General features: G+C 44.8%; 1 protein-coding gene across 1 annotated transcript; it reads right to left on the bottom strand.

Annotated features, from left to right (window-relative positions):
* Positions 1–57,157: 57,157 nt before the first annotated feature.
* On the bottom strand, positions 57,158–204,772 carry ISOC1 (isochorismatase domain containing 1). Its single transcript, XM_069625624.1, has 5 exons — positions 204,422–204,772; positions 138,302–138,421; positions 137,990–138,193; positions 120,590–120,706; positions 57,158–59,316 (listed from the first exon to the last, which is right to left on the bottom strand). Exons 1-5 carry the CDS (start codon positions 204,704–204,706, stop codon positions 59,170–59,172), a joined length of 873 nt encoding a protein of 290 aa, XP_069481725.1. The 5' UTR covers positions 204,707–204,772; the 3' UTR covers positions 57,158–59,169.
* Between the last annotated feature and the right edge of the window lie 83,586 nt (positions 204,773–288,358).

Genomic DNA, 288,358 nt, shown 5'->3' with positions numbered 1-288,358 from the left:
CCCTTCAAGCAACTGCAATTTCCTCCTTGCCAAACCACCTCTTTAATTTACAACTATTGGGCACCTTTTGTCAAATCATATCTCATTTTGTTTTGTGCTTCTCCATGTTGACTCGATCTTTCACCACAGGCAAGTCTGCTCTAATCACTTTAGACTTCCCCAACCAAGCAGCCCATAGTTAGGTGTTTGGTTTTCAATCTCTTAAGATTTTAAAGGGTATCTCACCTCCTCGGCAGACTGGGCAGTGAGGTGATGTGCAAGAATAGCCTCCTACGTTTCCACTCATCTTGCCAACATGCTCTAGTCAAATGAAGGCCTCCTTAATCACCCTGTTAAACATTTCTACCTTTCTCTTTACTTCAAGGTGGTACACCACACAGGTTTATGAACACTAGACTTGGTCTTTAAATGATTCTCCATTTCCTTATATTTAAATTGAGCAACTTTGTAGGTTAGAAACTTGCAAGTAGCCTCCTCCTAAAAACATTTCAACAAGAAATTCAGTTGCATTGCTTGCACTCACATTGTATACAATTTTCCTATCAAACCACTTTGGTAGATGATACATTATTAAATAACATTCCTCACCTATTCCTCTCTCAAATGGATCCGCAACATGCAGACCTTCGCTTTACTACAGCATGTCCAGATATTTCACGCAAGTCATAAGAATTGACAATTAGTTGATGTCTCTTATTAATTTCCCTCCGTAAGCACTTGCTTACAACTCCCTATTTAAATGTCCATTCCAGGCCATCAGAAATCATTCACAATCCTCCATTTGGTCTGGGACATTCCCTCGAGGTCACCATGGCATAGTCGATGATGAAACCCCTTGCCCATTCCGCCATGGTTTTATATATTCATCCCTCCCATCACATTTCCCTTCCAGACAAATCTCAACTTTAAATAGCCAAATGCTGCCATAACCAGCCTCTCTTATGTCATCGTTTGTCAGTCTTTCCTCCACCAGTGGGTCACGTAATGCATTCAACCAAAAGTCTGCCCATTGACTGGTCACGGTAGTGCTCGGTCAGCATACTTTCACCCAACAGCACCTCTTGGTCACTGTGGTGCATTCATCATTTACAACACCTGTTTAGCTAGACTGACAGCGAGCAAGGGATAATCAGCTGACATTTTGTTACACATTACATAGGGATGGTGTTAATCATGTGTACCAGCAAACCTATTACCCATCTCCTCATGTGGGTGGATACATTATCTAAAACTTTGTCCATTAGAATCACCTTCAACGGGTAGTGTTCCAATTTCGACCTGCATTCTCCAAACAACTTATATTTCTGTAATGCAAATTTTACCACTAGCTTCTCATTTACTGAACTTGATTGCTCTGCAACGGTCAGTATGCTAGATTTTAATAAGATTACCAAATGACTCCATGTCTTTGAGGATACCCTCGTCTAGTTCTGGGCTTTCCTTTTGCTACAGTTTTACTTTAGCCAATGTTAAGATTAAAACGCCCATAATAAAATTGAAGAACTAAAAGCATTAGACTGGGCCAAGGGGTCTCTCATGACATGGAGTCAATTGGTCAACCTAGCTGTAATTGGGATTTCTCCTTCACAGCTACTCTTTGCTTGCATCATAAAAGCTCCCAACCAACATTACTTGCATTCCTACCCAACAGGAAATGACTCCATGCCAATGCCTTCCCTTGGAGGATTTTACTTCTGCAAATTGTCTTACAATCGACATTTGACACAGCATTGGCACGCTTCTTCACCAATTGTCTCAAACTCACGCTACTGTTTGCAAAATTACCCTCAATTTTGGTGCAGTACTTTGTCATACCAAGGGAATGAAAAATCTGTCCACTGTTGACCTGAAGTTATAAAAGCAGTTAATGTCTTAAATTTTTTGGCAAGGGGTGTTTGTCTGGTATTTCTCACTTATGAGGTTCTCTTCCAAATGGGTTGCGCCACAATCAATAGTGCAAACCACTTGGCAGCCTCAATCCTCTCTGATAGCACCACCTTCCAATAGCTTTAACTCAAGCTTTACCTTTTTCCCCGCACTGTAACAGGACATTTTCTCAGCTTGTGATCAACAGGGTGTCAACTCTCCTTCAGCCTAATTTCATGAGAAAGACCTCTAAGGAATTAATGCCCTCAAACCTATTCTTGCAAATGTCTACCATCATAGCATTCTCCTCTTCAGCCTTGGCATGTCAAAAACCACTCTCTGATCACAACATAACTTCATCATCTGCACTGGGGTCAAATTTAATTTAGAAATATTTTTATTTAGACCAACCCAACAACGTTGTTGGCCCTTTTCTGGACATGTACTACTTGGCCATAGTGTTTTCTGTTCTATGAAAATGAATGCCACCTTAAACAAATACATTATTTTTGTTTTGCTTCTACCGTGGGTTAATGTCCACCATTTTCAATTATATTTTTTTCTTTAAATGTTTCTGACATAAGGGTAAAGTCTGTGGCCAAATCAAACATGTCAATTGACACTGCACCCATACCATGCTGCGCTTAAGGGCTGTATATGTTGATCTCCCCATCTTAGTTGCAGCACTTTTCCAGGTATGTTGGGTGCATTTAGGGCCCTGAACAAAAATCCCCTTCACCTAAAAACGGCATTAAACATTGCCACCAAAAACTGCTGTGCTTTGCTTCCCTGGCACATGTGTGGCAAGCATTTGAACCTTTCACCAAGAACGGCTCTGCGTTTGCTTTTCTTTCATCTCAATAATAAGAAGTTATGCCCTGCATTCAGAACAGCTCTGTGTTAGCTTTTCCTGCATATGAATAACAAGAAGTTATGCACTACATCCAAAACTGCCTTGTCTTTTTGTTAATTCACATGAGTGGCAAGGATTTCTACATTGCAACACGACACAGCATTTGTTTTCCCTTTCCTATGAACCCCAGCAATCAAACCACTGCAAATGTAATAAAAACGGCTTGGCGTTTGCTTTTATTCCATGTCAAATCAAAGAACCCTGTGCAGGGGGACTACCCTTCCATGTCAATGGATCAACAGTAAATGCAAACTCCCACAAAAGGATAAATTAAAGAATCCCATGACCTACAGAACAGCATTTCAAACATTAGATGAAATACAGCTTCCACATGTGCAAAGGAAAATAAGAAAACATATATTTTAAATGCCACCATGAAAGGATAGCTATGTTGTGGGTGGGGGGTTGGCTAAGCAATGTACATTATGTTTGTCCCAAAAGTCTTCAATCACCCTGGAAGAGGCTCAGAATACCAATAAAACCTGTTTTTTGGGTTCAGGCAGGAAACTTCTAAATGGAAAGCCTTGCCTCCCACTGGAAGTCACACCTATAAGTGAACTATTCTGCAATGACATTTGATGTGGCATAGGGCGTTATAATTCCCTGCTTTGCCAGACTGGAAGGCAGTACTAGCAGGGAGGACAAAGAATGCAAGTGTGGTTAGAGCTTGACCAAGAAGTGTGAGTTCCTCCAACACCCAGTACCAAGGACAAACTGACAAACTTCAAAGGGTGTAATAAAAGTCTTGTTGCAAGCTGAGCCAGGGGATGACATTTGGCTGTGGGGGATGAAGCATTGCCCTCCCATATGTGACATATCCTCCAAATTGACATTAAAGGATTGATTAATTTTAGGCATTTTTCCCCAGCACTCAGAATAAGAAGTAATTTTGTTTTCTGCTATTTTTCCATGTGATTTAGAGACTAAGTGCATGTTCCTAGGACTCTGTGGACTGAAATGGCCAGTAGTTTCTGGATGATTTAAAAATGGTACAAATATGACAGTTGGTGTAAAGATGGAGATGGACATTATGAATATGCTTGATCATTTGTGAGTTATAACTATTATACATTTTATGAAAATGACCAAAATGTGCCAAAGGGCCATGCTATCTCGTATGGAGTTGGCGATCTGCTTACCCAATTCCCTATGGCCCACTCAAACCGCATCTGTAATGTGTATGTCATGGGTTAATAGAAATATGAAGTTATGGAACATAACTGAGTTTTGTGAAAAAGTGGCCAAGAGCACAAAGAACTGTAATACATGCCAGACAGACAGATGGTGCGCTTCCCCCCTTGAACCAATCATGCCAGGGGACGGAGAGAGGAATGATAAACTGTCCTTACCCAGGGTAGGAGTAATTCTAGAATACTCACCCATGATTGTAAAATGAATGATGTCATTTGGGCTATATAAGGAGGGACTGTGCTAGACAAAAAAAAAGACACACAAGAATCCAGGGAGACAGGAGAAAAACGACGGTAGCAGCTGATCCCAAACCAAGAGAGTGCAGAGACCAGACCATTGCCTAGCTGTCCAGAGAGTCCTGAGATCCAGCTGGCTGTCCAGAATCCCAAGCCAAGGCTTACTTTGTAAGTGGCAAATAACCTCAGCCCCAATTTGCATACCCCTCTCCTTTTGTAACATTGCATCCCATTGAAACCCCATTGAAAGTCCCAAATTGCCAGTATAATGTATTCACATTCCCATAGTAGAATCTGTATTAGCCTGTGTATGATAGTGTATTCCTTTGATAAATCTCTCAGTTGTCTGTATAGATCCTTAGCATTATTTTGAAGTACATCAATTAAAATTCTAAATTAACCCCCTTCTGCCTAGTGTCTTTCTTTAATAATTATAGTCATTAAAGTATAGCCTCAACAGATTTAGTCTCTGTGTAACTGAAAACCGAATTTACCTGTGTATTGTGTGCATTACCCCACAAACTCAAATTGCATCTGTCCCATTGAAAACCCTAAACCGTAGTCCCATTGAGAGCAATCCCTGTTGCCCACAAGCCTCTGTGTTATGTGACTCTGTGCTTGTCTTTGAGAACCGATTTCCGATTTTGAAAGCCAAACCCTTTCCTTGGGTACCTGTCATTGCAAATCCTGTGTAAAATGAATTTCCTTTTGCCATTTATATTTTCTTTTGCAGTTTGCATTTGCTTTCTCCCCAAAATCAATTTTCCTACCTATTTTCCATGTTGTTCTGTGTACTGATTAGTGGTATTTAAGCTTCCCTATCTCCTCAAGTGTAGCAACACGAATGTCCTTTGGTTCTGTCCCCTAACAGTTGTGAGTAGCTGTGCGAGTAATGAGCAAAATCCAATTCTGCTGTTTTGGTCCAAAACAGGTTTTTATTTTTTTTTCTGACTTCCCATTTTGGGGTGGTGGCCTGGATTCCAAATCTGATTCTCTCTTTCTATACTTACTCCTTGCCACTGCCTTCCATCCAAAGGAATTAAGTAGCTGATGTTTGAGGTTGAGTGTTGCAGGGGGAGTGCTTAACCTTGGTGTAATCAAGTTGATTTTAAACTGGATTTTTTTCTTCTGTTTTGCCATCAAAGATCTGTGTAACTGTGCTGGGATATCTGAACCAATTGTTCTGTAGAAATTGTTGCCTTTGTGTTGCCATCTATTAGTAGCGGTTGTATTTTGAATACTTTTGCCTTTTCCATTAAATAATAAATTAATCCGTATGTTATTGATACACACAGGCCTGGTTCCTAGTCCATTGTGACACTGGGTGTTTGTGAAGGTTGGGTGCAAGACGGGTTGGAGGCCTACTCAAATAAAAAAAATTGTGGTTTATAAAAAAAAAAAAGCGCTTTATTGTACGTCACATTCATTGTCGAGAAAGGAGTCCCTGGCTGGAGTGTGCCGTGTAATAAAACCCGTGAAAGGTGCCCCCTTCACCCGCCACACTTCCCACATAGGACTGTGTGTGCAGGCCAAATTGGCTAGATGCAAGAGACTGTCGCAGTAGTCTCTTCTATTGTAGAATTCACCTTCATTTTTCCACTCACACATCTAGTGTGTTTTCCCAGGGCTTTCAATGGATGCCGCTCTTGGGAAGGCAAATCCTTTTTTAAAGCTCCCTCGCCCACTTCACGCTATGTTTCAAATATTTCATGTCTGCCAAAGCCACGCCCAAACGAGTGCTCCACGTTAGCCACACTTCTTATAGCATTCGATCCACATAGTAACTTATCACTCATCTCTCTGTTCACCAAAATAATAGATGGCTGCTAAGTTTCTTAAATCGGTGATAGCTCCCATCACTCTCCCCTTCTTCCTGCTCCCACATCCCAAAATGATACCATTCTAAGCAACATGTTTGTCTTATGAAGCACGTTGAGGTAGTGCATACACATTTCAAATTCCATTAGACAGACTGAATCACTATCTAAATGCCAGTAGATTCTCAAACACTGTCACCCGCCAGACCCAAAGAGAGCATCAGTGATGATTTCTTCCCCATCTATCCTAAACATCTGCCATAACATAGCATGGACATATTGGCCAGACCCTTCTTGCCATTGCTTGCACTTCCTGACCAGTGCAGCAGGGAAGGGCAGGGATGCTGGATGGTGGAGGCTCCGCATTCATGTCATCTGCTTCTTCATCATTTACAGGAATGTTGCTCCCAACCTGCACATAATCCTACCAAGCACTATCCAGATATTTGTTGGACACACTGAACAGGAACGTGCATGGCACTGCTCTACACTGGTGACCCTAAATCCAGACACACACAGAAATAGGATGGCAAGCATCTTTGGACACCAGCACCAAATGTATTCAATTGGTGCAGCCTGGCATGGTGCACAACTAGTGGATCGTCTTAACTTCTGGAAACGTCTCAAGACTATCCCTAGTTTCTGCTCCTCCTTTCCTCCTCCCCTGCTGTGCTAAGTCTCCCTCCGCCAGAGTCATACAGGGACCAGACCCCCCTCCTACCAGTCCCCCCAGCATCCTTCACCAGCACTTGCCCTCGGGCTCCCTTTGCCAGACTAGCAAAACCTGGTCCTCCCTGTCCACTGCACTCATCCTCCCTTTCCCCTTTTTCCCCTGGCACTTGTCACCTAGGCCCACCCAGCACTTGCCCGCCCCCCTTCCCTAAGGGGTACCCCACTCATGCACATCTCTCTCTAACGCCTCCCACTTACCACCTTTTCATTAACTTGCATGGTAGGATTGACACAAGGCCAATATAAAACTATTCTATGTTTTTAGATTGCCATGTCCGCCGCCACACATCTTGTCTTGTGGTGCCCGGAAACCCGTGTGTATAAGCGTCATACAAATGTCTAATTCATAAATAAACCAGTGCTGGCATGGCTTTAAGAGCAGTCAGGAACCATTCTAATGGCCTAACATCTGTTAACACAGAGGTGCAAGAAACTTGCCATTGCATATTGTTCCGCTGCACTGAAACAGATGAAGAATCCGTGACTGGGTGTTATCCTCATTTTAGCCAAGGCGCATTAATTATACATTGCGTGCCAGTCGTTGTGGGTTTATGAACCATTACGAATTATTTTAAACGCAGAACCGTACCAGTGCATACACATTGTAGTTATGTGACGCTCTACTGCATGGACTCCATGGCGCCCTCTCACCAGGGTTCATGCTTCTCAGTCAGTGCAAGAGTTACTCTCCATCCATTGTGCAGGCTTGGGATGAGGGATCCAGTTGCTAGGCAACATCTAGGTGTAGCTGGATCTTATTATGCAGAGCATCAGTGGGAGGCAAACTGTTCGGTGCTTGAATGCAACTTCAGAACTGTTCAGTACTGTTGTAGCACTACCACACGTCATCAGTGATCCTCTCCAACTATACAATTCAACATCAAGAAACGGGAAAGTCTGATCCCGTGGAGACGCACAACATCCACATTCATTAGTCCAGTTTCAACCTTTAGGCCAGACTCTTGAGCATTGTTGGGTTTCCTTGACCTACGCACAAGCGCACGCGTACACACATACACACACGTGTGTCACTACTGTAATGAGTATGGTTCACAATCTGCATCAAGTAATCATGAAACTACATTCACAGGTTACACAATTAGGAAGACCCCAATGTCAAACCCACCTGCATATCGTCATGGCAGAGTGATCAACAGACAACTCAGAGGACAGAATATAATTTTCAAAAGTGCTTATTTTGCAAATTAAATCTGACAAGGGAGTCAGCAAGACTGAAAACAGGGTTGTGGGGAACTCAGACAAAAACACCCCTTCCTGCTATTCCCTTTGCCACTGCCAGCTGGCAGTCAAACAGTCCTGGACAATCTTTGGGGTTTTGAGTGACCAACCACTTCTTTCTTGAATGCAGTACATTTCAGTCTATGGGTTTCAGAACATGTTTGGCGGTGCATGGAAAAAGTGGTTGTAATTCTTTTACCGTTGCAGTTTCGGTCCTTAACGTAATTAGCGCCATTTTTTCCCACAGCACTAAATTATGAATTTGGAGGTTAATTAGAGTATTTATCTCCAGGGAAATTAGCCATTTTACTCCCGAAAACCATAGTATATACTGCACAGTAAATCAACCAAAATCCTCAAGGGGTCTTATGGAATCAAAAAATTGGAAATTGCGACCACTTGTAATCCCATAGTAAACCCATAAGACCAAGTGGCAGTGACAGTAATGGAGTTTGCCATTAATTCAGAAGATTTACCGCCGAATTACCAGAAAACTCTTAAGAGGCCCTTTGCCTTTTCTCAAACTTGTCAGAAGATCGATCTCCTTTGCAGGATTCTCAATCACCTCTGGTTTGTGGGACCCTTGAGTCAGGGGACGACTTACCAAGTTTTGATGATAACGGACCATACCACGACTGGAAGCAGAAGTTGGCAGACTCTACACCATTCTCTGCCTACACTATGGTGGTCTTCGGCATTGTCTACCAACCTCGTTCCTCTTTCTTCTGTTGGCTTACTCCACTCTCTTTCATCCTTAAAGAGTCACAGCGTTATGTCCGTCTTTTCGTTCCCTTTCAGCTCTCTTCTCCTCTTTATTGTACTTCATCCCAAACCCTGGTGGTGCCTCCTTCCTGTTCTCTGAAATACTTTTCACCTCTTTCCCTTCTTCCCCTCTACTGGTTCTCTCAGCTCTCAATGATGGTACCTTCCTGCTTCCTTCTGAATTACTTCTCTTCTAATTCACTTCCTTTGCCCCCAACCAATTCCACCCTCATTGATATATCCACCCGTTGTAATTGATCTCTCTCTAGCTCGTCAGCAGCCTTTCTGATCCACCACCACCTGATCGCCTCTACGCACTGATCCAGAACCTCGCTCTCTGAACCTCCAACCACATTTCTGTACTTGCATGGGCCAGCCCATGGTTCTAGAAATTGAGGAATTACATTAAGCGGTTTCCTTGTCTCTCAACCTAACACATGGATTAGTAAACTCGATTCAATTCTGGCGTGTCAGCTGATCTCAGATATGCTCCGTGAAGCAAACCCACATTTGGTCAGTCTGCCAACGCTATGTTGGTGTGGCCATGTCATTGTCCTACTGCTCAAGGAGTGTTGACAGAGAGAGCATTCCGCTGCAATCCTGCACTGTTGTGAAAGGGTGTTGTGATCTGACATCTTTTGGCAAACCATAGCGGAATGTTTATGTCCAGGGGCCAGATTACAGAATCTTCGCACCAGAGTAAGCACAAAATTGCACAGTGTTAGCACTAGGATGCTCATATGGAATGGTATTAGCACTAGGGCAAAGTTTACTCTGGTGCAAAATTGCATTAAACGTATATGTTTGTTGCAATAGGGCAATTTGTGCACTACTAGGAGTACTGTGCACAATTCCATTGGTCATGGTGCATACATTCCACATATAGCCACAGTGTTTTCTGCACTGGGTCAAACTTTGTACAAGTGCTAATTCAGAGCAAAATTGGACTTCCACCTTTGCAAAGTTTCGGTTAACGGGCCCCTAGTTTTCATGGGGACCTACAGAAGCTTGTCTGCAAGGAAGATAACACAAATGCAGTTCTCTCTGAAAGCAACACCCCTTGCAAGTGGAATGAGGTCCACCGTGGGCAACAGTCCCTGGATGGGTATTCATGTCTTATTAGGGACAAGTCATTTCCTACTTAGAAAAATATGGTTCTAAATAAGGTACATATCCATCCAACCACATCAAGATCTGGCCCGGCTACATTGTAAATATTTTGTAAGATCGAGAAACATACATAATAAAATCTATAGAGTAAACTCAAATTTAAACCAATGAGAAATATGTGAATAGATTTCCTTGTATGTTTTCTGTGGAGCCCTAAAGCGTTAGCTGCACCCCTCCCTCCCTCTTTTAAAAAATGTTTCCATGATGCAGCTGACCCAGAAGAGGTGGATACGACTGAAGCAGAAGAAAGCAAATTGATTGCTTGAATCCAGGTCAGTGATGTGGGTCAGTGATTACTTCTCTGTTCCCTGTGGTGGGGTGGTTTCTAAATAGCACTTTCCGAGCCTGTATTATTACAGGGCTGAGCAAAGGCAAAGAAGTCTGGACTCCAACTAAAAAGCATACTGTACACCTGAACAAAATGAGCTAACAGAGCCAGGACAGCACAGGGAAAGTATGTGCTCAACACTCAATCCGTGCGGGACAACAACAGTTGGGGCTTTTCGGAGGGTTAGGTGGTGTTTGTGTGTACGAAAGTGCACAGCAAAGCTGCTGCTACACATAGAAACGAGCATAGTGAGGCAACAATAAGAACTTGCCATCAAAGTGGACAGGCCAGAGAGGAAAAGCGACATTCGAGCAACGCTAAACATGTAAGGCTGGACCATAAATCTGATAGAAATATGAGAAACATCGGGAAAAGACTGCTCTTGTCGGACTCATTTTATCGGAAAAAAAGAACAAAAAGGAATATGAATACCATACATATTTTCTATAACTACAAATAAGATTGATTAGGGACCTTTTCAGTGAAAGAATGCATGAGACCATGAGGGCGGTCAATAATTGGAGGGAGGGACTGGGTTCAAGTAATATTGTAGGGCTCGAAAGAACAGGAGTATGCAACAAGGCGAGGAATAGGACTGAAGCACCGAGTGTAGTAGCCGGCCTATATGCATATACCATGGCCACTTACATAATGGACAGCCAATGATGGAGGTCAAAAGGTGTGAGCCTGCGCCGACATACCACATTCTGGAGTTAGATGCCTGGCATGAACAAAGGGTGAGTGAACCCCTCCTCCCGGGAAACCCCGTATTCGAGTGGTTTAATTGCAGGTAGGGGATATTGCGGACTCCCCCACCTCACTTGCCGGTGCATTCGGCAACAACCAAGACCACAGCTCCATGTGCCTGCACCAGACTTCAGTGGGGGGGGGCATGAGCCGATAGAAGTCGCAGGCAACACTTAATCTTCATGCAGATTATTACAGAAGGCAGTTTGCCTCCCTGCCCCCACAGTCCGCCAAGATCAATGCGAGACAAACGCACAGAGAACTTTGCAAATAACACTTGTCGGTTTGGACCAACTGAAATACAGCCTATGGTCCTACTCCTTTGATGAGCCACGGGGTGTGAATGCCATTGTTTAGTACATTTCTACTATTGGTAAGGCCTGATCCACTGATTAACGTTACATCGATATTAGGGGTCAGGCAAGTGTTGTTAGATTTGGTTCTTCTGGGGCACTTTAGCAGCATATTACAGCAAGACTTTGCTGTGAAAGTGGAAGACTGTAGGCTCAACGGGCGAGACACATTGTCGACAAACCTTAATAAAGATTACGTTGGTTTGTCCTAAATGAACAAAGCCTTGCCTGCAGTTAATGCGCTTTAGGGGAAGGGGACAGGCTTGCTTTTCAAATGTTTAGACAGAAGACTGCCGGTGGGGGTAAAGACGCCAGGAAAAGCATTGCCGTTTTACCCCCTATGCAGGGGGCGGCCTTAAAGGGCATTTTATAGATGGGGAAGTGAAGGGCAAGGGAGGTGCCATTAATTTGGTGCGCATGTTTTTCACCCGCTTTCTGAGAGCAGCCTTTTCATACAGAACCAGTTCGAGTAACCTTAATAGGGCTGACAATGTAGTGAGGATTTAAATGTAACTTGTCATTTTATAAATAGTTTATAATTTGCCATTCACCAATGCAGTCGGCTTACAGGCAGCTTGTCCAAGTAAATGTTGTGTTGTGACCACACCCGGGGTAACTAGTCTTTAGTCTGCAGGGGAAGGAGGACTGCAAGAAATGACAAGAAGGGTGACAATTGGGGTGGGTATGAGCAGGAATAGAACAAAGACACACAGAACAAAGAAATTGGGAACACATGATGGTATTGTTGTAAAGGGAATATGACTGTAGCAGTGTGTGTGTAATGGTAGGTAGAGGATCAGGCGGAAGATGATCTAAAAAGTGCCAAAATAAGACAACTTGGGGCAACTCTATGTCTCTCTGTATTGATTATTTGTTTTGTCTGTTTTCTGTGTGCGGTCTGAGGCCTCTGGGCATGTGGCGTGGTTTACAAAAAATTAATAAATAAATAAATAATAAGCATTTCCCAGTGATGGAGGATACTAGTACCTTGGAAGAAGTACTAGAATTAGTGGAAGCATGGTTATGCTCCATGGATGTTCTCGGCAACTCCTTGAAGCGGGAGTCCAGAATTGTGAGTGTGTGTTTTTTTTTAATTTATTTTTAAAAAATTTTTTTTTAAGGGACCCACTTTCGAACCCTAGGTATGTAATCTGGGAATTCCAAGCCAAGTCTCAGAAATGACAGACAAAGACTAAGATGGTTAAGCCTAATGGGAGAAAGACAAAAGAGAAGACAGGATTGAAAACAAACCTCTCCCAGTGGGCAAATTCACTAGTGCAAGCTGTGGGAGATGTGGAACTGATGAATTGGCAAAAGGCATCATTTAACCAATGCACAAACTGAACTCCATTAACATTTACCATTTACCAAATGCCTGATGTAAGTGGTTATGACACTTATAAGGGATGGTATACTAACAGGCACCAAAGGGTAAAAACGTGCAAGGATTACAGAGTACAAACACATCACAACACATGAGTATAAAAACAGTTACGCAATATGAAGAAAGCGCCCATGGCCATTACATAAATATATGTGCTGGTGTGAGACTTTCTAATCCCCCAAAACTTGACATGTAGCATTCAATTCAATAGACTCTCGTAAAATAGCCATTAGGCCCTATAAAATACTGTTATTTGAATCGTCCAAACAAGAGGATGTATTCAAGAACTTGGTAAGTTAAAAGTAAGTTATGCAACTTAGGTATTTTTGATATTTACCCAATGCCCCCAACATGTGATGAGAATGTGGTTTGAATTTTTGGACTCTGCATCAAATTCCCCCAAAAAATCTAGCTTGTCTGAACCATTGAATGAAGTTGAAAAAATAAACTATGGGTTCTCATTAACTATGCACATTTAAAAGCTAATCAAATCACATTTTTAAGGTGTCATTTCTCATCACTATACTTTGCTGATAGTGACTACATTTGGACCTCTAGAATGTTATCTTATGGGATTTTATGCAATATTTATGTTATGCTCTGTTAGGCTACTCTATTTGCCCATGACCATTTATGAAATTCCTAATACTCATATGTCTTCACCTGGCATATGGTGGCTATACGAGGCACAAGAGCCACCACTACCACTGGCCTATGCAGATATATGTGTGGGGTGAAATATAGCCTCTGAATGATAGAAATCAAGAGGCCAAAGTCATTTGTAAATGCCCACTGAAGTATAAGGCCAGCACAGAAATGGTGATGTCAGACAAAAGGCCTATTGAACCAAAACTGGGCCTAAGATTAAACCTAACCTCCATGACCTTTCCTCTGCAGTCAACCATCTATGAGGGCAATTACTTAAAAATATAGAAAGAAATACACTGCTTAGATATAAATCCACGATAAAGGCAGATAAGGCCATGCCTGTTCTTGAAGTCGCAATACCCATAAAATGTCCATTAGGTTTGTTATCAGGACCTCACAGGCCTTGAAGGGGGAGGCAGACATAAACATGAGCCAGCCTCTGCCTGGTCACGCGCCCAAGGGTAACTGCAACTTAAAGAGAAAAAAGGGAAAGGTTGCAGTTCAATTAATACGAAAATACATATTATTGCATAAAAGGGGCAACGTAGATGCCACAACGGTTATTCCAGACTTTTATTAAAGGTGACAGTCACCCCCTTTGAACCATGCTAAAATGATTATTGTGTGATAAACGTCACTAAAGTTATTAATGAAAATTTTATTTGGGCCTTCCCTTGAGTCCTAGACATTTGAAAGTTGGTGTGAGGGTGAATGAAATAATTAACATGAAAACTATGAAGTGGCATATTTTTCACTGATACAGCTCTTGAGTAAATGTAGAAAAAATATCTCTGCATGGGAAGGGGGTTCCGACTTCAGATTAGCATCATCTGATTTGCCTTAAAATGTAGTCCTCAAAAATATATTCAGACATGTAAAGATGTGAAAAATTGGGGTACTTTCCATGTTGATAGATTTTTCCATTTTTGAACATGCCGAGCCTACCTGTCAAAGTGGGATGATGAAGCTTTCTCCTCCCACAGCTGTCCTGACTCACCCACCCCCCCATCTCCTTGTCCTATTAGCGCACAGGTGGGAGGGGGTAGAGAAAATCAACCAATCCCTTTTACGGGACTCATGACAAGTTAATGATGTCATTTTCCCTATAAGTAGACCAGTTTGCATTAGAACTGGGCTTTTTTCCACTTATTCCGGGAGGCAACTTGTTGCTGAACTCTTGCAAGAAACATCCCAGCAGAGAGGCCTAAATCTTGCAGTGGAGACAGGAACCAGAAGTAATAGAAGCTTACTTGGACCCCTTGGAAGATTCAAAGGAGACAATCCTTGACTGACACCCTTGCTGTCCCAGTGTTGTCCTGCTGTTTCCTGATGCCCATTGCAAGGCCTCTACTGTAAGTAAAACTATCCTCACTGCCATAGATTGTGTAGGCCCTGCACATTTTTAAGTATTGTTATTTTCCCCTAGCAAAATATCCTGTTTGTCTGTGTAGATCCTTAGCATATTTAATTAAAGTAAATCAATCAATTCCCCTATAGAAATCACAGGTGGTGTTTTGTTGGCATTCGAAACAAACAAGCTCTTCCCAGTGTGTTTTGAGCCAGTATAGACAAAGATTTGCTAAAATAATTAATCCCAAAAGCCTGTTTCCACGCGAGTGTGCTGGGTGAAAAACAAAATTTCCCATTAATTCCCTTCATTTTAAATCAGAAGCGTGAAGCCTGGTAGTGCGTCTTTGCATGTCCAGGGTGAAAAACGAAATTGCCCCCTTGTTCCCATTGTTTCTGACCAAAACCACAAAACCCTGCCTGTTCTTTTTAGGTGTGACAAAACGAAATTCCCATTGCTTTTCTTTCCCTCATATTGCACCTAGTGTAATAAGTAAAAGAAAAACGATTTTCCCTTGAATCCCTTTTTCCTAAGGGTGCATTTTATCAGAATCCTAAAATGATTTTCCCATTGTGTTCGCACTCTCTGCCACTGGCATTCAATTCAGAGGGATGTTTGGAGGGTGAAGGTTGCTAGGAGGAAAAGTATTATACAAATCAGCCATCACTGTGTGTCTTGAATTGTTCTTGTTGGGTAGCGGTGGGGGATTTGAAAAGACATTGTGACTGCATATTTCAGTATTATCTCTCTGTTGGTGCCTTTATGAAAGTCATTTTTGTTCTTGTGTTGCCACAGCACTGGTGGCTGATATGTGTCCGTTTGTAAAATTTGGTTTAAATAAATTAATAAATATCTTTATTCTTAATACACGCTGGCCTGGTTCCTAGTCGATTGTGGCACTGGGTATTTGTTGGGGTTGGGTGCGAAACGGGTTGGAGGTCTTAAAAAACTGAACCGAATCAAGATCATAGTGACGACGGAGATCCTTTACTCTAGCAATTCATTCCTTCATTTCTTCCTTTACATCATCATTTGGCCTTGCCCCTCCCCCATTCTCACCACCTCTGTCAGAAAACGTGGAATTGCCCATCACAAATGCTTAGTCCTTTGCACCTTAGAAACAAGAACTCACAAAAATGCCATTGCCAGCTGCATGTCCATAGGCACACACTCCTGCTCCTTTATATGTCACAATGAGTCCACCTCTCCCTTTGCACTCTTTTGGCTTGACTAGTACAACAGTCTTCCATCAGCATCCTAACAACCTCACTGATCAATTAATAGTAATCTATCATAAAGCAGCTTGGCTCGGCCTTAAAGTGATATCCCACATCATGCCTTCCCTTTGGTCTCTACATTGGCTCACAGTCAGAGCCTGGATTCCAAAATCCTGTCTTAATTACAGAGTTTACTGGAAAAAGGGGCCCCTGTATCTCACACAGAAAGTAAAAAATAATTATGAGTGACCTTTCAAGAAAGGAGCTAATATGAGAATCTGGTAAGAGTTAGGAAAATATTGCCACTTGCCTACACAGTAAGGATTGCGAAATATGCCTGAGAGACTGCTGGTTACTGTATGGCTGGAATAATTCGATTATATAGACAGTGTTTTTGACTTTCCATGGAGTGTGGTTTAGAGGTACTCTTGGGTATAGATCTGAAATGGTTGAATATCGTGCAAGGGCAATTTTGGAGGAAAATTCTCTCTGCCACCTTCGGTTCCAAACTCATTTATAAGGCTTGAAACAGGTTTGCTCTCTTGAAGGGCAGGTCAATGAAAAGAAGGGCCCATTATATGCTAAGCTCTTAAAAGACCCCAAAAGCACAATTCTTAGGGTGATTAGACCTCTAATTACTCATACTGAAGTTGAAAAGGAGACAAAATTCTGGTTAGTCGACCAATGTATAAATAACTACGAAATGCTTGCCTGGAAAACCGATCCAACTCTTAATTTATTACCCCTAAGCCTGAAGTGGAAAAGAAAACTAAGTACATGGGATTGGAACATGAAATATGAAAGATTAAGAAAACTAAAAATGTTCTCCGAAGTATTTGAGAGGCTGAATTGATTTTTAGCACCACAGAGATACCGAATTTGCCCATCTACGAAATTGAGACGCTTCATGTTGTTGCTTCGAATAAACCAATTGCTGGTCCTAATTGTGGCAGGACCAAGGTTGGATATAGAATCAAAAGACAGAACAAGTTGTATATGTCGAATTCCCAGTAAATTGGAAACTACTATACACAATGTAAGCTGTGGTGAGTTGTATATGAGAGAGTTGAGCAAGTGTGTATATAACCTGGAAGCGATTATGAGTGGTACTCTGTGGAAACATTGCTTGGTTACCAAAAATACCTTCATGCACCATGCACTTTATAGAGTGTGGACGGTACTTGCTGCTAGATTAAAGATACAGTTTTTAATATGATGCCTCATTGAAATGAAATGAATGTATCGTATGTGTTTTAAATTTATAGGAGTATAGTCTATTTTATAGAGTTTATATGACATGTGTAAATATATATTTATTTAAATATGTTGTATGTTTTAAATGGATGAATGTGAAGTGTCTTTGAAACTAAAACACATTAAATAAATAAACAAATAAAACATATCCCACCCCCTCATGACAAAGCAGATCTTCGGATTCTAGAACACTAGTGGTTGCAGCCTTCAGAATGAAGAAAGTGGGTGGCATTGGGCTGGATGTTCCAGGATCTCACCTTTTGGAACAATCTGTCTTTGCCCATCAGAGAAAAGCAGAAACGCATTTACTTCTGCATAAGATGAAGAATTTCCTTTTCAGGAACTCCATTGGACTCGACTGCTGAGAATTCACTCTGGTCCATTTGTTCTTCAATCTCATCTGAAACAGGTGTCGGCTGTAGCAGTGATGTTGACAATAAACTATAAAAAAAGGATTGTCACATAAAAATGAAAACCATTTCTAATTGTCTTGTTGTGGGATTAACCACTGCAATCACAAACGGGGACTTTGCGCTTGTGAACACGGATACATACTTCTACTGACTTAATTGCTGTCAGGGTCGCACTGAGAAAAGAAATAGGCCCGGTCACCAAAAAAAAGTGCCCCCCCCTCGACTCACGACCCTTGACCTGTGATGACATCACCGGAAGTGATGTCATTTGACCCCACCCCAAAGTGACATCCGGGGAAGCGATGAAACGCGATCTTTCACCCATTGAAAAAACAGGAAGTGGCATCAAATAGCATTGTTCCTAAGTACACTTAAAATTACTGTGAACCAAGCAGACGTCCAAGGCCAAATGATAAGGGGCCTCATCACGAGTCTGGCGGTAACCGGCGGTAGTGCTATTACCGCCGTATTCAAGAGTCCACCAGATCATGGCCTTGGCGGATTTCCGTGGCAAATTTGCCGATTTTCTGTGCTATTACTGCCGGCAGGAAATCTGCCGGCGGTAATAGCGCACATTTTCCCCATTGGGCCCAATGGGAAATGAGGAATCCCAGAATGGGCCCAATGGGGAATGGGCACTAACCGTTCCGCCAAACCCGTGATCCAGCGCTAATAGCGCCGGGGAGTTTGGCGGTAGGGCTAATAGCGCTGGCGGTAATAGCGCCGGCGTTACCGCCCAACTCGTGACGAGGCCCAATATGTTATTGTATAGTACTTAAGCTTAAGCTCTTTTTTATAGAACAAATATGCATACAATATCACCCAAACTGTGTTGGTACTCATTTATCGACCTAAGAAGGATGAAAGGCTTTTTAAAGAAAAAAAAATGTGGAAATATTTATTTATTTTTTTTTAACATTTATTTTCTTCCAAACCGGCCCAGACTTGGCCAGCAACCGGGCCCCCACTCCCTGGGGACGATTTCGGGCCGGCCACGGGCCGAAAAGCCGAGGGGACAACCCAACCTTGATTGCTGTTGTGGCATAGAGCATAGCCACACCACTCGTGTACACGCAGCAGTCCTCACCCTAAAGTTCTATTTACCCAGCGCAAGACAAGGTGTGCCTATATATGCCCAATTCTATGCACAGACATTGACAAGAAGAGCTCCTCTGGGCCACCTGGAACAAAACATCAGCTTTCCGTTCCGTCTCTTCTTCCCAGCCCTCCTCTTTCTTCTTGTCTTCTGGCATGTACATCTCTTCCTCCACATCGTCCCTTAGCTGGGTGGATATTGGCGAGGTGACTGGGCTCCACCACTGTGGCTGCCTTGCTTTCATTGTTCCAATAGTAAGACATTAAGCTCCTGTTCAGGTTTCTGATCCATCTCATATGAACAACACATATTGAATGCAGTATTTCTGTCCTCCTACTTAGGAGTGCATGTATTGTTATGAATGTTTCTCAAATGTATTGGCTAAATATGATATATGTTATTGGACTTTTTACAATGTTCTACCGCCAGCTGCGTGGCACTCTGGTGGATATGAAAGGGAAGGGGATTGAGTATGGTAAGTGGGGGAAAGATGGAACATGAAACATAGCTTTGCTGTTGCGGTCATGTGTGCAGTTCCTTAGTACCTTGGTAATGTGTGTGGGTCTGTTCCTAGGTGGTGTGTGTCGAAAGCACTGGAAGTATCTGTAGCCGTACTTGACCATTATGTGCCTCTATGTGATTCTAAAACAAGAACATTTTACAATCCATGTTACCCTCCAGATCCAAGAGCCATTAAAATAAAAACTCGGAAAAAGGTATGATAGTGGAAAAGAACCAGGGATGCTGGCTCATTATCCCAAACTCACAAAGCCCTGCAGCAAAAAGAAAAAAAGCTATTAAGGCTAAAGTATTACTTTTTTATAACCGCATTCCTGAGGCAGATTAAAACTCCAACAACCTTTTTTTCCATTATTAAAGTTCTGGTTTTCCCCAAACATATGGTATAAAAGCCTACTCCCTCTTGGCAATTGAGCAAATATTTTGTGGCCAATATTGAAACTGACACAATCTTCAGACTGCAAATAAATCGGATCTTTACGAGGAACCAGGAACGATATCTATGCAAGGTCCCTTACCTGAATTCCAAGAATTCTCAGAGGATATGGTTCCTTCCATTTTATCAGGTCTTAAAATGTAAGTTTTATATAGTGCTCAACAAAACTGCATGTCAATTTACAACAGGCCCATCTGCTGTACTTCCTAATATTACCAATCTCTTTCCAACAAGGCATATTTCCCGCTCCACCCAAAACTTCGATTTCACCTGTACCAAAGAAAGGTATTCTGGATCCCATGCACTTGAGGAATTAGCATCCTTTCACTGGCTCAGCATGGATAGCCAAGATTATAGAAAGGTTAGCAACTAAACTACTGCAGTTTGTAGAACAGAATCAGATTCTGGAACGGCTTCAATGAGGGTTGCAGCCGTTGCCTGGGACCGAATCCACATTCGTCTCAGTTTGGGATGATATTCTTTCAGCTACAAATGGTATCAACATGTCCTTGCTCGTTACGTTAGACATTTTGGCAGCTTTTGATAATATGGACCATAGGACGCTCGCCCGGGCGTCCAAAGTGAAGGGCAGTCAACGAAAAGGGTTATTGCTGTTTGGACCTGGTCGGACAAGGAGGATCCAGGGTCCAACCCCCTGCTAAAACAGCAGGTAAGCATGCACCAACATGTTTTTACACCCACTATCCCAACAGCCCATCCCCACCCTCTCTGGTCCCCCCATGTTGTTCCCTTGTGCACCCCACCCCCCTTCCTGCACACAGGAGTCTGTCCTGATACATTCTAGTTTCACCATCACCGTCTTGTGGCCAATGCTGGATTTTACTTTTATGGACTTCATTGATTCACGATGCGTCCGTCACCCTTTCTCAAATCGCATGCTGGACTTCCTTTGCATCTTGTACTCATGGTGGCCCTAAATCATGTTGTTCAATCTTCATCTTGTATCCTGGCTTGCAACATTATGTGTTACTACAGACTTCTGCAATTGTATTCGCTCTCCTCTCTTGCTTCTCCACTCTTTTTGACAGCTTCCTCTCTGTTCTCTCCTCCCTTCCCCTCTCCCTTTTCCTATCTCCTCCCCTTACTTTCTTCTATGCACTTACTCTATCAGAATTGTCCCTGGACCTACTATGATAGCAACCTCGTCTGTCGCTCCCGTATCCCCTTACTGTTGCCCCTCCTCCCCCTCCAGCACTATCTGAAACGTTGTCAGGCCTAGTACAATAGTCACTTCTTTTGTTCCTTCCCTCCCTTTCTGCAACCCTCTCCCTCATCTTTTGTTTTCCTCCGGCTCTACCAGAAATGTCGACAGGCCTAGTACGGTAGTCGCCTTTCTGTTTCCATTTCCTTCCCACTCTCCCCCTCCCTTCCCTATCTATGTTTTAGCACTTGCACTATCTGAAATGTCATCAGGCCGAGTACGATAGTTAATTTCAGATCCTTACTGTTCATGGCCTGTAAGAATGTCGTATTTTCCCTTGTTCCCTTCCTTGCCTTGAAGCGCTTTGAAACACATTGTGTATAGGTGCTATATAAATAAACTATCATGACATATATCATAGTATTCTTATTTCTCAGTTAAAAAGGTTCCATGTGTTAATATCCCCCACAAAAATATCGTCATACAAAATATCACCATATTTTTGTGCCGATATTAAGGCATGGAACCTGCGGGGGACACACTGCAACCCCTGCATTACTTTTAAAGGAGCAGGAGACACCTCTGCAACCCCTGCTCCCAAAAACCCCAAAAATTATCCCCCCCAAAAAAATATCACCCACGGCCATTCCAGACGACCATATATACAGTGATATTTTTGGTGGGGATATGTAGTGATACCGCTAAAAACGTATTGGGGATGTCTGACCAGACTATAGCTCAGTTCAACAGCTTCCTCTCGGGCAGGCTTCAACAGGCCTGGCTAGACACCTTTTCGTCTTCAACCGCTCCAGTGACTTGTGGAGTGCCCCCGGGCTCACCTTGGTCTCCTTTATTGTTTAATATTTTTTGGAGATCATTAATGAACATTTTACATAAATATGACCTGCAGTTTCATTCCCATGCTGATGATAGGCAGCAATGTATCAAAGAATGTGGTCCAGATAGTTACATTCCAAGGGTAGAGGTGTCCCTAATTGTGGCGCGTTATTGGGTGATTTGTAACAGATTAAAACTCAGCTCGCTCCCCCCCCCCCAAAATAAAAGTCTGGAGTGATTCTGGTGAATGAACATCTGATAAATTACCCTCAACAATCTCTGACCCTTTCTAGTCTTTTCACCAGCAAGATTAGGAACTTTGCAATAGTCTGTGAACCAGATCTTTCTATTTTGCTATAGATCAATAAAGTTATCTGAACCGCATTCCTCCAACTTCAGATGCTCTGCAAGTCTCTCAATTTTAGTCCAAAAGAAGACTATGTAGTTGTGGGGGGGTCCGTATTCTCATTTGGGTTATTCCAACTTTCTGTGCACAGGTGTGCCTGGAAAACTACTAAACCGCCAGTCAGGTTGTTCAACATGAAGCAGTGCGTCTCATACTCAGTTTACCCAAGAGCCAATACATTTCAAGTTTCTTTTATCGCTGCATTGGTTCCCAGTTCATCAACACATCACTTTCAATATCTTAGGTCTAGTTTAAGTGCTTAAACGGTTTGGTCCATGGCATCCTTAGAGCCAGGATTCAGCTCCATTACCCGTCTACAGCTTTGTGATCCACAATCAAACACCTATTGTTTATGTGTTGCTCACAATGCAGGACAAGAGGTGACAGATTGCTATTGTAGGCCCCTAGACTTTGGCTGCTTCGAGACATGCCTGCTAGAGTGACAAATTCGCAAAGAATTAACGTTCCTTTGTCAATAATGGGTACCTTTCTTGAGTCTTCTTTTCCATTGCTTCCCAATGTACAAGCAGTCTCCAGAGGCAGGTTTCCCAGCCCAGTTACTTTTGGCTGTGCACACTATAAATATACCAATACCGTAGGGGAGCCTTGTATGCATACCCACAAAGTGAGGATGCATTAATAGGGACTGAGATACTGTACTTGACAGTGACATTTGTACATATTGCACTTTGTTATCGTTGTAATTGGCCATCTCCCCAACCCCTTCCGAGCAGTATTTTGGGCCCAATGTATCCCTTATAGATGCTGGACACATCCTTTCAAGGAGATGATCATCATTTTAGCAATATGCAACTACGTGTTGTTCGATGTGGGTCAAAGAGCCTGCACTGGGCCTGAGAACTGAGGCTGAGATAAGCAGTCTTTTCAAGCAAATTGGTATTCAGTGTCAGCTTGATGTCTAAAGCAGTGTAGGTTGCAGGATTGAGTGGGTACTAGATGTACCCGCTAATAGATTGGAGACAAGAGATCCAACCTGGTGTGCGCCTCATCCCCTAGGTGACCCAGAGACCATCTGGGTCCCAGATTTCATTACACTCCATCATTGCTATTTTGAATATCACGAGTAAACCATGAATGTACGTTTTATACACACTGTGTTTTTGGTAGTGGAAACTGACTACCAAAATTAGGCACCAGTAAATGTATTCTATATTTATTGTTCATTGTGTAATATGATTTGTTTTCATTCATCATCTCTAGTTTTTACAGCAAATGTGTGTTAATTAGATACAGACTCTGATAAACACATCTTTTTCTACTATCCGAGGATTACATGTTCCAGAATACATGGGGCATATTGTAGAGCACCCTACACACATTTCAGCTATTTTGCTGAGGCACTTACGAAGGGACCTCATACTGTATACAGAAGCAATCTCACACACAGTTTTACACTAAATTCCTGGTTGTAAGATTAAGTGAATTCTAAGACCTTTCAGTGCAAGTTGGAGGAGGGTCTTGCCTCACAAATGCATCTCCATGGGCCTACAACACCCAAGACCCTGCCTCCATCCCACCAGAACAGAAGCCATCTTGAGCACTCCAATAGGCTCCCAGATGGTCATGGGACATGCGGCTTCCCTTTTTGTACAGTCTCTTTAGGGCATCTAACCCGTGTTTCTGAAGCTAAAGGCCAAAAGCAGCAAAGAGCCACTCACTGTTTCAGCTTATAGGGCTCCAAAGGGCTTAGGGCCAAGGGCCTTGCTCAAATAAGGTCTTCTCTAAGCTTGCCCTTTGTCCGAATCCTGTTTTTCACGCAGGAATTCTTCCACCCAATAAATCTACTCGACCACAGAGTTATTACCTTGAAGAACTAACGGACATACCCGCTGTGCGCCTTTTAACTGTGTTATGGACTCCACCAGTCCATAACTCCCCACTCCACGAATCCCATTCAAGCCCAACTCAGAGCTTCTACCTGCTCCTTCCCAGCAAGCAAGTTCTATCTCTCCCCGTTGCTTTACCACTACCACACCTACCTCTCAAACTTGGGCTGCACCCTTATCCTCGATCATGAACTTTGACTTTGCTCCCTTCCTCCTTGTACTTGCTCCTCTCCCAGTCTCTTCTGGAATTCAACTAGGTCGAACTTCAACTTCACTCTTCCCCACTGCCCCATTCCCTTTTCTTTCCTTGAAGCCTCATCCCTAAAAATCAACACTCCCATTCTCCCAAGATCTCTAACCTCATCTATACCCGTCACTGACAGCACACCTGCTCCTCCGAGCCCTCCATCACTCTTCTACTTGGCCTCTGAAATATCTTTGCAACAATTCTCACTACATCACTGACCACTTTGACTCTTGCCACCTTCAACTTTCACTTCTTGCTACCACAGAAACCTGGATCTCCCCTCTTGACTGCTACACTAAAAGCTCTCCACACTGACTCTGCAACGTTCTCCTACTATCCCAGGCCTTCTAGGAAGGGGCGGTGGTGTGGGCTTTGTTATTAATAAGGTCTGCCACACTGCTCCTGTACCTCAACCTTTCCTCTTTCGAATATGCAACTATTCAACTCCTCCCTCCTACTCCTCTCACTGTTCTTGTCCTCTATCGATCCCATGGTCTTCCCAACTCTTTCCCTGCTACGAATCTTCTCCTTGAGTCACTTGCAGCCAAAATCCCCATTGTCATGCAGGGGGACCAACTTCCACAGACTTCTGCAGCTACCTGCCTTGAACTTAAGTATCTGACTACTCCCTTTACTGCCTCCAGGACCAACTTGTGCGCTCTGGCGGGATCTCTCTTGGCCTTGTTTGTCTCTCTATTTCCTTCTCCTCCAACCTCTCCATTCACCCATCTCACACTGATCACTCTTTGTTCACATTAACATCCCAGTCCCTCCACCTTCTGTTCTTCATCTCCCCTCTTCAATGATGAAGAGGACATTCAGGCAGGACTCTTTCCTCTTACCTTGATGATGCAAGGACCTCTCTCCTGTCTCTTTCCCCATTCATGATTTTCCATTGGCAATGCTTTCTTTGACTTTCCCTATGCACCTATGATTCCATTTGACAAGCACTATCTTGCTCGCACATTCACAGTCACACTTTCCTGTCCCAGTCCTCAGCCATAGTTCACAACTGCATTTCAGGGATTCATGCCAAATAGATCAACACGCATGAACATTCGCAGACTACATCTAGCGCTAGAAAGAGCGCGTGCCTCCCGTGACCCCTTGGCATTACTGGCAATAGATTTTGAGAAAGCATTCGATTCAGTGCACTTGGAGGCGTTATAGGAGATAATGCATCGGATGGGATTTGGAACAGAATTCATGGGCTAGGTACAACTGTTCTACAACTCTCCGGAGGCAGAAACTAGAGTTAACGGTTGGCCATCCACACCCTTCAAGTTGGGCAAGGGAACGAGGCAGGGCTGTCTACTGTCGGTGTTGCCCTTCGCACTAGCTATAGAGCCCCTAGCATGCCTACTAAGAGAAACACAGACTTGGAAAGGTTTCAAGGGATTGGAAGAATGGGAGGACAAGGTCTCCCTATATGCGGATGATCTACTGATCCATCTAAGAGACCCGAGCACTTCCTGTCCCGTAGTAACAAACCTCCTACAACAGTATGGATCCTTTAGTGGGTTTAGGGTGAACTGGGCCAAATTAGTGTTGTTCCCGGTCAGTGAGATGGGTAATGGAATCCCGGAAAACTGCCCATACCGAATTGAACAAACCCATTTCCGATATCTGGGCATTATAATCGACAATAATCTGAATGAATACATAGTCAACAATCTGCAACCAATCGTAGAAAGGTTTAAAGAAGATGTACACCACTGGACCTCTCTGCCACTGACCCTTTTCGGAAGAGCGGCGCTGTTTAAGATGCTGGCGCTGCCCCGCTTCCTATATGCCCTACAAAATGCCCCACTCCATGTGCCATCTACTATATTCCGCAGAATCGACTGCATACTAAAAACATTTATGGGGGGGTGGACACCAGAGAACAGCGCTCAGCACACTCCAGAGGTCAATCTGGGAGGGTGGTATTGGGCTTTCCCGCCTACAAACCTACTATTGGGCGAGTCAGATGGAAGTGGTGAATGACATGCTGCACGGGGATAAACTTCTCCCACATATAAGAGCAGAGATGGCAATGAGGCAGAGCCCAACCCCACTGGAAGGACTCAACAAAAAAACTGGGGCAACGACCCCACAAAACATGATGACTCACTCAACGCGGATTTGGGCAGAGATACATACATTCATTGGTTGGGACAACTGCATTTCAGGCTCCTGGAGCACAGGAGAATCCTGTTTGAGGGGTGTGGGTGCAGGGGGAAAAGGAGGACGATGTGGAGGACAGATAGGGATGCAGAAGTTGAGCCAGGTTTAGACTGAAGACTATGAAAGAGGGAAAGGAGAAGGAGAAGGGGGGCGAAATCAAGTTGCATAATGGAGGGTAGAAGAAATAGACATGTGAAGACAATGAAGAAAGGGTGTAGCACAAGAGAGAGGGAGGACAGGTGGGTCAGTGGAAAGAGAAGGGATGGATGACTGGCTGAGAAGGAGCTGGTGCAAGTTCTGAGTTAAGCCAAATTGAAATATAGGTAACCAAATGACAGGTCACAGACCTAAAACAGCATTGTTCTTTGCTCTTGTGAGATAACAGAAGATCTGTATCAAATATGCTATGATTCAACTTCTCTCTGTTGTAGCGCTCTATCTATCCACTGGCCCGCTAAACTCCTCCTTCCCTGGCCTGAAACTTCTCCTTGGGCAACTTCTCACTGGTATTCCCAATTTCATGCTGGGGCAAATTAACATTCCCATGTCCTCCACGGCCACCCGCCTTAAACTCAACTTCTTCCTAATTGACCACTCCCTCTACTCCAAACCACATACTCTGCTGTTAGTCTTGACCTGGTATTTCCTTCTACTTTTATCTACCCCTTTGACCTCACCATTGGCCCCTCACCTTTTGATAAATCCATTTTTCACATGAGTGTTTCAGCTCCTCCACTCTCTCCTCCTCCCCTTGCCTTTTCAATTATAAAAATAAAATTCAAAAAGGACTCTTGCCCCCGACATTGATGTGATGACCTCTCTCCTGTCACTCCCCCTCGTCCACTGACCATGCCTTTTCTGACATTCACTATGCACTTATGGCTCCCTATAACTAGCACTACCTGGGATGCACAATTACACACTCCCAGCCACATCCTCAGTCCTAGGATCACCTTGGCGATCCAGACACTCAAAAAACCCCACTATTCCTAGCTTACAAAACATCCTGCTCTGCTCTCTCCTCTAAACTGGACTACCAAAATCATCCTACTTCACAAAGCTAACCTCTGCCCATTCCAGTCACCCTAACAAACTTTCATCTACCCTCCAAGCTTTCCTCACATTTTCCAAGCCAATAGGCTTCGCCTTGTTCCCTCTCTTTTACTTGGACTCAAAAATCTCTAAAATTCATGACACTCTCACTGCCCCCTCCTTCCTCCTTCCTCCTATCCACCACCTCTCCCTTTACCACTTTTACTATAAACTAATTCTCCCCGAACTCTCCCGTTCTTCACAGAGCCAACCCATCTTCCATTACTATTGATCTGTTTTCTTCTCAAACTGTCCGATATTTAGCATCAGTCCTCTGCCGTCATCTCTTGGAGATGTTTACCTTCTCACTGTCCACTTGACACTTCCCTGCCTCCTTCAAATCTGCAACTTTCCTATTTTTTTTTTTTTTGAGAAACCCTCTGCTGACCCAACAATTCTGGTGAACTATCGTCCAGTTTACCTCATAACCCATTATTCAAAGGTCTGTGGTATTCAACCAGATCCTTAAGTACTGCGAGGATAATGGTCTTGGATATCCACTTCAATCTGTATTATTAAACATTCCTTAGGGAATTAACTCATACACGTCTCAAAACTTTCTCTCTGATACTGCACACTCCCTATTTTATTCTATACTCATCAGTTGCTGCTTTTGACACTCTCAAATAAAAACTCTCTTCTCTCTCCAGGAATTTGGTTTTGGTTTTTGTTTTTGTAAATCTACTGTAGCCTACATTGACACCTACCTCAAAGTTCACTCCTTTAAATCCCCTGAAACTGGTAAACCTCTGACCTCACCTTTCTCGCTGTCCTCATCGGCATTCCCAGAGGATCATTAAGCAACTAAATACATAACTGATCTTCACTATCTATTCCTTTGGCCTCTGTAGACTAGTTTTAAGTATTACCACTTTGCTGATAACACTCAAATCTTTTTCCTCTTTTACTCTTCTTGATTCCTCACCAAAGGCTTAGAACATTGGGGTCTTTGATAGTGACTGCCAAGTGCAACTATTAAGCAGCGCAATCGCCGCACGTGCTCATACTAACCTTCTCAACGCTTGGAAAATTAATTTCTTACTCGACAATCTAGGAAAAGTCCAACCTCCACTCCTGTACTCTGCAAATTCTACTATGATTGCCTACTCCATGGCCTTTCTTTCTACTTCATCCTCCATCTAGATAAGATCCTCAATTCTGCTACTCACACGCTCTACATACTACCCAAACCCTCCCCCACTTCTACCTACCTACACAGGTTGGCACTCCATGGACAACTGCTCCTTTTCAAAAGTTCCTTCTCCTAGTTCAAACAGCTATCAATTGACTTTCTCCTCGGGACCTTGCTGGCCAAATATGTCTACTCACTATCTCGTTTCCTCTGCATACAACCTCACTGTCCCATGCCCGTGTGGCTCCACTTGCTTCTGATCTCTATCCCTCTACTGACACCACTCAGTTGCAATCTGCTGACCATCACAACCAAAGACAGCCTGAACGTGGATCGCTTTAAAGCTTGGGTTAAACTTCACCTAACAGCCAAAGAGAGACACTAACCCCCACCACCCCTCCCCCCAGACAAGTAATATAATGTTCACATTTGTCTGGCGATCCTCTTTAGTTTGCAACACTTACTTCCCTTGGTTAAAATTATATGATTTGTTTGTGTCCTAAGTTTACATCCCATCTAGTTAAAACACTCAAACTGGCTCACCGCTTGTTTTCATTTTTGTACTTTAGTACAGGCAACCTTACAGGAAATGCCTCTGCCATCTGCAAATGGGTTGCAAGTCATTTCTGAATGAAATTGACAGTTTTTCAAACAAATACAAAAACAATACAAACAGAAGTCGATTTACCCAAAAATGGTATGCCTGGAAGCGCATCTGGGGAAATAAAATAGAGTAACACACACAGTTTAAATGTTCCATTTGTTTTATTTACAGTCAATATATGTATACAGACTGGAACGTATACATTACATAAGTCATTCATTTACTGTAAAGGAAAATACATTGATCAAGGGGGCACAGAAGGAGGAGTGGTGTGGCAGATTTTAAGGGTTCTAGGTTTGAAGCTATGAGAGGAAGGAAATTCGGAGGTAGAAGTCATGGGTATACCAGATAATACTGTAATGTCTTGTAAAGCAGAGTGCAGCAAGTTACTAGCATGTAACAATCAAAACCTTGGGCAATGGATCCATAATGTAATTCAATGGGGACAACCCTGTCACAAACAGACACAGCAAAACAGTGGAATGTGAAATGTTTGTTTACAAATGGCATTTTGCATCAGAGTTCTAGGAAATCGGTCCAGTATTTGTTTTATTAATGCCATTCTTTTGTGGGGTGAAAGGTAGTAATATACTGCCTGACATTGAATCGATTGCCCAATGTGTCTAACAGATTTCTGAAAGGCTGCATTTCATTTTTGAGATCTCCCTTTCAGAGGGTCGGTTGCATCAAGTTGCATTATGCAAACAAGGAGTCTAGCCTTTATAGCGGGCATCGAATTGTGCAACTTCCCACTAGCTTCTTCAAAATACTATTGCTCTATAACTTGCACTGCACCCCCTTGCTCCACGTCTTCACTGCTCTACTTATTCACCCTTCATCATGTACTTTGACTTTTTGAATTAGCTCCTTTCCTTCTTGTACTCGCTCTTCTCCTAATCTCTTTCCCTGGGTCTCCCCTCCCTGCCCCCCCCCCACCCCGCAGATATTCCCATCTGAAGTGCAAAGCCATCCAAGTAACAATGTCCAAAGTAAGAGTGATACAGGTTTACATATTTCTTTTCAATTCATCAAAGTAGCAGGTGCAAGAAAAACAAATAGAGCAGGTTTTAAAATATACACAAAACATTGCATAACTATGACTATATTAATGTGGGCAACTGTCTAGCAGCAAAAGGATTGGGCTAGTACCCGACTACAAAAAATGTAGATGCCAGCAATTAATTCTGGCTTTTTTGTGAATTTAGGAACTCGTTGTAAAAAGACCGCAAGGTGTGTTGATATTATTTCAATCGGATTTAAGTCTGGGGACTCAGGTGGATTCTGAATACAAACAAAAAAAACTTGCCACTATAAATCCTGCAGTAGAGGCATGTTTGAGATCATTGTCCTGTGTTATTCATAATTATAATGTGCTCTTGGTATGATCCGTATTCACAGGCAGACACAGCACACTATACACAATGTGTTCGTAATAGAAGGCTGTGTCCATTAAACCATAAAAGACTAACGAGACATGGGCCCTCCTTGAAGAAACTGCCCATAAGCACGAACTTTAACGTGATGCTTTACCCGTGGTTTACTGGACAGATGCGGCTCTGAAGTGCAATAGATGTCATCTGTCAACAGCATGCTATCAACATCCTTGCCCGTGTCGATTGTTTTGCATGCAGCACTTGCTTCTCCTCGTCAACCTCATGACTCCTAGGTGACAGCTGGAAAATTACAAAGAGACAGCATTATTGGACTTTCAATGCACAAACATTGCATGTAAACACACAACATGGAAGGCTGCTTTTTATCACATTAGTTTACAGCCTGAGCCACCCAGAGTGAAGTTCTTGCCATTAAATCTCAGAAGGTCAAGAAAATACTGGCAGTGGGTTGGTGGCAACAGATTGCATGGATCATGTTGGCCAATGCAGTGGACTACGGGGTGCCCTGTATACATGTAACATCACAAGCCACCGCTCACCAACCTCCACGGCCCAAGGCAACTGTAAAGTGTAGCTCACGCATCACTCTGCCATTTCCAAGTGTGACCCTGCAGAGAACAGTAGATGACATTTGCAACTTTCAAACCGTGACAAGAGGATGGCAAACAATTGAGCTGGAGCGCGGATTGTTCAGCTTCTGTAATCTGGGGGTGGGTAATCATCGCCAACTGGAGCCGAAAAGTAGCCAAAACATCATATATGTTATTGTTGTGAATCATGCAAATGCTTTGGGAGAATAGCTGAGGCCCAAATGCACCAGTGGACTTGCAATGAGGCAAATGCTATTTCAGAAATCAGGAGGCTCCTATCCTACCATAAAAACAGATGAGTGGGTGTATGGGCAGCTTTACCACCGACATTAGACAGCACAACATCTCACAGCATTCATACCTCCGACAGTTTACAACAATTACAGGTCCTGATGCTTAGTTATCCTCTTCCCTAGGTGACCATTCATGCCGGAGCACGCCATTGCTGGAGGTGTGGAATAAGACCTCCAGGACAGATAATCGCCCTCAGCTTGGTGCTCACCTGTGAGACAATGGGCACTTTAGCAAAGCAGGTACACCAGTTGTTGCAGCTCAACTGCAAAGCACATTGAATAACTGTACAGCCATCTTCAAAATGGGGTCCTTTTAACATGGAGTGGGAGGAAAGGTACACAACGCTGGAAAATGTGTGCTGTTTATTTTGAGAACTATCCAAGTATGGCCATCAACACTTGGTAGCTTATCAGGTCAAATTGATATTTTCCATCCCACAAAAACAGAAATCACCCATGAAAAATTGTGTGACCACCTTGCAAGAGGCAGAGTGGTATTGGGAAAACTGTAGGAGATTAGAATCGCATTATCAGTGGTGTACCCTCACCCACAGCAACTCAGCCAAACCTTTGAAATTAAAGACATTTCAATGACAAGAATACGCAGATGTCTTCACACCAACTGAGGCCTAGCACACCAAGTGAATCAGCCACACAATGTACTGAAGCACGTTGTGAAGGAGTTGCCATAGCCCAACATTCACAAGAAAGCTGCTGTTCGGTGTTGGAGCTTTCAAGAATTCCCCATTCCCAGTCATAGCAATGATAGTAAATACCAAGCCATGTGGGTAAATGGGCTGTGAAATTCAGTCACTTGCCAGGCAAAACTCTCAATCAGCAGTATGTCTTTGGCAGAGTCATATGTTAGGGGGGTACTTCTTGCAAGTCTGAAAAGGAGGCCCAGAATAATTAAATAAAAAAGCAGAGTGGTGTTTTTATTCTGAAGTGATTAAAGTATGTGACTGTTCAGAAGAAAATAAAAAAAGGTGGTGTCTGGCTTCAGACTTGTGTGCATTGGCCTTTGGAGCAACAACTTAAACCCGCTAGCAGTGTTAGACAGGCTGTGGCACATCCCCCCCTGGCCTACAAGCTGCGAAGCAGATTCTTGTGACAAGCATACATAAACGTAGAGCCTATATTGCCCAGAGAGTATGTTTTTGTTCCATTTGTCAACGAGTAAACAAAAGCAACAAACTAGAGTCCAAAGCAAGTCATAACCAAACCAGTACACAAGATGCCTGCAGAATCCTAGTTCAGCATGAAGCCATGCACCCTGCTTGCTCAAAACCTTGCAGAAGGGTGGCAAGGCTTCAGTCTAGCACTAGAATATGGAGAGAGTGGAAAAGTGGTGTTAGTTCTTTCTTTTTTTCCACCATTGGGGAGTTGGCAGGGATCAATATTAGGTAACATGCCTCGGCAACACATCAAGGCTAAGGGAATGCAACTCAATATTTCAAAGGTAACTGAGAAGTACTGTATATAAGATAGTTGGAGAATTGTAGTGGTCTGACATGGGATAACTCTGAGGAGTGTTGTTCATTTGCCATGCGGGGATAGCTTAGTCGGTATGCATATTGTGTAAGAGTTCTACCTGGGACCAACAGGGTGCCAGGACCATATGCTGTAGTTCACTAATATTATTGGTGATAATAAACTAGAATGGGCAACTCAAACGAAAATGTGAACATCCTAAACAATAGTGAAGAGGTCTTCACTGTATCAGATGTTTCTTCAACAGGATGCAGGTACTTGGGCCTTGCTGGCCTCAGAAACAAGTGTCCCAATGTCTGCAATTTGAAAGGGATCAACCCCCTCTGGACATTGTAGGCTTAAGATGTAACCAAGTCTATGTTCCTGGCCTCAATTAGACATGTGCTTTATAAGAACTATACCCTATGGCTCACTGTGTAGAAAGGTCTTGTGAGTAGACCGGTCAGTAGACATTGACCAGCAGGAAGAGCTAGAGAGGGCTCCATAGGGTTCGGCTGGATTGGGCTTCCTCCTGGTTTCGTTTGCTCCACCTCTGATATTTGCAATAATCTCACTGACCCAATGTCATTCCTGTTCTCACTATCTGGCCGGACCTAGGACTGACCGGACCAGCCAGAACATGCCTGCTCCATCGATCTAAACAATGGTGTCTCTTTCATTAACTCTGAGACAAGACCATCCAGGAGTAATGAAGGGACAGTTTCCACCACTCCGGATAGTCCCCCTACAAGTCTGTTGTTGATTTTTTGATCACTTATTACCTTTAAGCCCCCTCCTCTTCTGCAGTTTCCATCTCTGGGATATCCCATTCACTACTTCTTCTACCTAATGAAGTTCCTTACAATACCTCCTACCTTCTGTGTTACTTCCAGCCTTTGCCTTGGGTTTCACCCGACATCTGATGTTGTCCTCTCTTGCAAAAGTCCTTCTACTGAGGTCACCGCCACTTTCACATTATAAGCTGCAACCACCTCCTGCCCAATCTCACCCTCTGCTGTCACCACCACCTGAACCCAGCTACGTCCCATCTATTCCTGGGCTCCACTGCTGCTACCTCTCCACTCTCAACCATCTCCTTAACCTCCTCTCCAGTCTCCAGCCTACTCCAAATGCTGGCAATCTGCTCCTGCAACACACGCTAAGCAACTGCGATTGGGTGTGTTTACACGGAGTTCCCTTTCAGTGTAATTCTGTACCTGTGACCTCTAATTGGAAGATTACTGGGGTGGGTTATTCTCCCTGAGTGCATCTAAGGCTGCTTCAGAGTTATATTAAGAACCAAACATGTATCTGGTCTGTCGATCTTGAGCGTTCATTTTACTCCTCTAATCTCCAATGGTGCTGCCTGCATGGAGCTGAAAGAGTCAGCGTTTCCAGCATGGAACCATTGGGTTGGCTTTCTGAACAAATAATCTTTGATCCAGCATTGTGCGTGTAGGGAAACCAAACACTAACAGGGAAATACGGTTCTGTGACGGTTTCCTGCATTGAATCTTCAGCTTTCAGAAGTCGCAAACTAGCAACATTTTATCTGGATTTCACCAGAAGTCTCACACACATTGTGGAGTGACCCTAGTGTTTGAACTGTAACTAACTATAATAAACTCACTCATTTACATCATCGGGTGATGAGAAGTAATTTCTCTGTAAAAGGTAAATCTGTCTATTTGAATGTTGAAACTTTGGGTCCGCTCAGAAGGAGCTTCAGACTCCCTGAAATGAGGGAAGGGAGGCTTGAACATTGCCCTGCAGGGTCTCATCCGGGTCTTTGGCAAAACATATGCTTCCGTGGCTAGCGTTCCTTGAAGAATTTGTGGTGTTGACGAGGGCCAGTCTATCAGGACTTACTGTGCTGTGTTGTGTTGTGCAGGTATGTAAAAAGGATCAAGGTAGGAGCCCAGTGGTTCCTACCCATGCCACCGCCCACACCTGAGCCCAACATCCACTGGCTCAGGGTAGTACCCAGCTTGGCCCTAACATAGAAAATCATGCTATGGAATTGCACGGATTGCATAAGACATGACAATGTATGCAAGGCTTAATAAGTCATATCAAAGCATATAAGAAGCCTAATAAGAATCCCAACAACGGAAAAACAACCTGGTCTCCTCTCAACACTCCCACAACAGGCCTCTGAATAACATGCCCAATTCACTCATTTCACACCCCTTTTTCTTTCTATATTGAACAATTTGCGAAACACAATGATCAGAGACTTGTCAGATGTGGGAAGGGGGCAGGCTGGTGACCCCAGTTTTGTAAACCTTGGTGATACCACAGAATGTCCTGTTTTTGACAGTGTGTAACCAATGGTCCAATGACACATCCATTCTTGCCTCTCTATATATTTTCTGCCCCAAGCTCCCCTTCTACTCATTGACCCCTTTGTTTCCCATCACCTCCACTCACCTGTTTGACTCATTTAATCTATGTTTATCAACTGGTTATTTTCTCAGCCAGTTACAAAACAGACAGTCATACCTCCCACCTCTCTAAAATACACCAAGTGCTGACCCCAAACACCCTCCCATTATACAGAACAGCCCATCTTCTTCTATAGCACTCTTAAATCCTTTATAGGTTTATCTTCACCTGTATAGTCAACTATCTTGAGGTACACTCACTTATTGACCCCTTCTGCCTTCTAAATTCTGGTCTAAACACTACGACTGCCCTCATCCATGTTGCCAGTTCTCTTATGACTGCCCACCATGCTCCCCTCTCATCCATGCTCATCCTTTCAGACATTACCACTGCCTTTGACACTGGAGCACCGGTCCCTGCTTCAAACACACTCTCCCTGGCTTCAATTACACTGTTCAAAACTGGATGTCCCATCTCTCTAACCGCACCTGCATTCCATGGGGCTCCAACAGCTCTCTCTGACAAAACCTCTTGTGTGTGTTCAAGGATATGTGCAAGGCCCACACCTTGTCACCCCATCTACCTTCTTCTCAAGAAATGTATTTCCACCTTAGGCTTTAACCATCACCTCTTTGCTAATAATACTCAGATATTTCTCTTTTTCCCTCTCCTTAACACTTCTGCAATCTCTGCATGCAAAACAAAATGCCCAACCGCCATCCACCAATGGTGGACTGCACGCTTGCCCATGCAAAACTCTTCTAACAAAGTCATCTTTCTCCCTGCCTCCAACGCTAACACCACTCATCTACTCCGCATTGGCCTGCTCACCTCCTCATCAATGGTGCACAACCTTGAGGTTCTGTTGGTCAGTAACTTCAAACTATTCGCTCATCCCAGCAATGGCATTTCAGCCAGACTCAGCCTGCCAAACATTAGAAAAACATGTGCACATCTCAAATCACAAGAGAAAATGAGTCTCACCAGTGACGATGAGGCTGAAATCTGTGCACACTTTATGGCAAAACAATGCCAAGCCAATTCAAAAGAAAAAAAAATTCAAAAGACCATGGTCATTTTATTTAACAAATAAGATCACAATTCTTCTTATAATTGAAAAGGTATCCCTGTTTTGTATCTTGTGGTCTAAAATTATCACTCAACAAAAATCGGTAACTGATTTAACATACCGTCTTCACGGATGTTGCTGGAACGCTGCAAAGTGCTAGTTCTTCACTCTGATCGTGTTTGTTAGTAAAGCGAACCTCTGTAATGTATGTCCTGCAAAGGAGAGATCCCTTAGTTCTAGCGCGAATACATTCATAAGTTATACTTTAGAAAATTTAAATTACGTGGATTTTAGCTGTATCCGGGTGAGCTGCAGTGCTTCGGTCACTCGTACTTCCTCGTCGGAATGTCATCCCCATTGTCAAGGAAACGTACATGCATGCGCACAGGCTTATTAAAAATCTAATGGTCCCTCGGTTTGGACGTACAGTGGGTGTCATGTTTGAAGTGTAAAAGACTTAGATTGTGCGTGTTATACATATGTTTGAGCTAGAAAAATGGACGTTGCGTTACAGAATGTTCTTGGCATGTAAAGTAATATTAACTAAGGGTTCTAGATCAGCAATGTAATGGAAAAATAGATATAAAGAGTGATTTTTGCTGCAATGCTTGTGCAATTATTTGTAGCAGATACAGTTCTGAAAACTCTGTATTCCATTGGAGGTTTATAGGAAGCAAATCAAATCCCATGTTCATACCATGGGGAACTATGGAGTTTAAGCGATCAATCCAGAAGCTTACACGTTGTAGTAACAGCCTGTTCATATTGCCACCCCTCTGCATTTTTTCTTTTGAATTGACTTGGCATTGTTTTGCCATAAAGTGTGCACAGATTTCAGTCTCACTGTCAGAGCTGAGACTCATTTTCTCTCATGTTCAAATAGATCTTGTACCCTAGGATCTGTATATGTGGCACCTAAATATATTTACAATTTTTAAAAACTATTCTTATAACACCATCATATGCTAATTTACACTTATTACACTATTTGAGTGCCCTTCTACACCATTGTTTTTCTATCGCATCTCAAATCACAACTGAACTGAAACCCTTATTTCCACTCCAATGCTCTGCAAACTAGACTACTGTGCAAGCCCCCATGTTAATGTATCCATCTATTCTTCTGCTACCCTCAACAACAAAGTCTACACGTTTGCAATGCCCATCTTTCCTGCCTCTGCCCCCAGTGCCCATCACCATGGTGGACTGCTAGTAAAGAAAGGTGCCTCCATATCCTCCCACCTGCCTATCCAAATTACCCATTCAACCCACTTCTCCTGCATTCTGCCAAGAGGACTACTGTACGGAATTTGCAAATACGAGTGTCAGACTCTCAATGTTAAAATTGTGTTACAGGCTCCAATGCCTGTCCCTGGTAGATGTTCCCACTTGTGGGATATATTGACCCACTCAGCTGCGCTTTACCCCATCACTTTGCTGCATTGGCGCAAGAAACAGCTAAATGGCTGCGCTGGCTCCTGCGCGTGCCATCATCGCAAAATTGCTTTTACAATAACCATTTAAAAAAATGGCTGCAACACGCTGCCACACACATTACAGGCGGGGTGGAACAGAGTACACACTGCAGGAGGAATGTGCCAGTGTGCTCTGCAACATTTAACATGGAACGAAGTAAATAGGTGGCATTGCCTTGCTGAAAACCCCAAAATTACTTTTTAAAATGAAACCTTTTTTTCAGCCTTTAATAATGCAGTTGTGAGGCTAAATCCATCCATTTACTATGAAACTGCTGTGATTGAAAAGGTCCTGCCATTCCCAGGAGAAGTAATTGTGCATTAGCAAAACTAGGCCTAGTTCCTGAATGACCGGCCCAGCCATTTTAGCTTGTAAAGAAATCAACAATTTTACTCGCATTGGGAAAGCGCACATATTTTTCCACAATGTATCAAACACCTCCTGTCTTCAAAAGAACTTCAACTATCTGAGCCTGGTCAGTTTCATGTATCAGTGTTCAGATAAAACTCATGCTTCCAGGAAAACGACTTTGGCTGCAAGGCAGTATTGCAAAGGCAGATGGGGCTGCCAAACCGAATTTAACGAAAGAAATGCTAGCAGTTTTCAACACCTGTAAAATGGGCTTTTGCAAAACTTAAGGAGGAAAATGCCCATTTCAAAAGTAAACTGTTAAAGGAAAGCCTGCCATTACCCAGCAATGTTGAAGGGGTGTGTGGCTGGTGATAAATACACACAGTCTATTTTTATTCCACAAGTTTTAATAAAAGACTCAGAATGAGAAAATAAAGATTAAAACACATAGACTGAGTTTGAAAGTTAACAAGCGTTCAAGTTATTCAAGTGCCTGCCCTGTAACTTCCCCTAGGAAGGGAGGCACACCATAAACTTCCAGGACAAAGAAAATTCCGAAGCTCATCAGACATTCGTCTGTGCTCCAGGCTGGAACAATGCTGTTCCCAGGGAAGGAAGTTGGAGGTGTGAGAGACCATATAACTTCCATCAGGCTGAAGAAACCCCCCATCCTGATTGAAAGGAGATGCCAGGTGGTGTCAGCAGGAAAGATAAAATGACAGTGACTCCCATTTGTTCTAAAGACTATTTTATCAAGAACTTTAAAAAGACATATCTCAGTTGCCAAAATTGGTAAAAATGTGGAGTGTTTACAGTGTGAAAGTGGGGGCTGTATTTTGAAACTTGGTTCATGACATTCTCATGACATACACCACCCATGTATAAAGTTGCAGATTTTTGAGTAATATGACTCCCATTAAAAAGCGTGAAAAACTGTCAGAGGGGCAAAATGAAGCCTCACGGACTGGGGGGTTTGGATTGAAATGTGAGGAAAAAATATGTAACCCGAGTATCTGATTTACTGAAAGGTTGAAATTGTGTAAATATGTGTTTGTGGCAAAATTAGATTTTAGTTGCAGTAACTCTGGGATGATTCGAAAAAAAATCACACCATAAACATGACATCATTTTTCTGAGATCCAACTGGCGAAGAGTTAGGCAGAGACTTCTACTCTTGTCCAATCCTATTGTTATAGGCGTGTGTAGTAAAGCCTGCCTCTGTCATATACTGTGATGATGTCACCTGGTATTATAAATAAGAGCCCCTGACAACGCACAGTGCACACCGATTCCTGACCAATTCCTGATTTCCTGCCCGGCATCCTGTCCTGTTCCTGTCTTCATCTTGCATTTATCCATCTAGACTCCAGATCCCAACCACAAGGCCAAAACCTTGCTGATCCTGCTCCAGCTGGGCCTCAAATTCTAAAAATCCCAATAACCAGGGGAAGCTATGGTGTTTTGGGAAGCATCCTGAATTAACCTGGCTTGCTGCTCACTAAATGCATGCCTGCTGCAAACCTGCCATCCAGCTGATTCTTAGTATCCAGTGACCAGAGGTGCCCGTCCAGTGCCCTCCGGTGACCCAACTGCCCAGCTGTCTTGCCAGGCGCTTTGTCGTGTAGTGACCAGAACCCTTGACAGTCCAATATCCTAAAATAAAGTGGACTGTAATTATCATCCCTACACCATAGAAATCCATAGTCTACATATCTTGCTTTGTCTCTATCCCATTTCTAAGTCATCCTATACTTATCCTGACAACCTCTGATATTGTAAAAATCATTCTTGCCACCCTGTCATTGATTTATTGTGATAGCACCAACATCTTTAATATTTTTGTCTTGTAAAATCCTAAGCTATTCACCCTGTTTTGAGTGATCGGACTGGTTCCGCCAGGGCGGGCACTCGGGAACTAGGGTTGATTCCGCGGATCAACCCTGGAACTTACTGTGTCTCAATCTGGTAGTCGAGCCTGAATGTTCTTGCGCAGAGTAAAACTGTTCCTTGTCAAAACTGATTTCTTTGCCTTTTCGCACCTACATTTTGTCAAAAACACACCTCACTCTATCTAGCATAACTCACTCTATTTTCCAGATAGAAACCTCATTTCACTTCCATATTCTACCTACGATCTATAGCTACACCACAAATAAAAAACTGTACTCAGAAATATGAATTGAACCCATTTTTATCAAAATACATCTGGTTAATTTCAGTCGGGAATTGACATTTTTGAAAAGTTTTACACGTGTGATTTTGATTATAAATTATTTTAAACCTTCCATTCAATTTCTAATTTTATGCTTTTGCTAAATCTATTGCTTATGATTGCTAGTATCTTTCCAGTTTTGCTCCACTCAAGAATTGTACTTATTTAAGGATTTTTGCACACATTTGTTGTTTTGTTCAGCCATTTCCGAGTGTCATTTTAACATTGCAAGGGTTTCAAATCTGTTTTTCATTCTCATTTGAGGGAAGGTTGGATTCGAATTTTGTTTCCTATTCCTTATTCCTGATAACCTGCTGCTTCTATATATCCATTCAGATTTGATTACTTGTGGGTTGAGGGAACATTGCAGGGGGAAGTCCTAACTTGAGTGCTATCTTTCTGAAAATACAAAAGTGTTTCTATACTCTGGTGTTTTCTATCTGTGTTGCTAAAGGGTTGAATTAAGTGCACTGCCTACCTTCCTATTTGTTATGGTCGCCACACTGGTGATTGCTGCCCCGTATGTTAAAAAGGGTGTGATTTTCTTGAATGTCTAAATAAATAAAATCTTTACCAACCAGCCTGGTTCCTGGTCCATTGTGACCCAGGGTATTTGAAAAGGGAGTGTGATACGAATGGTGTATCTCTCAAATATTGAACCTATATATAACAAAATAAGCATTTCAGTTGTGCGCTGCATTCTAGGCTGAGACCAGGGTGTATCGCCTGACTGCATTCCTTAACACACTCTTACTCCACATCCCAGTATACATCAGTCTATCCATAAATGGTTGTATATAAAGGCACTGTGCCCTAGGACAACCTCTCCTCTCTTTTATTGCCTTGATTTCAAGTAATGTACATTTGAAATGACACCCTATTCTTAAATGTATACAAATGTCAGTCCGGGAAAGAGCTTCCTGCAGTCTGTGCTCAAGGAGTCTCCATTTCTGTGCGCTGGTGTCAAGAATGGAGAAGGGAACCCATCCATTGCAAACGAAAGTGTTGATAATCTTCTTCCTTTCTTCACAAATGTTATTAACAGCTGGAGCCAAGGGCTCCGTCCTGATCTATTAAAAGCTTTTTGGATTAGAATTGTATTGCAGAAGCAATCACCGATTCTGGATGTTCTATTGAAATATCTACTATTCGCCATCACATGTTTTATTTAGCATAACTAGTGGCGTGTGTGGTTACAATTCAGCTGCAGGGCTTTGTAACAATGTATGACTGCCTAGGTGGAAGACTATCCGGTTCCCGCAGAAGATGTGGCACTGTACCAGCAATGGTCAATGCCGGGGACAAGCTCGTATGGGCAAACAGCAGGGCACTGGTAATGCTGGCCTCACCTGCCAGCAGTAGCATGGAAATTCAGATACTTCTGCAGACTGTTTCCAGTGGCCTTGGTGCTGAGGGAAGCATTACAATGGTTTCCCTCTTTCTCTCTAAACACAGTGCTTGTATTTCCCTTGGAGATCAACTGGAAAACTACAAACGGCAGAGTCCCACAGAGCTTTCCCCGTATCATTCATAGCCTCGTGGCTCGATCCCCACTATTGACGTGGATTGTCAATGCTAAGCAGATGGCACCAAATTTTTTGGTTGAAACTCACTAAGAACTATTCAATATAATGCCAAACTTGCTAACATCATAAACGCCATTAAGACTCGGATGTATTTTTTACAGGTTGAGATTAAACGGTTCCAAATCTGGTCTCGTCGCGGTCTCCACCTCAGTCAATGCATGGAGAGAAACGCAGATCATCCTTTTTTCAATTGGTAACATCTTGTGGCCAATTTTGAACAATGAGCAGGCACGAAGACTCCATTTTGACTCTTAACTTGAGAGGTCATCACATGTGAACTACATAAGTTCTGCAACATATTATATGATTCTGTTAGATGAGCTGAACTTAATACATATAGTCAGAGCAGCCACAGGCTCTAAACCATCTCATCTTTCTAAGCTTTATTCGACGTTAGTCTTACAGCTGTTCAAAATCAAATAGCATCATATTTAAAGCAAGAATTCAACATCATTATATTCATAAAGGAACTCTAAAAATCAGCGCTACGATATTAAGTTTAAACAAAGTGTTATTCTAATTTTTATCACACTCCTGCCGGGGGAAAAGGGGAACGGACACGTATGCAATGTTGCGACTATTAGGGTAAATGTCTTTCCTTTTTACCCATGATCTGTGTTTGTACTTGATAGTCATGGCAGTGATTACAAAATTATAAGTTATTCTGAATAGCATCGTTAAACGAGGGACCTTGATTTCTTCAAGGTATAATATTTATAGTTTTTATACGCTGGACAGAAGAAGAAAAAGGTAGTGTTTCCTTACTTAGCTTACACGCAGGGCAAGGAACTACATCTTCCATTCTTTCAGGGTGGGAGTTGTGGGGAAAATGCCAAAACGAAATTTCATATAGAGCACTCGAGCATGTGGGGGCTCCATTTCATCAATGTAGGTCTCTCTACTGAAATCCTGCTTATTTGACCAATAAAGTCAGGACAGTATGGCGTGATCACTAGATGCAATTGTCCTTTCTTGGATATATTCTTTATGGGCTCTTTACTATCCCTTTGTCTCAGGAGGATAGCTCAGCAGCAACGTGCTCGCCTTGGAAGCAAGACCACACGGAGCAACACAGGTTTGATCCCCGGCTCCACGCTTAGAAAACTCTGGGTATTAAGCGCGTTATAAATAACCTATCATATTATATATTATCCCTTTGGTGTTGTCGGTTGAGCTATTTTTGATCCACAGGTGGGCGAGTCCAATCAAAGTTAATGCAGATATTGAATGCCTGCACCATAGAGTTAGAGCTCCTCCATCTTGTGCCAACAGGTCCGATAGAGCGTCCCAACATTTAGTTAAACATGGAGAAACCCATAAATGTAGCCCATACAATACAGACCTCAGTGACATTTCCTCTAGAATGTCCTTGAAATTTAGTTCAGCAGTAAAAGATTTGGGGGGGGGGGTGTATTTCTGGGCAACTGTAGACCCCTTACAATAATGTATTCTCCTGAGCAGTCAGAACTACATGTCCCTAGATTCCAGCTCTGTAAATTGCAGCTGGCTTGGTCTGAATATTATATACCGCCAGTGTTGACGTCAAGACTCCTCTACCACATTTGGCAAAGAAATGTAGCGTTGGGTTACAGGCACATTCAGCTTGGTGCTGGATTTGGGTTGTCCATTTACAATTGCTCGAGAAGCTAACGCTCAAGTAAGAGAAGTTCACCTCTTCTTCAATTATTTACCCTTCAAACTCTAGTCACAAATTGGGTTCTCTTCATGCGAGTTGGGCAGAACCCCATTGTTTTTTCCAGCATTCATCTCCAAGCCAAGACCTTTACAGCTCTCACAGAAAATGCTCAGCCGTTTCTTTAATCCCATTGGCATCTGGTAAATCAAAATCTGTACTTATATTAGTCAATGTACCTAGGATTTGTTTTATTAGGATGCAAAACAGGGTTGGGGTAAGAATGCATCCCTGCCTTACCCACCCTCTGGATTTGAATAGCCCTTGTATTATATATACCCTGCCTGGCCAATGTGTGTAAGCCTTGTTCATCCTGTGCGTTATTGTATTGTGTTGTATATGGCCAATGGGACGTATACATTACATAGCATTGCCCACATTGTATCCCTTGATAACCAAAGGGCGCTTAGAGGTGTGTGTTCCTCAGCACGACATACATTTGGGGGTAGGAACGGAGGCGGAAGCGTTGATTGATGGTACTCACTCCCTGCTTGAACCCCGTTTGGAAACGGTTTATGACAGGGCTGTTATAGCCTTACAAATTCGTCATAGGATAGGTGCCCAAACATCACTTTCAGATTTAAACAAGTCAATTGGGATGTTAGAAGGCCCTGGCGTTTTAGCCCTTTCATCAATGGCCTTTCTGATCTCTTCTACCTTGGAGCAGAGGGCCGACTTCTCCTCCCCCTGTGAATGTGTTTTGCTGCTTCGTTAAGAGGGGATGGGAGGGTGGAATTGTCATGTACAGTGCCGAAAAATGTGCCAACCATGCACCCTCAGTGAGGTTACTACGTGGGATGATGCCTTCTGCTTTGCCCATACTATTTTCCAGAATGCAATACTCCCTCCATTTATAGCAGCTTCATGTAATTTGCTCTAGCTTTTCTTATTATGCTACTTTTCCCCCAATCAATGATTCATAATCATTTCTCAAAGTGGGGATAGCCACTGGAAGATGGTGATCCCTATGCCTTAGGCCCTGTACGAGTTCACGTTTCTTCCTTTTGCCCTTTGTATCAAACCAACCTTACTTTCAAAGTATCGGGGCAGCAACCCCATAGCCTTGGCTCGAAGTCCATTATGGTTATGCCCTTTACTTGGGTACAGAAGCTCACTTAAATTGAGACGTAAATAAAATAAAATGACCAGAAGACTAGTTGATAGTCCCCACTTCTCTTAAGCAACAACAAGTAACTTTTGAAAATGCCACTGGCCTCCACTTCAGCCTCGTATTTTAGTTAAGATGGAAACTCTAACTCACAAATGATTCCACATATCAAACAACCCACATTCCTTGCAAATCAAATTACACCTTACCAACCTAGGTGTTACTTGAGATTAAATAATGTTTATATACCGAGATCAGATACTATAAAAATTTCAGGAGGAACATCTTTTGCTATTCAAGCTCCCCTCAACTAGAAAGGCCTTACTGAATCTCTCCAATTAAAGGCAAATATTTTGTCTTAATAACTAAAGATATCCATTTTACATATTTAAAGTTGTAACCCTGTGTCTTCTGGATCTTCAATCACAGTGTGCGTTGACTTTGCATCAGTTATCTTGCTGTGCATCAACACCCACAGGTCTTCAGTGATATAGAATGTAAACTGTACTCATCATAGGTACTACTGTAGTCCAATAGTGCCCTTTCCTCCTTATTCAGGATTTGTCCACACACGAGGACAGGACTAGAGCCATTCTATACAGCAAAGAAAAATCCCTTCAGTTTTGAAAAAAAAGAACACATGCACAGAGCATAGCTCTGCCCCTCCCGACTCAGCCCCTGTCAACTCCCACCAGTCTCCTACGATCGTCTTGGGCAGGACGAGATATTGGGTATGGCAGGAGGACATTTGCAAAAACGAGGCTATGGTAATCACTAAGGTGAGCAACTCTAACATACTCCAACATCCTATCGCCTTTCCTCCATAGTCGTGGGAGTCCTATACAGCTATGAAATCAACAGAAGGATGGCTTTCAGCCAACGGGATTCTCCAAAACTAATTTTCTGAACCTTAAGTCTTTTCTGGAGATAAGGACCAGGGTGTAATGCCTACACAATGAAGCCCACATGGCCGCTCTCCAGGGCACATTGATAGGCACATGTCTCTGAAACAAATCAGCTTTAGTACTCACTGAGTGGGCATACACTCCTTTGGGCAAGGGGGAGGTGCAATTTTCCTTAGCATTTGAATGCTTTCATGGTACACAACATGATCCATCTAGCAATGGTGTATTTGGTAGCAAGTTTACCCTGAACCTCTGAAAATGACAAGTCAGAATTCCTGAACAGAGTTCTCTGTCTAGGTCAGTGCTCCTTAGGAACCTCCTCGCCATTGCAAGAGGGATTTGAAGAGAAAGGTGACGAACATTTCCTGGTTAATACTAAAGTGGGAACCATTTAGGCAAAAGGTTGGGTGAGTCTTAAGGACTAAAATGTCCTTATCAAAAAGAATGAATGGTCCGTGGCCGTGAAGCATGCAGGTTTTCTTCTTTTAAAAGTGCTTGCACCAAAACACATAAGCAAATAAACAATTACAACAATACAGTAAAAAATTGACAACATGGAGGTACAAATTCCATTGAAGAAGATGCCAGAAGGTGAGCTTAAGGAGAAGAACAGAAGGATGATAGGGTCTAAGCAAAACAAACAGAAAAAAAGGGGCTCTTCAAAATTATGGAGCCAGTTGTACAAGGAATAAAAGCTAGAATGAAAGCAGGGAGAAGAGGGCCAGTGAGAAGAAACATAACAGAACAACAAAGTGTACGAGTGGGTACATAGAGTGATCAAAAGAAGACATTCTGCAGGAGCAAGAGCATGGATACATTTAAAAACAATACACAAGAAACGGATACAGAGACTGTCTGAAAATGTCAGCCATTGAAGTAAGGTCAAGGATGGAGTAAACCAGGTGTGCAGAGAACCAAGTAGAATGAGCAGACCGTAGAATTAAAGACTGAGTGAAGTGGAGCAAGAGTGTATGTGGGTAGGCCAAAATGAAGAGAACAATAATGAAGGTACAAAAGGCTAGGAGGTCTATTTTCCAAGCCACTAAATGAAGATCAACTGATGCCGTAGGCTCAGAAGGGTTATGAGCAAAGGCGTTAAGTACCATGTTTAAATCCCAGGAAGGATGAGGTGGTCTAACTGGAGGGTACATGTGATGCAAATGTTTGAAATGTCTCTTAATGTTGTTAGATGCACATAGAAACAAGTTCTCAAACTCGCAATAGGGCGCTGGGGTGGCAAGATAGGTTCTGCATAATTCCCTCCGTACTCCAATATGGGCTAGGTAGGACACAAATGATGCAACACCCGATCGAGGGCGAACTGTAATGTGTTGTTTCAATGCTCTACACACCAGTGGAAAAACCCAGTCAACTTACTGTGCTCTTGCAGAAAAATACATGGCTGCCTGAATATGCGCCATATTAGCATCAGAGGCAGGAAGAGGGAGGGGGAAGATCAGGCCCCTGCCTGCTGACTAGGTGTGTCCAGAGACTGCAGAAACAAATATGAGCTGCGCAGACTGTAGCTCCATTGTTTCTGAAAACTAGAAGCTTGTTGGGCAGTTGGGAGCTACAAAGGATGATCTAACAATTCCTGGACTCCCTGAACCTCAAGACCATGTGCAGAAGGACGACTGAAGGAAATGCATATGCTCCCATGTTGTCCCAAAAGAAAATAATTGCATACCCCAGGGATGGCAGGCTTCTGCCTGTCCAGGTGGCATAAAGCAGAAATGTGCAATTCTGGCAAGTTTGTTCTGCGGGGCAATCCACAATTGGAAGTTTGGTGGTTTTGTGTTTCGGATCATGCACATCATGGAGTACATTTTGAATAGTCGTCTGCAAGATGCAATTCCGTCACTTACGGCCATTTTTGTTTTCCTTTTGTTCTCCTTTCCCTCATTTCCCCCACTGCTTCTCCCCTTGTTTAACCTCCTATATGCTTTTCAACATATTATATTCAACGCTGATGTTTTTGTTACAATATTTATTGCTACATTAATAACCGTATAGACTTTAATTGATCATGGTTCAGTTATTTTTCAACATGTATCTCTACTAAAAACTTGTGTATGTTTTAGTCGACAATTTCTGTTTTTGAAACAATCAATAAACAGTGCCAGGTTTTGAAAAAGACCAGAGATTGGTCAACCCACGTGTCAGAAACCAAGGGGCACACCTGTAATAAAGGCACTATTTTGAAACAGAATTTGTTATATTGCATACTATTGGGTCCAACGCCATACCTGGAGCACTCATTACACAATTGGAAGAATCGCGTATTATACGTCCCAACTTTGGGGTCTGTTGACAGCGGCCGAGGTCATCAGCCTCTATGTTGTGTTACATGGAGAAATATTCCAGGTTGAACTGCCCATAAACAAAGGAATACGGCCAGAAGAAAACTCCAGTGACCTGGTGCCTTCCTGCTCCTTTAAATACAACATAGCAGAGGTATTGCCCATAAGAATCAATACTAGCTTGTTCCTGATAAAAGTCCTTGCCAGAAAAATGGCCTCGAGTTTCAAAGTTCCAAGACATTTTTATATACTGGAGCCAGTTCTGCAGGGTCCATAGGCTGTGGATGTTTGCGTCTTTCAGGGTGCCCCCACCCAAATGAGTAAGAGTTAATCATGGCGAGTTTGCATGATGGGTCATGGAAAGTAAGCACGCCTAGCAGGTTGGAATTGGAGATCCACCATGGCAGGTCCCGTTTGATCTATCCTGCAACTGGCAGATTCATCGACCGATACTCCTCAGTCTGATCCCAGTTAGCATTGGGGACATCAACAGTAAGCAGGCCATGGGCACTGCCATCATGTATTAGGCCATTAGACCAAGGAGCCCACAGAACCATCATACAGTTGTTTGCTCACTCTGAAGGAAATGGCCCACAGTGGTTCGACTTCCCTGATCCTCAGCTGTGTAGGGAGAGAATTGGAGCGATGTTTGAGCGCATCTTCTTTGTTGTCTGATAAAGTCAAATGCAGGCAACAGCTTTTAAAGCCTAAAAGATTATTTTTTTCAGAAGAAATGATATTTTCCAAATAAGATTTTAACGGCTCATTCAAATTATGTTGAACTTTATCAAATGTATCGAGAACTCGCAGCCCCGCAAGAAGATGCAGAAAAGAGATTACCCTCTCAATCACTTAGTGATAATATTGCTTCCTTCTTTATGAACAAGATTAGTTTATTCTGTGACAATTGCAGGACAGTAAAGGTCATAGGAGGCTCCTGTAAAAACCTCCGTTTAAGTGTTTTGCTGGCTTTCATTTATCTTGTATTTTGTATCAGAATAGGATATCAAAAAAAGAAAAGGCTACCTGTTCTTAAAGCCCTTTATTTTCCAGCATAACTAATTAAAAGGCCACATTCCAACTTTAGCAGATGATCTTTCAGTTATCATGAATTTCTTCCTGAAGAGATTCGTTTTCCTAAGCCAATTGAAAGAAAGTTTAAACATTGCTGTTTTGAAATCAGCAAATCTAGATTCTTTGAATCCGGCTAATTTTCGACCCATTTCTAGCCCTCCTTTCATAAGGAAAATTTTGGAAGGTGAAGTTACACCTCAAATCAAAATATCTTGAGAGAAAGCATACAATTCTATCTCTCAGCTGTAAGATTCCCTGTGGGGTTCTCAGCAGGATCTTTTTTAACATGTATACATCTATAGGTCTCTTCTATCACATGTGGTGAATAGCTTTGGTCTGGAGTATCTGATACTTGCCTTTGGCACACAGATCACGGGCTTCCGAGGTGGCTACTATGGCAGAGGCTTGCTTGGGTCAGTTCAGTACTGGAAGCAAGATAAAAGCTTGTTGCCCTCCTTGCAGGCCTCTCACCTTCCAGGGACCATTATCTATTAGACCTTTCACGAACCTCCATGGGTTCTGTCAGGAATCGGGGTGTCCTTTTCAAAGACCATTTGTCCTTCTCTCACCAGGTGGAAGCAGTTGTAATCGCTGCACATTTTTATCTATATAATCTAAGTAAATTCAGTAATCTACTGGATGAGAATCATCGTAAAGTTCTAGGGTAGGCAGTCATTCTTTCCAGAGTGCAACACTCCATGTTGCACTATTTCGAAATTGCCCCCAAAAAAAAAAATGAACAAACTTTTAACAATTAAAAAAACAGAGCAAGCATGAGGATCACACATTTAAAGAAGCATCATCACGTTTCTTAAAGTTGGCGTATGCAAAGTTGGATCACGATTGAAGACCAACTCCACGCTTGGGCAATGCTTCAGATCTGGCATTTCCCAAACAGCCTTGCCCCCCACCTGTCAACCCAGGTGGAATTTCATGTTCCTAAATGGACACTTCGGTCCTCCACTCAAGATGAACTCAGCTGGTAAATTTCATATATCACCTTTATGTGACATGTCTCTGTGTATTAGGTTATCGATTGTGGAATGTTCTTCCCATAACAATTTGAGAATGTTCTTCTCTGAAGACTTCTTAAGGCCACCACTTTTTCTATTGAGACCACTATGAAATGTAATGTATTTTCCCTTAAGTCCCTGTTTTTGTAGGTGTTGGTTTACATAATATGCTATTTTTGTATCTTTAGTTTTCCTCTCCATTTATATGGATAGTGACTAGAAACTGGGTCTTCTTGTAATTTGTTGCGTTTTATAAATACTTTTACTAGTAAAAACAAATCGTGGCCTATCTGGGGTCTCAGACATCACTGTGTAGGTCAACGCTCGTGTCAGAATAAGCCTAGAATGCTTTGCAGAGAGAATAAAACTAGCTAGATCAGAAATGAAACCCAATAGGCCCTGGACAGAATTGGTAGTCTCTTGCAGAGTGTATCTGCGCCCCCCAGACTCCCAGGACTAGCCAGTTCAGCAGGAACTGACTTTGATTGGAGGTCACTGTAGTTATTTGAACACTCACAGAGCAGAGCCGAGGCTGAATGTGAGGACCTGGTACTGTACTGCAAATGGCCATCCCCCAAAGAACTGCAGAACTATTACATTAGAAGGCGATCCCAGATGGGGCATGCAAGCAAGCCTCCTTCGGATCCACTGCGCACAGCCCATAAAAAAAATAAAAAAAAAATAAAAAGGGACGACTGGCTGTCATCCATTCGAGAAATGCAAGAGGATGCTCGTGCAAGGTTTCTGTATAATAAACAAACAATCTGAAAACATTGCATTTGCATCTCATTCAGGAAGGGACAGGTTCCATGGCTCATCAGAAGACATCTACTTGGCCTACTCCAAGCCTGACCAGTAGGCCGCTTGATTTTCCAGTGCGAGAATGGGCTCAAAATCATCAAGTTCTGTAACACATTAGGATTACTGGCAGCCACAAATCATCCACATTGGCTTGTTGAAGATTGAAGGCATCATTTTGCTATACCTTTCTACAAACAGTATCTAGGATCTTGTCTGGTGAGTACGTTCTGCATTGTGTAGTTTCTCCGTGCATTGCAGTTTTTGTCTTTTTCTGTCCCTCTCCCTCTCCCACTTTCCATCTCTCTCCTCTCCCCCTCCATGGTGCTCTCCATCTACTCCATCACCTATCCTACCTCTCTTGAGATCCGGAAGGAAAACAAAAAAAAAAAAACAAAAAAAAAAGATCTGGTCTCCAATGCAGGTATGCCCATCGCCAACACCCATGTCAATGTTTCTTCTAGGTAGCCGGTCACAGACATCCTCTTTGTTGCTCCCTCTCTGGACCGATGGACTCGGCTCTTTCCTCTCTCCCTTCTCCTTGTCGCCCATTAATGGTGGCACCAGATGGGAAGTACTCTTGGCAGGCTTCTCATTCTCCAGGTCCATCATTAATGTCTATAGGAATGGCACGGTCATGGACCAGGGCTCTCAGGCTAACCACCTCCTTCTCGATTCTCCTGCCACACCTCCAGCTTCCACCCCTCTTGCCGCGTCCCCACCACCGACAGGCATACCATATCCCTGTATCCCTCCTCAGAAGATCTTCAAAAGGTGGCAACCAGCTTCACCCAGCTACCCTCAACTCTTGCTCTGCTGTTAAACATAAACACTCCTCTGATGTTGGTCTCCTTCTTGAAGAACTTGACGTTCTCACTCTCACTGAGACGTGGTTCACTGCCAGCACAGTCACTGCTTTTGACACACTCCACCCGAGGGCTACAAGATCCTCTAAGCCTAGGACTAACCGGTCTGGAAGCCGCAGTGACCTTGACCTTTCTTGAATGGGTCCCTGCTACTACCATTCCCATTCAGACCTACTCTCCCTTTGAATGCCCGGTCGCAGGCTTGGTTTCTCTCCAACCCAGTAATTGACTCACCATGAACTAAAGGACCCCTGGTCCAGTGTCCCTATTCCTCTGAGCGTCTGATCTCACCTCTTCTCTTCTTGCCTTCACCGCCAAGCTTCTCCTCCTCAGACTTCAATATTCATGTAGACTCTCCCGATTCGGCCACTGGACTCTTCCTCAGCCTCTGTGACTCTCCTTCCCTCCCCATTCATCCCTCCGGTCTGACGCATTCAGCCAAACATACTAGAAGCTCTCATCTCAGATATACCATCTCCAACCCTCTCACTGCACCTTTTATTTGATCTGACCAAGCTCTCTGGTCCTCTCACTTGGATCCCTTATGTTGCCCAACTAAGCCTCTGCCTGCACTGCCAATCTCCTTGGTCAGTCGACCGATGAAGCAAGTGTCATTTGCTGCTTTTGCCGCCACTTTCATTCTGTCTCCCACGGACTCCCACACTGAATCTGCCCTTGCTAATCTTCACCTCTCTAGCACACACACCCTGGATATCCTTGCCCTGCCATGAGGATCTGCATGAAGCCTGCCGCCAAGCGCAACACCTGGTATGAATCCGACCTATCCTCTTTGAAACGCAAGTGCAGAGTTCCTGAGCGGAAGTGGCAGGCTTTTAGCCACATCCTCTGAAAGACTGGCCTGCCGCCTGCTCCAAAGGCAATACCAACTCTCCATCTGCTTGAAGAAGAGGGCCCATATCCAAGCCTTCATCTCTGGGGCCACTAAAAACTTGGGCAAACTGTTTAGAATCTGCAAGGAAATCGCCAATCATACTGCTGTCTCCACTTCTCCCATCTCATCCCTGACCTTTTGTACTCACTGCCTCTCAATCCTTAAACACCCTACTCTTTCTCACCCATACCACCAGATGAGGTCTCTAGACAAGTCCTTTCTCTGAAAGTCTCCTCCAAACATGTGCTCCCCTGCTCCTCCAAAACTATCAAGGACAACATTGCTTCCCTTGCACCAGCCTTGGCTGATTTCTGTTATCCCTCCTTTGCCAGTGGCTCCTTCCCACTACCACTCGAGCACTCCCTTGTGCCTCCTCTCCTCAAAAAGCCCTCTGCCGACCCATCCTGCCCAGCTAACTACCCCCATATCTCCACTACCCCCTTCTTGGGCACACTCCTGGAGACGTTGGTCATCTCCTAACTGATCCACCACACTGAATCGGTTGGTTGTCTCTACGACAACCAGTCTGGCTTCAGAGTAGCCAGAGGAACGGAAACTGCTCTACTGAATACCCATGAGGTACATAATCTGCTCTACTGAACACCCATGAAGACTTGCTCTCAAATCACGAATCCAAATCTCCATCCATTCTTATCCTTCGGGATCTTCCCTCTGCCTTTGAACACATGCCAATCTGACAGCCTTGGCATCACAGGCCTGGCACTGGACTGGTTCACCTAATTCCTCTCTAACCGACCTTCCCAAGTTCAACAAGACCCATCAGACTCTCCACCTGCCAAGTCCCTCAAGTCTCTATTCCTCTTGTTGTGGGTCTTCAACACCTACCTTGCCCCTCTGATGTCATTCTCTCAATTCCAGTGTTATGCAGATGGCACTCAGCTCTCCTTTAAGGTTCCCTCTACTGCCTCCTCTCTCATCTCCAACTGCCTGACTGCTATTCAGGCATGGTATGCTGCCAATGATCTCTGCCTTAATGCCAGAATGACCGAGATCCTTCTCATTGGGACCCCAAACCCCTCCTTCCCTCTCTGGGTCCCCTCCCTTCACCTTCTTGTGAGGCAAAAAACCTTGATCTCATCTTTGACTTCTCGCTCTCCTTCTCCCCTCACATCATGGACCTTGCCAAGGACGACCACTATCAACTGCACCTCCTCAGAGGCATTCTCCCTTTCCTCACCTTCCCCCAGAAACTCAAGGTCTCCAGAGCTCTGGTCCCCTCTAGTCTAGATTCATCCTTGGCCTCAAACCCATAGACCACATCTTTCCAGCCCTAAAATCTCTCCACTGGCTCCCAGTTGCTGCAAGGATCAAGTTCAAGACCCTCGGCATCATTCACAAGCCTTCATGGGGCCTGGGACCCCGCTACTTCCAAGTCTCTCTTGCTAAATACCTCCTTACCAGAATGCTTCAGTCTTCTAGCTCCAACTCTGTGCAGATCAGACATTTCACTAAACTGAGATTGGGGGGGTAGATTTCTCTTGTCCGCTGCAGCCTCCCTCAGGAATGTTCTCCATGCCCCTCTCAGGGTTGAGCCGGATCTCCTAAGTTCCGGAAGCACCTCAAGACCCTCCTTTTTCTTCTCCCATCCCTCCCTCTCTCCTGCCAACACCCAGTCTGTCGCAGTGACGTGCTGTCTGGTTCCCTCTGAATTCTACAGGGAACCAGCCCCATGCCCATTCCTCCCCCTCCTTGCACTCGGCATGTGGACCCTCAGCCCATGCAATCCCTGGCATCTGCTCTCCAGGCCTCCCCAGCACTCACCTAGCCCCTGTTGCCCTCTTTCCTCCTCCTGCACCCCCCTTTCACTTCACTCTCTGCTCTTTACCCTGCACTTCCCACCCTAGCACTTCACGCAAACTGGCACTCCACTCCCCTCCCCCCCCCACCCCAGGCCTCCCCTCGCACTTCTTGCTACTGCACTTACACGATCCAAATATCACAAGGCCTAGTAGGGCCTTTATTGAAAGCTTTACCACTTGAACCTCCCCTCCCCCCTCCCACCCCGCCTTGTCTGGCGGTGCCTTGAAACACCAGTGGGTGTATAGGTGCCTTGCAAATTTCAAATAAATAGTCTTCCTTGTTTATAGGGCTACTGATTGAAATAGTTTCAGCCATTTTACATAAGATAGCAGCGGCCACCATAGAGTAGTGAGCCCTAGGTATTGAGGTCTAGCAATTTCTCACCAGTAAATGGTTGGATTCCGATGTCTTGTCTACGATGGACAGATAAGAAAGCACAGCTTCTACCAGGAATGTATGCTTCGCATTAACATCCTTTTGATTGTAGATGCCAGATCAGAAGGACCTCTTGATGCCAACTCCATAGCTAGTACCTATTACTCCAGAAGGGACAATCAATGTGAAAACCCACGATTTCCACGAGCCACTCCAATCCGCGAAGGCCCCAGCCAAAGTAGAAATCTAGGTTCACGCTACTTCCAGCACACAGTCCTGGTGGTCTGCATTCTTGGGGTAACTGTTGGGAAGGAACCAAGGACGTAACCAAAAGACCTGGAGCTAGCATTTCTGGGGGCTCGGTGGTGTCTACAGGATACACAAGTGTAAAAGGCCTGACTGCGGGAGGTTCTTAGGGCAGTGGAGGGTGAGCCGGTGATGCAGGTTCTGGCACTAGCATGGAGGCCTGCACGTCCTCGATACGGCTCATAAAATGACCACACGTTGACTGCAAAGACATGAGCTTTTGAGAAAAAAAATAAAAATAAATAAAAATTAAAAAAATTTTTTTAAAAATGACGGATGCGCTTAAGAACGGCAACATGGTCGAGAGGTGGATGGACCTTGACTCCTAAGGGTCAAACTAAACAAATGGAGAAGCAGGCCCAACAGGAATAAATCTAGGTGTGGATAATGAGGCCCAGTCTCATTTGGGGTCCATTTGAGGGGGCAGCATCGTCAGACGAGCTGGGTAAGAAAAATCTGAATTCACCTCTCAAAGCCACGTTTCTGCTTACTACAGATCAAGATGGTTCTTGCTCTTTTACATTATGGGAGTCGGAAGAACTTCACTGGCGCGGGGTGCCATGACCGAGGGACCCGGCGAAGTTTCAGAGTCTGAGTGGGGCCAGTAGACCTCTTGCTCACCACACAATTCTGCAAGAAGTCTGCAATCATGACACTACAAGTGGCCATAATCTGTGAATGGCAAGGAACCTCAGGGTGTACTGTGGCGCCAGGCTGATGGCCATTGGAATGAAATGCCTGCGTTAGCCACTCTCAGACTCGGAGCACAAAAGCACTACATCAGATGAAGAGCTTGTATCAGACTCCAAAGTAGCCTTCTGCTCAAAAGCCATGTTAGGGCTACAAGGGGGAACCTGAGAATTACGTAACGGTGGAGCAAGGGAGTCTCCCGCAGCAAGAGGCACGTGGGAAAAGGTTGCAGGGGTCTTAAGGGTGAAAAAAAAGGGATGTACTTCCTGTCATTGTCCTGACTGACTTGCTTCAAAAGTACTGCTTTTGACTAGGTGAAGGGGCATTCTGAAATGTGCACACCGCGTTAGAGGATCACGCGGAGAAGGCATTGGAAAAAAGCAGAAAGTGGACTGGGCCTAGGTACTTGAGACAATGTCTGAGGGACGGCCGCCAGGAAATTCTTGTGGGACGACTGACGGGAGCAAAACCAGACGGACACAGAATAAGCCAGATGAACAGGCGGCTGAGGGGGGGGGGGGGGGGGGGGGGGGATCAGGTGATGCAGGAACCAATTGCTGATCAGCTGCAAAGGTGTCCAGTCCTGCAGAGTGCAATAAGGACTAAAAGGCATTACAAGAGGGTGGCGCAAGAAGGGACAGACCCATGAACTAGGCGTGCGCCGTGCTTTTTTCCAATTTGAAGGTTTGTTCAACGAACGAGTATGGTGGAAAGGGGCCGGATATTGATGTAGAATAAAAACAATAAAAAGGGGTCTCCATATAAGAGATTTATTTGCGAATTCAAAACTAGCCACCAGCTCTCCCTTGGTCACAGTATAGCCATCTGTGTGTCCCCCTACCGTACATGGTATCCCAAAAATAAAAACTTAAAAAACAAAATCCATTCACAAAGAAATGTTATTTGAATATTAATTTATATGATTAGCCCCCACACAGCAGTTATAAATTATAATTTGCACCTGGGGAAGGGTGCTCAGCCAATCAGGTGGCTAGAAACTTGGCTGAGAACACAGATTCTCCAGCCACGAACGCCCCTTCTGCGTGTGCCAACCATTTTTCTTTTCCCTCCGGCCTTCTATAACCCCACCACCCCCAAGTCATCCCCTGCACCCTTACTCCCAACCCACTTCCTGTCTTGCACCACCGACCCTACTGCTCCTCCCCAGGCCACCACCACAGAAAAAGAAAAGGGGTAGAGTCGCTTTTCTAACGCGGCAGCCATATTTTTTCACTGAAATTGGGCTCACACAATATATACCATTGCTGGTAATTCTTTAATTTTTTTCCAATGTTAGGTTCTTCTACATTCCACTATACCCACACAAGTGCAAAAAATACTTTTTATTTACATTTAACATAACAGTACAGACAGAACAAATGTTGGCTTGAACATATTAATGACATAGCTACCATCCCTAAAACTCATGTTTTCATACAAAAGATAATTATTGTTAATGAGACTCTGATCCCCTTTCATTCTGCGTTAATAATGTGCCATGAAGAGCAGAGGCGGCTTGAAAAAGAAAGGTGGCCAGAGTGCAAAATTAGGCATGAATTCATTGGGTGGACAACATTGGCAAAGATAGGGCTGAGCAGAGATTATGATTTCATAGTATTTTGGGTAAAAGAAAGTGCATACAAAGTTCTGTTTTTCTACACTACCTGCAACAGTGTGGATAACAGGTCCTTACTTTCCACAAGGCGCATTCAATTTAGGATACAAAAATAGTTTTGTGAATGATCCCAAATCACTGAAGACCAACTGGAGACCATCCTCGTATTAATCATTTTGCAGAACGGTGATTATTGTGAAAGTGTCTCTCCATCCCCCATCCCATCAATGATTTGTTCCAGCAGTACCCGCGGCGGAGCTGAAGAGCATTACATCAGGATTAGACCACCAGTGGCCTGGGCGCATCTGGAGGGGTGTCCTTCTGCCGCCGCTGCCGAAAGTAATCATGGAACCCAAATGCAATCAGATCTACTTTGCTTCCTCTAGTGCACGAGTCTAAACAACTACCTTCAAACGGCAGCAACCCATGTCTGCTGCAAGAGCATCCCTTAATTAAAAAGCACACTTCATGTTGTGTGCATATAACGAGTTTCTTTAGGTCATAAAATGTTAGTTTTACAACAAAAAATGACATTTTATGTAATCCTCTGTTTTTTGGGGGTGGAGTGGATTGCCCACTTGCTATTGGACAACGTGCAGGAACTGTAGCCAACTTTTCCCTAATGCAGGGGACGGGGTCTGCTTCCTGTAGCTCTCCAGTTAAGTAAGAATCCCATACATCCTCATTTCCGACTATGTTGGTTAGGGCTGTTGGGAGTTGTAGTCCAACGCATCCAGAGAGCCAAAGTTTGTGGATGCCTGCTCTTATGCAAGGGGCAGTGAAGTCCAATGCAAATGAAAACCATTCTCCCCCCACCTCCCCCCCGCCAACTGGCCCAATGCGGCTGGCACCATGTGCTCCATTTAAACCAGTACATATCTCTGCCCACCATTTTAAATCTGCCAATATACGACCCAAGCAATAAAGAGGTTATTAGGAGACGGCTGCGTCCAAGGAATTCATTCTCAGGAGGGCTCTGGTACGCCGATTTGCTTCAGAGCACATTAGCATACAGCATGGTGCAAATATTGCATATCCAGCCTCAGGTGCACTTCCACAAGTCAGGGGAACATGAGAGACGGAGAGCTTTGGGATTTCGACTACAGTAACTAGGTTGGTTCGGGTCTTTAAATCATACTATCTGCAGATGTAAACACACGCATTATGTGATGTGGAATCAAATAAACATACATATATAGTATGAAGCTGGCATAGTTTATGGCCCATTGGGTTTAAAGGTTACTCCCTAGCTAAAGAGGTTTCCACACTAGGTGCTGACGCAACTATTAGAAGAGTTTTCTGGTCAGTGGACCAAACCCTCCTACAATGTTACCTTCCAGCCATGGTTTGGCCAAAGGACAAAACAGATCAAAAGAAGAAGTCAAGCAACATATCACAATAATAATGAACAAAGTGCACAGTGAAAACAGAATGAACAAAACACACTTATGTGCACGTGTCATAGCTGTGTTACAATCACGTTACAACACATATTTGGCAGGCACATCTTCCGATTTGTGATTTCCAAATAAAGTACAGTTAAAACATTGGTAACTACCAAGTACAACAGCCGAGGAACTCTTTTCCTACAGAGAACAGGCTGGCCTTGAGACACCAGGCGCCCTGTGTAGCAGAAAGCCCTCCATTAATCGCAAGCCTGCGGCCGCTTCTTAGCTCTCGCGTGATGTTCACCGGGTCAGCTCTGCCGAAACAGCATCTTCTTTACTAAACTTTGGAAAGCAGTCCTGACTCGGGAGCACTGGCCTTGATGAGGTTTTGGATTTCTTTGAACTTCGGATGGTCTTTATCGGCTACTAACTGCAGCAGGACGGCTTCGCTGGTAGTCACTATAATCCCATTGCGGGCGAGGCGCTGCAAAGAGAACAAGCCAAAGAGAAGATGAGCCGTAAACCAATGGGCCTTTATCAGGAGCCAATCAATTTAGCCACAAGAACTGTGCACATCAATTTGATAATCCTTATTAAATGGCCTTTGCAACTTCCAAGCAAAGGAACTTTGCATAGTCCTACAATAAACAAGCAGGGTACAGTAAGGCACACAATAGGATGCCTGCCAACTTTTTTTTTTTTAGAGCAGTCTTCCCTTCCCACAACAGATGGCCGAGTATGATCACCCAAACTGGGGTTTTCATGCCACAATCAGTAATTCACTGACATAATCTAACACGCAGTACTCCCAACCCATTACATAACTGATAAGGATAACAAAGTCATCATTGTCCAAGCAAATGCGTTTCTTGCACTGTGGTACACTCTTCTCATGCAATGCTCAGATTTAAAAATACAAGACAGCCCACCGCGTGAAGGCCTTTAGTCACAACAATGGAAGCTAAGCACTATATACATTCCAAATCACATAAAAACACCATTGACAATGACGCTTTTCTGTTCCCTTGTTCAGAGTCCCCTTCACCTTGAGTGTTTTGAAACACCACACGAGGCTTGAAGGCACTACACAAGTAACCAACCAATGAATGATTTCCATCTCTGAATTCTTCCCTTTCCCATAGCATGTTGAAGTGGGCATTTCTGGCGATCTACATCCTCACTCTTAGCAGTGCAAATTGACCACCCAACTTTTTTCCTTAAAGGCAGGACATAGTACATGAATAGGTTATGTTAAGTTGATGTATACTGTGCGCCGCTGCAATTTTCATGGTCTCCGGGCGCTCACGTGGCTCTGCAAGGGAAAAGTGGGTAGGGTAGGTTACTAAGGGAGAGAGGGATGGGATAGATGCTGTGCTCATCTGTTGATGCGTGCAGAACAAGGAGCAACTGGTATCTGTGCACGTGTGCTTTCTGAGTGTGCTTTGCGCACTGGGCTTGTTGTGCCCAGAAGGGCAGCGTACAGTGTTTTGTTTGTTGTCTGAGTTTGTATCTTGGTTAGAGTGATGTGCGGTTTGCATCGTGCGTTAATTCACTAGCCCTCTGGGAGTGTGTTGTAGATGAGGAGTGCAAGAGGGAAGTGATAAGTGGGTTTTGGGTGATCTCTGTTTAGGCTATAGTTTTCCATTCTAAATGCATCCCTGGTTTACCTTGTTTCTAGTTTGTAGATAAAGGGATTGTGTGGGTTGGGTGGTTAATTCATGGAGTGGTTGTTAAATGGTGGATCCGTGTTTCTCTTGGTTAGTTGAGAAGCCTCAACCACCCCCCCACCCCTCAAGTACGGTGCTCTTCCATTGTTCTCATTTCCTTAGCTATCAAGTTCCATGGTTTGGCTATCAGATAGGAAAAGGCACTTCCTCCAAATGTTCTTTTCTTGTTTGTTTATTTGATAATGCGCTCCAAGCCCTTGGGCAGCTGGGCGCAACACTACAAGTAGACTCAAATACTTAGTTCCAGTGCCTGACACAGGCCATTACAAAACAGAGGTAACTTACAACAAATGATACAAGTGATACAGTACATATAGGATCAAGATGGGTAAGCGTAGAAGAATACTGTCTTAACATATGTATAACATGATCAGCTAGATAAAGATGAATATCGTTACATATCATTGTTGTGCAGCCATTTGAGAGTGTTACATCCAAATCTAGTGTAGGGTAATGGGTGTCTGAGGTCAGGTGGGAGTATGTCCCATGATTGTGCAGCTCTAACAGGGAGGCTACATCCACCCGCTGTGGTAAGTTTGAATCTCGGGACTTCAAGTCTGAAGGTGTTGGCAGATCTCTTCAGTCGGTTTGAGGGTCTCCAGTTGATTCTTTCAGCTAGGTAGGGGGGTGCTTGATTGTTGAGGCATTTGGATGTGAGAGAAATAGTTTTAAGGAGGATTCTGTCCTTTATCTTTAGCCAGTGGGCCTCAGTCCGGGGTTTGGAGATATGCTCTCTACGGGCGATATTCAAGCTGCTCTTGGGGTATTATTCTGTAATCTCTGGAGTTTGTCAATGACCGACTTATTTGCACCTGAGTATAGGGCGTTGCAATAGTCCAGTCTGGACATGACAAGGGCATTGGCCAAGGTGAGGCAGGTGGCACTGGACATGAATGGTCTGGCAGCTCGGATGAGTTTACACGTGTAAGTGGTTGTAGAGGCGAGGGAGTTCACTTGCTTTTTAAGGGTGAGAGCTGAGTCGAGGTAAAAACCTAGAGTTTTAACCTCTCGCATAACCTTAATAGTATTATTGTCGTTGTTAAATGAGGCATAGTCCGGGGTGAGTTTGGTTAGGTAATGTTGTGATCCGAGGAGCAGGATTTCAGTTTTATCGTCGTTCAGGCAGAGGCCATGGGTGGCCATCCATGCCTGAATGAGGATGTATATTTTATTCACCAAAGCCAGGTCCACTTCATAGTTGCCCGAAAGGGGTATGAGGATCTGGGCGTCATCTGCATAATTTGTGTAGGTGACACCCAGTCTGTCCAACTTGTCGAACAATGGCTTGGTGAAAATGTTGTACATAGTTGGTGAGACACAGGAGCCCTGTGGGACCCCACATGTAATGGATGGGATCGGCACAGGTAGAGGTGGAAAAGACTCATGGTCCGCTTGGCTAGAAAGGATTGGACCCATGCTATAGCTTCCCCTGTGAAATTGGCAGCAAGCTTGAGGTGGTTGCATAAAACTGCATGATCCACCAAATCAAAAGCTGCTGACAAGCCCAGTAGGAGTAGCAGCGCTGTTTTCCCACTATCCTTGAATTCCTCAATTTTAGTTTTAAGATCCATCAAGGCTGTTTCAGTGCCATGGAGAGGGCGGAAGCCCGATTGGCGCGAGCCTAGTAGATGGTTTGCTTCTAAGTAATCTTGAATTTGGAGATAGGCTACTCTATCGATGATTTTTAGTAGGAAAGGTACAATGGCGATAGGCCTATAATTAGTTGGGATGGATGGATCAAGGGTTTGTTTCTTAAAAAGGGGGAGGACCCAGGATTCTTTTAGGTTAGCTGGCACTGTGTTTGATTTGAAAGAGGAGTTAATGAGCTTCGAGATAAACAGGGCTAAATCTCTGGCTGCGTCCTTTATTATTTGAGCTGGGCAACTGTCGCCCTTACAGTTGGAAGGCTTCAGTGAGAGGATAACCTTTTCAGTGTCAATGATGGAGATAGGTTTGAAGCTAAAAGGGGGGATAGTATTAGGTTCAGTCACTAGAGGTGCTTGTTGAACAGTAGGAGAGAGGGCATCCTTTTTATTAGTTATTTTAAGCTGAAGGGTGGACATTTTATTCGAGAAGGTGTTCTGTATGTTAGTGCACCATATCTTGTCCTTGGGGACCGTGTCAGTTGGTTGGATGGGGGATTCCATTTCCCGGTGGATGGCAAAAAGTTCCTTGGTATTAGATTTGGCATTAGTAATTCTGTCATTGAATACATTTTTTTTGTATTGATAATTTCTGTCTTGTAATATTTGGTGAATTGGGTTAAGTTAACTTTGTTGTCATCAGTAGGCGAATTGCGCCAGATAGTTTGGAGTGTTCGTTTCTGCTTTCTACGGTCCTTAAGTTGGGGTGTGAACCAAGCATTAAGGTGGGCTTCTTGTTTAGCTTTGCGTAGTTTGGGTGGTGCAATAGTATCTAGTGCATGAGACATAGCTTTATTAAAAAGGTGTCTACTAGGGTGTCTGAGTCAGTATTGTTCTCCAGGCCATTGATAGTAGGCAGGAGGAGGGGGATGATTTTTACTGTAGTAATGTCTTTTTTCTTCTGGTGGGGAGGTATCATTTTGATAATATTAGGGCGGAGGAGGTCAAGTGTGACAGTGAAATTTATAGATAGTGGTCGGTCCATGGTTGAGGGATGATGTCAGTAATGATTATGTTGCAGTTAAGTTCAGATACCCAGTCAAGGGTTCTACCTCTCACATGTGTGGGGGTGAGGACTTTTTGGGTAAAGCCGTGGTCGTTTAGAATAGCTGTTAGAGAGGGCATTTTTATTATCTGGCTCATTGAAGCCAATGTTAAAGTCGCCCAGCAACAGCGTTTGCAAGTGATTTTGGGTATTGTTAGCTATGAGGGTGGTAAGGTCATCTTCGAAGGTTCCCAAGGGACCTGGAGGCCTATAGATCAAGTGAATAGTTAGCGTGCGGTTATTAGAGAGTTGCAATTTTGCTGAGAGTACTTCGCAGGAAGCACAGGGAGGTGAGGTGGTGAGTCTGATAGGCAAAGTAGTTTTAGCGATGATGGCTAGGCTACCGCCTTTAGCATTTGGTCCATCTACTCTGTGGATCTGGTCATTGTCAGGTACGGCTAGCATCAGGGAGGGTCCTGCTGCCTCGTGGAGCCAAGTTTCTGTTACGGCAAGGAGGTCGATGCTGCTGTTTAGTATGTCAGCAATTTCAGGTTCATGGGCAACCATGGATCTGGCGTTGATAAGGGATCCAGTAAGTGATAAAGTATTCTTAGGAATAAGATAGCTTGCAGATTTATCTGTGTGCTTGTTTTGACTCGGGTGTCTTTTTATGAAAGTGAGTGGGATTCGGGGTCGGAGTTGAGGGTTTCGTGGCTTGAGTTTGCTTAGCCAAGTGCGTCTGTATAGTTGGGGATCTAACAGTATTATTTGCGCTATTTCTTTTGGGTTCATAAATGCAAGGTAGTCTTGCCCCAAGTCTCAGGTTTCTGTCTGTGGAGGGGCTAGAGCTGTAGGTAGCAAAGGCCATGATTGTAGTTAGGAGGGTCAGGGAGGTCAGGTTCTACACATGGTAGTTAGAGTAGTTAAATGGTTCAAGTTACTTCCCTTACTTCGCTAGGATGTCTGGCTAGGGTGTCGCAATATAGATTGCGGGTGGCTAGTTATAGCCAGGGGTTCATCTAGTGATTTGGATCATGATATTCAAGAATCACAATATGAACTAAAATGCATGACAGAGTAGTTAGCAACGTGCAAGGCAGGCGACCCAAGGGTCTTAAATAGGTAACAGGATGCAGTGGCAAGTTACCAAGGGGTCTCGGATAGGTCACAGGGTGCAATGGTAGGCGACCAAAAGGGTCTCGGATAGGTCACAGGGTGTCATGGTAGGCGACCAAAAGGGTCTCGGATAGGTCACAGGGTACAGTTGTAGCAATGCGGCAGTCTAGGCAGTACTGGGTGAATGAGTGGGAACATTCATAGCAGAGGTACAAAAGGCAGAGCAGATACCAGGCTTGCAGCAAATGTGGGCATATCAGGCAAAGAGCAATGCAACATACATGGGGTACCAATCAGTAGTGAGGCACAGCAGGTTAGGTTATGCAAGTACACTACACTTACATCAAGTAAGGAGCTGTGCAGAGTACACAAGGCACCATTCAAAAGTGTGGCACGTCAAACAGGCATTGCACCTCGAGCATTATCAGGCAGAAGAGCGATGTAGCATACATGTGGAGCAGATCAGAGTATGTGCGCAGCAGGTTTGGATAATGCAGGAGGTAGGCAGAATCGCGCACATTAGTCTGAGGCAAGCGCAATAAGGGAGCATAGCAGGTAAAGCATAGGCAGTATGGCAGGTGTTAAACAGGGGTGCTGCAGGTGAGCATGTTGGTAGCAAACTGGGGGCAAGCACTATAGACGGTAAGGAGAGCGCTGTATCTCAGAGTCAATAAAGTACATTAAAGGTGGTGCAGGTAGCGTGGATTACCTTCCATTGCAGGTGGTCAAGCACTGCTGGTTGAGTTAGCCAGACGGGCACTAGAGGCAAGATGAATTGCAGAAGTTTTTGGGCATAAGGACGTCGCCTGGATGCGTGGCTGCGCTCGGTCAGCTCAGTCAGGGGGATGGCCTTCTCTCTGGGCCTTACCTCATTGGCCGGCTCTCGCCTGCCAGTGATTGGAGGCACGATGTGTTGCCAGTCAGCACCAATCCGGAGGCAGGATGCAGGGTGCAGGTCAGGCAGGCATTCAGGACAAGGTCAGGCATGGGGGGACCAAACCGCGGCGGCCATCTTTAAATTACGGCGGCCATCTTTAAATTGCCTGACAAACGAATTCCGAGTGGAATGCAAACACATGGGCAATATGTGCTTGGAGGCTGCAGGTAAGTAAGGTGAGCAGCCTTTGTAGAGTACAGCAGACAGGTGCTCTTCAATAAAAGCGATTTTAGAGCGGATGAGGTGAAGATGTGCTGTGAGGATAACAAGGGCTCTGAGGCAGCTAATATTATGCCTGGAGCTTACCTCTTCCTCTCTGCATCTCGGGGGCAGAGCGGGCTGCTCCTACAGCGGGCTCAGCGACGGTGTGGCTACTGGACATCATGAGGAAGACTGGGGGCTGTAGCGTCTGGTTTCCATTTTGAGGTCAGTGCTGGATCTTAAGTCTCACCTCAGCTGGTATCAGGCGATTTTTGATTGGATGAATTTGGCTCCTTGTCCATGTAGTGATTTATAAGTATTGCACAGGGGTTTCAAGTTAATGCGTTTTTTCATTAGTAGCCAGCGTAGACGTCTTAAGCCGGTGTGATGTGGTAGGTCTTGCTGCAGTTTTTGTTTTTTGGTAAGGCGTTCGGGCATTCCCAGGGATTGACTATTTGCGCTAAGTGGCCAGCGAGAAGGAGACTGACCAGAAGACATGGTATCAGAGGCTTTTATTTAACTTAAAAGAAAGCGCCTCGCTACCCCTATTGCTAAAAGGGGTGTTCCCTTCCTAAACTATAATAAAAGGTGCTAGTCATTAGACAATATAACAAAAATGTACCTCTGTCCAAACCCATCCTCTAAACTGGCCCTACAACTTAGAAAAAAAATCATGAAAAGAAAACTAGGCAGACCCTCATGCCTATCTCATTAAGGGTTTCCAGGAATCCCCCCTTGTTTCAGATCCAAGGGTTATTGGTAGAAACAAAAAAACAGTTCTCCTGGGTTTAACAGTGCTTGTCCGCCTTGTCAAAGATCCAAAAGTATATCAAGTTTCCAAATTAAAGTGCAAAATTTCTAAAAATAAAATCAACTGTCCAAGTTCTTGTAGGTGGAGGGATACCTGCTTAATCCCTCTCCACCAATTGTGTGGGTTTCTCGATTGTCTGTGTTCCCCTTGAATTTCCTCTCCACTTGTCTTATTGGACCCCTCTGGCTCCCTTGGGTTTCTCTGTTCCACTTCGCTCCTATGGCTATTGGTGACCCCCTCTTCACATATGGCTCTTTTGGTCCTCGAGAGCATCTGTGAGCTGTTTGGTCTATTATGGTATTCACATATCTTGGGCTTCCATAACCCTTGTTACTGGTTTCCATCGCTCTCTCTGGGCCTTCATGCCCCTGCTAGGAGTTTAGGTTAATCTTTTGTTCTCCGCATTTCACTCTCTGGTCTCTCTGCCACCCTCTGCTATGCCAACCCAGGTACCTTCTCCATCGTAGGGTTTGCTAGAGTGAGGTGGCCTCTGTGGTTTTCTCCATGGCTTTCTGGTGTTCTGTATTGGATACAAGTAAGTTTGCTGTTCTGCTCGTCTCTGCGCTTCTGTTCCTGGACTCCTTCGTTTGAAGCAGAGGATTCATTCCTCCCTCGTGCTCGGGGTGCTGCGTTGTTTCTCTGGCCCTGAGCCCACCACTTCCTCCAGGTAGGGCCAGCTTTGCACGGCTTGGTGCCTCGTCCATGGCATTTCTGCCCTTCTCGGTCTCTCTCCACACAGCGTGGCGGCACCCCCAGAATGACGTCGCCAACACACTTCTGTGTATTGCTTATCCTCCATTCTGTTCCGTGACACAAAAGGGGAGTGTTGTGTGTGTCATCTGTCATGCCCACAGAGAGACCAGCATTGTCCTGAGCCAAACCACCACAAGGCATTTTCAATGTTATTTTGCATCCAAATCAGTTTCTTTGATTCCTAGGTATGCAGAGCATTTCTCAGTTATAGGAGTTCCTTATGGGAACGGAAGTCCTTGTCCCCTTGAGGGGAGACACTCCCAGTGATGTCCTGCTTTTCCAAGCCCGTAGGGAGGCTTTTGCTTAGCTGACTCATCTATGTTGGGATGTACATAGTGTCCTAGCCAGGCAAAACGGTTCAGGCTGAGAAAACCCTATTAGAATGTACCATAGTGGGAGGAGACAGAGGTTTACTCAGCAGAAGGTGCATGCATTTAGCTAGGTTTGACACATATAGGATACTCACATATGGCAACACAGAAATAGCAACAAATGTACTAATGTAGCGGTTGCAGAGGTTATAGATAGGGTAGAATTATAAGCCCTGTGTTTAGTTGTCACATTTCTAGTTATGTTGTGTAGTGATATGTGTGGGAAGAGTTGAAACGGATGGAGTCAGAAAGGTACCGTCACAGAAGTAAGATAAGTGTCAACATGACAAAAGTGTCACCATATTAGATGTTAAAGCCTAGCACACAATGAATAGAAAAGAACACAGGCACTGATGCAGCTCTGTTTAGCTCAGCTGCAAAAATACATCCCCTTTCCCCTTCCCCTTCCCAGGAGAGAAGCAGAGTTCAAAGCACCAGAGGTGCACAGATAAACACCAGTTGTCTCAAGCTGCAAGGCCTCAATGTGGTGGGAATGGAATGTGAGGATAGGGAGGAGCAGGAAGGGATGCACCCTTTGAAGGCCAAATTCATGAGAATAAGGCATAAGGTTTTCTGATGCCAATGGGCAAGAAGATTTAGAGCACTACTGTTCTCATCCAAGAGCAGTCATCCCTTTTGAATTATAAGGCCATGTTATCGAAAAAAGAAAAAAAAAAATCCCTGAAAAACAGACTCAAGAACGGTGCCCCAGTATGGTCATTACTAGGAACCTGGGGTGCAAGGAGATAAGTGGGGAGCCATGTCTGGAATGTAACGTGATTTGAGATAGGAGGAGCACAGGTGATGCAGATACATATAGTTCAAGGTTGAGGGTGCATCTTGGGTGCACTACAGCATCTGGTATGAGAAGGCCGGTTGTCTTATCAAAGCAGAGTTGGCCTCGTCAGTTCCATTTGCTCATTTATGGATCGGAGAGGTGCACATCATGTGACAGTCTCTGTTTATGAATGTGTCAATAAGAAGTTTAAACCACCAATCCTGTACCAGGATTCAATAGGGACAATGTAGTAGCCCACGTGTCTAGGGGAATGGGTTTAGATAAGGTGTGGCCAATTGGTCCAGGGATTAAGGGGGATTATTAGCATGTTCAATAGGCGATAGCCAGTGAGAGTGGTGGGATACCATGGTAACTAACTTATTCCAATTTTGTGGTTTATCGCTACATAACCTTTAACTTCTTGGGAAGTGACAAATTCAGTAACATTTTGGTTTTACGGGAGCATAAGAGACGTTTTTGCATGTAATAAACCTGGTTTTCCCCTTCAAAGAGGTACAGTGATTATTTGGCCTTTTGTATTATTCTCACTGTTCGGTTTTTGGGTCGTTATTCGCTTTACACCTCCCTGGCCGCAAAGGGGTTGCACCCCCTCCCCCGCGAACAAGGGACAAAACCTCTAGATTTGTCACAGTAGTCTATCCTTGATAATACCAGTGAGAGGGTTATGTGTGCAAAATTGAGGTAAGGGAGGATCCCTCTTTAACCTGAGGAGGTAGAAACATTTTGTAGCTATTGCGGGGCTTGTGGCTCCAAGGCGAGGTCGTTATCCATGAGGATGCCTGGATATTCTTTTTTTTTTTTTTTTTAAATCACAGTTAACGTCTCCGGTCAGGTTCCCATGGTCGGGGGCTGGTGGAGTGGCCATGTGAGGGATGTCAGTGTTGAACTGTTTTCTTGTGCGGCGATTAGTATTAATTTGATATGGGTTTAGTTTGAGGTTATTTCTCATTCAGGTTTCAAGGCATAAATCAGTTTTCCAAAATTGATTAGCAAAGGTTGCTAAATAAAGCTATTTTGATTAGCAATCAAACATATATGATTAACCTCAATGTCAATCAAAGCCGGTGAGAGGCATATGCCTCTGTGCAGCAGCAGCAGAGGATCCAAGGTCCTTGCAGCATTGCTTCGACACCAGAGCTATGAGGGGATGCCTTTTTTTTAGATATATTACTGGATATCGTTACCATGGCAAATTCAATAGGGCTTCCCATTTGGGACTAACACTCTGTGTGATTGACATCGCATTGAAATGGGAAGCTGCTCATTAGTGATGGTTCATTTAGTAACCATTGTTTCTGACAAGTGTTCACTTAACTTCACCTTCACATAATATGCAATAGCAAGCAGCATGACTGTCAGTCAACGAGTATAAGAAAGTGACCTTATGATACTTAAGCTGTGTGTTTATATCTTGAAAGTACATTTCCAAAACTCCGCTTGTTTTTTAGCCTCGCATTTCTTTGCATTCTGGTTCTTGTACTTTTCCATTCAAGAAAACAAAAAGAAAAGTATGCCCATACTCTGTGTTAAACATATTTCTCTATGGATTTATACTTTTTCATGTTGGCCTGTTATTATTTTTTGTACATTTTAAGTCCTCTCTACCACACAGAGCATTCTTGAAAACGAAACACAGATTACTACCAATTAGAGCTCTGGAGATATGTGGTTTAAAGCCTGTGTTGCAAACTGGTCTCAAATTCTGGCTTCACAAATTAACTGAAATGTCTGATCCTGGGCAAACCATTTTATTTTACTCTTGAGTTTACCAAAATTAAAAGTTCCTAGAAGCCATTCAGTTGACATGTATATACTATACAAAATAAATATTCTCTCACTTATGGCACCGATTTATAAATATGTTCTTAACAACGCAAATTTATATACTACACATCACAACAATATTTTTGCTACTTGGCTTACTTAAAGCAAATTCTTATCAACTAACTGACTATCAAAGACTGATCACTTCCAGCGATGTCAATATGCATACATGTTAGGGGAGCCTTTTTATCTGTTGCAGAGCCACACAAATCATAAACGTGGCCCTGCATTTAATGGTAAAGTTCACATTTGTATGGAAGGGTAGTTGTCGGCATGCAAATGGTCTATATACGTTCCTATATAGGGCATTGGCATACATTAAAGATTACTAACCTACGCTGTGCACATTTGAGCTGGCTGTAAAATCCGGCATTAACAGGGTTTAACATTCTCCGATTTGGGTGGTTTTATCAACTTAAGGAGGTTTAGAAATGGTAACATGCACAATCACTGCTGCCACACATACCTGAACACCACAATCTTTCCTATGCACAAGCAATTCAGCCTGAGAAGTGCATCTGAAAGTCTGAGGTCCATGTGCGCACCCACCCAGCCTTTCACATGCACTATAACGTATCATATACACACAAATATTGTCCTTTCACATACAAGCACAGATTTTCACATGTGCATCCTCGTCCTTTCACATGCATGCACTCCACATACTTATGCATGCGCTCCACATACTTTTAAATGCACAAACGACAGCCACGACCACAGAGGGGAAAGTAGAGCTCAGAATAGTTGGACAGAGGGGACTTAAATGTAATTAGGAGGCAGAGAAGGTGTCAGAGGAATAAATGAACGAAGGTTAACTGAGAAGAGATGGGCAAGAGAGGAGAAGAACAAGTTACTTCTTACCTTGTAACGTTCTTTCGACGGGATGTTCCTCCGACGTATTCCTCATCTTAGATATATCCTTCCAGCTCTGCTGGCCTCGGAAAATTTTTTCTCTAGAGGGCGCTGCGCGTCGACGTCCCTCGAGTCGATGACCTTCGACAGCCGCCGTATCGACGCTCGACGTCATCCTGCCTATAAAGGCCGCGCGCAGCGTCCGTTGCTCAGTTCCGTTTTGTAGCCCACAGTATTACTGTCTGGACTAGACTAATCACCCTGAAGGAGCGTAAGCTGCAATAACAAGGGAAGTAGAACTGCGGGGATGGATGGGAGGGTCGATGAGGAATACGTCGGAGGAACATCCCGTCGAAAGAACGTTACAAGGTAAGAAGTAACTTGTTCTTCGAAGGGATTGTGTCCTCCGACGTATTCCTCATCTTAGATAGGCTCCCATAGCAGTATTCTATATTCGGAGGACGGAGTACTGACTTCACGCTGTCTTCTATTGATGAATAGAATGTAGTACAGCCCTTCCAAACCTAGTCTCTTGACTAGAGGAGGAATCCAGATTGTAAAAACGTGTAAAGGTATGGACAGACGACCATGTAGCGGCCGCACATATGTCTTTAATCGGCACGCCTCTTTTGAGGGCCGATGAAGCTGCAATACCTCTGGTCGAATGAGCCCTAAGGTTTTGAGGGGGCTCTTTCCCTGCCAGTTTATAACATTCCAGAATGGCTAGAATGATCCATCTGGAAATGGTCTGCTTAGTTATTGGTAACCCCAGCTTGTGACCTGCGTAGCCTACAAACAGCTGGTCTGCCTGTCTTATCCTGGCTAGTCTACTAATGTAAAAACAAAAACCCTCCTAGGGTCTAGTCTGTGTAACCTCTCTTCCTCTTTCCCCGGGTGAGGAGGAGGATAGAAAGATGGTAGGGTAATCTTCTGAGAGATATGGAATTCAGAGACTACCTTTGGGAGGAAATTAGGCTTCACTTGCAGGACAACTTTGTCTTTGTGAAAGATTGTATGAGGGGGTTTACAAGAAAGAGCTTGTAATTCACTCACCCTTCTAGCAGATGTAAGTGCTATTAATAAAACAGTCTTAAGGGTAATGAATCTTAACGAACAAGAATGGAGAGGTTCGAAAGGTGTACCCATCAGGAAGGTTAATACTAAGTTTAAATCCCATAGGGGAACTTGGAATGGTCTTGGGGGATAAACATTGGTTAACCCCTTTAGAAACTGTATTACCAAGGGTAATTTGAAATAGGATGGTTCCTCCGCAGTACGCTTAAAGATAGATAGCGCTGCGAGATAGCCCTTAATGGTGCCAACTTGAAGGCCTGAATTTGCTAAATATAGTAAGAAGGACAAAACCATTGGTGTACCACATGAAAATGGGTCGATATTCTGTTCTCTACACCAGCTGCAAAATCTGTTCCAACGGCAGCAGTATAAAGACTTTGTTGCTGGCCTCCTTGCCGAAAGCAACACCTCCATAACATCATCAGGGAGGTCCCAATCCTTGTACCTCAGCCGTTCAGAAGCCAAGCGTGAAGGTTGAGGGTTTTGATGTCTGGATGGAGAACCTGACCTCCCTTCTGTGAGAGTAGGTTCTCTCTGAGAGGAAGTCGAATTGGAGGGCAGATGGACAAGTCTAGAAGGTCCGGGTACCACGTTCTCCTGGCCCAATCCGGGGCAATTAGGATCATGGTTCGCCGGAATCTTCTCAACCTCCTGATCATTTGAGGAATGACAGGGACCGGTGGGAACGCGTACAGAAGCGGAAACTCCCAGTCCACTATGAACGCGTCTCCCAGAGCTCCTCTCGGAGGAAATTCCCTTGAGCAGAACAGGTCGCATTTCCTGTTTTGGCTGGTGGCGAACAGATCTACCTGAGGGGTTCCCCAAAGGGCGAAGATCTCTTGAAGGACTTCCTGAGCTAGCTCCCACTCGTGGGAGACTGTGTTCTGCCTGCTCAGAGCGTCCGCTGTCAAGTTCTTCTCTCCGGCTAGGTGAACTGCCGATAGAGAGATTCCTTCTTGGATTGCCCAAAACCAGAGTTGCATCGCCTCTCTGCACAGGGGTAGTGATCCTACGCCTCCTCTTTTGTTGAGGTAATGCATGGCCACCGTGTTGGCCGTCATTATCAGGACGTTCTTCCCTTGTACAGCTGGCAGGAAAGCCTTCAACGCAAGTTTGATGGCTCTCAGCTCTAACAGGTTGATGTGTAGTCTGGACTCCGATGGAGACCAACGACCGCTGATGGTCAAGTCGTTGGCGTGGGCTCCCCACCCCGTGAGTGAGGCATCCGTGACTACTGTTATCTCCGGCCAGGGTTGCCAAAACTGTTCTCCTTTCAGAATGTTCTCCTGACAGGCCCACCACTGAAGGTCTCGAGCCACCCTGCCGGGAACCTGAAGAAGATCTGTCATTCTCCCTGAGAATTGTGACCACTGAGTCCTCAGTGCCCACTGGAGGGATCTCATTCTCAGGCGAGCCTCTGGCACAAGGAAAATGCAGGATGCCATGAGGCCTAGCAACCTCAAAAAGTCGAAAGCTGGGAGACGTTGGGCATGTTGGAACTTGGTAACCATCTGTAGAATATCTTGAGCCCTCACCTCTGGTGGCGAGGCTTTTCCCAGGGAAGTATCCAGGATCGCTCCTATGAACTGGAGTCTCTGCGATGGTATCATTTGAGACTTCTTTAAATTGAGGGAGAAGCCCAGCTTGTGAAGGGAGTAGCACACGTGATTTAGCTGGATCTGAGCTTGCTCCGGAGAAGCAGCTCTGATCAGCCAATCGTCCAGGTAGGGGTAGACGTGAATCCCTTCCCTCCTTAGACTTGCAGCCACTACCGACATTAACTTGGTGAAGACCCTCGGGCGGAGGTCAGCCCAAAAGGCAGTACTCGAAATTGATAGTGAGAGTTGCCAATTGCGAACCTCAGGTATTTCCTGTGTTTGAGATGGATAGGCACATGGAAATAAGCGTCCTGAAGGTCCAGAGATACCAACCAGTCCTGGAACTGAAGGGCCTGGAGGATCTGAGAAAGAGTGACCATCTTGAATTTGTCTTTCCTGAGGAATTTGTTCAATTCTCGCAAGTCCAAGATGGGTCTCAGTCCTCCGTCTTTCTTTGGAATGAGAAAGTAAGGGGAGTACCAGCCCTTGTTCCTCTCCGCTACAGGTACCGGTTCTATGGCACCTTTCTCTAGCAGGTCTATAATTTCCTGCAAGAGGAGCGGATCTGGAGCTTTCTGAGAGCTGATCCCCGGTGGATGACTCTGAGGTATACGTAGGAAAGGTAGGCAGTAACCTTGGGCAACTGTTTCCAATGCCCAAGCATCTGACGTGATAGCCTGCCATTCCGCCAGATGTTGAGTCAACCTGCCTCCTACAGGTGTCCTGTGAGGGAAGTCCTCAGAGTGGTTTTGGGGCGGCTGATGCAGATGCCGATGGTAAAGAGGCACCTGCAGTTGCTGCGGCTTTAGAATATCTACCCCGTCCACCTCGGGTAGTTCTTCTTTGACCCCTTTGAGCCGGTCGTCCTCTACCTCTTCCGAATGAGGAGTAGAAGCGAAAGGACTTGCCCCTCGCAGAGGTTCCTGTGGGACGAAAAGGAGTCTGACGGATTGCAGCTCCTAGGGATTTTGCTGCTGCTTTTGAAGTTTGCAGTTTCTCTAAACTGTCATCCGCCTTTTTCCCGAACAAAGAAGAGCCATCAAATGGCATGTTCAAGAGCCTGGCTTGCACATCTGGGGCAAAACCCGACTTTCTCAACCAAGCGAACCGCCTGGTTGATGTACTTGCCGCCATTGCTCTGCTGATACTGTCAGCCGAATCAATGCCCGTCTGGAGGGATTCGCACATAGCGTGTTTACTGTCCTGTATAATATTCAGGAACGCATCCCTTTCTTCTCCCTCCGGGATGCAGTCAGCCGCTGTAGAAGCACACTCCCAAAGTGTATGGCTGAACCTAGCAAGGGTGCAAGTAGCATTAACAGACTTTAACGCCATGCTACATGCTGAAAAGACTTTCTTAGCCATAGCATCGTATTTTTTATCGTCCCTGTCCTGTGGGACAGTAGGATAAGCCGTCTTGACGTCGGTAGAGGATGCTGCTTGTACCACCAGACTTTCTGGGGATGGATGTTTAGACAAGAACTCTGGGTCTGTGGAAGATACCCTGTACTTTGCAGACAGTTTTTTATTTACTGCTGGTATTACATCTGGGGTTTCCCAGTTTGTCATGATCTTTCTCTGAAGAGCTTTATGAAAGGGCACCACTGGATCCTCTTGTGGGCCTTTGTCAAGAATATCCGTGAGGTCATCTTGCTGGAAAGATTGTGAAGGTGTAGACCACCCCATGAACTCTGTAATCCTGGCCATTAAGGCTCTGTGGGGGGTTTCAGCATGCTCCCCCGGGTCTGGCTTAGCAAAATCCACCTCAGGGGAAGTGTCTAACCCACTTGCCTCATGTAAAGAATCATGAAGATCCTTTAATCTGCGCTCTTCAGAGGAAAATTCCTCTCTAACTGGGGTTACAGGTCCCTGTAACTCAAATGTGTCTTGTTCGGACAAATCACCCTCTTCTAAAATTGAGGATATAGTTCTCAATTGTTCTGAACTAATAAAGGGAGTAAATCCCATTTCCAAGGCAGAGGGTGCTGAACTTGTCATTATTGGCCTCGAAAACGTCGATGTCGTCGACGCCGACGTCGAAGGCTTCGAGCGTGGCGTCGAAAACAGAGGTGGAGGCCTCGAGGACCTCGACAGAATTGGAATTTTACTCGACAATATCGACGCCATCGACGTCGAGGGCCTGGGGATCGTCACTGGATGTGTGGTCACCGTGACTTTTCTCGGCGTCGACGCCGGTGTCGAGGCCGGCGTCGAGTCGACAGACCTGTGTGTCGAAGGTCCCTTCGACAACGGCGTCGAAGACCTCGACGTCGACGGAACCTTCGTCGACGGCGTCGACGGAACCTTCGAGGAAGGTTTGGAGGTCATAGTCCTACTCGAGGGTTCGAGACGCGCTCGAGAGGTTTCTTTCGCCGGGTACTGCGACTCGCAGCGTTTTTGACCTTCGGGTCTTTCGACCAGAGCATCGCTCTCGGCAGTCTTCGAGGGGGTCGAGGCCGCTTTCTCGAAGACGCTCATCATATTTTTTCTGAATTCCTCCCATTCAGCCCGGGAACTATGTTTCGTGGGGCAAGGGATTCTTTTTGGCGAAACAGAGGAAGAGGAAGACGGAGAAGGGGATCTTCGACGTCTCCTCTTCGAGTGTTTCGATCTCGAGGAGTGATGAGACCCACTCCGAGACCTGGAGCGTGAATGATGACGAGGAGACGAATGTCTCGACTTCGTCGAAGAAGAAGAAGCTTTAAAAGTCTTACCTTTCTCCAGCTTCCCCCTACGCTCCTTCAGGGCCTTAGCTGTCATGGACATACAGTCCTCGCACTCCGAACAATGGTGTTCGGCTCCCAAGCACCACAGACAATTTCTGTGAGGATCGGTTAACGACATCTTTTTCCCACAATCTCGACATTTTTTTAAGCCGGATCGAGGAGTTGTCGGTTCCGACGAGGAAGCCATCGAGTACGGTATCGAATAACTCGAGGTAAATATACTAAGAACTGAGCAACGGTATTCCGAGGCACCGAGTAGCGCGGAAAAACGGAACTGAGCAACGGACGCTGCGCGCGGCCTTTATAGGCAGGATGACGTCGAGCGTCGATACGGCGGCTGTCGAAGGTCATCGACTCGAGGGACGTCGACGCGCAGTGCCCTCTAGAGAAAAAATTTTCCGAGGCCAGCAGAGCTGGAAGGATATATCTAAGATGAGGAATACGTCGGAGGACACAATCCCTTCGAAAGGAAGTTATAAATGTAGGAGGGATAAAGGGAGAGAAGAGCGAAAACAGTAGTGGTATAAAAGCAAGAAAGGGTGCAAAATGTGATAGAAATGTAATGAAAGCAAAAAATGCTGGGGAACAGAGCAAGTAGGAAAGAAGAGGGAAGGGTTGACACATTTTGTAGCATCTTGACAACAGCGCTCTCCCAAAATGTACAGCCAAGGACACAGAGGGGCACCCACGCAGCAGTAACTCCTCTCCAGTTTGCATCTGACAGTGTGATCATTACAAGTATGGACTTTGGAGTTGACCGCTAGCCTGAGTCTCTGCTGGACTCTTTGTGTAGGTCCAGTGTGCTGTCTTGGAGCCTGGTGCACAGAAAAACTAAATGTAATTTGCTCTGTAATCATTTAGCAGTTAGTGGGACATGGTTTATAACATGAAAAGAAATTAGTCGTTATTACATTGTGAAATGCGATGAGATACCGCTTATTTTATGCCTTGGTTTATGGCAGTGAGGCATTTGAGTGAGTGTTATCCAGGTTGTTGGCGTTGGTTATCTTGAAAATTAGTTAGGAGTAGTTTGCGTAGTTGTAGGCTGTCAGTCCATGGGGTTGAGAGAGTTTCATTACATGGGCTCATAGTTGTTGAAGAGTAGTAGGGAGAGGCTTGAGAGTAGGGAGAAGAGGCGTTTTGTGTTCGATGTGAATAGCAGAATGTGATCATATCGAAGGCAGCCAATATGTCCAGTAGTACAAGGGCTGATTGTTTTCCGCATCAGTTTTTAGGTCGTCCCATATGGAGAGGAGATCCGATTCTGTTCCTTTGATGGGTCTGAAGCAAACCTGGGATTGGTCAAGTTTACTGTTATTTTACATGATTGAGTAGTTTTGTACACATGGTTCTCCAGTGATTTTGCTGGGAATTAAATGTAGAGAGTTCTACTCCGGCATGGCTGGAAGCACATGTTTCATTCGGGATGCAGGTGTATGTGGGCGCACATCAAGCAAACCACAGTCTGCTTTCAAAATAAACAAAATACACATATGTCTCCATGCTCCTCCTGCATGTCATTTGAAACCTCTTTAAAATGATTTGGAAATCTTTTGAATTAACGAAGGGCATTTCTCCATTTGGCAGAACCCACAGTTGCAATCAGCAATAGGTTAACTAGATGCGTCATCAACTGACCACTTAAGCATAATTCTAACTGCAGCATCACAGGATTGACAGAATAGTCATGTACAGTCGAGACTCCTCATGAAGATCATGCAGTGCATTGCTTGCTTGATTATGTAATGCAAATCATTTCAGACTGTCAGCTGCAAGGGTGCAGAAGTAAGACTGACAGAGGGGTCATGGTGATGATTTTTTATGTAACAAGGAAAAGAAAACCCAATTTGCGAGTATCGTTGTTCCCCCTCCGACAGGGCCTTGCTGGCGTAGGCCACCGGGCGGACACCCCTATCCGGGTCTACCTCGGTCAGGACGGCGCCCAGTCCGAACGGGCTGCGTCAACAATGATCTCCGATGGTAACATGGGATCGAAGAAGGACATGGTGTCCTCGGCTGCCAGGGCGCCTTTGATGTCGTCAAACGCGGCCTGCTCCAGTGGGCCCCAGTTCCAGATCGTGTCCTTTCTCGTTAGTGCCCTGAGCGGCTCCGACCAGGATGCAAGATTCTTGATAAACCGTCCACAGTACGTAACCATGCCCAGGAAGCTCCGTACCTCAGACACAGACTCCGGAGGCTGCGCCTTCTTTATGTCCTGCACTGTCTTGGGATCAGGAGACACTCCCCCTCCTTCAACACAAAACCAAAGAACTCTATGGATGGTCGGAGGAATTCACACTTCTCCTTGTGCAGGGTGAGGCCCAAGGACTGCAGTCTCTCAAATGTCTTTGCCAGACGCCGCAGATGATCGACCTCCATTCTCGCGAACACCAAGATGCTGTTGCTTATATTCAGAACTCCCTCCAAGTCCTCTAGGGCACCCCGGATTATGTTCTGGAATACCTCGGCCGCCGAGGAGACACCAAAGCTAAGCCTCTTGTAACGGTAGAGCCCCCGATGTGTGGTGAAGGTGGTGATATATCTCGACTCGGGTGGAGGACAACCTGGTGATACCCCGCCCTGAGGTCCAGTTTCGAGAAGAAACGAGCACCTTGTACCTCTGCAATGATGTCGTCTATCGTCGGGGTGATGTGTCTTTCTCTCCTGATGGCCTTGTTTGGGAGCCTCATGTCAACGCAGATCCTGACAGCGTTGGGCTGCTTGGGTTTTCGTGCCACTACTATGGGGGACACCCAGGGGGTGGGGCCCTCCACCTTCTCTATTATGTCCAGATCCACCAGGCTATCCAGCTCTTTATCCACCTGTTCTCGAAGGTGAAACGGTACCCGCCGATACTTCAGGGCAATGGGCTGCACCGAATCGTCAATGTGTAGTCTCACAGGTTCTCCAACCATCTGTCCGATCCCCTTGAACAGTGCTGCGTATTTCTCCAACAGGTCATTTATGTCCTCCAAGTAGACAGAATACGCAAACGTGACAATACCAAGGGCCTCCGCTGCAGCACAGATCAACGTGTTGGTGCTCACAGGTGTCACATAGAACCGTGCTTTAATTTCCGAGCCATCATGCTCCACCTTGGCCACAAACGCACCGTCCAGGGGAATAGGGTGACGACCACCAAAAGCAAAGATGCGGGCCCTTGGTGCAGCCAGCTTGGGGGGTTGGTCCATAACATCATAATGTCCCCGTGCCATTACATTGACGGATGCCCCAGTGTCCACGAGGACCGGAACGGGAGATTGATTCACCTCGATTACACACCTGGGCTGTCTCCTGTTCTTACTCTTCAGGACCCCCACACTCGAGACCAAGAACACATTTTCTTCCTCGTCCTCCTCCACCTGGGCATCCTCCTCGCTCTGATCCACCTGAGCGACGTTGGGCGGCCGACCCTGGCGGGTGAAGCTTGCCCGCCCTGGGCCTCTCGGTACCAGCACAGGCGTTGCCGCCTTGCATACCCTGGAGAAATGGTCCGGCAAACCACACCGCCCACATGTCTTTCCTACCGCCGGGCACTCTGCTGGATGGGGCAGGTCGTATCCACACTTTATGCAAATTTCCCCTGCCCTTCCGGCCCTCTCTCGGGGAACACCTCCAGGCCTTCTGACACCCCTGCCGCCGCGCCACATGGCACATACCTCCTCAGTCTTGATGGAGCGCGACCCTGCCTCCATCTTGGTTGCTCTCGCCTCTGACACCTCATGGCACCTCCCCAATTCAAGGATGCGCTGAAGCGTGATGCCTGGTTCTCGTAGCACCTGGCGCCTGAGCTTGCCTGATGAGCACACCTGGATAAGCATTGTCCTAATCATGTCCTCTGCATCTCCCCAGGCACAGGCTAAGGAGAGACGCCTCAGGCGTCCATAGAAGGAGTCCAGAGATTCATCGTCCTTCCGCTTGGCCGATAGCATCACAAAACGCTCATAGTCTGTGTTGGCAAGAGGCAAAAAGTAAGCCTGCAGGGCAGCCTTCGTCTGACCATATGATCCATCCCCAGGCGGCAGCGATTCAAAAATCTCTTGCACGGACGATCCTACCGAATACAGCATGGTTGCCAGCCTGGTGTCATCATCCACCACCTGGGCCGCTCGAAAGTACATGTCCAGACGGTCCACCCACCTTCTCCATCTGGGCCCTAGGCTAGATGGTGGGCCCGACACATCAAACTCGGGGATGGGCTGCAGAGCCGCCTGGGTACGCACCTGGGCCATGACCGGAAGGATTTGTGGAGCAACGAGCCCCGCCGCTGGCTGTACAAAAGGTGGAAGACCTTGAGGAGCCGCCTGAACAAGTGGAGGTAGCTGCACAAGCTGCCCCTGAGGTGGCGCACGTGGTGGGGGTGGAGGAGGCTGCTGAATTGCCGCTGTGCCACCTTGGTCCTCAGTGTCACTCAGGAGTCTGAGCACACAGGCACCCCAGCATGAAACACCGGGGCCACAACTCAAACTCCACAGTCACTGCAGCACCTTGTGATGATGAAGAGGGTGAAATCAGCGTGGCCACCCACCTGTTAATGAAGATGCACCACCTTGATGATGAAGAGGATGAAACAGAGTGTGTCCATCAGCCTGATGAAAGAGATGAGGATGAACTGTTCAGCCTTCAAATGTTCCAAAAATTAGAAGAAAGATGTGTGGGTCATATGGATCCTAGACCCAAAGCCTTCTTCCTTGCTTCCACTCGACGTATTAAACCCAAGGAAAAGCCAAAATTGAAGATAAGCATATATTCCTGCAGGTATGCCTTCCTGCTGTCAGGGGTTCAAAAAATTAAGCTTGGGGTCGCTTCCGAGCCGAAACCGGAGCCTTGGGAAGTCCCACAGCTTGGGTTCCAAAATGGCCGCCAGCCGCGTGGGTAACGCACTACCCGCGGCAAAGAAACGAAGTGTTGCATCCACCTCGTTTCAGTGAAAAAATTACATCGTCACCGCCGGGTCCGGCCATCGTTTCCCCCACTCATCGCCACTGTTGGGGGTTCGTCCATGCCCCCATGCGGTCCCGTAGCCCCCAACTAGCAAGGACGACACCTCACACGCGTCCTTACTGTTCGGGCTTCCCGGTCACTCTGCCCGGCCGGGAAACGCCCTGTTTATTTATGCTGCACGCGGCGGCGTGAAACGTCACGCCACCGCGTGCGTGCCCGTCATCGGGCAGCGCCACACCGCCCCAATTCTAAGAGGGGGTTTCTGACCTCAACTGAAATAACGAATGTCAGAATCTCCAAAGCAAAAGGCCCAATGTTAGAATCCTAACTCTGACCCTCACATCCAAGTTTAAACTAAATAAAAATAAGGTTGCGCCTCCTCGTCCCAGTACTGACTGAGTTATGGTGTTGCAACTCTTTAAAGATCTTCCTCGTCTCAGTACTCTTTACTTCTCTGTTAATACAGAAACACATAGCATGATATGATATGTTATTAATAACGTGCTTAATACCCAGAGGTTGCTAAGCGCGGACCCGGGGATCAAACCCGTGTTGCCCCATGAGGTCTTGCTTCCAAGGCGAGCACGTTGCACTGAGCTATCCTCCCAAGCATAGGAGGGTAGGGATGGAGGGGAGGTGAAGGAGAGGTGGGGGTGTTCTAGGGGTACAGCGTTCTCCTGATAAGGTAGTCATTGGTCCCACAGGGCGTTTCCCCTCCCTTGAGATCCACCCACTGAGTACCACCACCAAGGGGACTATCGGGTAGCGGTCTCACCACCCTGGCCCCATGGGAAAAGGCTCCCGTTCAGAAGCAGTGAGGATATCCTGGGATTCATCACACAGCACATGGAGGCCATAGCAATCACAGTAAAGTAATTTATAAATGGCACATAACATCTCTTCTCCTGCTTTGGGGGTCACCACTTTTGGGAGTCAGTTTGAAATACAAAATGTTCAGGGATTTGAACATTTTTAATGTATTTCTGGTTTCCAAATGTATCTTCGGCACAAATCCTCATTTATCCTACTGTTGGAAAAGAGTCTAGTTTCATAGTCCTTTGTGGGGCAGATTCATTTGCATTTAGACTAGTTGCAATTCAATAATGCCTATGTTTTTAAAGGGATTGCGAAGAGCTCTCAATTCTATCCACTATCCTTTTCTTTGCTGCAGGAAAGGCGATTTGCACATTTTAGAGGAAATGTATGTGTTTCATTACATTTTTCCACTTTGGTCCTGTAAACTCCCTGCTTATTTCCCCATTTCATGCTTACATGGAAATCCTACCCTCTACTGAGCATTCACTTCCTAGTGATTCAGTGAAATATAGCAAAACCATTCACAGGTATCAGCCTATTTTCCAATGTCGTCCAAGTGGGTTTGGCGTACAAATTAAAGACCCCCCACCCACCTCCAAATACTCTTCTCCCACCCACCCGCAAATGTGTTGCTCTAGTTCAGTGCTGTTCAAAGAGTAACATGTCGAGTAGACTGAGCAGTTTTCCCCAGAATTATATGGGTTCCCTCCTTCTGCCACTTCACCCCAAAGGTACCTGGGCTACCCCTACTGTCCTCTCTTAACTTAATTAGGCAACACAAATTAGGGACATGGTTGGGTCATGCTCATATTGACGCTTCACTCATTATGTAATGCACTGCTGGATTGTGTAATGCAATGTCAATCCAGACTGCCCAGCATTTTGAGACCATAGCAATGTCCATTAAATGCTTTATAAATGCCATGAAACAAAATGCCAGTTCTACTGCTTCAGTTCAATATGCCTCATTAAGGAGTTTGTTAATTTTTTTAAGATTTTGAAGTTTTTAATGCATTTCTGGTTTCCAAATGCATCTTCTACCCAAATCCCCACTTCGCCTGCTGCTATAAAAGAACATGGTCCACTGAACTGTTTGGAGCAAATTCATTTCTGCTTTTGCAAGGTAGGTTTTTAAAAATACTGCCATTTTTCTTTGGGAACCGACTATGGGCCTCGTTAAGAGTCTGGCATTAACCCTGCCGGTGGTACTGGCGGGCTACCGCCAGACTTGTAAGATTTTACCAGCACCTAGATTCCTGGTGCCACCTGGACATTACAAGTCCTGGCAGACTGTAAAGCTGGGTGCTGGAAAATGTTAGTCCCCATGCCCATGGAGTCCCACATGACTCCATGGGAATGGGTTCACGGAAGCATCAGCACTGTTACCAACAGTGCAGATGCCTCCGTGATAAGTCTGCCTACCGGGTTCGCTGCGCCCGGCATTGGTCAGACCTGTCGGGCACAGTGGCCCAAACAGGCAAACTCGTAGTGTGGCGGTCCAGAAACAAGGGTACCGGTGAGCTTAGCGGCACCCTTGTTCCCGGCCCGCCACACTCATAATGAGGCCCCATGTCATATATAGGCCCCACAGAAATGAAATCGGAATAAGGCTGTAATATCCTGTCCATTAGTCATTGGAAAGTTGCTGGGGCCCCATGCAATCCAAAAGGGAGGACTTTGAATTGGAATAGCCATATTGGCATTGAGAAAGCATTTTTTTCCTCATCAGTCCACGAACAAGGACCTCTTTGGTTAAATCTTGGGTTGACAAGAATGTGGCATTTCCAAGTTTATCTTACGTTGCATAGGATAGGCATCGAAGGCGCAGATGGTATTGACTTGCCTAAATCGAAGCTAAACCCCCAAGAGTGATCGGGTTTAGTCACCAACACAATAGAAGAGGACCATGGACTGGAAGAGGGCTCGATGATATTTGCCTTTAACATTTTCTTAACCTCATCAATCACTACCTTCTTTTGTGCTTCTGGGAGTCTGCATGGCTTGAAATGGACCACTTTCCCCTTTGAAGTTCTGATTTAGTAAGTACCATGTACTCTCCCTAGTTTCTCACAAAATGCCTAATGGTATGCAGTAGTACGGTTGTTGAAATCCTTTTGCTCATTTTTAGTTCCTGGGGAATAAGTTCGAAGTTATATCTCCTCAGGTACCAAACAAGACAATATAGAGTAAGTAGTAGCGGAAGGATTTTCGTTCTACTCTTTCAGATTTATGTGGTGGAGGTGGGTCTTTCGCCTTCTAGCGGGTTGGGCTATTTTATAGGTAGAGGTTCCAGTTTGCTCTAGTACCTCATAGCACCTGTGCCACTTTGAAACAAGTTTATTTTCATAAGGCAGAAGGACTAACACTTTCTGTCCTACTAAAAATGAGCTTAGAGTTAACTTCTCGTTTTAGGTAAATATTTGTTGGACTTGGGCTTTCTCCATACGAGTGTGGACTAGACTCTGGGCGAGTTACATGTGTTCTTGCAATCGAGTACCTGTATGTGAGAGGGCTATTGGTGCCTCTTCTCTTTCTTCTCAAGTCTCCCGGAGCAGGTCTAAGACATCTCTTGGTTCTCTACCATAGAGTAACTCGAAAGGGGAGAAACTGGTGGATGTCCGAGGGGTTTTCCTCACTGCAAAAAGGGCCCACGGAATCATACAATCCCTATCCTTCCCATCCTCGTCTACTAATTTTCTCAGAATCACTTTGAGGGTCTTATTAATTCTCTCTACCAATACATCTGTTTGTGGGTGGTAAACTGAGGTTGTTAAGGTGGTAATGTGTGGTAATTCCTTAACCTCAACCATGAGCTTACTCATGAAATTGGATCCCTGATCCATTAGAATTTCCTTGGGTAAACCAACCCAAGAAAAGAAATGGCAACAGGTGTAATTTGCTGGGCTGTGTTCTGCATGGGGAAGACTTCTGGGTACGAGAACATATGCATTACCCAGTTTAGAAGTTTCCAACGGTCCAATAATATCCATCCCAATTCTAGAGAAAGGGACTTCTATTATCGGTAATGGGTTTAGAGGGGAAGGCCGGGGGAAATGTGTGACCTGGTTTATTGGCATAGCTCACATGTCTGAATGAGGTTTTTTATGTCAGCATTGATACCCGGACAATAGAAAGTGGCCCCCTGTCAAGTGAGACTGTGCAATCTCTAACACGATCTTGTGATGGGTTTTGGGTATTGCTAATGGAGTATTATTTAGGCCTTCCCTGGAGGTTTCCCTCCTACATAGCAATCCCCGTTTCAGGAAGAAAAAGGGGCTTCCCTTTTCTTGTTCTTCTCCCTCAGGAATCACTTGTAAGAATGCCTCTGCGTGTACGGGAACATTAAGCTAGGCGAAGGCTAGGTCGGAAAGGACGGTAGGTTCCCCTTTCCTTTGGTGGTATGCATGTCATTGCCCTCTCCAAAGTCTAAGTTAGCGCTCGGTTTCCCAGTTTCAATTTCTTCCCCAAAACAGGGAAATTGAGCTTTCTCAAGAATTCCCTGTGCAATTCCGTCCACACGATATTTAAAACGGGATCTCGTCATAGTTCTGTAAGAGAACTTTTATTTCCCCCCGAAAGTCTGGATCTATTACGCCTGCTAGGATGTCTAGACCAAATTTCCAGGCTAGGCCAGATTTTGCAGCCAATCTTACAGGGGGTATTAGAACTAAGTCAGTGGGAATCATCCCTCCTTTCCCGGGAGGGAATTGTGGCTTCTCTGCTGCTACAAAATATCAAAGCCTATGGATTATTTTGGATCTGTGACCCTTCTGGATTTTTAGGGTCCCCCAATTTGTCTCAAGTCAGTCATATCCCACTTCTAACAGCATATGTAGGGAAGGCATGCTATCACAAGTTGACACCAACACAAACGTATGACACAGACAACAGTTACAAGTTTGAAAACCTTTAACTTTTTGGGGTTTGGAAAAACTCCTACTCTGTCCTATAGCTAAGATGGAAGTGGTCTCTACAATCAAATAATAAAGAAAATACAATCTGTGTCAAATCAAAATGACCTATACTAACAAAACCTAATGCCTGCCCCATCTCTAAAGGGGAATATATATGTAAAGGAAAGTCAGTGTTATAACAAAGAATCAATCTGGCTGAGTCAGCTCTCCTTCCTAAGTTGGACACCACAGAGTAAGGAGGCCCCTGTAAACAGGATGACACACTGGCTCAGGTTCTCAAAACAAATGTAGTTCAAAACGTGGATTGAGGCCCACTTGACCTTCCACGTTAAAGTCACTTTCCAGCTTTCAAACATTTGTTCACAGTGCAACAAAGGTTCACACATGTCTCCCTCGGTCAGGCACAGACCATTCAACCAAAAAGTACCAGATTCAACGTTGAGCTCCCTCAGCCGGGATCAGACCTTTCACTGATGTCAAAGACTTTCAAATGAGTGAGGCTTTTACTATACACCTCCACAGGACCACTTTGACTTTCTCTTTAGCTCACATTCTTATTTTCCCCACTGTCTCTTGGTCTTTCAGCACCATAACCACACATATGCATATAAATCTCCTTAAAGTAGTTTGTTCACTTTGTTGCTTTATAACAAGATATCACATTTTGCAGAGACTTCTTGAGTGGGCCATTTCCTGTTGGCACACTGGCGCGCGCACACACACACACACACACACACACACACACACAGTGTGCATCCCTTTCTTGGCTTTGCAGCTTTAATTCACGAGTCAAGGCTAATACCAAAGTCTTGGCCTCACCTCCCCAACTTTGTCGTTCACCCGGGAGGATCGCTGGCATCCTTGAAACTCAATGCAGTCTTCTTGTTTGGAATTTGGCCGTCTCCACATATCTTTCATGGCTCTTAGGAGGTAATGACCTCCTGCAGTGATCTCCTGGGTTTCCCTAACATTTTCTCCAATCCCTCGATGAGTCGTTCTGCTCCAGTGGGTTCACATTCGCCCCAGAAGATCTGCTCCTTCTCATGTTCCACCTTGCTCAAAGTGGGTCTCTATGTTCCGCCTTTCAACCATGTTGGGACAGCGAATGGGTATCAGATGTATGCGATTAAAATCAAGTGCCGGACTTTGCCTGACCCGATTAGCGGGACACATCCAATGAGCTATGCAAGGGTTAGCCTCTTTACTCTGTCGTCCTCTTCCCAGCGTTTGTGCAGAAGGGGGCTTAGGGGGAGTTGGGAAATTGGAGAATCCTATAAAATAGGATGGGGCATGGGAACAGGAAAGGGGGGGATACCGCGTCTCATTGTTGGTTGCCTCACACCCCCCCACTACCTGAGGATCCCCCACCTAGGTGATCCTCCTGCACTGGTCCACACCCAGGACCTGGATTAAAAAGGCAATGGCTGTGCCATGGCTACCTGAGAGAGAGATCCCCGGTGACAGCAGGTGAGACACCCTTTGGTTTCGCACCACTGACAGTACATCACCAGCTCTGCAGTAGTACACAGCAGGTTCAATGGTCAACTGTGCATACCAGACAGCTGCTCGGATGCAAATCAATGCATGCACATGTAACAGTTTTCATTTCTGCACCTCCAATCTAAATTGTAATGGTCTGCCTCAATACGTATGCTGGCAGATAAACCTCTTAATATAAGCCATGCCAGGGTTCATCTTTTTGACCAAGTTTGTTCAATAGTATTTGTAACACTTCATGTTGATTAATGACCAGGGAACATTCCCTATCCAGGATTAGGCTTCTGCAACAACATTTGCACATTACTAGACCTGATGATTCATACAATTTGACCCTTATAGACCAAGGAAATGCGATCATCTACTAAACAACCAATTATTTTTGAGGATTAGGACTAACCTCTCTTTATAATTTGCATGGTTCCTGATTTGGTGTTTACTAATTACTTATATTCACATGTGTTGTGAAACAGACATGGTGTATTCATATCTCTGGTTTTGTAAATAATTATTTATCCTATCACATTTTCCCTATCCAATAAATGGACAAATTGATACTTCATGCATTCTGAATTTACAATTTGTGATCTCCTCACTTTATCTACCCCCTTCATACTAGCTTTCTTCATTACATAGTTCACACTTGTAACTGTTACTTGAAAGTGTAATTTAGCTGAATCAGTGAAATTAAATAAATGACCGTTTTAGAATACATCCAATGGGAACAATCTTTTGTCTTTAATGACAACTGATAAGAGCACACAATTATGAAAGCTACAATCGGACGTCACATAAGTCTCACTGAGCTGACCACAGATCTCAGAACGGATGTGTACGGACATATAGGCTGAGTGGCTCTAAAGTTCCCTTGAGGAACAATGGCCAGGATGCTGCCTCCTTTGATTCTCCAGGAGGAAGGGACACCCCTTTCCGAGGGCATAAACATCCCCCCTAATGCCTCCTGGGAATGGTGTTTTTGAGGCAACACCGACTTTAGAAAGTAAGCCTCAAACCAGCGTGTTGATCACTGGATTGCCTTTGAAGCTAGCAGTCATGGGAAGGGACTGGGTTAGAGTAGCCAGTGAAGAAAGATCGACCTGGTGAAGGGTCCCGCCATCTTGATTTCGTTTAAGGTTCTTTTCCCTTTCCTGTTCTCTCCATTCCTGGCAAGCAAGGTACTCTAGGTGTGATGTGATAAGTATATAGGCACTTGTTAAAACTGAGATTGGACCCTTACAGCAGGTTTGCATTGGACCAATCTCCTGTGGCATTTTGCCTTCAAAATGACAGGGGCAACCCCGATTCTTTGATTTATCTTTGGATCCCAGGAAGAAGGGGAGTACAGTTTTGGATCACTGGTGGTAGGCCAGTCCATTCTAGAGTGCTCTACCATAGAGGTGAAGAAAGCAGGCATCCAAGGCAGAGGAAAGCTACATCAGTCTTACCATCCCTTGGTAACAGGGGGCAGGGGCCGAGGGTGAACTACTGTCAACTAAGGCCTACCACTCTGCAAGCTGCACTGGAATCCGGCTCCTTACTGGAGGTGACGAAACTCCTGTAGGTTGAAGCCAAACACACTGGACTGGGAGTGCAGTGCAAAAAGTACTCCCCTGGTTCAGGAGCCCCTGGAGTGGAATCGCACCAAAGCAGAAATCCATGAGCAGGTACAATCTGGTTTCACCACTTAGGTCTGTCTTTGAGACGCTTCGACCGTGTAAGCTGCCCTTCAAGCTGACACCTGCTTCTTTGAGCCACCTCAACACTGATTGCACCAGCGAATATCACTACCGCCTTGAACTAAGCGTCAGCTCACCTCCGTGGAAGCATCCAACTTGCTGCACTTCAAGCATCACATTGATACAACAGAACCTCAACCAGACTACCTGCTCAAACCACTGGAATCCATCGTTTCTCTTGCCAAATCTACCCAGCAGAAGCATTGCTCCCACCAGACTTGTTAGCTGACTTAAACCTGTTGGCACTCATTGAAAACAACGCCTCAAGCGCATCCTTGATCCATGCAGAGTCATGTGTCGAGGCCAACACACAACTGGATCAACGCAATCTGACCAGTCTCAACTGCAGGAAAGTATATAGAAGCCCGGCTTGATGCTGTCGAGCACCTAAAACCAAGAAATAAGTTACTGTGAAGAGGCCATGTCCCACTGGTCCACTTTTGGAAACACAAGACACCTTCTTGAACACTACATTGTGCCATTTGAGTGCTAGTCCATAACAGCTTGAATTTTCTGGGTTTTATGTTGTGGTTTTAGTCATTTGTCTCTTTGCCGGGAAGGATAGCTCAGGGGCAATGCTCTATTTTATTTAAATTATTTTTGTTGCTTGTATAGCACTCCAAGCCATAGGGCATCTGTGCCCTTGCTTACATAGGAATGGCTTACAGTTGTTACAGAAGATTACTGTCATACACTCAGAATTAGATAATTACATTTTTAAAGTTATAATAGCTTTCCATTTCAACCCTATCACATTAGTAGATGTCCGAGTGGTGGGGTGAATTTGGTGCAGTGGGTAGGTCTGTGAGGCTGGGGATGGCGTGTGTTAGTTGTGAAGTTGATGTGTATTTTGAGCTGTTTGTGGAATATCCAAAAAGAGTGCTGGGCTCTGAGGTGAATGGGTAGAGCGTGCCATAGTTTACTGGCCATCGCGGGAAAGCTGTAGCCGGCCACTTTTTGGAGCTCGACTTTGGGGGTGACAAGGAGGTGCTTGTAAGCTGCTCTGACTGATGGGTTTTAGTTATTTTGACGGCCATGCAGGCGGGGACTACCCAGTGGAGGCACTTGTTTGTCAGTGTGAGTGTTTTTTTAACCATATTCTTTCTTGAATAAGTAGCTAGTGGAGTTTTAGTCTGGTTTCTGAGGTGTACTGATCTGGGAATATTGAGCGCTGCTCTGATGGCGTTGTTTTGAAGGACCTGGAGTTTGTTGATGTTGTACGTTGAGGTGTTGGTGTATAGTGCGTTACAGTCTGGTTAGCACTAGTGCTCTCACCAGGGTGATGCAACTGACAGGCGAGAGGGTCTGCAGGCGTTGATCAACTTGCAGGTGTTGGAAGTGGCAGAGGCAGTGGTGTTCACTTGTTTTGTGACGGTGAGGGAGGAGTCCCAGTAGAATTCTTATGTTTTGACGTGGCTGGAGACTGAAATGGTGTTGCCATCAGTGTTGAAGGATTGAAATGCTGTGCTAAGCTTGGCAAGCCCGAGTTGAGAACCTATGAGTAGCAACTCAGTCTTATCATTGAAGCACAGACCGTGTTGAGCCATCCAAGCCTGAATGGTTTAGTAGATGGGGTTGAGAGTGGTGGCATCAGTGCCGTGGTCTACCATGATGGGTATGAGAACCTGGGTGTCGTCAGCGTAGTTAGGATACGAGATGCCAAGGCCATGAAGACGGTCAACAGTGGCTTTGTAAAGATGAAGTGGGAGCCACACATGAACCTTGAGGTACTCCACAGGTTACTGGGGTGGGTGGTTACTGGGGTAGGTGGTGCTTCTCCCTTGGGTGAGAAGACCTTCATAGTTCTCTCACAGGAATGATTTTATAAATTGGGTGGCGTTGGGAGAGAATTGTGCGGCGGTTGAGTGGTGGTTACAAAGGATGTTGTGGTCCACCAAATCAATGGCAGCAGAAAGGTCCAGTAGAAGGAGCAGGGCAAGTTTCCCTTTATCCTTCAGGTCGTCCATTTTGACTTAAATCTAGGACAGCCGTTTTAGTCCCATGTCTGGGGCGGAAACCGGATTGCCTAAGTCCTAGGATGATGTTTTCTTCTAAGTATTTCTGAATGTGGAGGTATGCCATTCGGTCTAAGATTTTTTATAAAAATGGGATGGTGTTAATAGGCCGGTAGTTTGTGGGGATGTTAGGGGCGGGCAAGTTTTTTTTAATTTTTTTTTTTTTAAAATATGATAGAGCCCAAGCATTTTTTAAGTCCTTTGGGACAGAGTTGTTGTCGAAGGAGGCGTTGATGAGGCTAGTTATGAAGGGGGCACGTTGAGGTGTGCAATCCTTAATGACTGAAGGTGGGCATGGATCTCCTTGGCATCTGGACAGTTTTAGAGTGGAAATGATCTGTAGCACTTAAGAGTTTGTGACCTTCTGAATTCAAATTGGGGAGTTTCAAGCTTATTAGTGGCTATAAGTCGGATATTGACTGAAGCTCTGTACTGCGCTAGTGTTTTCTTTCTTACTGCTATTTTGGTCTGGATTTGAATGATTTTGCCTAGCAGGGCGTTCTGGATGTCCAAATACCAGCTCGCATTTTTGTTACAGTTATCCACTGGGGGAATGGGGGTTCTCTAGTACTCTGAGAAGAGTGCCTTAGATTTATAATCCTGTGCAGTTTTGAGGAAGGCTGATTTATTTGGCTTTGTGGGCGATTTTTTCCATAGTGCTTCAGCCTTTTTTTCTTTCCTAAGGGCATTTAGTGTGGGGATAAACCATCCATTAAGGTGAGCGGGTTGTTTGGCTTTACGGATGGCCAGCAGGGCCAGTTGGTCAAAGGCAGGCAGCATGGTGTCGTAGTTTTTGGTCATCATGGTCGGGTCAGTGTTGCCCTTGAACTGGGTTGAGAGGAGGGGCTGCAGAATTGGCAGTAGGTTGTGGGCCGTTGTGTTTCTTTTGTTTCTGGAGGGTGCAGCTGGTGCTAATTTGGGGGGGGGGGGGAGGGGAGGGGGAGTCTCTTGTTGGTTGTTGTCTCAATGGTGAAGGTAATAAGATGATGGTCAGACCAAGGGCATGGAGAGTTGGATGAGATGGTAGATTTGTAGTTGATGTCTGGAGTCAATTGAGAGTGCGGCCTTTGGCACAGTCTTGTAAACAAGTCTACAGTAAGCAGCATGGGTTTGGTATCCATTTATGTTACTGCACTTAGAGGCTGGAGTTCTGCATGAAGTGCAATATATTTTTTTTATTAATTAAAAAAAAGTTAATATTTATATAGATCCTTGAATGGACATTTTATTTTGGATTATTGTATGAATATTGTTTGGGTTGCTATAGCTATTACATTGCATTACATTAGTTAAGCGCACTATTGACCCTTAGGCAAAAAGGCGCGGACAACGGAAAAACACAAAAGAGGACAGGCTTAGAGATGAAATATAAGACTCCTCAGCGGTTATTCCACTATCCCCTAATTGGAGACATCCTTATGTTCCCAAGGTCAGACAAACAAGAATGTCTTCAATTCCTTCTTGAACGATGCAAGAGAGGAGTGACTCCTCAAGCTTGAAGGAAGATTGTTCCAAAGCGAGGGGGCCCATCACCTCAAATGCTCCCTTTTCCGCCTTTGTTGTTTTACATCTTGGCTGTATAATTTGACTAGGGAAATCAGATCTCAAAGATCGTACATTACTCTTGGAAATTATATACTGTTGTAAATACTCAGGCATTACTTGAGACCGACATTTGAAAACTATAACCAGTACTTTAAAATGACTCCTGGCTTCAATAGGTAGCCAGTGTAATGAGTGCCTGGCCACCGTTACATGGCTATACCTTGGAAGTCTAAGAACTACTCTAACAGCCCAATTCTGGGCTACCTGCAGTCTATGCAGCTCTCTTTGATTAATGCCCAGCAGGAGGCTACAACAATAGTCCAATTTGGCACCTATAATTGCCCTGGCTATGGTCTCTGCACTTTCCTGCGAAATCATGGGCCTCAGAAGAGCCAAAAGTCTGATGTAATAGACTACCCCTGCCACCACTGATGAGACATGGGCTTTCATGCTTAATGTCGAGTCCAAGATCACTCCTAAAATGTTTGTCTTAGATAAGGGAGTAATGATGTCCTCCCTCAATTTGAAGGAGCTGTAATCTTGACTTAACTTGCCAATCGCCTTAGATCTACCGACTATCATCAGCTCGGTCTTACTGCGATTAAGAGCTAGAAAATTATTCAGCATCCATTTTTCAATTAGGGAAAAAACTATTCACCTCTGCCTCGTCCTTTTTGTGGTGTCCCGACAGCTTAATAACACATTGAGTGTTGTCTGCATAATTAGAGAACAAGACCCCCTCCTCTTGTAACATATAGAAGGGGCCATGAACAAATTGTACAGACAAGGGGACAAACTTGCACCTTGTGGGACCCCATAAAGAACAGAAAGTGGGTCAGCTTCAGCCGTAGCCGAGCAGACTCTACTTGTTCTGTTCTCCAAAAAAAGAGGCGATCCACAGGGCTGCTGGTTCTGAGAGATTAGCCACCTCCTGTAGCCTTGGGATTAAGATCGAGTGCTCCACCAAATCAAAGGCCGCTGACTGATCTAGTGAGATTATCAGGGATAGTCCACCTTTATCCATTTCCCCCATTAACTTTGATTTCAATTCCAATAGTGAAGTTTCCGTCCCATATTTTTTCCTAAAACCCGACTGATTGGGGTGGAGGATGTAATGCAGGTCTAAGTGCTCTGCAAGTTGACTGTAAGCCACTCTATCCAGAATCTTAAGTAAGAAGGGTGTGTTGGAAATAGGTCAGAAATTTAAAGGATTATCCATTGGCAATCCCTTTTTTTTTTTAGAATAGGGGTAACCATGGTAGCTTTTAATTCGTTTGGCACACTACTTGCCTCAAGAGAAGCATTTATAAAGTTATCTCCTCTCAACCCTCCTAAAGATATAGCATACCCTCGGCCTGCGCCATAACACAAGGTGAAGGAGGTATAACCTTTGTAATGTGCCTGTGTTAGCTTTATGATTGGGTCCCTGCTGGTTTAGTAGTAGTGTGGGGGCTGCAGAGGCAGCTTAACCACTGCTCATTCCTGTACTCCTGCAAAGCAGTAGTCGTTTCATCACATTCTATTCCATATGTAAATCGATCTATGCACCTACTATGACTTGTATACTCTAGCACCCCTCCAGATCCTTTCCCTCTGCACTCATCTGATCTGAAATGTTCCAAGGCTGTGAATGACGGATTCATCCTAACACCTTCCCCTTTCCTCTCCTTCAAAAGCAACAGCACTCACAGCAGACATCTTTGAAAAAAAAAAAAAAAAAAAGAAAAAAAAAAAATACTCAAAACCTTGCATAACCAACCAAATGTTAAACATCTACCTCTGATCTGCAAACGTGATCATCTCTCAGACAGGTTCACTGCACCCCCTGAGCTCTCACTTTGGAAACTCTCACCCATTTCACAAACTTCACCACCACCTCAGAGCGTTCGTTACCCATGGTCAAATGCTCTGTAAACTGCCCCCACAGCCAATTGTTTGACACATCGGGCGCTTATGACGAGTATATTGGTAAAGGTAAACATGTCACTTGAACCGCCACTCTCTAAAATATCATAATCAGGAGTTCCGATCAAAGTTTATCTTTATGGCAACAGTACGTAGGAAGTACTCAATGGGGTATATTAATTTACCTGCAGGTTGCATTGTTTTCCCCAATGCACAGAATATTGTACACTATGAAAACTATTAGGTGGGGACTTGTTGGTTGCAGTGTGTGTTGCCTCTGTGTTTTAATCTTTTAAATATGCAGATGCTTTTGGCTTCAAGCTCTTTTTAGGGCAGTGACCACACTCTGCTGGGGGCTAGCCATCTGGCAAAAGACACAATTGACAGGCTTATTTTAAGCAATTCCTTGTCAGTGTTGTTAATGATTCCACACTTTTGTTTATTTACAATTCCATGGTGAGAAATCCAAATCAGAAAATACCCTCTTTATTGGTAAGCGATGAAATAGGGTGATCAAGTAGTGAAAATAAAGGCTGGTCTACAGGTGTTGTGTGCAATAACGTGGCAGTTCAGGGGTGTAGATTTAAGGTGATGAAAAAAGGAGCCAGGTAGCTAATTGGAGGGTAAATACTTAAATTGGTAGGCTTTGCTGGTTGCAAGTGCTTGTGGAATACAAATACTAAGGATCTGTAATCCAATGTAATGCCTAGGTCAGTGTCTACGGATGCTGCATCCTGATCTCTAAGAAAATGGGATGTGTAAAGAAATTGGGCCATCAAAATCAACTAAACAAAGTTGTTGTGCTTGTCAAACTTCAGTTTAGACTCCGCCTGCAACCACCACTAAAGTTCTCAAAGACCCACTGCTAGATCCAAAGACAGGAGGGACAATAAAGCTACCTAATGGTTCAGCCCTAGGGTTATTATAAAGACAGACAATTCCAACAAACATCCACTGTGCATAGACCCCCGCAATGTAGACAGATAGCAAAGACAACTATTGTACATACAATATCTGCACTTCTACTGAACAGGGCCACGGTAGTCACCAAGCTCAAAATGTGCACTGCAGAGCAGATGAAGACTCCAACTCACAGCATTCATTACTATGTTTTGAAAACAAGGTCCACACACAAGAGATCTTGCTCCTCTCAGCAGCCACAGAACAATGGACCGGTTGATGAAGGATGCCAGAAGTGCGCCCTACTTGTAGGATGACTGGAGAAGACGAGGACTGTAATGAGAGTTTAAATGCAGAATTGTACAAGGGACAGGCAATATTGTGCAAGGGCAGGGTGTCTACTTTCATTACACAAAGTGCATATTCTTGAGGGAAACAGATACCTAGACTACAGCATCCCTATTAAGGGAATCGGGCACAATATGGATCTTCACAAACCAACTACAGATGAACCAGATTCCAAAATCAAAGAAAACCTCAAATACCTTTCAGGGTACTATAAAAGTGTGTTTCGAACTGCTCTAAAAAAACACAAAAGCCATGCGCCAAAATGACTAAAGAAGGGGTTGGAGCTCAGATGGAAACAAGAGCAAGCGGCGCATTTGCATAATCCACGGGAAAGGAGCAATCCTGACTCAGCCGCTAGGAAGAAAGGCAATAAAAACAAAATGACATCTGGGCCTGGGCAGTTACTCATTTATGGGGTGGGGTGGGGAGCACACATCTAGCCTCCTAACTAAAGCACAAACCCATAGTGTACGTGCTCAGTCTAGGAGGCACCAAGTAGCGCAGACTTAGAATGACAAGACCGTCTGCTAAATTGTATACTTTGCAGGGAAAGCATTCCTCGATAGAAAACAAACAAGATGAATGCATGGCGCGTCTGCCTTGCAGTAAACAAGCACTTACTATATTAAGGAGGCTCGACTGAGAAGGAACTGGACCCCAGAAACCCGTTCTGCATGATGGTGTCCACACATGGTGGTCTGTAATCAGATTTTAGACCACTGTCTGTACCACACCAAAAGATAAATATCAGTGTGTCCATCAGTTTGGTGGGGCATACAAGGACAGTCCACCATCTATACGCTGGCCAATGATCCTCTGGACATGAACCCCAGACACATAACTGAAGGCTGACCAGATGAAACTTTCTACCACTGGCGCTTCTACCATGCAGACAAGTCACCCTCTAAACTCCCTGCAATGGGGAAAGTGTTATTCCAAGGGGACAAAGCCATCCCTTCCATTAGGATGACATCTGTCATTTCCACAGCACACAAAACACATTCAGGACTACACTCACCAAGCACAGAGCGAGAGGGGCAAAATAGTGGCTTCAAATGAATGACAGTGTTGAAAGAGCAGTAGATGCAACAAGTGTCACAACAGCTTTAGACTGTAGGCTCCCCTGCAAACTGTTGAGGCTCCAGAGACAAATGGGGACAAGTTGAGCTGGGTTTTCTTTGCCCTTTGGATCAGACAAAACCGGACCGCACCCCCTTGGTTACCCAACACCAGAGAAGACAGCAGTGCGTCAACAGGAGACCTACTTTGGCATGTCAAAATAAATGCTTTCGTTTCTTTTCTTTTATGTGACTAAAAGTACACTAAGTTACTGCTCCCAAAAACATCTGGAGGATTGGGTCAAAGCGAGGTTGTACTGCAATATCTCTTTAACCTTGTCCAATTGTAGTCACCTACTGCAGTTGCTCATCAGATAAGGCACGAAGTCCTCACTGATGACGGCAGGGTCTGGAACTTGCAGCCCCATAAAAAGGAGAATGCACAGGGACTAAACTACCATCAATCACAGAGCCAACACTGAGTCTGAAATGTCTTGCAGAACAGGAGAAGCTAAAAGGAGGCACGACACCGAATGAGTAGTCGCCTTACAGGTTCCCAAAGGGAGTTAATCTGCGAGTCCCACAGCAGAGTGTTGTTCACAGACCCATGAGAGCCCAAGTCCCTCTAAAGGTTTTTGCAGCGATCAGTACAAGAAACGCAGGTTCAAAACTGTCAGGAGTTGGGATCTATTTAGCTGCTGCGTTTATCCTAGAAAAAGCTGTGTTAGCTTGCCACCAACATCTACCAGAAACTACTTTCTATAGCACAGACCAACTGGTGCCAAACATACCTACCCGACATGCGCTCTGGGTTTGTAAAGGTGTACAAAGCAGAAGAACACATCTACAAGATATTTAAAGCAGAAGGGGCCAAGGTGTGTACTGTTCAAGTTAGATGTGCTACTCACTACATGCGAAGCCCTTGTCCCCCAAAGGTAGCTCTTGCTCATTGGTTGATGGTCTAGACCCAGTTCGTCTAATCTAGGAAATACAGGAAAATGCAGGTCAAATCATTCAAGAAATCCCTTTTCTCTCGTCTCTTCTCTTGAAACCCGCTTTGTAAATACGGACAGGATTTCACTAAAGGAAAGTCAACGCGAGACATGGTTTTGTAATCCTCTGGTGAGAAAGGATAATTTATTTTTACCAGAGCACAGCCTTTTATATTGTCTTTATCTACACGGCCATGGTTGATCCAGGGAAAAGATAGGGTGCACTGCGAGGATAGATTGAGGCTTTGGTTTCGGACAAGGGATTTGCAGTGACCAATACTATCAGTGATTTACAGTGACCAATACCGGTATAGCTAGATTATAGCCACTTCCGGTGTACTGGTGGTGACATGCACACTAACTGGATTCGTTTCACGTGTTGGCCTAAAGAAAGAATTGTACAAATGTTTTTCTACCCCATTTCCTTTTTCTCAAACAGGGTAACGTAAAACACTATTTAAACACATCGTCTAAAAAAATAAAAGGGTTCTTGGGGTGAATACCCTCTTGACCACCTGAATGCTCTCCCTTATATGCTTAATTGCGTGTGTTAATTTGGGGAACCATTTAGGCCCTTCCACTATCCGTGGCTGACCATTGATAATTTAGAATCCTGGTTCCCACTCTTGCTCGCCCCCCTTAACCCACTCCCCTTGGCACCAAAGGCTGTCTCTGCCACGGTTTCACAAATCTGTCAGTCATCAGATTCAGAATTTCAGATCCGAGGGCGAAGGATCCGGACCTTCTCTTAAGAAGCGTTAGGTCCTTGCAAACCCAGGCGTAGCCACTGCTCAATACAACCAAATTAAATCTGCACCCGTCGATCACAATATGTCCACGAGCAGGGAAGAAGAGGGGAAACCAAACAAAAACTGGGAGAGGAATACAGTAAACAAACGAAGACAGTGAAGAAGAGAAGAACAGAAGGAAGGCAAAAAATAGTAGAAAGAAAGAGAAGGCAAACGAAGGCCAGAGGAAGGGAGAAAGTCATGGCGAGAGAGGAGACAAGACAGCTGGTAACACACAATTTCATTATTTTCACTAAAGTTATTAGGGAGAAATCTACATTGCCAGCCTAACATTTTCTGTTACAGTGCGACTGGGTGCAGAAGGGTATACAAATATGTTGTGCAGTCGCTCAAGACAAAGCGGATGAGAATTGGAGTTTGAGTGAAGGCTGGTATATTTTCCAACAAAGAGGACAACCATTCATTAATTAAAAACATTTATCAAAATTAATTTGTCTGCATGCTTTCTAAAAAAAACTTGATGCTTTTTCCACGGCACGGGGATGGGCATTTACTTTGGGTAAACAGGAAAGAAAAGTGATTAAAGCAGAGGTCAGTAATGGGGGTCAATGATGTCTTGTTTTCAGAAGAAAGCGTATGTAACACAGGGACGTGTTCTTCCAGATATATTATTTACATTGGTTGGGCAAGTTGCTGCACAGCAGTCAACAGACATTACAAAGAAACTTACATAAACGCTCTTGGAAAAATGGCAGAATTATACAAGTCCAGTGCAAGCTCCATGCTGCACATTTAATACACTGCAATTCCGCAGTACAGCAAAAACAGAAAAATCACGACGCAGGACGGTGCGTGCCAGTTAGTTTCCTTGCATATTAAAACGGGATTGCTCGACATTGGTACAACAGTAAGCAGTTTGGGTAATGCTGCAGGGCCGCCCAAAGGGAGGCAGAGTAACTGCTGGTACCATCCGGCAAGCATGGGAGAGGGGCAGCTGAAAAGCCTGCTCCCCTCTACCCCACAACACAGAGATATGCAGTCTCTCCGCACTACAAAGCACAGGAAGGGTGAGGTGTGAACAACACCTCACCCTTCCACAAGCAACAGGGTGCCAATCACCCATAGGAAACCAACAGGAGGCAGGAAGGAGTACAAAGGCCTGCCCCATTCCCCCTTGGGGGGCAAGACAGTAGGCTACAGCTGGCCTGGGGGCTGGGCCAGCCCCCACAGCTACTCATCAAAGACCCAGAGCCATCCCTGGGTCTTATAAGAGCTGCACAGCTCACAGAAAAATACAAACTGTTTGTGGACCCTGACGGGCACCCAAACAGTCAGGAGGTTCGCTGTTCAATCGGCGTCCTCCACTCTTCTCTTGAACAGAAGGTTCACTGTTTAAAGTATGATATTATTAGGATATGCGATTATTGATATTGTTTCCATAACCATATCTTTAACAATAAACTCCTACGGCCTTTTTATTGCCAACAATTGACAAACGTGTGGTCCAACCTTTCTCTGGGGAGGGAAAGGGTCCCAGTAGCCCACAACCACCATTACGAAAAGCACTAAGGTAAATTGCGTGCATATGCGTCCAGCAGTTACACCCATCGTGGCCTCCCTTGAGTGAGGCATGGATGAGCGGGGTATGTGGTCACAACAGGAAGATGGGGCATACTCCCTGGATACCACTCTACCCACTGGAGTGCCATTCAGCGAATTGCTTACCAACTGGAGTTACTCAACATTTCTGGTTGCCCATGCCACACTGCTTTCCAGCCAAGTAGAACATTCTTTTTTGCCAGACTGCGCAAAACCTTCAGCATGCCTTAAATTGCAGCAACTTCACAGCCGCTGATTGGAGGAAAACTTTTTTTTTTTGCCATCACGGTTGGCAGCGATGAAGGTGAATGTGAAGTTCTACCATAAGCAGTGACGTATTTTCCATAAGGCCGACTAGGCCCAGGCCTACAGCGCCAGATTGCAATGGAGTGCACATTTGCATATGTTTTCATTACTTTTTAACACGTTTTCATTGATGGGCTTCATTCTTTGATGGCAGACATGAGTCAGGCTGCAGCTGCAGGAAGAGCTTGCCTGATTTCCGGCGGCGTATTTGGACAGAAGTACCAGCAGAGGGGAACAATGTCTTCCACCTCAAGACTCGAGCTGCTTTTGTTTCGCGCCGGCACTTCCGCATAGAAGTGCTTAACGAATGACCAATGTTCATGGTGTGATTGTGCTAGTGTTTTGGAGCGAGGTAGCATCGTGACGAGGTCATGACGCTCCTCTAATAAAAGGGCCTCTGCTGTCACATAAGGGTCAGTGCAGCAGAGGCCCAGGAAGCGGCAACTCGTGTCTGTCTATTCTGTGTGCGTTTGGGTGCCATGTGATCACGGCCTCTGTGCAGCCCTCACTGGCTGCCCCCAGTGCTGTGGCTGCTACCGGTTTGGTGATCCCAACATCTTCTGTGGAGCCCAGTGATCCGGTCTCAGCTGGGTGATCCCGCTGGCCGTGTGCTGCGTGACCGCAGTTTGAGGACCTCAGTTGGGTGAGCCCGACATCAGGTGTGGCCTGCCCCGGTGACCAGAGGCGGGCCCCACTACTGGGTTATCTATGCTGCATGTGTTAGTGGGCGAGGCATTTCAATTGAAGAAATATTATTACAAAAGTTCAATACAAGCTGGTTTCGAACTGTTCATGTGCTGGTTTATATATTCTCGGCAGATGCTGCTGCACTGTGTGGAAGTGCAGATATTATATGTGCGTGAGAGCCTTTTAAACGTTGCAAGATGGCGTTTAGCTTCAGCACATTTCACTCTTGACTAGAACTGCTAAACACTGCTGCTCAGCGTCTAGCAACCTCTTCTAAAACCGCTGCACCGCAAATGATATGATAAACAGCACTTTTCCATTGTTGTCCCATGTCAGGTGCAGTCCACTTGAGCCGGACTGCACAGCCGTAACCGGCCTCTTTGGTGTAAGTAAACCTTCCAAATTACTGCGACTTATCTGCTAAATACTGTCTGCATTCAAGGAAAAGATACACAATGGAGTGGCTGATCGTCTAATGGCACCGTACTTGTTGGCAATGTTGGAGGTAGAAGGTTAGATTCCTGTGTTTTTGCATCGTTTTAAAAAATAAAAATCCCAAAAAAATATTTGACGGTTAATACGATCAAACTTGCGCTGTTAATTACAAAATATTGTCAAATGACAAGGATGGGTGGGAGTCAAGCACACTTGCGCTATTCAAGAGACTCTGCATACATCTTTGATTTATCAGGCCCCAGTGGTGCTGTTTTACTAGCTGCCCAGTGGTGCTGTTTTACTAGCTGCCCATGAAGTATGTTTAATGTGAACTGTTAAAGAGCTGGGTTTACTGTTTCATGAATGGCAATCCACAATTAAAACGTATAAGGTTTCTCTAAATTGGCTATTGATCCTGGCTTTCATGAGATTTTTATACCTGTGTTTGAGAGACAACTATTTAGGATGCCGCACAGTCTTGCATTGCTTTTAGAAAAAGGAGACACATGTTTGCGTAGGGTACATAAAGGACTACACCCATTAACTATTTATTAACCTGTTCACAGGGGTAAGCTACTGTAGATAACTTTTGGTTTTGGCGCTTTGGGGGCGTATTTTATTTTTTCAGTCCGTCTTTTCTGTCTCCGGCATCTAAGTAAGCCTTGCTTGTAACACGCCACGATGCCAGAGGGCTGCTTTGTGAGTTTTATAGTAAAAAAAAAAAAAATACAGTAACAATGGTTGTTGTCATGGTAGCTTACTTTTTATTGTATCTAAAAAAAATGTAAAAAAATTAAAAATGAGAAAGGGGAGTTCGGGAACAGTGTACAGCATTGCCATGGCAACTTCCTGATGCTTGGCTAATGAAATGGCTCAAACACTAGCCGAGTCTTCACCCTCTCGCTCACGTCCGTCGGCCTTCTGCTGTTGCCAGGGAGTTGTGTTGCGCTCCGACATTGGAGAAAAATAAATGCACAAAAGTAGATGGCCATTATATTTTCATTTGTATGCACCAATCAATTTTTTTCAGTTGAACTCCTGTCGGACTATGTTTAAAGTTCACTGCAGAGTGATCAGTTTTCTGCTCTCTGCCAAGGTTCCGCCTGGCAGTGCCTCCCAGGCAGATATGGAGCAGCGGCTTCCCGTAGATACTGATTTTAACGGAATGCTACGCTCAATGGATAGGTAATGTCTAGAGGCAATATTGGTTCGGATGAATAGAAGGTATATGTATTTTATTTCAGACTCTGTGGCGTTAGTCGGAGTGGTAGTCATCAGTCGAACGAGGGCGCCAATCGGAAGCCAGCAGGTGGAGGGTGCAGAACAGTGAAGGTGGCCTGCACAGACCAAAGCTTTGTGGGACAGAGAAGTGCCGGTGTCCCGCCAGTAACAGCACCGAGAAGAAGAGGCCGCTTCCACTGCAAGAGCGCCCTTGCACCAAAGGATAATCGTCTGCCATCTGTAGGGAGCCGAGCGCGCCCCAAAGTGGGAGCAAAAGCGCTGTGCTTGCAGAGTGGGCTAAGGGACACAGGCACAGTAGAATAAGGGAGCCCTGGCATGAATAATGATAACATAAGAGCCACAGATAGATTATTTTAAACCTCCTGAAGAATTGTAGCTGTTGGGTAATATTGTAATATTAAAACATTGTATATAAAATCATCACAGTCTGGCCATTCACAGTGAGGACAGCGGCTTTGGGTGAAATATTGCCTTCAAGTGTCGTAAAGACTGATGCAGTCTCTTGTAAATCCTGTGCACCATTTCTGAGCCTGCACCCCTTTCCCGGGCTCAGAGTCCAAGAATCTACAGAGCAATGAGCAGAGCACTACTCCAGTGGAAGGCTAATCAACAGAGTGCAGATGAAGAAATGGCAGTAACACCAGAGGAACGCAAATGCAGTTTTGAAAGGTTCCTGTGCTCCTCTGACATGGGGTGGAGAAAGGAGGCCTTAAAAAAAAAAAATATCAAACCGAACAATGCAAGCTTATCGCCTTCCGACCACATTGCATCCATTCGCACTTTGCATTGTGGTAAAGGGAAGTGCTATCATCTAGTTACCTTTCAACATTAGTTCCCCCAAATTAGCCCCTGCTTACAAAGAAGGATTCTTAGCTACCCAATGGGCATTCATGGTTTCAGCTCCCTGCTGGCCCACAGTGCAGCGTGTGACTATAGTTCAGCCAATCCAAAGAGCTTTTGTCGTTTGGGCATTAGGAGTTGGAATATATACGAATGGATTACACCAACGTTGGGGCGTACGTATTTTGTTGATAGTGCACAGGTGTCCCAATTCCATCCAATTTTCAGGAATTCCCAAAAATTAGTATTTGTCATTCAGCATTTTAGCTGGTGCACGTGTCTATGAATAGGGTCACGAAACATGCGCTCTGAAGTTCAGGTTATAGGTTCTCTCATAAAAATGTAAAAGTTATGTATGGTGGATGCTTCAAAAGCCAACACACCACATTTAGCCAAAGAAGGCGGGGAAACCTCAATGTTATTGCCCTACAGCCCTCATCAGCAGAAAGCAGAGGCGCACGTTAATGGTACCTACACTCGCGCATACACGCACTGGGCAAAAGGCAGCAGTAGGCTCCTTAGCTGTCCCACAGGATGAATGCCAGACATTTTCTGTCCAGCAACTAGCAGATTCCGGAATATGCCTTATGCATCAGGTTATTAAGTATTTGCATGGGTCACCTCCATGCCACAAGGGACGAGTTTAGTGGCTGTTTAGGCATTGAATAACTACTGTGGTATCACGTTGAGGGCAGGATTGCGGGCAGGATTTCCGTAGGCGTCTTTAATAAAAGACCAGGGCCTTCAAGGAAGTGTTTACAGTGCTCTATGACAGCTGCGGGGTGCATCAGGGAATGCAAAAAAAGGAAAAATAAATGCATGCATTTCATATGGGCAGGCATGCTCTAAAATAAACCGGTCATGCGTGCTGACGCACTTCACCCAATAGGGTGTTTCATTAGCATAGCCACAAGAGAGAGCAGGTTGTAGGGCGGGTATCACCTAAAAGGGGGAGTCACATTAGCATCGCTAACAAGGGCGGGCTGTGGGCAGAGGCGTTGCTAGGGTGGGGCTAAGGGGGCTATAGCCACGGGTCTTTTGGTTGTAGCCCCGGATAGAAGCTCAGGGGTGACAACCAAAAAGCTAGCTAGCCCAGAGTCCTGACAGTCCCGACATTAGCGTAGCCCCGAATCTTCTCCAGGCCTAGCAACACCCCTGGCTGTGGGACTGAACCCACAGTATTTAGCGCACACATTTAAAATGTAAGAATTGGGAAAGCCTTTCTTCTGTTTCTCTGACGTCGATGAGGGCACAGAGCTTGGTGAATGCAGGGCTGCTTTGCCGCCAAAGCAGAAGTAAGGGGGTGGGGGGGCATGAAACGTGACATAATGTTAGTAGTTGCATAAACCCCTGGGCTCACTTGAGCTGTAGCAGAGTGCCAAGTTGTGGGCAGGCCCAAGGTTAAAGTAATAAGTATTTTATCCATGTGCTACTACAGGTCTAGGATCTACCTCAAGGGGAAGAACAGCTCGCCGCAGGATTGTCTAAGGAGTAAAGTGTTAAGACGTTTGTATAAAGAAAAGGACATGCTTTTTATCTACAGGTAAAGGGAACGGGGCAGAAAGGTGGGCTGGGCAGCAGCACAGCTGTGCCAGCCTCACGGGGCAATCAGGTGGTGGGCAAAGTATAATTTCCAGGAGGTGGGAGAACAATGGAGAAAGGGGAAACGTGAATGGGATTTGTTTTCAATAATGTTTTTCTGGTGAGGGGGCCCTCGGCTTGGTTATCTCCTATTGCTAATCATCGGCAATCCATTTCTCCATTCCATTGCACACCTGCACCCCTTATGGCACCCTCCTTTAAAACTTTGCACTCTCCTGCTTCCAACATGGGGCCTATAAATGCAAAATGCAAACAGTAAACGCCAAAACAATTGGGATTGACAATGCTTGCTATAATGTTTGAAACGTGATGTTTTGTTAATAGCAACTTCCAGGAGGTGCATTGTGTTGCAGGAGGTACGCAAGGAGAAATGGTGTGCGAGTCTGTGTGAAAGGAGACATGAAAGATGTGTGAATGCTGAGTAACAGGAGTTTAAGCTTTGTTGTGGCTTAACCGCTCCCACGTACTAATTGAACACATGTGTGCATGCAATTCTAGAATGGTTGACTGACATATACATTCATTTTCTGTTTAAAGTGTGGGAGGAGTGAATCCATTAAAAAAGTCAAAACTCAGAAGTAAAAACCTACACAGCACATTGGCGAGAACCAGCTAAGAAGCGCAAGGGGGTATCATTTATTTCCAATCAAATATAGTACTATATCTTTCAGATAAGCGGGGGCGAACAGGACCGAATCTGGTGAAGGGGTAGGCAGAGTAAAGTGGGGAAGAGGGGCCATGCTCTTTGTTGGACCTGGGGCAGCTGAAAGCCTGGATACGTCATTGCCCATAAGGATACATTGGCAGGGCAGGCCTCCAGTGTCATTTATTGAGGTTTGTGATATTTGGCATCTCCCGGTGTGTTGAAGGCGGTCCAAACCCTGTATTTGAATGCAGGTCTTCGACACATGAATCAAGAGATCTTGGAGGACGGTTGAAATGGATAGATTTGGCAAAACATGCAAACAAGATCTAGCATTTATTTTTACATTTATAATTTATACCGGACACATAGCCCTAGAGTAGTAAGAGTGCTTTAGAACGTGTTGAAGCCATGGTTGGGCATGGTAGTTTCGAACAGCAGTGCAGTACCGTTGGTGAACAGGCGGAAAGATGCATTTAGTTGTGCACATTTGGTATTAGAACAAACAGTATCCAATGCCTATTTGGTGGTCATATCAGCACATTACCTTTTGCCAACTTACCCATTTTACCCTGATTCAGTGGCACAAATAGCACTGGTTGAAAGAATTGACAGTTCTCAGTCAAATCATACTACCTGTATTGTAATCCTACCTAGTATCTAGCCAGCAGGCGGCTTTCCAGCTCCTCGTATTCCTCAAAAGTATCTCACAGAGTGTTCCACTGATAAGATATAATCGGCTGCCTTTTATTCTGCCTCTACAATTTGATGCAGCACTAATAACTTCACTATCCTCACCTCAAATCCTGCGATCACTTTGTTCCAGTCACAATTGCACAAAAAAGTATCTTTTTCTACAGTGCGTTTGAGGCCTCTTGTCCCTACAAGCTTGGAGCTCAATTAGGAATTTGCTCGCTATGGGTGACAGGATAGGGTGGACAAGGATGATCACCCCAGGTGACCAGCGAGGCCTGCCATCCTCATTGGGTGCTCTGTGGTGTAATGTGGCTCTCCTACAGTCTAGGACATGGATGAAGCACTTGTGAAGCTCTCGCTCTACGCCCGCTGCCCAGACTAGGAACCCCTCCACTAGGTATTGCTCACATTTGCGAATGGAAATTTGCCAACTATGTTGTTGCCGATATTTGTATCCATTTTTTTGAACCACAAAACTATATATGGTAAGTTTGGATATGGCATATAAAGGAGAGGGAGGTTGGGAGTGTTTTGTGTGGGGAGCGGGGGGTTCTCCATGCTTTTTCTGATAGTAAAAGGCAGAGAAAAAATAAATACTAATAAACTAGGAGGAAAAATGGAAGAAAAAAAAAAACAATCACCAAAGTGACATTCGTCAAAAATAATCGAGGAAACCCAAAAGACCAACAGATCCCTCCACTATGGTGGGGGCTGAGATACAAGAAGTGTATGGGTTGAGCAAAAAGGTCCTTTACGCACCAAAACCTAACAGCACAGAGTGACTGACAAGACGACAATATTGCAGTGAGTCAGGACATTTACTCTGCATGCCATTTAGTTCAGAGGTTAAAAAAAAAAAATAAAAATAAAAAAATAAAAAGCCTGGCAATGAAGGTCTCTTCGCTCTTGGCAGGGCTTGGTTGAACAGGACCCCCACAATGTGATCCTACCTTTCTGAAGCCCGATATAAAGAGGCAAATCCCCAAGTATTAGTGAATGGGAGAACTTCATAAAAAGGAGGTATGAGATAAGGTTGTCCTTTGTCTCCACGGTTTGATTTATTGATCTGTTAGCTATAATAGTTTGTAATGATATGGAGATCAGAGGAGTGAAATGTGAGAGTTGTTTCTCCTATATGCATATCGTGTTGGTTCCCTCATCTGATCCTAAGATTAAGTTTGACATATGTTTGGAAGTGTTTCTGAATTCAAAGTATGAAATCTTCCCACAAGATCTGTCATACGACAGAGGGTTGCGACACTAGACTACATTTGGCCAATAAGGAATTTTGATACTTGGGTATACACATTATTAGAGATATAAATCAAATATTACCTCATAATATATTGAAATTAAAGATCTATGTAAAAGGCAAGCAGAATTATCTAAAACAGACTATTTCAGCAAACAAAAACATGTGTTCAGGACCATTGCACTGGAAGATAGATTTAGACTCAAGATATACACAAAGACATTAAAATATTACTTTGATTGGTCACGTTGGAAAAGTCGGGTTTTGTAAACCGTCACCAGATATGTGCTGCTCTTGTAAATCGGCTGGTGGTACAACTATTCATATGTCTTGGTTCTGTAAAAAAGTAGACTTTTTTGCAAGATATCATTTTAGATCTCTCCTTCACTAGAAATCCTACCTTTTGTATATTAGGCCCAATACCTCAAGTTCAGGGTTTAATTTTTTTAAATGTCTGTATAGAGCTCGAATTGTTACAAAACAAATATTAGGAGTGTGGAAAGGTACTACAGAACTTGCTAATGAGGACTGGTTAAATAGTTTGATTTGACCATCTTCGAAAGAAAAATATTTTCAAATAAAAAAATGGACTAAGGGAAAATATGGGATGCATTTAATGAGTACGAGAGCAGTGAATTGACTTGCATTGATAAAGTGCCAGGATCCCCCCCACTATTACTTTAATAAATAATAATTTTTCATGTACTGTTATGACTTAAATAAAAAGTGAATACCCGGGTGCGTAGTTGGCACTTTAGAGAACCAACTACATTTTTACTCAAGGCCGCATGGGGTAGTTACCAACAGCAACATCAACCTCATTTAATGTGGATCATTCGGCGAAGAGGATGCAGTGGACGCTCTGCTCCATCTTCATGGTGGTGGGCAATGACCCAGGGTCGGTAAGGGTTCTGCGAGGAGCAGACACTGCTTTTCTCCGAACCAGCAGAGAATCAAAGACAGCATTACATTTGGCGAAAATTAGTGCAGCCCGTTTGGGGTGAGGAATGCACAATCTGTGAGTGACTCAACAATCGAGACCCATACCTCACCATACACAGCATACACCAGTCTCCTTTCATCTCCTGATCTTGGCAGCAGAGAAACCGGAGGGTTGCTGGATTAGATGGTACACACAGCATTCACAGTGAGCTTTCTTAGGTCGGCTATTGAGGTACCCGAGGAATGGAGAACCTGTGGCTTTAAATAAGTCCTCAGTGAATAACAGTAAGATGGTTGTGCAGGTCTTTGGGTGAAGGAGGCTGGCATCCAGTGGTTTGGTATGCTTGAGAAGAAATGGGGGGGGGGGGAGAGAGGATTCTCCTGGCACTGCTGGGAGTCAATGCGTTACATATGCAACCAGGTTTTTACTATTGCCTCAGCCTTACACCTTCTGGAGTGGAAATGACCACCTGCTGATTCGCGCACAGTTAACTGCCCCGCGTTTTGTCTCATAACATTCTAAACGAGCTGAAAAGAAGCACTGCAGCAGTTTAAAAAGACAGGAGGTGAACAATATGTAAGGTGGAGAACACCACACCATAAAGTAATCTGGGTATCTAAGCCCCTGGAGCTACCAAAAGCAATATTCGAACTATCTTAGAAGATATTAGGGGTATCGGTATGGACATTATTATTAAGGCTTGATGGAATGGACAAGGTAATGGAGTGCATGAAGGACAGACTGCATGGCTGTTGGCAAACCAATGCTCAGTGGAAATCCTGGAATCCCAGTTGGACAGGAGTATTTCAGAACTTGAACGACCAGAAGACGCCATGAGGCGGAAATTGAGAATAGGGAAAGATGCAACAATCTCAGTTTTTTCAGAATTCAGAAGAAGGACCAATCATTGAGGGACAGAAGTCAGTGCAAGGTATTTTGAATATGTTTCAGGTTGAAGGTGAGATAACATTCATGACTGGCAGAGCCCACAGAGCAGGTAATGGTGGTGAAGGCTCACACTCATATTTGGTGAGACTTAACTACTGTGAAGGAAAAAAAAAAAGATCCTGGAGAAAGTATGAGGTTTGGGCCCAATAGAGTATGGAGGAACGAAGATCACAATATATCAAGACTCATCTATAAACACGCTGGCAAGACGCAAGCATGCTCCACTCTCATTCAATGGCTCAGACTGGAGGGAGTGATATACAGATGGGGTTATAATTTCTCCAGATCCTTCGAACTCGAAGGTATAAAATAGAAACTGGTTATGGAAGATGATGAGTTACAGAAGAACTCGCAGGAGAAGCAAACTCTCTTCCAGAGGTTGACTCCCAGCAGAGAGGGATCGGTACATTCCATCAATCCAACATTTATTTGACTGAATTTGGTGGTAAATATATGTGGGGGGTGGGTAAAGGTAATTAATTACGGTGGAGGGGGCTAAGTAATGATTACTTAAAAGAGAAAAAGGTAGGGTTGGAATGGTTGATGAAAATTAGGGAATGCTTTGACTTTTAATGACAATGGTGAGACTCAGACCATGTCCTTGTGGGATGGGTTTAAAGCCACAATACGGGGGGATTTTGTATAAGGATTGGAAGTCACAAAACGTGAAAGTCTGTGGAAGAAATATAATCTGAAGGCTACAATTTATGAGCTTTCGGTCGGGTGGGAACTAGGTTCACCCAGTGATCTCAAAAGAACTTAAAGTCTGCAAGGACAAAATTAAGACCCTTCTAATACACAATACAAAACTTACAATTCTTGAAACAAAAATATTATGAAAAGGGTGAAATTGCTGATGAAATGTTGGCATGGAGACTGAGGGAGCAACAGAAATCTAAAATGGTGAGTGCCATGTGTAATTCCTCTGCCTAACTGATAAGGGAAGACAAAAGGTATAGGATAAGCACTTAGAACATTCTGGGAGATGGTATCTTCTATGACTGTGAATATTCCAAGGATGGGAATCAAATTCATAACATTTTAGATTGACTGGACATCTCCCAGACTGAACCCTGAAGAAGCTTCCCTGTTGGGTTCTCCTATTACCGAGGAAGAGGTCAGAGGAGTCATTTTCTTTCTTTATTCTGCACACAGCACCATACTCCAAAAGTTACAGCCGGCCAGTTGCCAAAATTAGATCTTTTCCTATTCCATGAGGCAGGATTACTACTGAAGAATTCCACCCTTGTGACTATAAGAGAGTGTAATTTAAGTAGTGAAAACCTAGCTACAAAACCAAACAATGAAATACAGTACAAAAATGGGACAGAATAAAGAGGCATAAGGAGCAGGTCAAGAGAAGGGCCAACAGGGGGTCAACCGGCATCAACGTGAAGAACAGGGTCCTCAGTTACTTCCTGAAGTGGAGCTGATGCCATTCTGATGAGTGGTGCTATGTTATTCCATAGTCTGGAGGAGCCACAGGAGAAGGCTGGTTTAAGGATGGCTTCCAGATTATTCCCATCTTGCAAACCTTAGAATCCATGCAACCGTCCAGATCATTGTTTGCGGCTTAACATACCATTAAAAGTTGAAGACCATATGCAAATCAGGCTGGTCACCCTAAATGGCCAGTCCAGCCCAAACTACGAGGTTAGAACTTCTGCACGAGGCCACAAGCAACCCCAGACATGCTTTGGCCTAGTCACTAAAGTGGAGCTTGGATTTCTCGGCATGGCAAGTACAAGACCCACGACTGGTCACATCCGCCCTATTCCCTAGACCTGGTGACAAATGCAACACAGAAAAGTGATGAATTCCAGTCTGGCAATGGAACTGCAGTTGCTGCAGAGGCCTCCAGAGCTGGCAGGTTTGTGGGATGGAACTTGGCCTGCATCACATGCAAGGGTATGGCAATTTTTAAAGGTGATGCAATTCCTTCCCTTACCTTGTTCTGCTATGAAGGAGGAAGCAAGAGTCACCCCAACCCCCATTTAGTCCTCCCAGAAGACAACAAAGGTGCCAAACTAGGCAGCCACGCCTGCTGCATTTTTGCCACTTTTTTCTATGCTGCGTTTTACTGGCTGAAGAAACGCAAATATTACACTTTTTTTTCTTTCCACACAAAGAAGCAAGTGATGTTAATGTTGAACTGCTTTAAAGCGATCTTTAGAAACTGCAGTTGCTTTTATCGAATTATGCGAAATAAGCTACAAACAAAAACTGCATGGGTTCCGCTGAAGCAATAATTCAGCCAGTTTCCAAAAATCAGACGTTCCTATCCTCACTGTTAAGTTCTTTCATCTGCATAAGGCATTCCATCGTGTTGCTTCGTAAAAGGACAGTTTCCTTCTTCTACCTTCCAAAATATGCATTCAGTCACAGGCATTCCAATGGACCGTTCAAATGGGACCAGCATTTTAATGTTAGGGCACGCTTTTTCACTTGGACAGGTTGCCAGCCATGAAAAGCTGCATGCACGCCCCTAAACGCTAGCGAGACCCCTCTTCAAGAATCAACATGGCATATTGGCTGAATTGTCTTTAATGAATAAACCGTGAGACAAAATGCTTTGGTGCGTTTCTGGCAAGTCTCTTTCACTTAAGTAATTTGCAAATTTGCCACTTTTTGTACCAGTCTGCTGAGCAGTTTTGTTCGCTACTTTCTGGGTCAATGCACTTGCTTTACAGTTTGTGTAATCCAAAGGGTCTTATGTCGGAGTACCAGGAGGGCTGACTCAAACTTTTGTAAAAATGAACCACGATTCATTTGGGTGACTGTCACTCCTGTGGGGCCCCTTTCTTAAGGCTAGTTGCTCCCGTTCACAGCCAAGATCCTCACAATCAGCAGATACGTGCTGTTCACCTCCAAAAACCCTACTCGAGTTGTACATTTCCCAATATGTTGAAGACTGGCCAGATTCCCCCATTTCTGAAGTAGCTTGAGCTTGCCCTGGATACCTGGGCAAGCTATCGCTCGAACACCTACAATGCATCGCTACAGTCATCAAGAAACCCATCTTGCTGCAGCTACACAAAATATTTGAATAACACATCTTTCAAGAATGTTAATCCAGGCTACGAAACACTGCCATCCAGGACAGTGGTCTTCAACCTGTGGCTCTACAGATGTTAGAGACTAGGACTCCCATGATTGCCCACAATTGACAGTGTTGGCTTGGCTAATGGGAGTTGTACTCCAAAATATCTGGCAGGCCAAAGGATGCAGACCCCTGATCTAGGGCATCAACATGGCTCTTCACATCATTGACAAAAGAGAACATTGGTGCTGCTCAATCTCTCTGCCTTTGATGTAGTCTGCCACAAATACTCTTTAACCTCCGGTCCTCCTGCATGAGGTCCAATGAAAGATACCAGAGATGCTTTGCATCCAAGCAGGCAAACAGACACCAACTTGCTCAGACTGCTACCAACAGATTCCCCCTCCGAAATGTTGTAGCCTGCCAAATCTCATACTACTCCATGTTCTGCCAGTCAGCTACAATGTCTTGTCTGCATCAATCATTATTCCTGGGATTTCCATGACAAATAAACATCAAGAAACAAATACGTGGATGCACACCACCTGTGGCTATGTTGACATCCTGCCCGCTGGTCTCTGCATCACACAGGCTAGGATCTCAAGTGCCTACCTGAAATTCCACTCCACAAAGACCAAATTCCTCCTCCTTGTCCTCCTCCGTAGTTCATACAAACACATTCAAAGCTTGATTACAGATATGAAGCTCAAGAGATTCTGAAGCAAGTTCACTCCGACCATCGGGACGCTTGGAGTCACCTTTGATGCGAATGTGTGAACAGCCAGGCTCCTGCTTGGCATTTTGTGCTAGACCAAACCTTTTATTTCCAGCCTCAGACATCAAAACAGTCAAACAAGCCCTGGTCTTTTCCCACCTTGGAGGGAACACACTTGTTGCAGGCAGTTGTGGAGCGAGAAGATCGGCAGGTGAGGTGATCACTCCCCTTGGGCTGTACTTCAGTGCCCAGTGCACACAGTATTTATGTTTACAAACAGCACATGCATGTGAGGCATGGCATGCACTAGCCCCAGGTTACTTAACTATCCAACCAACCAACTTGATCAGGAAGCAAACAGTTTGTCCAGATTGTTAAAGTCCTTGTGCGGCGCCAGTGCTTCCTGAATGAATTCCTGGCTTTCTAAGCCAACAACAGCACACCCTCCTGCTGGAAAAGAATATTACAGTGTCGGCAAGCAGAAAATCTAGTTAAGTATGTACTGGGTGCGGGAGTTCGGCACCATTCTCCTCTCCTGCAACCATCTCGGGAGGCTGCTGTTGGGGCCACGCCCCCTTCTTCATTCAAGTCCCGGCCTCCCCGGCAGGGGTAAGGGCGCAGGAGTTGGCGACCGCAGGGAGTTCCTCAGTCATGAGAGGAGGAGGAGGAGGAGGTCTCCCTTCCCCCAAAGCACTGGAGGCCAACGGGAGAACCAGATTCTCAGGTGAGGAATCGCAACACTGCAATATTGTACTATGTTTTCCAGCCAAGAGGGAACTTCTCCCCTTTCCAATATTACCAACACAGGGGATGACCAAGTAAAGGAAAAGCCCAAAATGTTGACAGTCAAGAGACAGCCGATGGCTCCATTGCACCCAGGTTCTGGCATCCCTTGCGAAGAAATTACCACAGAACTCCACAACTATTATGGGGGATGCTCACATTTTTCGATCCAAGAAATCAATCCGTTTCGCAGCACAAGCCATGAAACTAGTGTGCAACAACCCAGAGTTGCATGGCAAGGGAGAACTTGTGTATGCTCACCACCATATGCAACAGTGTGGAGACCAGCAACTTAAGAGCTGCAATGGAATTCTGGTGAGAATGGAGAACATGACATTGTGGAAAAGATAGTAGATTCATCCCTAAAACTCACCGATAAATTGGGACTACACGACTGTGGTGAAAGGGGATTGGGGGTGGAACCAGTTTTGCAGTTACTCCACCCACCTTAATCTCAGGGGCCCTATTTACTGACATACTGGTCACGATTAGCCCTGCTTTTTGGATACCTTTTTAACTAATAACACTATGATGGGTCAGTGGGTGGTAACGACGGAGCTGCAACAATCCCGGCACCCGAAGTGCTGCTGACAAATGAATAGCCTTCAAATAGCTCTGCTTTCATCTCCAGTAACATCCATCTTAACAGCTCTGTTGGGGCCCCCTTGGTCCTTCCCTAAAGTGGCATCTGCAGTCATCCGTGAGTGAAGTGGTGTCATCCAAGAAAACTGCAATGAACGACCAAAGTGATTCATGGCCATTCAAGCTCCTCCTCCTCCTCGCTTTACCTCTCATGATCCTGTGCTGCTGCCGCCCTTTACCTCTCATGATCCTGTGCTGCTGCCGATGTGAGTCTTTCAAAAGTATCACCCTGCTCCACATTGTTACTCTGAACTCTCGCTCTGCTGCAAACCATCCTCTGTGATCTGCCACCTCATCCCAGATGCACTTGCTCTTACCGATACATGGTTTAAGGTCAGCTCTGTCACTAGTTTTGACACACTCCTCCCTGAGGGCTACAAGATTTCTCGATTTCACTCACTCTGGGCTGACCTCACTTCTCTCTTTTCCTCTACCTCCCAGTGTCTCCTCCTTGGGGCTCTCAACATCCACCTGGACACTCCAGACTCCTCTGGTATTTTCCACAACCTTTTCAACTTGGTCCCTTTCCGTTCTACCCTCTGGTCCAACTCACTCTGCTGGACACAACTTGGATGCTCCCATCTCATCAGACATTCTCACTACTCCTCCCTTCCGGACTGACTGATCTTTCTCCTCACTCGAAGCTTCCTGTCCCCATGGCAAAGGAGAACCCCGCACTGTCACCTTCCTTTGCAGTCATTCGATCTATGAAGCAAGTTTTCAGAGGTTGCCTTTACCTCTACTTTCTCTCCACCACCTACCCATGCAGCCGACTCCCATCCTGACACAGCCATTTCCAACCTTCATCTTTCCATCTCCAACACTCTGGACATCCGTGCCCCGGTCATGGGGATCCGCATGAAGCCTGCCAAAAGTACAACTCTTGGAACTACTCTGATCTGGCCGCTCAGAAACGCAAGTGCAGAGCAGCTGCACGTAAATGAGGAACTTCATTTGCACCCTCTGGAGTAGGCGGCAGGCCAGTTTGTCAAAGGCAATACAGACTCCTCTTCCCTAAAAAGAGGGTACATATTCAAGCCTGCATCTCTGCCGCCTCCAACACGGCCAAACTATTCAAAATATACAAGTAACTGGCCAATCCTATTTCAGCATCTTCCTCTTCTACACCGACCCAGGCCCTCTGCATGGCCCTGGCCTTTTATTTCACCCCGAAAATCCAGGACATCTTGTCTCCACCCAGAGCCTCTTCTCCCCTCTTGCCCTCTACCTCTCTCAGGGCCTCCTTGGCCGCCCCCTCCTCTCCTTCCTCTCTTGTCACACCTGATGTTTCAAGACAGGTCCGGTCTAAGAGTCTCATCCAAAAAGGTGACCCACCCCTTCAGAACCATTAAGGACAACATTGGTTCGCTTGCTCCAGACTTGGCGATATCTGTAATCACCCTTTCCCCACTGATGTTTCCATTCTCCTCTCAATCACTCCCTTGTGCACACCCTTCTAAAAAAAAAAGCAGCTTTCTGCCGATCCCTCCATTACAGCAAACTATCACCCGATCTCTGTCACTCCGTTCCCGGGCAAACTCCTGGAGAAGCTGGCCATCTCCCAGCTAGCCCTCCACACTGAAGCGCTCCATGACGATTGGTCTGGCTTTAGAGCAGCCAGACTCACAGAAACTGCTCTCCTGAACACCTGTGAAGATCTGCTCTTGAACATTTACTCTAGCTCTCACTCGGTCCTCATTCTCCTCCGCATTTGACACAGTGAACCACAACATCCTGATCACTCCTCTCCACGATACCCTGGGCATCACAGATCAAGCTCTGGCGTGGCTGGCCTCTTTCCTCTTGGACCGACCCTCCCAGGTTCAGCTTGGGTCCTTCCTCTCCACCACCTCTCTCTCCATATATGGTCTTCCCCAGGGCTCTATCCTCTCCCCCCGACTTTCCAATGTCTACCTTGCCCCTTTGGCCCTCCTGATCCCTACCTTTTCCTCTAACAGTATTCTGCGGATGACCCATAGCTCTTTTAGGCTACCCTCGGCCTCCTCCTTACTCATGCCTGACCGTATCTGCTATTCAGGCACGGTGTGCCTCTAATGACCTCTGCCTTAATGCCAGTAAGACTGAGATCCTTCTCATTGGGACCCCTGCTCCTGCTTTTCCCACTCACTCTAGCTGGCCTCCCTTACATTGGGGTAATCTTCGACTCTACACTCTCCACACATCAGACTTTGCAAGAAAGGCCCATTTCCAGCTGCACCTCAGAGGTATTCGCCCTTTTCTCACCTACCCCCAGAAGCTCACTGTCTCCAGAGCCCTGGTGCTCTCTAGACTTGACTACTGCAACAGCCTCTTTCCCAATCTGCCCAACTCTACTCTTCGCCCTGACAACTCATCCAGAACAGGACCACAAGTCTTATTCTTGGCCTCAGGCTCAGGGAGCACATCTCTCCAGCCCTGAAATCCCCTTCACTGGCTCCTGGTGGCTGCAAGGATCAAGTTCAAGACCCTCTGCATCGCCCACAAGGCTTTCTGGGTCTGTGGCCCTCTATCTCGAACTCCCTCTTCCAAGCACCTTCCTACTAGAGCCTCCGCTGTCTACTTAAAATTCTCTGCGGGCAAGTTGCTTCTCCAAGCAGAGAGGTGGGGGGGGGGGGGTGGACTCTCTCCTCTACAGGTGCCTCCCTATGGAACGGTCTCCCTGCCTCTCTCCACCTTGAGCCGGATCTTCTTAAGTTCCAGAAGGTCCTCAAGACCTTCCTTTTCTCCTTCTTTCTCTTACTCTCCCCTGCGAACCTTCCCTTCCTCCTGCACCGTTCTGCTGAATGGCTGCTCGGTGTTCCCCAGAGTCTTACAGGACACCAGCCCCCCCCCACCTCCCCATCTAGTCCCCCTGCACGTGCCTGCTGCCCTTCCTGCACTGCCGCCTGGCCTCCCGTGTACTATCGTGGTGATATTCCCCTTGGAGTCCCAGGTTTCCTTGCACTTAACTCAGTGCCTTGCGGCTCTGGGTGCACTCCTCCCTGTACCCTCTCCCGTGCACTCCTTGTCTGCGCACTTGCACAATCTAAATGATACTAGGCCTAGTAAGACCGTTGTCTTGACCTCCCTTGTTCCCCCTCCCTTGCTTGCGCATTGAAACACTTGTGTATAGGCACATTATAAATAACATATCAATCAATGAATATTGTGAATACAGCAGTTAAAGGCTTTAATCCAGGGCAGATTTAGTTCTCGCCATCACATCTGCATGGTATCAGGTAAAATGTCCCCATACATAATGTCGCTGGGAAAAGCCATTGGGGAAATTATATATGGTTGCATTATGTATGGGGACGGGTTGCATGGATGACACATGCTCCCCTTGTTGAAAAAAAAAAAGAGAAAAACGGTATTGCAGGGGTGTCCCCTGCATGTTCAATGTAATAATGTCTCTGCAAAAAACGACTACTTTTTTGTCAGGAGACATTTTTGCAGGGACATTATTACATGGAACCATCTGTAAAACGTCTGAACATTGAAACTATGGGTTGCAGTTGGAAAGAACTTCCAGTTCTTTGCCGCTCATGAGTTAAAGAGTTCTGGGTCCTGAACATTGTACTTACTTATCGATGTTTGAAGTAATAACTGGGTGTGACACTGTGCCCTTTTTTGGAGAAAGCGGCAAGAGGACTACATGATGCACATGGAAGGCATACGGAGCAGTCACCTCAACTTTTTGTGGATTGGCTGACCAGCCTAGTCAGCAGGCAGTAGAAGAAAGGCTGAAGCCATTGGAGAGATTTGTAGTTGAGCTATATAAGCGCACTAGCAGCAACAAACATCTTAATGAGGCAAGAAAAAACCCATTTACTCAGAAAGGTAGAGCAATCGACAATCCACCTCCCATGCAAGATGTGCTCATTCAGCATACAAAAAGAGCCGTCCACCAGTGTGGGTACTGTTGGGCCCAAACGATGGTCCCAACACCACAGCTTACATCGCCAAGTGACGAAGAGTGGAAGAAGGATGAAGGTGGATGTCAAATATCCTGGACAACCATACCAGAGGCTACGCAAGCTTGCAGGGAACTCTTACGATGTGAATGGAAGAAAGGCCGGTCACTCCAAGAGTAGGATGGCTGCCCTACAGTGTACTATTTTTTGAACCAACCAAAATAAGTGTGGGGCGGGGGATTTTACCAATAATCTGTTTTGGGAATAGTATAAATATTCATTCAATAACAAACACTAACCTAAACATCAGTAATATAAGGCACTATAATTGCTTTACATAAACAATCAATAATTGTTAATGGTTTTGTTTTTCTTCCCTTGACCCAATCACTGAATTGATATATTCTGTTATAAATAATGATATGAGGTTATTTATAACGCGCTTAATACTCAGTGGTTTCTAAGCGCGTACCCAGGGATCGAACCTGTATTGCTCAGTGTCGTCTTGCTTCCAATGCGAGCACGTTGCCGCTGAGCTATCACATCATAAGGATTGTAAAAATAGACCGGTCAGATTATTGCGAGGACCGAGGGAGTATCATTTGCGTTATGTAAAGGTCTATGCTCCGAATTCTAACCCATAGTGGAGCTTTGCCAGGTTATGCAGCTGCTCATTCCAGGGGCTCACTTCAGTGACTTTGGAGCAGTCGCCAGGAAATGGCATGGGTTAGGACCACGGGCATAGCACAAGTCTTCATACTCTTAAAAGAAAATTAGGAAATTTACGGTGGGTGGGGTTTGCTTTATCCTGCAAAGGAGGGGGGGGGGGTCAGGAGTACCCAACACATTTCTTACTCGAGAATATATTTGTTTTCCTACTTTCTGAGAAGCTAACAGAATTACAGATGGGAAACGTTGTTGTATTGTGGACATGTGAGAAAATGAGTGGCTGGATACTCATTCTCAATTTAGCGTGCATGTGCAGGTTAGCCACACTCAGCATCCAGTCTACTAGTACAGCTAAGCCTTATGCTCCCTGCTGCACCCTGAAACAGACACACTACAACTTCTGCATCATGGGTTAATAGAGACAGATACATTGTGGTGGGAAATGCACCTAAAACAATAGACTGATGGGAGCAGGAACTTATAACACACGCAGAGGAACCGATTAAGAGTGGGGCATGTGTCGCACCCGGGTGGAATGCCGGAGAGGCGTCTCACCCGGAAGGGCTGTTGGAAACCAGAGGTGTAACTCCCCATGATAGAGTGCTGAAGGTGGGTAGTGTCCCTCACTGGGATGGACCAACAGGGGCAGAGATGTAACACACGTAAATGGACTGCCTAGGGTGTGTAATGAGTCACACATAAAAGCATGGGATTGGGGGCCGAAACCATGCTGCACACAGATGGAGTTCCAGGGATAGGGAACGCCTCTCTGCTGGAGGAATTTGTGGGGGTGGTAACTGCTTTGCACCAGAATGAAGGACACAGGGAGGGATAAGGGTCATCAAGTCAGAACGCCAGGGGTAGGAAATGTATTGCCTCCTAAAATGATTATGAAAATGTTCACTTTCATTTTCAAATCAGGAGTGGCAATGATTTATTATAGTCATATACGGTTCTATCCAAGGAGGCACCCAGTGATAGATTACCTCTAGTGCAAACATCCTGTCCATCATGCTTCTTGATGAGGAGGCGTCAGCCACAATGTGAACCTCCATTCCGCGTCCAAGCAAATCCAGTGCGGTCTGCTGAACACACACGTGAGTCTGTAACAAGAAGAGCCGTAGCGTTAGGAGGTACAACAACACATGGACGTTATATAACGAGGTATACAAAACACGGCATCACAAACATGTCATTTAAAAAGTAAAAGTGTGCTCGAAGATGCCAACTGCACCAGTGAAGCTGCAGGAAAACAAACGCAAACTTTCCATCAGCGGGGGCGGCGTTATAAATGGCGCTAAAATGTCTTGCATTTGCACTTTGGAATTAATAAGCTGTAAGAAACGGCTTCACATCAAACCAATGCATGTCTCATTGTGGATGGGCTTGAATGAGTTCAAACATTTTTATCGGCGCTCCTAAAACAGATTTACACTAACGACTCTGTGATGAAAAAGGGCACCACAGGAGTACAACGTGCTATACAACATCTGCTATGCTTCTGGGCACTCAATGTAGCAGCTCAGAGGTGGCCAGAGGACAATCTCAAGCAGAATCCCAAAATAACGGAGACACCCCCAACCCCACATGGTCAAAGGGCACCATATTATTTTTTTACTTACTCTAGGATAGTGCGCAGGGTCGCAATTGTTAAATTGCGGAATCACAGACAATATTTTGGAGACTACTTTAAAAACCTTTGCCAGTAATCCCATTTCACACTCCCATTCGTCGAGCTTATGAATGCATATAGAAAATACAGTAACACACTGTAATACAAGAATTCAACAACCTGAAACTAGACTGAGCATGTAAATACAGGATGCTGCCACACAGTACATGCATGTAATGTGTTAAACAGCGAGGCTGCACGGTCGATGAGAATGCAAACAAGAAAAGCCTACACTAATTAGGGAAGAAAAAAATCCTGCTCTTTAAATGTTATAACTAAATTGTCTTGTAGTCCGTGATTTTTTGTTTGTTGAGATTCCATCCAATAACTGGTCACAGACTAGAATTTCAGAGTGATAGGCAGATGGTTAGAACTTTCTTCATGGCTCCCGTCCAATGCATGTGTTGTGTTCCATCAGTTTTGTTTTGGTCGTCCGGGCAAGAGCCAAGGACTTTTGATTCAACACTGCAGTTTAGATCCAACAGGATTTGGGGATTATGAAGCAGTTACATATTCATTGGAGAGCAGGTGACTATTTAGGAGCCTAAACATACATCCAGCAGAGCATAGGGGTGCTGGAAGAGAAGACCCAAAAACATTCCTGAAATGTTAAAACCCTCTCCATACATGGGGCAGAGTCAGGCTACTGGTGGTATTCTGGCAAGGAAATAAAAAAGGCGGCTGTGAAGCGCCGCTGCTGTGCACTATAGGGATGGATCAAAGTGGTAGATAGTCCTCGAAGTCAAGGGCGTTGACTGATGCAGAGAACCACAAGAGCAAGCTGGAAACAGCATCCACGCCAGGTTCTGCCACCAGCCAGAAGACAGGCAGCCTTCCTAACAGGGCAGCCCAGGAGCCAAATAATGGACCCCACAGGTGGGGGCCTTGCATCCGTGGAGCCACAGGTGAATGACATTGCAAGACTCATCGCTAAAAGGTGAGGTATAAAACGGAGGCATGCAACAAATCATGTGGCAAGCGAGCCAGATTAAAGTAGGAGAGACACAAATACATGGAAGAAAAGCAAGAGCGGGGTGGAGTTAAGGAGACAAGCAAGAAAGGGAAGCAGCAAAGGAGGATGAATTTCAAAATGGAGGACTACAACACAAAGCGTATCAAGGAGGAGGCACAGAGGGCAGAAGGTAAAGCATTCAAGGCAAAGATTTAATGTATTGTGTAATGCCGAGGAAGGAGACCAAAGTGGTGAGACAAAGGAGGGGCAAGAGACAAGGCAAGAGTAGGCAAGTGAAAGAGTCAACAAAAAGGTAGGTTATGAAATTGTTGCAACACCACAAGGAGGTGGAGAAAGAACCATCACAACAGATAGAGAGAGAAGGAGAGCAAAGAAGAAATTGTGTTAGGCGGAGGGGGGCCTTGAGAAGAAGAAAGTAAATGGAGGAAATGTGAAAGAGAAGAGGGAGGAGTAAAGTACAGGAAACATCATGGTGGGCCACATGCAGGAGGACATAACTAGTGATGAGGAGATAAGAAAATGAAAGAAAACCTGGAATGGGAGAGCGTTAAATTTTGAGAAGATAATTAAGGGAGAAAGAATAAAACTTCGAGAAAGAAAAAGGATGATAGGACGATAACACAATGAAGAAAGGTCACAGGTCAGCAAATGAAAGAAGAATCGGAGTGAAATGGACATCACTGTTGGGGGGGTTGGGCCAAGGACAAGCCTGCAGGGTTCAGCTAACATGAGAGAAGGAGGAAGAGGCTGTGGCCTGTAAAAAAGCAGCAGAGGAAAAGGAAAGATATCTGGCCTGGGAAAAGTTGGAGGAAGTTCGAACAGCGGCCCAGATGCTAATGAGGAGAGAAGGCAAGGCCCTTGTGAATACGGGAGAAAATGTAGATCACTGATAAATTAACAACCATCTGACAAAGCAAATAAAATCACAGAATGTATGCGTCATTGCAAATGTATTCTCTCAGGAGGCATCAATTTGATTTGCTAGCTTCTGAGAGATGAACCTTTCTTACATTACAGGCCAGTCTGAATAATTTTATTGTCGGGAGAATGTGTTGTAATTCTGTTCAATGGATATTTGTTGTGTGTACGGTTTGAATTAACCAGCACAATATAAGAACTTTTTGAAAAAAAAATGACAGGCCTACAGTTAAGCGTCCAACATTTCTAGCACTGAAGAGTGGGAATATTTGAAATGACCAGGCAAGCTTAATGGAAAGTGTTTCAGTCCAGAACCTTTGAGCAAATGGAAGGTTTCACATAACAAGTGTTGTAGCCTAGCACCTAGCTTTGCTCTAGCTCCTAGCTTCACATCTGGCAAGATGAGCTGTGTGTGAGAGTAGTGGAGCTTGGAGTGTTGGTGTGAGGCTTGGAAATTTAGGGAGTATGAGGGTTCCAGGGACGATGGTTGAGGAGAGGCAGAGAGAGATCCAGAGGATGTAGAAGCACATTACCTGCTCTCTAGTCTTACCTTCCCACTTTAACTTGAACAATAAAGAAGCTTAACTTTTCTACATGCCTGGACCTGGAGTGGTTCCTGTGTGTCCTGCCTGAAGTTAATGACACTCCAAAATGCATCATTGTGGTGACGAGGAAATCTTGAGAAGAACCCTTAGAAAGTGGAGAGCAGAGATGAAGTACTGAAAGAAGGGAGGCGAGGTCCGGATGTCTTTCCATCAGCAGTTGAACAGTGCTGAGTTGAGAAGCTGGTGAAATGTTTATAGCGAGATGCTGATGGAGCTGTGCAGCCATCAAGAGGGATGGAAGAGGATAGGGCCGAGCAGACGGCTCTGTGAGGCAAACAGAGAAGATTGATGAGCGCAGATCTAGCCAGTTGCCAGAAAGTGAGATTGGTTGCAGCATTTAAACGCTGCTGCGCTCTGACAGGCAGGCGAATTGTGGGAAATGGAGTCCAGACTCGAACAGAGACGAAAATTTGGGCAGTTGCTGAGAGTTGCAGGGGGCCATGGGTGCCGCGCGCCTAGTCATGCCCCTGCGTTCCAGCTGTGCCGTTAAGCTGGAATGTGTGGAATTGGCCCTGCGCCATGATCCCCACGTCAAAGTTTCACAGGAACACTCGAAGAGGGATACATCAGAAGAAAGGCCCTGGCAACGTGACGGAGCGTCATGACATTTTAGGAACGAACAGGAAGTTTGGTGTTAATTGGACAAGCAGGAGATGCTTATAGGAGCTACGAGAGAAGGAGTTTGTTGGTTTATAGCCAAACCCAAGGAAAGGGCGTTTGTTACTGGAACTTTTCTGGTGAACAAGTTCATGGATTAAAGCTGGCATTTATTTATGTTTTCGAAATAAAGAGATAATGTGATTTTTAAATGCATTGCGGCAATGCTGGGGAAAAAAACAAGGTAATTAAATGGAAGCTACGCGCGCATCCTTTCAAAGAACAGTTGGCGTTTGATGTACAGCGCGCACAGCTGTGTGAGAAATGATGAATAATGCTGGCATTCTTGAACAGATGATGTTGGTGCAGTGGCACTGGGTAAAATAGAAACTGACTTTCATAGCCAAGTTGACTAGATTAAATGTGATTAAAGGTTCATGCAGTGGTGAGAAGAAAATCATGCTTGTGTTAAGGAAAAGCATGCTTATGTTAAGGTACCGCTATCATATATAGAAATGTTTGAGAATTCATGAGTAATTCTCAGTTTTATGGAGTTGCCTAATATTGCTGCATTGTTTTCGAATTTAAAGAGGCTTATGTGCAATCTGTTTTTTTTTTAAAGAAAAAAGAAGGAGCATGCATGTTTTTGCATAATGTATGATTATAGAGTGGCATGTGATGATGAGGTTGTTTATGTGATGATAAAATGAACGTTTTTGGGGAATAAGAAGCAGGCAAAATGATAGTGAAATGAATCCAGTACTGCATGTTTTTCTTCAATGATAAAGTCTTAGATGATGATGTGGAGGGTATTGAAAATGAATGAAAAGTTTTTCTTAAAACATGATAATGATGTTTATTAGTTTTTAAAGGCGAAATGTCCACAGTATTTTTGACAATGTATTTGCACATAAATGTCTTAGAAGATGAAGGTTCTTAAAAAGAGTGTACAAGGAGCTACTGGGATGTTTTAAAATGATATGTTAAATTGGCACACACTTTCAGAATGGTGCTTGATCACCACCATATCTGCTAGTGTTAATCATCCTTCGATTATATTTTAAAGCGGTTATATAGATTATTGTGATTAGTGGACATAGAATTGAGTGCATGTATTGATGTCCAGGGCAAGTATGGTGATATTTGCATGAAATGTTGAGGTTGCGTTGAGTGAACGCATGTGAAAGTATGTAGTGACTTACGTGACGAACATGGTGCGTGTGAGAGGTGGCACGCTTGAGTGAAGGGTTGTGGCTCACATGCTGGCAAGGTGTGGTGCCATGGTAAAACTAGAGTTATTTAGAGGTTGAACACAAATTCAGGTGTAGCATTTTGATTAGATGAACGCTAGGAGTATAGGGTAGTATTGTGGTGACACTAGGGCAAGGTGCTCCCGAGAAGTAAACTGGAGACTGAACAAGTGTATTTTGACGTGTGAAGTGAGGGAGTTAGGCCCTGCACAGTAGGAATGGTGTGTGGTAGGTGCTGCAGTGGTAGTTATGGAATAGTGTCGTTCTAGGAGTGATGGTTCCAACTCCTAGTTGAGGTCTGTGGTGCCAGGCAGTTCATGTGCATATTTAGAGTTGGAATGTAGTTCCTGAGCATGCCTAGTTAATATTTTTAATTGAAGTTAGTTGGGCACACAGCGATGCCAGCGTAGTTTGGTGTTTTTGATTTAGTTGTATTAAGTGACGTTGTGGTCATGTTCGGACCAGGTGAACCATTACACTGGCAAGTCACTTGGGGAATTATATATTTATTCAAATTTTCTTATTGGACAATTTTAGCAAGCACTACATTTTTGTCATGTTGTTTGTGCTTGTGTGCAGTCTTGGCACAGTAGTGCCTGTGCATACCTTACGCGCCACGCCTTTTGTGGTTATGTCCAGGCCTCCAGATAAGGTGCGTACAAGGCCTTTTTATGCATGAAAATCTTGTAAATACGACCACTTTATTATTTTCCTGTGTACATTTACACACAGGTTTAGAGCAGAGGGCAGTGCAAAGGTCAGGTTACTTGACAGAAAGCAGAAGGCTTCTTTTGATATTTATCTACATGGATGTAATAGCAAGCCAACTCTGAAACAGAATGTATTTCTCTTAACCTTTAAAAAAAGAAACTGCACACTCTGATAAAAGTAATGGTTTATTTCCATTCAACTTCTGCTGTGTTGATACATGTAGCAAACAGAAGCACTGTGCATATTTATTTTCCTAGAATTTTAGGATTGTATAATTAATAAGATGGAAAACTAAGTTGCAATTGAAAATTCATATTTTGTAACAAATGATGCTTTTTTCCCCATTGAAAGCAAACCAGCATTGCACAATTGTATTTTTCAGAGTTGCGGTCCTGTCCATAAACATGCAGAGGCACATCATTTTTATACGTAAAATATAATGTACACTCGAATTATAAAAACTCTGCAAAATGAGGGCCATGCACAGTCTAGTTTACATCCATTCAGCCTTTCAGTCAATGGGGTGCATTACTATAAATGGTCAGTGGCAGTAGAGTCTTTGCTCAAGGGTGAGTGATTGTCATTACACCAATCACAGGTTTTCTAGCCTCTCAAATCTTCAAGACTACAATTAAAACATCCAAAACCTGACTCTCCAGGAAATGCAAGCGCTGTTAAAAAACAAACAAATGAAAGTTACATTGGTAATTGAAACTCAGCAAAACCTGTCCCTGTGATAATCCAGATAGGTATTTAACTTTATGCAGTGCTTCATAAATGGTTCGTCCAACATCTAGGTACTGTGATTATCTATTATACCCGAGTCGATACTCAGTTAACCGACCTCTGAAGAATGGTAGCCAATAAGTTGCTCAGCCTGTTGAGCACTTGTTGCTGCAATCTGTGCGTGATCTGTCAGTTGCAGGTTCGAATCCCACAAAGGGCAACTCAGCCTTGCATCCTTTTGAGGTCGATAAAGGAGTACCAACTTTGTTTTGGTGATAATTGCGATAAATATGTTCTATGTACAGCGCTTTGCCAAAAGCGCTATATAAATAACCATTTGACCATTAAAATAGATATAGAATTTAGCATGGAGCCCTTGCCTCTCTGCACTGTTGTATCATAACATTAGCATACCATTATGTATTAATAGCTCCAGGAAATGAGCACTTTCATTAAACATCAAAAGAAAATTCTGCTATCGAATCTCAAAACACACAATACAATTCATGTTTGCTTTACTGTGTGATTGGCAAGGTTTCTGTGATTTCAACATTTAAATATATACAGCAGAGATCAAATGGCCAGACCTTAGAGAAATAATGAAAGGTGCATCTGTCACAATGCAGAAAGCTGGGTGTCACAAAAATGTTTCTCTTGCAAAGGAGAAAAGTCATTTTTACTCTTAAAATCACATTTACTCTAAAAGTTTAAAAATAGGGAGTAAAATACTCCCACCTCAAAATCTTATCTGGAGCACTGGTTATGTCATTTGTGTTTTTGTGCTCTGTGTTGCGAACATTTTCTTTACTGTTCTGTGTTTGGCGAGAGGTGGTGGTGTTGTAAATTGTTGTTAGGTGCGAGAAAGGTTGGTGCTAGTGGTTTTACTTGTTGGGTTAGAGATTTTGAGATCTCAAGGTTAATCTTCATGTGTTGTATTAAACATTAAGGAAAATTGATGTTTGAATGGTGCTCGCATTACAGAGACTAGGGTGTCCTGTACTGGGGTGAGGTTGTGCCTGGACATGGCAGGTCTAGGGTTTGGGCGTGGCAGGCCCTTACTGAAGGAGCAAGGTTTTTGTATAGATGGTTTATGGGAGATAGTGAAATCTATTTGCTCATAGCGAGCATGAGGTGCTTTGCGGTGGCAGTCCTGAGGTTGTGGGGGGCAGACCAGGACAGAAGGAGTATTGTTCCCCGGTATGTTCATTCCTGGTGCATGCGTGAAGAGTTTTCTATTTTCTTCTTTTAAGGAAGGAGATGTGTTGTAGCCTAGCACCTAGCTTTACATTTGGCAAGATGAGCTATGTGTATGTGTGTGAAATTAGTGGAGCTTGGAGTGTTGGTGTGAGGCCTGGAACCTAGGGAGCATGAGGGTTCCAGGGATGACGCCGGAGGAGAGGCGGAGAGAGAGCCAGAGGAGGTAGAAGCATATTACCTGCTCTTCAGTCTTACCTTCCTACTTTAACTAACAATAAAGAAGCTCAACTTATCTACATGCCTGGTGCTGGAGTGGTTCCTGTGTGTCCTGCCTGAAGTTAATGCCACTCGAGATACAATTCAACATATTAGTGATCCCGACATAGCAATTTCTACTTGCATGGTTGATCTATGTAGGTCCATAATCTCTCCAGACAATAGATATTTAAATAGGAAAGGACCGAGTGCAGAGCTACCAATTCTTGTGCCCGTGATAAATAGAATTGTTCTTTTATAACGCGATTAATACCAGAAATTGGTTTCTAAGGGAGAGATCGGGATCCGAACCTGTGTCGCCCAGTGTTCTTTTGCTTCAAAGACAAATCGGTTGCCCCCAGAGCTATCCCCCCCCTCACTGATGGGTTTCTCCAGACGAACTGAAGAAAGCGTGCATTTGGGGGAAGCTAGCCAGACGAGTGCCAGATTTTACTGGCCTTTTGCTGTGGCAACAGCAAGACGTTAATGACTAATCAGAAGTGGAGTAAAATAACCCATAAAATCATTTTTTGGTTTTAACTTGAACTTAATGGTTTCTCTAGTCATAAATGCGAACCACAACACAAACACTTAGTTATTTTACCTTTTGATCACAGGGGATAGCACACCATTAAATAATAATCTACTGAGGAGTAAGGACAAGGAGCCCAAAATGTAAACCAGGAATAAGCGTGACAGATTGGCATTTGGCAAGATTGTAGAAGCCCTTGCATTTTTGATTATTAATTTAATAAAATGATGCAGGTAAATCCATCTTGGAAAGGGTTATCTTCTAAACAGATTCCCCTTTAATAACGTTCCATGCCAAAAGCATACAGTGTACCTGTGCCCTGCTGCATCAGTATCCTGATTTGCAAAACCCATTCTATCAGTGGCGCAGAGCAGGTTCAGAGGTCACAGTGCCCCTTTGACAGCTGCAGTAACAGCCAAGTCTCTGCAGTGGAGGGGCTGCATTTAAGATATGCACCCCTGTACCAAAATTCATGGCACTGTTCATTATCATTTCAGCCACATACTTTGATATATCACACGTGTCGGGTCCTTTGAGCCAACTGAGCTGTGGAAGGTGATGTATATTCTAGCCAGACAGGATTATCCTGCCAAGTGACAGGACAGAAATTTTAATGGCCATGCCGCTTTTTTGATCTCTTTGTGAGGATAGGTAACATCCTCCCCCAGAGACCGCTACACAACAGGTAGCTGTCCTGGGCACAGGCATCTAAGGAGAACACCCATTGAAAGGAGTAGCCCCACATCAGGGTGCTGTATATCTAAAAGCCCTTTGATGCTATTGACAATTGGATCCCTAAAGCAGGCTAGCTTTAGTCCAATACCCTGTGGACTTTTACCTTTAAAAAATGTGGTCTTGCACCACTTCTTAACCACTGAAGTGAAGGAGCAGTCCAAAAGGAGGAGGAAAGCTCTGCCACTACCCCAGCATATTGGGCGTAACATTTGCTGTAGATCAGAACCCGCCACTCTGCACCAGAATTGCCTGAAGCTGGGAGAACAGACCCTGAATGGACTCATCCTGTCCTCGTGCCCCTGAAGTGAGTCTCACAGCATCTGAAGGACCAGATCAGCCAAGGTTCTCGGTTCTGCCGCCTCAACTCCAGTTGAGCTGATGTCAAGCCATGTTCAACACCGAGCAATCCCCCTCCCCCCTCTCGTAACCCCCCCCAGTGTTTCTTTTTGGTGCTCTTCCAAACAAATGACCATCTCAAACCCACTCAACGCTAAATCATGCCCTTGCTGAGCCAATCATCTACATGGCTTAAATCAACCGCTAGATGCTGGGAGCAGACTCCAACCGCTGGAGAGTCGCTTGTCAATTCAAACTAGGGGTTACACTTCAACCAGACTTGCCCTCAAACTGCTGCTTCACCAAAACGAACATCAGAGCAACAGGTCACAGTTCTGACAATCACTGCTGGTAGACGAACTGCTGGACCTTCACTCATCGACCCTTTCTGGTCGTTACAAGACTACCCCGAGCAGATCCTGGTGAGTGCCCGACCTGCTTCGCTGACCTTCAAACTGCACTACCGCATTAGAACCTGCCTGAAGAAGAGTTGGATGCCGTTGAAACGCAAGGAGGTACTATTAACTGCCCTATTGGTCCAGTTTTGGGCCCTAGAGATTGGAAAGGCCACCAATTACCTTTTCGCTTCCATGAAACATCCTTTTTTAAAGAACATTGAGTAATGATTCAGGGATGCAAGTAAAGTTAAAAAAAAAAAGACAGTGCTGCATTGTGTGAACTTTGCTTATTCTCTGCTCTTTCCCCCAGGGGCGGGTTTTTCTTTTTAGTTATTTGCAGACTCTGTATTTTACTGGAGTATATCTATTTTTATAGAACCTTGATTGGACATTCCCCTTTATTTTGCACCATTATGTTCTGCTGTTTGGGTTACTTCTGAATCACTTTCACACCCCTCTTAAGAGCATAGCCTTCCCTTACCACAAAAGGCGAAGGAGGTATATCTCTTGACTGTGCCCATTTTGCCTTTATGATCGAGTTGGTTCTTTGTTTCTAGGAATGCGAGGACAGAGGGGGCATTTTAGCCTCTACTCATCCTTGTGCTGCCGTATTTTAGAATCCAATTTGTCAAATCATCAAATGTGCAATCTTTAGAGCATCCTATTATGGTCAGAAATATATTGGTGTAGGCTGTGTAGGGAGATGGCTAGCACAGTAAAATAAAAAACTAAACTCATGTTTCCTTAGGCTGTTCATTTTTGGCTCAATGGTTGCGCATCAGTAACACAATTTATTTTGGCTCGTATATGGGACAGGACTATTACCTTTGGGGCATAGGTGGTGGTTTACTGGAGGAGCTGTAACACCAGGTTTCTTTGCAGTGCCCCCTAGTTTAGGCACTGAGTTTTGGCTCATTGTCGTTGCTTCAGTGCCACAATTAGTTTAATCGGAGGTGGCACATTAACCCCATTTATTGTGGCAACCTAGTTTAGAGATATAGATGGCACGCAGACCCCGTCATTAGGTCTTGTCTTCTGGATGGTGCATTGGATCTAGAAGACTCCAATGATACCATTACAGAAATATGGAATACGTAACGCAGAGCGCACACACATACCGAAAGTCACCAAGGAAGCAAGTAGTGACGGGAATATTCAGGGCTTATTGCATCCATTGGGCTGCTCCATTGGCAATTTAGGCACCTTTCCTGGTTTCTCTGCCTGGGACACGGCAGTGTGTCAAATTGGCTGAAGGCTTTCCCTTTACAAAATCCCAAATTATTGACTTTGGCCGTTTTGGTTATTCTTTGCTGTGAAGCTAAACAAAACTATACCAGGAGGACCCGAGACATGCAATGGGGGTCTGCCAGGGCATGGGATTGCCGGACATGTCCTCGCATCACATTTAACCGCATTATTGAAAATAGCCCTTAATGGTAGGCAAAACGAGATACCCGCCTCCCAGCAAATTTAGGCTTAGAGATAGAGTAAATTAGAAGGAAATGAGGAGCATACTAATATGAAGTATAGCAAGGAAGGGCACACCGTAGAGGAGTGGGGAGACACTAAGAGCCAGGAATAAAACAGAAAAACAACCAGACAGCCACAGCTGAGCGTGAACGAGTTCAGCCAATCCTCCCCTTCCACTAATCATCCATGTGATAGTCTTTCCACAGAGGTTTCAATTTGTTTTATTTGACTAGGTTGTAACAGACGTTTCCAAATTTGCCCGAATAACTAAAAAAATATTTGCATTTTAAATACCAATTCAGGTTGATTCCAGAGAAACAACATCCAACCAAACCCATTGCAGTGTCGGATTTTAATATATGGAGTGGCTAGAATTAAGTTTAGTGCTACAAATCTTTGGTGTAAATCCTTGAAAACATGGCATGTCCTTAATACATGTTTTCCAAAGTAGGATTGATTTTTGCTGGTCCTCTTATAAAAACGACTATAAAATGCATCAAGCAGAACATTGAGCCCAAACATGATTTTCTTTAGCTAAACTGGCAAAATACACATTTGCTGCATTGCATTCATAGGAAATATACTCCGATTAATAAAATATGAACTTTGAATTTCAATTTGGCATAAAATACAGAAAGGATTGTTATGCACCCAAACACTTGCTGGATCATCTGCAAACACTGCGAGGCAAAGCAACTAGGGCGTAGAGCTCTATGCAGAGTACATAGTACACGAGAGTTCGAAAATGTCTGGGTTTATGTAGTAATATATTTGCTTCTGGCACACACCCTCCGACAAGCTTATATGACAAAAAGGAAACCACATTCAATTATAAAATTGTACATCAAAAATGCCATTTACGGTGCTAGAGCTAAATCTCTGTGTACAGTTTTTTTTTTAAGCACACGAAGTAGTTTTGCCCTTTGATGTAGGAGAGTTACCAGAATTAGACACGAAATAAGAGGCAAACAAAAAAGGCCCCGTTTCTTTTCTCGCCCAACTATGTAAAGTCATCCCTATGTATATTCATTAAGGGATAGCGCACGTGGCACTACACAGAGTGCAACGGAGGTACCTGGGAGTACTGTGAAGAGCTAATTGGATGCGAGGACAACCCATTATGTAGACCGACCATCTCCAATTGCCGCTCTGGCTATACACCCCTATCGATCCGCTTAAAGGGAGCTTCCACGACATGGCTAGGACAGATTCCCACAGGGACCAATTACAGAGAACATAATACTTTCTTATGTTTCAAGCCATGAAACGAGTCCCACAGTAGCTTAGAAAATGTATCAATCTTAACATTAAAAAGGTTTAATAAACTTGCAGCATCCTATCCATACTGTTTATCAATCAATAGCAACTTTATTTCAGTCGAAGGACCATAAAAGTGTATAGACAAGTCATATACAAATAACATGAAATGATAAAATGCATTTATATAATTCAATAAAAAGTAACCTTTTCATACATGGAGGTATTTGAAAAAGGTGATACAAAGCTATGAGATATAAAAACAGATTAGGTACAAATGTCGCAATTAAAGAAAATATACAATTTGCTAAAAGTGAACCCTTTAAGGCTGTTCATCGTACGAAAATAAATATATTTGTTAAAGGGTAACCTCTCCAAATTCATAATATGGTTACAATAATTTATGTGAGGGCCAATATATTGCGGTCAGCTTTTCAGTACAGTTTATTCTACAGAATGCGAGTCAGAACGTTATCCGCCATCTTTCTTTTCACAGCACAAAAACGAGTATATGCAATTTATTCCAAAAGAAGCAATTTGAGTTTCTAAAGAATTGCCATATTATGCATCAGTGATTACATATCAGTGGATTCGTAAATCTGCAGAAGACATCTATGCGAGGTCACACATTTCAATGCCAGTAGGCTAGCCCTCAGTCTGCTCAATCCAAGTTCAATGGTTTGCATTCAGTAAGGTAATCCTGGTAACAAGCGCAGCATAAGTACTATAGGATAACAAGGGATTCGTCATCATAACCATATTGCTTAAAAGCCTAGCAAAGGAGGAAAAAACAAATCAAGAAATAAACAGCTCATGCCCAACAGAAGTTCTCACTATTTTCCAGATAAAATGCTCCACGAATTCATTAAGGCATCAAAAGAGAGGACTTATCCTGAAGATATTGCCATTGATCTCCTCACTCCATGCAGTCCATAGGATGTTCTGAACACATGGACCAGGTCAGATATTCCAGAAACTTTGCTTGAATACTAGCCATTTTAAAAAGGGAATACTTAGCGTGTTGCTGTCACAGAAAAAAACTCAAAAAGACACCATCTAGAAACAGTACGTACAAAATAAATTGTAAAAAGAGACTAGAATTTCACAATAAGGCAAAGCTAAACATGATAAGTTAATCATGAACTGTATAGCAGATCAGGATTTTGATGGTGTATACTTATTTTTTTGAGAGAAGAAAAGAGGATTAAACGTCCAAAGAGTCCAACATGGTCAAAGTATCACCAGTGGCACACAAGCTCAAGGCACTGTACACATACCTTCAGATTGGTGTACAGTACTACACAAGGACAGGGACGTCACCGATTTCTGTTCTATGGCCAGTAACAGTGGCAGATGAGACAACCTTTCGTTTGCAAACAAAAAGGATTTACTCAACACTTACGTTTCACTTTATTTAACCATCTATTTTGTAGGGCAGGGATCACCATGCCAACCAAAATATAATTCAGTTTTCTTTTAAGAACGGTACACAATTTAAATGAAGATAATGTTATTTACCAATATGTTCATGAATTACAAATGATATGCATTATGAATGCATATTTGACACATGCTATAAAACACGCAGAGCAAAGTAATTTAAAAGTGCCAAGGACGAGTATGCTCATCCTTTTTGCATAGACTTGCATAATAGCCTTGCACTTAAGGGGTTGGTATACCATCCACCTATACCAATAGAAAGGCTTTTGCACTTTAGGTAGCATGGACAGTTTCATAACACTACTGAATTTGTCCGAACCGGCAGTGGTAGAGTGACTTGCCCCTGATCAGACACTTTTGGTCCATTGTGGACGCCAGGATTAGAAGCCATATATTATGGTCCCATTGACAGACTGCACATATACTGTGTGGATATACAGTAGAAAGGATCTAAAGACATATAGAAAAGGGTGGTAGAAGAGATCAAGGGTGAAGAATATTTGAAAGGAAGAATTGAAGGAGATAGAAAGAGAAGATGAAGGAACCGATGGGATAAAGTAAAGGAGAATAATGTGAAGAATATGGTCGACAAGAGAGATGGGAGGATGGATAGATCCATCCATGGACAGGAAGGACTGATAGAAAGGATAGCCAGATGGGTGTAAAAGCTGGAATGATTGAGGTAGTTAGGATATATTAGTATGTGAAGGATGGGAGGAATGCCAAGACTGGAAGAATGCATAAGATAGTGTGATGAATCAGTAGGGATTCCTCCCACAATCCTGGCATGGGAGCCTTCTCATGTCTCCAGGGGAAGGCAGATGCTTTCTGATCCTGACCCTGGGGGCGGTGGTCTGTGGGAGGATCACATGGGGTGGCGAGGGGGGGGTGGGGGAGGGGACACAGGTCAGGAGGAAGAGCAAACCCCCTGGTTTAATTTCCCCAGAAACCCTGATCTCTTAAGGGCTTATTGCAGAGTAGAAAAGGTTGGAAAAAACAACTTGTCAGAGACTTCAAGTCCCATAATTCCCCTCAGTCCTGGGAGGAGGCAGTGTGATGCAGAGGTACACTGCTGTAGGAGCAGACAGCTAACTAGTGAAAATGACCTACACCCCTGGGAGTCTGGAAGGCTTAAAAAGTCCCCTCAGGTGCAGGCGTTCGAGCAACAGGAGAAGAGAATGCAGTGCATGTAGCTGAAGGTGTGCAGAGGTCACGCAGCCGGAAGCAGAAGTAGCGAGGAAATGTGCCCGTCTACAGGCTTTGGGTGGCTGGGTTGCACCTGAAACTCTGCAGAGCAGAAGCAGCTCCAAACAGCTCCTATTTCGAGTGGTAAAAGCAGGGCGGGCCAGAGGAGGCTGTTCGCCCGACCATGATAAGCCACAACAGAAGACTTGCAAACATCAAGTGGAGTGTGAACAAGCGGCTTACCGGGTGAGTTCACGGCTTGCGATTGACTCCGGAGCACTCCGACGCTGTCTGTGTGTTTACAGCAGGCAGTTTCACTTGCATGCGAGTGAAAGAAGCAGTAATTGCAGTTCTGAATACCAAACTGTTCGAAACCACATTTTTTGAACCAAATGAACTGTGCAAGTAAGTGTGTGAGATTGTGCAAAGCCCCAAAATCCTGTGTGGCAGCTTTATTGAAAACAAAAGCCTACAAGCAATACCCAAGACTAGAGTATTTAAAAACTCAGCAATACCAACACAAACATTGCTTAAGGCAAGAGGGGAATATTGGGAAACACAAGAGTTGTAACACTTGCTTTTCATGTGTTGTGAAATGCAGAGTACCAATTTGATATAAACACACATTGCCAAAGCCAAGACAAAAGCAGAGTAAGACCATATCCTGGTCACTATTTGGATGTTGTCTGTAGAGGGTAAAGAAAGGTGGCAAACAGGGTGCCTTTCTGGAGAAGATTATCCAGAGAGAGAGGAGCATAGAAGCAAACGAGTCCTAAAGAGCACTAGTGTGATTCCTTGTTTCCCTGAAATTGGTTTTAAAGTTTGATGTCAAAGAAAGCATGTTAAACTGTTATTGTAAGAAAGAAGTAACCAATTAAGCACACTTTTTGCGAAGCCTTGAGCAGGCAGGCAAGTATACCCGCATGACAAGTTGTGGAAGAAGAAGGCCTGATATGGGAGTTAACCAGGCAGTAGTTGATAAAGGGACAACTCATGTTAATTGTGACATTGAAAGAAGAATGGTGTAAACCTGCGGTGGAGGAGTTCGGTTTCTTCAGAAGTCAAAAGTTTGTGGCAAATCATCCTGTCAAAGGCAATTGTTGTTTACTTGAAGACAATTGGAACGTCCCATTTCTTTTGGTACATTGAGTCAACAGAACTTTTGTTACCAAGGTAAAAACTTCAAGAACTCTGTTGGACTTTGTGGCAAACCAGGATTTCCTTATTTTCTTTCGGAACTGTGGAGCAAAACCTTGCTCAGATCTGGGGAAAGGGAATTAACCCAGGTTATGCGAAGAGAAGATGGTCATGTGAATTGCATTTGATTGTATGCTATACATATTTGTTGAATTGGACTGATGTATTAAATATTCAAGTGTGAGGGACAGATGTCCTTTTGTTACAGTGTTTATTTTAGGCAGGGAAATCCTCGTCAGGGTAGTGATAGTGAGGTGTTTATCCAAACTTTTAATGTAATAAAATGGCTAATTTTGAAAACTCTTTACAAAGTTGCTGCATTTCTGACCCCTCACAACAGTTAGAAGGATAGACCAGCATTTTGAATGATAGGATCAAGTAAGGAAAGGTGAAGGAAAGGCATGTGGCAGACATGCAAAGAATGGACCTATGGAATAGCTAAACCAATAGGAAGGATGGAAAAGATCCCTCCTTTTGATTCACTTCTTCAATCGGCGGCTTCATTTCTTTGCTTTCCAATATCCTTCCATTCCCTTCACATATCATTGCTCATCTTCCTCTTGTGCAACCTTCCTTCCTCCCTTGCACTTAAAGACATTGGTAACCTATGGGTAAAATGTAAATTCCAATTTCAGCAGTTATGTACAAACCGACTATCGTTTTTAGAGCAGCAATAAATGCCGGCTTAGTTACGACTGCTTTTCAAAGAAATCTTTTGATAGCCAGGACTATTGTTATTCCTAATTAAATGTAATATTTGAACATCAGTTTCTGATCTGGGGGCTCACTTATGCAGTGGACTAGTGCAACATGAAACACAATGGCGCAACATTAGGATTCTTTTCCCCTGTAACATGCCTCAATAATTCCAATGATCATTAGACTGACACGATAAAACATGCAACATCCAATGTCAAGATGAGTATACATACCTCAACTCCAAACAATACCACAGTGCGGACACCAGGAATCTCTGCTAGCGCGGCTTCTACTTCTGGCAATACCATTGAAAACTTGGTTTTAGGGAGTACAAGCTTCACTCCTGTTAGGTCAAGTTCTTGGACAGTGCTTCCAAGACCTTTGGGGTACTGCTCGGTGACTATTACTGGAATTCCTAAAATGCGGGCCCCTTGGAGCTGGAGGAAAATAAAGGAAACCACATTAAAACAAGCCTACCTCAAATAAAGTGGTGGTATTTTGCAAATATATTTAAGTAACCGTATTCTAGCAAAGTGGATGCTTACCAGCCTCTGTCCTACACTGATGATATCGCCAAAATACTTGATGGCTGGTCGAAACCTTTCCTGCATGTCGCAACAGAAGAACACTGTGCTTGAAGGTGTAAGGTTTCCCAAAGTGGTCAGCTGAAGAAAAAACAAAATAAATCTGATCACATTTGGAGGTGGTCAAAATAAATCACGCTTGCAGGCGGTCATATTGTACAGTGTTCATCTTCCCACCAACGCATCTCAAAACTGACTTTGTGCATATCCAAGTTCCTTTAATAGGGAACAAGCGGTATACCTACTAGAACAAAGTTAATTTCAGTAGGAAGATGGTTTTTTACCCCAAGTGATTTTAAAGCTTTGGAAGAAGTCTGACAATGCACCACACATTTCGGCGAATTGAATCATGCGGCTACTGTTACTCTTTTAATTATAAGATGAGACAATCCTATCAAACCACGCATTCATTTCAATAGAAATTCACAGGTTCACACACAGCATGTCCCACCCCACACTTATGATGGGCCAATTTAAAGGAAATAATAAATATTGAATGCCAAAATATAAAAATAAAATGTATTGACTGAGCTTCCAAGCACAATAGTTCTTTAAATGTGCAGTAGGTTCGGGAAAATGCTATACTGTCTGACAAAACATGACATGGGAAGGATTCCGCACCATGGGGACAAATGGACAACGCTGCAAAGATTATACAACAGCAAAAAACATTGAAGACACCACAAACAAGAATGAACACAACCTAAAGCAGGATCAGGGAGAGGATACATGGAACTCCACCCTTCCTTCTAAAAGTGTGTGGGGGAGGAGATTCATGGTTGGGCAGAGGGGGGTGGTAAAAGAAGGACTCTCCCCACAGAAAAGCAGATCAATGATTTACCACAGAGAAAAATCACGCGCACACACACACACACACACACCCACCCGCACCGCCGCCCCCAAACCCCACTGAAGTTGAACTGAGAAGCAGTCGAGGCACCCTATTGCACGCAATCAGTTTAAGCAAGGATCCGAAGAAAAAAAACCTTTGTGTCACAAATGCATTTGAACAAGAAGAGGTCTATGAGCACGTGGTGTCCAATGCACTTCAATAAAAGATATTGCCAATACCTCCAAAAGCGAACACATATGGAGCAGAAGCAATGGGCCAATGCACCCAGAGATATTCCATTACAGACAGCACAAAAGCATTTAATAAAGTAAGTGTAATGTGCTCTGTAAGACAGGACCCTGGATAGGAGCCTGCAAAGGGGAGCCAACGACCCCTCTCAGCATAGGGAGGCAGCATATGAGGGCAATGTCAGATCCAGACCTACCTTAGAGGTGGTGTTGGGGAGTTGAGAGGGACCCATGCCCCTGGCTCTCCATAACGGGTGGAGCCATGCAGGCACAAAGATGAACCAGTTGTGTCGGATCCAGTCCTGTACCAACCTTTGAATGCAGTGCTTAGATCAAATAGTATCCCAACCCCTTGGCGCAAGGCGGTTTTAGTCCAGATTTATAAAAAAAAGGGGGAGGGAGACCCCAAGGAACTACCACTCAATCTCTTTTTGGGTGCAGTAGGAATGCTCTTTGCCAAAGTACTCATGAACAACCTTCAAAACGTGTAAAAAAAAAAAAGTAAATCTTTATGTGGTCTTCGTAGACATCAAGGCTGCTTTTCACAGTACCCCCCAGCCCCCCAAATTTCCTGTGGCAGATCCTTAGACAAAAGTACACACCATGCCACTTACTGTCTACTATCTGCCATTTAGGCAACAAAGCAGTTGCACAATGGGTTTTGGGTGGTGAAATAACAGACGAATTTGAGGTTTAAAGAGGAGTGAGGCAGAGGAGTGAGGCAGGGAAGTGTCCTTGCCCCACTCCTCTTCAACATCTATATAAATTAAATAATTGAGGAGCAAATTAAGAAATTTCTTGATCCACAAAGACTAGGCAGCGATAATATGGCGGCATAGCGTGCCAACCTCTAAGGGGCGCTGTCATCATCATGATAAACACTGGTTTGCTGCAAATTAATGATAATCACTGCTGACTGTACGATAGAATTTTATTTAACTAATTAAGCACTGTATTTGGTTACTAGTACGAGTCCAACTGTACATACAAAAAAAAAAAAAAAAACTTTAGTCAAAGATCACTAGTCTATCTGAGTGAGAGCACTGCATGATTCCGTCAGTCAGCAGCAGTGCTGTGCAGGACGCAAAGCCAGGGCTAGCAGACAGTGCACCTAGTGTCTGCAAACTGCGGATGTTTCATTTTATGATCCCGACAGGTGCTAAAAGCAACATTTGTTGCTTGTCAGTTCCCGGGCCCAGCCAAGCCTGACCACACTTGCCTCCTCCTCAGCACAGGAGCAGTAGGTCCAGCAGGGCAAGACTGAGGCGTCAGGAGGCCAAACTCCAGTGAGTGAGAAGCGGTCTGTCATCATTGTGGTCAAAAAGCGCGACATCTGGAGGTACACTAGTGAGGTGAGCAGGTGGAGGGTGGTTGGACAAATGCGGATGATGACGAGTGTGTGTGATATGAAAATAAGGCCATCCTGTTGCTCTCATAGCCAGGAGGATTGTTTGTGCTGCAGCTCCGGTCGGAAATATTACACAATACAGTGTTTATTGGGGAAGAATAGATTTCAGTTGTACCACCACGGTGTTCTATTCCTACTAAGGTAACGTAACCCAGGTTTCTGATTTATCATTACTAGGGAAGTGCAAATGCCTAAAGTGTCATGCTAAAAGTAAGGCGGTCCTCCAATGACCTCATATGAGCTAACTGGAGTCTGGAAAAATAATCTTCTGGGTTGTTTGTGCAGAAACTCTGTTCCCCTAGTCTGATTTCCTCAATGTCCAAAAGCAGTTTTTGACAGGATTTTGACAAGGGATGTAGTAAATTACTGTATCGCTAATAAAACTTGGCTTTTTTCAAAATTCCAAAAACAGTCAGTTTCTTCAAAACCGGGTGCCTATTTTAATAAACATATTTGTCACCCTCTCTAAGTCACATGATCAACAGTTGCAACTAACGGCTGGCACACACACACACAAACTTAAACTGTGCGTCACAGAATCACTATCGCATTGCTTCGAGCTGCGTAGGTGGCACTTCACTGGACACTAACTTTATCCCTTGTTTTGATGGTGTTGTCTTTGGAACACATAAAACAGTGCCCAGGCCTTTCCCTCAGCTGTGGTCTTTTAACCTGTACGGCCAATAATCAAGAAGAGAAGAGCTCTAGGGATGGCATTGCAATTTGCTAACTCATGAACTCTGATCTCCCAGGAAACGCCCTGGCCAGCTTTTCACGAGGTGACACAATCCTGGCCTTTTTCCAAGCAACAATTCATACAGCCAGTAATTCCTCTGTGTGGTGCCACACAGGCTTCAGCCTTCAGGTGCACCGTGCACCAGGGCTTTTCCAACATTCAAAACAAGAGAAAGGGACTATACTTGCCAGAATTCTGTCCTAGAGGGAGTTGTAAAGAAAAAGAGGGAAGGGGGGGGACATGAGAGGAGCACAAGAGAAGGAGTGTTAGAGACATTGGATGACTGCACTGCACAAGTTTACCATACATGAAGGGTACTTCATGTCACCCGAAAGTGCCTGCTTCCCCAATGGAAACTGTTCACAAACACCAAAATCTGCTCATATTTTGTGTTGAAGAAAAGAAAGATTTACATTAGTTTTAAGTGTCCCGTATTAATGTAGAGAAGGTGAAGCAATGAAATTGCAGACAAATGTGTGCGGCACTCTGCAGGATGAAACCAAGCTGCAAAGGGGATTTGATTATCTTTTTTTAGGCCAGATTTGCTCTCATCCTTAACTCAGTGTTTTTCACATTATTATGAAGGTGTGCATAGACATTAGCACATACGCCTCCGCTGGTCAGTGCAAAGACTCTACAGCCACCAGACTTGCACACCGTGAGTCTGTGAGGGAAGGGTGGACACAGAGGGCGTCAAGCTCCTCATATGCTGCTCATCCTATTGCAGAATGGAAGGCGCTACACAGGTTGGAGAACCTCCCTGGGGTTATATGGTCTCTTCTCACTGGATGATGGGGATGCTGTGAGTCCTTCCTTGCATTGGGGTTGTTCTTTTGTATGGATTACTGAGGAGCTTTGCCATATGGCACTGTATGTTCAGCACCTTTTTGATTCTGGACATCCAATTAACTTTAATGGGTTTCTTTCTTAATGGGCTGGCAGGGGGACTACTGTATTTCGTTTAAGCAGTTGTAGTAAATGTTAGTTTGAAGAGTAAATGCCTCTGTTTTTTATGTCATGAATGCAGGAACTGTGGAGTACAAGCACTTGTGGTTAAAGTAATTTACAGTCCAGGCAAACGCGCTGCACATTCTTAAACTGAATGCCTGTCCCATTTTCGGAAGAGCAGCCTCACAGATTAGCTCCGGCTGAGTGAGGTACACTAGTGAACATATCAGCATAGATGTGCGTGGTTATCAGTCAATGGCAAGATAATTGGCATTATTCAATGAGAAAGAGAGAAAGAGAGAAAGAGGGAAAGGGGGAAAGGGGGAAAGGGGGAAAGGGGGAAAGGGGGAAAGGGGGAAAGGGGGAAAGGGGGAAAGGGGGAAAGGGGGAAAGGGGGAAAGGGGGAAACGCAGTGTTCTCTAGCAAACCCAAAAACAAACAATGTGTTGCTATGGGGACTCTATGGTATGCCCAGAGCTTGGGCGCATACACCTAGAGCTACATTTGATTGTCATGGATTTAAATCTAAATAACTAAACATAGGGCATCCGAACAGGACAAACCACAGGCCATTTCCATGGATAGCGTCATTAGCATATTTAAAACTAGCGGTAGGGACGAAATTCAAACAGAAGTAGGCATGCAACAGAGATGGGGGGGGGTGGGTTATATGTTTTATTATACATTTCTACCAATTTTATTCGTCCACAGTATGGAGCATGGTTCAATAACACATCCTCTTGGATAGCTTAATGGGTTGAGGACAGGCTGTAGTGGTCTACTTTGAACCTGCAATACTTTCCAAATCCAACACGTCTCCAGCGGTACAACTCTGGGGTTTATTAAAAGGTGTGTCACTGGGTTATGGAATAAGAAATGACAGCTATGCGTCTAGAGAAGCTTCTGTGAATGTTAATATTGTCTAATTTTCATACTGTGTATTAAAAAGATGGATCACAGTGACGAGTTTGAAACAAAGATTTTAATAGAAGAAATGTATGAACAGTAAATGAATGCACAAATAGTGTTGCTTCCAATTTATAGGCTTGCTTTTAACACCTTGTTATTGATACTTCAGCCTACAGTAATTATCTGGGTTAGTATTTTTTGTTCCAGGTATTTAATGGGACCACTTTTCTATGCAAATTATTGCATTGGAGTGCAGATAGGATGAAGCTAGAATGTGAGGAAAGGCCCAGAGCTCTAAGCTTTGATTGGTAATTTACCAGTACATTGACCACCCATGGCAGATGAAAGGACCTCCAAGGGAAAGGACCTAGTTCTGCGCAGAGATTCATTTCAGGCAGGCCAGATCTGAACTCTCAGGACAGGAGACAGGCCTCTGGAGCATGCCACTGCTTTAGATGTGAAGCTTAAGATCACTGATAGAGAGCAGTGAACCGTGGTTTGAGGCCTCTGTAGTTTACATTGGTGGTGAATGCAGGCTGAAGGACTGCAAACCTAGCGAAGCCACTGTACTTGAGTACTTTTCCAAATGAAAGGGGCCTCAAGATAACCTTGCGTCACATCTAGATAGAACTCTGAAGATTAGCATGAGTCACAACTACATAGGGATGCCATTAACCAACTCTACTAAAAAGCTCACACCTCTACATAGACTTTTCATACTCAAACCAAACACAACCATTCCTCCAAGCACAACAAACTGCCCGCACTTCACTACACTGCAACAACAAAACAAACCACACATTGTCTCGCACAACAGCACAGGATGGCAACCAATCGAAAAGCACACTTAAGCTCACTGTTGCTGCCAACAGCACATCACAGCTTGTTTGCCCTTCTCACACTCAGTCCTACTAACCCACCCCACCCACTTTCCCTTTCAGATCCGCCAGAGCACCAGGGGACCACTCCATTGGTGATAGTGCGTGGTATAAATATCCTTTAAAATAACATGAGCACATACGTTCTCATGTCTAATGATTAGAAATATGTGCTAATTCTTGGCTTTTCAGAATACTCTGTTTTAAAGAGATGGCAAAGTGTAATGTGACAAATAATTACATATTGAAATTTGTTAAGCAAAAAGAGTACGATTATGTTCCTTGCACAGAAGCCAAAGAAGGCAGAGCCTATTGGGTCATTTGGAAATTATGGGACCCGATGATAGAAAAGACATGTTGTTCATGGCAAAGAATTCTTTCAGTCAGTCCCAATGGGCTCTTGCTGAGTGGGTAAGGGATGTTCACTGTAAAAGTTACTTTTTGAACACATAATACAGGTAACATTGTAAGACTATCACCTAGTGTCTAATGTATGCATGTTGTATTGCATTTCCATCTAGTTCATTATTGAGGGCCTTATAAGCAACATTTGTAACATCCAGGTTTTGAGGTTGTCATTTTGGGGGGGTGCCAATGAGGCTTCTAGCCTGGAGTGCAATCTGTTCTAAGACCGGCCCTGGATGTCAGGGTTATTTTCCGCTAACAACTCCGTCTTGCTGGCCACTACCTCTACGGGACTTAGACATACTTTGAAATGCTTGACTCAAACGTAAACAATTAGGTCTGGAACTGAATAAAATTCATGATCTTCAGGGCAAAATTTTGTAGGACAATTTGTCTGGTAGTGGAGGTGGATGTCCATAAACTAAAACAAGTCCCCTACTATGGTTATTTGGGCACTATATTCGATGAAAATGGCTTATGGCAAGCCCAGCTCGACAAAACGTTTCTGTCACTAGAGAACAGTGGGTGTTAGGGGGATGTGGATGTTTGCAGCCAAACAGGGTGCCACATAAGGGACCCCCCCCCCAGCCCTCGAGATTTATAATCTGCAGGCACTCTTCTATCGTGTGGAAATTTGGGGATACTCAAATTGCCAATCACCTTATTTACACAAGTATTGCACTGGGTGAGAATATGATGCCCTCCCGAATTTGAGAAGTTCAGGATGCATAACTGCATGTTCTCGCCTCGGAGGGGGCCGACACTAGCTCCTGTGGAAAGTGTATGTTAAAAAGTGGTCATCAGCCCTGAATTTGCACAGGTTATGGTCCGACCCGACTTCAATGGGCAGAGGGAGCACGTTTGAAGCATCCAAAGCTGCGAACGAATGGTCTTGGTAAAAGGTTAGAGGAATAGTGCTGCCATTTTCATACAGGCCAGAGGTACCGGTTGAACAAACAGAACCCTGGGCTTGGGCCTGATCTTAATATAGTCTCCCCACTGCTTGCTCATTCACTCTTCCTGGAATTTAGGATGGGACCACTGAAGGTCCGGAAGTTCACGAGCAGCTGGAGTTGGTTTAATCCGGTTACATGCCCAACCTGGAACTGTCGTGAAGAAACAAGGATTAATTTTCTGTTATTCTGAAGCGGTTATAAAGATCTGAGAGCCACATATTTAATACCTTTGTATAAAGCTGCTAACATCTGCCACATGCATGATACATTGGCCTACTGTAGGGCTGCGACTGGTCTGAACTTAGTTCATTTTAGAACCAAATACATTCACAGTGCATGGTGGACAAGGAAGCGATCGGTCATTTAGGAACCCATTAGGATGTGATCTTTGCACCTTTTAGCTATTCAACTCTATATTGTTGCACATGTGTACACTCCCGTTGGGTCCTTGCGTTTACTATATATTTTTATCTTCATTGTTAATGCAATTGGCATTTTTATCCAGACAAACTTTTTATATTCAAATTGGATCTTTTGTGAATGTAGGTTGATTGCAGAGGACAAAAATCAAATCAAGCAGATTTTGAAATGAACCGAGCATGTACACTGGCACCTTGTTCCAAACCTATCAGACTCTGTTCGAGTCCCTTTCTAATATTTCAGATTATTCCCCAGAGTACCAGCGATCCGAGTGACCAATTGTACAACACATGACCCAGAGAACACAGATAGCAGCATGCACCACTCCTTGTCAGTGGAATGGCATGTGGAACCTAGGAAGCAAAACACTTTGCAAAGACCAACAACAAGGACTACACCCACCGCATTGCAAGTGTCCAAATGGAAAAATGCAGCCTGGCCCAGAAAGAAATGGTTGGCTTGTGGACATTGACTTTCTTTGCCCTTTCCAGAGCCAAATGGGGGGACCATATGCTAGCAAGAAAAATCACCAAACTTGCTAGAGTGGAGTAATTGAGCAGCAGCAAAGACGAGCCAGCACAGCGTGGCACACTAGTGGGTGCTACCCCGGAACACCCCCCGAAAATCCATAAGGACAGTGACATATCCCATACAGCAAAGACACAAAGCAAACGATATTAGAGACTGCATGACTGCCAGGAAGGACAAGGAGGCCAAAATGTGGGCAGGGTTAATGACCCTTAGACTCCCAGGAAGAATTCCATCCCACAAATGGAGAGGGGGAGATTGGGGCAGATAAAACAAATTGGCCAAAGGAGACAGCAGACTTGGGCACCCAACAAGATCTTAGAAACACTTTCTAGAAAGGAAGAAGAGGGCTATAAACACCCCAGGGGATAGTTTGTATATGAGAGAGAACGAAGGTAAGGCAACAGGAGAAAAATAGAGATAAGCGTGAGAATTGAAGGAGGAGTAGTAATGCCCAGAGGAAAAGTAGAAGAAAGCAAGAATAAGAATTGTAAGGCCACCGAGAGGAAGTCTAATGTAGAGGCAATCATATAACCCCTGTACAGTTCTCCTACAAAGTCCCAGAGAGAGCGAGATACAGAAGGCTGCAGCATTTAGTCCTCCACAGAGCAGGCTAGCTTAGACATTGGCAAACCTGTATCTATAGTGAAGCAATGCTACTGAAAAGCTTCTGGGAGTAGGGACCATGGATTAGGGAAGAGGGATCCCCCTTCAAGGTTGAGGACAAAGCATACAGGGCCACTCCTAGACATAACCCCAGTTGCATGTGTATTTTAATGAAAGCTGAACACTTATTGATATGGTAATACCATTCATCACTGCATACCAACAGGGGTTAAAGGCCAATCTGATGCATTTATTTATATCAAACTTATAAAGTGCACGGTCGCACAAGACCAACAAGTAGGAGAGGAGCTAGAACAGATAGGTGTTTAGAGGCCAGAGGGAGAGAGTTCCACAGAAAGGCACCCACCACCGAGAAGCCCCGAACCGGGACAATCTGAAGCGAGGAGATTCTACCAGAAAAGCTTTGGCAGAGGGCAGAGAGCGGCAGAGTACATACAACCCTAACTTAGATAGGCAACCCCTTCCCATGCAGGGCACGAAAAACTACACAGAGTGACTTAAACTGCACTCTGTCACTGGGAGCCAGTGCAGCACAGGGGAGATGGGGGCACTGCATGGGGTTAAAGTAGTGACCCAGGCTGTCAAATGTTTTCAAATTTGAAGGCGCTGAATCAAATGAGCTGGCTGTTCCAGGAACAGCGCATTGCAATAGTCAAAGAGATAATAGGATTAGCGAAGAGGCCACCGGTGTCCGAAAGTGAGGGGCAAAAACAGCAGGACTTTATGCAGCATCTTAAGTTGAAGATGCCCCAGCTGACAGATAGCACTTACCTGGCCCACCATGGAGAGGGAGGATGCAATTTTCACCCCGCAAATCCTTGAAAATAGTCACAGGAATCGGTCAGGATCGTAGCGAAGGAGGCCAAAAGAGGGGAGAGCTGAGAGCAGCAGCATCAGTAGGACCCATACCAAATAGCTCTGTCTTCTCCCCGTTCAGTTTCAGCCAGTTCATCAGCATAGACTTAGCAAGTGAAGCCGTGGGAGGCAATGAGCCTCGTCAGTGGCTGAACATAGATGTTGAACAGAAGAGATGGCGGAGCCTTGAGGAACCCCACAAACGTGCAGTAGGAGCAGAGCAGTATGGTGGTAAAGAGAGAGAGATTGGAACCGATCAAATAGAAAAGAGGAGAACCAGGCCAGTACCACCCCGAAGAGCCCTGCCCCTGCAATACGTCTCAGCAGGACTGCATGACCGATGAGATCGAAAGGTGGCCGACAGATCAAGCAGAATCCACCACCAAGAACAGGATCAAGAACAGGATCCCTTCCATACCGTGGCCCAGCCGGAACCCAGTTTAGGAAGGGTAAATGAAAGAAGATTTCTCCAAAAATGTGGTAAAAAAAAAAAAATCTAAAAAAAAAAAAAAGGTATCAAAGAGATGGGTCTCGATAGTTGGCCAGCACACAGAGGAATCAGAGTGGGTATTTTCAGTAAGGGAGTCGCCAGAGAGTGCTTAAGTGAAGTAGGAATGAGACCAGTTTTGAGTGAGTGAGTGACTAACTGACTGACTGACTGACTGACTGACCACTTGTCCTATCAGCGGTGCCATTTGATCCATCACCTTTTATTAACCTCAGTGGGATAGCATTGTTCGGGGAAGCGGATTTCAGTCTTCCAGAAGCCCGCATGATGTCCTCCGAAGAGAAAAACAGAAACACATCATGCATTCAGTCAACAATAGACAAGCTACAAAAGGACATGTGTACATGGTAACATAATGAATGCACAACCAGAAGATTCCCTATGTACCCAATGCATCCCATCATAAGAAAGGAGACTAAGAAACTATCTAAAATAAATGTATATTGCACCACTAGCCCGAAGGTCTGAGGGCACTCACAAGACACAGAGAACATAAAACAAAGAAATTGTGTGAGAGCGCACACACACAAGGACATGGATTCCCTCCAAACCTATAATCAATTGATTATCTTAGTACAGCTTATTATTGAAGAGGAATGTTTTTAGATGTTTTCTGAAGAATGTACTCCAATATCCAGTGGGAGCTAGTTCCTCAAAGAAGAGGCCCAAGCATTAAAAGGTTGTTCCGCCAATCTTTTTCAAGGTTACACGTAGCTGATCCAAGGTTATCCTGTTGTTGGAACGCAATGTCCGGCAAACAGGAGTTCTTTTCACTCTAGATGAAAGATATCACGGTGCTTCACCCATCAAACATTTCAACAACATAACAGCGACTTTAAACTGAATGCGCTATTCGATCGAGAGCCAGTGCAGTTTCCTGCAGGATTACGAAACAAGAGATTGACGATCGAGTCCACAAACAGCACGAACTGCACCATTTTGTGACACTTTGAAGTTTCTTAATGTTACCTTAAGAGGTCCCCAACAGAAGACTGTTGAATTTACTATGGCCACCGCAATCTGCCCTATTCAGTTCTGATAAAGGGGCGAATCTGCCAGAGCAAGTGGACATCGTATGAACATGAAGATTTTAGGTAGGAAACATGTTTTTGGAAAGAGACGAGACTCAAAAAAAGCCTCCCAGTGTCTTTATGGTGTCTGACACTGGGATAATGTTCCACTAATACTATACATACTACTAATCTTTGGTAATATTCTGAAAGATTAGTCTTTCCTACCACATATTCATCATCTTAAAAATATCCTTTGATCTGGCTTCAGATATCTTTTTCAACCACATGGGGGAAAAACTGAAACCCTGCAGCTACACTCTGCATCCAGCACCCACAATTTGCAGTTGGAGAAGCATGAGTGAGAGCGGACTCGCCAGAGTAACAATAAATAAAAAAGGGGTAAACTGCAGAGTAATAAAGTACGATGAAAGCAAAACATGGTAAGAGAAAGGAAAAGAGTCAACGTAAATCTGCACAAGGGCCTTCACTCCCTCCATCCATCCATCCATCTGTTCATCTACGATGTGTTGCTTCAAAAAAGTGTGTGCTGCTGTACAACCTTAGGTAATGCGAAATGTCCAGCTTTATGCGATTATGCATGCAATGTTCTGCTATTCTGTTTTTAAAACGGTATTCTTTGTCGAACAAATAACTCCTGTCCTCAAACGGGGATACCCACGTGCTTTAACAAAATAGCTGGCAGTCAAGAGTTTGCTTGAAGATAGGTTTCTCCAAAACTAGTCAGTGCACAAAAAACACTTTCCGGGCAGCATTGGCTGTAAACAGCAGAGGACCGAGAGATCCCTTTGTAGACATATGGCTAATCTACTAATGCCACGATGCGACAGGTAAAAAGACTTGTTGGGTAAGTGAAGTCAGGATCTTGAAGAGGACACAGCCTGCAGTGGTGGCAAGTAGCATGTACTGAGAAGAGTAGAGGAATCACAAGGCAACTGTGGACAGAGGTAAGGAAGTAAAACAGAGAGGAAAATAATCTCAACTGACAACTGGACCTAGGAGACCAGATCACAAAGAAAAGGAAAACTGGGGCGAGGCAACAGCGTTGGCAACAAAAGGTTCAAGAAGCATGGCTAGAATTCTATGCAAAGCACATACTGTCCTTCAAAGACTATCTTTACGGGCTGGCGGTCTTCCGTTACTTGGAAGTATAAGGCAGCCATGATGGAATGTACCCAGTTTCTATGGAATGTGATTGTCGGCCATTATTGAATGGCATAATCGTATACTGCATCAACTGTCCTATAGGGGCTGAGGGGTGCATTTTCTAAACCAAGACCTGCATGAACTCTGGTGATTTGGTGACAGTCTGCTTGACCTTTACATCCTTTGTGTACTGGTTTCCCCATTCTGGTCCTTTGAATATTGCATTCCTGCAGCAGCAAAACACAATTGTTCAATATTTGAGATGTGCGGTAAGGGGCTGCAAACAAGTACACCAGCACAAGAGGGTGAAACAGTAATTTGGGACTCATTTGTCGCACCTCCCAAAGCTAGGACAGGTCATGGGCTTCTCCACATATCGCTCACCTTTAGTGGAGATGGGTACTTACCCCACTCCATTATATGGACCACTACAATTGGTTGGCATGCATGTGCCATGACTGGAACAATCGGTTCACTTAGCAAACTTAGGTGTGTTATTGCCCGGTTTTAAAATTGCATTGTGATAGTCTTAAATCTGAGCATCTGTCATTTTGTTGTTCAACTTGTCTCGCCTCGCTCTGTCTCGTCTGCTTGCACCCTGCCCTGTGTCCTTCCCTAGTGTTCTCCCCTTCCCTCTCCCTACTTTGTCTCTCTTATTTTCTCTAACTGCTTCTCTATCGACTATCCTGCTCTCCTCACTAAATCTGGCAGGAAGAAGTTTAAAAAAAAAAAAAAAAAAAAAAAAAAAAGACATCCTGGTCTCCAACCCATCCTCCCTATCGCTGACACCGATACCAGTGCCTCCTCCAGGCAAACTTTCACCGACATCCTCTTTGTCGTGCCCTCACCAGACCTAAGGTCTCTGTGCTCTCACTCTTCTCCTCCTCTCAGATTAAATGGTGGCACACGGTGGGAGGCCCGCCTTGCCTCCTTCCCTTCCTCTAAGGTCATCATTAATGTTTATGTGAATGATACCGTCTTTGTCTAAGGCCCTCAGGCCAACCTTCTCCTGTTCAATAAGACGCTTCCCGCGCCTCATCAATTTCCTTTCTTCTCCTGCTGTCTCTTCCCTGCCCCTCAATGGCTTCCTCGTCTCCCCTGGTTGCCTCCCCGGCTACCTTGCCCTCTCCTCCTTCGCTTTCTGCCCCCCCCACCCCTCAGGCTTCTTCTACACCTCCGCAGGGCGTTCCTCTGATTTGTACCCCTCCCCGGAAGTACTTTAAAGGACGGAAACCTCCTCTATATTGCCACTCTTAACTCTCGCTCAGCTGTCAAAACACTCTTCCAACATCTGCCGCCTTCTGGAGGAACTCACCCGAGACATGGTTCACGGCCAGCTCCGTCACAAGCTTTGACACTCCTCCCTGACTGCTATAACATCCTCTCCGCACCAAGGTCCTAACGTTCCGTAGGGGGTGTAGCCCTGATCTTCCCCAAGTGGATTCCTGCCTCTGTCATTCCTACTCCTCTTTCGAATAGTCTCTCTCCCTCTCCCTCTCCGTCCCTCCCTCCCTCCCTCCCTCCCTCCTTCCTTGTCCGATCTCATTCCACATTCCTCTCCGAATGGGCGGACCCCTCCTCTTCACTCCTGGTCCCGACCACTCAAATCCTCCTTCTTGGAGACTTCAACATCCACCTGGATGCCTCGTCCTTCCTCTGGACTCTTTCACAACCTTTGTGATTCTCTCAATCTCTACTCTCCCCTCACTCTGCAGGGAACACTCTGGATGGTCTGATCTCCTCAGACCTTCCCCTTTCTGTCCCGCTCAGCACTCCTCTCTCTTAGAGTGATGACTTTCTCCTTTACTCCCAGCTCACCCCCTCTACCCCTCAGGCCAAGCCAACGACATCAATGCCACCCACCTTCTTGGTCATCCGACCCACGAAGCGTGGGTCAGTTGAGGCTCGCCACCACGTTCTCACCCCCTCCCGCCCCCTCTGGCTGACTCACACCCTGACACAGCCCTTTCATGCTCCACACTGCTATTTTGCGACACTCTTGATATTCTTGCCCCGGTCATGAGGATCCGCCTGAAGCTCAAAGCTAAGTGCAACTCCTGGTACGACTCAGACCTCGTCACCCTTAAACGCAAGTGCAGGGTGGCTGAGAGCAAATTGCGTGCTTCATGTACACCCTCTCACAAACTGGTCTGCCGCCTGCTCTGGCCTCTCCAAGAAGAGAGCTCACATCCAAGCCCACGTCTCTGCAGAGTCTAGCAATTCGGCTGAACTCTTCAAAATCTGCAAGGAATTTGCCAATCCTGTTGCAGTCTCTACCTCTCCCGTCCCTTCCCAGGCTCTGCACGGCACTGGCCTCTCATTTCATCTCAAAAACTCAGGCCATCCTGTCCTCCCTCTCCTCCTCTACCATTCCTCCCTCTACTCCCACTACTCCCTGCTCTTCCTCTGACCCCACTTCAGCCACCTCTCCTCCCTCCTTCTCGGCCTTTCCCTGTTCTCCCCAGACGAGGTTTCTAGACAAATCCGATCTATGAAAGTCATCAAAACAGGTTCATCCCTGTTCCTCCAAAACCCATCAAGGACCACATCGACTCCTTGGCTCCTGCCCTGGCCAACTTCTGCTACCACTCCTTTGCCACTGGAGTCTTCCCTTCCCCCCTGAAGCACTCCCTTGTGAACCCCCTTCTTAAGAAACCCTCCGCCGACCCGTCCTGCCCGGCTAATTATTGCCCATTCTCCATCACTCCTTTCCGGGGCAAACTCTTGGAAAAGCTGGCCATCGCCCAGCTAAATCTTCACACTGAATCTGTTGGTGGTCTCCATGATCATCAGTCTGGCTTCAGAGCTGCCAGAAGCACAGAAACTGGTCTCCTGAACATCCATTAAGACCTGCTCTCCAACATCTCCCCCCTCCCCCGTGTCCTCATCTTACTTGATCTCTCTTCTGCCTTTGACACGGTCAACCATGCCATCCTGCTCAACCGTCTCCGTGATAACCTGTGGAGGTTAGGCCCTGGCGTGGTGGACTTATTTCCTTTCTGACCGACCCTCCCAGGTTCAACTTGGTTCCTTCCTCTCCTCTATCTCTATCTGTGGTGTTCCCCAGGGGTCTTAACCTCTCTCCCTGGCTGTTCAACCAATATCTGGCACTATTTGCCCACCGCATTGATGCGCTCTGTGCCAAATTCCAGTGATATGCGGATGACTCAGCTCATTTTCAGGCTACCCTCAGCCACCTCTTCTTCTCTCATCTCGGTCCGTCTGCAATCCAGGAGTGGTGTGCCGCCAGTGATCTTTGCCTTAATGCCAGTAAGACAGAGATTCTCCTCATCGGCACACCCGCTCCCTCCTATCCTGTCACTATCTGGCCTGCCTCTCTTGGCCCGGTTCCTGCTCCCAGCTGTGTGGCTAAAAACCTTGTGGTCATCTTAGACTCCACACTCACCTTCTCTCCTCACATCTCCGAGGTCTCCAAGAGGTCACACAACCAGATGCACCTCCTCAGAGGTATTCTTCCTTTCCTCTACTTCCACCAGAAGAAGTTCACTGTCTCCAGTGCTCTGGTTCTCTCTAGGCTCGACTACTACAACAGCCTTTTTTTTAAATCTACCTGCTTCTACTCTCCGCCCTCTGCAATTCATCCATAACAGGACTGCGAGACTGGTCTTTGCCCTCAAGCCCAAGGATCGGATCTCTCCAAGACTGAAATCTCTGCACATTCCCAGTGGCATCAAGGTTGAAGTTCAAAACCCTCTGCATTGTCCACAAGGCCTTCTGGGGCCTCAATACCTTCAGCTCTCCATTCCCAAATATCTTCCTTCTCGAGCTCTTTGCTCATCCACCTTCAATTCCCTCAGAGTCAGTTGTTTCTCCAAACAACCAGTTGGTGGTAGATCTCTTTCTTTGGCTCCTCCCCCTGCAACAGCCTCCCTGAAACCTGAGGAGAATCATCTCTGGTTCAGGAAGCACCTTAAAACCCTTTTGCCTTTTCTCCTCCTCTACACGGATGACAGCCTGGCTGAAACCAAAACTGCACTGGTTACCTGGCCACCCTCTGATCTCGGGCCCAGGTCCCTCCCCCACCAGTCACAGACAGACAGACAGATATATATATATATATATATATATATATATATATATATAAACTTGGCACTCTTGGTGGTGTTCTGTTCTCAGTCACAAAAGCGCTGAGATTGGAAGCGGACCTACCTTTTACATCCTATCTGGCACTGCGAGTTCTCTCACAGACTCTTGCCAGCAACGATCACTGCAACGCGCTCCCTGGAGGAGGCGCGGCTTCGTTTGGACACTTGATCTGATCACGTGATCTGGGGCGGACTCAAAGGACGGAGTTTACCACCTTCGCTGCGTTAAGCCCGGCAGGAGACAAGCCCATCGGCTGTTGTGCGGCTGTTTGGCGGTCTGAGGCGCACCCAACAGGTAATTAACTAGCGTTTTGCACGCACCTACACCATCAAGCAATAATTATTACATCCGTAATGAGACTGCGCAGCTCGCCTCTTGAAGAAGACATGGATGTACAAGAGGGGTCTTACCTAGAGGCAAGGTGCGAGCCAGGGAAGGGGGCATCTACTGTCTCAGACGTAGATCCAGTAGCCTCACAGGAGACTCAAACCCATTCTGACGCACAACAAACTCCAGCGGGAAGATTCCCCAATCTTAACATTCAAAACATTTGGAAAAGAGGGTTAGAGTACACTCTGACAACTGAAAAAATCCAGACAAGAATTAACGATCACTTCCCCAGGAAAAGGAACAAGAGTACCAATGACCTAGAGGGCATTATTGACAATACCTGGCATTTACCAACACATAAACCCAATACCCCGGCCACAAATACATCAACAGAGGGGTCAGAAGTAAACACCACCCCAACAAACAAAACTCAAGGAACCAGGGCTATCTTACTGAGAAACAGAAGCCAACAAGAAGAGCCATTGGCCATCTCACCAGAAGGTCCTCCATCGGCATCTGAAAACACATTGGCAGCCCTGAGCTATGTTTTAAATTCACTGGTCTCAGTGTTCGAATTACTAAGAACAGAGGTGCAAACACAAGCAGGACATCTCTTGGAAATGTCGCATGAAATTGCGAAAAATGAATCATCTATGGTCGCTGTAAACAATATCATGAATAGCATTCTGATTCCAATTCTAAAGGAAACACAAATAGAGGGCATCAAACAGGGGCTAGACATCGCCCAAATTCAAAGCCTACTGAAGGAGGGGGCAAAAAGTAATTCAACCACTCATGAACTCATAAAGACAATACCCTCGGAAATTCAAAAACTGCAAACCCAGAACAAGACTCTAAACGAAGAAGGGCCAAAAGATCTCTTCGATGATACACCACTCTCAGACTCAATCTTGGAAGAATTTCGAAGGCTGGCAAATGTAGATATTGACTATATAGAAGTCATCAACAACAGCCCTAAAAAAACCCAAGAGGAGGAAGAAAAGAAATCCGACAGTTTAAATCAGAATATCGAGGCACCACAGATACTGAGAAGAAGAAAATGTCACAAAAGGGGCAAACGAGAGGCTACTTCTTCTCAACCTTCAGGTGGAACAATGAAGAAACCCAAAAACCAGAAAAATAAGGCAAAAAAAGAAAGCAGGGACAAACACATCCCTGAAAAATCTCACTACTCCCACAGCTGAAAAGACAGCTGATTCCACCGTTATTGCATCTCCAGTTAATAACCTTCCACAAACATCAAAAGCACATGATGCCCTCGTAAGCAAGTGTGTTCCTGAGAGAACCCAGGGCAAAAAGACGTGCTCAACGGGCAGAGAGAGTCCTAGTAAAATCAAGGTTCAAACATCAAACTTTGGTATGCAAACGGATTTTATACTTCCACTACCTGCAGCTTCCGACAATCAAAAAAGCACACCGGTCTCTACAAACATCAAGATTGCTCCAATATTTCTAAAACAAAATTTACATAAAGAACCAAGAAAGGAACTCAGCGGGGAGCCCAAGCAAGCATTTATAAAAATGGCCCCTATTTTTCTGAAACCGTCAGGTAAAAAAGCTCCTGCATTACAAGAAAAAAATACACCTCCCGTGTCAGCCATCAAAGATGTGACATCACCAAGCTTCTCATTCAATGAAGTAGTCTGCTGGAACGGGTCTGGGAAATTTAAAAACCTGGAAATGTGTCCTCAATATGGAGAAAGAGAGAAAAACGAACAAAAACAACAAACCCCTATGGTAGGAAAAGAGGAAGTAGCGGCATCAAACTTTACAATCCCAAGATTGTGGCTTAGACTAGAGGATCAAAGTACAAAGACATCACTATGCAGATCTGTCCTAATGTCAGAAATTCAAAAGAATTACAATCTCTTTCTTTTCGATTCAGAGGACATTGAATATTTAGCCTTCCCTTTCAGGGAGGACAAATTCTTTGTGGAGATAGCTCTCACCTCAAGAGAGGCACAACAGGCACTCATTAATAATAAAGACGATCTGGCTAAAAAAAGGGCTCTGGGTTTATGATTCAGAGAAAGAAGGAATATCTGGAAATTACTGGTGGTATAATCAGACCGTAGAGGAACCCGCACCCACTGCTGTGGGTACTGCCGGAACTACTAGAGGGCTCCAAAGCAACGTAACAAGTGGTCTCAGATTAAAAGACGATCTGATAACTAAACTCCCAGAAATCATCTCGCAAATCCTCCAGAAAGTGGGCGAGGAACAGAACAGTCTTTAGTCGGAGAGGCCTTAGATTAGTCTCCTGGAACACCAGAGGCCCAAGCTTTTTGAAAAAAAAGCAACTCAAAAACGACCTCTTAGAGCGCAATGACATCTTATTACTCCAGGAGACATGGTTAGCTAACTCTATCGAGATAGAGGGCTTCACAGTGCAAAACCTCATGGCCTCTCAAAAAGCCAAAGGAAGACCAGCAGGAGGAATGTTAATAGCAACCAAAAATTCCGCCATTAAAAATGTGGTCACGCTATGTAATAACCCAGTGGGCATCCAGGCCTGTAAAGCAGAGATAAGACAGAGTGACTGCCAGTCCAATCTCATTTTGGTAAACATCTATTGGAACCCAGCCATTTCCAAACTTCGAGACTTCATAGAAACTCTAAATGAACTCTTCTCTAGGGTCAAGATGAATCACATAGGAGCACAGATTGTTGTAGCAGGGGACCTGAACACAGATCTCATTAGTGTAGGAAATAGGAAAAACAGCTTACCTAAACACAGTACCACACAGAAAGGTAAACAATGGTGGGACTTCTTCCAATCATGTGATCTCGACATGATATCTGAAGACGATAGCAGTACGGACAACCCCGGACCAACATGGCGGCAGGGAAGGTTGCAATCAATTATAGACTACATCTTCGCCTCATCATCACTTACCCTGCACCAACATCATCTCACCTTAGATTGGGAAGGGGGAAGTGATCACGCGAGGATGGAACTCTACTTCCCTGAAATCCAGTGTTCTGCAAACCCACGCATCAAACAGGACTTGGAGGGCTCTAAAGGGAAACTGAAAGTAGTCAAGTACAAACATGGGGGGAAAAGTTGAATGATCAGCTAGCAATAATTCATCCCTCAATAGTGGCCGAAAAGTGTCATCCAGAAAAATTCGGAAAGTTTATATGGTCCACTTGCCGTCCAAGTGAAGTACAAATAGTGGGGAAACAGACACACCTCCATCACTTCGACGAGGAAACTTTCAAAAGAAAAAGAACTCTGCGACAAGCACTGCGAAGTATAAGACAGACCAGAGCAGAAGATCCTTTAGGCTGTATTCAAAAACTTTAAAAAACCAAACAAATTTATAGAAACTGGTCCAAGAATCACAAACATTTAAAAATTCAAGAGGATGGGGAGAAAATGCTTTCGCTTCTTAGTTCAAATAACTGCAGAAACTTTTGGGCAGCTCTAAATCAATTTGAAACTGGCCAAAATAGTTCTCTCTGCAATTTAGTGTCGGAACACAAGTGGGTAGACCATCTGGCCAAGAACTTCGAAGCAACAGGCTTAAGAGACATTAGCATCAGCAACATCACCTGGTCTCTGGATTTTACTGAAGAGGATATTGAAGAACTTATAACATCATCCTCTACCTCGAAAGCCGCAGGTCCGAACGGCCTCACATATCAGGTGTTAAAAAATCAGCCAAAACTCTGGTCAAAACTGCTATTCCATCTCTTTCAAGGGATCTTGAGGGAAAAAACTTTTCCACCATCGTGGAAGAATGCAGTGATGATTCCATTCTTCAAAGGGGGTGATAGGCTAAGTCCAACTTGCTATCGACCCATAGCCCTCTTGGATATAGACAGTAAAATATTCATGAGAATATTAATGAGGGAAATTTCTCTTTGGGTGGACTCAAATGAGATTCTCCCCCCGCACCAAACAGGTTTCAGGAAGGGTCTTTCTACCAGCCTTAATGGCCTTACACTGAACCTGTTGAGCGAAAGCTCGAATGAGAAAGAAGGCTCGCCGCTGTATGGGGCATGGGTAGATCTGTCCAAGGCATTTGACCTGGTGGACAGATCACTCCTCTGGCAGAAACTGAACAACCGGGGAATTCCAGCCCCCCTGCTGGCTATGCTCGTCGAACTACATAAAAATACTACGATCAGAGTGAGGCTGGATGACGCCGGCAACCTTTCAGAAGCAATCCAGGTCCTTAAAGGGGTACGACAAGGATGATTGGGTGCACCACTGCTTTTCAACCTTTTTCTATCAGACATTGGAGACTTTCTGGCCTCGGCGTCGCTTATCTGTCCCAGGATTAACAGCAGAAGACTTCACTGGCTGGCCTATGCGGATGATCTTGTTCTTTTGGATGGATCAGCATTAGAACTGCAACATCTTTTATCCAAACTCAATGAATATGCCAAGTTAAATGGCCTAATAATCAACCCACTAAAATCTAAGGTTCTGATTTTCAAACATCCAAGAAAAAAGGTAACATCAAGAATCTGGGTGTTGGACAACGAGGAAATTCCCAGAGTAGATGAGCTCATATACCTGGGATACGAAGTCTTAGCCCATCCAACTGTAAATAAGGTGAACTCATCAATTCTCAACAAGACCTCAAAAATCATTGCGCAAATGAAAAACTTAAACGGAAAATTTTGTAAATTTTCATTGTCACCACTCAAGAAATTCTATGTAGGCAAAGCAGTTCCGGTCCTCCTCTATGGATTGGAGGCAAAACCTTTGCTGTGGAACTATGATTGGAACAAAATTGAGGGCCTCATTTGGAAATCATCCATTTCGCTACCAATGTGCACATCGTCAGTCAGTCTGAGGTTCGAACTAGGCTTGACCTCATTGAGCTGCTATGCAGAGTGGAAACTTCTTTCACTCTACCGCAATATAATCACAGCCAATAAGGCCACTCTCTTTTTCGATATAAACCAACATCTAAAGAAAGCGAAAGCAAAATCAAACCAGCTATCGAGCCTAGAAGAGAAGATTGGACAGATTCTGCATAAGCTTGATTTAACAACAGAAATCCTTCTACAAAACCCCTTGAAAGTAAAAAAAAATCTAAAAAAGGCTGACTGGATCGACACAATCACAAGAGTCAGAAACCTAAAATCACTGAACTCCTTCCTGATAGCAGACAGGAAACTTGGAACCATGCCACGTTACCTGGAAAAATTCCCAGATCGTGAGATAAGAAACAGCTTTCTCAGACTGCGTCTGAACTTAGCCTACACAGGAGAAATATTGGCTCAAAGAAACCATGGAGAGAAGGCAATAAAATTCTGCGAAATCTGTAAAACTTCGAACCTCCAAACCTTGAAACACCTACTGTTGGAGTGCAAAGGCACATGGGCCATAAGAGTGTCTTTACTGAGGAGATTTGTCAGCAGAGAAGAGAGTCTAATTCAAGATGCATTCTGGAACAGACTGATCTCCGGCCAGGAAATCATGCTCACTGCAGCGATAGTAAAAGTATCAGAGGAACTTACTATTCTAACAAAGTATCAAAAGATGATACAGCCTACTGAGCTTCCTGGTTGACATTCTTTGGCCTCTCAGTTATTCTAGTTATTCCCTGGTTTCCGAGAACCATTTGTAATTTTATTTAAGGAAATGCACTATTCTTTTGTAAAGGTTTTCTTTTAAAAACCAAAAACAAATAAATAAAAATATATAAACTTGGCACTCTTGGTGTTCTTTCTTCACACCTTAACAAGGGAGGATTCACCCTTTGCATGTTAGCTCCTTTCCAGAATAGACAGCTGACCATGGCTGCTTCAGTCTTGACTCCAGGCCAGACACCCTCACCATGCAGCACCACAATTCAAGCTATTACTGCTGTGACAGTTTTCCCTTTCCTCTTCATGAGTCCTGGCTTACTAATTTCATAATCCCGATATCCAGCTTCTATACAATGGCGGCTTCGCCTGCATTCCAGTCACTGTGCATAGGCAGCTTCTATGAAGACTTAAGTCTACTTGCATTTCAGCGTCTGTACAATTATTGAACGGTTGATTTTCTGCATCACTTTGTGCATGTGTAATCTTTTTCGTATTTAAAAGTTCACTTGATTCTTTACTTTGTCATTAGTTTATGTAGGATTCATATATCCTCTTCAGCTAGTATTTCGGGCGTTTTATAGGTCTCTTATGACGTCACTAGCTCCATTCTTTGCTCTTTTTCAGATTAATTCAGGGAGTTCCTCCTTTAGGTTGTCATCGCTTTGGGGATACATTCGGTACGGTTGTCTCAATGGGTATCTTCTCTCAAACAAATTGCGGTTTTGGCACAACTGCTGGGTTCAAACACGGCACGATCTCAGGCCTACAACATACGGGGGGGGAGGGAATCCTGCAGAAGCTTGCAGCTGCTCCTCTACATTCCCTCTCTAGTTGCGTCCTCGACCACCTCCTCAATCATTTCTACATCCTCTCAGGGTGCCTGCTGATTTGCCTCTGCATCTATACTCCAGGTCATGTAGTTACGATGTCCATTCAGGGTACAATAGACCCTTGTCCCATATACTTATGATCCTTTGGATACAGGAACTTCGTTCCCTCAGGTGCAACGATACTGGCATATATGTGATACTGGCCTCTATGTATTTCCTGACAACGTCATCAGTCAGCTCCTTTACGTTTGGTTCAGGTTTGACATCAATCATGATCTTCATCCCTACCCACTTCTAAGCCATTTTTCTTGCATTGGGCAATTACCATCCTGACCTCACAGAATCAAAACATTACCAACACCAGTATTACTCAAAGAACCTTAAATATATTTGCCAACCACTGTGGAATCCACAAAAACAAAGAGGCAAACTAGCTGTCATCTTCAATGTCATCTTTCTCGTCTTCCATCTTGGCATGCAGGTCTGTCAACAACATTATGGCCTTTGTCAAGGTTCCATTCTGGTCATCGTGAGAAGGTATTTAAGTGCAACATGATGGGCCAATTTTGTCACAAACTCCTTCCATCGATGTGATCATATCAAGGACATACCTGGTAGAATCAATTGTTTGCAAAAGATACCATCTGGTGATTTGTAACCACGTGGCATTTTTTGCTATGATAATAACAGCTATATTTATGCCTGTGATCCTGCCTTGCTGAACAACTTGCACCCCTCTGGAATGGGGTCATACACAGTTATCGATTTGGCTGAGAAATAATGTCCTCTTTTTGTCAACTAAAGAGTTTGGATACATGCCTTTCTGTCCCTATCCTAAAGAGAGGTTCCCTCCCTAGGAAACTAAAAACAAAGATCAGTCTACGTCTCACTGTCAAAACTATGCAAACTGTCCTTGTGTCTAAAACATATGTGACCCTCACACTAAAAATGAACAAAAAAGGTGCAAAGTAATTTATCGCTTTTAGATTCAGCAAAAAGTGTGAAAAAACCAATTAAGTCCAACCAAAACAATCCTTGTATCTAGGGGGATGATTCCCTTGCCCTAAACTGTCTCAGCTAGAATACGTGAAAGTGTTATGTTCAAACAATGTTCTTTTAAGATTAGTAGTAATGTCTCTTTTACACAACACCCGCCCATGAATGAAGGGTCTTCTCCAAGAAATGGTTTCTTAAACGGGATGGCAGAAAGTGTCTTTTCTGCATAGCAAGTTCCAAAAGATGGTTTCCTGGTATACTCTCCTGTCAGGAATCCCTTCACAATGTATTTTCCTTTTAAATACTCTAGATGGATTACCTGCTGTACTGCCCTGCCAGTTATCTTTCCCCCAGAGGCTCACTGCACTTCTTTCACCAGGTCTTCTAATTCGCTTTATCTAACAGTTCTCTTTTTAATTGAAGTATAACAGTTGTACTTCTTCACTGTTTATACTTTATCAACTCCAGGTATAAGTCAAAACGTTGTCTGAATAGCAGCAGACTCCCGAGAAGGATTTTGAATCCTAAAATTAGAAGTCGGGAGGCCAATCTGACTGGGTGAAGCTGCAAGAGTTCATACGGTTTGTATGCCTTACAAGACAAACCCAGAAGTGCATATAAAAACCCCAGTGCAATTAGGTATACACCCTCAGAAATCCTTTATTAGCTGGGCCACTGAATAGTGTTGGATCATGGAGAGATTTAAAATAGAATGCCATAGCATTTTCAGTTTGGGCCTAAACCATATACACAAAAGACAAACTCTGAAGGCTGACCCCTCCACCCCGTCCCCCCCCACCCCCCAAGGTCAGTCTTTGGCCTCCTCCCTCCATCCCCCTATCAATTTCAGGGGGGGGGGGATCCTACATCCACACCACCCTGCTGCTGTGCATCTCCCAGCCACACCTCAACGCACCCCCACTTTGGCGCTTTTATACGGCATTCCTCCAGGCCATGCTCCATAAAAACCTACACACAGGATATTACTTTGTGTATGCAGATTTCTGTATGCAAGCCGTTAGGAGGTAATAACTAGAGCCAGCAATCACCATTTCTAGTGCCAAATGCACATTTCTGTCTGACAATAGCCAAAGAACTTAAGGAAGCAATTTAAAATACAACCCTTTAGCACTGGCATGAAAAGCATGTTTTATGACATTAGCAAGTAAACCAAAAACTTACTTTTTTTACAAGTATTTTAAAACTGGAACTGATGTACATTTCACAGTTTACAGAGGATCAGTCAACTCTTGACATGTAGAAGCCATAGAGAAATCGAGAAATTCTGAGTACACACTTCATTAGTAGGATGAGAGATAAGCTTGTCAATTTCCATTTCCAAAGAAAAGGGTACCAATTAAATGGAGCAGTGAAATCATTCTAACAGCCCTATCCTGAAAACCAATGACCCTGAATTAAGCGAACATCAAATGTCAAATAGGATTGATTTCCTGTCCCTTCAGAGAATTAGATTTTTTGTGTAAACTTTGATTGAACCAACAGGTTGTGCTGTCCAAAAACGAAATTTCCTAAACAAAGGCTTATAAATGCCTAGTGTAGCCCAGTACAGTTAACATTTGCATACATGACTGCAGCACTATAATAAGATAAGAAAGTTTTCATTGTAAGCAACGATGATGATGTAGATTTTCTGATGCCAATGTGTGTCAATGGCATAAAAGAAAAAACAACTAAATATTTATTTGAACGCTTTGCCGGATACCAAACACTGGTAATAAGATGAAAGCATATTGCAGTCCAGAATACACCCACATTTTTATGATATGGATGATTCTGTGCATTGACAACTACCGAGAAAAAGCAGCGAGGGTAAAGGGTTTTTGTAGCAAAGTCACCTGTTCAGGTATTATGGGTGATTACCCCAGCATAATGTTAGGGCACCACTTTTGGTTATGAATTACTATTTTAATAAATGTATATATTCAAATTAAAAACAGTGCAGCCAGTTTCTGGTCCCAGAATTTTGGTTGTGATAGGGGGGTGTTCGATGAGGGGTTACCGGGTCTGTGAGAACAATTAACAGCTATGGTATGATTTGAAAATCAATTAAAACACCCTACAATGGTATCATGCAGCAGATAGAAGTATATGTGTTAGAGAATGGGTGCCTTAGAGACCTGGATACAGTAACATAATATGTGGGGACTCCCCTGTGAGCAGTGTTGAGGGCGGCACCAGCGCCTCAAGAAGCCACCCCATAGACTCCTGGGCCAGTCTGGTCCAGCACGCATGTGCATGATCTGGTGCCCAAAGGGTGATGCCAGGCGATGCACTAAGTGAAAGATATAGTAAAATTTAGCATCTTTAAGTTAGCTACCAGGGTGTGTCCCCTGGTACCCAAATGAACCAAATGCAAATGTGAGCAGCCAGTAACACTTGTGTGTGCCAGTAAGCGAGCCAGCTTTTGGCGCCAAGGGCAGGCAGCTCCTGAGGAGGCACTGACATTTTAAAAGATTCAAGGCCAGTGGCAGCAGGTGAATATTGTTAGTGGCGGGGCATTAACATATCCCAATTACTGCAAGCGCCCAAGCATAGTGAGGGTCCAAATAATACAGATGGGTTCCGGGGTAGGGGCGTTCTCTTCCATCCCTCAAGAACACTTAAAATAATGTGTTGGGTCTTTATACAGCACAATAGTTGAGGAAAATGGGTTAAAAGCCACACAATTTCCAATTAGTTCCCTAGACAAACCTATGAAAGAAATGCAGTAAATAACAGTGCCGATGAGCACTGCCACTGCAAATCACTTCATGAAGTTGCAACCACAATCCATTAGATCATGGTAATTGTAATCACTTCGAGGCATTGGCCACAATCTATGGCAGAATTCTCAACACAGTAATTTGATGGCACTGCACATATGCTGGTAAAATCAATCATCTTCATCCCCCGCAAAACACATGCATGCATCACACAGTACAGACACGCACACAAACATATACAAAGGTACCACATTCAAACATGTGCACAAACAATATATTCTTTTTTTTAACCACTTAAGTGCCAAGGACAAGCTATCTCGTCCTTTACATTACCTGTGTGTTGCCAAGGACGAGATAGCTCGTCCTTTTAGGCACTCGGTTTTGTGCGATCCCCACTTTGCAGGGAATCGCACAAAACAAACTGTAATGCATCCCTGGGCTATGTGAGGGGGCTGTCCCTCTTCATGGCCCGGCGGTTGGATTACCTTCAGTTTCATGTCGGCGTGCGTAATGCATGCCAACATGAATCTTTTGAGTCTCCACCTTTCTCCCCCTCATTCTGAATGGCTATTGTGCCGTTCAGATCAAGGGAGGTGTTGGAAAAGGGAGACTCTCCAACGGCAACTTTTTTTGAAGCATTGCTGGGCACGGATCTGGCGCAGAGTGCTCCATCCGTGCCCAGCAATGCCACTAGACCACCAGGAATCTGTTTGTTACGTGGGGGGGGGGGGCACGAGGGGGCTGCTTACAGTAATGAGCCCACCCAAAAGCATGGGGCCATAAATATTGGGCCGCCTGGGGGCAGATGGGTGTCCATCTGCCCCCAGTGGGGAAAATGATGTATAGAAAGATGTGGGTGGGGGGCCCGGAGAGTGCCCACTAGGCCACCAGGATTTTTTTTTATCCCTTCAAAGGGGGGGGTGGCCCTCTCCCCCGCCCCCCCACCCTAAGTGGATGGGGGCACATGATGTAGCCCTCCCTGGAGTCAGGTGTCCCTTCCTATGAGCAGGTATCTGCCCCCAGGGAGGGCTGCATCAAATGCCCCCCCTCCATTTGGGGTGGGGGATGGACTCCCCCTTTACATTACAACATAATTCCCCAGTGGTTTAGGGTGCCCCTCAGCCCCCCCCTAAAATGGAGGGGGGCACCTCATGCCGCCCTTCCTTGGAGCCCCAGGGAGGGATGCATGAGATAAACCCCCTACATTTTGTAATGTAAAGGAGGTGGCCCTCTCCCCCCACCCTAAGTGGATGGGGGGGCCCACGTCATGTAGCCCTCCGTGGGGGCTGGTTTTCTGCCCCTTGAAGGGGCAAATGTGTTTATACTGGGCCTGGCTTGAAAGAGGGGCCGTGATCGGAGAGTAGTAGTGAGGATTTGTTTTTGCTGGGGTGACCGTAGGTAACTTTTTTTGTTTGTTTTGTTTACAGCTTTTTCTACGTGAGCAGCTGCAATGTTATGTCTTTCGTGTGGGTTGATGGTCCCCAAGCCAAGGCTGCACCTCTGGCTGTGCTAAGTTACGTCACCTCCGTGGAGGAATGGGGACCCTGCCAGGGCTCCCTGGTACTGCCGCTGCACTTGGGGGGTCGTCAAGCCACATGGGAGATGGGTGCCCAAGGCCAGGTACGTGATCCCCAACCATCCTGCTATTCTGGATGGCCTGCATTATAGCTTCTCCCTCTGGGAAAGGACGGGGAATGTACTGGACCTCCCGCGAACCACTGCTGGGCTTGGGGAAGTTTCAACCCACACTGGGAGTCAGCCGTCCAAGGCCAGGGATATGACTTCCTACCACCCTGGAGCTCTGGCTAGGTTGTGTTATGGCTTCTCCCCTCTGGGAATGGACAGGGACACTAGCAAGGCTTCGTGGGACTGCCACTGCACTTGGGGGGGGGGGGGGAAAGAGCGTCAACCCACATGGGAGATGGGTGCCCAAGGCCAGGTACGTAATCCCCAACCTTCCTGGTATTGTGGCTAGCCGGTGTTGCAGCTTCCCCATCCGGAAAGGACAGGGAATGTCCTGGACCTCCCAGGAACCACAGCTGGGCTTGGGGATGTTCAACCCCACACTGGGAGTCAGCAGCCCAAGGCCATGGATTTGACCCCTAAAACCCTGGAGCTCTTGCTGGGTTGTGTTACAGCTTCTGCCTCTGGGAAAGGACGGGGACACTGCCGGAGCTGCCTGCAACTGTTGAAACCACATGGGAGACAGTCGCCCAAGGCCAGGGACATCAGCCCCAACCATACTGGAGCGCGGGCTGGGATACAGAATTTCCCTTGGGGAGGGAAAGGGGTCCTGCCAGGGCTCCCTAGAGCTGCAGCTGTGCTCGGGGACGGTACACCCACATGGTAAACGGATGTCAGGCCGGGGACATCACCTCCAACCGTCCTGGAGTTCTGGCTGGGCTGTGTTACAGCTTTTCTCTTCGGGGAGGTATTGGCACACTAACGCAGGCCAGCCAGAGCTCCAGGATAGTCGGGGGTAATGTCCCTGGCCTTGGGCACCAGTCTCCCATGTGGGTCTTTGCCGGGGCTTGTGGGTAATCCATTCTGGGGTGATTCGGGCAAGTCAGACCTTGGTCGATTCCCAGAGGTGTCTTCTTTATTGGAAATGCATGGGGTTCCCCTGTTTTCCTTGGTGGCTTCAACACCCTAAGACCAAATCTGTAGGTTGTCTGCATGAGCAAAATTCCTGAAAATCTTCTGTGCCAAAAGGCTTGCAGTTGCTCGTGTTTTAGGCTTTTCCCTTTGTTCCCAGGTAGGTGCACCCGCACATGTGAGGTATTGTTTTCGTCGAGACACCTGTGGGAATGCGGGAAGGTAGGTCTTGTGTTGTGCATGGTTTTCATAACATTTCGACCCATTTGCTGCTGCCCTTTGTCACACAACCCTTTCATTTCCCAAACGTGACCTACATTTCGTCACTGCTTTAGGCACTATACACTTTTGTAACCTGCACAAGTCACCTACCCTTCAAAAGGTCTGCCTATGCTCTTTCAAAAAATGTATGCTTGCCCTTCCTCATCACATTTGTTTTCCTTATTTACACATGCTTAGCATGTCTGTTTAGGCCGTAAGCATAAAACTCCTGTGTACCATGGTTCAGTTTTTGGCTTGTGGTATTGCTCGTTTTGTGAAACATTACAAAAATGTGTGATTTCCTAACTGGAAGAGTTGGGGGAAATTGAGCAGAGCGTTGTTTTTCTCAAAATTCACAGAAGCCATTGCCTTAACAGGGCAACCATGTCCACCACATACCTTTTTTCCGTACTTTTTCCGACTTTCCTCTCAAACTATGGAATTTTTCCCTACATAGTTGTTGCCCAACCTGCACAAATCACCCTTTCCTAAACTTGTAATTTTGACTACTTTTCAGAAATGTATGCCTTTTGGTCCTCCCATTCAGCTTTCCTACCCTTTTCTTCCATTCCGTCCAGGCATGTCCTTTTGGGGAAAAAAGAGACCTAAATCGCCTACCTCACACAATGGTTGATAACCAAAATAAGTTTATTTCTTTTCCACCAACGTGTTCTTGAAAGCCGGGAAAAATGTGGAATTCAGCATAGCAAACCATTTGTTCCAAGGACAGGCTTCTTTGTACATCATTTTATTGGCATTTTCTCCCTGTTTGGTTATTTTATCTCACCCCCCCCCCCTACAGCAAACTAGGATTGTTGGGTAGTGTTACAACCGCCTACATGTGGGAAAAGAAGGGGCCAAATTTGGCCGAGATATCTCATGTAACGAAAAAAGTTACAAGGCATTGAATGGTGACATACTCACCAAATAATGATTTCGCACTGGGGGAGGGGGGTGGGAATACCCATGGCAGTTAAGGGGTTACATTATCGTCAAATCCACATACAGCTTGGGTGTTTTTATCTGTCCAACAAGGGCAATGAGTCACAGAGTGCTCCAGCAGAACATGTCTGGCTATGCACCCAGATAGTCTCTTGTTCCCAGGCAACTACTTTTGGAGGTAGTACAGTCACAGTGTTCCTCATCAGGACCGAACCCCCCTCTCCCTTCACATATACACACCTCTTGGGGGGAACAAAACCAGGGCCAGAATGTGAGGTTTTTTTGCCGGATTATGAAACTAAAGTAGTGGCAGAGGAGCAGAGAGCTACTGCAGGAAGTCGCACTGCCACAAAGTGCCTCAGAAAGAGCAGCAGAGTAGTTTATTCCATTAAATATGCCATCAAAATCAGCATCATTTATCAGAGTTTCTGTTCCTACATCACTTACGTATACACCTTCCCTAAACCCCACTTGCGTCAAGGCACCCGAGGTCTAAATCATAGGTCCATGGGAGTTGCCAGAGTGCTTGCTACCACAGCAAGACCTCGATGTGCAGTTCGGAGAGATTAGAAACCTCACTTGGTTCCCTCACCAGGGTACCATGCACCCAACAGCACAAACACTAGAACAGATGCTGCAAGCCCTACAATATCTTCACACAGGTCATCAATTCCTGAGTAGATTTTTTGATGTTTCAAGCCTGGGCAACATCCACTAGAGTGGAGAGAGATGTATTCGTAACCCAGATGCATTAAAAGATGGAACAGGTCAAAGTGGTTCACTAATCAAGTGGTCGGCTAGGTACACCACAGAGCACCCTCTGCTGTGGATTTTTTCTGTAACCTGGAAGAAGAGTGGTGTTGGCAATGTGTTTTGGGTGTGGGGTGGTTGGGACAGATGAGATGGTGCTGCAGTCTTTGCCATAGTTGACACACATCATGGAGCGGGCTGCGGATGTTATTCAAGGAGCACAGTCATGGAAGCATGTGACCAGGCATCATCCACATTGGAGCCAACAGTTTGCTAGCAGAGCTTGCAGATACCCATAGGTTTCTGGGTCCATAATAAACAAGGAGGCTGACACAAGGGCTGCATGAAAATCAATGACCTGCTTGTTGACTTGAAGAAAAACAATGTTAACCCGTGCAATGATCGACAGTCCAGCATCATCAGGAAGGGCATCATAAACAAATACCTTATGGTTCGGTTTGCTTAAATTGAGAAGCGGAAAACTAGTAACAATTCGTTTTGCACCTACCTAGTTTATTATCGTTACAACTGGGCAGCAGTATTTGCTCCACTCATGATAGGAGTACTTGAAATTCTGAATTAGAATACACAATGGTAGGAGGAAAATCTCTTCTGGTACTATATATGCTCTGGGAAACCCTCCAAATACTGTTATTCAGTCTGCCGTGCCATTACACATCGGTTTGGTCCCACCGCAAAAGGGGCAGGCCACCCCAAAAGGCTTCGCCACATCTCTTCTGCATGAGACCACAAGAAACCCCTAATTTGATGTCTGAGGTCTCAAAGCACATTAAGCTTGGCACCAAAGGCTGGGCATACCATTCAAAACTGAAGAAAGCATAGCTGGAATATTTTCCCAGCACGTATATCTGGAGGTGGAGAATCCTCTGGGAAGTGGTCCCCTTCATTTAAACTTGCTTTGACACTAGGAATTTGCAGTTGTGTCATTCCTGTGGTGCTGGAAGAATGGGATTTGCTAGTTACCATGTCCCACACAAATGTCCTCATTGTTCTAGTATAACTTTGCAACCGCAGGGCTTACCCTACCTGCACAGATCACAACATGAAAAGATTCCACATCAGTGCAGAAGGTAAACATTTATTTCCTAGCTCGTCTTGAAATGAAATGTTGTAACGTTAGTGGAATCAGGGGTCTGCAACCTATGGCTCTCCAGAGGTTTTGAACATCAAATCTCACGATTCCTCAGCTTGGACTATGCTGGCTTGGCCTGATGGAAATTGTAGTTCAAAACATCTGGAGAGCTAAAGGTTGCAGACACTGCCTAAACGGAGATGATTTCTTTTCTAGGTTGGAAATGGCAAGGGAGCTGGACTGCTCCTCTACTTGCGACCACCTGTCAAGAAGGATTATTTCTAAAGAATAGGGTGTTTCCATCTTCCTGTAGTACAGTCACTGGTAAGTGGTGCAGGTGTGTGGGCCCCCCACGACTAACCAATTTGTGGTCCTGCATACGCATTAGGGGATATGAATGTCCCCATATATATCACTGTGTGGGGGTTCACACATTGGTAGAGGTAATGGGGGAATAAGTATTCCTGCAACTATCGCTGGGGGATCCTGCATAGAAGCATGAGCGGTGGTGGTGTGAATGCACTCAAGTGACAAAGGGAGTCTGTAGGGATGGCCATGTTTCAAAAGCTGCTGTTATTGCAGACTTTAGTTAGGGATGGAAAGGATGCATAGGACCCTGTGACTGCCCCTGCCTTAGTTCGGGGGCCCAGTTTGAGCGATCTCGGAATTCCCTATATACCTCCTCCGGGTACAGTATCTACTACCATGGGATGGCCATTAACCCCTTTCACCAGCCCACCGTCCGTCCCAGAGGTTAGGCAGGGGACTTCGTCACAACAGAGACCAGACTAATATTTCCACCTCAACATTTCAAACAGTGCAGGCCCATCCTAGTTGATGGTATTCAAAGAGTACAGTAAGATCCTACTCCCTTAGATGCTAAGCAAACTATCGGCCTCTCCCCCACGCTGCCTGTCCCCAAGCCATCCTTTGACGTGCATGCATCAAACTGCAGGTACTTCCTAGGCAAGGGCAGTGCTCCCGCCACAATCACCACACCTCGCACCCAAGACCGTATCAAAATGGTAGAGCTCTTAAAGAAAAGGAAAAATAAAATGTAAGGGTGCATATCTAAAGTGCACTCTGTTTACCAACTAAACAATAGTGTTTTGCCAATCAATGAAAAGCAGGATGCTCCATGTACATTACCCCTGCATTTTGGTGAAGATGAAAACAGCAAAACCCCCAGATGCATGTAAAAGTGCATCTGTGTGCAAACTATAGAGTGCCGTGAATAGTAATCAGGAGTAAATTGTAATTCTTGGTTGCCCAGGTATAGGAGGAAACTGGTCGAGCTCCCACTTTCTCTGTGGGGGATTTAGATGTATGCCCAGAGCACCGCTTTTGAATGGAATGTGTGCGCTTGTAGGGGGGGGAAATAAATACTAGGAAAGGTGCAGCATGGAGTAACTTGGTGGCAACCCATCAACTTCTGGAAGTACAGAATGCTCGAATTTTAAGGCGCAGGAAGGCATACTCATTCGGCTTGCCCCCCCCCCTACAGCACTATAGGAGAATTGACCTGGTGTCTGTAGATGCAGATTGGGTTCAGTGACACTACATGAGTATTACACTGGCTGATCAGACACCAGTTAACTAAGATCAAGTTGGAGGCTAAGGAATGTAACCATTGACCATGGACTTTTGATCGAAAACGGTTATAGGAACCAGAGTTTTCTGGGCAGACTTCAACCACATTAAGAGAGTTTATAGACATCAATGCAGGGAACTGACAGTTACTCTGTAGTGTGGGATGCTAGCAAAGCCTATTGTGAGACGCCTGAGGGTATTCTCCCAAGTGAACCTTGAGAATCCCTTATTCAGGTGGCCTGGGAGGGAGCAATGCTCTCAGACCCCAATCCCAGGGGCAGACGAAAGAGAGGATGGGTGAACTCTGGGTTGTGCTCGGGGAAAAGACCCCAAGTGATGCATAGTATTATACCCAGGAAGAGGACGAGACCCCCCCCACCCGAGGCCTTTATCAGCTATACAACACCTACCTCCCTTCCTCTCAAGGATCACACAGTCAGGCAATTAACCAGAATCAAACACACCTGACAGCCCTTTCCCTTCCCCACAGGGATAAAAGGTGGAGCACGAGAGCATAATACGAGCAAGGCAGACCGCACAAGAGAGTTAACTCTGCAAGGCAGTTCAAGAGGAGGAGAAAAACGGTGCAAATCGAGAGGGTGCCAAGGAGAGAATCGGCCAAGGCCTGTGAAATCTCAGCTAAAGGAATTGTAAGACCATGAACAATATCCAGCGTGTGTTGCAGCATACGTTAACGGTACACAGGGCCCTCCTACGCTGACAATCAAGCCGGGGAGAGACGCTTGCCCCCAAGGTTCCAGAAACAAGAAAGGCCAATCGGGTTCATCACACCCGGTGGGTCGAGGGGAGAGCCGATAAGAAACCGAAATGTGTTGAACAAAAGTAGCAAACTGCTAATTAACGAAAGTACAAAGAAGCATTAATGCACAAAGGGGAAAGCCAGCTATAGAAGAGCCCGGCACCACATGGGTGCTCACTCGAGAAACTCTGGGCGATTACCCAACTGTTGAAACTACTGTTAGCAGAAGGCCTTGGGAGAAAGGCAAGAAGGGGGTCAAAGTGGTTTTACAGGTCTAGGGGGTCTAGTAAAATCCTCTGTACAGTCGATTCAGCAGCTAAGGGAAGCGAGTCCCACATCCTAAGAACTGTTTGACTGATAAAGTTAGCAAGAGTCAACCCAATGGAGGGATGCCGATAAAGAGGGGGCGAAGCTGAAAGCCTTGCTGAAGTTTGTTGACAAGAATGAATCCGGAAAAGGGATGTCCACAATGAACTCTATAAGAAAACAGTGAGAGTCGTGAATGTCACAGATGAAATTGCCGTAGTGAACCCGGCGGAGTGAGGTGAACAGTTCAGAAGGGTCTGAGCCCAGAAGAGGGGAATCCAAGGGAGAAAAACCACTTCCCAGCAATCTGTAAATGAAACAGAGAAGAGTGCGACATAGAAGTCTTTTGAATACATGCCAGGGTGAACCTGACGGAGGGAGGCTGATGTTCGAGAGGAGTCTGAGCTCGGAAAAGGGGGACCCAAGGTTGAAGAGCTATCACCCAAATGCAAGCAAAGAAGAGTTTTGGAACTTTTATCTGACATTGCTGAGAACTTCTTGTGGATCTGAACCCAGAAGAGGGGGAGTGCTTGACATTTTTGGACGGCAAGAATTGTCCCAGCATTATTATATGGGCTAGAAACTTTCCAGGACATTCCATCTCCTCAGTTTACAAAATGGGTGGGGAGATATTGGTGTCGCATTTTGCACTTGCCAAACTGCACTCCAGTTGCTTGGATAAGGTACAAGCTACGATTGATTTCATTACAGGCACTTTTCAACTGGCGCAAATGCGCCATTTTTAGGAAATGTTTATTGTCTACCACATCGCAAGTCTTATTAAAATCTATTTCATCATACCTGTTTTCAAGCAAGCACCTGTTCATTAAATCATGGTTAATGTCCTGTTATCGTGTGATAATTGAAGCAGAGGTCTCATTAGACCTTTTACTTCATAATCCAGATAAAGCGAAACTGAAAATATACTATGCAGACTGGATTGCCACCCGACATGGATGTCTTACATATTGTGATGCCGACGCAAATCGATTTCCCCACAAAAAAAATGCACACATTGCCCACATACTTAATACGATGTCCTTCGCGTAGGCATGGGCAATTCATTTTGAAATTGCGCTTTAATTTGTGGGGCACTAAAGATCTGTTGGCAAAAAGAAAACTGTTAAGCCAGTCGGAAAATATTTGTCGTTTTTGCACATTGAGGGACACCTGTGAAACCATGAGGCATCTAATCACAGAATGCTCGGTCCTTCGTCCATTGCGTGAAATACATTTTGCACGACATTGCAACTATTTACAGCTAGCATCCCAAGATCTGACCTGGTCTTTAATATTGGGTTCAGGATATTTGCCACTACAGCTTGCTACTGTTAATTTTCTTGTAAGTTTACATCTTGAACCCAAGTGAATTGATTTGTGCTATATTCATTTGGTTTATGATACTTACTGATTAATTAACTAACTGAATTTCTGTAAAATTCTTTTTCTCTTTTGTTCAATTTAAGTTTAATTGTAGATTATAATGTTTTAAATGTCTAAATGTTTATGTATTGTATTTACATTTGAAAGGTTGATTAATTTATTTCAACTAAAACAAATAAAAAAAATAAAAGAGGGGGAGTGCAAGGCTGAAAAGGCATCACCCACGTGTATATTGAGAAAGGAGCTTTTGTTTATGTAGAAAAGAAACTTAACCACGGAAGTCCCCGATAAGCTGAGAGCGGATCTAAGCTCGAACGTGCGCTGTGCTCAGGAGTCCTACCTTGTCCTGTGCTCAAAACATGGGGAAGGGAGACCCCGACAATCGCATCCCGACTTATTTGTGAACACTTCTTTCACTCCTGAGAATTCTACCCCACACTCTGTTGTATTTAGCGTAAGGATTGGCAATAGGTTTTTCTTAGTATATGCCTTTTTATTTGACAAGACACCACTGGGACTACCTTATTATTTGATGGTTGTAGCTTGCTCCCATCTTAGATTTAGATTAGGTGTTTTCCAACGTGCATTTACAGTTTAATAAACAACCTTGAACTGATCACTTGTGTCTGTCTTTACTGTTGCCACCATGAGTTCCTCACACTATATGCAGGTGCTCCTCACCAGCTATATTACCTAGCTAACACTTCTGGTCCTGCCACTAACTGATATGGTCACTCTGTCTCTTTCAACGTGAAAAAAGGATATTACCTAGGCTATGAAATTGCTCCCCATAAGAAAGGCTGCTGGGCCCAACAGTAGCTCCTTCGAGGTATATAGAGGCTTTAGAGGACTACTGTCTTCCTATCTTTATACAGCTATAGATTCCTCCTCGCTTCCTGCCTTCTCACACTCTGGAGCTTAGGCGTGGAATACAAAGGGTTCCTGACGAAGACAAAACTTCATCCTAGACTGGCAAAAGACGACCTGACACCAAGCAAACAAGAAACTGTGAAAAAAGGAGCCCACCATTCTAACGGAGTGGTGACCCTTCTGTGCATTACCAAGGCTGATTTGACAGCCTGGGAGTAATAAAGACTAAATGTCATGAAGGTAAAATCTCTGCCACCAGACATTCAAGTAAACTTGCAATTGTAACACAAATGTTATAGTTGTGAGAAAGGGGATACATTGTATCTCCCCAGCACTCCACATAAGGTGGGGTGTTCTGTCTCACTAAAATGAGATGAAAATCCATCTCTACACCTTGGGAACAGTAGTGTTCACTCAAGTACATGAATGGTAAGCCCAAAGGGGAAACCCAGCCCAAGTCCAAAAGTTATAACTCAATCACACACTATGGAGAGACAAGAAAAAAAAGTAAGTCCCATGACGCGTGAGGGAGGTTTCCCAGTCCTTCGAAGCGAGTCCTGGCCTTTGCTACTCATATTTAGATTTGGGCATTTCTTAGTGCGATCGCTGTGTGCACTGCCTGGAGGCCGTTTGCCGGCTTTCGTGTTGTCCCTCCCACACCACCCCTGCCACCGATTGGCTAGGTTTGTCTACACAGACCATCCTCTCAGGTCAGCCCCCTGTGGAGAAGGGCCCCCAAGGCAAAGGGCAGCACCCACAGAACCATCTCCAGAGTGTGTCTGCAGGTGTCAGCAGGAAACCGGCAGTCGTCCACCAGCGTCAACTAACAGGGTAGGCACGGTGCAAACAGTGAATACATTTGTATCAGTTAGTCATTAAACTACCCCACCACTCGCATTCGCCAATAGCCCCATCTACTTCTCACCACAAGCATGCAAGGCATCCCTCAGAAAAGGAAATCTAGATCCGTTTACATATCTCAGACTATTATAATGTGAAACATAGGCCTTTATCCCTCACTATTTTTATTTAAACTTTTTAATGCGCTGCATGCCCAAAGACCGCAGGGCGCACAAAAAATACAGACAGGACAAATAAATACAAGAACAGGATAGACGAAGGGCTTTGCAATGAAAATTCAGTAGGAAGGATGAGGGCTTGGCCTCAGTCAAGGGGGATCTTGAAGAGGTGGGTCGTCAACCTCTTCTTATACTTGGTGGCCATTTCAACTGTTTAGGAGCAGCAGAAAGGGCATTTCAAGCCATAGGCCCTATTAAGTCAAAGCAACAATCCCCAGCCTTTACCAGCATAAACCTAGGCTGCAGAAGTCTTGATTGATCCTGGGATCTAAGCGTGCAGGGAGGTACACATGCCTTTAGGCGGCCCCTGAGATATTTTGGAGCTGCATTGCTCACACACTTATGGGTAAGTAAGGATCTTACGCGTAACACAATGTTTCACAGGGACCCAGTGCAGGTCCCGCCTGGGAACATTTGCATAAACCAGAGATGGAGCGATCAGCTCCATTCTGTGCGATCTGCATTGCAGAAGATTGGACAGGGCGCATCCACTCAGGAGGCTGTTACAATAGTCAAGGCAGGAATTCCCAAGGGCTGAGGCCAGAACACACATTAATATGCGACACAAATGGTCGGATGTGATGAAGCAACTTGTTGATCAGGCCACAAGAGGACCGGATCTGGGAGACATGCTGGTTCATTGTCAATTCGGCATCCAATGCGACACAGAGGCTCTTTACCTTCTTGGTCACTGGGATGATAATATTTAGGGATGATATTAGAAATGCAAAAACTGTTATACGCCAAAGGCAATATTTTAAGTTTAGGGCCACAATCAGCAATTCTGTCTTTTTGGAGTGGAGAGCCGAGGAATTGGTTGCCATTCAGTCATGGATGGCGGAACAGATGGTGTCAAGTTTCAGCGAGTCCTGTGCATACAGGACCGGGAGCTTCATGGCGACCTGGGTGTCATCACCGTAGTTGGTATAGAGGACACCCAAGCCATCTAGAAGTCTCAAAAAAGGGAATAATATAAACATTAAACAGAGAAGGCGCAATGCCCCCCCCCCCCGAGAGATGCCACATGTAATGGGTGCTGGAGTAGAGCAGGCATCGCTGGTGGCCACTCTGGCGTTACGAGGGCCAAGAAAAGAAGCAACCAACTGTGAGGCCGGGCTCGAACAGCCCACTATGGATTGCAACAGGTCAACCAATAGACCATGATCGACCAGATCAAAGACGGCAGATAGATTAAGAAGCATCTGGACCTCCGGCTGCCTGTAATCAACAATATTCAAGAGACTTGATTTAAGATCCAGCATGGCAGTCTCCGTGCCGTGTCTTGCTCTGAAGCCTGACTGACTTTGTTCCAAGGGTATCCAGACATTGTTTCAAAAACAGTTTCGAATGACAAAAGTTTAGAAAAAAAATGCATTTTTTTTGGTAGGTAAAGGGTTTTTTTTTTACTGAAATGGGTGTTAACAGGGAAAAAACGGGGCTGTGGGTGTCCCTCCCCATTAAAAAAATAAATAAATAAAATGCATTTTGCGACGCATTTTTATTCAACACTTTGACATTCCAAACTATGTCATTCGAAGCTATCACTGGGAACCGTTCCAAGACTATTGTTCTGTTCAATGAAGCTCTGGAATTGTTAATATGCAACCTTGTCCAGAATCTTAAGAACGAACGGGACATTGGTTATGGGGCGATAGTTGACTATGGACACAGGATCAAGGTTATTTTTCTTCAAAAGTAGGGTCATCCATGCCTCCTTTGAGAGTGACTGGTACAGAACCCTCAGCAAATGAGAAGTTAACTAATTGTGTCACCCAAGGACTCAGCACATCCATGCAACCAATAAAGAGTCCAGATGGACAAACATCGCAGCATGAGGTAGGTTTCATATTGGTGACAATCTGAGAAATGTCAGTCTCAGTGTAAACTGAAATATGGGTTTATAAGAAGCTAGGGGACAGTTAGATTTAAAAGACTCATTCAAGGTATCCTTTGCGATAGTGTAAATTCCTAATATTCTGGATGGAATTTTGGTGGGCTACAACTTTATCAGCAAAGAAATTGTGAATTTTCAGACACCAATCAGAGTTCTTCACCGGTCCAGCCAAGGTGCATGGCTTCCCTTTAAATTGCATCAGGAGAGCAAACCGCTCCTTCGAGCTGGATTTAGCTCGCATAATCCTGGAGTTACAATGAGAAGATTTTGCTTGAGTAATAGCATTCTTGAACTGTTTCACCAGTAACCTATAGGCAGCCATGGTTTCTGGCGTAGGATTTTTATGCCAGTCATGTTCTGCTGAACTCTATCCAGGAAACTTACCCTGGGTGGGTTTCTTTGACTGCTATACTGTGCAATATAGGCCTTTTTGTCCCCCCACTAACCAGGAAATTCAAACCTAGGTGTGTTTCCTTGACTATTATACTGCAGTGTAGGCCTTCTTCCCACTATCCAGGAAACTCAAACCTAGGTGTATTCGCACTGACCGCTACATCTTGATACCTAGGCCATCTCCCACTATCCGGGAGACTCAAATCCGGGGCCACCTTACCCGACTACTATAGTATTTAACCTAAGCCTTCTGCAACGATCCGGGAAATCATACATGTATTTCTCGCTAACTACCACACTCGACACCAGACCCACTACCAAAAAAAACCCACACAAAACAGAAAATACTAGATTATACCTGGATCACCGCCTAAAAATAATCTGAAACTCAGGTCCTCTCACCCCATCCTAACCACACGACCACCAACTATGTTGCTCTCACTGCAACGCCTACAGACTCGCACCCCTCCTTTAGGCCAACAGGAAAGAGGAACACCAAAACCCACAACCCTAGAATCATATCTAGCCTGGGACTCCTCCCCCCACATCCCTTAGCTGGCTCCCTACTAGGGAACAGCTCCCCCTACGCCTTGAGCAGGACTTCCTTAAATTCCAGAAGCTCCTCAAGACCTTCCTCTTTACCTCCTCCTTCCGATCTTCTCTCCTCCGAAAATATCACAGTTGCTGCGATTGGTATCCTAGGCCCTTGTACATCCTCAGGGACCCTGACCTCGCACACCCAATCGCCCCAGCTTCTCAATCTTAGCACTTGTTTGGCACTCCCTCCGCCTTAGAGGCTCACACTTACACCAAACACAGCTCCTGGTGTGTACCACTCTCACCATGCACTTCATCTGTTGCTCAGTTACGAACAGGGACACTCCAGCACCTACCCCCTCTTCCCTTTTCATTGCTGCACTTGCGCGTTCTGAATTAATCAGAGGGCATAGTAGGTTTGTCCTTTTCACCCTCCTCCATTGTGTATTCAATATGCATCACTCCCTTGTTCCCTCCCTCGCCCTGGGGATGCTTTCCAACAGTATGTACTTGCTGTATAAGCGAATAATAAAATAATCCCCGAGTCAATATTATTGTAGGATAAGGCACCCCAGTCAATCCCCCACCAGCATCTCCCCACCATCACCACTGAATTACTACCCATGTATCAAGTCACAAGAGTACTGAGATTACATTGTTATATCTATAATCACAACGTGAGGAAGTTAAGAACCGCCACAACCCAAACCCTGCAGGCTCCTGCATGTGGGCTACCGCCCCTGTGACCTACACTCAAGCTTCCAAACCAACTTACTCCTGAGGACAACAAGATGCCAAGACACAGAATAGGATAATGCCAAAGAAAAACATAACAAGGAATAAAGCAAAATGGACCCACACCACGTCCTTCTTCCAGTAGACATTGCCACAAATGCAGAACACACACCCACATACACAGTGGACAAAAGAACAAACATGAGGAGCAAAAAATGCCCATATCTAACATGCTATGTCGCAACTGACCACCCACCAGAACATCTCAACACCACCAACCTTGATGAACGCGCCAAAAACATATGGAACCACGCAGAAAAAGAAGAGAAAACGCCCAGAAGGAAAAAGAACAAAACTGACGCCCTCCCTCCATATATCACAAAAACATGAGGACATCTTCCACTACCAGTAAATATATAGAAGGGGAAGCAGCATAACAATAACGAGCCAAAGCTGATATTAAAAACTAAACTACACCACACCGAAAGGATGCACTGCAACCTAATCAATGCAAGATCAATGTCCAAACTTGCCACAGAGATCTATGACCTACTGTGTGACTGAGGTATCCACATCCTATTCGTCACAGAAAGATGGCTAGATGAGAAAATTAAAAAAAAGATAGTTTTTAAAAACTATGCAGTCTTGGGCTCCTTCCCGAATTGCACAAGTGTGGCACTGGGTGAAGGGGGTGGCTCCCGAGTCTGGGGGTTTAAACAGAAGCCAGTCTTCTGGTTCTTTCCTTACTATACTGTGTGGGATGTATTTACCCATGCATCCGAGCCATACCTCAAAACTGTGCAGTACTGACATGGAAAACATCATGATGGCCAGAGCTTCCCAGAAAATGCACAGGGAAATGCATGAAGAATAGGCTGCCACTCATTTTTGCCGATGTTATGGGCACAGAAGGAAACTGCCTAAAACCACCATTGGACTACCCGCACAGTAGTCTGAAACCATTGGGAATGGCAATGCTGATTGCCAAATGCAACCTAGAATTGTGGGGAATTCATTTTCTTAAATCCCAAAAATGGGTGCAGTACCAGTACTCACCACTATCCAAAAGCCGGCAGTTTAAAACCACCCTGTGTTTCTCTGAAGGCAAGTCAAAATGCCTATTTTCAAACATTGCAATATGTGCAAAATATTTACTGAACACCAGCAGACATTCGGCAGAATGGAGTTTTGTGTGCCTACAAAATCTGGGAAATGAAGATCATAAGACAAGGTTTATAACAAGACTGGCTGAGCTGTGGATTGCAGCAGTTTAAGTTGCACTGGATTTAAAGACACTAAAATCGAAAATGTTTAGATTAAATGAGTGACCTATGTTGGTATCACATGCCTTTGTAACTGTTGAAATGTCATAGTTTTGCACTTAGACTCAGCATCCTAGCTGCATGTGTAAAATTGCAAGTTAAGTTAAAAAGCAACAAAAAACCTGCCAGTTAGCTGAAGGTCTGGCTTAAGGAACTTGATTTTGCTTGGCAGCTACCCCCATCAGGAGTGAAACTTGAGTCACCACTGTGTTCCCAGGCCAACCTTCCTTTTGCTGCCCACACTAAGGATATGCCATCTATCTGATAATTGAATTACCTGTGCTCTGCAGGAGAGTGAACAAAGCCCTCTTCACTCAGGCAAAGGTTTTATTACGCAGTCGTAAAATGTAGCTTCCTCTTGGCAGGAGCTGGGAGGGGCACTGCCTGTGAGAGCAAGCTGGCTTGGCAGAACTGGATTAACCAGTATTTCTACCTTGTGCTGAGAGAAAACCACACCCCTTTGGAGCCAGAACATAACTCTAAAAAGATGAATAACTCATAGAGCGGACATGTGAAAATTTTATAAATGATACCATAATTCTTGTGATTTTTCTGCCCACAGTTTAAGAGGATATTAGAACCGGTGGTATGTTCAGGGGGGTGTCAGCGGAAAAGTGGGGATAACTCTAAATGTATGCATGTTAAAAATCTGAAACTTCATCAGTGAATGTCCGTACTCCCTGCGCACATGTATGTAAAGTTGGGTCAATGTCAGAAATTGCAAAATCAGTTAAAAAGTGAAATATGTGCCATTTCTGAATGCAAGCTCCCAGGAAGAGCAGAGTTTGAACAGGGGATACCTCCTGTAATGCATGATGGGTGCATATGATTTTAAAACAATATGTACCTCTGCAAACATGTATTTGTTTCAAATCTAGATTTGTGTGTAAGTTGACAGGAGGAGTGGACTTTCTGCAGGCTGTAAAATGACATCACTCTGACTCACAGTTCATTCCCCAATCAAATGATAAATGGAAGTTTGACCAATTAGAAGCTGAGAGAGAGGTAGGGTCAGTGATGCTAGAACACACCCACATTCTAAACACATAAAAGCAGACAGACAGGACAGATAGGGACCTTCAATTCCATTTGCTGCAACGCGCTCTGCCGGAAAAATCCATACTTACCTCCATCAAACCTCCAGAGAGCTAAACTAGAGACTTCAATTTATCCAGAACTAGAGACCCAGACCAGAGAACCAGAGAGAGCTGACCCAGATCACTGTGAAGTGCAGAGACCAGAGGCCAGTCTAAAACCCTGACCAGATCCGTGATGAGGCCCATTTCACTCAAGAATATAGTGTGAGTACATAGTAAAACTGTGTAGAACCCATCTCTTAGTTAAAATAATATAATTCAATCCATTTTAACCTAAGTAGAACTGCAGCTTAGCAATTGTGTTATCCTGCCATCATTTTTAAAGCTAAAAAAGTGTGCGTTTAAAATTTCAAATCTGAAAAACGACCTTTATTCAATCGTTCATATCTCCGCAACCGTTTGTGCTAGAGATTTGCAGTAACTTTCATTTTGAAGCTGAGATCCTAGGCTTTCCTAGAACCCCAAAACGATAGAGATAGTCCTTGTGGTTCCTCTGTAATAGCGCTCGGCGCATCCGCGAATTTTACCGCGATTTGCAAATTTCTTCACATGTAAAAACTGCTGCTGCTTGCCTTCCATTTGCCAGAAATTCGTTTAACCTGCTAACTATCCCTGCATCATTGCTAGTGTGAGCCTGGACTAATATTAACTAGATACCACTCACCCTGAACCTCTGAAAGGGAATTAAAAAGCATTTCCAGCATATTTCTCATCCATTGCTAGCACATATCAAAGCATTTGGGCCTGTGTTTTCAAAACTCCTATCTGTGTTTTCAAACTTCTGTAGTCTAAGCTTGCCGGGGTGAACTGAATCACATTTGATTGCATTTCTGAGAACTGTGTTTCTCCTTCCATTTCCTTGCCTTGCATCAAGGGGGGGAGGGGATTGCCAGAGAAAAGTGATTACATTGTTTGGTTGAAATCATATTGAGTATTTTCTGTACTGCATTCATTGAATATTGCATCCACCTGAGCTTACATAAAGCATCCTCTACCACATTATACTTTTGTCCCTATTTACCAGTGTGCTATCTCATCCATTTCATGTCAACTCATTAGTGATTATAAAGAAGTGTGCTAGTGCCAGATTCTCCGTTGTTGATCTTTATCATATCAGATTAAGTGTGCTATTCAATTATTAATTTATTATAAAGTGGGATATATATATCTATTGTTTAATTTATCAAATAAACCTTTTAACTTGCAAAACAGAACTACTTCTTGGCTCAGTGGGGTCAGGGGGATTCCAAGAGAGGGGTGTTATATAGGGGTAGTCATCCAGAACGCATGAACTGGACATAAAGATATATCAATAAGGGTTTTCATTCAGTATTCTAGACTAGGCGTTAACTTAGCTGTAGTGCTGAATTGAATCCTCTTACAACTGGTATTGTTCTAGTCTGCTCAAATCGTTGTTTCTGGTGTGCGCTGGACACCAGCGATGCAGATACCTAGGAGAGTGGAGGATGATACAGCAGGGTTTAAATGGGAGGCGTGCAAGCAGCTAGAATCAGTGTAGTTTGATGCAGGCCGGAGTGAGGTGGTACAATCTGCAGGGTCCTTTGATGAGATGTGCTGCCACATGGAGAAGCTACTCACAGAAATGAGGGTGGTCTTCAGGAGTTCTTACAGAAGAACACGAAACACCATCCAGGTGGGAGAGGCTGAGGGGGTTGACAGTGGATCTGAAGCTGCTTGCTGGAAGGAAGGGCTGGATTTTCTTCAGGAGGGATGGTGGTTACCATGCCGCTTGCATCTTTTTAGCTATGTGGGTCTTGAAGGTAGGCCTCCATCGCCGTAGAATTTAAAACATGGGGCACAGGTGGTCAGCTAGTGTGAAAGTCATTGAGGTTGATAGAAAAGACCAAAGTCTGAATGTTCAGTGTTGTTGGTGAGAAGTAGAAATTCTATGTTTATGTGGGCTGGGTTTCAAGGAAGCAACGCACATCCAAAACTGGATTAATGTGAGGCAGGCCTTGCGTCTGTAGAGGTCTTAGAGGGCGGAGATCTCGAGAGGAAGAGCTGGGCGTCGATTAGTATACTGGTGGTTGTGGATGCTGTGCAGGGTCAGAAGGTTTCAAAGCAGTTCCATGCATGGGTAGAGGATTGATACTTGCAGAACAGGTGATGGGTAGAATAGGTGATCTGGATAATCTGATGGTGGTTAGTGAGGTAGGTCTTGAACCACTGAAGGACAGTCTCACTGTTTTGCATGTGGTGATGCAGGCGGTCAGTGAGAGCTAGGTGGTCTATGGCCGAAAAGTCAAGGAGAGCCAGGAGGCAGGGATGTCCATCATAGGGGGCATGCATAGTTGAGAACTTGGATGCTACATTATGTCTGAATTCGGATTGGTAGGACTGTAGGAGGTTGTTGGTGTCATTTCTTTGGTTAAGTGGAGTAGCTAATGCTTTCTCAAGGATCTTGCCTAAGACGTGGCCTTTACGCAAGGTAAGGTAACAGTACGGTCTTCCATGGCGAGCATTTTGAATGTGATCCAGTGTGTAGCACCTTCGAGCTATGAGACGTGTTGCATATGAGTTCTGGCAGTTGTATGTGGTGACATATCTTGCTGATTTTAGTTTGATGAATAAAGATTTGATGGTGGTGGCTTTTTTTTTTTTTTCCCCCCGATGGAGTGTGGCACAGTTGGGATGATGTAGTGCTTGACGGCCTTAAAGACCGCTCTGCTTTCTTTCTCAGTTTTGGCTAGGATGGGCTTGTAATAGGTGGCCTCAGCAGCGATGATCAGTTTTCTATGGATTGAACAGAGTTAAATCTGTAGTGCAAAGTCAAACGCTATGTGGGATCAGCCCCACGACTTTTTTTGTTTTCTAATGGTTCTTTTATGGAGGTCGAGTTCTTGAGTGTGTCAGGGTTGTGAATCATTGCCATCTGGCAAGGGTGTAAAAGCCCAAGTTTTTTGATTTTTATTTTAAAATTACTAGTGGAAAAGCCTGTTTAAAAGGAAGACATTTTCAGAGTGTAAATATATTATGCGATGTATTTTAACATTTTAGGTTTATAGAAAAAAAAAATAAGTTGTTGTAAAGGATCATGCTCCTTTTACGTGGAGGAGTAGTAACAAAGTCTCACAGAATCTGTTGAAAGTTCAACACAGTACATACGGCCAATTGTTGTGTCTGCTCCGCATTGCCTTGGTTTCCACTTACAGGGTTTGGACTCAAATGTTGAGGGATGCCAGAGTAATACAATACACGTGCCACATGATTTGAAGTAGACATGAGATCATAAACTTAAGTAAATTGAAGTCAAAGTTTAAAATGATCATGAAGAATATTAGCGATATAATACATACCAAGAAAGCTTACAATAAATCTTACAATAATTAAAAAGTAATAATCAATTTAATTTCTGTTCATATGTTTATGTATATATTTTCTTAGTGTATGCAACTTGAAGTATGCTGTTTAAGTGGTATCCCCGTCTTAGGCCTTTTCGGTAGCTAATTGTAGGTTATCATTGTTGAAATACACATTGTTTGCCTGAAAGATGAACCTGAAACCCTTTTATTGTAAGCATAAGGCAACAGCTCCCTCAAACGGTGGTAACAGTGAAGCGGACAGGCAAACATAGATTATATAGAATATGATATGATGTGGGTAATCGCTTTCAGAAATTATGGCTTGCTGACCATCCCCTGCAAAAACTCAATGGTAAAAGCCTAGTTTACACCTGTGGCCTGTTGTATCAGTATCCTGACCTACAGTGTCTGCTCCCCAGTGGCACAGCACAGATTTTAGTAGAACAGGTGCCCTCCAATAGCTGCAGTAACAGCCAAGTCACTGCAGCACAGGGGCTGAAGATCTGCACCCCTGCTCCCAAAACCACATAACTATGAGAGTTACTAGCTTGGTGGCAGTTAAAAACATTGACAATAAGCCAAACTGCAGTTTCAGGTATAGTGGCTAGTATCACTCATTCTTATTAAACCCACATCAAATTGGTATCATAAATGTGCCAACAGTGTAAATGCTATGTTTATTCTGTTCAGATACCTCAGCCCTGCCAGCTTGGAGGACAGGAGACTGAATGGCTGGGTTGCTCCTCTGATTCTTTGTGAGGTTTGGTAACACCTCCCTCTAGCAAGGCAGAGGTCTGTTGGTGAGAAAACCAGGTATACCAGAGGTCTGGGGATTGAGCTTGCAGAGCCCAAAAACCCTCTCGCCTGAATAACGGAGGATTCAGCCAAAGGCAAGTCAAACTGTAGTTTATAACAAAAAACTGTCAGGTATCATACAAGACAATAACAATTCTCCAGTACTTCTCCACTCCCCAAGACGCACTCCACGGTTTTGACCTCAAATGGCATTGTCACTTGGGCCCTACCCCAAAAACCTAGCCCTGATTCTATTAGGGTGTGTCCGTGTAATGCTGTGCAGGACTGCGAGTGTGCTTCTTGACTAACGCTGCTACGTCGTGATGTCACTATTGACGTCTGCCCAGTGTTTTCTTGACATTTAATTGATGCAGTCCATTATATAGTGTTCCGATCCATGATCCCCATCGTATCCCCTGGATCTGGAAGAAGATGCACTAGATATGGTTGGAATAGCTGTCTGAGGGGATACCTCTCTGCATACGTGCCAGTCAGTGGTGCACTTGGGGATTGACCAAAAAAAGTGAGCGACTGCGAGCGTTCTTGACTCTTCAGCCCGTCATGCTCATGGGGGTGAGGAGGGGCATTCCTGGTACCCTCTCTTCAAGTCACTTCTATCTCAAAATGACTGCCCTAACACCAGGGTGCTGCATACCAAAAGGGCCACTGAAAAGGGAGGAGGGGCAGAGTTAGTGTAGACAGAGGGAGCTCCGGATAGTTGGAAGAAGGCTCCACCACCTTGATTTCATTTGATCCCCATCTTTCTTTCCTGTCCTTCCACTTCCTTTAGCACAAAGCACTTTTTGGGAGGATACCAGAAGGCAAAGACCACATTCTCAAGAGCAGGAATTGGACCATTTAAAGCAGGCTTGAATTAGTTCAATCAGTTGTGGATGTCTGCCTTTAAAAGAAGGGTTCTTCCACTCCTTGTTAGATTCCCTTTTGGACAAACACTGAAGGATGAATTCATCATACCTCTGTTGGGAGAGCCGACTCCCCACAGCCCTCTACCAGAGGTGAAGTCTAAGAGTACAAGGCAGATGCAACCTCTGCTCCTTAACCATCCCCAGGGCACATTGTCGGCGACCTACAGTTAGAGCAAAATCTGACTCTCTGCCAGCCACACTCTTATCCAGGAACTCACAGTGCTGAAGGATGCCCTGCCAGTGTGTGCCAGCCTCCTCCGTGTTGGGAACCTGAGAACAAGGACTCATCTTTTCCTTGAGTCACTAGACTCATAGCAACCCGAGACAAGACAGGCAGAATCCCTGTCATTCTGCCACCTTACTGAGGTGAAGCGATTCAAGCCTTTTCAACCAAGTCAAATCACCAGTACCCTGCAGAGATGCCTTTGACACGCGACTGAACTTTGAGCCGCTGTACAGCACCCTCAAACCATTTCACTCTCACCACACCAGCTGATCACAATGAAGCCTTGACTGAAACGTTAAGCCAATTGATAGACCCACAACCTTCGAACCATCGAAACCTCACACTGAACAATCCCTAATGGCTGCAACTTTCCATTCCTTTCTTTCGCCTCCTCAAGACAAACGTGAGTTGAATATAGTGAAATGCACTGAAAGTAACTCATGGTAACCTAGCATTTACTCTGTACTGAGCAGCGTCAATGGATAATAGAGTATGGAGGAAACACGAAGGAAATTGGGAAAAATTCCCAACTTGATTTACAACCATGGAATCGTATGTGTTATTCTGAAAAAACTATTAAGCATCTTTTGTATGCATAATTCAAGAGTGGATTTGACGAGCCATACGTCTTCGCCGCTTACGGCTTCCGCTGGCGAATTTGCTTGGCACATCTGGGAGTTTTGAAAATTAGCATTTCAACATGGGGGAGGATTCTTAACTTTACAGAATACATCAACAAGCACATCATTTGCTTTGCCGCGGAAGCCGCCTTAACCTCAAGAAGAGGTCTTTCTTGCTGCTTGCACTGCTCTGGTGAAATATTATGAATGTTGCTCTAGTTCACCACCTTCTCTTTACAGAGATAGAACTGTATCGCAGCTTGGCAACGATTGACCTTGCTGCCAGGGATCCATGTGCCAGGGATCCATGTGGCCACAACATGGAGGAAAGATGGAAACTACACATCTGAACAGTGATTCCAATTTTAATGGCACCAATACAGTTTTTTCCCCTCACCGCTAATAACAAATGTTTCATTCTTTACTTCGATCATTGAGATGGGAGTCTGCATCTTCTTTATTTCTTGGTTTGCCAAAACATAGGAATCTTCCACCACTGCGGGGCTATGTGACCCAGTCCCATGCAACCCGCTATTATTCCGATCCATTCCTCACAGAATACGCTCCATTGTGCAAGTCAGATCGTCCAGGTTGGCCCCAATACTGTCAATTTCAGCTCGGGGCTCAAGAAACATTGGGATTTCACAAGGCCCTGCTCCGTTGTGCTGTTCCAGACACTGGTGCCCAAAAAGTAGGAGGGAGCTTTGTGGTTACAATATTTTTAAACTTCCACGACCTTCAAAATTAAGCTCATCCTTGTGCCCACATTGAAACAGAATAGCACGATTAACGCAGGCCACAAAAGGTACAAAGCAAGGGTGTGGCACTAGTAGTTGTGTAATGTTAACACCCTGCAGCGTGTCTGGGTTGATAGGGGGCGAAACTGTGCCCGTCCGTTCTGAATGAAAGGAACATCAGAAAAAGCTGGCAGACGCTGAAAAAAACACTAAACGGTTGCCATCCAAAGTAATTTACGCAGGGGCGCATCACTTGACACGACCCAAGGCCTGTGGCAGTAACAATGTGCATAACACACCAGCACCTCTTAGTGATCACTGGTTTATGTTGTCCATATTTTGGCTCACACAAGTGGACTGAGAAACAAAAGTGATGAATACCCAGGGATCACAACATGTAACTGATTTGAGGAAGCCGGGTTTTAACCTGTGGGCCATTCTGGATACAAATTCTACTATCTGGCATCAGTTCCATGTGCAAACGTTCATTGCTATATCTGGAGAAAGTGGCAGCAGTCCCACCAACATAGGCACTGGTTCATGAACGACATTTTCTTTTTTCTAAACCGAGGATAGGATCCAACAAAGGTTAACTTTCATTTCCACTCTGCTGGGCTATTGGAATGGGATTTAAATGCCCCCGTTTTGTGGATGGTGCAAGGTAGACCATGGCTCTGCATTATTCTTAAGGTTGGAATGAGCGGGTAAAATAACTCGCTGCCCTTTGTTAAAAAATGGCAGGGAGTGACTTGTGTGTGGCTAACTGCTTGCAACTTGAACTTGTACATCCTGAAGAATGAATGGTGGCAGGACAGTGCTAGGATCAGTAGGTAAAGGCCAAGAGTTCTGCAATCATCCACCGCGTTAGGAAATTCTGGCTCCGCCTCCCTTTCCAGCCCACAGTCTGCAAAGCAGATGAGGGGCAGGGGGAAGAGAAGGGGAACATGACTAGTTTGAAGTGGCGCCCGCCAGGGAACGAAGAGAGAAAGTGCCGATTGCCATGATCAGGGGATGGGATGCGAAGAGGCCGACCAGACAAGATGTAGGAAATAGATAAGGGGGAGGGAAAGTTGATTACCTAATGGGTATTCGTTACTGTAAAAATACAAATAAAAAGTGTTTAAAAAAAATAAATAACGAGTCTGCAAAGGAACATGTTCAGCCCGATCTCATCAAGGCTCAATGCTGCAGAAAGGCATCAGACCAGTTTAATCCACCTCAACCCTTCAGGTCGAGCAGGTACGAAATGTGCCTCAAGAGCCAGGGGTTTTATGCCAACCCCCCACTGACAACATATCACAGTTACCGCATAGCAAGAGCAACACCACCAGAGTGCCACCTCTCCAGGAACAGTGGCCAGAGGAAACCAGCGACACAGCAAAGGAAACCAATGGGCACTACGGCGACATTGCACAAGCAGGAATTCAGTGTCCCGCCACCACGCATGACACCCTCAAGATCAGAGCAGCCCCTGCACTGTTGCTGCAAAGGTAGCGCCATACCCTCCTAAAACACTGCCCCATCCCCCAATCCCGTTTGACTGCCACCACCAGAGCGATAGCACTCACTGTGGAAAGACTGGAGCATCATTGGATGCTGGTCGCTTTTGAGCATTTGGCCAGGAGCAACTGTCTACCTCAGCCACAGTTTGTTTACACATGCACAACTTCCAAGCAAGAAGAAGAGTGGTCATTGTCCTTCCAGAAGTAATGGATTTGTTGTTTCTAAGATTATACAAGATATTCTAGGTAGACATCTCTTCTCATTATGAATTAGTCTGCAACGCCACTCTGCCTGGAGATGCAGTCTTAGCCAAGTGGCAGTCACATGCAGAGAACATGGACCCATCGGAAGTGATTTCTGAAGGTTTACCAGCTACCGTGAGTAACATCTGATCAGTAAGACTCAGTCCTAGCAGTACAAGGTAATATCCTGGTGGTATTACTCCCATGAAAGCCTGAAAACGTGGCCGAGAAGAACAAGGCTGCCGAAGTTATAAGGAAGAGAAGCACATCTGTTTCACGTTTGTGGTCTGTCCACCTATTCCAAGCATACTGGGTAAAAGTATTTGAAAACATGGTCACTTATAAGTAGACCGGAGGGCAGTTTAGCCATCATGCTGGGCAGTGATCAGAAGTGGGCGGGGGGGGGGGGGGGAGTACAATCAATAATAGTTTGTAAATTTATTTTTTTTAGAAAATTTGAATGGCCCGTTTACTGATAGCAAGACCCTCGGAGGACCAAACTGTCCCTTTGGATCAGACTTCGTGCAATGACTTGGTTTAAGTATGATTCTGCACAACCAGGACTAGACAGAGATGAACTTCAGATCAATATGTGTGGCCTACATGCATATATTATTAAACAATCCTAGCCAGGTCGTTTCAGATTTGTCCACCAGTTGGTAGAGGTAGCTCTGGCCACACTACTCATGTAGTGTGAGGTTTTGGATTTGTGCGAGGATACAGAAGTACTCTGGTTTGCAGTTTCCTTCCAGAGGAGCGTTCTTGAACATGTGCCCGGCTCAAACATGGCAGTGGTCAGGCATATCACAACTGGATTACCACTTTGGTCACTCCATTCCTACCACCATCTCGGATATCTCCTCCACCACCCAACACTAACTGAAAGTCTAAATACCCACAAAGTCATTTCCTTCCTCCGCCCCCCCCCCTCCATGTGTGTCCATCTCTTCCCGAATATGGCTACAAACTGTCCCCCTCCTCTTGCAGCTCCACCCAGAGCTGGCGGGATCTTCAGTGAGTTGGAGGCCTGTGCACGGTCTACAAACTAGAAGTTGCTTTCTTGTTTGCCTGCTTCTTTGAATTGGGGCATGCAGTGGGGCATAAAATAATAATTTTTTTTTTTTTTTTTTTATTGTAATTTTTTTAGTTTTAAATCAAACTTTTATCACAACATTTTCCTTTACATTTGTTTAAAATCTTTTAAGAAATCAGCTGTTACATTTCACTCTTCGTCACCCAGGTTTAAGTTTCATTTGCCAAACAATCATCTAGAAAGTTTATTGTCGAGCAAGTTAGATGTATCGAACTTCCACCTAATATTCTTTGCCACCAATCGTCCATGTTATCATTTTTTGGCGCAAATTTCCCAAGATGGAGTTTTCTCCTAAGCTTAAGCTCTGGGCATACTGTTATAAGATGTTTAGGTGTTTCAGTGTGTATCTTACAAAATCTGCATGCGTCATCTTGTGTTTTTACCATGTGACGTGCCACGAGCATTTGATTTGTTTTTATAGCATTTAATCTTAATTTCAAGAAGCCGTTCCGATGGTGTCTCGAGGGGAATCTCTGCAAATATTTGGGCACGTTATTTAGTTTGTTAACTGACTTTTATCCAAGGTGGATGGGAGATCTTTTAGTTTTTCTATATTTTTTATCCACAGCCATTGTTGTAATTTTTTCTTTGCTATTTGTGGCTGATCGAGAAGTGTTTTGAGTGTAATGTCAGTTGCATTCAAAATTTTCTCGAGCTTATGTGCCCATTTCTCAAGTAAATTGCTGGTCTTCGAATTTCCAGATGTCATTAGTATTTTGTATGCAGGTTCAGGGTTTATGATCCGCATTTTCCTTAACATTGCGAGAGATTTCCATATTACACAGCCATGCAGTTCTTCTAAGGCAAGTTCATGTCTTATTGCGATAGTTGGGATGTAATTAGGTAAGCTTAACACTTTCCGCCAAAAAATGCCCTCCAGTTTTGTCCAAATTTCATAATCCAAGTTCCATATGGTTTCCGACCCATATGTAATTCCTGGAATTACTTTTTGAGTATAAAATTGTCGTACTGGAAGCAGACTGAACTTTCCATACAAGCTATTAATTTTTGCTCCTTGCAGAGAGAATGTTTTCATACGTTGTATCAGGTGTGCAACCCAATTGTTTTCACAAATTGACGTATTAATTAATACTCCTAAGTATCGAATTTCTTTAACAACTTCTATATTGTCGTCGTCAATCCTCCATGTAAAATCTCGATTTTTCTTTCCTTTGACTGGTCCAAATTTCATTATTTTGGTCTTGTTTACGTTTATTTTTAGTTCATTTTTCTTCATATAGTGATGTAGACCCTGAAGTAGATGTTGTAGCCCTATTTGTGTTTGATCCAGAAGGACTAGGTCATCTGCATAGGTTATACACCAGATTTGTTGACCATTTATTTTCGGTGAGAAGCGATGGATCTTACTCAGTGCATTCGGAATGTCAGCGATAAACAATTTAAATAGGACTGCAGCCAACGGACATCCTTGTTTCACCCCTCTGGTGGTATTTATGGCTTCGGTTAGATCTCCTTTACCGTTTAATCTTACTCGAATCGAGGTTTTCGTATGAAAAGCCATTATTGGGTGCAAAATGTTGGTTGGACATCCCCAATTTACAAGTTTTCTCCACAGAAGATCTCGATTAACTGTGTCGAAAGCCTGTTGCATATCTACAAATGATATGTATAAATTAGTTTTTTTTGCCATGGTTTCTAGTTTTAGTAGATTTATTATGGTCAGATTAATATCTGTCCCCACTCCTTTTGTGAACCCAGTTTGACGGTGATCCATTATACCTTTCTTAGTGGCCCATATAGTGATCTTTTGTTGTAGGAATGTTGCCATTATTTTCCCCATTGTGTCAAGAAGGGCGATGGGTCGATAATTTGCTGGATCAGCACGATCTCCCTTCTTGAACACTGGTACCACGATAGCTTCTGTCCAAGATTCCGGTAGTCGTTTCTGCTTTGCAATTCTTTCAAACAGAATCGCAATAAAGCTTGCCCATTCAGTTTTCTGAGATTTTAATTGTACATTGGATACACCGTCAGGACCTGCTGCTCTTGAGTTTTTTAAATTGCAGATTGCAATTTGAATAGCTTCTGTAGTTTCAGCTACATTCCAGTTGGTTGGTTCACAACTCACATCACATGCTAAAACTTGTTTTGTTTGATTAAATACGCCTGTAAAGTGTTGGTGCCATGCTCTCTCAGACACTCCGTTTGCAAGCATATCAGTTTGGTGTGCATTGTTATTGTTTAGAATTCGCCAGATCTCGCGCGTGTTATTAGATTGAATCAAGGATATCATTTGTTGTCCTCGTTCTTGATCTCTTATTATGGCAAATGATTTATGCCAATTACGATATGTCTGACGCCTTTGTTTTATTTGATGATAGGTATGTGTACCCCAGTGACGCTTCAATTTTCGTATGTCCTTGTTGAGTTTTTTTTTTTGGCTTTTGACCAAATTGCTCCATTCGTGCTTGTGTATTTGTTTGTTGTTTGAGAAACTTTGGCTGCTCCTTTGTTGGTAAGGCAACAACGACGTGTAGTTGATTGAATCCTTGTCTTTGTTTGGTCTTACTCGAAATTCCTTAGTGAGGTTCTTTATCTGCTGTTCATTTATGCAAAGCCGGTTGCGTCCTTGATTTATTTCCACCGGTTGATTATACGTGACTGCTTCCTTTTTACGATGTATTGGCCAAGACATTTTTAGAATGTTATGGTCACTCCGCTCTGTTTCAATAATATTTAAATTTAAGATCTTTATCCAAACATTTCTGGATGTCCAAATGTAATCTAGTATTTTTTTGTATCCAAAGTTTCTCCAAGTGAACAAAGGAGGGGTGTCTCCTGGTATATGTCCATTTACTAGATCGCAATCTCTCGCTTCCATTTCATGATCCCAGCGCACTCTTCTTTCACTAGAGGTTCGTTTTTCTTTTATATTTGATGTTATGAGTTTCCTTTCTGTATTGAACCATGATAGGTTCATGTCTCCACATATGATTATTGATAAATCTTGATATTTCTTTTGATTTTTGTCAATTATCGATGTTACTGTTTGGATGAACAGTTCGGTTGAGATCTTTGTTGGATTCCAGTAAAGGTTGATTAAAAGTATGTATTTAACCTCCGTTTCTTGGCTAGTTGATCTCCGCATTAATGTAGCTTGTACGAAACTATTTGGATTGTTAGTTTCACATATTTCCCATCCTAATCCATGTTTGACCATGGTTATTAGTCCAGACTGCGGGCGTCCTCGAGCATTTTTTTCAGCTGGATTTAGCAGAGTGAGATAACCGTCCTTTACCGGCGAACTACACAACCATGTTTCTTGTAAACAAATTAGAAAATTATCCGTCAAATCGACTGGAAATTCTTCAAAGAGGTGCTGAAAACCTCGTGTGTTCCATGAGATTAAAGTTACAACCTCCTCACGCCCATTTTCCTCTACCTATTGTTTTCTTGACTTATGATCCGCCTCATTTTTTTTCACATTTTTCACCTGACAGATTTTCATCTGGTTTCTCATGATATCACGACGTTGTTCCTTAGCCTCAATTTCTGATTTTCTGGTATTTGAACTTCTAGGGGGTTGGGAAATGGATTCTTCCTCATCTGTGATTTCAAATCCCATGAACAATAATTCGTCTTTGGCTCCCATGAGTGTTTTCCTTACGGCATTCGAGTTGATGTGTAGCAGTACTAGATCTCCTCGTTCTTCTGAGAGGTATTCAACGATTCTTATGTCATATGTTGTAATAGTTCTTAGGATAGGGACTGAATGTAATAGTCTCATAACATTCCCTCTGTTTAGGTTTACATCGTTTTCTTCCTGAAAAATATTTTCAATCCTTATTTTTCCTAGTTTTTCTTTCTGTCTAGTTTGTTGTTGACTTTCTTCAGAACGCAATTTAATCTGTGATTGTGCAAGTGTTAACTTTGGATTTAGAGAGGCTTGATTTTTTGTCTCCGTGATATCATTTTTACCACTCTCTTTCTCATGTTGTTTATTTTTATTTTCCATTACGATCAGTTTTTCTCTAGCCGCTTTTATGTTTGTTGTTGTTGCTCTTTGATTCTCGAAGTGTCCTTTTTGAAATCCATTGCGAGATTCTTTCAAAGCTAACTCGCTAGTTTCGTCCACATCGGAATCAGCCGTTTGTTCCTCAACAAAATTGTCAGTATAAGTTGACAAATCACATAGGTCTACTGAGGATTCTATCGATTGCACAGAAGCGTTATCAGAGTCTATTCTCATTCTTTTTTTCAAATTTGGTGGGATAGGGTTGTCTGTTATCCCCGTTATTTTTATCAAGGGTTTTTCCTTTTCTTGTTTATTGATTGAAACCGATTTTTCTCTTGCAAAAAGACTTTGTTTTGCTGGTGTGGGTAAATTTCGAATAAACTTTCTTGAACCAGAGGAATTTTTTTTCTTTTTTATTACATCCAGGTTTTTTTTTTTATCCGTTTTTTTTCTATGCGAATTTAGGTTTTCCAAATTTGATTGGTCAGCCTTTGCTTCGTGCGTAATGGTTTTTGCTGCTCCTCCAAATATGCCATAAGTTGTTTTTTTGTTTGTTGCATTTTGCAGGTACGTAGATGACCCAGCTTGAGCGTCTTCTGCTGGTTCACTTTGAAGGTCTCTTGCAGACAGGTTGTCTGTAGACTTTGTTTGTACTTCTTTAAGCAGTGTACTGCAGTTCTCCATAATTGATTGTTTTTCTTTATTTGCTGGATATTTATTTATTTGATTTAGTGCAGTTTTTTCCTGCGATAGGTCTTTTTGCTCGATATTTATTACTTCTTTGTTGTTTTGTATTGTAAACCTGTTAGGACTCCTGTCTCCACACGTCTGAATAGGCGTTCTTACTTCAAGGTCTGTCATGCCGGCCGCATTTTCCATCTCTCTATCTTGTGTACTTGATTCTTGCCTCATACTTTCCCTCAGAAATTTCATTAGGCGGCTTTTTTCCATGCAATCATTTTTAATCTGTGTACTTAATTCAGTGTGACGTGACCAGGTTCTGGAAGCTTCATTGCCTATTTGATGAGATAGCTCCCTATTAGCGGTTTCCAATCTATTGATCTTGTCATTTAACTGACTTAATAGTGCATTGTTATTTTGAAGTTCGTCATGAAGTGATTCATATAATTTAATGAAGGGAATTAGAGCCAACGAGGTGGCAGCGAGGACATTATTATGTATTTGAATGGCAGCCGCCGTTGATATATTGGTTTTTGTCGCAGCCTCATTTTCCAGATCTTGATTAGAAGGCTCTTGCTCTTCGGGCTCCCTTTCCATTCCGACTTTGTGTCTTGCGGTGTTTGAAGCTGATGTCCCTGGATTCGTATTTTCAACTTGTGTTATTCCAGGCGTTGAACAACTTGACATCAAATGTGAGGAGTTATTTTGGCGGTTTTTTTTCCTTTGCTGATCATGTAACTTGCTGCTTGAACAAAGTGAGGAATTTTCCAGTGGATGATTTTTTTTTGGCGTTTGCCTTCCGGTGAGCGACGCACTTTGTTCTATTTGAGTATGGTTTTTAGGAGACAATTCAATAGTTATGTTATTTTTGTTCTTGTCGATCATTTCAATAGGTCCCGTTGTATCACGTCTGTCTTTGTTTTTATATTTATCTGTGAAGCTTTCAGTAAGTTTATGCCTCATGGCTTCAACATCTGCTTTTAAACGTTCCGTTAGGCGTGCTTCTCGACCTGCAAAGTCAAAACTAGGGGTCTGTTTTGGCGTATTTTTCTGCCAACTTTCATTATTATATTGAGCATAGGTTTGTTTGTGTAATGTTGGTAGCCCTGGTTGTGAGTTGAATTCCATATTCTCTTCCATGACCCTTGATTTTTTGGCCATGTCCTTTTTTTCCTTTCCTTTATCCGATCCAAATGAGTTATTGAGCTCACAAAGTCCCAGTTTCTCTGAGATCTTAGTTGTTTGCGCTTTTCCATCTACTGCATCATTTTTCTTGTGGTCTGAGGGATGATAAACAAAGCGCATGAGACTCTCTTCGCCTGACCGCTCTGGGACTGCTAGTTGTAGCAGTTCGTGATCGGTCACGTCGAAGGGGGAATCAAACATTAGTGTATTGATTTCAATCGGGTGGACAGATACTACTCCATCTTGGATTTCTTTTTCAAGGGCATTTTCACCATTCAGATTGGTTTTTTCTATGCGTTGGTTTAGATCATCAATATTTTCGCACTCGAGCATTATAGTATCTTTATTGGTCATGTTTATTCCACTGGTATTGATGTTGCAATTTGCCTCAAGAATGTAATTAGCGCCAGTAGATGTTTTCGCTTGTGTGAGGTGTCCATTTCCCACCATGACCTCTCTTTGTATGTTTGTAGTGGAACGACTAGCTAAATATTTGGTGATTATTTGCGCAAGCGGGGACACAGAAAAAGATTCATTATTTGAGTATTTTGAGTTAGCGCTTGTTGATGTCCTAGGCACCTCCTGTGCCACACAAATCTTGTTTGTCATTTGCTGTTCTGAACTCGACCAATTATAACCCTCCAAACCATGTGGTTTGGTACATGTTTTCTCACTCATAGTTTCAGTATTTTCAATATGCCGTGTGCAAAGCTTTTGCTTGGAGCGTGTTTGTGGTCCCACCTCCACCATTTCGTTTCCTTCTTACCTGACTCGTCTGCTGGCCTCTTTGCTGACTGTAGGCTTTTCTTGCCTTATGCCGGAGTCGCCGAACAGCCTAACAGTACAGCACCAGCCCTTCTGCCACCAGGGCTTACGCCGCGAGGGTGAAAGCAAGTGTGTTTTGTTCTTATTTCCTGTCACGTGACACCTCACGTGACCAACGAGGCTCCGCCCCCTCCTGGGAACGAAGCACGACGCTGCAAGGATTGTGAACAGCTGAAGGTGGAGAGATTCGCCTTCCACCACGCGAGTCTCTAGGTTTGCCAAAAAAAAGTCCTCAGCAACTGTAGTATAAAAATAATAATATATAATATAAATATAATAATAATAACTATCAAATGAAGGCGTGTCAGAAGGTGGATTTTCCATCAAGCTAATTCATTGATGCGACAGGGATTTGCCGCAATTGAAAGGAGGAAATCTGATCAGTGAAGCAGGAACTACACTTGCTTTCTGAAACAAGGTGCACCTTCCTCACAACTTTCATTTGGTTGAGAAGCTAATCCACGAAGAAACAATGATCCGTTTTCTTTATTTGTGCGGTCGGAGATACCAAAGCGAGGTTTGTATTCCGATATCAGATTGGGCACTCAAACTACGCGGCATCTTTTGTGCTGGGCTCGAAGCTGCAGAGTTCTCGTGCGATTCCTACTGTTATGTCTGGTTTGGCACTTTGCATTATGGAATTGAGTGGTACATTTCCCACCGACTCCGTTTGCGAGTAACCCCCAAACTGCTGCAGCGGATGTTTGCCCACACATCCCTTTAAGGGGAGTTGCTGAGTGTTAAGGATACTCCCTTGCGAGGCAGATGCAAGATGGGAAACGAAAACAGAAGGAGATTTCACGGATTGGGGCAGAAACTGCAAATAAATGCAATGTGGTAATACATTTCTGTGAGGAAGCACACCAAAATATTTGCAATTACGGAGGACTGCCCGTTTGCAAACATGGTTGACAGTTGTAGACCTGATCCATCCCCATGAAGGTGTGCACGCACAAGCGTAAAACGTTCAATGTTGTGTGGAAATGGCGGTGTATACGTTTGGACCCTCAACAGTCTCTACCTGTGTTTGTTTCACCCATCAATGAATCGTTTTTATTTTTCAAAATTGTATTTTCTATGATTTAATTCTGCCAAGTGTTCGTGTGTTGTCCCTGCCTTACTATGTGGGCCTGTGTTGATTTCCTGCCATTGGGTTAGTCCACTCTGTCCCCTTGCACCTTTGGCAAGTGTGGAGGTTTGTAGATTTCCTGCAGCCCTGGGAAAGACTACTAAAGTACCCCTGTTAAGCCTGTACCCAGCACAGCTATCCGAATTCCAGAGCCAACAATCTGGCCTGACCTTTTCACCCACTTGTCCTACTCTATAATATCCATCCCCACTGTGTTCTGTCCTCCTGGGCCCTGCAAAATAAGTTCCACGTGTATCCATTATGGGGTGGGTGGCTCTGGAAAGACACTTGTCCTATGCCCTGTAACTACCTCAGAATGTGTGCCCATCTGCCCTGCAATCCCGTCTCCCCTTCCCCGAGAACCACAGAGAAATGTGTTCGCTCACTTACCATACCCCATGTGACCCTCTCCTGCCGGCCACTAAGCCCTGCAAACAGCCAAAAAACGATTCCACAGGTTTTCCGGGGTGGGGGGGACTGACTCTGGAGTGCGTGGGAGCGAAAGCCTTATTTAGCCTGTGGAGAAAAGACAGGGCCCCTTTTTTTTGGTTGCTGGCGATGGTGTGCCGACTGGGTAGAGTGGAGGTAAGAAGAGCTCAGGAGGCACCTTAAACAGGTATCCCCCCCCCCGCCCCTTATTTCCTCCCCCAACCTGCTCTACTTTTCCGCCAGTTGCGCTCCTGGACAAAAGTTAACAAAGCTGCATGCATTATTCGAAATTGCTTTTGGTGTGAACCTGTAATCAGTACGAGTACTCGGGCCCATCATGCCCGTACCTGGCTGATGCCTCTGCAACAGCCAAAACTATGGACTTGATCAATGCTCGCTTCAATGATATTGACATGCGTTGATCTCATTGGTTACACACAGCGCTACTATTTGCATTTCAAGTCAGCAATGATATTACCTACATGTAATTGATGTACCATGGATCTGCTTTTGTATGAAATGTTGATCTGTTCTTGGCCTCATTTACACATTAACAAACTATAGTTCCCCAAGTACACAAAAAGTCAGGGTTTGCACAGAACTTGGTCACAGCAAACGAGGAGCGATTCCAGTGGTATTGAAACTTGGCTGAGCCCCCCCCCCCCCAGTAAAAAATATTGTGATGGGCCACACAGATGACATATTTGCTATATTTTCTATTAGAACTAGTCACAGTAATTCCTTTTTTAAGAGCCTTGTGCCCGCCCTCAGGGCATCCTTCAGGCCCCCCAGAGGGGGCCAAGGGGAGGGGGCCCACAGTTTTAAGACCACTACAGTATAGAGAGCCCAGGCCTTGCATTCAACCCTGCAACATCTCGTATATTCTATGGGCAGGTAGTGAAGTGCTTATTCCGCACATGCTTAGAGCTCCAACTGCTTATGGCGTCTGTATCTCATGTACCGGTCTTTAAAACGTATGTGCTAAAAAAAAAGGCAATTTATGGAACAGGATTGGAAAGGTAAATGATAATGGAGCCTATGACACGAAGGCTTGTGTTCTTAAAGGGAACTCCAGTAAAGTCTCGCTGGGATGGGGTTCCATCCCCTTTTGCCAAAAGACGTAGTAAATACTAGCAAGTTACAAAGCTCAGTGATCGAAGCTACTTGCTATGGATTGAGGGCGGTGCCCCAATAAGATATGACGTAGATGGTGGGGATGCAGACACATGGTAAACATGACCACCCTCCCAGGCGTTGATATTTTCCCAGGTTCTGTTCTTTGTTCCAGGCGAAGCAACTGTGTAATACACAAACCCTGAGCGCATTATAGTTGTAATACATAAAATAACCCAAAATGCACTTAAAACCCTGTAAAATTATGTTTTTTTTGTCAATTACAAATCAAATCCAAAGGGTGAATGCTCAGTGATGAAGACTACTTCAGTCACGTGGCGCCATCATTTACTGAAAACCTCTCAGTACATGTTAATGTCAATCACTGCAGATTCCCACTGAGCAGCAGAACCTGGGAACAATCGGTGCAGGTTGACAACACGCACTGGTAACAATGGGCCTCATTACGAGTAGGGCGGTAAGGGATACCGGGCACCGGTAAGGAGACTGGTGCCGGTAATCCCTTACCGTCCTACTACGAGTTCCCTTAGCGGGTCCTTCCTTTAACACCTGGTCTGACCAGGCGTTATGGACGGGACCCGTTAAGGGAAATCAGAGCCAATTTGCCATACCGTTATTAGCACCTTCCCCATTCCCATTGAGCCCTTTGGGGGCTCAAATGGGAACGGGAATGGCTTTTTCAATGGGGATTTAGCGGTCCCGCAAAGGTCGGACTACACCGATAGTACCCATTGAACGAGACGGGTGCCGGACACGTTACTGGTGGCAGTCATGGCGCAAATAGCGCCATAACTACCACCAATCTCGTAATGAGGCCCAATGTCTCAGCAGCGTAAAATAGGCCCAAAATGTGATTATGTGCACCAAGGAAAACAGTCTTTTTTTGCATTGTAGATGTCGTCCACTGTTTGTTAAGCCATGTACCCTTATGGTATATGCTGCCACTGTTTCTCTGGCTTTCGCTCCCTCTGCCCACCTCGTTCGCTCTTGTCAGGGGTGGCAACACATGCGGTAACATTTCACTGGCTTAAATTGATGACGTATAACTCATTTTGAACCCACAGGCTAATCAAAGCAGTTGGCAGCACACACACACACACAACTAAAATGATACAAATCTGGGGCACACGCTTCCGACAACGTGTCAAATTGCATCCACATCTACGATAGGGAAGTAGCAGTTCAACAGTGTTTGATGGGACCTAAATGGTAACCTGATTCACAGAACGTTTTCCTATGGGGTTGTGCCATTATAAAACGCTTCTCTGAATCAGGCCTTAAAATGTTCTACCTGGATTATTTCATGTGCGGTCTCTAAAACGTTTTGAAGCTTAGATCAGCACATGTAGGAACGACAATAAAGCAGAACTGCACACAAACCCATGCATTGTGGAAAGTAGACCCGGTGGGTGTCCCTTTACTAACTAAAAGTGCTCGAGACTAATACAACAACAACTACCACTACCCCGTCCCTCTTCCTATCAAAGCGGCTGGTAGTAACATATCTGCAAGCAGCCAACTGTACTAGAAGCGGTGGTAACCTACGTGGAAAACAGCCTTCGTTTACGTACCAGAAACCAGCAGACCCACAACTGCACACTTGCCTCTAACAAAGCAGCGCGTTTCATACGCACGAAAAACTAAAGAATGGATGAAACGTAAACAAACGCTGCCGCGGCGCAGAATAGATTCCAAACTGGAAAGGGACGTGGTTTGTGGCCTGAACAAACCCTATCGTGTGCGCGCTAGAACGCCTGGCTGCCGTCTGTTTGGCCACTGACAGGTGTCACTGTGGCAGCGTGCTGACCACAGACTGCCCCGTTACTACAGAGCCTTTCACCAAAAATGCCCATAAGGTAGATGGAGAGAAAATAAAACTAGATGCAACGTGTTACGCTGCAGCAAACACCCAACATGACGTGTACAAATCAAAGTACAGAAAAAGCGAGGTATTCTGGCAAGTGTTACTGGAAAGTTTGTTTTCCTAATAGTGGACGCCTAAATCAAACGCAGCCCCGATTTAAAGTTGTATTGCATTTTGCAGAAAAAGAAACGATTCACTTGGAAGGAAATCGTGCGCGACGAGTGACTCGGTGAACCAAAACAAAGAACACTTTACTCGGGAAGTGCCAACTGCAGAAAACAACCGTGGTCGCAAAAAGGCAGAGTACGTAAAATGTTGGCCGTAAGCGAGCCCGCGACTCTTCTCAACACTCTGGTCTCAGTCGCAGCAGCACTGAGCAGGACCTTGTCGTGAAGGAATACCAACCTATACGTGGGTGCTAACCTGGACAGCAGGAACACTTTTCTAGTGGATTTGCAAGGGACGCGCATTGACCTGCGTTGGCAGCACATATCCGCAAGGGCAACGAAAGGGTATTGTTGTGGTATGGACTGCTTGCTTCAGGCATCATAAAGACATGGCCATTCAGCAACTGGAGCCACAGGTGTACAACACTCCGCCTCTACGCTTCCTTTGCAAGGACACAAACAGGTCGCTGCGCGCATGCGGGACACAGAGCGCTGATATGAACTACCCTCAGGTGCACAAACGTGGTTCTGCAAGATTGTGTACAGGTGTTCCCTACAGCGGTACACAGGTGGGCGGGGGATCACATCACCTCCCTCGGCGGTGCTGCCAGTCAGGCAGACTCCTACCTGGATCTGGAGGGGCACCAGCCGCACTTTGCACCTCTCTCCCACCAAGAAGCCCTTTGGTAAATCAATGTATTGGCCCCACTCGTCGGCGAAGAGCTGCACCACAAATTTTCGGTGCATGTCGATCTGGTCGCCGTAGAGGCTGAGGAACTTCTGGATCAACACCTCATACCCGGAGCCGTGCGGCACTGCGGAGGGCCGGGCGAAGACGGAGAAGCAGAAGAGCACAGGCACGCTGCCGTTCACCTGAGCCGCGGCGGCGCTGTAAACCGCCTGCTCCGCCATGTTCACGCTTCAAATCCTCGGGTTTTTTCACTTACTAAGATTGCCTCCAAGCTCCTCCTCTTCATGGGAGGGAGGGACGGAGGGAGGTTTATCAACAGGCGACGCGAGCGCAGACTGGCTGTTGGACATACCAGGAAGACAGACCGTAAAGAGGGAGTGCACATCTGCTGCCGCTGACAGGCAGCGAGCTGGGCAGCTGGCCAGGACAAGTTCAGCAGAGACCCACAATGGTCAGGTCGCCAGGGGTCGCACCTGAGGTCTCCCTTGCTAACCCTCTGGTCTCCCTTGCTGAAAGTTTTTTTTATTTTATTTTAGATAGAAGCTCCTGGGCTGGGACCAGCACAATGTGGCTCTTTGTTTGTTTCTGGAGTGGCTGGCATAAGACACAAGTGTACCCTTTTGAGCCATGACCCTAAATAAGAAAGAATAGGAATAACAAATAATTTCTATTTCTGGAATTCTATATAATAATTGCTAGACTCAACAAAAGGTTTAATTCAGACGCACTTCAGGGGGTGAGTCACTGATTACATTTGTTCTTAAACACCTCAAATTCGCAATGCAGACAAAAACGTCAAAAAGCATTTTGAGTAGAATAAGCATCCATTTCAGACTCCATATTTTGCTTTTTGCAAGTTGCAGCTATATCATGTTTTTTTTCTGCTGTTGTCTCTGTTATGATCTCACAAGACATTCCATCTCAGTGTCCTAAAACCTTGTGTACAGTGTAGAAATGTTTGACCATAGCACATAAAGTGGCCCTTGATTTCAATGTTCCTTGTTGTAATGTGTCTATATTTCCTATCTGTATGGCAGCTGTTCAGAATGTTTGTTTGCGTGTATGAGGTAACGAGTGCCCAGAGTATGGGATGCAGTGTGAGGGCAACCTCCGAAGCCTGAAAAGTAGATCCATGCAGGCTTGACATGTGGCCAACTTTACACCAGACCTGCAGATGAACTGGCCTGCTGTTAAATCTGTTACCAGTTTAATGGTATCCACTACAGAGTGTAATTTGCTTTCTGACTTTGAGAACATTCAGACATGTAATTGCACATTTTACTATAGGCGGGAAGATGGCTCAGTGGGTTTAACCCTAGCTGCAGTGATGTGTGTGTGATCACCAGGTTACAGGTTTGAATTCCGGCAAGGCCAACTCAGCCTTTCATCCTTCTGAGGTTAATAAATGAGTACCTACAAAGGTTGGGTGGGCTGATTTTGTATGTATATTTGTTCTATATAAAACGTAAGTAAGTGTAAGTGCTATATAATAACACATCATTATCATTTGGCCTTGGCCGTCTGCTTGAATTCACAATAATTTGGTAACATGGGCCTATACACACTGATATTAACGATACATTTGGTGATCCATTCTTGTATGAAATGTATATCACATTACAGTGATATTGTAACCATATTTTTCGCAGTGTACTTAGGAACAATGTGATGTGATGCCTCTTGATGTTTTGTCAAAGGTTTAAATGTTTTGTCAAAGGGTGAAAGGTTGTGTTGCATTACTTTTCGTGATGTCACTTCGGGGTGCGGTCAAATGATATCACTTCCTGTGATGTCACCAGTGGTCAAGGGTTATGTGGTGTCACTTCCGCTAACCCTGGCATGTCGGTGAAATGACAACCCTGACAATGGTCATCCAAAGTAGATCTGTCTGTGTTCTACATTGGTTGTCAAAGATACCTTCTGAAAAGCTCTCGAATTGGGTTGCATTATTCTTTGCTGAAATGTTTTTATTTAATCACTTTATCCCTTTAAAAAATAAAATTGACTTATGAACGTTTAGTCCATGATTTGATTTGTATAGCGCTATACGCCAACATACTTTAACAGATAAAATGTATGCACAAATTTAGTGGAAACGTATTTAATTTCATGCAAAATGCGAAAAAGAGAGAATGGAGGGGGAGTGGCAAAGCGTTCAAATGTTTTGGAGCAGAAGCAAAAAAGAGAAAGCACAGGTATGCACATCGAGGGCGAGGTACAGCAAGAAGAAAGAGAGATTGGGATCAAAGAAAAAAAGGAGTTGAGTAAAAAGAAATGAGAGAGGAAAGATAATTAGGGGCCAGAAAGTGAAGGCACTAGAGATGAGGCAAAGAAAATTAAAGAAGAGGTGTGATTGAAAGGAGAGCCATTGGAGTGAAGAAAGAGCAGAAGAGATAGATTTGCAAGAAGATAGAGAGAAGAAGAAATGGATGGATGGAAGTATTATTAATATATAGGAGCCAAGTGAGTAGCAGCAAGAACCAGGAAAAGGGAAGAGCAGTAAAATAGACATTAGAATATAAGCAAGGAGATAAGAATGTTAGTGTTGTCAAAAGCAAGAAGGACCTTGCCTTCGGACATTCATTAAAAAGCGACAGGAGCAGTAGATAGAAATGTTTGAGGAAAAAGTGAGGGAGGAGTCAAAAATGACTCCAAGGTTTCTATCAGAAGAGATAATGAGAAGGGAGGGTCGAAAGGAAATAGACGGTGGGGGCAAATGACAGGGAACAGTGGAAGCAAGGAAGAATAAGACCTCAGTCTTCGTGGGGTTCAGATGAAGACAATGATTCACCATCTAAGACAGGATAGCAAGCAGACATGAGGTGAGAACAGAGTTCATTGAGGGAGAGAAAGAAATGGCTGAGTGTCAATTGCAAAAAAGTGGTGAGACAGGTCAAAAGAGGCGATGACAGATGCACAAGGGATTCTATAGAACCCTGTGGGACACCATAATGAATAGGAAAAATGATGGAAGAGGTTTGACCAGCCCATGCAACAGAGTAGGAGCAGTCAGTGAGATAGGAGTGAACCAGGTCAGGACAGAATCCCTGAAACCAAGAAACAAAAAAGAGCAAAGAAAATCGTGATCCACCATATCAAACACTATTGACAGGTCGAGGAGAACACAGCCGGAGGTATTGTGGCATGTCTAATTCATATGAAAACATGTAGAGCAAGGCGTCATTTTAAAAACTTAAAATTGAACATACTGACCAGATGCGCTAAACCATATAATTCTCACTAAGTACAAAACAAAGTCAATGTTCCGAGACTGAAGACACAGCTTTCTTTCTTTTAATTGATTTATGCCAATTGAATGATGTTAACATGTGTTTCGACCTTAAATATCAGGTATTCTTCGGGGCGTTGTTAGAGTACAAATGATGTATAATATCCACAGTTACAAAGAATCAGTATCCAGTTTTACTCTTTGGCATTCAATTCTTCCCAATGCATTCATTAGGTTGAGTATCAAAAACCCAATTAGGTTCCAGCGAAAAAAGCCTCCTTTTGCCTATTAAGTGTAGTAATTACTAATCCTATCCTATTTTTAGTGCACACAAAAATATTGTCCTTCCAGTGAGGAAATGCCCTTGAATTATGAATTAAAGAATGATGTTTTCTTCCAAATCAGTTGCAACAATTACAGAGAGTCTCGCAGTGCTCTCTACTCTAGTTGGAGTCAATCCCGAAAATTCAACATATAAGCTGCAGCCTGTGCAAAGTTTGTGGAAAACACACATGCAAACAAAATGTGCAATGTTTTGTAGCAACTCAAAAAAAACTATAACTCACAAGGCCTGAGATGAACATTTCAAGTACCAGAAAATAACTTGCAACTTTTGTCAAAATGGGTAACTGCTTAACCTAAGGAGAAAGAGAGTAGCAGTTTCAAGAAAGAAAAACAAATTTACTTTTTTTGCTGCTGCGTAAATCATGGGGAACAGGAAAATGTACAATTTAAAAGCTGAAAGTGTGAATGGGACCACATTAAAGAAAGCCAGAATATAACTCTGAAATCTGTATTCTGCTCATGCCACCTGCCCCAAAATGAGATATGAAAACAGATCCCATGCTTTCTCACTGGGAAAAAGTGGTGGAGGATCAGCCATAAAGATAACAACTGGCCTGCAATTTAGTCACAGGGAGGCTGGCCCTCCTGTCAACCCTGAACTGCCGTTTTTATGGGCGGCAGCTGCGTACAGGGGGTGCTTAAGAGAAGGAACAACTAATGGGGGGTTCTGTTTGGCCAGCTAATCTGTGTTGCCTAATCTGATATTTCAATCTCCCACCCCCCCATGAAGGCAGAAATAAGAAAATACCTGAAAAAACAAATGTTATCTGAAAATCGAAGACTTCAAAATACAAAGACTGTATCATATTTTATTTCTAGCCATGAACTAACAGTAAAAGAACTGAAGACACCAGATGCTCTGTTATTGACTAATGTGTATAACGGGAGAACAAAAAATGTGTTTTTAAATGTTGCATAGGGATTTATTATTTTGCCTGTTTTCTGGAACGGAATGTCACATCGAAATAATTCTTTTTTGTAAAGCGTTCAGCTTGAGATGCTCTATTTAGTGCTATTTTATTTTGCTAATGTGATTTTTAATTATAAAGCTTCTGGCTTACATGTGTATGTTTTGTGCTTTCGGGGCGTGGAGTCCTGTCTCCTCGCTCCACTTGGATGGATACCCTCTCTCTGGACTATTCACAGTAGAGCTTCAGAGGGACTTCAGATCTCTTGGTTACTTCAACTCTAAGCCATAGGAGCCCATCTTCCATCGGAACCTTTTGGAGGAGCTGTATCCTACCGCCCTGAATCGACCTGCCAACTATGGCTCTACCGTCAGACAAGTTTGATGGAACCCCAAAAAAGCTTAATGGGTTCCTGGACGCTTGCAGTATTCATTTCACCTTCCGGGCGAATCCCTACACCAGCGATCACGCCAGAGTAGGATTTGCCATCTCAAACGTGACAGGAAACGCTGTGGTCTCCAGTTCTAGCCCGGTGTTATAGGACTATGGGGCATTCATCGTGCAACTTAAGCACGCCTTTGAGAGACCTGAGATTTCATTTACAGCCTGTGAAGACCTTTTGGACGTCCGAGAGGGGCAGTCGGATGTTCTTACATACATTACTTCTTTCAAGAGGTTAGCCACTGAGACTGGGTGGCCAGAGCAATCTAAGTACGTCATATTTCGGCACGGACTTAGAGAGGAGATCAAATATGAGTTGGCCAGGACTCCTCGACGCGCTTCCTTCACCAAACTATTGTCAGAAGCACTCCAGATTGAATTCAGATTGCAAGAAAGACGACACGAAAGGCGGCGTCTCCGAAACCCCGCTCTGGTAACAGAACCTCCTCCTCCCATGGCCTCTACCTCGCCGAAAACAGACAAACCAATGCAGATAGGCACTGCCCGACCCTCTCTGATGCCAGAAGAGCGGAAACGCAGAAGAGAGAAAGGCTTGTGCTCTTATTGCAGATCAGACCAACACCAGATCCGGAACTGCACGAAGATCCCACCACAACGCTCGGGAAACAAGAGCCCTCGGTCCTAGGAGGGACAGGCCGCCGAGGGGTCGCATCCAGTCCCTATATTTCTCTTTCAATCAGTCCCACAAACACCCCAGCGGATTCCCGATTTATGGTGCTCGTTGTACTGCTCACCGTAGACCAACGCAAGATCGAAGCCTTGGCCCTGTTAGATTGCGTTGCCGCGTGAAACTTTGTGGACACGATCTGTGCAGATAAGGTGGGTCTACGCAGAATGAATCACAAGAAAGACCAAAAAGTCGAAGGAGTCGACGGTAGTACTCTTCGTTCCGGACCAATAACACAAACCACACAAGACCTAAAAGTAACCATCCAACATCACACAGAAGATATCAGGTTCCATATAATACATGAAGCACATTTTCCGATGATACTAGGAAACACATGGTTAAGGAAGCACAACCCCCGGATCGACTGGTCCACTAACCAAATAGGGTTTGACTCTCTATTTTGTAAAAAGAACTGTCTCCATGTGATATGCTTTCAAGAGGTGCACACTCTTCTGTCCATCACCAATACGACTATCAGGGTGCATACAATCCTGTTTGATCTCTCGAACTTCGACGCAGTCTTTTCGGCCAATATATTCTCCAAATTAGATCTTCGCAGTGCCTACCATCTGTTGAGGATCCGCTCTGGAGATGAGTGGAAAACGGCATTTAGGACACCTTTTGGGTTGTATGAATTCCGTGTGATGCCGTTTGGCTTAGTGAACGCCCCATCCGTTTTTCAACAGTTTATGGACCGCATCTTTTCAGACCTTATGTACATCTCGGTTATAATATCGTTTAGTTTGTTTATTTAAATAGCTCGGCCAAACCCACAGGTAACTGGGCGCATTGGTCTTGAGGAGCAACATAGTTACACAAAGGTGGCACATGCAAGATGCATGAATGGAAAGTACAATGGGTAGCAAAGGACCGGGTGACAGAGTGATCCAAATCGTGGTACAGGTTGACTAGGTTACAGAATGCAGAATGAAGTTACAGAATGCAGTATAGATATGCATGCAGGTATCATATTCATACTGAGTAGTGAGCCAGGTTTTCACCATAGCTCTGAATGACCAGAATGACTCTTCAGACCTGATTGACAAGGGGAGTGTGTTCCAACATTTTGCTGCTAGCACTGGGAAGCTAGATCCTCTTGCTGTTTTCAGATTGAATTTGGGAATGTTCAGTTGGTGCTTTTAAGGTGTTCTGGTGGGTCTAGAGGTGCTATGCCTGGAGAATTTGTCTGATAAATACTGTGGGGCAGTCAGTGAAAGGCATTTGTGTGTGATGACAAGCAATCTTAGTTTAATTCTGTCCCAGATGGAGAGCCAGTGTACTTCCTTACTGATGGTAGAAATGTGGGCCTTGTGAGGGAGGTGAAGGGCGCATTTAAGGGCATTGTTCTGTAAGACCTGGAGTCTGCTCAGATTACTATTAGTCGTGCCTAGGAAGAGTGTATTACAATAGTCTAGTCTAGATAATATGAGGCAGCTTGTGGTTGATAGAAATGGCCTACAGGCATTAATGAGTTTATTCGTATAGGCCGTGGATGAGATAGTGGCATTTATTTGTTTTTTGAGCGCTAGTGTGGAGTCCAGATACATGCCCAATGTTTGGACTTCTTTTGAGACTTTTATGATGTTGCCATCAATGGTGAATGATTGGTACCTAGTGTCCAATTTGTTGAGGCGGGCCTGGGAACCTACGATGAGCAGTTCCGTCTTGTCATCATTCAAGCAGAGGCTGTGGGTGGCCATCCATGCTTGAATTTCAAGGTAGATTTTGTTGAGTTTTGCAGCATCTCTCTCATAGCACCCAGCGAGTGTGATGAGGATCTGGGTGTCATCCGCGTAATTGGTATATATGACACCCAGTTCGTCAAGACGGTCAAAGAGGAGCTTGGTGAAGATGTTGTAAAGCGTAGGTGAAATACAAGCACCTTGGGGTACTCCGCATTGGATTGGGGCAGGGTCAGCTGCAGCTGAAGGAGTGAAGACCCTAGTCAGACAGGAAGGACTGAATCCAATTGGTGGCATTCTGTGAGAATGCGGCAGCCGAGGAAAGGTGTTGAGTGAGAATTTGGTGGTCAACTAAGTCGAAGGCTGCGGATAGATCCAACAGGAGCTTCATCCATTTGGATTTTTAGATCCAGGAGGGCAGTTTCGGTCCTTTGCATGGGTCTAAAGCCGGATTGTCGCAAGCCTAGGAGATTATCGTCTTCCAAATGTCGTTGTATTTGGAGGTATGCCACTCTGTCTAGTATTTAAAGGAGCAAGGGGATGGTTGTGATGGGCCTATAATTAGTGGGTATATTGGTGTCTAAATTGGGTTTATTAAGGAGTGGAAGGACCCAGGCTTCTTTAAGGTTGTTCGGTACGGATGAGTTTTTAAAAGAGGAGTTGATCAGCGGGGTGAGGAAGGGGGCTAGATCTTTAGCCCCATCCTTAATTACTGAGGCAGGGCACATGTCACCTTGGAAGTTTGAAGGTTTAAGGCTGGCAATTATATTAACTAGTTCATCCTCTGTGACTGGGGAGAAATGGAAAGGAGGGCAGTCGGGGGGTGGTAAAGCTCTATTTACTACTAGAGTGGCGTTTGGAGGCAAGCCTAGCTTTTTTGACTCTATTTTAGCTTGTAGGAGGGCTATTTTGTTCGATAGTGCTAGATGGATGTTATTGACCAGACTTTATCCTTGATGCAATCATATATGGGTGGCACTGGTGATTTGAGTACTCTTAGAATGGAGAATAACTCTTTTGTGTCAGATTTGGCATTGTGTATTCTCAGGTTGGAAATGTCTTTTTTAGCATTTGTCATAGCGGTTTTATAGGTAGAAGCTGCAAACGAGAATTTATCTTTAGATGTGAGAGAGGGGGCTTTTCTCCAGTTGGTTTCCGCTGCTCTTTTAATATTACAAACGGCTTTTATTTCTGCTGAAAACCATTTATTCATGTGGGCAGTTGGTTTGGCTTTTCTTAGTTTGAGGGGAGCTATCTGATTAAGGGCTTGTTCCAGAGTGTTGTTATAGAGTTCTACGAGGGCAGTCGGATTTGCGTTTAATACGGGATGGTTAGCATTGATAATTGGCGTTAGGAGAGGTCTGAGGTTGTCTATGGTAATATTGCATTTGTTCCTAGTTGTGGTTAGAGGTGCCCTGATAGTCTGTGTAGTTTTAGACAAGTCTTTGGGTAAGGAGAAGGTGATGAGATGGTGGTCTGTCCATGCACAAGGAGTGATGTCAATCAGGGATAGGTCACAGTTGGCATCAGCTAATCAATCCAAAGATCTCCCTTTTGTGTGTAGGCTTGTTGATATGTTGTGTAAAACCTGAGTGAATGATAGTGTCATTGAGTGAAGTGGCGTTAGTATCATTAGGGTAATTGAGGCCCAGGTTAAAATCGCCCATGAGAATAATTTGTGAGCCTGGTTTAGTGTTAGTTGTCAATAAGTGTGAGATGTCCTCCTCGAAGATGGAGATGGCGCCGGGTGGTCTATATATGAGGTGTAGAAGTATGGTTTGGGTGTTAAATAGCAATATTTTGAGGAATAGAAGTTCAGCAGATGGTAGCGTGTGTTGGTGACTTCTCTAATGTTCATATTGGTTTCAGCAATCTATGTGGATGACATCCTGGTATTCTCTTGGAATCTCCAAGATCATAAACACCACCTCATCGAGGTCCTGAATCGGCTGAAGACTCACCATCTCCTAGCCAAGAAAGAAAAGTCAGTTTTCGGGTTAGATACAGTACCCTACCTTGGGTTCACCTGTCTCAAGACGGAGTACAGATGGAAAACAAGAAGACCGAGGCAAATGTCTGGGATTAGCCTATTTTTATAGGCTTTTTATCCGCAAGTTCTCTGAGGTGGATTTTGCTCATAACACACTTGCTGAAGAAATCCTCTATGCCCTTCCTGTGGAGCCCTCAAGCGGACAAAAGCTTCAAACACCTGAAGGAGCTGTTCTGCAGCACTCCTATTTTACGTCATCCCGACCAAAGGAAACCCTTCATTCTTGTGACCGATGCCTCTGCTGCCGCAATAGGAGCAGTCCTGTTACAAGAACAAGACCAGGAGGAACATCCTATCTCTCATGCACTCTCTGTTAGGCAGAATCCTGTGCAGTTCCCTTAGGGAGCACTACACGAGATTGGGACTACAGGTGAGAGAAATAAATCCCCTTTGGTATCAGTCTGTACCACAAAGATTTAGTTGGTAGCTGTGGCTGAGCAGTCAGACTTATCTCAAGAGGGAGATGAACAGTATTCTGGGTTTACACAATAGGCCTACAGTACTATGGCACAAGGAAACACTGACAAAAGCTTTGCATTAAAAAGTAGATATATATATTTATTTTATACACTTCTAGTAAAACACATTTATCACAGTCATCAAGCAAGTTAAAATAAGTCAACAGAAAATATACACACTCCCTATTTAAATTGTAGACCAATTGAACCAGGGTGAAAACTGAGCAAAACGCACAGTGAAAACCACACACAAGGGATCCTCTAACAATTTCTCACAAGGGAGGGAAAGCACAAGTTATATAGGAATAACTTCTTACACACCCTATCAACACTTCCCATAAGTTTGTGAAACAGTTTATGCAAGACAGTGCATCAGTATAGGCAATACTAAAATGAAAACTGAGCAAAATGGCATTTCACAAGGTTTAGAAATGGGAGGGAAACTGTAGTTATGAGAAGCAGGTGCATCAATACAGTTCTAATGGAGAATCAATCTAAAGAAGGCAGTTCTAACAAATGTAGCCAGAGTCAGTAGGCCTGTGCCAGAGTCAGTGGTACAGGGCAAGGGCCCAGGAGCAAAATGTTCTTGTAGCTGCAGTCAAGTCTTTGGTAAACGATTTTGAAAAGGTGGATGCAGAAGGTGAAAGACAATGTTAGGAGAGACAGGCGGCCAACCCAACAGGTAGGTAAAGGATTTAAAACACCTTTAGTGCTACCGCGAAGAAAGGGTGGCCTGGCGGAACAATGTACCTTTAAAATGAAGAAGTGGCTCCTGCGGTGGTGGTTGTTCCTGGTAGTTCCTGCAGTTCGGGGGATCCAGCAGAGGAAGAGAGGCTCTCGTCGTGGAGGAAGGTTCGAGTTACTGAACTACCCAGGGATGAAACCAGCCGCGTTGCTGCCCGACGAATAAAAGGTACGCTCCTTTAAATCACGGTCTGGGTGGACTGGTGCCTGGATATCCGGCCTCCGAGTACAGGGTACTGGCGATTCGACCAAGGCAGGTCCAGGAAGGCAATTGGCAAACTGGTTGGCCCCACCAGCTCAAGGGAAGAAGGCTCTTGCAGATGAAGATCTCCTTTCGTCGTGTGGAGAAAAGTGGTGAGACGCTGCAGCAGGGCTTCACCAGTGGTTCAGTCATTGCAGGGGTCTTTGGCTTCTCTCCTCTTCATCTTCTTAGTTCCAGTGGTGACGACTTGCTCTTCCAGTCCTCAGGACCCTACTTTTATGCAAAAAGATCCCCATTCATACAGCCTAGCGGTCACTCACACAGTGGGGTGGTCATCTTGGCGGGAGACCCTCCAGCCTATCAGGTTAGAGTGCGACCTGGGTTGCAAAGGCAACCCTGTCCAGGGGTCCTACTCCCCCTCCCACACAACGGACTCACCCCAGACTCAGTGGCACCGAAAGGAGGGCTTCTTGGTAGAAGCCCGCCAAAAGGACGAACAAAGGATCCCCAACCTGGGTTAGGAGTTTAGAGAAAGACACGAGAAAGAATTTATATTAAAGTTCTGGCAAATAAAAACTACCGGAATAAAGTTAATATAAAAATAAACCGGCGATATGTTAGAGGCAGTCAGAAAAAGTGGTAGCCCCGAACAATGGGAAAATCCCATAGGAAAATATTTGCGGTCGAATATTTACAGTAGTAACCACTGCCACCAGCCAGAAACTTTTGAGCGAGGGATTGTATGGTACCCGCTCGAAAATGATCATAAGGGAAAACTGTTAACCCTTTCCAGTACCTCCATAGTAAGATCGGTTGTACTGGTTTAGTTCATAAAAATTGACTAGTAAAGTCAATTGGGACTTTGCATGCCCTAGGAGACAGTAGTCAGTCCCAGGGTATGTAGTCTATGTTTGGGGATCGCTGCGACACCCCTGTGTCACTGCACTGAGGGTGCTGTGTAACACATGTGAATAAAGATGGTTCCTATGGGGTTGAGAAAATCCCATAGACATTAAACACAAATATAGCCTAGAACACATATAGCAAAAATGCCTAAGAGTGGGAAAAAGAGTCTCACTCTTAGCAGGTAAAAAGAAACAAACCCTTCAAATCCAGCAAAGCTGCTGGGGGACTCTATAGGTAAGGGAAATTAGCCATAGAATGAGAATTCTCCCTAACACTCACCCCCCAGACTAAGGGACAGGAGGATCTAATCCACTCCTGGATGAGTCTCTTACCTCTATATTTGGTAATAAACATCCTACAGAGACCACAAGCATTTTGGTGGTGACATCCTGACCTGTGCTCAATGGTAAAATCAAACCTTTGCAGGCAGATTGACCATCTTAGCAGTTTTGGGTTTTCCCCTTTCATTTGCATTAACCATCTCAAGGGTTGGTGGCCTGTTTGAATGATGAAAGTAGATCCATACAAGTATGGTCTAAACTTCTTCAAAGCCCACACAATGGCAAACCATTCTCTCTCAATAGTTGCCCACCTTGTTTCAGGTTCCTTCAGTTTCCTACTGATGAAGCAAATGGGGTGCCCCCTACCTTTCTAATCCAGTTGACTGAGTACTGCACCTATACCTATATTGGAAACATCTGTTTGTACAATGAAGAGGTGGTGGTAGTCAGGAGCTCTGAGAACTGGAGCTTGACAAAGGGCTTTCTTCAGGCTTTCAAAGGCCTTATTGCACTCCTCATTCCATTTGATCTTTTTAGGGAACTTAGGAGAGGAGATTACATTCAGTGGGGAGGCTATGGATCCATAGTTTTCAATGAAATTCCTGTAGTACCCAGTGAGGCCTAGGAAGGCTCTCACTTGGGTTTGAGTAGAAGGGGTTGTCCACTTTTGCACAGCTTCAATCTTGCTGAGCAAAGGCCTTATTTCCCCACCTCCTACCTCATGCCCAAGGGAGACCACTTTACTCTGACCAATTTGGCATTTACTTGCCTTTATGGTCAGACGGGCCTGTTCAAGAGCCTGCAAAACATATCCTAGGTGGCCAACATGTTCTTTCCAAGGAGGGCTGAACACTGAAATGTCATCCAAGTATGCCATGCAGACGTCCTCCATCCCATTCAGAACCTGATTAACCATCCTTTGGAATGTAGCAGGTGCATTCTTTAGTCCAAAAGGCATAACCTTAAACTGGTATAAGCCAGATGGGGTGGAGAATGCAGTTCTCTCCTTGGCATGGTCAGTCAGGGCTATTTGCCAATAGCCTGACGTGAGGTCAAATGTGCTGAGGAACTTGGCTGAACCAAGCCTATCCACCAGCTCATCTGTCCTTGGCAAAGGATGGGCATCAGTCTCAGTGACTGCATTTAGGGCTCTATAGTCCACACAGAATCTCAACTCCTTGCATCCTGCCTTTGGTACTAACACAACTGGGCTAGACCATGGACTAGTAGAGGGCTCTATTACCCCGAGATCAAGCATCTTGTTGACCTCTCCTTTGATGTGGGTTCTTACATTTTCTGACATCCTGCTTTTGACAGGCAAACAGTCACCAGTTTGGATATCATGCTGGCCCCAAGGGGTGAAGCCTGGTGCTAGAGAAAACAGAGGGGCACATTGATTTAACAAAACTTTTCACTCCTCCTGCTGCTCAGGTGTCAGATTAGAAGAGAGATTAACTCCTTCTATTTTCTCATCTAAAGGTTTGCCTCTGAGAAGGTCAGGTAGAGGTTCACTCTCCTCCTCCCCTTGAGCTGAAGCTAGAAGCAAAGCTTCCAGTTTTGGTCTCGAGACATAAGCTTCTAGACGGTTAGTGTGAAAGACTCTAGGAGCCTCCTTATGATTGCCTAAATCCACCAGATAGTTCACCTCTCCAAGTTTTCCCACAACCTTGAAGGGTCCCATCCATTTGTCCTGCAACGCCCTCTGCCTTGTTGGGACCCTAACAAGAACTAGCTGGTCTTGAGCGAACTCAACCATGTTGGCCTTGTGGTCATGCCAATGCTTGACCAGAGCCTGACCTGCTTTCAAGTTATCACTTGCCTCAGCCATCATGTGTGACATTCTCCTCCGGAGTCCTATCACTTAGTCAGTGACTCTGACTGGTATGGGGGAAGGAGCACTCTCTAACCCCTCCTTGATCAGGGCCAATGGACCTCTGACCGGATGGCCATAGAGAAGTTCAAAGGGATTGTAACCCACTCCCTCCTGAGGGACTTCTCTATATGCAAAGAGAAGGCATGGCAGTAGAAGATCCCACTTTTTCTTAAGGGGGTCCTCTAAAGCTCCTATCATGCTCTTCATGGTTCTGTTGAACCTTTCTACCAATCCATTTGTCTGAGGGTGGTATGCTGTTGAGAACTTGTAGGTAACTCCACAGTTTTTCCACATGGCCTTCATGTAGTGGGACATACAATTTGGCCCCCTGTCGGATATTACCTCCTTAGGAAACCCAAACCTGGTAAAAAATACCAAGGAAGGCCTTAGCTACAGCCTGAGCTGTAACAGTCCTCATAGGAATTGCTACAGGGTACCTAGTAACCTGGTCTACTACAACAAGTATAAACCTGTTGCCTGAAGAAGTTGGAGGATCAAGGGGACCAACAATGTCGATTCCTACCCTCTCAAATGGTACTCCCACCACAGGAAGAGCCACTAAAGGTACCACGTTCTTGGACCCACTTTTACCAGAAGTTTGGCAAGTGTTGCAACTCTTGCAATACTTATCTACCTCAGCCCCATTTTAGGCCAATAAAAGTAGAGAGAGAGCCTTTCCTTGGTCTTCTTGAAACTCAAGTGACCAGCCGAAGGTATCTCATGGGCTAGTTGCAAGAATTGGAGTCTGTTCTCTTGGGGCACTACAAGTCTCTTGTAGTCTCCAGGGATTGACTCTGTTGGTTCACTATAGAATAGGCCATCTTCCCAGTGTAACCTATACTTCCCAGGCTCTTGCCCTTCAAGCTGAGAAGCTGCCAGGTGGCGAAGACCTTCCAGAGTTGGTCATTATATTTGTTCCTTACTGAAGTCTGCCCTGTTGGGGATACCTCCTGCCAGTAACAACTGCAGCTCAGGATGGTCCAAAGGGTCAAGATCTCCAATGAGTTCCTTGCCTCCTAATATATCTGAATCTTCAGGCTCTAGTACAACCACACAGGGTTGTACCCCACTCTCAGCTTCAGCTGGAGGAGGAATCACAGGTGTGAGTTCTGACAACCTAGGAGATTTCCTGGTTGGCATCACTGGAGAGATTTCTGCTGGTTTCTTCTTTGAAGGCTTGGGTTTCCCCTTTGCTTCTGGTTGCTTGGAAATAGCAGTTAGTAACTCAAGTGGAGTAGGAGTGATTTCTTTTTCTATCATCTCCTCAGGAGAGCCCCTCAGGGTCATCTCCCTTGCAGGTATGGTAAGCTCCTGTAATCTCTTACTAGGAGGTCTGGGAATACTTGACACTACTCCCAGGTCCTTCAGATCATTGACCAACAGCACCCTTCCTGGTACTTCAGATTGTACACTCACAGGTATCCTGACAGTCATTTCATTGCACTGGATGAGAGCTGGTAATTGGGGAAGCATCTGCCCAGGCCCTCCAGCTAACTTAGTGAGGCATTTGGGTGCCAAAGCAACATCCTCCACCTTGAAAAAAGATTTGTCCACCACAGTTATGCTGGACCCAGTGTCTCTAATGGCAGGTGTCTTCTGACCATTGACTAGGACACTGTCTTTATAACACTCTTTAGTATTCGGAGGGATAGAATTATACACATCTAAATTCTGTTGTTCCCACAACCCTAGGGATACTAAAGATAAACTATCTGAGACTCCAATGGGGTCTTCAGCTAGTAGTTGAAAGTTTCTTTTTTTTTTTTTTTTTTTTATTTGATTTAGCTGAATTCAATCAACTTTTCAAATTTACATATTTATACAAGGTTAATAAAATAGAATATTACAAATAAATACAAGATTAATTGTTTAGTGCAAAATTCACATTGATACAAAATATAAAAAGGACATACGAGCAGTTTAAAATTGCATATATGCGTTGAGTTTCAGATAATCACATGTTCATATAAAATCTTCTCGATGCGAACCCATAATGATTCATTCTCCCATATTATGGCAAAATAGAATTAAATACATTGTGTAAAATTCAGTCATACCAGTTTAGAGATGTATTTCTGTTGGTAAAATAGTTTCTAAGAAGTGTACCATTGATTTCATGATTGAGAATCTAGGACTGTTTACTAGAATACTCCATATCTCCTCTTCATCTCGGTCCAAATGCAAATTTATGAGTTCAGTAAATTGTTTTGATCGTAAAGATTTTAAGTGAGGACATGTCACTATCAGATGTTGCAGTGTTTCTATAATGGTGACAGATTCACAATAACGACAATAATTCTGTTCAACATCTATCATTTTTCGTCTCACCAGAACTTCCCTTGTTGGCCATAAATTCAGTCTTACACGTAAGAACTGGTTCCTAATTTTAGCCGAAGGACACTTCTGAAGATAGCTAGTCATTTGCCCTAGACAGTTAGAGCGAAAGATGTTTGTATTAAAATCTCTGTACCTTGCACAATTTTCGTAGTTATGAATCCACGCCCATTGGTAGTATCTTGTTTTGGCTCTAGCTGGGTTCTCTATTAGATTCTGTAGAGAGATGTCAGCTTCCAGTAGAGTGTTCAAAACTAAATTACGCCATTTATCCGGAAAGTACTCATTTGAAAAGATTAGATAGCTAGCAACTGTACTTAGTATGTTATTATTAGACACTCCAAGCAGGCATTTGCGAAAAAAAGCACACATGCTCCATTTGACTCTGCTGTTTATTGATTTAATACCCAGTTCGAGTCGAAGGAGCGGCATAGGGACGCAATTTGGCAAATGAAGCACCTTTCTCCAAAAGGTCGCCTCTATTTTATTCCACATCTGATCATTGGTATATAATTTGGATTCAGCACCGTATGTAAGTATAGGACATACTTTTTGCTCATAAAATAACAATAGATGATTTAAGGAAAATTTACCATACTTATAAACTAAAATTTTTGCCTGAGATATAAGAGATATAAGTTTGGTTTGTAGTTTTTTTGAGTAAAATTGATCATTCACACTGTTTTGAATGAAAATACCCAGGTACTTATATTCTAAAACTGTGTCCATCGGTTTTTGATGCAAGTACCATGGAGAGTTTTGTAATTTGCGTTTCCCCAGGGGCCTACAGATCATAATTTGCGATTTCTCAGTATTTATCGATAGATGATTCTCCAGAGCATATTTGGACAGCGCAGATAGCAAATTCTGTAAACCCAAAGGAGTTTGAGAAATTAGCACTAGATCGTCAGCGTAAAGTAACCACGGGATGCGCTGTCCACCTATCTCGGGTGCATCTGAGAGTGTTTGAAGAAAAGAGTTACCCATATCAAAAATAAACAAATTAAATAGAAACGATGCCAAGATGCAACCTTGTTTTAGTCCAAGCGAAGTGGCAAAAGCTGCAGAAAGAAGACCCTCAATAGAGAGTCTTACACGCATGGAGGTGTCAGTATGTAGCTGAATGATTATTGCTAACAAGGAGGCAGGACAGCCAAGAGTCTTTAGCTTATGAAACAGTAATTTACGACTTATAGAATCAAACGCTGATCTAAAATCAATAAAAGCAAAATATAAGGTTTGTTTCCTAATTGCATATTTAGATTTGAGCATGTTTAGCGTTATAATGTTAGGAAGTGTACCTAAACCGCTAACAAAACCCGATTGCAGGGGATCAATTTTGGAATCTCGAAATGCCCACTCCTTCAACTTCTTCAAAATAATTCGAGAAAAAATCTTCCCAGGCACATCAAGGAGCGAGATAGGGCGGTAGCTTGCTGGTTTAGTCCGCTCGCCCTTTTTATAAATCGGAACAACAATTGACTGTTTCCAGGACAAGGGAATATTCTGTGTTGCATTGATGGTTTCAAATACCAAATACAGAATGTCGGCCCAGATTTCCGGGAAACATTTGAGTTGTTTATTCGAAAGGCCATCTGGGCCAGGAGCTCCCGACTTACTCGCTTGCGATATGCATAGAAGGATGTCATCTCTATCGAACGTAATATGAAAAGGTGAAGACGGATGGGCTGCCTGCGAGCATGGGGAGGGTGGATGGGCTGCTTGCATGTATTCTGGGGGTACGCGGGGAGTTTAACACGCAATCGGCTTTGCACGAGTGGGGTACGCATATTCAGAGGGTGCGCGAGGAGTTTTACACGCGATTGGACTTGCGCGAGCATGGAAGGCGTATACTGGGGGTGCACGGGGAGTTTATCACGCGATCGTCCTTGCGTGAGCGGGGAACGCGTATACTGGGGGTGCGCAGGGAGTTTAACATGCGATCGTCCTTGCGTCAGCGGGATACGTGTATTCTGGGGGTGCGCAGGGAGTTTTACACGCAATTTCGCTGGCGCGAGCAGGTAACGCATATTCCGAGGCGTGCGCAGGAGTTTTACACGCGATTTGGCAGTGTGGGCCCTCCCAGGTGTGGCCCTCCCCATGGCCTGCAGGCAGCCCATCACCCCTGGGCATGCCCCGCAGGCGGCCCATCACCCCTGGGCATGCCACGCAGGCAGCCCATCCACCCTCCCAATGGCCCGCAGGCATCCCATCACCCCTGGGCATGCCCCGCAGGCAGGCTACATGTCACCATGCACTTGGAAGCCCTGACACATGTCCCCACCCCCTTTGATGGCAACCTGCCAGCAGGCCCCGACTCATGTCCCCCACCCCCATTGACGGAATCCTGCCAGCAGGCACTGACTCATGTCCCCCACCCCACCCCCATTGATGGCAACCTGCCAGCAGGCCCCGACTCATGTCCCCTACCCCCATTGACAGCAACCTGCCAGCAGGCTTCGACTCATGTCCCCCACCCCACCCCAGTGATGGGCACCTGCCAGCAGGCCCGACTCATGTCCCCCACCCCTATTGATGGCAACCTGTCAGCAGGCCCGACTCATGTCCCCCACCCCACCCCCATTGACGGCAACCTGCCAGCAGGCTTCGACTCATGTCCCCCACCCCACCCCAGTGATGGGCACCTGCCAGCAGGCCCGACTCATGTCCCCCACACTACCCCCATTGAGAGCAACCTGACAGCAGGCCCCGACTCATGTCCCCACCCCACCCCCAGTGATGGGCACCTGCAGCAGGCCCCGACTCATGCCCCCCACCCCAACCCCATTGACGGCAACCTGCCAGCAGGCCCCGACTCATGTCCCCCCACCCACCCCCAGTGATGGGCACCTGCCAGCAGGCCACGACTCATGTCCCCCACCCCACCCCCATTGACGGCAACCTGCCAGCAGGCCCCGACTCATGTGCCCCCACCCAACACGTCTACACAATCCACAGCCATGGCCCTTATGGCCACCCAAATCCCACCCCATGCCACCCCAGTCCAAACACCCAACCAAGCATTCCATCAACTCCACATTTAATTCCCCATGTCATGCTAGAAAACTAATAACCAGCATGCCCATGAATACATGTCCCTCAGACCCACACAATGGCGACACATGACTGAGAAAACCCACATTGTGACATGCACAAAACGAATGAGAGAAGACCACACAAGTAAAGTAGAGAAAAAAATGTATTAAATCGTAAACTAAATGAATAAAACAAAAGCACACAATAAGAAAAAATAAAAAATCCAAGTCTGGAATTCCCAAAATGATAAAAAGAAATGAATGCTGTCACCAATAAAATCCAAAGTAAAATGGCTCCAATGGGTCCGTCCATTAAACAAAATCCAAAGTAAAAAGAAAGCAAAGTATTCCACCATGGGTTAAAAAGAAAGAGTTAATCCAGGTCCATAACTATATACAAAAGAATATCCAAGAGTCCATGAGCCCAGCAATCCAAAGGAAACCTAACCAAAATACTACCTAATGAATAACTATATGCAAAAAGGTGGGGCATAGTCCATGCGCCCCAAAGAAAAAAGAAAACAAAAAGGAAACCTGCGCCCACATAACTATTTACAAAGGCGGCGGGCTAGTCCAACGGCTCACTCATTGATGTCCCGGGCCAGGGCATCATCGAACTCCACTTCAATGTCTCGGTGGCGGGCCTCTTTCCTGGCCTCGAGGTCTTGCAGGATGCAGCCATGGCCTACTCCAAGTCCCTGCAATTTGCCTCGAGGCACGCAGCCCGCCTCAATGCCCGGCGCATGGAGTTCTCTGCCCTGACCATTGTGAGCCGTGCCCTCTATGCCCAACGCCTCTCTGCATCTATTTGCAGGCTCAACCGCTGCCACACGGAAGACACTCCCAATCCTGGGTCCTCCTGCCCGACAGCTGATGCCTGCCCCTGTGATGTTGATGGCCCTGAGCCATGATCACTCCTACCATGAGTCTGCTGCTGCCGTGCATGTTCCCTGCCTGTTGATGCCTGCACGTCCTCCTGTCTCTGGGGTCCAGTTTGTTGGGTGGCCACCCCTGCTGGACCTCCGACTCCCGACTGTGGCAGGGATGTGCCCTCCACCAGCCTGGCCGCTGGCTCAGGGGCAGCTCCACAGGGTGCCCAGGTGATACTTAGGCCGGAAGATGGCACGGAGGACGACTGGCGCATAGGGGGCTCAGTTGAGGAGGGGGTCACAAGAAGTTCCAGCACACGGATGAACCCAGTGCCGAAGACCTGTCCTAGTAGGTCAACGTGGCTAATGAGGTATTCAAAATGATGTGCATTGTCTAGACGAGAACCCTGCACATCCTCCCGAATACCACGTTGGTGCAATGCCATCGCAGCTAGGACAGGCTCCATACGGTCACGGATTGCAACGTCCGCAGGGAGATGAAAGCCAGTTGTTGTATGCGCATCCCCTCCCTGAAAAGGGGTCTGGACGGAGGCATCCCTGCTGGTGCCGAATGATGCAGTCACAGGATCAGGGACAGGATTACACACAGGCACCTCCACGGCAGCTTGTGCTGCCTCCTGTTCCTACCCCTGGACTGCACCACTAGCAACAGTGGAATCCCCCCATCCAGGCCCTGTGCATGGGCCTTCCACGGCCTCCTCCTCAACCGAACCCCCCACCAACCTGGATGACTCCGTGCCATCTTCCTCCATAGGCCCCTGCGGGGGCTCATCTGCCCCTACTGCTGCTGAGGAGTCCACCTCCAAACTCCGCCTCTTGGACCTTCCCTCAGCAGCTGCAGCCATGGACGCGGCACCAGACTCCTCACTCCCCGAAGAGATGACTACCTGGGAGGGGAGCTGGGCCTTGCGTCTCCGGCTGGCGGTGGGATCCCTGCCGCTGTGCTCCACAGCACCGTCTCCGCCCTCTTCATCAGTCGACGCTGCAGACAGGGAGAGTCAGAACACAGGCATCAGGGTACTGTACAATGGTCTAATACACACATGACAGTTGCACATGAGTGGCAGTGTCAAACTTCACAGATGGCATCACACTCCCCAACACACATATCATTTGAACCCACACACATGCACAATTTAACAGGAATGGTGCAGCAGGCAGCAGCATCCATACACACACAACAGCATGAACATCCGAAGGTTAGCCTGACGTCACAAGCAACATGGGGAGTGCCGAACACATGCACACACGCCACCAGAGAGAGATGCATCTGTACATATCCACCACCTGTCACAGTGCAATGATCGGCAACTATGTCACATCAGCCGATCGGCTTCCTACATGTCTGTGTCACATGCATCCATGGCGTATCACAGTCGCACATATGTCAAACACACACACACGCACATGTACACCGTGCACGTACATAAATGTGGAACCAGCATCCATGTGTCACACCCCAACCATGGCATAGTACATACACAGAAATGCTAACATGTGTGCGCCTCCACATGCATTTGTGCATCATGCTTTGGAACACATACACCATTGATGTGCATCACACGACTGGACTCACATACAGCAGGGTCATGTTCCTGCACATACACATCCATACATGGGCCTTTCCAGACATATGTCCAAGCTGCACACTCCTGGCACACCTCAACATGCACTGTGTCCAATCAGTACTCATGGACACTTACTGCTTGACACCGGATGGGTCTGCCTATTGAGGACCTGGAGGTGAAGCGCTGGGCGTATGCGTTCCAGGACCCTCATCTGGTCGTTGGTAAGGTGGACCCGGCACCCCACTGCATCCGCTGCGTCCAAGAGGTACCGGGCCTTCCTGAGGGTCCTGGCCCCAAAGTCCTCCCAGCACTTATGGACGTGTGGAAGGTTGCGGGTTGCCACCCCCTCCGTTTTGATGGCAACCACGATGTCCATTCAGATCCTCCTCCGTCCATCCTTGTTGGTGCATGTTCTTCCGAAGAGGGCATCATAATGCACCAGGACTTGCTCCACCAGGATGCCAGCCTCTCCTGCTGTGAAGCTGGTAGCCCACTGCCTCTCTGGCTGGGGGTTGCCAGTGGTCTCAGATGTTGTTTCCCCCGACGTGGTAACCCCCGAGGCAGGTGTGGGTGGGCAACTGGGTTCTGGTGCTGGGCTGTGGAGCGATGGAACTGCAGTCGGGAGTCTTCTGTTCCAGCAGGGGTGGTCACAGCAACTGGACCCCTGCAGATGGCTGACATACAGGCACCAAATAGCAGGGCATGTGGCCAGCGGGCAGGCAGGCAGCAGCAGATGGCTGGTGTGCGTTGGCTCGGGGCTCTGGGGGCAGGAAAATGGCCTTCTGGGCAGGAGCGTGGTCTTCCGTGTGTTGTTGCGTGGCCAGCTTGATACGGGGTGATTTGGCACGTGAAAAAACAGCACGTCAGCGTGTAATTCGAGGAAAGGCCCTTAGCGCGTAAGCCTGTATGTGACGTAACACACGTGGGCGTTTCCCTCGGCACGGGTGCATAGTGATTCAGCACTTGAAAAAACAGCGCATCTGCGTGTTAATGCATGTAATTCCATGAAAGGGCCTAAGCGTGTAAGTGACGTGACGCGCGCAGGTGTTTCCCTCAGCACGGATTAAAGGTGAGCGGGGCCAGCAGTTCTCTGTATGTGCTTTTCATGGAGACCGACGCGTGTGTTGTTACTTCTGGTTGTTTCACGCGCCATCACTACTTCACAGCGGATCAAGGACATATCTCTTCTTTTGGCGGGGGTCTTGCCTACGCGTGTTTTACATTACCACGCTAGACAGACGGTGAGTCGCGCACACTATTTTTCTCACTGCGGGTCCCCCTGTGTATCGCTTACCCGTTTTCGAGGTCATAGTAGCCTGTGTGTCCCACACATACGTGTTTCTCGTGTCCCTGGTTGCCACCACATACTGCGGTAGGTTAATTCCACACACATGGGCTACTGGGGGTTGCGTGCACGGTTTTACTGCAGTTTTGGTGTGCCTGAGTGTTGCATGTCCCATCATTTTCTCACTGGGGTCACATACAGCCTTGCAGGCACACAGGGGTGCTGTTAACATTTAGTATGCCATCCCCTTTACCCCAATTGCCCAGGACAATTGTCGTGTACACCTCCCATTGGCACTACTACATCTGTGCCATGCTTGGGAGGCCACGAAAGGTGAGGGGCACATCAGCTGGGCATCCTCCATGTGGCGGGCATGGTCAGGGACGTGGCCGGGGTGACCAGGGAGTAGGGGGACTCCAGGGTGTCCAGGGTGGCAGCAGAGGGGGAGGACATGGGTGCGCCACTTCGGCAGGATGTTCTGCCACTTGTTGGTGCCATCATGCCACCACCCCCTGTGGTTCCGGGAGATGCAGCTCTTGCATCTGGCACTGGCGCCCATGTGACCCGGCAGTCCGTTTCATCAACTGCCACGGGCCCAGGGGTAGTGATAGCTTCAGGTGCTGCAGTGGCCACCATCACCCATGCTCAGGGTCGGCCAGTGAATCCTGCGTTGGCACCTGAAGAGTCCCAGGATGATTTTCAGATGGTCAGGAGGCACATGGTAAGTGCACGCAGGGATGCTCTGACCGAGGCACATGTCCCTGGGGCAATGTTGTCATCTGCTGCCCCGAGCAGCCGGATGTTGGCAACTGCATGGGCAGATGAAGCCGACACCACCCCAGCTGTGAGTCAGGACAGTCTCGGTCAATGACCTTGGCACAGCGGCTGTTGCTGCGCAGGGTCCAGTCAAGAGCACCCAGCAGCCACTGACACAAGTCAGGGCTTCCGTCCTAGTTCCACCTGCCACTCCCTTGGTTCAATCCACCAGCGCCACTGATCAGGACGGCATTTGCCAGTCATGGTCCAGATCACTGCCCAAGAGGAGGAAGGTTGCACCTGCACAAGAGGCTGGGACCCCAGACATGGCTCCGACCTCCGGCACGTCGAGGAAGAAGCCTTTCGGCAAGCAGGAACTGGACTTCCTTGTGGGCTACGTGTCGGAACAAGACCGTGATATGCTAGTGGGCCCAAATTGTCACACTATGGCTGCCCAGCGTTGGGACCATTGGAAGCATGTTGCGGAGGGTGTTAGTTCATTCGGACATGAAGTGCGCACAGCTCAGGAGCGCAAAAAGCGTTGGGATGACCTCCGACGCTGTGCTAAGCTAAAGCATGCCTCCAATTATGCCATGACTCGGGTGACTGGCAGTGGGCCACCACCTGAGGAGGAAGAACTCACTCCGCACGAGGTGATCGCTGCAGAGTTCATCCCGGCAGAATTGGTCCAAGGAGTGGGAGAGATGCTGGATTTTGATGCCCCATCCAGTGAGTGTTTTTGCGTGTTTGTCCAGGCCATGTGTGGTTTGCTTGTGCGATGTGTTGCGCTTGACTGCCAATACATGCTATGTGTACATGGTTCTCATGTGCGAGTCATGCAATGCTTCACTAATGCGTGCCTGCTGTGCAGCATGCTGGACATGTAGTGCAGACAGGGACTGTCCTCATCACCACACTTGCACCCTACTCACATGCCAGTCACCCGGCTGCCCCTCCGGTCTATGTTCCAGCTCACTGGCCCTTCTGCATGTAGCCTGGGGTGTCTTTCCACTCAGCACTCGGACGATGTCATCTCATGACTGACATGCATGTGTGTTCTGCTTGCATGCGGGCACTCCACGTAGGCATGCTCCCTTGCCCCTACACCCCCCTGCACCACTATTACACCATTGCACTGGTGGGTAACATGTTGGACTACTGCAATGGCCTGTTCAATGTTCCTGTGTACATGCACACTTCCCCCTGCCAACCTGCCAGACACATACTGTGGGGTACATCCTTTGTCCTTGAATCAGGGTGTCTCACTCGGACTGTGCAGATGGCAGAAGCTCCGCAGGGACATGAGTGCTCATTCATGCTCCATGTGCAGTCCATGCATGCCCCTATATGTCCTTGGCAAGATGATCATAGTAGTACTTGTCCAGGATGACATACATTTAATGGCTTTTAATCATCCATTCCATGCCCACTCTGGCTCAGTCCTGCATCTTGCACATGTTTAGGGTGTCATGGTCTGTGTGGGGCACAGGCCTCCCCAGTTTCAGGCCCACTGACTTTGTCCCACTGGTGTAGTGACTTCTGCACAAATGGGTGTACTACAGAGGGTTCATCATGTGTCCTGCTTACTGTACCATTCTCATCGGCTGTGTTGTCAGTTGACTCAGATGATGCAATTGACGTTACTCAACACTGTCTGCAATACACAGTTGTCTGGTCAACCTTTCACTGCCATGCTATGCCTCCCTGCATTTCTGCATTTTCACTAAGGGGGTAGGGCGTTGCCTGCAGCCATGCAACCCATTGCATGCACATAGCACGTGATGCCTGACCTTGTCCTTACACTGCCTTCATGTTTATTGATTGACACCATAATGTACTTGTTGATGTAGATAGTCGGTTACGTACACATGTTCTGTACTGCACCAACCCACTTCTGAGCCATGTTACACCGTTCAACATGCCGACTCACTGCTGCAATGTCAAAGTGACCTGGCATGTATGGTCAGATTGTCATCCCTTCACTGTCATGAAAGGCACAGGCACAGGTGCATCCTGTGACACATGTACTCAGTATAGGAACACTCTAGCGGGTGTTTAGCAAAGTTGATTGGTCAATCTGCGGCCTATACTAACTGGTATAGGCTGCAGATTGACTATAGCCTGCCAATCGGGTTGTAAAGACTGTGGAGCTGCCTGCATGTGTGCATGTGTACACTTTCACATACGTCAAAGCAAGTAGCATTGTAGCTGCTTACTTTGCTGTATAGGATGCTGTTCATAATCACAATACGGGTCTATATGGACACAGGTGTTTTTGAACACTTTCATATGTACATATGCAAGCAGCTTCAACGTTGTGTAGTGCAACATTGTGGCTACTCACTTATGTGTGTGTGATAGTGTTCATTTACACGTGTCCTCTGCAGCTTTTTTGTTGAATGACTAATATGTAGTTGATTAACGTTAATGCTGCTGAGATTTCAGCATTGTGCCCATTATGTTCAACTGGCACAATCCTGAAGGTGCACTGTCGTGCAGTATGTGTACGCCAGGCCCACTAAGCTATTCTGGTGGGGCCTGTCCATGATAATTTGACACACTGAATAATGTTTTTGGGCACAATCAATGCACAATGTGCTCAATCAGGCCCTGAGGGGTATTCTGGAGGCTTTGTAGCTGGCAGCTTGGACCGTACTGGGCGTTATGGTCCCTCATGCCTGGTTGCAGGCCCTCGCTTTGCTTGGGACATTCACTATGTCTACATGGCCCATGAAGCCCGGTACGGGCCGAGCTGCAGATGGGTGTAGCTATATTGGTGATGATGATTTAGTGATGCATGTGTACATGCATATTAAGTGTGTCAGCGTGTTTGGATTCACTTGCAACTGTGACCATTTGGCAGTTCAGACATGCTTATGGTATGTGCCATCTCTTTGTTGCCATCTGTCATTTCTGCCTGTGACATGTGCCTGACAGAGGTGGTGTGTGATGGAGGTGATTTACTACATTCAGTACATGTGTAGGCTTCGTTATTTATACACATCCATTTCTGCATTTGGGATGTGTTTGCATATCAATATTACTGGATGCATGCTGGAATTTCATTTGTTTGTGACATGTCTGCTTAATGTTTTGGCTGTCGATGTGATGTCTTTGTGTGTGTGGGTTATGTGCTTTGACATGTGTACTCATGTTTGTTTTTTCCACATTACAGATGATGATGCAATGGAGCCAGAGGATGGTGATGTCATTCCTGACACAGGGTTGCTATTACATCAGCAACCCAGCACAAGTGGGGGTCATGGGGTGGTAGGCCACGAGAACCCACTTGTGCTCCAGACCATCGTGTCCAGGGCTGGCAATCAGTCTAGCTCGGATAATCACTCTGACAGCGATGTTGAGTTGGATGCACGTCATGTCCATTCGTCGACAGTGAGTGATTCTGATGTGGACGATCTTCTGTCTGTGACACCTGCACTAAGGGGCCAGACAGTGTTGGAAACTCTGCCTGTGGTGGATCGGGACGCACGGTCACACTCCACACCAGTTGCTGTTGTTCTGGGGCATCACGTCAATGGAGGGATGTAGTCCTGCAGTGGTGGGCGGTGCCAATCCAGTGAGGACCACAGCTCCTTGGGCCCTGTGGGGGTCGAGTCCAGCAACGCGGTGGCCGTGCGCCACTGGGGTATACTGAGTGGGAGCAATCCATGTATGCCAATTCAGAACAACAGGGGGCAGCTATTGATAAGATCGCTCAGAGCATGGAACGTGTGGCCCAATCCGTGCTCCCCCCTGCTAGGCAGGTGGATCTCCAGCAGCGGGCAGCACAGTCCATGGCCCGCTCACTCAGGCTGGGCATGGTGGCCTTAGACAGGGCACGCCGGGCTGAAATGGTGTCTCTGCATCAAGCACTTGCTGCTCACGCAGGGGCACACACGAAGGCCCTGAGGGATGACCATCAATCCCTCAGATCTACTCTGGGTGTGCTCAACATGTCCCAGAGGAAGCGGTCAGAGGAGCGGTTGGAGAAGCTTGAGAATACCTTGAGAAGCTTGAGAATACCTGCTATGTGCATGCCGGGAGGTGCACCAGATATCATGCGAGGCCATGCAGGCAGAACTCTATGTTACACGTGCTACCTTGCAAGAGCAAGCATGCATATCACGTGAGGTGCTGCATGCTGACCTACGTGTCATCACCGCACAGGACCATGCTTACCAGTCCCGCAGACTTGCTGCTGACGAGGGCAAGCTGTGCATAGGCGTGGTCAGGGTACTGTGCCACATCTCCCTTCTGCTTTCCATCCAGAGGGTGAGCAGGACGATGACTTATCTCCCACACAGGTCGGGCCGTGCAGGCGTCGAGCCCATGGAGTTTTTTTTTAACTCAACATCATTGCATGTGGGTGTTGAGGTGCACCCTGTACCTCCCCCATCCTGGGTGCCTCTCCCACCCCGGGTCGTATGTGGCCATTTTTTATTTTATTAGTTTAATTAGTTAATATAGTTTAAAATTGTTTGTCTATTGTGCATTCATGTGACGGTGTGGTGGTTTCTGGCTTTTGAAAGCATCCACTGTCTATTCCAGCTGGGTCCATTCAAGCTTGTCTCATGGATGTGTTTGTGGCTTGGGGTCCTGACACATATGCCACTCCTGCTTCCCCTTTCCATGGGCTTGCAAGGATGGTTCGGTGTGACAACCATTTACACAAGGGCATTGGACTTTCGTCATATTTGTGGCCTGTCTGCTGCTGTACTACTTGTGTTTGCACCTCTAGTGGGGATTATGGATGTTGTCTCCACAGCATGTCTGCAATCAATTTTGGTGAGTACATTTTTGAACTGTCCATCTATTGATGTTGATTTTGATGTATGTTCATTTCTTGCCAGTATACATGCTTGATGCACTTCATGCTGTGGACGGTAGCCTGCACCCTTTATCTGTCAAAGTCACACTGATGGTGGGAGGGGGCCGGGTGGTGACAATGTCAAGTTGGTACCTGTTGAGTTCAGCCCCTGGAGATTGTGTCAAAGGAGGATGCATTAGGAATGTGACCCAAGAGGCACAACTCACGGTCCAGTCCTCACCTGAGATGTCCGCCTATATTACTACTACGCTCTGTTCCGTTTAGACGGCACGTTGTATCTGTCTTCACTCTTGGAATTTGATGCTACCTGACGGCGCAGTTTTCCTACTGGACTACAACTCTTTTACTTGTTTTTCACACTCTGGTGCCTTTAGTCCCTGTTTTTCTTCCTGCTACTGTCCTTTTTGCAGATCTATCCGCCCGTCTCTCGGGCAGTTATTTCCACGTACTCTTACACTGCCTCAGTTTACATCTGTACAATTATGTTCAACAGCATCTCTCTGTCGCTCCTCCTGTCTTTCATCTATTACATCCATGCCTTTATGTTGACTTTTGGATTTTAACAATGCTATTCAACTGTTGTGGCTCTTAACTTGCTGCAAGCTGTTTCCAGCTATCTCGCATTCACTGTGCCTTTCCAGACTTGTGCTGTCTCTGCCTTTCTTTGTTCACGCTATCAAGGATTGATTGGGTTTCAGCTCAACCATCCAGTTGTGCCAGCCTCCTTGGTTATTTTCTACTCAAGTTCCAGCTCTACCTGAAAGGGTACAGACCCTGGGGTTGTGTGGGAGGAGGTCAGATGTAGGTCTCAGACATGGCCCAGTAACAAGCAGCATTAAGACACATACACGGAAAAGATTCCAGCCTTATAAAAGGCTTTATGCCCTTTCTGCAGGAAAAGGAGACTCCAGACTACCTTTCCCAGCAGACACCGGGCCAAGAACTACAAAACCCTGGCCACGTTGGGTGGGGCACACGTACACATGCGCACGCAAGCAGAAGCACGGGTCTTGTGCTCAGACGTCCGACAGAAGCAGACGTGTTTCCAGGAGCTCCGAGCAAGGTGAGCAGCACAAGGCGCCATGCCCCAGCTAACCTTCCTCCAGGTCCCTCGCACATGCAAGCTAAGTAGTGCCAGTGCTGGGGAGCTTAGCCAGGCATTGGGGACGACAAGCACAGTACAGCTAAGCCACGCTGAGGAACAAATGCCAAGAAGCTTTCCAAGTTGTCAGGGGCACACGGAGGGGGCGACGCCCATGTCCTCGAGTCCCCCCTGCTCCAGAGAAGCTAAGTTATTAGCGCAGTAGTGTTCCTAGCCACAAACTAATACAGCGCAAGGGGTGCACCCAGTGACGCACAAACTTGAGTGCAGTGCATATCATTAGCATATGCAATTTGCCACGTGCGCTGCATATAGAAATCCATGGCTGGCAGAACACGACTTGTACTGAAGTTGCACCTCACCGCATGCGGCTAGCAACTCATCCAGGGCCCATTCATGTGTGATTCTTAACACATGGTCTTCTGTTAACCGCGGGGCCACGTGCGGCTCCCTTACCGCATGAACAGTGTATGAACCATCACGGGGCAGGCAAAAGTATACGAACGAAGCAGCTGACAAGAGTGCTTGTTTGGGGAGTAGTCACTAAGTTCGAGGCATGAATGGTGTTATGTGTGTATGGGGAAAACACACACAGAATAGTAACTCATGCTCTCTTTGCAGCATTGAACTGCTCCTGTTACCGGAGAGTGCGCAGGCAGGAGGCCAGAACTCACCCCAGAGATAAGTCTCTCTTTGGCTCACCTTTGTGCCATTTTGTACAATGTGCATGAATAACATGGTTTCTCTGATTGAGTATGTGTAATCGTCAATTGTTGTATTTTGTATTTTGCCTACTTTCCCTTGCCCATCCACCTTCCCTCTCCTGACCCTCTTTCCAGTTATCCTAAATACTGATACCTATACAACCAACGGATCCCTAACCCTCTTTCCCCGTCGGGGTCTCGGAGGCCAGTGTAGACCGCGGAGGGGGTGGTTGGTTCGTTCGTGCCACTCCTGCGCCTGGAGACCGGAGCTGTGGCACTACCCATCAGTTGTGGCATCCTCATTGATTATTGTGTACTGAAATTGCTACCATCCTGTTGAACCATTGTTCAAGTGTGCTACCTTGGTAGTTATTCCATCATTGTGCTGGGACATGTGCTTGGCCATATTCAGCGACTTCAAGTCATCTACTGGAGACTCTTCCAGGGTTTTTTGCTATTACAAGCTTTTTCCCTGGTTTGGGGGTTTGGCTCCTTGGAGTTCTCTGCAATTTGGTATTTTTACCAGTCAAGGTGGCCTCTGAGGGGGCTGGACCCGATTTACATGAAATGAAGAACAAGGAAACCAAGGGGAAGGGGGATCCTGAAGCCAGGTAGACTAGAAGGAAGAAGCCAACAGACCCCAGACACAGTTCTTCTGAAGGTCATGGTGATGAGTAAATGAGGGAGGGGCTTTTGTTGTCGGACAGTACACATGGGCTACAGTGTTTGGGCACTCTCTGACATTCTCATTGTGGGGTACATGATGTGTTCTGCTGGTCAATGGATGTTCCTGTGCTGGGTTTACTTTTCAGGTGTCAGGGGATTGTTGTGGTTTGATATACTGGGGTGTCCACATGGCCAATGTTCACATTTGATGTGTACAGGACACTGAGGGTCACTGGATTTCACATGCATGTATTGAGTGCATGTCCCTACTGACACACACACTTACACAATGCTCCGCCACACATACAACCACCCTTCCATGCCCACACGTGCACACAGATTGCCTTCTCTGGCATGGTGTGTCCCTGCAGCGCATGATCACTTACCATTTGGGGATCGTGTACATGCGTGTACATGCGTCACTGGGTTATTTTTGATGCTTGTCCTTTTTATATGATGCTCAAGGTGTATCCCCAACACAATGGCTGCTCACTGTGCTGTGTGCTGAACGGTGTGTTGCAGGAGACACACACAGCACACAGGTTTGGGATTTGCGGATTTGGATTGGCCAATGTGCATGCCAACAGGCATTCTGTCTTTTGTTGATGGTACCGCTGGTGGCATGCATTTGTGTCTGACTTTGTATGTGTGGGAGGTTGTTGGTCAGTCATTTCATCTGATTCCATGTCAGGTGTGATTGTCTCAAGCCTTTTTTCCATTTATCACGTGTCACTTTGTATCTAATTGGTCATGTGTTGTGCTTTTGGTTTGCTCTTTTGCTGTTGCATGCCATGTCATGGTGTGATCGACAAATGGTGATGTGGGTTGGGAGGGTTTGGGTGACATACCAGTGATTGTCATGGCCTGTTTTGCAGGAGGGTCATGTTATATGCACATTGCATGTGTTCCTTTTGGTCACACAGGATTGGTTATGTTTAAGTAGCCAGGGATGCACAGAATGTAGCACTTCCGTGGCAACATTCTCAGGGTGGTAAGGTTGTGACAGTTGACTGTCTCTTGGTCATCATCAATTGTCACCTGGTATGTGCCAGGCCTGTGTGCACTCCACAGGGGGTGGGAGTTTAGGTGAAAAATGTGGGCACAAGCTGGGTCCGGGCTGCCTCGCCACGTGCCCTTTCCCCTCCCATGAGCAGCGCTTGTGCCTGTGGTTGGGAATGTGGGGGCACCACCATGTCCACTGGTACGCCCTGCCGTGTTGCAACATTTTGCAGGACACATGCTGCCACAATGATCCTACACACTACTGGGGGTGCATATAGTAGCTGCCCGCCAGAGCGGTCAAGGGAGCGGACGCGTGACTTGAGCACTCCGAATGTGCACCCTACTATGCCCCTGGTTGCAATATGGGCAGCGTTGTATCTTACCTGGGGTGGTGTGGTGGGGTTCCGTATTGGCCTCATCATGTGGTTGCTCAGCCGGGAGGCACTTTCCCCTGGGGAGGTGAGGATGGTTGTCATTAGTTGGGTTTGTGTATTTGTCTGTGTGTGACATGCATGCATGTGCACAGCCATTTGTACTCACCAATGAGCCTTGTGTCAACATGCTTCACAGCTTCCAGGTCCCTGCTGAGGGCAGACATTCTGTATATGAAGCTGTCATGGGTAGACCCATGATAGTTTGCATAGACAGAGGTGATGATTCCATGGGCATTGCATACAACCTGTACGTTGATGGAATGCCAGTGCTTGCGGTTGCGGTAGATGTGCTCAGTGGCCATAGGTGGACGTAGGGCCACATGGGTGCAATCTATGGCACCAAGCACTTTAGGGAAGTGTGCCACCCTGTAAAAGTCCGGGACCACGGGCTGCCTTTCTGCGGGTGTTCTGGGCATGTATATGTGCCTGCGGACTGAGGGGAGCGCAGTCATGATTGCCAACACCTGGTGTAGGCAGCGTGACTGCATGGGCTGTGAGACACCCCCAACTATGGCAGTTGTCCACTGAAATGACCCAGTGGCCAAAAAATGGAGGACATTGAGCACCTTTTCCAAGGGGCTCAGTGCTTCGGAGCACAAGGTGGGTGATGTGAGGTCATCCTCCCACTCAGTGACCAGGTCTAGGATGATACAAGGTGGAAACCTATACCTGCCATAGACCTCGTCATCAGGCATCCCAAAAAGGCTGGTCCTTGTCAAACAAATGTGGGGCCTGGCTATTCTCCTCCTCCTGCGGTGTTCCACGATCAGTGCTGCGAGAAATGGGACATTCATCGTATGCGTGTTTGTTGTTTGTGCACACTTTTATACTGTGCGGGGATGCTACCGCCTGCCTTCATGTGGTGGACATGTTTATGCCTGTGCGTGTCTTTTGGTGTGCGCGGGTTTCCCGTATTCGATTCCATGAATACGTGTTGTTCACATGCATGTGGGCGTTCTGTGTATTTCCCAGCAGTACTTCCCCAGTTACGCCCTCATTTTCACGCGTTGTTCCCCATTCCGTGTGTTCCGCCCCCTTTTTGTTGGGTGCGCTATACATTGTGCGCTTTTGCTGTGCGCCTCGCACACAGCATTCGGGATGTCGCAGTGACATGTGCGCCCGTGTGCGCCACCCACAGAATTGACGCACATCCCGGTAAAAAACATGCGCAGGGCTTTCCATGAATTGCACACATTCGCGTGCTTTTTCATTCTTGCGCCTGCTTGCGCCACTAATTTAGGTGCACATTTGTTCCATGAATCGGCCCCAATAACTCCTGCCATAGTGCCACCGGTCTTACTCCATTCTACTCTACCTACGGACATCATCCCCACACTGTGCTTCCGCTGACCTCGGTGCAGTCTAATCTACCGGCCATCGAAGACACCCTATCCCGATTGTCAGAAGCCCACAAGACCACCAAGCTGTGCCTAGCAGACAGTCAGAAGGCATATAAGATCCAAGCCGACCGACACCGACGGAAGGTACTTGGATGGAAGGTGGGCACCAGGGTATGGCTCTCAACCAAGTACTTGCCGCGCTGGCCGCGTCCTTCCAAATTATCTACCCGGTACATCAGCCCTTACACCATTCTAGCTAAGATCAATCATGTGACGTTTCGGCTTAAATGCCCCCTAGCCTTTAACGCGTCCACCCAGTATTTCATTCATCCCTCCTCAAGAAAGGCAGCCGAAGACCATGGTCATCGACATTACCCGTTGTGAACTACGACCCTTTCTGAAGCGGAGTATGGGGTATCCCAGATCTGCGATTCCTGATACAAGCGAGGTCGCCTGGAGTATCTCGTCCATTGGAAGGGGCATTCTAGAGCAGAGGATTCATGGGAACCTACCTCACATATTTCAGCTCCGGACCTCCTCAGCAAATTCCATCAGGCACATCCGAGGAAGCCAGGTGGCACCCGATATGGGAGGGGGCATACTGTCATGCACCTCTCTCCGTGGCGCCTGTGGCACAGAGCACGGTTAGGTGGCCATTAGTTGTTCCATCACGCTCTGAGCGCAACGGGAGCTGCGGTCTAGTGTTTCACTGCCGCCATTGCTGAAGCTCTTAAGTCACGCCTGCTTCAGCATCTGGTGCGTTGCAACCTTTGCGGTCAGTTTCCCCGCTGCTTGTTGGTTACCTAACGCTAGTTTTCTTTTCGGTCCCTCTGTTGAGAACTTTTCTCCCTTCTGTCTCTCAGTCACACGACGCCCCGCCCTTGCAGGTTCGTTTCCGACTCTCTCTCTCTTTTCTTTGCGCTTCGATGCTTGCCACAGTGCTTTCTCTTACCTTCCTTCACCGCACGATTCTCAGTGGTCCTCTCTGTTTACTACCCTTTTCTCTCGGGCTTCTGGCTTACCTGTGTATGCTTTGTGCTCTCGGAGCGTGGAGTCCCGTCTCCTCGCTCAACTCGGATGGTTACCCTCTCTCTGGACCCTTCACAGTAGAGCCTCAAAGGGACTTTCGGATCTCGTGGTACTTCAACTAAGCCATAGGAGCCCATCTTCCATCAGAACCTTTTGGAGGAGCTGTGTCCTACGGCTCTGAATCGACTGCTTGTTGGGGTTTTTCTGCCTTCGTGAGGCTTTTTCCCCAGAAGTCTCTCCCGGGAAAGGAGTCACAGGTGTGCTGTTGTGTAAGCTTTTACTGTTGCCTCCTCTCGGATTCGACACATTCTTCATAAAAAAAGAAGGATTACCGTGCCCACCGACCCCAGATACCAACCAGCTCGGATTCTGGTCTCTCAGGTGAGGAGGAAGAGGAGAGTTGGGGTTCAGGGGAAGAACAGTCTAAGGGGGCTGACAGTGATGAATTCATATGTGAGTATGATCTAAAGGAGAAATTATCCTGAGAGGAGAAATACTATAAACGGAGTTAGATTAAATTGTGGCCCCTGTGATTACTCATTGCTGAGGGGTAGGAATATATAAATTGATTGTGGATTCCCGAGAAGTGAGGGAACATTTCAGAAGTGTATGTGCTACTTGAAAGCTATATATTTTACAGATTAGGACCCATGGTATGTCTACAGTGAGATACCCTCACTCTTTCTCTATGCAATGACATCTAGCAGTGAAGAATAATCAGGGAGTTAAATTCGCATCTCACTGTATGCATACCTAGAAAAAGAATATAATTGAAGTAATTCCTGGGTATACCATCAAGCAGAATAAAGTTGTTGAAGCTAAATTGTTCAAGACCAAAGGGAGAGGGTGATTATTTGCTACACATTCTCTCACTGTTGTGTGGCATTTCAAATTGAGAGAGGTGCACCTTTACCCGGTAATTGAAAAGAAACATCACTGAAGGGAATCTAGCCTACATACAAATTGAACATACGTTGGGCCTCATTACTAGTTGTGTGGTAATCTGCCGGAATACCGCCAGAATACCGCTGAATGGAATTAAAGTTACTGTCACTTGGTCCAGCAGAATTACTGCTGGATTACATGTGTCAGAGGTGGAGTTAATCCCCGTTTTCTGAGAGTCCACTGGACTCTATGGGGCATTGTTGGCGGAATTACCGTCAGTGGAATTAATGCGACTGTAATTCCGTGGATTTTGCTGATTTCAGCAGAAAATGAGAAGATTTATTTCCAGCATGATGCAGGAGTTACATCCCCACTTCAGGGCCATACTTGTACTATGGTGCTGTGGGAAAAGAGGTGGCAATTCCGTTACGGCCAATCCACCATACTTGTAATGAGCCCAGTTGTCTTTCCTACAAGCCATTTACATACATGAAGGTCTATTGCTCCATTGCAATTAAATTCCTAGAGTGCCGCTGAAATTCTGACATGTCTATTGAGTAAGGGGGTTGGTATTTTGAATAAACGGAAAGTAGAGAGAACCGAATATGCAGGAATACTTCAAACTAAGTTGTTGTTATCAGATGAATCTGATAAATACCACCAAACAAAAAACAAGAAGAAAAGAGTGTCAGTGCTGCCGACAGTTAGGTTTTTGTGAGTTTATACTGTTGCCCGTATTTCCTTCAGGGATATCATATACTGGAATAGTCGACCGGTTTCGAAGACAGGGTGATTGTGGTTATCTTCTTCGGGACTTGTCATTTGAATGCGTATATAAGATCTCCTTGTCCATTAGATATGATGGGGCTTCCAAATCCGACCAGGGGAAGAGTTTCAAAAAAGCTTTTGACCTGGGTGTGCTAAGCATCCCTTTCTTTTGCATATAAATGCCACATTCATTATGTAAGATCATATTGATCTGGTGATAATCTGTTCCCTGCAAAGAGGAGCCCCTATCCCCACAGAGTTGGGGAGCTTCTTTTTGAATTTCTCAACAACAAATCATTCTCACATTCGAATTGCTGATATTCGATTTTTACCTCATGCCCAAATGTGATGTGACTCCATCTGGATCGGGTCAAAGTTCCTTTTCTTATTATTTCTTAGTTTTTTTCCTTGTTTTCCGTCTCTCTATGAGAGCATCAAATTCGGGGTTTAGCTAGACCGAATTCACTGAAAAAATGCGAATGTTTAATTGATTATTTAAGTTGAATGGCACCAGATTACAAAGTGCAAATGTATAAGAGGGTTCTGTGTTCCTGTCACTTTGTGCATGGTTGTGTACAGGATGTTGTATAGTTTAACATTACACAAGCGAAAAGGTTTTGTCCAGTCAATTTGGCTTTGTTAGGCCATGCTTCCATGTTAGTTTGAAATGTAATTCATTACAAAAACAATACGTTTTAAATGTTTGTGTGTATATAACGCTGCAAACGTGGGAGCATATTTGATGAAGCTTTAGATTCCCAACAATGGCATATTTTGAGCAAATTAAGGAAGGATGCCCTCGTGCGGGGCTGAATGGCGTGTTGTACCATTAACGGTAATTCACGGTATTCGGTTCTTAAAGGAATAGTGCGCTCAAAAATGTTATTGTCCCGATCATTCGGGCAAGTCGTTATAAGCATACGGTGATCGATCGTAAAAATGTTTTCCATGCATCTTACCTTTTTTTACCTAGTTTTCCTCACTTTTATACATGCAAACTTTTGTGTGTGGCCATCTTGTGCTAATCTTATCCGTGGATCGATCGCCCGAAGCTGACATCACTTGTCCCAACGATCTACTCCACCTATTTTTATTACGTTTTTGGCCAGTGTAGCCCAACGTGCCACGTCATCACCCACGCCCACATAAACAGGAAGATAAACACAAGGTAATCACAGACATCCACACACAGAGCCTAGCTTCTCTGTCTTCCCCTAAAGAGCATTTCCGTATAGAATATTTTAATGATACATTAACAATAGTGTGCAATGTTGCAAGTGCTTTTATCTTTCAAAGAATGTTCACTCGAAATTATAAACTCCAGGAAACAAACGATTTTTTAATTTTGCAGGTAAATTACAGTTGGCGACGATCGCATGACTCTCGAGCTATGCAGATTACGATGAACGCTCAATGTTATTTGTCCTTTTGTGTCCTTATCTTGCCATATGGCACAACTGCAAAACAATTCAATGACCCCCCTTGGTGCTCCGTGTGGGAGAAGACATGTCTTTTTTGCACTTTCAAAGTGCAACACTCTCGCTTCTCTGCTTTCTTACATCATGAACGCTAACATGTTGCTCCTTATCACCGGAAACGCAAATGGACAAATAGGGCCATATCAATCGTCCCACATAACGCTGATTGAAAAAATACAGTTTATGGTAATCCTCCAGTGTTGATTCCAGAAGCCATCTGCTGGCACTTGGAAGCTATGGCACGGGCAGTACAGTACAAAGTATCTGTGAACAAAATGCAAAAAAAATGCATTTCAATAGCCGTTCTTTCTTTCAATATAACAAGTTACTGTATAGCTCATAATTGTTTGAAACCTAATCATAAGCAGAACACAACCAATACTTAACACACAAATGAAAACAAGGTGTACTACTTGAGACCACAAGTTGCGTACAATTTGAGCACTGTGAAGTAGGTATAGGTCCCAATGGGATGGAGAACCACATGGACAAAATGAAGAACAAACATAGCAAACCATTCAGCTTGAACCCCGGAGCAATGTGATTGAAACGAAGCGATCACAGTTCACACGCACAATGTTTACCCCACTGTCAATTAATTAATATGCATACAGCACCGCACCCTACTCGTTTTTAATCCCAATAAAAATGTTATGTAAACTTGAACTTAATTTCTGGAAATTCCATGGTTAGTCCACTAGCAACCGCTCTGTACGATGTATCACACACTTTCACACTAACTTGGCGGTACATGTCTGCTCTCAATATAGTTGAAGTTATCTTTTTTATTTTGCATTGGCCACATCGTATGTCCTTGGAGCAATTGCTGCCTAGCATTCAAGGCCAAATTACAATAGATCACTTGTCCTATTCAAAGGCAGAGACGTTTAGCTTTCGATTTCAGCAAAGAATGCGTGAACAAAAATGCATTGAGGCGGTACAGTGTTCTAGAACAGGAAGAACAGCTTGAAACATCCTTCTAAAGATATGTTATGCCACGTTAACATGTCTACATTCACAAATTGTGTGGGTTGATGCAACGCATGAGTGTCTATCAGCCCTCAAAGGAAATTCCCAATAAAGCTTACCTTTCCCTCCACCAGAACTGTTTCATTCAATCAAGAAGCTTACCTGTTGATGGAGTAGCCGGCTCTAGCATATTATTGTGTCTTTCGCAATGTAACTTGTGAGAGTTAGATAGACCTTAGCATTAGCTACATGGAGAGATGATCCTAGCTAACACACACTGCAATCAATAGACGGATGAGCAAAAAAACAATTGTTGCCTTCTGCCCCCTACTGTTATGTACACTGTCTTACCAATGGACGGTGCATGTTCAGACACTGTGTGTGATCTCATTACTGGCGCTTTGGCCTTACAAAAGGCACCTGGGACAGCCCTCTCTTTAACCATCATGCGACACAGGTGACATAGCACATCCCTGAGCATTGTGTCAACATGTTTTTAAAATGGCAGTAGCTGGTTCAAGTCGTTGAAGAATTGGTTCCCACTATTCGAGTAGGGTGTGCCCTTGGCATCAGAGCAGTTTTCAGAAGTCTGAGCATACATGGGTGGCACAGGCTAACAAAGCCAACATCGAATGTCACTGTCTGTCTGTCTGCTATCCCGGAGCCTTGTGCCTCCAGTAATCTCACCTTCATCTAGATGCTCACTGTGTCTAGAGCACTAGTTCTGTCTAGGCCTTTCCAAAGGCACCAACATTCACTCTGTACTGAGAGAACTTTGGTGACTTTTTGTTTTCTGTGAGAAATCACATATTAGAATGAACTGGACAATATATTTGTATGATCTAGTGAAACTCATATATTAGGCACAGTATAAACCAATAACTCTGATCACATTTAATATAGGGGAGTTTGACAAAGGGGTATAATATTCAATTACAGATTCTTTTGAATAGAAATTTTATTTTTTGGCATTTATGATTTGGAATTTATAACACCTCCAGATGTGTATGTGAACAGATTTTACAGAGAGCTACAAATCATTTGAATCTAGAAGTACACATTCCGATAAGTTCAAATTATGGAGGACAAGGCTTGTTTGCAACGTTTTGTGGCATTATATGGCTCCTGGGAACAAAATCAGCTTCCAGTCTATGACTATACATGGCCAACACAATTAATGTCAGATCTTTGACTAATTCAAAATCCATTTCCTTGTATATTGGCTTGGCCACCCATTGTTTGCTTCGTTTTGTAAAGTCCTTATAGTAACGTGGCACCCCCAATTTTCCTGATTGATTCCTACCGACGTTATTGCTATGGGCAAGTACAGCTAGTCTCATTCTCGCCTCCATACTGTCTATGCCAAAGTGCAACCTTTTGGGCTTGTACTTTAGGCACATATTATGGAACACCTCCAAATCTCAAGTGTGACAGAAATCGGTGAGTCCCTTCAGGTCTCTCGAAAATCTTATCGTACACAATCTTTTCAAGTGCTTTATGTGGAGTGGAACATGGCACCAACCACTTCTTCTTCTGTTCCCCGTCCCTCGACAACGGTCCATGTGCACATTTGTGGAAATTTTGGTTTTCTGTCCATGCATGTATGTTGGTACAATGGTGCATCAATGAACGCCATTTCTCAAGTAGAATTTCCACAGATCCACCACAAGTTGGTTCATAAATCACAAAAGGCTGCACACCCCTGCCACACACAGTCAAAGTTGGTGTCAAAACAGGACTCTCTGCAGGAGAATGCCAGTGGGTGATGTTACCTGTCACATGAAGCAAGGCCAAAGAAGTGGACTAAAATCCGTAAATGCCTTTAAAATGCAGTTTTCCCAATCAATTGCTACCTTAAAGTGCTGTTTGGGTGCTAATTTCAGTCATTTTCCAAGTGAACTATTGAAATGAAAAGTGTGCTGAAACCACAGATCATTCAGTGCAGTCAGAAGAAACCGGGCATCACTGACTGACAGCAACTAAGAAATGTATTTCATGCAAAACAAATCCCAGCACTCAAGGACAGGATAATGCTGAGTTGAATGTGTGTGCTGCATAAGAAAATAAGATGTAAAAACCCAGTTTAAATGTGCATCTTTTTCCTGAAGAAATTGCAAAATCTGCCTATGTAAAGCATGTTTGTGAAGGGCTTAATTCTTTTAAATGTTCAAATCCCTTGTAAAGTGTGTAGTTTTCTATGTTTTCAATGAAGGAGCTTAAAGTGAATTTTAAAGTAACCCAGTTTGGAGTAACTGGTTAATTCTGACTTGACAGTGCCCAGCCTGAGAAAAATGATACTTCAGTTGACACCCCCCGCTACAGGAAGACTCAATGGGTGCTGGAGATTCTCGCATATTGACAACAAAGAGAGCATCAGACATTTGTCTCTGGCCTATTGATCTCTACAGCGGAGCTTTCCTTTCAAGGAAGATGACACCCCTCCCTGATCAAAAGGAATGTGACTGCTGTTGCCTGTTGACAGGAAGTTACAAAGAGAAAAAAAACTGGCCAGAACGTTTGGTGTTTAAAGGCTTAATTGTGATTAAGTTTGAACCTCTTTTAACTTTGCAACCTGAAGGAGGATACATCTAAACATTGGTAGATGTTAACCTAATTTTAGGCCATTGCTTTGAAGACATTAATGAACCCTGTGCCACCTAAGGAACCAAAGTTACAGGAAAACCATAATTGTAGCAAAACTATGAATGCTGCAAATTTAAGATTGTATATTCATGCTCTGGTAATAATCGCCCAGATATGTACTGAATAAGAAATTATTAGTCCAGACTTTTATGATTCAAATTGATAAAATTCCATAGAATGACAGAGACAGCTCTCACAGAGATGGGGATTGAATGTGAAAATAACCCATCAAATATGCAATGTATGTGTCCAATTTTATGAGGGGACATAATTTTAGAAATGTACATTTGTGCAAAAGTTAAGTTTTGGTCAATGTGGGAGTTCCTAAATCCCATCATAAAGATGCCAGCTGTGTTCTGACTGCCAACCAGAACAAGGCAAGTGCCTGTGGCCACCCACAGCCGTGGGGGTGTGGTTTGAAATTCTGCCCACACCATAAACTTTGTGATGTCATTTTGTAGGATAAATATAGGAACTTTACCATACATGGGGACTGCTTCCTGAACACATCCAGATTTCCGCGCAGCGCTTTGTTCCAGAACTCTTCATCTTGCAGCTGATTCCAGACTTTTTTGCAGAATCTAGACCTAAGCATTGCTGAATTCTTTTTAGCTAGACCCTAATTCAACCATCCCAAACTTAAGAGAATTTAATTCTGATCCAGTCTGGCTTGCTACCATTAAGGCTCGCCTGCTGAAACTTGCATCCTGCTAATCTGCCGTGTCCAGTGACCAGAAGGGCCAATCCAATCCAAATCCAGTCTGAGGTGCAGTCCAAATTGACCAGAACCGCACAGCTAATCCAATTCCGCCAGAGGTGCCCTGCTGTCGGTAGACCTGACACAATCTGATGACCAGAACCCTGATGGTCCAATCTTAATTACAGTGGACTGTAAGTATCAATAGGAATAGCAGTGACCTATAGTATATTGCCTTGTCTTATCCCCATCTCAACCCATCCTCTCTTTCACTTAAGAACTTGTAGTAGTGTCACTCCAGTCTGAAACCTTGCTTTGATTTCTTGTCATAGTAATCATTTCTTGAAAATCCTTTTTTTGTCTTTTGAAAATCCCAAACCCTTCATATTATCCCACGGGTAATCCGACTGAGTCCTCCAAGGAGGACACAGAGGTGCCGGGGTTTGATTTCCGCGCACCACCCTTGGGGTTACTGTGTTTCAAGCCAGTAACCAGCCGGAATAGCCTAGTTTAGAGCATCATTGGCATTGTAAGAACTGATTTCTGTTTACATTTTTGCGCCTATTTTTTCAAAAACGCCTCTTACTAAATCCAACAAAAAATCTTCAATTCTATAGATAGAAACGAAATTTCAACTCTCACTGATACTTAAGACCCTTTGCTACACCCACAACCAACAACCACATCGCAGAATAGTGTATTTGACCCATTTATACCATGTGTCTTTTTGTCATTCAAAGTATTTCCACACTCCCATTCTGATCCAAAGTGTGTACTGTTGTTTATCTTGTAGCTGAGTGTTAGGACCTATTTTGTGTTGCTTTCAGAAGAATTTTGATCAATTTAAGCATTTTTGCACCCTTTTGCATTGTGTCACAAAGCCCTTTTCACCTGTCATTTTAAAAGTGTCAATTTCCAAAAACAGTTTTCTCTCTTGTTTGGGGAGGGAAGATTGCATTCAAACTCTAGATAGTGGGGTCGGTAGTCAGTCAAAATCTCGAAACCAAAATATCGAATACAAAAAGACCGAAAAAAAAAATATCGAAAAAAAAAATATCGAATTTTTTATTTATTTATTTATATATGTTTTTGGGGTCAGGTAAGTAAAAAAAAGGGGTAAAATAAAAAAAAAATGAAAAAAAGGGGGGTTGGGGGGGGAACCCCCCCATTTAAAAAAAAAACACATTGAAAAAAAAATTCGATATTTTATTTTTCGGCCTTTTGTATTCGAGATTTTGGTTTTCGAGATTTTGGTTTTCGATATTATCACTATAAACCAGTGGGGTCATTACAAGTTAGGAGGTAACCATGCCGCTATTAGAGGCATGGCTACCCCCTTACCGGGTACCAGGTCCGGGTTCCTTGAATGAGGAATTACCGGGCCATTCCGACCTTGGAGGACCCGGTAATTCCTCATTCAAGGAAGCCATCCCCATTCCCATTTGAGCCCCCATAGGGCTCAATGGGAATGGGGAGGGTGCTAACAACGGGCCCGTTGTTAGCACCCTGGTGTGCTCGCGGGACAGGCTAAGGGCGCCTGGTAAAACCAGGCGTCCTTAGCGGGTTCCCGCAAGCAGATTCATAATGAGGCGGTAAGGGGTTGACGGCTCTGGCACCTTTACCGGCACCTTTACCGGCACCTTTAACCCCTTACCACCGCACTCGTAATGACCCCCATTGTCTTTCATTCCTGAATACCTGCTGATTACTTACATCTGTGTAGGATTGCTCATTTGTGCCTTAATAACTCTGCAGGGGGAAATATTAACCTAAACACTATCTGTTCACAAACCAAAACTGTTCTCTTTCCTGTGTTTTCTATTCTGCATTATTATAAGTTAATTCAATTGCTTTACTTATTTTTGAATTGTATTGTCACCACGTGGTGATTGCTGCCCTATATATATATATATATATATATATATATATATATATATATATATATATACTTATGTGTGATTTGAATTAAAAATAAAGAAATACATTTTTACCTTTACCAACTAGCCTGATTCCTGGTCCAGTGTGATCTGGGGGGTATTTTGAGACGGGTGTGATATGAGTGGTATATCATTCAGAATATTGAACATATAGACACACAAAAAAAAGTATTTCATTGTGCACTACATGCTAGGCGAGACCCGGGTGTGTGCCTGAATGAAATCCTTAACAATTGTAATGCTGCCTCATGCGAGTTTGCATCCCACGTCTAGTATCTGCCGTGGAATAGGAACATGTTATTTGGGGGGCGACTACTCGTTTTGTGGACTCCGCAAGGACAGCGTATTTTACATACTACGAGTGCAAAGATGTTATTGCCTAGTGATGGGCAGCGTGTGTAGGCCATGAGGACTACACTTTGTTTGTAATTCCATTTGCACTCTCTGTTATAGCAGGGATTACATATTTTAGGGCCTCATTACACGGACGGCGGTGGACCAAGGTGCTGTTAGCACCTTGGTCCATGCCGGTAAAATACCGGCACCGCCTTAGTGGAAAGGGGAATTACTGCCCTATTCCAAGGTTGGTGGGGCGGTAATTCCCCCTTCCCCCATTGCCCTTCCCCATTCCCATTTTTGCCCCATAGGGCATAATGGGAATGAGGAAGGTGCTAATTACGGCACCGCAAATTGCGGTACCGTAATTAGCTCCCTGGTCCCTTTGCGTGTTGGTTTTTAATGCCTGCAAAAAGCAGGCGTTAAATTCTCCAACCCGCAAAGGGACCTCGTAGTAAGGCGGCAAGGATTTACCGCTACCGGTAAAATACCGGTACCGGTAAACCCTTACCGCCTACCGTGTAATGAGGCCATTAGTGTCACATCACTCCTCTAGTAGGTGAAGAGAAGGGCATGTCCTCTATTTGGCGTTTGACTAATACGCCTGGAGGAATCTAAGTTAGAATGACCCTATTCAAATGGCTACAGTGAACTGTCTTTGGTAAAAATAGAGCTTCTCAGTATACATTCTATATATGTGTTTGGGGGTGTGACTTGAGTGTTATTGAGATATAGGATGCTCGTCACAGATACTCTGTGACGGGAACAACATTGGATCTTTCGACTCATTACCGTTGACAATGGCCTGAATGAAGAGATCCAATGGCACCCACTGGCTCTAATGAAATAACAACATAAGACTCCTTATCAGTGGAGCCCCTATAGTATCTCCTATAGCCTTCTAGTTTCTGTACTTTTCATTCACAGAGGGATTGACCAGAGTCTCTCAAGTTGGCACCCATATGGTGCTGGTTCCCTCTGCAGCTGGTCTCCCCTCAACACTTTACAGTTCTTTCATAGTTCATTGAAACTGGGTTCAAACTTGCCACTTTGCGATTCTCACTCAACACAGCCCGGTTCATATCGGTTCTCCCCTCAACTCACCAGCTGTGCTGAACCGCTTGGCTTTTGGCTTTACTGGAGTCAAGGCTGGTACCACGGTCGCAGGAGTTTCCCTCACTGCTGCTTATCGGCATAGGCGTGGCCCGTGTACCCTTGACATCTGTTGCAAGACACTTGTACTGTTGTTCGGGTCTTAGGCTCTCTTCCATGAAGGTTCCACAGGCCTGGGATGAAAAAGGCAAGGTCACTCCTCTCCTCGCTATCCTCTCGATTACTGCCGTCTTTCTCCTTCTCTTGAACTGCCGCACCAGCCTAGTTGTCTCTGCCATGCTCATACTGTGTTCTCTTGCTCCACCTTGTATCCCTGTCAGGAAGGGAAAGGGCCATCATGTGTATGTGATTCTGATCAATTGCCTGACTTTGCCTGACCCTTGTAGTGGGGCATGTCAGGTAAAAGGCTCAGGTGTTAGTCTGTTCTCTGGTGTGTCGTGCAAAAGTGTTTGTGTCAGAAAAGTGGGGGGGGGGGCAGTGGTTTTGAATATCCTACATGGTAAGAGGGGGAAAAGGTATTGAAAGAAGGGTGATACCATGTATCACCCATCAGTCCCCCACTCCCACTTCCCGAGAGCCCCCCATCCAGGCGATCCTCCCTGACTGGTTCACCCGCAGGAATTGGATCCAATAGCAATGGCCATGTCCTTGCCACCTGGATGACAAATCCTTTGGGACTAGCTAGAGAGACACCTTCAGGTTTCTCACAGATGTCCACAGTGAACTGTTTAAAAAGACATTAAGATTCATGAACGTCACAGACAAAATTGCATTGAAAGCTATAGTGAACACGACGGAGGGAGGTGAATAGCCGGGTAGGGTCTGAGACCAGAAGAGGTGAATCGAAGGGTGAGAAGCCAACGCCCACCAACCTGTGAAAGCAACAAAGAAAAGTACAACAGGGAAAGTCTTTGAATGCATGCCATGCTAGAGTGAACCCGACAGAGAGAAGCTGATATTCGAGTGAGGTCTAAGCCCGGAAGAAGGAGATCCAGCGGTGAAGAGCTATCACCCAAGTACAACCAGAGAAGAACTATAGAACTTTTTGCTGAACTTTTGTTTTGGTACTTTGAACCTGTCAGGCCCTGGGATTCTGAGCCCAGAAGAGGGGGACCCACAGGTGAAAAGGCATCACCCAAAGCACAAACAGAAACTAACTTTTGTTTCTTTTGAAACCCATTAGGTCCTTTGAGTAAAGAGACTTTTTGTGGAAAAGAGAGCACAACTGTTAGCTTGTGCTGGGAAAGCTCAAGCGTGTACTGTACTCCAGAATCCTACCTTGTCCTGTGCTGAAAAAATGGGGAAGGGAGACCCCGCCTACCGCATGCGGACTTATTATTTGTGAACACTTCCTTCTTTTTTATGAACATTATCCTACACTTCTTTTTGTATTTAGTGTAAGGATTGGCAATAGGTTTTTTAGTATGGGCCCTTTAATTTTGACAAGACGCCACTCGTACTGCTTTATTATTGTTTGATGGTCGAAGCTTGCTCCCATCTTAGATTTAGGTTTAGATTTGGTGTTTTTCCAACCTACCTATGCAGTTTAATAAACACCCTTAAACTGTGATCACTTGTGTCTGTCGTTACTGATGCCACCATGAGTACCTTACACTAGTTACTGGTATTTCCTCGGCCACAAACAATCTGGGGACACTCAAAGCGTATGGAAGGGGAAGGAATGAGCATACAATACAGTTTTCATCCAATTTCTCCCTTCCCACATTGGTCATATGCCTGTGCCAAAGGTTATTTTTATTTTTAGCATAACCTTCAAAGTGTGGTCTCAGGAAATATTTTTTTAACTTACATCCCTCCTAACTCGTGTCATTTCTTCGCTTATGTTATCAGTTACATTGATGCTATGATCACTCATGTTAACAGCTACACTAATACTATTATCAGTAAAGAATTTTACTGCCATTGTGTAGGCACACATAAAGAAAATGAAAAGATAAAAGTGCCAATCATGATGCTGACAGAGTCAATTTTCTCTTAATGTCTCTTCCTCCACACATGTTGAGATATTAGACAGTGTTAGAAACCTGAGGGTATTGTCACTCCTACTCCCCTGGGATCTTCTTCTCAGGTGGCCAGGGAAATACCATCGCTTTTGGATCCTTACCCCCTTACCCTGGGGGTGGACAAGCAAGGGAGGATCACCTGGGTGGAGGGTCCTTGGGGATTGGGCGTGAGGTACCTGCAGGGGAGACATGGTATCCCCCATTCGCTATACATTGTCAACCCAACCTCCCCAAGCCTTTCTGGGCTATTACAAATCATCTCTCTTCATTTCCCCACCTTTGTCCTTTAACAGTACTTTACACTAAGTGCATACCAGTTAGCTCTCCTCACACGAATAAAAGGCAACACCTACAGACACAATCTGAGCAACGCGGAACACAAGTACAAGCAGAACTTCCAGAATGAAGGCACACCTACTGGAGCAGAGCAACAGACCAAGGGACGAGAGCAGCCAGCCAAAAACCCCAATTGTTCCCTACTGGAGGTCGTCATCTCAGACAGACCACGAAAGACACGTGGAGAAGGCCGAATCCCACAAGTGAAGATTGAATTGTGTTTCAAGGATGCCAGCGACCCTCCCGGGTGAACGGCAGAGTTGGGGAGGCAAGGCCAAACCTGTGATACTAACCTTGACTCGTGAATTGGAAATAGCAAAGCAAGAAAGAAGCGCACACAGCCGGTGAGTTGGCAAGCGACCTGAGAGACTGGTGTGTGGTAAAGTGAATGGAGTAGCAACATTATATCACAAGTGAAGGCTGCACGCATGTGGATGAGACGCGAAGAAGGGCAGACCTGTGAATAAAAGGCAGCTGTGACATCAGCGATACTAAGTAATGGAGTAGTCTGGCAAAAGGAAGTAGCCCATGCAAAAGTCTCTGTGAAAGGTACATTATTTGAAGTTATAAAGCGAACAAACAGCAAGAGTGAATTAAGCGAGAGTAAACATGAATGTTGATGTCCAAGTGGTCCTGCGGTGTTCCGCAAAGAGAGCCACGCACATTCGAAGGTCTTTGACATCTGAAAGGGGTCCGAGCCCGAGAGAGGCAGACCCATAGTACAATAAGCTTTGGGAAGTGAGGCCCGGCAAGTTTGTGTTGAACTGTGACGTGGGAGGTCTGTGCCCAGCAGAGGGGAACCTACGCAATCTGTGTGCTGTACGGTCTGAGCCCGACTGAGGGGAACATTTGTGAACTTTACGTTGGAATACAATTTTGAAAGTAAAGAGCATGCACGATTTGAAACTGCTTAGAGTATTAGAACCCGAGCCAGAGTATGTCATCCTGCTTGCAAGGACAGCCTTACTCTGTGAGGTTTAACATGAGGAGGAGAGCTGGTTCAACTACCTTCATTCTTTTGAACACTGATTTTCCCGTTGCATACATTTATCCTTTTTACACTTTTTGTACAAGGCATTAGGTTTTTGTTAGCATAGACCATTTTGATTTGACAGACTTCACTCAGACTGTTTTGTTTATCATTTGATGGTCCAGACTACTCCCATCTTATTTATAGGGCAAAATGGGAGTTTCTCCAACCCCAACATTTTCAATAAAGGTTTTACAAATTGTATCCATTGTTCAAGTGTCATACCTGTGATACCAAGCCTTCCCACAGCGAGGCACAGTAATATATTGAATAACGAACAGAAAGAAAGTAGCAAATAAAGTTGAATTAAGGACTCTGACTACAGATTTTAAGTCAAGTGTGGGAAACCATTTGTTGAATAGCGAACTGATTTAAACCTAAAGCCCTGCTGAAACAACAGTAACCGAGCACAAAGAGTTGTCCTAGGAGGACAGTTATGTTATGTTAGGCATATTTTTCCTAGCAAGAAAGTGATTTCTAAGAGGAGATAAGTTCCTATTTGCTGCTCAATGTCGGTCATTGGAAAATGTTCTAAAACACACAAAGGCACAACTAGCAGAGTAAATTAAAAGCTAGGGCAATTGTATTGTTGCAAGAGACCATATCTAAATGAATTCATAAAAGTACACTTGCATTTAACAAAAAGTTATTTATTCTGCATTTATTCTCGCAAATATGATGCAAATATTCATAAACATACACAGGTGTATTGCTCTACGTGTGAATCAAAAGTGTTAAAGCAACATATCAAAGAATCCCCATAAACATACAGAAGAACAGAAAAAACATAACCAATAACCAATCTTAGCATACACAAAAATGTAAAGGACAATACACAGGAAGAAGTACCTGTCTTGTGGGTTAGTCAGCGGAAAAATCGCTTTGGTCCCACAAATGCCTCTCTGTCTGACTAAATACAGTGTGTATAACAACTAAAATAATGCACCATGGATCAAGTCATGGGCTCAGGGGTCAATGTAGTGTTCAGTTCTGTACACTCAGTCTGAGCAGCCACTCTATTGTGGTCTATAGCAAATCACTAAGGGCTAAACATTTCGGCGGTGATGACAAGATGGTTCCGTCTTCCTCAGTACCATAAACATTTGGTTTAAGAGACCCTTAAGGAAAAATAAAATCAATGTAACTTGTGGGAAGATACTGGGGAGGGAAATCGGTCTCACAGGGGAGAACCAACACCATGTCACCCTCATGCGTTCACTCGCTTTCCCAAGATAAAGTCATAAAATCAATTTAAAATAGTGAAACAACACCCTAATGATAACACAACCGAACTAAGGGAAAGAACACCATAACCAAGCTCATGTTTTTGATTCTCTAGGAAGCATGAGCGAGAAGAACCAGCACATACAGCTGACTTACCCTCTCTAGGCAAGGAGTGTACACCTTCTGGGGTGTTTTATTTAGAATTCAGGGCACAAATTAATCCCTTATCTCAGACATGGAATTTTTACCACATAGGTTACCACCAGACTGGGCCCATTCCAGCTGGAACAGAGATAAAACTAAACATTAGATAAATTATAAAGGAAACATCACTACAGTGTATCAGATGGCGCTTAGTTAGAAGATGCAGCATAATCAAAAATGTGATCTGCCATTGGGGATACCTGCAGGACGAAGCATCCAGCTCAAACGGGGAGGACAAAGGGACGTTTCTCTCCAATGCTGTTATGCAACTTAGATTAAAGTTGCATCTACGCACAAGCTTGTGAAGATTGTCTTCATACCTAATGCACATATGTGAGAACAAAGATATGAGCCATGGTTAAACAGTTTGTCTCTGATTCACAGAACGTCTCAGGAAGTTATTCACAGCTAATTGCTTACTCGCGTGCAGGTCTGCGACTACTCAACTCTGCTCTACTGGGGCATGTTGCTGGGCGACTGTGTTGGTGTCTCTAAGCAACGCTTCTGGTTGCGCGCTTCGAAGGGTTACTCACGTACTCGACCAACGTCTACAAAGGGAGAAGGAGAAAATAAGACTCTAATCCTGTATAGGCTAGATTGTGCAACTTTGTGGAGCAGCTGGTATATAGCAGCATATTCTTACCTGGTCTGGAGGCGTGATGCCTTGTGAGTTGTATCAGCGTGTCTGTTGCTGAAGGAACAGCTGGGGTGTTAGGCTGCAGGAACTCAGATACACAGATTATTGCGCCTGCGCACAGCACGTAGTGGCTGAACCAAAGAGTGAGCACAGAGGGTGCCATATTGGAGTATTTTAGTGGTCCATATTAGGTAATGGCAGGCACCCACAATGTTCTCTGGGGTATCACTCATACCCGAACAGTGCAAAAGAAAAAAAGCAATGCCTGGTATAAGATAGAAATGAAAGCACAAGTATAGTGTTAACCGCTCTTATCGTTACATTCCCTGAAAGAGAGGGAACATTCTCATGTTAATAATGGTTAGGTAAAACCACAGATGTTAAATAATTATAAGTAATATTCTATAGAATTGTGTTGACTAACACCTGTGATGTACTAGACAGCCAGCACATTATATAAGGAAGGCATGGTATCAAAGCAAGACAGACACAAGTGATCACAGTTCGAGGGTGTTTATTAAACTGTCAAAATGGGTGAGATGAATGCCTAATCTTCACCTAAACCTAAGATGAGAGCAAGCTATGACCATCAAATAATAATCTTCAAATGTTGCCATGTACAGAACTGATAAACTGGGTGCAAAGGCTGCCCCCATGGCTGCCCCATGGATCTGTAAATAGAACTGATTTCCATATAAGAAGACATTTTTCCTGAGTGCTATACTCATTAGGTCTATGATGAATTTTGCTGAAACCCGTTGTGTTGCCCCATGTGTCAGAAAAACCAACATTTTCTCATTTGCTTCATCTTGGGGAATAGTAGTGTAAAGCAATTAGATATCCCCATTGTAAACAAAAAGCTACATTCCAGATCAAACATTAGACTCTCAAAGAGTTTTATTGTGGCCATTGTGTCCTTTAAATAGGTTATAGTATTCTTGTTCATGGGTTGTAAAAATATGTCCACAAATTTACACAATGGTTCCAAGATCGAGACACAACCAGATATTATCGGTATGCCCATGGGTTTACTGAATCCTTATGCATCTTGCAGAGGGCATAAAAGGAGGGGGTTCTTTGTTCTGAATAATTCAGATATTCTAATTCCTCCTTGGTTATCCACCCCCTATCCACTCCGAATTGAGTAGTTTCCAATATCTCTTGTTTTATTTCCCTCGATGGATCCCTCCTAAGGGGCTGTTAACTTCCCTTATCCTGTAGTAATTCCAATACTATTTGGTTTTATTGGGAATTATTAAAAAACAACTATGCCTGCTCCCTTGTCATTAGTTTTATGATCAGTCATTGGTCTGTGATCAAGTCTTGAAATACCTCTCTCTCTATATTACTTAAGTTGTTTTTCACATGCTGTTTCTGGGTTCTTAGTCTCTTGAGGTTTCCAGACAATTTTCAAATAATATTAATTCCCTCGACCGTTGGTCACCTTGTGGAGAGAAAATTGATGGAATGTGAAGTCCTGTATTCCAATCAATCCTTGACTCATGTTCTTGAAATAAATATTTGAGCCTTCGTTTTCTAAAAAAGTTCTTGAGTTCTCCTACTGAGGTAAACCAATCTGTTTGATTTGTTGTGACAAATGAAAGCCCTTTTGCTAAAAGTTGTATTTGGGCTGGTAGTAGGTTCAACCCTGAGAGATTGAACACTGGAATTCCCTATTTTGCTCATTTTCAAATGGCTCCACATATCTTCTCCTTATTGGTTATATATGCTCCTGCTGGATCTTTGTCATCTCTGTAGAAAGTAAGGACAGTAACCTACATACTTGAAAGAAGCTAAGCACGAAGGGGGGAGAGGAAGTCACCAAAAATGAAGTGTGAATAAGACTTTGAAATACAATGAGACATTGAATGTGTACATAACATGGATGCCAGGGACTGGCTTAGAGAATTGTGGTACTCAATGGAAAACCTAAAAGGCTGACACAAGGAAGCCAAGTTAAGGAAACTCAAACACAGAGGCAAGATACTGAGGAGCCTATATGTAAGCTTGAGAAATAATGGTTTCTGGTTTTCGTGACCTGTGATGGGTGGACTATGTGGTCTGACAACTGCACCCAGACCAGAGAACCCCAACGTGTTGGAAAAGGTCAGGATAAATATGCAAAGTGTCAAGAAGGAAAACTACCATTGTTGCATTTAAACCTTGGTGAAGGGAACCTCAAGACCTTCTGTGATGGGACAGTATGGAACTTGGAGAAGAGAACACCAAGAAAGGTCTGGAACTGTATTACCTTGAGTACAAGAGAAGGTAACTTGAAATCGGTTGTGAACTTGTTTGTACTTGGGGGAGGGGAGCTGAAGAAGAAGCCCCAAGCTGGAAATAGCTCAGACCTTTACTTATGGAACAATGTCCAATTTATGGTTGCCATCCCTACCCACTATTTTGCTTTAGGTGTGAGGGCAAGCATAGGTTTTGGACACAGACTTTTAAATTGAAGTTACTGACACAGACTATCCTTAGTTTCATTAGGTAGGAAAATTCCACCTTAGCATAGGGCAAGTTAGGCCTTACACCATCCTGATATTTAAGTTAATAAAAGTAATTTTGTTAAAATTGAATCTGTTGTCTGTGTCGTACTTCATGATGCCTTTACAACAGACAGTCTCTTTTGCTCTCAAGAAATACATTCTCTGTCGTGCTGTGAAAACATAAAAATAATATGAGGCCGGGAAGCCCAAAAGGAAACACACCAACAGAGGTTACAAAGAACATACAAGTGCTTTATTTAAAAGCTACAACAGTTACCAAAGTCAATTGACAAACGGATAGCTATTCGGCTCTCAGAGTAACATAATGAACTTCAACGAGAGTTCAATGTGTTAGTGAGAGAGACCGCACATTGGAATACTTGGGTCTTTTATACTGTTTGTCCAGCCCTTGGCCAACCCTCTCGCGGGTTAACCATTCTAGGAGCCGGGCCTAAGGGTTCCTTGCCAGGTCAATCCTATAATATATGCATTTTGATTAGTTTCACTGATATAGTTGTACATTTACACATAGGTCAACAGTAGGACAAGGTCTCAGTTCGCGACCCCGACAAGTGGCCTGCAGGCATATTAATTATTCATGTGTACGGAGGTCACAACAGCCAGAATCTTACTCAGAATGTCATTCGGCCTCCATTTTGATGTTCAGGGTGACTTCCATGTGACAAGAGAACCTAACATGGCGGCTTAATCCAAGATGGCGACTTACATTACTTTCTCTAAGGTCAAGACCTTGCCATGGAGTTTGTTCGTATATGATGTTTAGACAACTTGGCGTAGGCCAATACACATACAATTGTTGCGATAGGAGGAATAATATTGTTTCAATTCTGACAAACCCTCCTTTTGGCCTATGCCAAGTGCTAATATCATTTCTAATATCTCTGTAAATAACTCCATGCATTGTCGTCCATACATCCTGAATCATTGTCCGTAATATCTATAGCCATTAGGTCGTTCATCAGAACCTCTTGTAACACAAACTCTTTAGATGCTGTATCTGGGGCATACATTTTGAGCCCTACTGTGCTCACTACTTGAGCACAACATCCCCCTAGCATTACACATATACTAGGTAGACATTGGAAACAGCAACAAAGGAATAGCAGAATTCCCAAAATAACCAGTATAACAGAAAGCACCTTCCAACCCCAGGATCGTAAAGAATCCCAGAACCAGGCGCTAATATTCCAATCTCCCACAGGAACATGCACTTCAGAACTAAGGATGTGCAAGTTCTGTATTGCTTTGAAGATTGTCGGTGAGGAATCTGGTACAAAAACACAGCAAGCGGACCCCACTAATTTGCATACTCCACCACGTTCTGCCAGGATGACATCTAATGCCATCCGATTTTGGAGTGCTACCAATCTTATTGCTTTTTGTTCTAGTGTCATATTGTAGAGTATATCCGTGGTCCGATTGACCACGGATATACTCTACAACTCCAGTACCCTTGCTAGTCCCCTAATATTTTCAGAATTTGCTATCTGTCCCCAAAATGGCACAACTGATTTTGCTATATCTCCCAATACTTGCCCGGCGGTATCTCTGTTCTCGTCCCACCGTGGGCGAGCCTTAGAAACTTCCAATGTACTAGCTATAAATACCCCAGGTAACAGGATTCCTAAATAACAGGTTCCCTGCCAATCCTTGGGCAACCAGGGAAATGCTGAACTACCACAAACGAAATAGACAGGCCCCCCTACATACAGAGGCCTGTTCTCCCCGGTCAAATTTACAATGTTCACGCAACCTTCAAAATCTCCCATTGACTGAGTGCCATTTCTTTGTACACAAAAGTTGACTGAATCGGGGCTATGATTAATAGAATAGGAAGGAGGCACGGCGTCCTTATTGCCTATCAGAGCCATTTTAAAGGAAATTAAAGTTTGAAAAGGAAGAGATAGTTTATCAGATGGCCTAATAGAAGCAACATTAGGTTTACTTCTATTTGCAAAAAACGAGCATCCCAGGGGAGTCAATTCACGTTTCTCAAAATCATTCAAATTAGTTCCATCAAAGTTCCCTGAGATGCTATCATTCCAACGGCCAAAGAATAGTGCTCTAAGAGAGGCATAGCAAGCAGTCGTTAAAGGTAAAGGGTGAATATACCATCCTAGCCCCTTGTTCCCATGTTGCGGTAAATGGGCGCAAATCCAGCAATTACTCTTATTAAAAATGGCATGCGTTGAATTCATTGTTATCATTAAAGTGTTGTTATGGTACTTTCGGCTATGCTGGGAGTCTCTAGGTGACAAAGTGTGAAGGTGTACAGAGGGAGTCAAAGCAGTCGGTACAATCTCAATTGGCAGTAAAGGTTTTAGAGGGTAAATTTCTTCGAAGTACCAAAGTCCCACAGCAGTAACAAACAAATTCCAATTATTATTAACACAACACAGCAATACGTTTTTGGGGCTTAGGCACATTGTTCGTTGTCCGAGTTGGTCACCCCCTTATTTACAAGTCCAATGCGAGCAGCAGCAGTGGAGGTGGCAGGCATCGTAGTTTCTCAATCGATGACCCCAATGTTCGTTGCTGGCGAAACTACGGTCGCGCGACTTCTTAGTCCTTCCCCAACCCTAGCCAGCAGAATCCCTTTTTTCAAAAACTTCCTTTTGCAAGAGAAAAGACTCTCAATAACTTTTTCTTTCCAGATGCACAGGCAAAACCCGTGCCTTAGTTCTATTTTCTTCGTCGAAGGTCGTACCTGGTGGTACCCGGTATTGTTTGATCCGGAAATAAGGTAATGTCACTTCCTGAGGGAAGCAAGGTATCGGAGGCGACGGAAGTCGCAGAACTTGAAACAGTGTTTTCCGGAAGTGACTTTTTCAAAGAGTGCGGAGACGAAATGGACTGTTCCCCAAGCTCCACGGGCTCAGAGAAATTCACCGACGCGCTCACAGTGCTGTTTGTTACTCCAGGATCAGAAATTGTAGCACCAGCGAGGGGTTCTGCTTCTTCTGTAACGTGTGGCGTCGGGTGAGGAAGTTTCTTGACATGCATCGCGTGGATCCAATGCTTCTTTCCAGCCACCCGCACTGCTGTTTGGGTGACCAACAGTACCTGGTAGGGTCCCCGCCAGCGGGGTGCGAGACAGGAAGCCCTTTCGTAGGCCTTCACTAGGACCCAACTTCCAGGCTGTATGTTGTGTCCTGGGCCCGTAAACCGTACAGGTAAAGCTGATTGGACCTGATGATAAATGAGATACAGATTTTTAGTCAACTGGTTACAGTAGTCTACAAGCAATACATTTTCGATCTCCCACAAGGTTTTGGGCTTCGGAAGGCCCCAAATGTTAGCAGGTCTCCCCATCACTACCTCAAATGGAGCCCATTGTTAGTTTGAGGTGTGGTACGCATGGCTAACAATACAATAGGTAAGGCATCTGGCCATTTCAATTTGGTGCCGGCACATGTTTTTGCAAGCTTATTCTTTAGAATACCGTTATGTCTCTCTACCAACCCAGCACTTTGAGGATGTCTAGCCGAGTGAAATCGCTTTTCAATGTGTAACGCTGTGCATATCTGCAAAATTACTGCTGCAACAAAATGGGGACCGTTGTCCGACCAAATTACCCTAGGTAGCCCAAATCGTGGAAAGAATTCCTTTAGCATAGTCTTTGCAGTGGTCATGGCAGTAGCATCCTTAACGGGGAAAGCCTCAACCCATTTACTAAAGGCACAAATAATCACAAGAACATATTATAGATTGTTACACCGTTCCATCTCAATAAAATCAAAGTGGATGACCTCGAAGGGAACAGAAGGGGGCCCAAAGCTACCCATTGGAGTTACTGTCCCCTTCCTCACATTGTGCTGTAAACAAATTATACAATTCTGAACATGTTGCTGTGCAATCTTCAAAATGTTATCATTCACCCAGACTTGTTCTAACATTTTCGTGATCTGTTGAGCACACACATGCGTAGGACCGTGTGCCATCGTAACCATTGCCAGCACATATGAATCAGGGAGCAACCATTTTCCTTCAGATGTATCTACCCAACACCCATCGTCATCCAGTTTCCCCATCCCTTCAGCCCACCTTTTGGATTCTTCTATTGTGGCATCAGTTTGGATATCCCGCACAGACCCGATACCCTCATCCATTACATAGGCATCTTTTGTTTCCCTTAGAGCATACATGTCTGTGCTAAGGTCTGTGGCCATTTGCCTGGCTATCTGGTCAGCAAAAGCGTTCCCTTTTCCCACTTCATCTATGACCTTACGATGTGCTGCACATTTCATGATCGCTAACTGCCTAGGGAGTGAGAGTGCCGAGAGCAATTGCACTATCAGGGGACCATGCTGAATCTTTGTCCCATGTGAGGTTAGGAACCCTCTTTCCGATCAGAGCCTCCCAAAGTTGTGAGCCACCCCAAAGGCATACTGACTATCAGTATATATGTTTACGGTATGCCCTTCGGAGAGTTCACAAGCTTGGGTCAACGCTATAATCTCTGCGGCCTGCGCGGAGTTATGCGGAATTCTCTTAGTTTCAACAACCGTACTCAACGTAGTAACTGCGTAAGCAGCTGTAGATGTACCATCTGGGAGTTTGAAGCAGGAGCCATCACAAAACAGCTCCCCTTCCGCATTGCCCAAAGGAGTGTCTATAAGGTCTATCCTGCCCTTCGTGCCCTGTTCAGTAGTATACAGGCAGTCATGTAATTCTTCGTCACCGCAAACAGTATTTTGCGGGAAAGGTAGGAGTTCAGCCGGATTAAGAACACAACACCTCTTAATTTGAATGTGAGGGGCAAACAGAATTAATTCATACCTTGTCAGCCGTGCAGAGGTGAGGTGTTGCGTTTGGGTCTTATTCAATAGGACATCTACAGAGTGAGGTACCATCAAAATTAAGTTGTGGCCTAGGACCATTCCCTCACTCTGTTTTGCAGACGCGGCAGCAGCAGCGACAGCTCGCAAACATCTTGGCAAAGCGCATGCGACAGGATCGAGGGCGGAAGAGTAGTAGCCGCACGGCCTATTCTTCCCTCCGTGTTCCTGTGTTAACACAGCCAAAGCACATCCATCACATTCATGCACAAACAACACAAAGGCCTTGTCATAATTTGGAGTACCCAGAACCGGTGCAGAGCATAACGCGGTTTTGAGAAGCTCAAATGATCGCTGATGTTCCGATTTCCATGGTAGCGGCAAAGAAATGCCCTTCTTCGTCAATGCCAACATCGGTTTTATCACTAGTGAAAAGTTCGGGATCCACAACTACAGTAAGAAGCCATACCTATTAAGGCTCTGACTTCCTTCTGTGTATTTGGAACAGACATGCCAGAAATGTGTTTTATTCTTTCAGGTGTCAATCTTCTCCCCTCCTTTGACAGGAGGTAGCCTAAATAGGCGACCTCCTGACAACAATATTGACATTTTTTGAGCAAAGCTTTATGACCGTTTTTAGCCAGATGAATAAGCAACAATATAGTGCCTTCTTTACAAGCACTTTCATAATCTGCAGCCAAAAGCAAATGAACGACATACTGAAGCAGTGTACAAGTAGGTGGCAATTCAAGGGTATCAAGCTGCTCTTTCAAAGCTCTACTATAAATGCTTGGACTTTCAGTATACCCTTGAGGTGCACGAGTAAATGTGAACGAACGTCCCCCCATTGTGAACGCGAACAAATATCCACTCTCCTTGTGTATAGGAATACTAAAGAAAGCATTCTTTAGATCCACAACACTAAAGTACGTAGCTGTAGCAGGGATCATTGTTAGTATCGTTGTTACATCAGGCACAATTGGAAATTGTGGGCCGACAACTTTGTTAATCGCACGAAGATCAATTATGAAACGGTATGGGATTGCATTGTCGCCTTTCTTGTATACAGGCAAAATCGGGCTGTTACATAAACTACCTGCAATCTCTTCAATCACCCCTCGATGCACAAAATCGGAGACAATGCACTTCAAGGCACGCTCGCCCTCAACTGATATTTTATATTGCGGAATGCGTGGTAGTTTAACTCCATGTTTCAAAACTATTTTAACAGGTTCGATCTGTAGCACCCCGACATCATTGTCGTCAACCGCCCACAAACATTCCGGAACAAAACTAAACTCGGGAGGCAATGATCGAGTCAAAAACTGAGAATTGGGAAGTTGCTCTGGTGAAACCGTCAGTCGCACTCCGTCAGAGGAACAATGAATTACTGCATTCAGTTTCTTCAACAAATTTAACCCCAGCAAATTCTCTCCACAGTTCGAAGTCAGGAGGAAAGGACAATGGTCCGTGAAGGGACCCAAAGAAACAGACACCGGCGAAGAAACCGGGCAAGCAATTGGTATACCAGAAAACCCTACAGAAACATTTGTTTTCCCTGACAATGGAATGTTTGGAACCCGGGAATGATCAATGGAGCACTTCTGTGCTCCAGTGTCTATCAAAAACTGATGTTTCCTATTCCCCACTAACAATTCAACGTAGGGACCTTTCTGATTAACGGGAATAGGTGACGGTTCCAAACCCTGCTTCGGGCAGTCCTAACGAAATAAAATGTCATCGGAAGGAAGCTCTTCAGAAAGGTAGGCAGCAGAAGGGTGATCAAATATGTTTCTCGTGTCCACACTGGAAGTCTGATTTTCCTGTGAAAAAGGTTGCTGAGGATCTTGCGAGAACTGACCTCTATCAAGGCCCCCCGCTCCAGAGCGACCTCCAGGTCGTCTACCCATACTCCCAAATGCATTGTTTGACCTTTGGCGAAGGACGGGGCACTGTGCTCGCCAATGACCTTCCTGGCGGCAATAGGCACATTGATTAACATTCACAGGACCCAAAGGAGCGTTTCCTTTTGGGACATACTGACCTCTGGTCTGTGAAGTACCCCCTCTGGGATTTCTAACGATTTGTTGTAACAATACTTTAGTCTTCAAATCTCCTTTCCTCTTCTCTATTTTCTCTTTTTCATTATTAACACGGTTCTCATAATTCTGAGCCATGTGCAAAACTTCAGATTGGGATTTCGCCTGCCAAGCGCTCTCAGAGGACATAATCTGTGACTGGATGTCGGGCAACAATCCACGTACAAATTTGTCCACAAACAACCTTTTCCCAGACTCGGTGCCCAAGTCCTGTCCACTGAAGTCAGAGAATACCTGTTCGAATCTATTAAAGAATTCGGTGGCACCTTCAGTTTTTCCTTGAACACAGGCCATAAGCTTGTCCCAAATAATTCTTTTCTCAGGAATTATGGTTTTCAATTTTGCGACAATTCTATCAGGCAAAGTAATTATTACCTGAGGTGGTTTCTTACCAGCTGGTCTTTCCCCATCAATCCTAGCCATGTTAGCCCACGTATCTCCTAACCCTGGCACATCATCCTTTGTTCGAACCTGCTTCCATAAATCTGCGGGCAGGAGTACAGGGAATAGCAAGTCAATATCAATTAAGGTGAACACAGAGGACTGTAAAACGGACTCTATCTCTTTGTAGAATCCTGTCGGGTTTTTCCTTATATCGGGAATTGATTGTCTAATAGTGTTCACTTCCTGTCGTGAAAACGGGACGTGAACAAATTACGATACATAATGTGCAGGGATATCCACAGCGGGTGCACCAGTCCCAGCGTTAGCAGGAATCTCAACCTTTGGGACAAATGTCGGAGAAACCTCTCTCATAGGCAACTGAGATATAGATAACTCCGGCCGCTTACTAAGCAACAGAGCCAGGTCGAGCGCTAAGGCAGTCGAAGAAGTGTCGGGCAAAAAAACCCTTTTACAAATACCCAATAACTCTATAGGACAACTAACCTTCTTCCTTACACATTCTTCCTGCAGGTACTGTACCATTACCTGAATCACCTTCCTCTGCATTTCTACTGTATACTGACTATACGTGTCATATAATTCATCTGGCGGTATCGATGAATCCGAGATCCATCGAATCGCATCTTTGGTACAAATTCGTACTTCCTCCGGTGCCGATCTACGACACGGAAGGAACCGTTTCTGCACATACATACTGTCGTCTTCATCATCCTCATCTCATGATTTCTCAAAGTCCCTCCTATACTCAAACAATCTCTCAACATGACCATGTACTTTCTCCTCTGTGTCCCTCGAAAGTGCTAAAGTATTTAGATCCCTCACCCCTTGTGGGAGATCCGAATTATGTAATCTACCCCACATTACACATAAATGAGTCCCCAAACCTTCGATAAAAACATTTTTTTCTGGAAAATTGTCCATATTTGATAATGTGGAAAAAACATTAACTTGATCACCTTTCTCCATACAGTGCTTAGCCCATGCAAATAATTCCTGTTTCTTGTCTGCAGAAACAGTATTTCGAGTGACAATCCTTGACCCCGCACCCTGATCAACTTCAGTCAATACAGAACCACTCGGGAGCAGAGGTGCGGGCAAATTCAATGGGGGTGCAACTATCGGCGTAAGAGGAAGGGGTGGCGGGATAGGTGGAGGAACAACAACTAGAGGAATAGGAACAATAGGTTGCCCAGGGGGAACAGGAATAACAGCAGGAATAACAGCAGGAATGGGCAGAACACCCGTGAGAGGATCATACGGCGGTGGCGCAGAGGCACCAGGCCTGCGTTCGTTTAACAATTTTTCAATAAATTCTTCAGAAACATGGAAATCTTTAGAGGGATACATTTTCTGGATACCGAGTGAGAAAGCCCTATCCATAATTTTAACTGACTCCGAATGTTTTTCCTTATCATATAACAACACCTTTTCGGCATTTGTTTTATGACGGCGTGCATGTTTATCCCTACTTTTAAGCTTCTGCAACGCTTCTTTTTTCCAATTCTGCAAAACATCAAATGCTGCAGGTCTGGCCTTCTTTTTTAGCAAGACCAATTCTAGGTATTCAATACGGGGGATCTCGAAACTACCATTGATTGGCCACTGAAATTCAGAGGCATGTCTGGTTTGTCTGTGCCAAATATCATTAAATACTATACTTCCAATGCCATACTTACAGTACATAGTACATGCCGGCGACCCCTCCTGTGGTGCCGGGCAGCTAAATTCCAAAGATTGTCGATCGCTGCGGAACAGAGCCCTAAAGCAGCTAGACAATTTCCCAGGCATTTCACAAAAAATTGGTGTTACCTGGTCAATAATTGTGTCTGTAGATACAATACGCCAAATTCAAATTGTCAGGGTTAAATTAAGAGCCGGGTCACGACTGCACCTGACCAAACCTAAGGAGGACCGTACGGTTTACCAAAGAACTTACCTAACGAGTTTTACCTTGTGTTTGGTGGTTTCGACAAATCTGCCTGCCTCAAAAATGGACCCTCGTCAAGATGCCGTGTCAGACCACACGACTATCGTCCGAGGATCGGATCGTGCAGCGCTGCCGAGGTATCGCGTCTCGTTCGGTCGGGCCCGCAGTACCACACCGTCCGATCCCGGTTCGATAGTCTGCGTCAACCTTCAATGATCCGGCATCAATCTTGAGGGTCCCTGTTCGGGCGCCAACTGTGAAAACATAAAAATAATATGAGGCCGGGAAGCCTAAAAGGAAATACACCAACACAGGTTACAAAGAACATACAAGTGCTTTATTTAAAAGCTACAACAGTTACCAAAGCCAATTGACAAACGGATAGCTATTCGGCTCTCAGAGTAACATAACGAACTTCAACGAGAGTTCAATGCGTTAGTGAGAGAGACCGCACATTGGAATTCTTGGGTCTTTTATAGTGTTTGTCCAGCCCTTGGCCAACCCTCTCGCGGGTTAACCATTCTAGGAGCCGGGCCTATCGGTTCCTTGCCAGGTCAATCCTATAATATATGCATTTTGATTAGTTTTGCTGATATAGTTGTACATTTACACATAGGTCAACAGTAGGACAAGGTCTCAGTTCGCGACCCCGACAAGTGGCCTGCAGGCATATTAATTATTCATGTGTACGGAGGTCACAACGGCCAGAATCTTACTCAGAATGTCATTCAGCCTCCATTTTGATGTTCAGGGTGACTTCCATCTAACAAGAGAACCTAAAATGGCGGCTTAATCCAAGATGGCGAGTTACATTACTTTCTCTAAGGTCAAGACCTTTCCGTGGAGTTTGTTCGTATATGATGTTGGCCAATACACATACAATTGTTGCGATAGGAGGCATAATATTGTTTCAATTCCGACAGTGCGTCATCATGTGTCGCGTTGCTGGTCATCTCTCACACTCGCCATTGTCTGTGTTCTGGTCACCTCTTCTTCATCGTCTGGTTCCTGTTCATCCGACGGGGGCGCTGTGCCTATATATCTTTTAACATCACCTATATGCACCCACGCGTTCATTCTGTGCACCTTTACAGCAATTGGGGTTGCATACTGGACTGAATATTGGCCCTCGATTTGTGGCTTGTGCCACTTGTGGTTGTAGTTCCACACATGTATTAAATCAACTGGGAACATCTGCAAGGGGGTGTGAGGTGCCAGGAAAGAGACACATACAAAGAGGAGACATGTTCGTGGCTATAAACCTTTATTTAAATTAAAATTGGGTAGGAAAAGGCATCACTATCCCTAACCTAGTAGGAATGTCCCTTTCTCAACTAAAAGCTAAGGACTCTGTCAATGTAAAGATGTCCAAATAAAAGAAATTCCTGTGTCCCTAATCCTATTCTGGCCCTCACACTCTAAAATAACTCTAAGGTGTAAAGAGTAATGTTTCTTGTCTTCTTAAAGTGTTCAAATGGTCTAAGATCCATGCTAGAGTTCAAAAAGCAACAAAAAGGGTTTTTTCACAGACCAAGTTCACAGTTCTAGGAAGCACTTCCTTCTCTAGGTTCTTTGCCTAAAACAACCAGTTCCAAAAATAATCATCAAGTTTCCAAGAGAATTTCTCTTTCGCCTCAGAGCATTCATGTCATTTGAGGAAGTGGCTCCCTTCCCCAAGGTTTCTCTTTACTTCCAGTTCCAAAGGTACCTTTCTTCCCAAGGACCTTCCCTTTCTTTTAAGCACTTCATTCACAGTTCACATTTCACACTTCACCATGTTATTGTCCTTTTGTAACTTCTTTTACTACCTTTGAGAAACCTGAAGGTGTCTCACCTGCTAGTCCCCAGGGATCTGCTGTCCAGGTGGCCGAGGCACGGCCATCGCTATTGGATCCAGTTCCTGGGGGTGGGACAGTGCAGGAGGATCACTTGGATGGGGGTCTTCGGGGAGTGGAAGTGAGACACCAAAGAGTTAAATGCGGTATCCCCTTCCTTATTACACCTTTTCCCCCTCCTACTAGGTAGGATACCTAGAAGTTCAACCCCCACCCCCTTCTCGACACAAACCCTTTCTCATGGACAATTCATTGTGAGTGACAAGGGACTAAGACCAGAGCCGTATACCTGACAAGTCCCAACACAAGTTTCAGGCAGAGTCAGGCAATTACTGATAAGTACACACACCCAACTCCCATTAAACGTCCCCACACGGACAAAAGGCGGAGCACAAAAGCCGACTCTGAGCAAGGCCAAATGCACATGAAAACAGCTACCCTGGGACGGCAGTTTCATCCGAGGAGAAAGGTGGCGAGATCTGAGAGGACGACAAGAAGGGAATTACCCTTGCCCTTTACAACCCAGAACCGCGACTTTCAAGAACGCTAAAGGAAATGAAACAAAAGACCTGGAATTGCATCTGACGAACAGTGTAGCGTGTGTCAAAGGTACACAGGCCCGCCCCCAGAGATAGCTATAGCGGTGAGAAGCGATTGTCACCATGGCAGCGTCCTTGACTCTGACAGCAAAGCCACACCAATGAGTTCAGCACAGCCGGTGAGTTGGAGAAACTGATAGCAGACTGGACTCTTATGCTCAAGTTTGCAAGCAGCAACATTGTGTGAGGAAAGAGAGCTTGAATATAATTAAACTTTGTGAAATTAAGAATAGTACTAGATACAAAGTGGTCTGGTGCCGCATGGGTGCTCACTCGAAGGTCTCAGTTTGGTGCCCCCCCCATCTGAGCGAGGAAGAATTGTTGAACTGTAAAATCGAAGTGATCCTGTAGTGGGTTGTGTTGAATCGCGCGCAGAATCTAAAGTCTTTGATTGTTTGTAAAGGGAAGTTGGTCTGTGCCCAGCTGAGGGGGACTAATTGTAAAGAGAAGTTGGTCTGACCCCGGAAGAGAGGGACTCATTGTAAAAAAAGGGTCTGAGCTGGAAGAGGGGGATTCTGGGTGAACAGTAATACACCGTGGAAACTGTTGTGGCAAATGTGAACCCAACTGGGGGATGCTTACATATTGAATATCATAAAATTGGGCATAGGTCTATCTACTGCGCATGAATATGTTTACAGTTTTTCCATTGTACATTTATATGATTAACAATTATATATATTTCCAATTCTTGCAATTCTTGAAAATGAGAGATTACAGTAAACTCTTCACTTTTCAATCCTTGTTTAATTTATATCGGTGATGGTATAATGCTGTCAACACGTGTTTCGACCTTTCAATACATAGGTCTTCTTCAGGGACAGTATTATCACCTCTTCATTCTATATTTGTAATACACAATATCTGCAGACTATTATCCAACATCTGACAGAGAATCTTCCTAGCTGTATAGTTTCTGCAAATCCTGTGGGCAATTTTTCTCTAATCCCTTAAAGTGGAAAGGTATTTTCTTGACCTATACTGTGCTTCCAATAGTGCTCTTTTTATGGCTGCAGTGATCTGCCATAACAATTCATTCTTTATATATATTGTTGCGGGGTACATTTAAAAGCCCATCAGAACTTCCCCTACATCACCAAACATAATAATGTTACAAAAATAATGGCTGCGCTGTGTCTGCTGAGCACATATTCCCCTACATCATCAAACTGCATTTTCAGCAGTCCCAAAAATAATGGCTGAGCTGTCTCTGGCGAGCAGATTTGGGGCGAGATGGAACCTGGAACACTTTGAGAATGGTTGCTAGTATTTTCTTCATGTGCACCAAAGAAAAGAATTGAAAGGCAACGCTGCTATGCTGCCAGCTCAAAACTTCCCACTGAAAAAGAGTGTTCTGCGTTTAAAAGGACTTTGCACCAGTGCTATTGTCATCTTTTCAATATTACACAGCATGGGTTTTAGTAAAACACAGCCATGTTCATCCATATTCAGGTTGTACACCAGCAACTGGGGGCATTCCTCACTGAATGGCATGTTGTGTCAAGCAAAATCTGTGCAGAGCAGAGAAAATTAGTTTCAGGCCATACGCCAAGCGTTTACTCTTGCAACAAAGTAACACTGGCAAACTCTTCACAGGAAGCTTCTCTCTCCCTTTGCTTATGTCAGTTGCAAAAAACCCTTGTGTTGAACATATTCCTGTGTATTAGAAATTGACCAGAGCTATGGAAATAGTCAGAATAAAGATGCAAGGAAAACCGCATTTGTAAAGTGACATCCAAGAAAAATTAACCCACGTGTAAAATGTTGCTTTTGCCTAGCAGGAAAATGCCTTTTGAAAGTGAAATATTAAAACGAGGCTCTGTGCTTGCACAGAAATGTGATGGAAGATGGGGGGTTTCTCTAAAAGATACATGATATTTATTTCCAAAAAGACTTGGTTTCTGTTTAAAGAAAGAAAAAAAACCTTTAGACCAGCAGAACAGGTCTGGCAGGCACTGACTTCAAAGGTGCCCTGCCTCCCATAGGAACAGAATTACCCTCACCAAGTGGACCAGCCCCCTGGGCACATGCAAGGGGCCAAGGTGGAGAATCTAGGTACCTTGTCAGACTTCCTGGAATTTCTTCAGCCAGGAACAATGGATCAGGGGAACTGGCCTTGTCACAGGCAAGTGTGCATTCCTTGTGACACCTCTCCTCAGCTTCAACTGCCTAGGATCAAAGGTGAATACATGGCAACCCTGGGCAAAGCTGACCAGAGCATGAAATGTGGCTGGGGATTTGAAAGGACGGCCTACTTTTGGAAACAAAGCTGGCCCATATGACTGAGAAGACTTGTATATCAAAGTATTTATTTCAGTAACCTAAAGAAGCAGTAATGTACAATGGTGACAGGTTTAAAGTAATTTTTGTGCCATTAAAATGAAACGATGTGTGTTATCCTAGCATGTGGGGGACGCAAATGCCAGTAAAATGACATTTCTGGAAAAAGTGTACATGCCACAGTTATGAAACTTAAATGCAAATATGCCTGACGCTGTCAGGCTCATGTATTTCTAATTGTAGGATGTCTGTTAAAATATTTTCCATAGAAATTACAAAAGAATGCCAGGAGAAAAAAGCAATATCACACAAACTCAGCATTTGGACAGGAATGTTCATTGTGAAATATGGAATCTGCCTATCTAATTTTCCTGATGATGACATTTGTGAATATAAGCGTTTTGTGTCATAACTGATTTTGGCAAAAGTAACTTTGGTAGAACAAAGTACATTGTAAAAAACACCCACACTAAAACTGAGTCACTTACATCAGTCCAATCAGCTTACAGGGAGGAGGCGACATCCTCAGCCTGACCTATCCGATTTTTAGAGGTATGTCTAGCTTAGTTCTGCCCACATAGTAAAAATCCTCTGGTGTCATCCGGTTTATAAAAGGAGGAAGCTTAGGGGGAGTCAGGACATTCAAAAGGCAGAACCACTGATCCAGAATAAAACCCTACAAACATTCCAATAATTCATGGAGAGCCCAGCTGATGCACCCGCTGTCCACTGTGACCAGACCCCTGTTGCCCCGCTGTGACCCTAGAGGAGGGCCCAGCTGTTGCCCAAGTGACCAGATCTTTGTCTAATGCCCTGAGGCCCGGCTGGTTGTCCAAACTACCTCATTCAAGTGCTTTTTGTAAGTATTACCCGTCCCCAATAGCAGAACACTGCATCCTTTACTCTGTTACCTTGCCATTTGTCCAACCCTATAAGAAACCCTATAAGCAATCCTATAAGTGTTCTAGTAACTTCTTAAAATTGTTAGAATCCTCTGTGTATCCTGTCCTTAGACAAATCTGAGTTAGTCTCTATGTGTTAGCGGAATTCTTTCCAACTCATTCAGTTATCTGTGTAAGTCCCTAGTATTATTCGAAGTAAATCAATTAATATGCCAGTTGAAAATTCACATTAATTAATGTTGCTGTTCGAAAACAACAATTTTGTCGAGTGTTTTTACTAATTAAAGTCACTAAAATAGTCTCAGTAAACAAATCATTTTTGCTAACAAAACCGAGTGTGCCCGCAAAATTGTTTCCCTTTTTAAAACCCGATTGTCTTTCCTTTAAAGAATCCCGTACTGACACCCATCAAAAGTCACCCTTTCACTTTAATATCATACCTGCTATGTGACTTTGTACCTTAGCTTTAAAACTGCACTCTGATTTGGTCTGTTTAGCTCATTTTCCAAGCTGTTTTGCTATTTCAAACCCGTGAAATGAAGCAATTGCAATTTTGCAATGTGGGATTGGTGCTGCACTGTGTTTTTTCTTCCAAAGTCGATTTTCTACACTGTATGCCCGTTGTTTAGTACATTGCCCTGTAGCTTGCGAGTTTTCTAGCTTCTTTGATACCAACATTCACATTCATGCCTTATTCATTCAACCGCACATGTAAAATCACCATTCAGTAATTCTGAGTGGCAGTGTCAAGGGAGCTCAATACGGTTTTTGCCTCCTATTCAGGAGAGGTAGGTCGGATTTTCAATCCGATTATTGCATAGTATACCTGACTCCTTGCTACTCCTCTCCACCCACACAAAATGTGGTTATCAGAGGTTTGACGGAGGGTTGCAGGGGGACTGCTTAACTGTGGTGCCATTTAAAAGCACTCCCCAAAAGTAATCTTGCTTTCTTTTAATTGTGCATTGTGCATCTAGGTTAGAAGGTTAAACTAAGTGTATTCTGACATTTTACTGTGTAATTATCACCACCCTGGTGATTGCTGCCTCATATTGAATGTGTTTGATTTTTATACAAAATTCAAATACATAAATGTTTCATTTTTACACACAGGCCTGGTTCATGGTCCATTACGACACAGGGTGTACATTAAGGTGGGTGTGAGACGGGCTGGCTGCCTTCTCAAAGATTGAATCTGAATGAAACAAACTTAAAAGCATTTTAATTGTGCACTGCATTCCTGGCCAGTAGAAGAGTCCTGGTCTCGAGTATGCCGCATCTTTAATATCCGTAACACAGTGGGGGCTTGATGCTGGGATTGAGATAGTGTTTCCACCCGTGACAACTTAACACAGCAGGCTAACCCTAGAGGTAGTGATGTGTTTTGTGGTTAGAAAGATGTGTTACACTGTAAAAGTGCCTCCCCAAATATTAGACCCTAAGTATCAGGCCTGTTTGTAAAAATAAAGTAAAAAGAGCAACAGAATACAGGTTTACCCTTATATAAAAATAATTCAATAATGGAAGAATGCTCTTCATAATGACCACAGTGAAGATAAACATTGCTAGGCAGCATCTTCTGCACAAATTATTTGTCAGAGGTGAATGGGCACAGCAAGATGAGGAGGCCTGGCTAGGAGATATGCCGCAACAGGTTACTGCCATGAACATGGATGTGTGGCAAGACGGTGGCCTATTACATCAAACCTTGAGCGATTTGTATATGATTCCGAAAATTAAAGGGGAGCAGATTAAAATGGCCTGCATATATCTCCACATGGGAGTTATGGAGGACAAATATGAAGAAAATAGAACCCTTGCGCAAAACCAGTCTGAGCTCTTAATCCAAATCCAGACTGAACCAAAACTAGTATGAGAGAAATTGCAAAAGATTCTGAGGTAGAATTGGAAAATTACATCCAACAGCTAAAAGAGGACTTGGCTCTACAACAACAAAATAATTCAGAGCAAGAGGCCCAATTAGATGCATTAATAGTAGAGTGTCAGGAAAAGTTTGACTCTCTGCAATAGAGTCAACAGAAACTGAATCAACAACTAAAATATAACAGAACCTGCTCAGTGCACATAGCCATATTGCAAAATCAGATCAAAAAGTTGGAAGAGGAGAATAATCAATTACCCTTAAGGAACTCCACTTCCAAACAGAATTTAACCAAGAACGCCAGACATTATGTACCAACAAACAACAGCGGATGACCTGGCTGAACAGAGGGGTGCCCTGTAACAAGAAAAAGATTCCCTAGGTCAGGAAGTGTGCAACCTAAAAAGAGACCTATAGAAAAGCGAGTTAGACCTCCAGAAACTGAATGAACTAAAAGTAGAATATGAAAATGTTTTGGGGCACACCAGACAAGTGAAAGGTGCTCTAGAAGAGAACACCCAAGCTAAAAATGCGCAAAATCAGGAGATGAATCTCCTGCAACAAAAACTGTCTCAGTGTTTGCAGGCCATACAGGCAGCACAAAAAGACAAAGGGCCTCATTACGAGTTTGGAGGTAGCCATGGCTTTAATAAGGCCATGGCTGCCTCCAAAATCGGGTCTGGGTCCGGGTTCCCTGAATGGGGAAATACCGGGCCATTACGACCTTGGAGGGCCCGGTATTTCCCCATTCACGGACCCGGGCCATCCCCATTCCCATTTGAGCCCCCTTAGGGCTCAATGGGAATGGGGAGCATGCTAACAACGGGCCCGTTAATGATGGGCCCATTGTTAGCATGCTGGCCCCCTCGCGGGACCCGCTAAGGATGTCTGGTGAAACCAGATGTCCAGAGCGGGTCCCACAAGGGGACCTCGTAATAGGGCGGTATGGGGTTAACTGCTCCGGTGCCTTTACCGGCGCCGTTAACCCCTTACCGTCCACCTCGTAATGAGGCCCAATGAGTCCCTCTGTGATGAGAACAGGTGACTTCAGAGACAGGTAGCAGCCCAAGAGAAGTTCATAGAGGTAAGTCAAGCCCTGATAGGAGAGCAAAAGGCTCAGGCCTTAGCCTATTGTCAGGAAATAGGGGCTGAGGGGGAAAAACTGGAGCTGTTAGAAAAAGGGTATGCTAGGCGGAATCAAAACTTGAGGGACCCTCAACAAGTAGAGAGAGACAGGGCCACCCCTGATCACAGTACAAAGCCCTCTGTACTAGGGGCTTCCAAGCCATTTACCACCTTGCATACACCAGGTACTGCTGACTTCATGTTCACTGGTTCGCAAGAACCGGGAATCATGGGACAGCCAGACTCTAGTAGGTTCAGCATGACTGAATAGGCAGCCCGCTCCCCATCAAAGATTTATGGACGGGCGTCCCAGTACAGATTCCAAAATGTTATGGCCAATATATCTGGTCAGAAAGACTCCTATGAGGAGAAAATCAGGGAGCTGGACCTGAAGTAGCATCACCTACAAAGGGATCATTTGGTTTGCTTTGGAGAACAAAAAGAGCGTGAATTGAGGCCCCAGAAGAGCATTCTATAAACCTCCATCCAATCAGGGCAGTGGGGGGGTTTCTCCACCAACCCTGGAAGCAGAGAGGAGTCAGAAGACCACTCTCCTGTGCGAAAGAGAGAGTCCAAGGGGAGTGACCCAGAGAGCCCAAGGTGGAACAGGGGAGCAACATTCTGAGAGCAACTCACCAGCTCAAAGAATCAGGGAGCGCCTAGAATATAATGAGGGGACCTCATACAGTAGCAGCTGTGAGTCTGAGGGTGAATGGACACAGGTGAAGCAGCAAAAGAAGGCCAATAAACAAAAGAGAGCTCTGGTGAAAGACCCAATTAGGCAGATTAAGGCTATTAGGAATTTCATAACTCTATAACACAAAAATGCAAAATATTCTGTCTGGGAGCATCTGGAGCTATATGAACAGATGACTAGCCAGAATTGCATAGACTATGCCAAATGGACGTTCTCTCCTGAGTACTCCAGCTTCTTTGCAGTGTTGGAAGACCAGAACCATTCAAGGTCGTCCACCTATAAGGTGGCCATCTTGAAGTACTTTTCCGCCCACAGAAACCCCCAGGAGACTTGCAAAGCGGCCTAAAATCTGCATTGCATAGAGGATCAGGCCCCAAGAGAATTTGTGCGGGAGCTAAAACACACCTTTGCACAAACTACAGGGCGGGTGTGCACGAATAGTAGAGAATTTATAACCGCCTATTTTCATGCGCTCCCAAAATACATAATGACCCAGCTGGTAAGAGATTTTCATGACAACAGGACCCTGTCCTGTGTAATAGAGCAGGCTACCCATTTCTATGACGTCCAAAAACCTGCAGAAAGCAAAAATAAAAATAAAAAAACCCAAACCAACCAACACTCCTGCTGCTGCTAAGGCGGCAGAGATGAAGGTTGCCCCCATTTTGGACCTAGAAATGGGGGGGGCCTAAAAATACACTTTCTCAAAACCAGCCAAATCAGAGGCAAAAAAGACCTTCTGATCAATCAGCAGCAAGTGGTAGTCAGGTAGGTAACCCCACCAATGTGACCTCTAAATCTGCAAATTATATCAGTCCTACATATAAGGGCAATACTCCCATCTTGGGGTACGTGTGGACTCCCCCGGCCCAAGGGGGGATCCAACCAGGTGAGAACTGCCCCAGGAAACTTCCCTCCCAACTTCCCTCAGCAGGGCAGCAATCCTCCAAATCCTGGGTTAAGTTTCTTACCCCTGTACCTTCCAAACCCCAACCTGCAGGACAGCCTTCCTTTCTCTCCCCGCTTTCAGGAGTCCAGACCACCCAATCCAGGAGAGGGGAGGCCAAGGGTGCAGGGTTACCAAGGGAATCCCAGTACCCAGGGTACTCTGGGAGAAGGGATAGTTACCCTTCCCGAGAACCACCTAGGTTTGAGCAAAGACCCCCATACCTGCCGGAACGGGTGTCCCAACAGGAGCGATAGGTCCAGAACCTCACTCAGAATCTGAGTCGCATGTAGAGTGCTCAGAAGAACCCTCAGATGAACATGGTGGCTCAGAACCGCTCAAACCAAGGGACTGGCACACCGGAACAATGAGGGGGAGAGAACCCTGACAATCCACCGGTTCACAGAGGAGGAGTAACAGGAGGAAGGGGGGTGTAAAGCTATAGAGGAAGCTTCCTTCCTCACCCGTGAAAAGCCCCTGGATATCCCTGTACCGGAACTAAAATCTCTTGCCCCTGAAAATCTGCAACCTAGGGAACAGAGAGTGGGTAGGAGACACAACGAAACCAAAAATACCCATTTTGTGGAGGAAGTCAGTGTCCTCCAGTTTGAAGGAGAAGAATCCTTGGAGGATTCTGGGAAGAAAATCTCCTTCAGGGACGGGGGAATTCCTCCCAAAGAAAAATGGGTCCCAAGAGACCAGAACTTAGACTGGGTACGTGTGGCGACTGATTCAATCACCCATCCCTGAACCCCAGAATGGTCATCCAGAGAATAAAATATTGAATGAGGGATCCCCATCACAAAACAATTCTGGTAACTGCCTCCAAGAAGGGGGGGGGGGCAGCCCAGAATCAGAAAAGGAGGGATCCCCCTCACAAACCAATTCTGGTGACTGCCTCCAAGAAGGGGGGGCAGACCAGGATCAGAGGAAAAAGGGGATTCCCAAACCTCACAAACCAATTCTGGTGACTGCCTCCAAGAAGGGTGGGGCCAGCCCAGAATCAGAAAAGGAAGGATCCCCCTCACACACCAATTCTGGTGGCTGCCTCCAAGAGGAGGGGGAAGCCCAGAATCTGAAAATGAGGATTGCCAAACTGCCCGTACCAATTCTGGTGACTGTCTCCGAGACGGGGAGGACAGCACAGAATCCAGAGAGAAAGGGGAGCCCGAAACTCCCCAAATATCAGAATGCCAAATTTTGCTTTCAGATTCCCAAACTCCGAAATAAAATACTGTCCAAAATCCCACAGTGTCGGAGTCCAAAATAAAGAGGTTAACGGCCCAGCTTACCCAAAATGCCCATTACCTTTGCCCCTTGGTGGAGAAAGAAGGTAGATTCTACTACGCCCCCGTCCGAGGGCAAGGGCAATGTGCATTTTCAGCACTGGTGGGCACTGGATCCCAAGCCACTCTTCTGTCAAAAAGGGCCTTTGAGCAGCAAAATTCAGGAAGGGGGAGAGACACCAGATCCCTCTCACCCCTCTTCCTGGATAACTCCAGAACTCCCGTTGCAGGGACTGCAGATCCGGATATAGTCGTGACTCCAAAGGGGACCCCAAGTTTATTAGGGAATGACATCCTGTGCAGGTTGTCTCCCCTGATAGACTGCGTAAATAAGGACTTCTGGACTCAGACTAACCAGGCAATAAAATTAAAACAAAGTGTCAACCATGTTAGTTTAAATAGCACATGCCAGATGGTTTAACAAAAATCTGATCAAATTGTGTTTCATTTCCATAATAATCAAGCACCTGATATTACATTAATTGCTGTAGGACAACAAACTGGTGGTGGGAACTCCTCTCCATTCCTGAAAATCAACCTTCCTTCCAGTTTCAAGTGGCATTCCACACTGGAAGGAAATACTTTGAAATGTTATACTAATTCCCAATCTGAAAATACAACTCCTATAGACAAAAGTGATGAAAGACAAGCTCAAAACCCAGCTGAGATTCAGAAGAAGGGCGAACATTGCTTCCTCCCCATTCAGTTAAATGAGGGGAAGGAGCCTGTTCTTGCCAGAGTGTGCTTGAACAATTGAAAGAGCTTAATCAGCGAAGCCCTGTTCAGGAAACTCCCAAAAGATCCAACCATTCCCACATTTAAATTGATTGGTAAGTGGGCCTGGAAACCCCCAATTCCAAACATCTCCCACCTAGCAGGTGTATGCTCAGAATTTCCATAGGCGACAAAAGCATAAAGCATAATTGTTGGGTTGTGTGAGATGTCCCTGCTGCATTCTATTTAGGCAGTGACATTCTCAATCGGTTTGCAATTAATTTGGACATTATAAATTGCAAGGCCTGGTCCCGACTGGGGGCAATCCCATGGGCTTTCACCATCCAAGGACGGACCCGACAATTCCCACTTGACTTCAAAATTAAAAGAGGACAGAAACTACAAAATCCAAACGCATATGTACACCTCAGTGCCCAACTTCAACAGCAGGGGTTGGGGTTAAACCCAACACCATTAGTCAATGTAGAACACAACACCATTCCAATAGTGGCAGATAACAGCGACCTCAGGAGTATCATTCTGGGTGCAGGCACCATTATTGGAATGGCGGTTGATGACCAGCATTTTTCCATGGATCTAGGAAATGAACTGATTGGACCAATCCCCAATGACTGCTATGACAATGACAGTGACAATGACATACCACTGGATAGGATCTTCAGCCGGCAAGGGGGCAATTTCCTGGTGTACTCTTTTTGCCCTTACGGGGGGGAAGAGGTGACTTGTGACATCAGCAAGGATGAGGTGATCTTCCAGGTCCACAATGACTGCCTCTCCTACCTGAAATCCTCTGTCCAGGTCAACAATGTAACCAGAGACCTCTCCACCCAGCTGGAGGAGGCCGCTGAAATCGCTAAACCCAAAGTCTTTCCAGGCTTCAGGCAAATGGTTGAAGAGCGGGTCAACCTTGCTGATGCCTGTGAGACTGAGGAACAAAAGCAAAAGTTGAAACAGGTGTTCTTAGATTTCCAAGATGTCTTTGTTGTGGACTCGTACTACTGTGGTCGCACCGAGATTTATGCTACCTCAATTCCCACGGACCCTGGTATGACTCCTGTGTTTGTGAAGCAATATGGCTTGCCTCTCGCATCTATGGAGTCCCTGACTTAAATAATCAAAAACCTAGAGTCCCGTGGGATAATTCGTCCAGTCCATATCACCTTTAATAATCCAGTGCTGGGGATTTTAAAACCAAATGGCCAATGGAGATTTTGCACAGACCTTAGGGAGCTGAACAAACGGGTCTACCTGTCTTGATGGCCTCTTCCCTACATTGAACAGGGGCTGGCACAGATCCAGGGGTCAAGGTGTACACCACTATTGACCTGACAAATGGATTCTGCACCGTGCCCGTCAGTAGGGAGGACCAGTACAAGCTGCCCTTTACCTTCGGGGAGCAGCAGTACACATGGACCCGGACTCCCTTCGGATACATAAACTCAGGCAACAAATTCAACATCTTCCTACACAAGAACATGCCCGACTTGGGTGAAAGGGGTAACCTGGCCTATGTGGATGATGTCTTGATTAAAAGCTCAACTGTGGAGTAGCACATAGCGGAAATCCGCTATGTTCTGACCCAGTTCAGGGTTGCCGGAGCAAAACTGTCCTTCCAGAAGGCACAGTGGTGTAGGACCCGTGTCAACTTTTTGGCACATAAAATAACCCCTGAGGGTCTCTCTCCCCAGGCGAAGAAAGTGGAAGCACTACTAAAAGTCAAAGACCCCACAACTCTGAGTGACCTAAGAAGCCTTCTTGGACTGACTAATTACAGCATGAATTTCATTGAGGATTACCCAGAGGTCACTAGACCCCTGGTCCATATGTTAAAGGGGGGGTCAAGTGGGAGTGGGGTCCAGAACAAGCCGAGGCAATAAAACAACTCAAAATAAGCCTTTCACAAGCACATTGTCTATCTTACCCTGTCAAAAACAAGAAGTTCTTCTTGGAAACAGGGTTCTCAAATACATGCTTGACAGCAGTACTATACCAAAAGCATGACAAGGTCAATAAGGTAATCTCCTATGCAAGTAAGACTTTATCCTCTGTTGAGGAAAAATTCAACGATTGTGACAAGGCACTCCTGGCAACAGTGTGGGCATTGGGAAATTACTGCCCGTTCATCCAGGGGGAGCACATCATAGTGGAGACTCCACACCAGCCTTTGCAATACCTCCAAAGTGACAGAATCCGGGCAGGAAATGTAAGTAATTCCAGAATTACCTCCTGGATTCTGTCCATGCAAGGCTTTCCTGTGGAGGTCAGATATGGCCAAAACAGGAAAAGACCCCTCGCACAAGGCCTGGCTGACTTGCATGATTGTGCCAGAGAAAACTGTCTTGAGGACGAATGTCTCAAAACCCATGACAACATGGAGGTGTACCTGAATTCCCGCACAAAGTCTATGAAGAAGACAAGTGTGAGGGGATGCACATAGTTTATGTGGACAGGTGCTCCTACCATGTTGACACCAACTGGGAAAAGGAACTGGTGGCTGGCGTTGTGAATGCCTGGGTGAATGATGCCCCAGAGCCCTCTGCTGGATACAAAATAGTTCACCGAAGTAGTCAGGTGGCGGAGTTGATGACAGTTCACCAAGCCATCCTAACTGCAGAGCGACACCGACTCCATGAACTGGTAATAATCACAGATTCAGATTATGTCCGGCACGGGTTCTTGGAGCACCTGATCAATTGGAGAACCAGAGGCATGCTGTGTGAAAATAACAAACCACTTAAACATCGCAAGCTAATACAAAATATTGATGATCTGGTCACCTCTAAAGGTATGACCATCTATTGGAAAAAGATTAAGGGTCATTCCAGAATAGAGGGGCTAGACAAAACTCAAACGAGCTGGCTGATCAGTTGGCCAAAACCGGAGCCATCCAGGGGGAACTCCTTGTGATTGAGTCTCTGTTGGGGGAAATCCAGGTCACTGCTGTCACCAGGTGCCAGACAAATGCTCACAATGAACTCTCGACTGCCCAGTGGAGTAAGGAGACCCCAGGTGCTGATTTATTCACGGCACAAAAAGGGGATCCGATTATTGGGAAATTTTACCAACACATTGAAGACCCTGAGAACTTTCCTCTGACGGAAACCGATTACATTGGGAAAGAGGACCTCAGGGTGTTGATGAAGTGTTGCAAAATGTTCCGAATCCAAGATGGTCTGTTGATAAGGAGATCCATCTCTGGTTGTGACCAGTGGGTGGTACCTACCTCTTTCCGAAGCCTGATGCTAAGTTACACCCATTACGTGGCCACAGCCAGTCATCAGGGGTTTCATACTACTCTAGAAATCTTACGGGAGGTTGCATACTGGCCACACATGGGGCCGGACGTTGACCAATATTTGAAGGGGTGTCTTGTGTGTGCACAATTTCAGCCAAGTTTACTCACACGCAGAGCTCCCCTCCAGAAGAGGGGGATGACACTGCCTTGGTCAGATTTACAAGTAGATTTCATCGTGCCTGTGATTCACTCCTCGAGGGGGAACAAGTACATTTTAACAGTAACATCCTTGTTTACCAAATGGGTGGAGTGGTTCGCGGCCACAAAGTGCATGTTAACAGTAACATCCTTCTTTACCAAATGGGTGGAGTAGTTTGCGGCCCCAAATTGCAAGGCAGAAACAGCAGCGGCCCTGATGATCAACCACATCTTCTCACATTTTGGCCTACCCCAAAGGATTGAGTCAGACTGAGGAAGTCACTTCACCAGCGAAGTGATGACAAAGATGTGGGAGATACTTGGAGTAAAAAGGAAACTTCATATTGCATACCGCCAATCCTCTAGTGTGGGAGCTGTGAGGTACAATAAAACCACTGTGAGCATTCTACACAAGTTTGTGGCAGATTCTGGGCCAAGTTGGGACATCCGATTACCGTTTCTCCTGATGGCCATCAGATCTACACCATCTTGTAATTACTTGGGTTAAACTAAATTATAGTAAATATCAATCAACTTATAGGTGCTCCCTGTTGAGATCTATGCCACTAGATCTAATGTAATGAGAAAAGGGAAAGGTACCTTGAGATAACTCGGGGTACAAACACAGGCACAAACAGAAACAACCAATTGGTTGCAAAGTTATTATGGATAGGACTTGTTCTTGGGTTAAAGATTGATTCAACACAATATAACATTCAGCAAAAAAGTTTGTTATTAATAGTGATTTGTTGCAAAAAGCAAACAAATTATTGACAATTTCACTGCTAACCAAACAAGGTAGCGTATTCGTCAAAGTAATCACAAAATGTTTTCATATATTTACATCAAAACGATATTCATCAAATAAAAATAACACCAATTCAAACAATCATTTCATTGGTAATCACAACAAAGTACAATCAATTAAATATTTGTATAAATACAATTTTTTGTATCCTTATATCATAGAGAGGCAGACTCTTCTAATGAACCTGAACAACTTATTTATCAGCTGGAGATGCTAATACATCGCAAAATTAACCAGAGACTACATGCAACCACCATGTCACAATATTATAGATCCCAAAGAATACCAAGAGGCCTAAGGATTGATCTCGAACCAACCCTATGTAAAGAGAACCCTGAATTCATCAAAAGGTGGAGACAAATCCTAAATAAGTGTTCGTTAGATGTGATCATTCTGACGATAGAAGAACTTTCTAAATCTTTAACGACTTTGGAAACTGATATCGAGAACATAAACAAATCACTTTCCACTTTCATTAATAAAGAGGAACTTACACAAATATTAGAGGAAGTCAACAGTAAATTGGAGGATTCCAAGATGGGAATCGAGACCAAAAAGGTCCGTAAATTTAGGAGAGACACTCTAGATTATAAATTGGACATTGTCTATTCATGGAAAGAATATTATCAACAACAGGACAATACAAAAAACAGAAGACCACAATTCAACAAGAACAAACCAACAGCAAATACCTCTGCCACAACTTCGGAGACCTCAAGTGGAGAATCAGAAAATATTCGAGAAACGACCGACCGAACACAGAAACAGCCCCAAGAACCAGAGAGAGAACAACGGGGTATGAGTCAAACGCCAAGTACCTCAAATACACCCACGACCAAAACACCATCTTCCTCATATTCTTTTTTAGACCGACTAAGGTCAGACAAGGCAAAAAAAATAAATCCACCAAAGAAAAACCTTCCTCAGTCCAAGAAGACTTAATGGTGAACATTTCCCAATATAAACTGAGTAAATTTGAACAACAGACACTTCAGAAAGGACTTTCATTTGTACCTCATTACACCAGTACTCTATTGAAAGAAAAGATACATTTTTTTAAGCTAATACGCAAAATGAAACTGAAAGTCTTCTTTGACTCCATTGAGATACCTGATACTGAAGAACAATCGGAATTTCTTGAGATGAAATCGAAGAGTACTTTTGTACCACCAGTTCAGAATTGCATCCTAGAAGCTTTTCAGAATTCAGTTTTAAATGACTTAAAAAAAATTAACTTTAAAAGAAAACAACAAACTAATCTCACCTTAAGGGAGAAACAGGTCCTCGACAAACTTTGGCTAAACCCGGACATCATCATCAAACCGGCAGACAAAGGGGGTGCGTTAGTGATCCCCGATACAGCAAAGTATAAAGCTGAGGTTGAAAGACAATTATCGGACACAGAAACATATATGGAGGTCCTCACAGATCCAACGGAACAGGTGAGAGGAATAATAAAGAAAATCCTAGACGAAGCAGAAACCGAGGAGATTATCTCATATAAGACCAAAGCTTTCTTAACGAATTCACACCCCATTATGCCAGTAATATACATTTTACCCAAAATCCACAAACACTTACAAAACCCAACATGACGTCCAATAATAGCTGCAAGCAACAGTTTACTGGAGCCGCTTGCTCAGTATATTGACAAGATTATTCAACCTCTTGATCCAACAGGCTACGACTTACATTAAAGACACTAATCACTTTTTGTCAAGATTAGCAATGATCCCCTTTGAGCCAACAACAGACATTATGTTCACCATGGATGTAACTAGCCTTTACACAAACATCACCAATCAGGCAGGCCTTGAAGCAGTAGAGTGGGCACTCTTAAAAACAACAGAAAATATCAAGAGTTATAGAATATTCATCATACAACTACTGATAATTGTTCTGAATAACAATTTCTTCATGTTTCAAGACAGATACTACATCCAAATCTCAGGAACTTCCATGGGAGCCGCCATGGCTCCGAGTTATGCAAACATTTTTATGTCATATTTGGAAGAGACGAAAGTACTCAACAACCCTTTGTGTAAAGAAAAATTAAAATTCTTTGTCAGATTTATAGACGACCTCTTTGGAATCTGGAGAGGCTCAGAAGAGGAATTAGAAGACTTATTTACTTTTATGAACACGTTGACACAAAGGATCAAATTCACTCACAAGACCAGTAGAACATTACTTGAATTTCTAGACGTGCAAGTCTATGTACACCAGGATAAATTATCCACCACTGTGTTCACTAAACAGACAGACAGAAACAGTCTTGTCCTAGCCTCAGGTTTCCATCCACGAACCGCAATTGAAAGCATCCTTCTAAGTCAACTGTTACGATACAGAAGGATAGTATCTGAGGAAGACGACTTGACAAAAAAGCAAATGAACTCACTAAAAGATTTCTCATGAGGGGTTATGATCAGATAAGACTACAGCAAGACACAGAGAAAGTAAAAAATATCAGCAGACAACAAGCCCTACAACCTAGCATCAAGAAAGATGCTACTGACCTGGTGTACGTTACTACATATTCACAACAAAGCAGACAGATCAAGAAAATCATGAAAAAAAATTGGGAGAAGCTATCCTGTGCTCCGAATCTGCAGAGTCTGTTTCCAACACCTCCACTCTTTGCCTACAACAAAAGCAAGTCAGTTCGAGACTATCTGATTAAATCGGACTTCAGTTCCAAGAAAAGTCAAATCAATAATTTTAGGGGAACCCTTGCTTGCAATAATTGCAATTGTTGTCATAATGTGATGAAAGGAAATTATATTTATCACCAATATAAAGGCAACAAGATTTCACTTAACCATACCTCGACATGTGATACACGAAATGTCATTTACGGCATCAAATGCCCGTGTGGGCTCTACTATGTAGTTCTCACAGGAAGGAAAGCGAAACAACGATGGTGCGAACACAAATCAAATTTAAGATTGAAACTGGTTAAATCCCCGTTAGCACAACACTTTATTGAATAGAAACATACAATTGCCCAAATGCAGTTTTTCATTTTGGAACATGTGCAATTTCCAAGGCGTGGAGGAAACTTACAAAAAATGTTGCAACAAAGGGAAACCTTTTGGATCGACAGATTGGACTCAATGTCCCACGTGGTATGAATCTTGAGTGGGATCTTTATTGTTATCTGTGATAGAAGGGTGTGTGTATAACCTGTGATTATTTTAGGAAGAATCTTTCATATAACAGTAACTGATACTACTTTTTGCTCATGAATATCTATACAATATGCAGTTACTCCATTGAGATCACTCTTAATAGAAGAATAACATCATGTTCAATTTGTTATAGACTATCATAACGAGATAGTAGAACTTCCTGTTTACTTTACGACTCTACTAAATTATTTATTTTTACAATTACATATTGCCCAAGGCCCATTTAAACAACAACATACTCCATTGTTTTTCTTTCATAGAACATGCAGGATATATTTCTATTAAGTGCAAGCAATCGCCACTTCTCCATCCAAGATGGCAGTCCCCACCGTGTTCCGACAACGGAGGGACGATCTAGTTTATATTAGGGAACAGTGGTCGGCAGACGTTGCAAAGCAACGGTCGGGCTAAACAGGAACTAGTCTTCTGTATCTGAGACGGCATGAATACACGAAGCTGCACTCGCGTGCAGGTAATCTGTTTAATTTGTTTATATGAAGGCGAAATACTTAAAAGATATTTATCGCATGTGTCACTAGCAACAAGGGGTAAACAATAATAACACAGGGTTGTTTCATCTCTGTTCTTTACAGTCACCGAACGCCGTATGCAAACAGTCGCTGCCTTACCGTATTAAACTAGTCTTGGAGAAAGTGCACGTGGAATGTCATAAGAACTTTGGCAGCCCTCTTTATAAAGACTACAAACGTACACCTGAGTGACACCACTTACATGTATAGTACCTTATGTTTCTCGCTAACCACCAATATCCCTAATAGGTAACTAAGCCATTCTCTTTATATGTTTGAATACTTAGGCGAGGAATTCCTACTTACTAAATGGAGACAATGCACGAACTCCAGTGAAGGTACCTATTTACTATCCAACAAACTATTTGCCAGTTTTAACAAATTAGAGCAGACATACATTACATTTCCGATTTGTTATCTTTACTCTAGCTGTCAATGTACTCTTTAAGACATGATAAAGATGTTGATGAAATGGACATAAGTATGTGAACCAAAAGAACCTAGTGGCCTATATTTATAGGTGAGTTGTAAACGGAAACCTAGTTACTATTAAGTATTAACTGCTACCAACAGCCGCGATCTTAGAGCGGGACCCAACGTTTAACTGCGCCATTGGTCCCATCACGGATCGCTGCTGATGGATGGGCATAACAAGAATCACATTTTGTTTTGAGAATGACTGTACGTATGGTTTTTTTAATTATAGGATTTAAACACATATTTTCAAGTCCAAAGCAAATACTGGCTATCAGACTGATTAACCCAACAGGTTATTGAAGTGGTATACCAATTTGAATAGTCTCCTCCTTAGTGTCTTTTCAGTGACAAATCCATTAGATATTCG

Source organism: Ambystoma mexicanum, chromosome 6p, assembly GCF_040938575.1.
Source record: "Ambystoma mexicanum isolate Mex_15411 chromosome 6p, UKY_AmexF1_1, whole genome shotgun sequence".
Classification (NCBI taxonomy): Eukaryota; Metazoa; Chordata; class Amphibia; order Caudata; family Ambystomatidae; genus Ambystoma; species Ambystoma mexicanum.
This window is presented reverse-complemented; position numbering and strand designations above follow the sequence as displayed.

Excerpts from the sequence above, each read along its gene's own strand:
- ISOC1 (XM_069625624.1), bottom strand. The coding sequence starts at position 204,706 with ATGGCGGAGCAGGCGGTTTACAGCGCCGCCGCGGCTCAGGTGAACGGC. Across the intron at positions 138,194-138,301 it reads TCAGTGTAGGACAGAGGCTG|CTCCAAGGGGCCCGCATTTT; the intron begins GTAAGCATCCAC and ends ATTTTCCTCCAG. Across the intron at positions 59,317-120,589 it reads ACAGGATGTTTGCACTAGAG|CGCCTCGCCCGCAATGGGAT; the intron begins GTAATCTATCAC and ends TTCTCTTTGCAG.